Source organism: Acipenser ruthenus, chromosome 6 (genome assembly GCF_902713425.1).
Source record: "Acipenser ruthenus chromosome 6, fAciRut3.2 maternal haplotype, whole genome shotgun sequence".
In the NCBI taxonomy this organism is placed as follows: domain Eukaryota; kingdom Metazoa; phylum Chordata; class Actinopteri; order Acipenseriformes; family Acipenseridae; genus Acipenser; species Acipenser ruthenus.
The window spans coordinates 48846655-49135012 of record NC_081194.1 but is presented as its reverse complement, the minus strand read 5'-3'; the positions used below and the strand labels follow the sequence as shown (position 1 = coordinate 49135012).

The window sequence follows — 288358 nt, the reverse complement described above, 5'->3', positions numbered from 1 at the left end:
ATGCAATCCACCACAGTTCAAGCACAGTTCCACAGATGCACACACAAAAAAGTTCCAGAACCTGCCCTTTGTTGCAGTATTATTAGTAGGCCTTCTGCCATTATGACAAGCTGTGCCACTTGTGTATTATTGGCCAAAACACAACAAGAGACTAGTATTAGTTATTTCTTTGTTGTACTTACTTGTACCAAGATTGATAAAATGGTTGCCCTTTGTTTACCAATGAAACAACTACAGGGTTGCATCATGATGTAGGAGGTCATATATTAAAGGAAAATATTAGCTTGTACTTATGAACAAATAGTTTACAAATATATGGTTCTTTTTTAACAAAATGCTTTATTTCCACAGTAGAAGAGAATATTTTAAAATGGCAATCTTTAATGGCAATTAACTACAGAAGCTGTTAGTAGTTGAAAGGATTTATTAGAGAATAATCAATTTGATGCAAATGCCTTGACAATATAAATATACCTTGTAAAATCCATATGCAGCTACTAATAACAAGCAATTTTAGAAATTGTACTCAGGCTTTTAATGCATTACCTTGTCAGTTTTTTATTTGTTCCTCCGCCATTGGGAGAGGCAGGGAGGAGGCGATTCTTCACCTTTGCCTGTAAGAAAATATAATGACAGTGCGCAATTATATATAATTTACTGAAATTACTAATGTCTGTGATAATATAATATAATAATATAAAATTAAAAAAATAAGCCAGGCTATTCTTTCCATTATGCAAAAGTTATACTTGAATATAATAGCTACTGTAGCATAGCATTTTGCAGTCTTGATTCTTTTATGAGTATGCTTTGAATGAATTAAAAATATTATTGTTTACCACTTGATGTTGAAGCAATTGTATGTAATGCAGAGGGAACAGACATTATAGACCCATTTTGGAACAGTAACAGACCTGAGCCCAGGCCTATTATAGACTGAACCATAATTCAGGTAATATTTCTGTTATTTAATTTTTTTAATTTCAGGTTTGTGATTCCTTTTTTTAATGTGTTCAGGTCAGAATTAAGGTGTGTTCACAAAGTTTTGCTTGGCAAGTCTAAATGTATACATTAAAGAGCCAATATGTAAGTTATAAAAAATACCAGTAAGAAATATTGGACCTTGCTCTGCTGTTTCCTGTCTTCCCAGATCACTTCAAATAGCTTTCAGTACTTTTTTGGCATTGTGAACTGCTTTAGGCAAGATTTATCTCGAAGCTTAGTGGTATGTTACACCTCTTTTGTAAAGCCAATCCCCTCATCTCCTCTTTTTGGAGGCACGATGCTTGCCATGGTGACAGAGGATGGGACAGAGTTTTGAAAGACAGCATAGCATGACATGACCTTTCTGTCTCAGAAAAGCAATATGAAACCAAAGAACAAAAACATATTATGATAAAATGGAACACTGCCTATACACACATGATGAAAAAACAAACAAACACATATATAAAGCTAACAGCAGTGGTGAAAAAAATGACCACAACTGAACAATGCTGGATTACTACTATTTATCATTCTGCAGAGACTGTCATTATTCTGTGAATCTGCTTATGGGACTGTGACAGAGACAGAATGATTCTTGATGATAAATCTCCCTCCCGACCTGTGAGGGCGCTGTGTAAAAGGAACAGAGTGCCCTGGGCTGGATGGCCAAACAATTCATTCCCAGGGTTAGGTGGAATAGCTGCAGAGGTTTTGAAGGCACAGATGAAAAAAATTGTGACAAAGTTATGATATATTTTAGATTTCTATTCAATGAGTCATGTCCGAGCCAAGCCAGCAACCTACAATTTTCAAAGCATAGTAGCACACTCATCCATACTTTTAAAACCCATTTAACAAACCTTGTCCAACACAGTCAGGTCATTTATCCAGTGTCACAGCAGAAGATCGATAATATTCCTTCTGAAAACAAGAGGGATTGCGACTATATGTTATTTCAAGATTGTCTTGTTATCCCGAAGGTATTTTATCCGTAATGATAAAACACCAGTGGTATATGAAGTTTGTATTGGTAGTGTAAGAGAAATATTACCTTCCAACTTCATTGAATTCTACCTTTCCACATATTTCACTACCTGACTTTTCAAAGTCCCGTATTTGACCCATGCACACCTATACAAAGTTAATGGCTAATATGTGCAAAAAAGAAAATACATAAATAAAAAATGGCAGAATACGCTCACAGTATTGCTAACCCCACCGCTGCAGAAATCATGAGACAAACCCTTGTCTGAAATTTGGTGTCCGATTCGTGAGATTTTATTTTTCAAAACATAAACCAATATTTCAATGCTAAGAAACAACCAATATTTTGATTTTTAAACCTCATTAACAAAAGCTTATATTGTGTCTATCACCTCAAATCTCTTACAAACCTCTATTAGTGCTTCTCAAAATGCATAATAAAATCAGACAATCCAGATCAGCATTCAAAATTACACACAACATTATTTATTATCATACCTGTTACTGCTGTGCAGACAGCTGATGCGATGACAGCTACTGGAGTGTTGCATGTTTAGCAATATGAAGGAGCTGGAAAGCAACTGCTCCAGTGAATTTGCATCTACGGTGTTTGCGCTTCGTTGAGTTTTCCGCCATGACTAACGTATACCTTTCAAAAAGTGAAAAATCCAGAGATCCCACAGTACTGTCGCAATATTGTGAGCAGGTCTTAATTTAACTTAGAAATCACGTTTCTCGCGATGAATTTGCGAGAGTTGGCAATACTGCGCTCATTCCTCTTGCCATTAAGAGATTTTCACACTTTATCATTGGAGTGGAGACCACACCAAACCCAAATATATACTGTAAGAATGTGAACCAAAACTCACTGAAGATACTGAAATATTTCTACTGTAATCAAAATGTGTGAATGTTTTCAGTTCCATTTAGTATTACTACTTGAAAACAATATGAACTAGTTCCCTGTTGCGATACTAGCTACAGTAAATTGTAAAACTCATCATAGATCACACCAGGGACCCAGAAAGAGAGCTAAAAAAAAACAACTTCTAAAATAATGTATTTCTCAATTTCATTTTTTTCAGGAACTAACAAAGAAAACAGATGTAAGATTTATGGCTGGTTCTGTGGTGGAAAGGTATTGTATTGATTACATTGATTATATTGATCTGTTTTCTATCAGTGGCTATCTGCTTGAGCCAAGAAAAAAGTCTAATTTAGGGATGTCCTAGGAATCAATGAATGCACTGTGCAAATGTGTCATGTGACAACTTTTGTAAATTTATTGAAAGAAAGACATTTTGTTATGCCTTTTTTTCACAATATGTATTTGGAGTGAGGGTTCATGACCTGGCCATGTAGGATGACCATATGGCTCCATGTTCACTGGGACAGTTTGGGACAGTTCAGGCTTTTCAACTCACACGCAATGCATTCTGGTATGTTTTACCTGTCTCAAGTACCATTCACTTGTCTCTTTCCTTTAAGAGAAGCAGGACTATGCTTACCAGAATGCATTGGAGTTGAAAAGCCTGAACTGTCCCAAACTGCCCCGGTGAACATGCATTGGCTCTGGTGCTCCCAATGAAAAAATCATTAGAGACTCTTTCTCCTCGCCGGTACCTTGACAACATCCTCTAAAAAATAGCTCAAAAAGTATTACAGTATATAACTGATAGAACATGTTTCTTAGGAATTTTTTTCAACAGCCATTAAGAATAAAATGAAAAGTACAAAAAAGCAGGTCTACTCCAGGAAAGAACAGAGTCATATACATACACACAACACACTATGAATGCTGTTTAGAAAGGCAAATAAAAGCTGTGTATAAGTGTGTAAGCATTAAACACCCATCTCTTTTAACTGTTTTTGAAACACAAATGTATGTGTAAAAAGAACTAAGTGATCTTATTCTTAGTACCTGAAACAAAAATGTCACTGACCTTTAGTTGCTCAAACAGGCCTTCTGGTAGATCATTAAGCATTACAAACAACACAGACACTGGATTGTTTGTGAACCCACAGAGGCTATCAGATTTCTTTTGTGAGTCACTTTTATCTGTGACTAAATTGAGTGGGATAGTTGGCTAGTTCCCAGCCCCTCTCAGAGTGGGAGCAGCACTCCAAATGCATTATACTTCACAATGTGGGTTAAATGGAGTAGTAAAGCAAGGCGTACAGCATATAACTAGCTTGGAGCTAAAGTTACTGTTTCCCAATTGCAATACAATATAAGCATAAAGTGACCAGACATCCCATTTTGGATGGGCAGTCCCACTTTTGGAACACTGGTCCCAGTGTCCATGGAACCTTCCTTGGGACACTAGAGCTTCCCCATAGCTTGGAAGTTATTCACAATATTTCCATACTGTCCCAGTTTAAGGACTTAAATAAGTCCTTATATAAGTCCTTATATAAGCCCAATCCAAAAATATTTTTAAGCAGTGTGACAGGGTGCTCATGTCACATGTGTGGGTAACCGCTGCTTAAGCAATACAGAGAGACATTGGAGGTGGAGTTGAAACACCGGCACAGGCGCGCAGGATTTCTTAATACAAAAGAAAGTAAATAAACAAAGGGGTCATGTGACATTACCAGCGACGGTAACGCACAGAGGACACATACAGCAAGCTGTACAAAAATACAAAATGAAACACAGTACAAAAACTACAAATAAAAGGTGCCCCAGAGGGCGAGCGCTAGCCTTATAAACGAGGCGTCCCACTCCAGGAACATGGTTACACTACGTAACCCTCGCTGTACCTTACTTCCTGGGATCACTATCCCCTAAACTAACCTACTTATGAGCCGGTATTCATACGGCCTTGGCTGGGCATTGCCTTCACAAGCACTGCTTGCAGTTTCAGGGGGTTGCGTAGCTGTCCTTCCTGCAGATCGGACTCTCCTCTCGAATATACGCAGCTCCCCTCTGTAGCATGGCGTTGCAGTTACCCCTAGCGATCTCCACCGGATGTTTTTAAATGGACGGACGCTCGGTCGAGACCCTCCCACCTGCTGATTGAGGACCGGCACAGCCAATCATCCATTGCCCCTCCTGTCAACCAAACCCAGCAGGCAGCAAAGTCTTAAACAAGCACCCGTCTGTAAACAATCAATTAATCAAACAAATAAACTCCAAAAAGCACACACAATAAAGCCATTTCCCCATATAAAATTACACCAACACTAATCGCCCTGCTACAAGCAGTATAGTAGTTAATCATAAGATAAAGCTACTTCATTCTAAATGATGTGGCTTAGGCATTGACCACTGTAAACATTTTGATCATTAATGTAATATCTAAAGCTTTCAAGGGGGACCGCAGACTGATGGGATTGAAAACTATATTAGAAAGTGTGCAGTAAAAATCTTTTAATATCACTTATCAGGAGTTCAACAAAAACATGGAAAATAAGCATTCTATTACTTTAATAAAATAAATTGTCTCAGACACAATTGTTGCCCTGTGTTTTTAATAAGATGTAATATTAGAGACTAGTTTGTTTTAACTACACAGACTGTTTATTATTATTTGAACACTCTCATGGTTTGATGTATTTTCATATTTGAATGTTCTTTTTGTCTGTTGTATCATTGAGTTGTGTTGCGTTTCTATATCTAATGATGTGCTTTTGTACAACTGTGCTTTTATCGTTTGTGTTTGACCAGTCTGGGAGTCTGTTTAACTACTATTTTAGACCCTTAATTTAAAACATTGTGATTGAAAACGTGACACAGTCTATCACTTTTCAATCCTCAAGACAACAGTTTTTTACTACAAGCATTAACTCCAGTCATTATTTGTATGTTATTAATTCTGCTGGTGTTTTACCCCAGAGATGCCCATTGTAAAAGTTTGCCATAGGAGTTTACAGTGTTCGTACTATGAATTTACCATACATACCACACTGATTTACGTTTTTTACGTTTGCTTTACCATACTTTCCCAATGCTTTTACTGTGGTTTTCCACTTTTAAAAGGGTGCTCAAAAGCGTGTTTATTTCATTAAAGTATTGATGGTTTTTGTATTGGTTGTTTCTTGTTATTTTGTTTATAGCTCTTTCATAATTATCTTACAACTGACTTAGAATCCTGCTCTATTTCTATACAAGAATGTACAAACCGATCCAATGAGTATAATGACATTAAGCTACTTTAGAATGTTCTGAACAGTTCTTTAATGCACAGGTAGTGCTTTGCAAAAACTACAAAAATATGCTGGTATTCAAGCACAAGATTCCAAAGTATAGATTGAGCTTTCTCTTATTAATGTACTACTAAATTACTGCCCAGTTGCTATGGGCCCCATTTTCAAATATGATGTGATGTTATGCGGGCCTCTTGGCACTTCCCCCGCGGCAGCTGTGTCAGGCATGGTGGTGCAGCCTCCATTGCAGGTGAGTGGTGCTGCATGAGACTAGAGCTGTTTGGGGTTATGTTGCCCTGGTCACCACCTTGCTGGTCATTAAAGCCACAGTGAACAGCCCCATCTTGTAGCACATGATCAGGGTGCCTGGGTCGAATAGTTTGAATGGGTTTTTGTTTCTTTTTTATTCTTTTTGTTTTCTTTTGCACATTTTCAATGAACCCATTTTTTTGGTTGCTTTTGGACCCTTTTAAATATATGGCCATAATTAATTAAAAAAAAAATGTCCATGTTCCCTACATGTTGAAGTTTTATTGTACACTGTCAGATTTGAGTTGGCCATGCTAAAATATTTTTTACAAATAATAAATAATGTTTTTTAATAATTTTACTTTCGAGGTACCCCTGCCCATAATATAGCTTGCTGTTAAGTGGAGAGGCTGACCGTAGGCAAGCCATGGACAGGGGGGCTGGATAGCTGCCCTCCCCCGTTAGACAAAGCCAAAAAGCACGTGGCTGGGAGGAAGAGGCGAATTCTGATGCACAGCGGGGGTCTAATGGATTGAGGTAAGATATAAATCCTTTCCTTGCCAATCATTGGACATATTGTTTATCAAAGGACATATAAGATACTAGTAATTCAACTGATGATTTGATCTGGTATTGGAAGTGACTAAAATATGCTTGATGTTAATGTGATTTCAAATTCAACACTTCTCACAATATATCCGAGCATTTTGTTGGCCTTTTTTATAGCTTCCCCACATTGTCTAGATGAAGACATTTCTGAGTCAACATAAACTCCTAGATCTTTTTCATAGATTCATTCTTCAATTTCAGTATCTCCCATATGCTATTTATAATGCACATTTGTATTGCCTGCGTGCAGTACCTTACACTTTTCTATATTAAATGTATTTTGCCATGTGTCTGCCCAGTTCTGAATGCTGTCTAGATCATTTTTAATGACTGCTGCTGCAATGGTGTTTGCCTCTCCTCCTATTTTTGTGTTGTCTGCAAATTTAACAAGTTTGCTTACTATACCAGAATCTAAGTCATTAATGTAGATTAGGAAGAGCAGAGGGCTTAGCCCTTTGCAGTTAATTTCATTAAGTGCTTGTCAGGCGCGTCAGGTCCAGTTTATTTTCACACACGCTGTTAATTTTAGATGCACTGTTTAAAAGTATTTTTTTTCTACAGTCAAACAGGTTTAAAAGGCCCTGCATGTCAACAAAGCACTCACTAGGCATCTCCAGCCCCGCCCCACCTATCGTTCGCTATAGCTTTCTCATATGCTAAGAAATAAATAATAATAATAATAATAATAATAGTCGTACATACCGATCAATCATCTCCTGATCACTCGTTTTATCACCAAACACCTCAATAATGCGATCCAAGTCATTATTTTATTACTATAACATCTGAAAAAAGCTTTGTAAATATCCGTGATATTCTCTGAGCGCTGATGCAGTCACAGCCAGCTTGTTTCCTTATGGCCGCTGTTATCTGATCCCAGGGGCAAGTATGACTATTCATGAGATACGCCCTTTTTTCTCGGCTCCTGTCGCTCCCACTCGGCCATTGAATGGTTTTCTCGACATTTTCCGGAGAAAAAACGACTAGAAACCCGTTTTTTGCGTCTTTTGATAATGTCGGACAGGGTCTGACATTGGACCGGATAGGACTAATTGCAATGTCGGACCAGGTCCGACATAGGACTGCAAAGGGTTAATACTGATCCCTGTGGTACTCCACTGGTTACCTCACTCCATTTTGAGGTTTCTCCTCTAATCAGTACTTTCTGTTTTCTACATGTTAACCACTACCTAGTCCATGTGCATGCATTTCCTTGAATCCCTACTGCATTCAGTTTGAGAATTAATCTTTTATGCGGGACTTTGTCAAAAACTTTCTGGAAATCTAAATAAACCATATGCTTGGCAATTATCCATTGTCAATGTTGCATCCTCAAAAAAATCAAGCAGGTGGGTTAGACACAATCTCCCTTTCCTAAAACCATGCTGACTGTCTCCCAGGAAAGTTACCATATAGGTAAATTACCATTTTGGATCTTATTGTAGTTTCCATAAGTTTACAAATAATAGAAGTCAGGCTTATTGGGCTGTAGTTACCTAGTTTGGTTTTGTCTTCCTTTTTGTGGATCGGAATTACGTTTGCAATTCTTCAGTCTGTTGGTACAACCCCTGTCTCAAGAGACTGGCAAGCAAGGTGTCTGAGTGAGGTGAAAAAGACAACAAATGTCAATACTAGGTTTCTTTTAAAGTAGTACTGAATGAATCACATAATGTAAATGGGATCAGAGAACACTCACAGTACAGACAGAGGGCAACCATGTCAGAGATTACTTTAATCCACCCTCCATACACACGACTACATCACGTCTCATTTTAAAGCTTGACGTCTCTAGATTAGTTTCAGTGGGGTATGTGGGCCGTTGCCATGGAAACCACAATGGAACAAGGTGTCAATTCAGCCGTTTTCATGAGTAGCACCCAATCACAATGTAAGGAGCTTCCAGGCACACACAACAGGCAAAATCCTTCATGTGCACCCACTATCCATCATATTAGTGCTGAAATGACAAGATCCTGGGGAAAAGCCAAATTAAACCTTTTTTTCTTGTTTTGTATACAGAACTGCATTTACTATAGTTTATAATCCTTTACCATGCTTTCAATATGCTTTTACTAATGGAAAAGTGTAGTTACTATGAAAGTGCTTTTGCTAAACCCTGGTGATTGTAATGTATTATAAAATGGGTCTTTTAAATACTCTATCCTGATTGGTCAAAACAGGTCACATGGTGATATTGATATTACAGCATATCACCATGAGTCAGTACTTCTTTTCAAAAAGGGGCAAATCACTGGTAGATATCCATACGCCACTAGAATAATAATTAAAAAAAACTCCAGCCATTTTATCACAATAAAAATAACTAACCAGATTTATGTAAAATGTTGACCTTTTGGGAAACCGAAGTGTATGTGAGATTTTGAATGAGTCTGAATCGGACACCATTGACTCTAATTCAAGCAGTGAAAAAAAGCAACAGTAAGTATTCAACTCAATTCAAAACTCGCCTTCTGGTCGCTCTGCCCCTTCTCCCCGAACTCTGACAGAACTACAGCGTTTCCCTATCTCATTCTGAAAATGCATAGTTTTCAAAAACATATCTTAAACATTCAGCTTTAAAAAAAAAAAAAGATTTGGGTAGCTCTTAAAAGAGCCTTTTGTGGTTAAATGGATGTTTTGTTGCCGCTACCCCTGGTCCTACTGTATGTCTGTACTCCTCCTTTGGTCGGTTGCATCGCCTGCCCCGCCTGCACAGCTGTGTGATGCACAGTATTTATAAAAGCATCTAGACAACTGCTGCCATATCTTTCTCTCCACTTAAATTCATCCACATACGATGGTATCATCTCTTCTGCTGTGCCCTGTATTTTTTTTTTAATTGTTTAACACAGGCCCAGTAGTTCTGCACGTTCTCCAGCTATAAACCACAAAGTCAGTTTGATAAGTGACCCGGTATTCCATAATATAAACGTCTTTCTTGCCACTGAGTGGTAGTGCTAATCTGGTATGGATACCTCCTGCTACTTCAGCGGAAAACAAAGGACGATTTAAAAAAAACAAAAAACAGCACTGTCACCTGATACTGTCGCAGGTCTTGTGAAGAAGGGTCTGCGTGATTAAAGTCACACTCATTTATGCTATGTCGTGATGAAAATGGGCAGTAAAAGTTTACTTAAAATTTTAATGAACAAACCAAGAATCACAAGAAGTATAACGAATCAAATAAAGAAAAACTGCACTTACCATGGCAATACAGTCTGGATTAGACTGTGCAGCCACATTTTTATTTCAGTCACAAAAACTGAAAGGGAAGAAATAGCCCATGCCCTTATAGGAGCTTTCAAAGAGATGGCAGAAAAAAACATCGAATTGCTCTCTATTAACATGTTCAAACACTCTCCATGGTTGCATTATATAGCTGGATTTTGCTAGGATCAAAGGGAAAAGCTAATTACAAGAACATGTTGTCAGCCTGACCATTGTGGTTGAGAATGTGTTTTCCATGACTGCATCTTGTGCAAACAACACACTTTACAGCAGGAATATAAAGAGATGTTTACACATCGAGGGAAATGAACTGGCTAGCATGTTAAACACTCAAGTAGCATTTTCCTGGTAGCCATCTTGTTTGCACATCAAGTTCTCAATGAACTAGTAATTTTTCACACAAAGAATAGTCAATTGTCAAGACAAACACACACCATCTGCCTACTATTTTCAAAAGGATGTCTTCTCTTTGTGCAGCTTACAGTGCTAATTATATTATTAACTGTTAGCATTACATCACGTATATCAAGTGTAAAATGCATCAGGCGTACAAGGAGACAACAATCGTCCAAGTGGATAAAATCTGAGACAGAATCAAGGTTTTTAAAGTATTAGTAAGGTTGTCTCCAAGTATACTCATTGTGTCCTCTAGTAATTGTTTTTATAATAAAAAATCAGTTAGCTACAGTGTGTGCCCCAATTAGTCTGACTGCAACTGAGGCTCCTGTGCTATGCTGGCAATTGGACTCTGTGATTTTTGTCTATAGAAAATGTAGTGTCCTGTTATTACAGAAATCCCAAATTTGGAATCCCAGTGAAAGTGAATGGCAGAGTGAATCCACTTATATCATCAGTTGTAAAATACTTAAACAAATTAGCAACAAAGTAAAGCGACACATCAGGTGGCATAGTATTCTATGGACTGTGGCATTGAAAGGTGCACAGAGGAGCTATTAAATACGAGGATCCCTTGTTGGTGTCTCTAAAATGGTTAACTAACAACTGCATGCTTTTGATATACAAGTTTTGTGTTGTTATTTTTCAGTAGTTTCTTCCTGGTGTTTTTTCTACATGAAATTGAATGTACATAAAATGAAAGGGAAAAAGAAATCCAAAGTGAGAATATATTCTGCTCTATTTCTATATTTCTGTGTTCGGTTAGGGATTCAGAGAAGTCACTGTTTTCTAAAAAAAATTCTGTCACGATCCGCCTCTGCTTTTCTGTCATACCATATACCATACCATAATTTAAACTAATCACTTTCTGTCAATCAACTGCTGAAACAATCGTGTTTGTATCCATGGAGACCTCTTTAAGGGAACTGCCTTGGGAAACACAAAATTATTTAATAAGTCAAGTCATTAGGCTTATATGTAACCAATTCAATAATGCCCCTGTTATCTTTCACATATCTATTTGTCACTTGTTTTATTTTTATAATTTTACACTTTGATTTGATTAGTGCACATTTTATATATTATTGACTAGCACTTTGTAATTGATTTATCACTTTCTAGTAGCTTCTCCACTCAGTTCACTTGTTGTGCCTTATTGAGTACCGACTAATTGAATTATTGATAGTTTTACGCACCTGAATATAAAAAGCCCACATCTCTTATTAACTGGATGGCCATCCTGGGGGTTTGTGTCTGTCCGTCCTTTGTTGTGGTTTTGTTTGTGCAGGAGTGGGAACACAATTTTAGTGTTTGGAACAGAGAGTAACAGAGGGAAGTGAAATTAGCCTGTATGGACTTTCCTGACGATAAGTATTCAGCTGACGTACAGTATGCCGGTTTGAACAATGAGTGTGAGTGAATTAATAGTTTGTAACCTGTCATTATCTGATTGGAACCTATGTTATGGAATGTAAAGTAAGAGACTGTGCTACAGATTTTTCTTTTGCTCTGATGTTCCCTCCCCTGCACAAATGTGTTATATGTTTTGTTTTTACAATGGTCAGTGTTTGTGTTGTTTATTATTATGCTCTAACGAACCATACCCTTACTATATGCACTAGGCACTTTCGGTCACACTATTTTAAGGGATGTTTTTTTCTGTTTATTAACTGTTAACAAACAGCTAATAAACATGTTAATGTACATTACTTATTTTCTGTTAACTGTTAGTTAACAATATATAATAAGCCAGCTAAAACTGCAAACACCAGTGCCCTATGGATGATCAATACCTAGTCGATTATATGCTTGAAATCGGTTCAAATTGTTACTGTAGTAATGTTTAGTAAATTAAATCAGGTTTTTATTAACCTTAACCCTTACCCTTAGCTAAAAATTAACAATGTTTAACATTTAATAAACTAAAAAAAACAGCCCTTAAAATAAAGCGTGACTAATAATAATAATAATAATAATAATAATAATAATAATAATAATAATAATAATAACAATAATAATGATAATAATATCATCATAGGATATGTCAAATTAAACAGCTGCTCATGAAGCATTTTAAATTGTGTTGCCTATGATCTATACCTTAGTGCTGTGCAATAGCGAGGTACTGTTTATTGATAAAGGGTCAGTATTGGCCATGTAACTGGTCTTGAGGTGGGCATTGGATTTGACATTTCTACACACACTCCATACACACAAAAACCTTTTGGCAGACAGTTTTTTGAGTATGCTGGATGGATGGAGCTCTGACATACACAGAATAATTGGAATAGGGGTTTAACAGAAGTAAGATGGTTTTCAGGACATGTTGTATACATTCAAAAGTTGCCCTTTAAGTTAGTATCAATAGAAAAAAAGAAGACACACATGGGACTTCCCATATGCAAAGTGAGTGAGAGTTAAGGAACGTGATATATTTACAGCTAGATGGGGAAAATATTATTATGCTGGTTTCATATTACTCAGTCTAAAGTGATTTGTGATTGTCAGTGACACCACCGCTTTATACTATCCAAGGAAACATGATCTAGTCAACAACATCTTTTCTGAGATTTCTTTCTGCAGGTATTTAATTATCTCTTAGACACTTTCACCTGGGGTTAACAGATGTGCTTTGGAGCTCATAGGAGTGAATACTAATGCTAGAATGCTGTAAGAATTTGAAATCTTTATACTATATAGCTATGATTGTGTTTAACACGATGAAATGAAATACTTTATTGCTTGTCTATAAACAGTGTAAAAACACACTGCAGATAAATGTGACTTCAAATTAGCATTTTGTATTTTAATAGTTTATACTGTTATTATTAGTTTCTATAACTACCATTGAATACTGTTGCTCTTTAACTCCTGCTAGGTGTTTACACACAAGAGCATAGACCTCCTTCCCGAAATACAAGAAAATATAGTGGAAAGAGGTATAGTGGAGAGCAGGTTTAAGAATTTTAGGGTGACAATATTAAGTGGATGGTTTCACAGACCTCTAGCACTAATGTAAGATCAGTAGTTGGTTATAACTGTTGTTGGTTAAATACTTCCCACTAGTGGGTTTTGTCAGTAATTATTGTTGGGTAGGTCGAAAAAGAAAGGGGAAGAGACGCCATTACGGAAAATGTTAATGTTGTGAGTGTTAACGTGTCCTTTGTTTAGCCTACAGTATTGGCTCTGTTTAAGCTGCAATGTTCTAAAACCAAGGAGAATATAATAAGGAGAACAAACTGCTTCCGAATCTTAAGTACTTTACAAGGGGAGAAATAAAAAGAACAGAAAAACAGAAGAGACGAGACAGTGAGAGGGTAGGACAACCACGTAAGCAGCACGTAAATAAAACATTATACTAATTTTGGGCAACCTAACCATTGGTAACGTAATTCAAGATTAGTTCTAATCTGGGTCTGTCAAAGCAGTCAATACTCTGCAGTTGTTTTGATAGTTATAATAATACACCACTTACAAGTCTTCCCTTGTTTTATCTACTGTACAGTATGTTAATATTGTAACGACCCTGGGTTTGCTGTAACCGTGGTAGGAAAGGTTCTGTGACACAGAGTCAAAGGTTCAACTGCAGCAGGTGCTCCGGGAGAATCGCTGCCAATCAGAAGCTCGGCTTGCCTCGCGAGTAGGACCTGGTTGCAACATTGTTGTCACAAATCAGGGGATAAGATGTTGCAACAATCAAGGGCTCGAGAGTGGGAAGCCGTCTATGCTTGAGTTTGGTGGCTGGAGCACCGGGGGCGTGGCCTGGATGGCGGGATAAGTAGCGGGCTGCTGAGATGAACGGGCGGCAGAGACAAAAGAGAGCGGAAAATCAGAGCGACAATTGGAGAAGAAACAGCAAAAGAGAGCCAGAGAGAAGAGGGACTTAGAGAACCAGGAAAGAAACCAGAGACTGCACTTAGTTGGCGTAGCACACGGCCAAAACAGTGTGATTTGGACTTTCTTTTCTTTAATTATTTGTCACAGTCTGTGTAGCATTACGCTGCTCAGCTGTAGTTGTACCACGGGCTGGTAAAGCAGGACGCTTTACCTGTTAAGTGTAGAGTCCCGGCTTAATAAACCGCTGCATTCAAGATCCTGAAATACCTGAGTGAGTCTGCCTTCATTTCCACGCAACTCTACAATATGTTGTTGGTAAGATGTCTTTTATTTTATACTGTACATGTCAATCAATCAATCTTTATTTAATATAGCTCCCCTTGCAACAAATTGCCACAGAGTGCTTTACATGGGCAAAACAAAAAAATATGCATAGCAGTAAGCATTAGAAGCAGATCAACAAATTATTAAATACAATAAAATACATAAGTACGATAAAATAATAAAAACAATAAAACATGCAGTAAAAAGGAAATAGTAGTAGTCATGTATATAGACTATAAAAATATGTCTTCAACCTAGTTTTAAAAGCCACCATAGTTGGTGCCTTCTACAGAAACTGGCAATTCATTCCACAATTTAGGGGCCCTGTAGCCAAATGCTCTACCACGTGTGTTCTTATTTAAAATTTTGGGAACAGTGGGATACCCAGCATTCTGAGATTGGAGCGAGTGACCTGGAACAGATGGGACCAATAAATCACTCAGGTAGGATGGAACTAACCCATTTAAGGCTTTATAGGTTAAAAGCAGGACTTTAAAATCAATCCTATATCGTACTGGGAGGGATGCCAATACTGGTGTAATATGGTAAAACCTCCTTGTTTTTGTTAGGATCCTGGCAGCAGCGTTTTGCAAGAGCTTAACAGTAAGGTTTACCCTGTGTCTACGGACAACATCACCCAGGGGGAGCATATACTGGGAAAACAAGATTTGTCCAAGAACAGAGCCCTGTGGGATGCCACACGTAACTCTAGATAAGAAGGAGGAGTCCTCCTCAATTTAAACATATTGTAACTTATTTGAAAGATTTAAACCAAGCTAGGGCGCAACCTGACAGTCCAACAAGGTTCTCAAGGCAGTCAATTAAAATGGGATGGTCGATGGTGTCGAATGCTGCGCTTAGATCTAGAAGGATGAGGACAGAGGCAAGGCCCGAGTCAGAAGATTATAGTGCATCGTTTACCACTTTGATAAGGGCTGTTTCAGTACTGTCACCAGGACAGAACCCTGACTGAAATTTCTCATATATATTATGCGCTGCAGTTTGGACAGGAGTACTGCTAATAAGAGGCATGCCAAATAACATATTCAATTGTTATAAATCACAAAAACAAAGACTGTATTCAGGAATTGCTATTAAATATAAAGTTGTTCTTGTTTTAACTTGTAGTTGAGCTGTAGTTTTTCTGCAAAATATCAGCTCACCATGATAATGAATTAAATGCCAGATGTTGGTCGAGGGTTCCCTCTAGTGGTGGATAAATGCAAATTACTTTAAATCAATTTGAGTTATCAATACACAGAACCAAAAAACAGAACCACATGTGCACATTCTGTGACAAATAAGCACCATACAAAGGTATCAAAAACAAAACCTGGAAGCACTACTAAAGAAAGGAAACTTGCTGCACCTTCTAATGGAAGATATGAGCAGGAGCAAGCATGCCTAAACAGGTCTTAATACTGTCAGCATAAAACATGTAATCCTCTATTGCACACTTTCCCCCCCTGTATTTATATTGTATTAACAATGTTATTGAGTTGGTCAATAATTTCTCCATTAGTAGATTAAATATAAGATTAAAGGATGCTGGCATTAAGATCCACCACTGTATATATAATTTAAATAGATCTCTTAAATAGATCTCTGTATCACTCTTCAAAAGAGTGATACATAACAGGGACCCTGAAAGTTCACCAAATAAACACTGCAATGTGTTTCAGTATTTCTGTGTCTTCCTTAGGTAAACAGGATGTCCAAATATGCAGCAGCTCAAGGCTTTTTTTTTATTTTGGTGGCAATGCGCTGAGAATGTTGCATAATCTTGTTAGGTTTCAATGAATACTAAATGAGCAGCATTTCTCTGATAATTCATTACAGAAAGATTGCCAGTGCTCAAGGTTGCTGTGTGAAGAATAGCAATTAGAAACTTCATACAGAGCTTTACTGAAGATTCCACCAGATAGATGGCTTGAGCAGTGATGTGAGCTGTGCGAAGTACGGGTGGTCCACAAAATTGGACAATAATGACAGGAATCCCAAAAGACTAAAAAAAATAAATGTAAGTGGCACTAAAAATAACATGTGCATTTTGTATGTGTGATTATATCAATATAAACCATTTATATTCTGCTGAGTTAGCAATGTACTTTACAAGTAGCACTTGATTTAGATGAAAATCTGAATAAATAGTGAATCTGAATAATAATGCAGTACCAGGTATGCTAAACAGTGCTGGAAAAATCTCTGTGATCCAGCTTAATATACACTACCGGTCAAAAGTTTTAGAACACCTCCATTTTTCCAGTTTTTATTGAAATTTAAGCAGTTCAAGTCCAGTGAATAACCTGAAATGGTACAAAGGTAAGCAGTAAACTGCCAGAGGTTAAAAAAAAAAGTTTAGGTTACCAAAAACTGAAAAATAATGTACATTTCAGAGTTATACAAAAAGGCCTTTTTCAGGGAACAAGTAATGGGTTAACAACTTACAGCTGTTCTGCAGCAATGGAAGTAAATTAAGCCTTGAAAGTTGATGCTAACAATTCCTACAGGTGTCCCAACTTTTGTTGATTACTTACAAACCCTCTGTCTGTATAAAAGCAGTGTTGGAACAGACTGTGTTACTACACCCTCTTAAGCATTATTTGGACAGTATTGTACTGCAGGAAGTAGTATATTGCTCTCATAATGGCGAGAAAAAGGCAATTAACAAAGGAAGACAGACAGACCATTATAAACCTTAAAAGTGTAGGTCTTTCCTTTAGAGAAATTGCAAAGAAAGCCAAGGTGTCAGTGAGTACAGTTTCCTACACCATCAAAAGGCACTTGGAAACTGGAGGAAACTCTGACAGGAAGAGGTCTGGCAGACCCAAAGCCACAACAGAATCAGAAGACAAGTTTCTGAGAAGTCAACAGCTTGCGTGATAGGCGGCTCCACAGGACAACAGCTTCAAGCACAGCTTAACACTGGTCGAAGTAAGCAAGTCTCAGTTTCAACTGTGAAGAGAAGACTTCGAGCTGCAGGTTTGACAGGTCGAGTGGCAGTAAGAAAGCCATTGCTAAGATGGCAAAATAAGAAAAAGAGGCTTGCCTGGGCCATGAAGCACCGCCAGTGGACTACTGAAGACTGGAAGAAGGTCTTATGGACCGATGAATCAAAATTTGAAATCTTCGGTTCATCGCGCAGGGTTTTTGTACACCGTCGAGTAGGCGAAAGGATGGTTCCTCGGTGTGTGACACCAACTGTCAAACATGGAGGAGGAAGCGTGATGGTCTGGGGCTCTTTTGCTGGATCCAGAGTCGGCGACTTGCACAGAGTGAGTGGCACCCTGAACCAAAACTGCTACCACAGCATTTTGCAGCGCCATGCAATACCCTCTGGTATAGGCCTAGTTGGTCAGGGGTTCATCCTACAGCAAGATAATGACCCAAAACATACCTCCTGGCTATGTCAGAACTACCTTAGAAGAAAAGAACAAGACGGTAGGCTTCAAATCATGGAATGGCCAGCACAGTCTCCAGACTTAAACCCCATCGAGCTGGTTTGGGATGAATTGAACAGAAGGGTGAAAGCAAAGCAACCTACAAGTGCAACACATTTGTGGGAACTTCTGCAACAGTGTTGGGAAGAACTTTCTGAACAATATTTGATTTCCATTGTAGAAAGAATGCCACGAGTGGGTCTGGCTGTTATATCTGCAAAAGGTGGCTACTTTGATGAGTCAAAAATTTAGATTAAATTTTGTTAAACAAAACGATTCCATGATTTATTTTTTATCTCCAATTGTTTATTTGTTCTATGCTTTAATTTCAGAGTACATTGAGACATTAAACTGCGTAAATTTCAATAAAAACTGGAAAAATGGAGGTGTTCTAAAACTTTTGACCGGTAGTATATATATATATATATATATATATATATATATATATATATATATATATATATATATATTGTGATAAACCTCAGGGCATGGTCCTGAATGGGAGATATGTGAGGGCAGAGATTTTGTTAGGACTTTGTCCGTTCACAAAATGGAGGTCCCAATAGGACTACAGTTTCCAAAATGGTCGCCCACCACAAACTACACTACCCAGGATCCTTACCAGGTAATTAAGGTATGTCAGCACACCTGCAGGTGATCAAGGGTAATGACCAGCCCTATAAAAGGAGCAAACTGACAGCACCATAGTGAGAGGGGAGTAGAAGGAGTTTGGTGCTGTGTGTTGAGAAGATTTCTGTGTGTTCTATTGATTTCTGGATTGCAATATTGTGTATGACCCTGGACTGTTTGGATAACCCTGTTGGCTTTCTTGACCCTATTTTGGATGACTACCTGATTGTTGGCACACTCTGGATTAACATTACAACTCTGATTATTGGACTTCCCTTGAAAATAAACACGCAGGTAACATCCTGTTTAAAATAAACTTACACTTGTTGTGTCTATTGTGTTGTCCCCGCTCATACTTGTGAACAAAGTACGCAAAGAAGGACTAACTTTGTCACATTTGGTGGAGAATGCGGGCAATTCTACTACATTTGACAACACAAATACAAAATTGAAAAGAGCAACTGAGACTCTGTGAAAGCAAAATGGAGGCAGTTGTACAGGCACTGATGCAAGCTGTTACAGCCCAGCAGGAGGCAACCAGGGTCCAGCAGACGGCGCATCAAGATGCCATGCGGATGCATCAGGAGGCGCTACAGATCCAGCACACCACAAACCAGTTGCTGCGGGAGGAGCAAGAAAAAGTAGCTAAAGAGTTGAAAACAAGCATCCAGGAGCTCGCCTCCAGGATTGGACCAAAACCCCAGCCTGTAGCACAACAGATACGCACAAACCACTATCTGCAAAAGATGACTCCGCAGGATGACGTAGAGGCGTATCTCACCACGTTTGAGAGAACGGCTGAGAGAGAAGGGTGGCCAAAAGAACAATGGGCAGGGTTCATCGCACCTTATCTTGCCGGAGATGCCCAGAAAGCCTACTTCGATCTGGAGGTCGAAGACTCAAAAAATTATGACAAACTGAAAACAGAAATAATGTTGCGGCTTGGAGTGACCAATGCAGTGAGGGCTCACCGGTTCCATAAATGGTCCTATCAACCCGGACAACCCCCCAGAACCCAGATGTTTGACCTCATCCATTTGGCTCGAAAATGGCTACAGCCTGAGGCCCACTCATCAGCTGAGATCGTTGAGGCCGTCGTCCTAGACCACTACCAGCGATGTCTGCCCAGGGATGTTCGTCGCTGGGTCGGGCAGAATGAAGCTCTTTCTGCTGACAACCTGGTCGGTCTGGTTGAGCGATATTACACAGCAGAGTCCGGTGAGCAGTGGCAGGATGACAGACATACGTTCCCCAGGCCCTGGCGAACCAGCGGACAGGGTAAGTCTGTTCCTAGGAACTTGGGGGAAGATGAACAGCGGAGCGCTGTAAAGACAGTACGAGACTTGGGGGTAGAAACAAGGACACTGGCAAAAGTTGACAGTAAAGGGCCGGTGTATAGAGGGTCATGGCCCCGACCTACTATTTGTTATAATTGTAACAAAGTTGGACATATTGCTGCACACTGTCCTCTTAAAGAAGAGCCCATGCAATGCAATATGGGTAATGAGAATGAAGCAGACACTGTCTTGTATTCCTGTCCTGTTGTAACTGCTGTTTCTGAGAGAAAAAATCCCAATCATGAACATATGTGTACTGTGAAGGTTGATGGGAGAGAGGTGACAGCTTTGCTCGATTCCGGAAGCATGATTACACTGGTTGCCGAAAATGTGGTGCAGACCCAAAAATTGGATAAAGATCAGGGTGTCAGTATTACATGTATACATGGTGACACACGCCAATACCCCACCGCATTAGTACATATTCAGACAGATGCAGGGTCTCTTGATTATCAGGTTGGCGTTGTACCCTCCATGCCATATGATGTAATACTGGGGCGATATTTTCCTAATTTCACAAAATTGGGGCCAAACAAGGGCACATTGGAACCGCCCACCACAATTCTAGAGGGAGGTTTTAACCCTCAGAGCCAAAAGCAGGCAGCCTCAATCCCACAACCTAAGGGAAAAAATGGTGTGGACTTTGATGAGCCACGTGTAAAGGTTTTAGTAGGAGACAATAATGATAAGGAGGAGCTTAACGCCCCTGGGCCTAGTACCAGTAGTGACCCAGGTACGGGTGTCAATCAGGAAGAACCCAGTACCAGCACTAGTAGGGAAGGCATTAACCCCTTGTCAGTCCACCCAGTAGTTGAGGACATTGATTTTCCTGACTTGGAAGTATCGTCCATTAACTTTGGGACGGCGCAAGCACAGGATCTTAACCTATATCATGCAAAAGAAAATGTGAAGGTAATTAATGGGACCCCCATACATACAGAAAACATGCCTATCAGTTATCCCTACTTTATGATGAAGAATAATTTGTTGTATAGAGTGGATAAAATAGGATTAGAAATAATTGAACAATTGCTGGTACCTGCTGGTTTCAAAAAGACAGTACTTGATTTGGCCCATGGACATATATTAGGGGGTCACCTGGGGATGGAAAAAACTCGGGAGAGAGTATTAAGAAGGTTTTTTTGGCCAGGTGTTTATGGAGATGTGTCCCAGCATTGTAATTCATGCCCAGAATGCCAACAGACTGCCCCTAAACCGGCATTTCGTAGTCCCCTAGTTCCTCTTCCCATAATAGAAACACCATTTGACCGGATAGCAATGGATTTAGTGGGACCATTACCGAAATCCTCCAGAGGGCACCAGTACATTCTGGTTATTTTGGATTATGCCACTCGATACCCTGAAGCCATCCCGTTGCGTACCATGGCCTCTAAAGGCATAGCAAAGGAGCTTATGCTCATGTTTAGTCGGGTGGGCATCCCAAAAGAAATCCTTACAGACCAGGGCACCCCATTTATGTCACGGGTTATGGCGGACCTTTGTAAGCTCCTTAACATAAAACAGCTACGTACTTCAGTGCATCATCCACAGACAGATGGCCTAGTGGAGAGATTTAACAGAACCTTGAAATCTATGCTACGTAAGGTGATTGATAAGGATGGGAAGAATTGGGACTTCATGTTACCATATTTGATGTTTGCCATACGTGAGGTTCCACAGTCATCACTGGGATTTTCACCCTTTGAGCTAGTGTACGGGAGGCACCCACGGGGGATATTAGACATAGCACGGGAAACCTGGGAACATGAGTCCACACCCTATCATAGTGTGATCGAGCACATCACTAACATGCATGATAGGATAGCAGCCGTCACCCCAATCGTGAGAGAACACTTGAGACAGGCACAGGAGCACCAGCGTTTTACCTATAACCGACAGGCCACACTACGGGTGTTTCAACCCGGGGATCGGGTGTTGGTTTTAGTCCCGACTGTTGAGTGTAAATTGCTAGCCACATGGAAGGGACCATATGAGGTGATAGAAAGGGTAGGGGAAGTGAACTATAAAGTCCGACAGCCAGGCCGAAGGCGGCTTGAACAGATATATCATGTCAACTTATTAAAAGCTTGGAGAGACAGAGATGTTTTGATGGCGATCGAAACGTATCCCATCCCACCGGTAGGAACACCTGAAATCAACATTGCACCTACACTTTCCCCAGAACAGGCACACGAGGTGAAAGGTTTTGTGGGAAAAAATAAGAGGGTGTTTTCAGGGATACCAGGTAGGACACAGGTGGTAGCGCATGACATTATCACGACACCAGGGAAGAAAGTGAATATGAGACCGTATCGGGTCCCCGAAGCTCGTAGGGAAGCCATAAGGGCAGAAGTAAAGAAAATGTTGGAATTAGGGGTTATTGAGGAGTCCACCAGTGAGTGGTCAAGCCCTATAGTTTTGGTTCCCAAACCGGATGGCTCGTGGCGGTTCTGTAACGATTTCAGGAAATTAAATGAGATCTCAAAGTTTGATGCTTACCCTATGCCAAGAGTAGATGAACTATTAGATCAGATAGGGAAAGCCCGTTACATCACCACCCTTGACCTTACAAAAGGATATTGGCAAGTCCCCCTAACTACTAGAGCTAAAGAAAGAACAGCTTTTGCGACCCCTGACGGGCTGTTCCAATATACTGTATTACCATTTGGCCTACATGGCGCCCCGGCCACCTTTCAACGACTTATGGACCGGATATTGCGGTCCCATCGGGCATATGCGGCAGCCTACCTGGACGACGTGGTGATTCACAGTCCGGACTGGGAGTCACACTTGCCTCGAGTCCAGGCCGTACTTGACGCCATTAAAAAGGCCGGGCTGACAGTTAACCCAACCAAAAGCAGTATAGGTCTAGAAGAGGCCAAATACCTGGGGTATAAGGTAGGGAGGGGAATAGTCAGACCCCTGATAACAAAGGTGGAAGCTATAAAGGGTTGGCCCAAACCTGTCAACAAGAAGCAGGTGAGGGCATTCCTGGGTATTACAGGGTATTACCGCAGGTTCATACCAAATTTTGCCACAATAGCAACTCCACTTACTGAAATGACTAGGGCCAAGGGACCCAATATGGTTAAGTGGGATGACAAGGCAGAACAGGCCTTCAGTAGCCTCAAGGAAGCCCTGTGTAGTGATCCAGTCTTGGTTGTCCCTGATTTTGGAAAAGAGTTTATATTACAGACAGACGCCTCTGAGGTGGGGCTAGGGGCCGTACTGTCTCAGGAGATAGAGGGGGTTGAACATCCCGTTCTCTTCTTAAGCCGGAAGCTGGAACCCCGCGAAAAGAACTACGCAATTGTTGAAAAGGAATGCCTAGCGGTCAAATGGGCTTTGGAGAGCTTACGGTATTACTTGCTAGGCCGTCAATTTACCCTAATCAGTGACCATGCCCCCCTTACCTGGATGCACAGGTCCAAGGACAAAAATGCCAGGGTGATGAAGTGGTTTTTGAGTTTGCAGCCTTACACTTTTACACTCAAACATAGGGCAGGGAAAGACATGGGAAATGCAGATGGATTATCCCGTGTCCATTCTTTTTTTGCTGCTATCGCTCGACCCGTGGGGTCGATGCTGGGGGGGAGGATATGTGATAAACCTCAGGGCATGGTCCTGAATGGGAGATATGTGAGGGCAGAGATTTTGTTAGGACTTTGTCCGTTCACAAAATGGAGGTCCCAATAGGACTACAGTTTCCAAAATGGTCGCCCACCACAAACTACACTACCCAGGATCCTTACCAGGTAATTAAGGTATGTCAGCACACCTGCAGGTGATCAAGGGTAATGACCAGCCCTATAAAAGGAGCAAACTGACAGCACCATAGTGAGAGGGGAGTAGAAGGAGTTTGGTGCTGTGTGTTGAGAAGATTTCTGTGTGTTCTATTGATTTCTGGATTGCAATATTGTGTATGACCCTGGACTGTTTGGATAACCCTGTTGGCTTTCTTGACCCTATTTTGGATGACTACCTGATTGTTGGCACACTCTGGATTAACATTACAACTCTGATTATTGGACTTCCCTTGAAAATAAACACGCAGGTAACATCCTGTTTAAAATAAACTTACACTTGTTGTGTCTATTGTGTTGTCCCCGCTCATACTTGTGAACAAAGTACGCAAAGAAGGACTAACTTTGTCACAATATATATATATATATATATATATATATATATATATATATATATATACAGTGCCTTGCATAAATAGTCACCCCCCTTGGACTTTTCCACATTTTGTAGTGTTACAACCTGGAATTAAAATGGATTTAATTGGGATTTTTACCATTTGATTTACACAACATACTTAACACTTTGAAGGTGCAAAATATTTTTTATTGTGACACAAAAGTTAATTAAACAAAAAAAAAGACATTTGTTGGTTGCATAAGTATTCACCCCCCTGAGTCAATACTTGGTAGAAGCACCTTTGGCAGCAATTACAGCTGCCAAAGGTAAGTCTCTACCAGCTTTGCACATCTGGATCCTGCAATTTTTGCCTATTCTTCTTGGCAAAATTGCTCAAGCTCTGTCAAGTTGGATGGGGGCCGTTGGTGAACAGCAATGTTCAAGTCTTGCCACAGATTCTCAATCGGATTGAGGTCTGGGCTTTGACTGGGCCATTCTAAGACATTCAGGTTCTTGTTTTTAAACCACTCCAGTGTAGCTTTGGCTGTGTGTTTAGGGTCATTGTCCTGCTGAAAGGTGAACCTCCGCCCCAGTCCCAGGTCTCTTGCAGACTGAAACAGGTTTTCCTCTAGAATTTCCCTGTATTTGGCTCCATCCATCTTGCCCTCAATCCTGACCAGTTTCCCAGTCCCTGCCGATGAAAAGCATCCCCATAACATGATGCTGCCACCACCATGCTTCACAGTGGGGATGGTGTTCTCAGGGTGATGAGCAGTGTTGGCTTTGCGCCACACATAGCGTTTTGCACCAAGGCCAAAAAGTTCAATTTTGGTCTCATCAGACCAGAGAACCTTTTTCCACGTTTGCTGTGTCTCCCACATGCCTTTTGGCAAAATCCGAACAGGATTTGATGTGGGTTTTTGTCAGCAATGGCTTTCTTCTCACCACTCTTCCATAAAGCCCAGCTTTGTGGAGCGTCCAGGTTATAGTTGTCCCATGGACGGTTTCTCCCATCTCAGCTGTGGATCTCTCCAGCTCCTTCAGAGTTACCATTGGCCTCTTGGTTGCTTCTCTGACTAATGCCCTCCTTACCTGGTCACTGAGTTTTGGTGGACGGCCTTCTCTAGGCAGAGTCGCGGTTGTGCCATATTCTTTCCATTTTTTAATAATGGATTTAATGGTGCTCCGGGGGATGTTCAAAGTTTGGGATATTTTTTTATAACCCAACCCTGATTGGTGCTTCTCCAGAACTTTATCCCGGACTTTTTTGATAGCTCCTTGGTCTTCATGATGCTGTTTGTTTAGATATGCTCTCTAACAAACTCTGGGGCCTTCCAGAAACAGGTGTGTTTAATCTGAGATCATGTGACAATTTAATTGCACACAGGTGGACTCCATACAACTAATTATGTGACTTCTGAAGGCAATTGGTTGCACCAGAGCTTATTTAGGGGTGTCACAGCAAAGAGGGCGAATACTTATGAAATCAAGACTTTTCAGTTTTTTATTTGTAAATAATTTTGAAAAATATGTAGATTTTTTTCCCCACTTCGACATTATGGACTAATTTGTGTAGATCAGTGACAAAAAATCCTAATTAAATCCATTTTAATTCCAGGTTGTAACACTACAAAATGTGGAAAAGTCCAAGGGGGGTGAATACTATGTATATATGTGTGTGTGTGTGTATATATATATATATATATATATATATATATATATATATATATATATATAGTGTAGCACAGCGGGGAGGGGGTTGAAATCCTCCCCGCAGTAAAATGTGTAGTTTTGTTAATTGTTTTATTATTAATTATCCCCTGCACCTGGTAGCCATTGTTAAATTAGAACCAGGTGCAGGGTATTTAAGAGAGGCAGTCAGTTTGCTCAGGGCTGCTGAGGAGAAGGAGGCAGAAAGGAGTGCTCTGCTTCCTGGCAGTCGTGAGGTAAAAGTGTGCTGTATTAAACCTGTGTGGTTTTTGTTTATTGTTTGGTGGGGAAACGGCCTAGCTGTCCCACTTGTAGTCAGGGTGTTCCTGTGTGTTTAGTTAGTACTCCTTTGAGGAGTTAGGCTTTTGTTTGTTTTGTTTGGGGTTTATGAATAAATATACAGGCCCTGTCCTGTTTAAATAACCTCTGTGGTCCAGTAAATGTTTCTTTTACAATCAAGAAGGTCCCGAATTGTAGCAAGGCACCCCTACTTTGTTACAATATATATATATATATATATATATATATATATATATATATATATATATATATATATATATATATATATATATATATATATATTGTAAAAGAACTCACCCACTCGGGTTCGTTGCCCCTTTAAGAATGCGACCCAGACACGAGAAATGGATTTTTTTCAGCGCTCACACGCTAATTTTTAATAAACACAAAATAAAACAAAGTACACAAAATAAACACCTAGCTCTTCTGAGCCTTAACTACACACCCAGGAACCTAACTATCACAGGACGGCTAAGCCGTTTCCCTGTTCCACAAAGTTAACCACACAGGTTTGCACTGTACCTTTCTCTTGGGACTGCCAGGAAGCAGAGCACTCCTTTCTGCCTCCTTCCATTCAGCAGCCTCGAGCAGACTGCTTGCTCTCTTTTTTAAACCCCCGCACCTGGGCTTAATTTCCAATAACGCCCAGGTGCGGATGATAATTAACAATAAAACAATTAAACAATTAAACAATTAAACAAAACAATAAAGCAACACAAATCAAACCAGAGCATTTCTATAGCAGGGAGGTTTTAACCCCCTCCCTGCTGTTTCTCATAACCCGCTATTTTACACATCCCCCCCCTTGTCTTTACAAGACACAGGCCACGAGACGGCCACCTCCTCCCCTAAAACATAACCACCCACCCTCAAGTCCATAAATGTCCTTTCTTGCCCTCTTCCACGGGCAGGCTTGAGGGTGGATCGGTCCACGTCCCGGCTCAGCCAGGTAAGGACCGCGCACCGGCGACAAGGGGACCCAACGGTTCAACAGGGGCGACCGGAGCGTAGGCCGTGGCACTGGAGGATGCAGCAGTGGGCAGAGATCTTCCCCTGGGAACCGGCGCAGTGATGTCCGATCACCCAGGGGAAGCGAAGCAGCGAACAGGGGGAGCGACAGCGACGTCTGGCAGCAGCCCAGCGACGTCTGGGTGCTCGGGAAGAGCGGAGCAGGGAACCAGGGGAAAAGCTGTGGCCAGTGCCGCAAACTCCTGGGCTCTAGGTCCAGCGCAGGAAGGTCCGGGAAGACCGGCCGGGTGTCCTGGAGCAAAGGGTGAGGGACTGGACGCAGCGGTGCCGGACTGGACCGTAGGGGCGGTGGTCGGGGCTGTGGTGGAGGTAAACCTTTCACCTCCCCTCTGGGCTCCGGAAGCGGCGGCTCCTCCCCTCTGGGCTCCGGAAGCGGCGGCTCCTCCCCTCTGGGCTCCGGAAGCGGCGGCTCCTCCCCTCTGGGCTCCGGAAGCGGCGGCTCCTCCCCTCTGGGCTCCGGAAGCGGCGGCTCCTCCCCTCTGGGCTCCGGAAGCGGCGGCTCCTCCCCTCTGGGCTCCGGAAGCGGCGGCTCCTCCCCTCTGGGCTCCGGAAGCGGCGGCTCCTCCCCTCTGGGTTCTGGCAGCGGCGGCTCCTCCCCCTCTGGCTCGGGAGGCTGCGGAGCTCCGCTAGCCTGCTCCCATTCTTGGAGCAGCAGCTCCAATTCGGTTGGCTCCCTTCTCTTCACTGGGGCCAACCCCATCTCTCTCTCCCATCTCTCCAGCTGCTCTATTTGCGCAGCAGTATTGCGGTTGATTCGCTCAATTAACTGTTCAATGCTCTCCATTTCTAGGGTCGTAGGGGCGCCCACACACTCTGCCACCAAATGTAAAAAGAACTCACCCACTCGGGTTCGTTGCCCCTTTAAGAATGCGACCCAGACACGAGAAATGGATTTTTTTCAGCGCTCACGCGCTAATTTTTAATAAACACAAAATAAAACAAAGTACACAAAATAAACACCTAGCTCTTCTGAGCCTTAACTACACACGCAGGAACCTAACTATCACAGGACGGCTAAGCCGTTTCCCTGTTCCACAAAGTTAACCACACAGGTTTGCACTGTACCTTTCTCTCGGGACTGCCAGGAAGCAGAGCACTCCTTTCTGCCTCCTTCCATTCAGCAGCCTCGAGCAGACTGCTTGCTCTCTTTTTTAAACCCCCGCACCTGGGCTTAATTTCCAATAACGCCCAGGTGCAGATGATAATTAACAATAAAACAATTAAACAATTAAACAATTAAACAAAACAATAAAGCAACACAAATCAAACCAGAGCATTTCTATAGCAGGGAGGTTTTAACCCCCTCCCTGCTGTTTCTCATAACCCGCTATTTTACAATATATATATAGTTACGGTTCATGTGTAAAATCAGTAAATCTACAGATTAACCGTTAAATGTGTAGATTTACCAGCTCTGTGGTCCAGCGGTTAAAGAAAAGGTCTTGTAACCAGGAGGTCCCCGGTTCAAATCCCACCTCAGCCACTGACTCATTGTGTGGCCCTGAGCAAGTCACTTAACCTCTTTGTGCTCCGTCTATCGGGTGAGACGTAATTGTAAGTGACTGTGCAGCTGATGCATAGTTCACACACCATCGTCTCTGCAAGTTGCCTTGGATAAAGGCGTCTGCTAAATAAACAAATAATAATTAATAATACTAAATCACACTTAGTAGAGGCTTGAATTTTGCTGAAGAGATGTCATTATTACCATATCTAATGTTTGCCCTATGTTAATAAAATCGGGAATGTGCATTTTTTTTTTTTTTACATAAAGTGAAAGAGCAGGGGGATAAAATCTTATAAAAATCTCTAATCATGTTTGTATATAGGACAAAACATGAATACAGTTTAGAAAGATTAATCAAATAATAAAAAAAAATCCAAAGGCTGGAGTTTAAGAAGAAAAAATAATAAATTAGTTAATTTACCCAGGTACGTAACCGATCTTACAGAAATCTTTTTTTATTTTGTTTTATTTTTTTGCCATTACGCTACCTGACGTTACTTTATTTCCGAATTCCCCTCAAATGCTGTAGCATTAACTGCCATCTCCTTAGTTATTTTATACATTGACCGCTGAGCTGGTAAATCTACACACATACCGGTTAATCTATAGATTTACCGATTTTACACATGAACTGTAACATTATATATATATATATATATATATAACTGGTGAGCAATTTTTGCAATGGGCTCATCCAATTGATATTTTCCATATCACACGACTGTGTGATATGGGAAACATGCGCTCATTAATACCAGCAACAGAGCGCTACCCCAGCGCGAGCTGTCAAACTGTCAAACAGCAACACATCTCCACACTTCTCCAGTGTGTACTTGATAAAGAAAACCTTTATCAAAAGTTAGTACGCGTTTCAAATATTTACTACATGTTCTAATTTGACTTTAGTAAGTGTTGTAATTCTAATTAATTACACATTCTAATTTGGCCAGTCAGATCACCGAAAATGAAATGAGACTTGGCCTTGTATATAAATCCAAGAGAAATGCACATTTGCAGCATCGAAAATACCTGGGCAACAGGCTCTCTGTATTCAATCTTCGGGACGGATTGCATTTTCCATGAGTGAGTCACCGTAAACAGTATAATTGGCCACCGGAAAAATCTCCCATCCACAGATGAAAGTGCTTTGTAATACACTCTGATTCTGACTGAAGGTAAGCCACTTCTGATAAAATGGTACACAGAAATTTTAATAAACACAAACACCCTCGGAACAAACTAGTGAACATAAAAATGGCAAAATAGTTGTATATAAAAATGTTAAAGGATGTAATTTTGTCATTGTATTTATCTTGCTCTTAGTTGTATTATTGCTTGTAATTGTATTGTATTATTACTTGTACTTAATTGTATTATTGCTTGTAATTGTATTGTATTATTACTTGTACTTAATTGTATTATTATTACTTGTACTGTGATTGTACTGTGATTCTTGAAATGTATTTTTGTTTACGACTGTAAGTCGCCCTGGTTAAGGATGTCTGCTAAAAAATAAATAATAATAATAATAATAATTTTAACACACTCCCTAACCTTTTTCCAAGTTGCCATGGAAACCTAACCGCAAAAGAAAAGAAAAAAAAACAGACCTGGCACAAAATTCAGCTAAATGTTCAAGTTATCAAAGTTGTTATTATTTTACATATAATTATTTATGCTGCTCACTCTCTGTCTAATAACTCACTGACATAAACTAAGTATAGTAAGCCCCCCACAACAAGCAACACAGAACTTTAGAACTCTGGAAGGAAAAAAAAAATTGCTCACTAGAGATTATAAAAAATACTGCATGGGGTAGTGTGTGATAAATGAGAATTTAATGCCCACCCTCAGGGTGGGATGCTTGGATAAATCTATGCAACATCCCAGCCCTCGGGTGTGCATTAAATTCTCATATCAGAGCTGTAATGACTCAAAATCAAGTCGCAATTTTTCGTGACTCGACTCGACTCGACTTAAAGTTTTATGTATATGTATATTAAAGTATAAAACGTGACCGGAGAAAAAGTTTAAAAGATTAATTAGTTTTTGTACTTTTTTTTCAGTACAGTATTATGTTTTGTTAGGACTCCAACAGACACCTTTTCTACTATGTTTTGTGCTTTTGTGAAACAGTATCTGTTACTTAAAAATGTCTAGTTGACATTTAATGGAAAAAGACACTCCATAGCTCAGCTTACGAGGAGAGATATATAGTACAGATTCTATGTTACCTGTGAATTATATAAAAATTTGCCTCAGTTTCTTTATTTTTCTACTTGTCTCCTATGTGTTAAAACTTTGAAGTAATATCTTAACATGAAATTATATGCCACCAAATGTCCTTTCATTTGGTTAATGTATCTGAAACAAAACTATAAGGGGGAGTGTGAGTGTTGAGAAGTGAGAAAATATTAGATATGTTCTTTGTTTTGTGGTATCATTCATTACTAAACACCGAACCCAATTGAGCACAGAGAAAGGGGTCTTTATACAGTTGCAAAATGTGCTTATAAATACATCAAGGAATCAAATTCACTAAAATGGAAAGACGAAAACAAAGCAGAAACCGTGGACTTTTAATGGTGAACATAAGTGGGGCAAGTATGACCACATTATTGTGCATCTTAATTTTGTATTTAAAAGATTTTTTTATGTATAGCTTGCTAATCTCCTGTAAAACTAATCTGATTAAATCAAGATATTTTGAACTGTCAGAACCAGTGCTTAATTTGTGCCGGGGCACAGCCCCGGAACCTCTGGGCATGCAGAGTCATATTCTCGGTACCTCTAGTTAAAAACCTCTAAAAAATTCTAAACACAGTTGTATCAAGTCTGCAAGTTCTTGCGTGAGCGCTAAAGAGAGACAGTCCTCTGCCACGTTTGTAGCCTACTTTAAATTACTTCACGATTCCAGCTTGAGTGCCTTTAAGTGAGATGACACTGGCTGCAACTCTATTGTCGTTTTTTATACACAAATAAGCTTACATGATTTCAAAAACGTCATGAACAATACAGGCAACTTCTTACACTACTTGGTTTGATTAAATGAGTAGTACACAACAAAATATGAACATTAATTTCAACAAAGAACGACAACTTTTTAATGAAAAAAAAATTGTGTAGCCTACTTCAAAGGAACATTAGCCTGCTATATTATATTAAACCAAAACAATAAAAAATAATAACGATCTGGTTCTCTCTTGCCTTTTTCAGTGAATATAATTTAATTATTATTATTATTATTATTATTATTATTATTATTATTATTATTTATTTCTTAGCAGACGCCCTTATCCAGGGCGACTTACAGTCGTAAACAAAAATACATTTCAAGAATCACAGTACAAGTATTAATACAATTAAAGAGCAAGATAAAATAATTCATAGAGAATAAAAATAAACTATGATAACAACTACCTAGCCTAAGTTTAATTAATCGTTTCTGTAATCTGCCAGCGGCTTCTGTTGCATACACATCACTGATAATAGTGCAGACCGTGGGTCAAACCAATGTTCGTGTTGGGGTGCGTATTTATTTATTTTTTTAATCAATGTCGTCCTTCTGGAGCCCTCTGAATGCCTTTTAATTTGTTCGTTTTTTAAACCATTTAAATGCAAACCATAACAAAATATGTACACAGCCTTTTTTATGTATTATTTGTCCTGCAGTTGCCTTTGATTATTTTTTCTGCGCGTACTACTACATTGTATATGATGTAGAATACTTGAATGTAAACATCTAACACTAGTACGTACAATACTCTTTCAGGACAGTTCTTAAGGATGGTATTATTGTCATTGCTTGCACCCCGGCACCTCTTTCTTTAAAATTAAGCACTGGTCAAAACTAATGACTCGAAGTGACTCAAGCCAGATTGGTGACTCAACTCGAGTCGACTTGAGCAGTTTAGTGATTCAACTCGACCCGACTCGAGCTTGGTATGTCAAAGACTTGACTCGACTTGAATCTTTACTCCCCAATGACTCGACTCGACTCCCAATTTTGGTGACTCGTTACAACTCTGTCTCATATCACACACTACGCAATGCAGTATTCTCTATAAATCCTGTTATCATGGCAACAGACACATAAACTGGATAAAAGAAATCCTGGTATTAGTTATATTTTTCCTATCCTATGTCATCACCTTCTTCAGTGTGCAGTGCCTGCCTGGGCTGCTTTATGTCAACAGCCGCCTTATTTATCACTAATTAAAACAAGTCATGTAATGCAGACAATAATAGGTTACATTCAAAACAAAGATATGGACAATTATCTTTGTTTTGAATGTATTTTTGTTGCAAAAGTGCAAATACATTTGCAAAATTTAATGAAGTTGCAAAACTTGATTGTCGGTCAACAAAATTACAATTTCAAAGCAAAACAGTTCATGCAAACACAAAAATATTTTAACACATAGAAACAAACTGAGGTGTTATAGTCCTTTCTACAAGTTAAGCACAAATGAAAAGCTTACATTGTCAGTCAGTAAACCAAAGTATATAAAATTCTTAGAACAAAAAACACAATGTACACATTACATAATTTGACAAATCCAGTTGTAATTCTATTCCCCATTGCCTTGTCTTTCATTTCTGTCAGGCCAAAAGTTCTCATCGACATCACATAACACATTGTCTATTGCCATACACCTGGGGGAAAAGAAGCCTTGCATGGCAGATCCTCCCTTGACAGGCCTCAACTGTGATGTCTTCACAGGCAGCCTCCATGGCCTGGATAAGGGTAGTCTGCTCTTGGGGATGGTGGTCATAAACCTTCCATCTCCATGTCGAGAAAAACTCTTCAATGGGATTCAAGAATGGTGAATATGGTGGAAGGAATAGGATTGCATATCTAGCATGTGCTTGAAACCACTCTCAGACAAGTGCACGGGGATGGAATGGAACATTATACCAAATTATGATGAATTCTGTTTGGTGTTGCCCTTCTACTCCAACATCTCCATCTGGAATTAATGCTCAAGCAGTTGATCCAGGAAACTCAGCAGTCGTGCAGCGTTGTATGGGCCTATCATTGCTCTATGGCAAAGTACTCGAGATATGGCTGCACACATTGTGATGTCACCACCTCGTTGACCAGGGACTTGAACGGTGGCACCATGACCAATCACATTTCATCCACGTCTCCTTCTTTTGGACAGATTGAATCCAGCCTCATCCAAAAAGATATATTCCTGGGGTGCAATACTGGCATCAAGCTCCAGAATTCTCTAGGGGGATAGAAATGTATCATACAGTCCAATATCGACAGCATTATAATCATATTGCACAGTTGTACGGATAAGAACACACCACAGAAAATAACTTACTTCTACATACTGATACAACATCTCCTTCACCCTGTCGCTGTTCCACTCGTATGGCACCCTGTACACTTGTTTTGTCCTGATGTAATTTCTTATCAGGACACAATCAATAGCTGCCAAGCTAACACTCTGAATATTGTGAAATACTTCGTTGTCCTGCATCATTCTTGCCTTGAATGTCTTTTAGGCAGATGGCATTGTTTTCAATGACCATGTTGTTCAGTGAAAATACGTCCGCGGCCACCAGAATTAGGTCTTCTATCAACTCTGTACAATAGATACAATGTGTGATTGAATTACGGTATTTACATATTGCATCTTACAGTATAAGTATAATAAAACTATGCATATCCTGAACTACATTACAAATGTGCACACTTTGTAAGTCCTTACCTGTTCTCCCTCCTGAAAATACAGATGATTGATGACACTGTTGATCTACTGAGATTTGGCTGCACCCGCTGCCCAGCTTCTCTCATGTTCAGGCCATGGTTGATGACATGATCAACTATTGTTGCTCTAATCTCATTCGATATATTACTCGCTGTACATCCTGGTCTTTGCTCTCAGTGGTACTCTTGCTCCCACTCTCATTCGGGCATCCCTTCCCCTTCCCCTTCCCCTTCCCCTTCCTCTTCCCCTTCTCCTTCTCCTTCTCCTTCTCCTTCTCCTTCTCCTTCTCCTTCTCCTTCTCCTCAACTGAGAGTCTGCCTCTAGCTCCTTTTATTTGTAACTTACGACTGATGAGTTAATTGCAGTAGCATCTGCACATGTGCAGTGTCAATGGATTCAATTGAAATGAATTACTTTCAATTACAAACAATATGCTGTAATGTGAGAACAAAACATACTCAATTGAATCATGTGTTCATTGTAGACACAAGTGTTAAATGTTTTGCAAAACAAATATTTGGCTTTTCAATTTGTGTGAAATGAACAAGAAAATACTTGTGCAAAAGGAGTGTAAGGTTTTGATGGTGAGGCTACTGTGTTTTAAGACTTTAATCACAGTTTCATTCACAGTGAGTTAGCGATTGGGAAAAACTTTAAACAAACTAAATACAAGAAAAAACACTTGATATAAACATGTTTTAACAAGCATTAACATAAACAAAACAACTTTTACATACATTGTATAGTTTATAATTAGTAAATTTAATGGCAAACATTTAAACTAAAAGTCTTTTTCAGTGTCTTCACTTTTTACATCAGTTTTGAATAAGCTACTTATGTCACTGGGTGATGTGACGTAATTTGATGGGAGGTGGACTCCAAAACTACAATTTTCTCTTCCTCTTTTCAATAAACTATTTTGTATCTTTTATCTTTTTTGTTTTCTTCTACCTTTTATTATGTAAAATGTTTATGTTTTAATTTTTATGTACCTGCTGTAACTAGTGACGTTTACCCCTATGCAATGTTAATGTCTAATTTGTGCAAAACCGGCACAACACATTCCTCTTAGTTTGGGCCATAATTCACCCACTTTTTTTTTGTTTTGTTTTGTTTTTTATTTGGGGTCCAGGGGCCAGGTTCATTATAGCTGAAAGTTTGTTATAATGAAGGGTATTATAGCGAGAGTGTACTGTAGTGTATGCATCTCAGTATAGATTGTATGAGTCTTAGTATACAATGTGTGTGTCTCAGCATAGCGTGTATTCGTCTCAGTATACAGTGCATGCATTTCAGTATATAGTGTATGTGAATATCAGTGGGTGAATTATGTCCCATATGGCACCTCATATTAGTGGGACTCTTCACACTTTATCACTTGTATTTTATTTGCTTGTATTTTATACTTCATTTTGGAATATGCAGATATTTCAATAATAACACTAGCTGAAAATGTGCTACAGCTTCCTGGTATCTAATCATGTCTTGTGTTGTAATTTTAATTCACTCCAATAGTCTATTTGTAATCAGACCATGTGACCAACAGCACAAGTACCAGGATGCAACAGTTGATCTCTAGCGATGCATTTAAAATATGTACACATCCTGAATTAATATTGAAAGTGACATTATTCAGCACAATAAAGGGAGGTAGTTACAATGTGAATCAAAACTCATTCCAACATTGAAGACATTGAAAAGGTCAAAACATTTGTCATTGAATTCACTACATTTCTTTTAGTATTTGAAAATGTAGCACTATTGAGATATGTATGAAACATTTACACCATTGTAAAATTATACAGTTTTCATTTATTGATGGTCACACAATACAAACAGAAATCCAACCAAGAAGAATTTGTCCTTCAGTGTAATGTCTTCCTTCACTCATTGATTATTCTTGTGTACCATCACATTTACCGTACTCAATATAGAGCTACAGTATCACTGAACATCAAGAATCAATCTGCAAGAACTGTAACAGATCAGATGGATGTAATGATAAATGGTGTTTAACAGAGTGCTAACCGAGGTTTTAAAATCCACTTCGTACTGCATATTAGCATTATCCATAACTATTAAACACGCAATACTGCTGAATTTAGAAATACTAAAAGAAATCTAATACATTTATAAAGTTTATTTTAGTGTTTCTAAACACATATTAGCATTATTGATATTACCAATGGACCCTCTCATGTTGAAGATCTTTTGGTTCTTTGCTTGTATTTTATACTTCATTTTGGAATATGCAGATATTTCAATAACAACACTAGCTGAAAATGTGCTACAGCTTCCTGGTATCTAATCTTGTCTTGTGTTGTAATTTTAATTCACTCCAATAGTCTGTTTGTAATCAGACCATGTGACCAACAGCACAAGTACCAGGTTGCAACAGTTGATATCTAGCGATGCATTTAAAATATGTACACATCCTGAATTAATATTGAAAGTGACATTATTCAGCTCAATAAAGGGAGGTAGTTACAATGTGAATAAAGCTAATAAGAGATAAGACCATTGATTTTTGTTTAGCTCTCATCATGTTAAATAGACAGATGTCACAGATGGACATATTATACATAGTTTTCAAAGAAGTAGCAACAACCCTGTCCAATTTGTCAGAAAGGGAAAATTGTACACTGATTATAGTTAACAAAATAATTCCATAACTGTTACCTAGGAGCATTTCCAGTCACATGAGCAGCTATTAAAGAAATGTGACAGCAAACATGTTTTTTTCAGGTATCTGACAATATAGTCTGTTTCTCTGTTTGACTTTGTAGGTCATGTACCCTCACACTGCCCCATGTCACTGGCTGCAAAGCACACCAGTCCTTAGGGGAAGGCTGCTGGCTGGTTAAAGGCAGGAAAAAAGGCATGGAGAGAGTTGGTACCAAGGAAATAAAATCACTTTTTTCATCGTACAATAGTAAAGTACCAGTACCAGTTGAGACATACAGGTATACAAAGAATGGAAGTGCATGACAGGTATGAATTATTATATTAGCTATAAACACTTATATTATTGTTGAATGTCTGGGCTCCAGTCTCTAATTTAAGTTTTAAAAATTTTGGCATGTTTATTTAATTTAACTCAATCTCTTTTAACAATGCCTTCGTGCAATTTGAGCCACACTGATGTAAAAATTCAAGATTCCATTTAATCCTCCAAAAAGTCAGAAATAAGGTTTTACAGAAGATAATGATTTTGAATCAAATCCTGAAGTTAGTGTGAATCAAATGTGAAATGTCATACCGAGCTTTAATCAAAATAATGTATAATGCATGCAAAGACATGTTTTTAAATAAAGATATCTCCTTTTCATGGGGCATGAGTCATATGATGTGCCTTCATCAGATTAGTCTTTGATCAGCTCTGTATGCACCAGCACACTTACTCATGCACTTCAGATAGATTCTAAACATATTATTATTATTGGGCACATGTCCACAGTAAACAGCAGGAATGAAAGGCATTGCAAATCAACTGGAACTAACATGGAACAAATAGTACTTTGGATGCAACTATACTTAAATCAAACAACTGAAGAATTGTATAAAGGGCTGCCTAATAAAGGGGGAGCACAATAGTAATAAATGGATATACAATGATACATGGACCCTGCTAGTATGTGTTACTTGCATTGTCCTGACAGTGAAAATGGTGCAAATTGCAATTTAAAGTAACGTATATGCTCGAAATAGCATCCGATCTCAACTGTCTGCCCTTTTCACATTAGCGGAAAGTTTTACTGGCAAAAGGTTAATAAGCGCTGCGCTCTCTAAAGTATTGTAATGGCAGGGCAGCTGTAACGCAAGAGACCGGCCGAAACATGGACTTAATAATGGACTGTGGACGGTTCTGGGAATTTGCTGTGTTGCTGTGCTGAGAGCCATGCCGGTGGTGAAAGCACTCTGGAGAGCTGATGGAGACAGGCGCCCAGATGGGAGCTCACATCTCCTTGGGACCCCCCTTGCGGCCCACCCCGCAGTCAACTGCTACCAAGACTCCCGAGACTCACCTCCACCGCCCACAAAGGATCCAGTTAGAGTTCACACTTGCTTTGGAGCCAATCGAGAAAGATGACATTGCCTACTGGAGAAAGCACACAGCCCCTGCCTGTTCACCCCAGGAGGGTCCCTGTTGCCGCCGGAGAGGAGCCCACTCACACTGCCTGCCGCTACCCGGCAGCTTGCTTCATCGCAAGATCCTGTGCCCAAGCTGCCACTGGAAGCCTTCCTCCCCCAGTTTCAGCTGTTCATCGCTAACGTCGCTTGGACAGAGCACAAGAAAGTAACCTGCTTGGCCCAATCCTTATAGGGGGCCGCATCTGATGCCTTGCTGGACCTGGACCGAGATGAGAGAGCCGACTAAACAACTCTGGTGTCGGCACTGAAACTGCGCTTTTGAGATATAGAGTCCTACCTAAAGCCCAGGCCAGACAGGAGCGGCGCGGCATGCAAGGCATTTTGCAGCAGTGTGGAGTAGTGGTTAGGGCTCTGGACTCTTGACCTGAGGGTAGTGGGTTCAATCCCAGGTGGGGGACATTGCTGCTGTACCCTTGAGCAAGGTACTTTACCTAGATTGCTCCAGTTAAAAAAAAAAAAAAACTGTATAAATGGGTAATTGAATGTAAAAATAATGTGTAAAAAATAATTTAATTTTATGTAAAAATAATGTGATATCTTGTAACAATTGTAAGTCACCCTGGATAAGGGCGTCTGCTAAGAAATAAATAATAATAATAATAATTTTGCCACCTACATCACTACCATCGTTTTTGACTTGTAAGTAAAATAATAATTAAAGCTATTCATACTGTAGTGGAAAGAAATAAGCAGGACACTGCTGTTTTTTACTGGTTTAGTTCTTTTACAGAATGGATTGCTCACTCAACTCCCTCCTGGCATTCAATAACCAGGTTCACCTTGTTGGTCCCTGCACCTTGGACGAAGCTATCCACCATGCTCTGGTCGTGGAAGCGGTACTCCAAGAAGAGGGTACCCCGCAACGCCAGACCACCTCCCTACCTGTCTGCTCCAACAATGAGAGCAGGAATGACAGGGATGCATCTCCCACTCCAGCTGCACCCCCAGTATCCCCGCCTTGGCCGCGGACCAGAATCTCCCACCCCAGTCGCCCTGACCCTCCACGCTGTGAGATCCAGACTGTGCCACCAGATCCAGCTGCCCCTCTGCTTCTGAGATCAGGTTACTCCTTCCCGGGCCGGGAAATGTTTAAGCAGGGGTCAATGTAACGGTGGGGCAGCCGCAATGCAAGCGACTGGCGGAAACATGGGCTTAATAATGGACTGGGGACGGGGTTGGGAATTTGCTGTGCTGTAGTTGTGTGCCGGCTTGAATGTGGTTCTTCGGCTCTGTCTCTCTCTCTCTCTTTCCCTCTCCCTCTTTTGAGAAGCTTGCTACTGTCAGCTTACAAATAAAGTACATTGTATGCTTTATACTGTATATATTTTTTTCTGGTTCTGGTTCATAAATGTATTATAATTATTTAATATTCATATCAATACTGCATATGCATTATCATAGTCACCATAGCATAATTATTACATATGTACAAAACAGTGCTAATTAGTTTATTCATTATATCACTTACTAGTTTGTTTGTCCCCAAGCCAAACTGAGAGAGACTGGCATCTCAGTGTAATCAAACACGGCCTTGAATTTTGTAGACATTATAGGTTTTTGCTGACAAAGGAGGTTTAACAGTAGAATACAGGAGAAAATGTGTCCTGTGAAATGTATAAACGTATAAATGTCCGGGAGAAAGGTCCAAAATACGGGAAACTCCCGGTGAATACGGGAGAGTTGACACATCTGCATTTCTGACACTGCTGCTGTACCCTTGAGCAAGGTACTTTACCTAAAATTGCTCCAGTAAAAACCCAACTGTATAAATGGGTAATTGTATGTAAAAATAATGTGATATCTTGTAACAATTGTAAGTCGCCCTGGATAAGGGCGTCTGCTAAGAAATAAATAATAATAATAATAATAATAATAATAATAATAATAATAAAGTTATGCAGGAGCTAAACCATATTAAATCACAGGACGGGTCAGGTATAAGCCCAAGAATGGTTAGCTTGAGGCGTTTAAAAGGGGGCAGTGTTGTCACAGAAATATACTGGTCTGTCTACTTATTGTACATGAGGCTGTAATAAACCAGTGACTGATAGGGTAAAACTTCTCAGGACTGTGACAAAATCCAGTAAATGAACCGTCTTGAACTCTTTATTAACTTTGCACAAAAATACACCTTGCACTGGTATTCTCTTGTTGCACTTGGCCTGGTGATTAAAAACTCTTCAGCCCTGAGAAATCTATATTCCAGTTGTTCAAAGCTTAGCCACTAAGTCTAGCTTGCTATTTACTTAGTACATAAGGCTGAATGTTTACCCATACCAATTGCTTTCCCTCAAATGCTGCTGTGTAGTGTAGCTGGATGATTTCCTGTAAGTGAGCTACAAATCTTCCAGCAGGATGTGTACCTATAGTGTTTTTCAAAAACCAAAACCAAACATTACATATAAATAAATAGGTTGTTTTGTATTTTTATAACATTAATAATAAAGATTAAATTACAAACTGGTATAAATCATGCTTTGAAAAACATGCCCCAAATGACATTTTATAAATAAGGGGCTTAGTTTGGATGTCCCACTACCCTGTCATATTTTTCCTTCCTCTTCATACTGTCCTGAAACCAGGTTATTTAACTGCTTTTTTTTGGGAGTCCTAAATATATTTTATTTCCTGCATTAAACCTGACTAAACCAAATGACATTGGCATAGATAGCACTATCTTGATCATTCTCTATTCATTTTTTGATTAGACTAATTCGGTGCCAGATTATCAGTCATTTTGGTTAAAGAGCCTTCATCTACATTTTCTTCAGAAATCTAACAATGATTATTAGCAGTCTAAATTTTTGTTAAAATGGTACAAGTTCGACTCATCTACTTTTACTCAGATTCACATTTAATAGCTTAATACAAAAGAGGATTAAAATGACATGAAACACATTATCCTTAAAAGGCTTTATTTAATGCAGCTATGCATACAAATTAGTAAAAGAAGATTACATTAAAACAATGGTTGAATTCATATTTGAAGAATGAAATGTTTAAGTTATGATATTTCAAGAAACATGCAAGACATTGCATAATTACTGTTTCAACTATTTAAGCCTTAATCTCTCACTTTTTATTTGAAATGTAATTACATTTAAAGTCAGAAGATAGTAAAATAGAAAATGTTAATGTTTTGTAGAGACTTTGTGAAAACAATCTTCAATTTTATTCACAGTGGAAATCCATGTCCTGTGAAATAAACAGAAAATATAGCAACATCTACATAATATACCATTGAGATTTATATTACAAATGTTTTAAAAACAAAAAAGTTATACAATGATATTGTACTGTTACTGTATACCATTAATACAAGATAAGAATTTCACTCAGGATTTTGATATTTTTTACGAAGACATACTACATTTCAACCAAGCTACTACTGAAAAAGATGCAATTAAACTATCCTAGTCTGCGGTTTACAACTACGTTGCTCTGTGTCTTAGTCTCTCCCTGCCATGACAGTTCAGAAAAGTGCTAAATTCTACAAACTAGTGTAACATTGATACGTTTCAAAACATTGACCAGTCAGTCTCTCCTCCTGTTAAATGCAATAATGCCAGATTGCACCAACTAAAATGTAATACTAGACAGCATAGGACATACTATTTGTAGCCATAGTGTTATCTATTAGAATGTCAGATCCTCTCAAAAAAATGCCAGAAGTCCATCACTGGTGCAGTGGTTGCCCACACATTTCTTAAATTACTTCCAACACAGAACTGGTAGGACATTTGTTCTTCATTTTACCCCCCAAAAGTTTTATAGAAAATGGGGAATAGCAGGACTGGTACAACATACAATGTCTTGGCACTGTTCTTGGTTACTTCAGGCTTGCCAGCTAAACTAGAATACCGGTAATTTAAAATGTGTAAGCTAACAGCTTGCAACAATAGCAAGATTCTCCTATACAAAAGAACCAATAATATTATCTATATCTAAAACACTGCTTACCGTTGTCATAATTTCTGTCTTCCCCTTCTTGAAAACATGAGTTTCTTTTACTAAATTGCTGGGGAAATAGCCTAAGACACCCATCTGGTCCACAAAGCGGTCGCTATAAACCTGTCAGAATGAAAGGGAGGCAAACAGATGAGACGAGAACACAGCAAAATGTTTTCTGGAAGTGATCCGACAAAAGTTGTGACAACAAGTCTTTATAATGCAATGAAGATTAAACATTTGTCTGCTTGACATTGTTAAGTACATTTTACCGTAGAAAACAGATTTTACCAGAGTGGTTGTGTTATAAACAAACAGCAGTGTTCTACGAGCACTCCATGTAAGTGACAAATTAAAATACACAGACTCTACATATTGCACAACTACAGTCAGACTGCCCAATACTCGTAAGTTATAGCAGTGGTTCCCAACCTTTTTCAATGTAGGGACCACCTTGGTGTTTGGATTTTTCCCCACGTACCACTTGCCACACATTTTTTTCATAACAACATTTTGAAACTAATTTGTATGTGTATATGTATAAGTACATGTAGAAAGTAAAGTATTTATATAACATACCTAACAATGAGATTTCTGGGTTTGAATCTTCTCTACTAGTTCATCAGGGAATGGTGTCATTTTACACACTGAAAGTTGCTAATGGCAAAGTTGCTGTTTCTTTTGTTTAAGAATTTTTTCCCCCCACTTCCTAAATGCTTTGTAGATAAATAGCATCTCAAGTTTGCAAGATTAAGAGTTCTGTTTGACAAAACCTCCTGACAAATAAAGCACTGGGACTTGGGTCGTCCTCAGACCCAGTAAATGTAAATACCAGTGCTGGTCCCCGCATCTGCATAACCATAAAATGTATACTTAAAGAAATAACAAGACATTGTTTCACCCGAGTGATTGCAATGACATAATACATGTTTATTCTCATGTTCTTTATAAGCAATAATGGACACTACTCTTGATTATTTTCTCAAATTTAGTTCATGAAATAGTATGTGCTTATATACACTAATTTCTTGATATTTATAAATGTTGTAAAAACATATACAAGTGCTCCCCTTTATAACGCTGTAGTTGGGAGCCTAGTTAAGAGAACATGCTGTTTGTGTTCAGCCTTTTAACGAAAGTACTAGTGTTAGTGTACTGGCATTATGGGCGAAATGGGAGCCATGACTGTACTGCCTTATAACCTGTTACGCAGTGTAAAGGGGGAGCACGAAACAGAATAAATGTTTTAATATAATTATAAGTCAAATACGATGGATTTACTGTTTTCTTGTCGTTTTGTTTCTCTGCTGCTGAAAATGTCTCTTCCCTTTAAAAATTAAATGCCCGTCTCAGTGACGTCACATGAAAAAACAAACAAGCAGGCAGTGAAACCCAATTCCTCCCCTATCCATTGATATGCGTTAACAAGCTGTACTGCAAATTATGGTAGCCCAGCAAGTCATAGATCATCGTATTTACCAGATCATGGGCCCAAAATGACACTTCAGTATGATCGTGTTTACACAATCACAAGTTATTTGTTGTGTTGCTTAGAACTGCATTACCAAATTTTGGGAGTTGTTTGCAGGCCACTTGGAGTTTACTCACAGACCACATGTTGGGAACCTCTGAGTTGCAGGATATGTTGGATCTGGGGATGTCATATATTTAGAATTCCTTTGGCAAGGTACCTTTTCTTTAGTATTAGGCAGCAATATAGAGGACTTTGCATGCCAAATGAATACAGTAAACAGCAATTTACATAAAAAGAAAACTAAAATGTTATTTACATACACTTCCGAACCAAAATTCTCCAGCCCCTTCTTCTGGTAGCAGTTTGGAATAAACGTAGATCAATTGACCTCTCCTTATGTTAATAAACCTGCAGTCCACAGCAATATAATCATCCTCTGCCTTGGCAAGGGAAATGGCATCTGAACAGAGAAATATTAAGCAGATCACAGTATTCAGTATCCTACATCCTATGAATTATACAAGCTTATAATGAGAAAGCACTGGAACAGATCTATTGACAGGGTGGAATGTATCATAAATGCAATACATGTGAATTTAAAATCCACCACATTAGATTCAACAAAAACAGAACACACATTAATTATAGTTTCTAAAACTATAGTACTATTATGCATAAAATAAACACTTACATGCACAATCTTCATCTGCACACAGCTTTTTATTTGCAAGTTTTTCCATGACAATTCCATTTACAGTGTGATGCATAGAACCCAGCACTGAGATCAGAAAAACAAAGTGGAGTAGCTGTGCCATCTTGCTAAATTTCTCTTATGCAATATTCCCTGTGAGCCCCTCTCACACTTCCTTATGAACAAGGGCAGGGCATCTGCATAACCAATCCCCAACGATCAACTTAATTCTGCTACTTTTCCCCTTTTTACACATATATATCAAATCAATGTGAACTTGAGGAATGTCTGTACTTTAAACCATTGCCTCAAAAAGGGAACAAACTCCAAGTCATGTCTTATTTCAACTGAACTCAAGGAAGATTTGTGATAAAGCCAATACTGTACAGTAGCCCAAAAGCTATGAAAACTCTTCACAAAGTCTTAACATTGAATAACTTTATTTTAATAATCCCTGGTATACATTGTATATAGATTAGAATTAAATACTGCAGACTGCTTTTTCATGAGAATTTAGGAAGAAAATATATCATGGGATGACTAATTCTTTTTCTGGCGAGAATTTAACATAAGCTAAACCTACTATACTACTGCAAACTAGTAGCAATTTATTTTTTTTTTTTTAAATCCTGCGCTGACTCGGGAGGGGCGAAGATGAACACAGGCTGTCCTCCGAAGCGTGTGCCGTCAGCCGCCCGCTTCTTTACACACTGCGAACTCACCGTGCAGTCGCCTCAGAGCTACAGCGTCGGAGGACAACGCAGCTCTGGGCAACTTACAGGCAAGCCTGCAGGCGCCCGGCAAGAGTACAGGGGTCGCTGATGCGCGGTGAGCCGAGGACACCCTGGCCGACCTAAAACCCTCCCTCCCCCCGGACGACGCTCGGCCAATTGAGCGCCGCCCCCTCGAAGCTCCCGTCCACGGTCGGCTGTGGAATAGCCTGGACTCGAACCGGCGACGTCCAGGCTATAGAGCGCATCCCGCACTCTAGCGAGTGCTTTTACTGGATGCGCCACTCGGGAGCCCAAACTAGTAGCAATTTTAATCGGAATAAAGCTTCCTTAAATCACATTAAATGGAAATCTTGTAAATTTAGCTTAGTTTCCCAAAGTATACTTTATTCATGTGTTACGGTAAAAGTCCAAATATTGGCAAATCTTAAGTTACTGATAAATGTAGAAGCTGTGTGGTCCAGTGGTTAAAGGGCTTGTAAACAGGAGGTCCCCAGTTCAAATTCCAGCTCACTCACCGATTCACTGTGTGACCCTGAGCAAGTCACTTAACCTCCTTGTGCTCTGTCTTGGGTGAGACGTTGTTGTAAGTGACTTTGCAGCTGATGAATAGTTCATACACCCTAGTCTCACCATGGATAAAGGAGTCTGCTAAATAAACATGTCAACATTTACCAAGCAAAGCAGCAGATGCCGAAATAAACAGCGCTTTACCGGTAAATCAAGAATAATCAAGTGCCTTCAACAATAAGCGTCGTTAAATGTCCGAAAATCTTTATTTTCTTCATAATTCCAGACATTTACCAATAAGCTTTGGTGAATCATAAGATTAACCAGTAAATGTCCAGAAAAATATATTTCTTCATAATTCTGGACATTTACCATCTTACTTCGTAAATGTGAAAAGTTACCGATAAAATGTAATATCATCGGTAACGTTAGAGTGAATTCTTCAAAACACACACAATTTCAAAACATAAAATTTATTGTAGAAAACAAAACATTCCACAATTAGAGAGCATCGTGTTACTCCACATTAAGAAATCTTATCAGGGTTTCAGAACAAAAGGGTTGAACAAGTTTTCCTGTCCAACTTCATCTTCAATTAGGTTATATTAAAAAAAAAAAAAAAAAAAAAAAAGTGAGCTCATAAATTAGTCCATGTAAAAATTGACAAGCCGGGCTTATTTTTTGGCATATGTGATCTTCATCGCGTTGGAGGATGTGATCCTGAATCCCTGTAGTGCATCTCTTGCAGTGCCAGCTTGCCCTTCACTTTCAAACTCAACAAAGGCAATGTCATGACGTCCAGGTACCAGTCGTACCTCTTTGAAGCCAGGGAACCTTGTAAAGAGAAGTACAAGAAACATTTGTGTGAAGTATGACTAGTTTTGGTCCAGCGACCAATATTTTGTATGTGAACAGGAAACAGTTATGAATGGAACACTAAATCTATTGGATGAAGGTTACAAAGTTCAGGATCAACTGATCCCAACTTTCATACAGACCTCAGGGCTAAACATAAACCCTACATCAAGTATCGATAATCGCAATGATTGGGATGGGGACAGCAAATTTTAAAACTACAATATTAAAGCTCTATTTTAGGTGTTTTTACATTTTTCTTCATTCTATGTGTATAACAGTGCACTTCATGAGAAAGTTAAATGAGCATATTTTATAGTACGTTTTAAGGTTCAAGTAATTTTGCTTATTAGTTTTTTGATAAATTAAACATGTGGTGGATAAAATTGATAACCCCCAAACATTAGGTTTTCCAAAAAATGTATTTAATTGTTAAAAAAAAAAAAAAATTATAAAAGTGATCTAAATAATTATCAAGTTTCCAGGACACCCCTCCAATCACTGAATTAAGTGTAATCTTTTAATTAGGGATGGCCACCGATAGATATTCCGATATGATAGATAATTACCATATCGCTATATTGTGGGATTAAAAGTAGAATAGAATCCATGTATGCTCTCAGACACACTTTTTATTGCTAATACTGCTAAAAATACAAACTGGCTAAACGCTGGCTTAAATAAAAAGAAGTCTGTAGTTTTGACAAGACTGTGCCATCATAAGTTCTTTAGTTGGGGGGGGGGGGGGGGGGGGCTTGGAAGGCGATGCTTGGTACTACAAAGGAAGCTGTAAAATATATATTAATTTATAAACACACTAATAAAAAAAAAGATAAGGGGGGAAATGCAGACTACACACATATCTTAACTACATATAATGTGGTTAAAGTCATTTGCTGTGTTGCTTAGTAACACATATTGTAGTTGCATAACGTGCAATTATGTAGAAATGGGTAATTGCAATTGCATTTTGTATCTTAGTCTTTAAAATGCCAAAGTGTGGATCTCATTTGGATATAGCATCTGACAAGCTACAATAACTAAATCAAAGCACCACATCACTAGTCCTCCTATTAAACAAAAACACAAATGTATGTATCACTTATATTGCAAGTCCAACTAGAATGGATTTAGCCATTTTATACCAATACAGTTTTAAAAAAGTAACCCGACAAATGCAACTTAATACTTACTGGTTAAAAAGCATGGATAACATCATTTCATTGGTTTCTTCAGGCAGATTATTGAGGAACAGAATACAGTTTGGTGGGTTGTCTGGTGCCTGCAATTAAGACATGGTGAGCAATTGCTTTCAGATTTACAGCTTACTGCACAATAATAATTGCAGCAACCCCCCCCCAAATGTATTTAGACAAATAGAATATATTAATCTTATGTTTATTCACTCAAAAAGTATAACAGAAGTAACATACCTGCTGACTTTGGGATGAATTTGTTTGCACATTTGTGGATCCCTGTGTTGCATTAAAAAAAAAAAAGAAAAAAGTTAACATTGTAAAAGCAATACCAAAAAAATGCTTAAACATTTGCCAGAAAATACTAGGTAATATAGAAGCAACATTACACAGTACTAGCATTCAAACTTCATTTAACACTTTACTCGCTGTATAAACATTCCATTACCTGTGCTGGTTTCTTGGCTGCACTTGCTGCCTGTTCTTGCGCCTTCTTCTTCTTTTCTTTTTTCTTGTCTTTGTCACCGAACGTGCCCCGCATTTTTGAAATAACATCCGAATCTGTTTTTGCATACTGAATGCGCTGGGGAGACAGGTGTTATATATAAAAAATAAAACACTAAAGTTAATGAATTTAAAAGATTTCTTAAAGTATGGTTAAAACTAAAACAAAATCTGTGATCACCAATTGTAAATATACTGCTTTATTGGACTGGCACTTTAACTGTGGTATACTAGTATATTTTGGCAAATTGTTGTACTGTGATTTAATCAGGGGTGGGATAGTAATTATTTTGGTACTATGAATTTTAGCGGTTTTCTTTTCATTGTTATAACTTTGTTCGGAGGGAATAATTACATTATGTTTGAGGCAATAACTTAGTTAAACTGTAAATTGCAAATTGCTCCCTTCTATAAACGTTACTTTATTTGTATTTTCTTTTTCCGTTTGTGTGTGTAATTATATATATACAGTACTATGCAAAAGTTTTAGGCAGGTGTGAAAAAATGCTGTAAAGTAAGAATGCTTTCAAAAATAGACATGTTAATAGTTTATATTTATCAATTAACAAAATGCAAAGTGAGTGAACAGAAGAAAAATCTACATCAAATCAATATTTGGTGTGACCACCCTTTACCTTCAAAACAGCATCAATTCTTCTAGGTACACTTGCACACAGTTTTTGAAGGAACTTGGCAGATAGGTTGGCCCAAACATCTTGGAGAACTAACCACAGTTCTTCTGTGGATTTAGGCAGCCTCAGTTGCTTCTCTCTCTCCATGTAATCCCAGACAGACTCGATGATGTTGAGATCAGGGCTCTGTGGGGGACATACCATCACTTCCAGGACTCCTTGTTCTTCTTTACGCTGAAGGTAGTTCTTAATGATTTTCGCTGTATGTTTGGGGTCGTTGTCATGCTGCAGAATAAATTTGGGGCCAATCAGATGCCTCCCTGATGGTATTGCATGATGGATAAGTATCTGCCTGTACTTCTCAGCATTGAGGAGACCATTAATTCTGACCAAATCCCCAACTCCATTTGCAGAAATGCAGCCCCAAACTTGCAAGGAACCTCCACCATGCTTCACTGTTGCCTGCAGACACTCATTCGTGTACCGCTCTCCAGCCCTTCGGCGAACAAACTGCCTTCTGCTACAGCCAAATATTTCAAATTTTGACTCATCAGTCCAGAGCACCTGCTGCCATTTTTCTGTACCGCAGTTCCTGTATTTTCGTGCATAGTTGAGTCGCTTGGTCTTGTTTCCACGTCGGAGGTATGGCTTTTTGGCCGCAAGTCTTCCATGAAGGCAACTTCTGACCAGACTTCTCCGGACAGTAGATGGGTGTACCAGGGTCCCACTGTTTTCTGCCAATTCTGAGCTGATGGCACTGCTGGACATCTTCCGATTGCGAAGGGAAGTAAGCATGATGTGTCTTTCCTCTGCTGCAGTAAGTTTCCTTGGCCGACCACTGCGTCTACGGTCCTCAACGTTGCCCGTTTCTTTGTGCTTCTTCAAAAGAGCTTGGACAGCACATCTGGAAACCCTTGTCTGCTTTGAAATTTCTGCCTGGGAGAGACCTTGCTGATGCAGTATAACTACCTTGTGTCTTGTTGCTGTGCTCAGTCTTGCCATGGTGTATGACTTTTGACAGTAAACTGTCTTCAGCAACCTCACCTTGTTAGCTGAGTTTGGCTGTTCCTCACCCAGTTTTATTCCTCCTACACAGCTGTTTCTGTTTCAGTTAATGATTGTGTTTCAACCTACATATTGAATTGATGATCATTAGCACCTGTTTGGTATAATTGTTTAATCATACACCTGAATATATGCCTCCAAAATCCCTGACTTTGTGCAAGTATACCTAGAAGAATTGATGCTGTTTTGAAGGCAAAGGGTGGTCACACCAAATATGAATTTGATTTAGATTTTTCTTCTGTTCTCACTTTGCATTTAGTTAATTGATAAATATAACCTATTAACATGTCTATTTTTGAAAGCATTCTTACTTTACAGCATTTTTTCACACCTGCCTAAAACTTTTGCACAGTACTGTATATATGTATGTGTATATATATATGTATGTGTAATATATATATATATATATATATATATATATATATATATATATATATATACACAAAACACTTTCCCGACAGAGGTATGTTAAACACTTAATGTTGTGAAGTTGGCTCTTTTGAGCAAAAAATTCACACAGTACATGCAACTGTATTAGGTTAGAACACACCATTGCTTCTGTTTTGTTGTGCATATGAAATCAAACCACTGTCCATTGGAAAATTGTCAAAATAGGCAAATTAGCGATTGCCTAAATTATGACTTTAATAGGCCACACATGCAGTTCATTTAAAATAGCAAGCCAAAAATAAACACAGAAAATTGTTAATGCATGAGACTTTAGAAGTTGTTTAAGATGATTAATTAAAAAGCACAAAGTGGTCAAACATTTCATATTTTTAAAATACTATTTGCTCACTTTCCTTAAGTACCTGCTTCATTACGTTTATCACCTCTGTACCAGAAATAAAAAATCATTAAATAAAATCATGGAGCATTTAGAAATGTATTTACAGTAGAATTAATCTTGGTTGTCTTATTACTATGTGCTTGTATTAGTTCTGGTATTGAAAATTTAGGTTTTTTTTTTTTTTTTTTTTTTTAAAAGGTGGGGGGTACTAGTAGAATTGAAAACAATTAATTGACACAAGGCATTGACTTATCCAATGTTTCATTATACCAAATGCCAAGCCATTAATGCCAACTCCAATTCATTAAAAACACACACACACACACATTAGGTTGTATTACAGTTCAGCATGAAACTGAGCAATTTAACTTACCATGGCTTTGTTGTAAAAAGGAAATCCTTGCATTTGCCTCAAAGCATTTGTAGCAGAGGCAAGCTCTTTGAAAACAACAAATGCCTGTCCTCTCATCTTCATAGTCTTCAAAGCCACAATCTCAACTATTTGACCAAATTGTGAAAACAGTGCATACAGCGACCTTTTCAGTTCTACAGGAGGAAACAAAAAAAAAAGTTTAGAGTTTATTATGTAAGTAGACGGACAAGGAACAGGTTTTCAGAAGTTCTAACCAACAAGATGAGGCAGAACCAAAAGTATTATTTATTTTTTTTACAGTGAATTTAACACTGTAGTGCAGACTATGCTACTACATAGCACCACAGCTTGTCAGAACGTGATGTTAATCTTGAAGAGTGTTTTAAAATAGTAAATGCATATATTTAAATCAATCGATTTTTATATAGCGCCTTTCATGGCAAGCCATCACAAAGTCCATTACAAAACAATCAAATTAAACTAATATCAGACATTAATTACAACAATGAAATACTAGCAATTAAAATACAAAAAAGTTTTACGTTGCATATGCTTGAAAAAAAAACAAAAAAAAAACACGTAAATTTCTTAGAAACTTAAATTCCTCCAGTGTGTCAGTTTCTGACTACTGAGGCAGGGAATTCCAGAGGGAGGGAGCACAAGTATAAAAACTGCGACCTCCCAGGTGTAACACACCTAAATAAGGTAACGAATAGTCAGCAACTTAAAACTTTGAGATCGTAGTTTATGTCTAGGGACATAGGGATGCAAAAATCAGATCAATAAGAACAACTTTCGGTATTTGGTTCACACTCATCCATGCCTTGAGAAAAAACAACTCATCATTCTACACTAGAACAAGTGAAGGAAGTTAAAATTTAAAAAGAAAAAACACCTACCTTCTTTTTTAATCTTATCATTTACATTGTTGATGTAAATGGTGTGGTTTGGCCTTATATCCATGTTAAGTCGTACGACTAAAGGGATACAAAGAAATAGTATTACATAACACTAGATGCCGATATATCAAATATGCCTCAACTTAATAAATACGTTAGGTTACATTTTTAAATTAAGTACTGTACATCCAACAACTAAATATTAATAACTGAACTTGAAATATAACAGTGAATTGTAATTTAACAGAACAAACCATTTAAAAAACTGCGTGCAACATTTAAAAGGCGTCAGAACTACAAGACGTGGTATTTACGGAAATTTGCATAGCAACTTAACAACTTCATGAAATCGTATATAACATACATATTCACACATTTTCCCTAACCAGTGTTAGTTTAGAAAACCTAAAAAAAGTTCTGTTTTAAGAAATTGTTTCAATGAGGCATACATTTATTTTTGTTATATTAATATTATTAAATCACGGCACAACCGTCTTTTTTTTATTTTTTATCAAAGACAATTCTACACTGTAAATATATTTGTAGAAGATTTTTCCATTGAGACTGAGGCCAAAATAAAAAGCGGTAGCTAATCAACTTTACTTGCTAAAACCAAGAAACAACATTTGAAAAAGTTTTCATACCTTCTTTTAATGTTTGAATTTAGGAGACAAAGTTCCCCAAAGACGAAAGTCACTAAAAACAATTACAATAATCTTACAACCTCAAAACAAACACAAGGCGCTCTTTTTTTTTCTTTTTTTTAAAGACTTACCAGAAACTTCAAGCAACGTGGGTTTCCTGTGCGTAACAAATAAGTTATCCGAGTTACAACACAGCTTGCTCTGATTAGTTCCTACGTTGGGCGAAGTACACTACAGCGCCCTCTATTGTACGTCATTGCTCATTAGTTGTTTTGTTTATTTTGCTTTTTGGTAACCGGATTTATATGTACAATATTTAGTTGTTTCAGTTATAATTTTAACATGGTGAGCAGTTATGGTTTAAAGGCCAGAAATATACTACATGTATCTATTTAGATGTATTTCTGTCTTTCTTAAAATATAAATATTTTTTGGGAGAAAAGGATTATGACTATTTGGATTATGAGCATCGGAGGACAGATTTATATATACTCAAAGAGTATGAATTTATATCTATATTAATGACCATGAGACTCACTGTGGATGAGACATAGACCCCAGTTGGAGGAAGCAGCCTCAACTGGAAAATACAGGTTGAGGAAATGCACTAATGAAGTCAATGAGTTCACTACTACAAAGACTCCTGATAGTACAGATGAGATACTCTATCTAGCAGATGGGAAACCTTGGTTGACTCATTCTGTTAAAGTACATCACAATGCCTAGACATAAAAACGTTTAGCCACAACAGTCTTTATAATGGAATCCTACCTTGTGATTAACGGTGGCCATTTAAGACAGTTAATGAAATAACATAAATATGTACAGCACCATGTGGCTGATTGTGAATTTTTTTATGTGTTTCTCATCATTTGGTGCATCCACCTGTCAAGTTTATTTCTGCATGGTCAATGTTTTTTTGTTTGTTTGTTTGTTTCTTCACAAAAGTAACAGAAAATGAACTTTATAATCACCTTGTAAGAAGCAGAATTGAGTTTGGGTACCGTGGCTCCGCCCCCTTCCTAAATGACCGAATTCCACCTAAAGGAATAAATTGTCATGCCATTTAGTTAAGGGTACTCTGTTCCTTTTACACAGCGCCCTCACAGGTCAGGAGGGAGATCTAACACCAAGAATCATTCAAACTCTGTCACAATTGGCACAATTGCCTCTCCTCAACAAGTGCCAAGTCTCGCCGCATCAGGAAGTGAACTACAGGAGCCACCCTGAAGCCAATGACAGGTCTCTGTAGGTGTGTGCTTTTATACAGCTTTTAGTTACTCGCTTCTACAATGGTTTGCACCTTGTATAAGAGGTGTAAAGTTTTTGGAGGGTCAGCAATTGCCTAAGTGCAAGGCAAAATTCTTACATCACATTATAATGTTTGTGCACGCTTAGTATCCAGATCCCATCCAATTCCATGCTTTTTTCTTCATGTAAATGCATTTCAATGTAATTTGAATGGATTAATGATGGCAAAGTGCAAATTTGATAGCGGGTGCAGAACTCCAGATGAACACCATTCTTTACATACGTTGCATTTTTAGCAGACTTATCAGACTGTACGGTGGCAAAACACGATTTACGGCCGCATTATGGTGGTTTTGCACCCTCAAATCACTTTGCGAGTATCCTTACATCTACCCCTTTAACTCTAGGATTTTTATCACTCAAAAGCCACAGTCCTTTTTGTAATGCCGGGACCAGAGCTAAAACTATCTAAGGTGCTGACTCACCAGTACATCATATAACCATCATAATCCTCCTTGATTTGTACTCTACACTTTTGACTATATATCCAAGCATTCTGACATCGTGCTTGCCTGTGCTTATGCAGCATTGCAGTTAACCTTCAGTCTATTTTTTTCATTATGGGTTTAATGCCAGATGTCTTCTCAGTAAATGAACAGTGATTCATCTGGCACAGTCAGGGAAGGAAAGAGCACAAGGTCTGGTTCATTACCATCTCATCATTAAACTGTGAATTCCGACCATTTGAATCAACAGCTATCCCAAGCCAGCCAAGAGAAGTAATAGCTATTATACAAAGTAAACACCATGGTATAATGAGCTGGCAGGCATTTTGCATTGCAAATTGGAGCATTGCTCTTAGTTAGTTGTGCAAAACATATTGTGTAATCTGGAAGTTATCACAGTCATTGAATTAATGATCCAGTCATGATACCATTTGAGTATCCAAAATTCATATATTCTGTTGATCCTCATCACCTTCAAATTAAAGGCTGAATACAGACAAATAAACCCTTACCAAGCCGTACTACACTGTTGTCAACTATAATCGCTTGGTGATAATTAGCAATGACATAGGTGATTTAGTGTGTTGTATATAACAGTATGCCTGCATTGAATGGAACAATATAATGTTAATGAAGCAAGTTGATAATAAACATTTAACCATGTTGAAATGTGTTTATGGTCACATTTATTTTAATGAGTAGGTTCCAAGAATTATCGAAGTGGAAATGTTTCTGATCCCAGAATTGAACATTTGAAGGGGAACTACATCTAGCAGTGGTATTTCATCATTCAATGTACAATAATAGATATTCAGTATACAGTACTGTTAAAATGTAAAGACAATTTTTGCTTAGTGCACTTGGTCGGATTCTGCCTTCACTACTACTAAAAGTTTGGAATTAAGTTTTTTGTTAATGTTCATTCTATTCCATTGTTTCTAAAGTACACAATAGGTAAGATTTATTTATTTATTTATGTTAGCTACAACTTTAACAACGGTGCTAGACACTGGGTGCGTTAAGTTACTGAGCGGCTTAAAGCAACAATTTTTCTGTTCACTGATGAAATCAGTTCTGTACGGAGCCAGAGAGGGGACATGAGAGAAATATATATATATATATTTCATGTGCACGTGTGACCAGACTGGCTGGTGGTGACATCAGGCCAGGAAGTAGACAGACAGGACTGGTGAATGAGTGCGCTGTTGCGCCGGTTTATTATAAATAAAAGGTTTAAACAAACAAAACACTACAAAACAAAAGGCACGTTGGCCAAAAGAAACAGACAAACAAACAAACAAACACTGACAAACACTATAACAAGTAGTGGGCTGGTGTAGAACCAGCACGCGTAGCAATTGTTCATTTGTTTTTAATTCTCCTCCTCTCTCTGAACACCACAACCCCGAGTGAGTGATTTGTGCATCTATATATACAGCTGTGCCGGGATTCAATTACTTATTAATCATTCACTTGAATCCCAGCACGTGAACTCATTTGTGCAATCCCTGTGCCCACATACAAATACACATTTTATCTGCACATGAAGTGCAATCTCTGTACCTAAATACAACTATACATTTTAAATAACCCGTGCTACATAACCCACACTCTGTGCACCAATACATACACACCACATACAACAGAAAACACAAAAACCACGCACAGGGGCGGGCACCCCGACACAGCACATCTTACTGTCTTGTGCGCATGACTTACTATCCTATCTCGTTTGTACGACTTACTATCCCATTGACATGAGAAACCTATCTCGTGCACACGAGATAAAATAGCTATCTCGTGCGCACGACTTGTACAGTCTAAACATAAAATGTTCTGTTTTTACAAACCAATATCTAATTTGTTAATGTTGCATTACAGTGTATGTGCTAATTGACCATTTCATCAAAAATATATCATTTCAGCCTGTAAATTGTGAGTGTGTTCTAAATTAGATTGTGTTGTCCATGACACTTAGAAGACATGGTTTTAAATTGAAGATTTCAACTCCCAAACTGAGTTTGCAATACTTTTTTTATATTATTGTGACCAGCAAATTTGATCTTTGCTAAAATACTTTTTCATTTTTTTTTGTAAATTCTAATTCACAGCCATAATAAACTATAATTAGAAAACATTACACATTTTTGCAATATTTTTTTTTTAAAACCTTTTAAAAAGATGTACTGCGTTTACTCACTCCAGTCTTAATTAACTTCTTGATATGGGACAATTTTCTGTTCATTTTTCAACACTAGAACCAAACAACATAGGAATAAAATTCTGGGTCTATTCAATTGACTACATCCTCCATTCAAATAAAACAATGTCTCACCAGCACTGTTAAACCTCTTAGCTATTATAAAAGAGTATTTTTTTTTTACTCTTTTATTATTGTTTTATTAGTGTCTGTTTTAAGATCAGACACTGTTGGATCTGCTGAATATACATCAAAGTCTCTTAAGCACTGTAATGTTGTTTGTTTTTCATTGTATAACATTCTCCATTCAAAATATGACTTAATTAAAACTTGGAGTAAGTGCTTTGAAATTCTGTTGGTCACCTTCTTAAGTATTAACTGTTTATAACTGTCTTACTAGCATGTAATATATTTATAAACTTTTAAATGCTTTTAAACATCTGAAAACAATTGCACTGATGTGATGCAGAATTGATCATCATAACCATTACCGAATGGTTAACAAACAATGAAGCACAATTGTTAACATGTTAGTAAGCTAGTTATTTACAGTTAAATAACTAATATAAGTGAAATCTAAAATACTGTGTTTCCACTGTGTGCTGTCATTCTACGGATTAATGGACATTTTGCATTTCAGTAGTGGAAAATTGAAATTGTTATGCTCCTGAAAGAACTCTTCTTTCTGTGATAAAGACACAAAATCCCAATAAGTTTGTCTTTCGGCAGAACCATGTTTGACTTTAGAACAGATTTGATGTGTCTCACTTGTAATTCTTTTGACATAACATGTTTTCATAAAGTAGATGTACACTGTCTGGCCAATTTATTAGGTCTGTCTTGCAGATTGGGTTTGGCATCACCCTGGTGTGGGGCATGATCTCTCTGGAATGTGAATGCAGTAGTTTACTTAAGCATCATTTTGGAACAAGACCACCTGTGACAGGATGGTCAAGTGGTGACGTCAGGCCAGATGCAGGAACAGAAAAAAACAAAGGCAGTAATGCAGGGCAAAAAGACGCTGCAGTGCTGTTTATTTAAGTACACAAAAATACATAAAATAATTGAACAAAAACACTTGCTCACAGACCGAAAATAAAAAATATAAACAAAACAAATCACGAACACAAATATCTGATCAGGCTGGGCAGTAGCCTTCACTGATCCTAGATTACTTTCTTTTATTTTTTCTCTCCTCTCCTCTCCTCTCCTCTCCTCTCCTCTCCCGCTCACTCCTCCAAACACCCACCTTTTTGCAGCCAAAGCAGCAGGTCTTTTATATCATGACCGAGGGGTTAACTGGCTATTAAGTCTGTCATTACCCCTCGGCCATAGTCTGCACAGGTAGAATTATTATGTGTGACTGCCAGCTAATTCAATAATTAATAGCTGACAGTCACGCATTCCCACAAGGTATTTTTAATGTGGATGGGGCTTCCCATACAAAATAATAACACACAGCTCTGCTGTCATATTTATAAATAAATAAACAATAATAATAATAATAATAATAATAATAATAATAATAATAATAATAATAATAATAATAATAACTACAACCAAACAAATACAAAATAATACATTGCACAGGGGCGGAGGGGTACCCCGTTCTAAAAATAAATAAACAATACATTTAAACAGTAGGGCTTTGCCCTGCCCACTTTCCATGTGCAGGGCTTTTTTACCGCCCTGCTACACCACCCAATAATGGCTGCACTTGTACCCTCACGCCATTGGGCTACTATCATTTGAGGAGAATTACAGAGATTAAACGTATTCTATCTCCACAGCAATCCCCGGATCTCAATCTAGCATGCATGGGATGAACTTGAACAACGCATTTGTCATCACAATGTGATTGTCACGAAACTTGGTATTAACATCATTGAATTGATTCTGGAGATGGAGGCTCTGTTTGTCCGTCCATCTGTATGTCACACTTACTGTACATATATTTACTAACAAATTAGGATTAAACATGTAATTGCTAGTTCATATTATAGTGCACTATAATATGCTATAATAGTCTGTACATACTTTGATCATCATTTTTTTGTCATATTGATAGCTCTAATGTGGCATTTACTGCTGTGGTGAGGATGCATGTTACTGCCATACTTGTTTCAGATTTGTCTTTATATTTAGCAACCCTATGGAAATCAGACCATCAATTTGTGTTATAAAACTACTGTACAGTGTAACAGTAATTGAATAGAATTATGTTAAGTTTTAGTACTCTTTATCGCCACCTGAGTGTGTAGGATTTTGTTGGTAGATTAGCAGAGAATGATTTTTTTTTTTTGTTATATATATTATTTAATATTTGTACTTTAAAATAGATATCTATGTAACTGTTTATAGTGAATCAGAAAACCAATAATACAATAATTGGAAATGAATTTAATGTAAAAAAAATGTATATACATGTTATTTATAGTGGGAGGCAAATAAAGAAGCAAAACGTCACTAATCTAATTAAAGTGTGCTACCCAAAGTTTTATTACCACTATCATTATTATCCCTGGTCTCCATTTACTTAAATATGTTTTTAGTTCTTTGCTTGTGTTTTATTCTTCAGTCTGGAATCTGCAGGTATTTCAAAGACAACACTATAAATGAAGAGTTGCTGCTACCGAATCACTTCATGGGGTCTATTCCATTAATTCTATTAATCTGAACAGTGGTGAATCTAAATGCAGCCAAACTTTACAGTATTATAAAAGAAACATACAGCAATTCATCTGAATCCCTTTAGTTTATTTATGGCTTTAAAACATATTAGGAAGGTTAATATTTGAATGATTTAAAGACAGTGGTGTTTAAGTCAGTCACTATTTTAAATCAACTGATAGAGCCCCATGGGTTGTAGTTCCAGTGGTCCAGCTGCATTCAGACAATGTGACCTACAGCAAAGATACCAGGAGCAATTTAACTGTAGTGTGGTAATGGAAATATTAGAATAGCCAGAATTAACGTAAAAACTAGAGAAACCAAAAGATTCTAGGCACAATAAAAGAGGGGGCATTAATATTGTTAATAAATCTAATCAGAGCATAAGTTATCAAGGTCTTTTTCGTTTAAGAAAAGTGGGGTGTCTTTTTTTCAATTGAATCAACTCCATTCATGTTCACTTTATGTGCCCTGACAACGTTTATTATATTTAAATTAATATAATTTATAAATCACATTCTTAAACCTAAAACCTTTACAACAATAGCAATAGAACTGGAAATGTAGGCTTCTCTCTGAAAAGAGCTGTGGCATTGTAAAAGGTAATCCACTCTCAATTGGTTATTCTTTCTGGGTTTATCTAGTTGAAAGAAAATGGGAAATTATTGAACTGAAAAGTGATAGAATGAAAGTGATAGGGTGGAATTCTGCCAGGATTTATTTTAAGGCCAGTACTGGGAACCGGGACTTATTTTATTTGCTTTTCATTCTACATCCACTCTTTGGTTTATTTTATACAGTTCATCTTGTCAAAGAAACTAAACAATCATTAAAATATTCTCAAAATGAACCAATTGCAATTGATCATCTATCTACTTTAGATCTTGGCAACAAGATCGTGAAGATAAATTATTTGGCAGCTTTGGTGTAAATTATTAAACCAATCGGTTTGAACTTTAAAAATGAATATGACGGAATTTGTAAAATGTAGCCGTTTTCTGGGGCATGTGAAATAAAATCAATTTAAAAGTAAAATGTGTATCAATGAATTCTGGCGACCGCTTGTGGAGAGGATGGTCGAGTGGTGATGTCACAGACCAGGAAGCAACCACACACAGCAGGGTACTACGAGGCGAGTCGCAAATGCTCGTTTTTCTTTTATTATAAATAAAATATTTAAACAAAAGCAAAACATTACACAAAACAAAACGGCACAGTGGCCAAAATAAACACTCTTTTTTTTTTTTTTTTTTTAAAGTACCGTGATGATCGAAATCCAGCACGAGTAACAATTGTATTTATATAAATAAGAAATTCAAAATGAAAACAACAAGGTTATGTTCTAATCCAAGGCTATTAATGTAGCATGGCCAAGTCCTGTTGTAGGTGCGTACCCAGGGTCTGGAAAGTATGGGGATGATTTAAGAGAATAATATGGAGATTAAAATGGCCAAGTGAAGTACATCACTTTTTTTAATAGTAGTGCCTGTTACATTAAAAATGTCAGCCTCTATTGTGACCAAAATCTTTTTGGTATCTTTTTTTCTATAGCATATTCTTTTTTTTATAATATCACCTCTTTTTTAAGATACGTAAGCAATAAGACACACCAAAGTGTGTGATATACTGTAATATCGTGGTATATCACACACCTTGAAGTGCCTTATTGTGCTTATAAAATGGGTTAACTAACTAAATTGAAAAATAATATGAAAACATGTTTCAATTAACAAAAAACTGACTTTTATTAAATATCCTTCTGCCTAAAGCTGAGCTAAGACAAAAGAGCTCCATATAAAGTAACTTAAAAAAAAAAATTAAAAAAAAATGCATTAATTAAAAAAAAGTGATTTATAGATGCTGACTTGAACATTGCCATTGAAAGTGCAGTTTTTCTTTATTTGATTCATTATACTTCCTGTAATTCTTGGTTTATTAATTACATTTTAAAGTAAAATATTACTGCCCATTTTCATCATGAAACAGCACAAAACGAGTCTGCCTTTAAATCACACAGAACCTTACTCACAAGACCTGCAACAGTATTAGATGACAGTGCTGTATTTTTTTCTTTTGTTATCCGGGGTAATAACAGGAGGTATCCATACCTGCCCTGCGTTCAAAAAGCAGTTTGGGTTATGTATCAGGGGGGAGTTAATGTATATTGGTACGTGAGCACGGGGATGTGGGTTTGTGTGTGTGTGGAATAGTGGTGATAGGGAGGCAGTTAAAATCCTCCCTGTAAAAACATGTGGGAATATGGAATACACGATTAATTAAGGCTCCAGCCAGGTGTATAAATAGAGTGATCACGGGTGAGAAAGGGGTTAGTGTGTTCAGAGAAAGAATAATCAAAACAATTGCTACTCGTGCTAGAAGGACTAGCACAATACTTGTTCGGGTCAGTGTTTTGTTTTTCTGTTTCTTTTGGCCATCGTGCCATTTATTTTGAGTGTTTTGTTTTGTGTAGACTATTTGTTTTACAATAAATCTGCAGAGCAGCTCCTTTCACTCACCAGTCCTGTCTGTCTACTTCCTGGCCTGATATTTAATGTAATTACTACTACTGTATTTATACTCACAGTTGTTTTGGTTTAACATCTTGAGTCAGATTTGTCAAGTTATAAATAGTAAACATAATTAGTTTTAAAAAGCTAAAATGACAACAGAAATATTACTTATCACACGTGTTGGTCATTGTGGCAAAGTGGCTTGCAGTGTACAGGTGCAGGAGTGATGCGGTGATTAAATGAAAGGCAGACAACAGTAATCCAAGTGCAAGTGGTTTTATTTATAATCCTGGTCTGGTGACCGTAAACAATATTTCCTAGGCAATATCCAGCAATGGGTATTGCACTGTTCTAAATAAAGGAATTGCAGTTCCAAATAATAAACACAGTCAGTTTTCCATAACACAATATACAAACACGGTCACCAGTCCTGGGTGCGTGCTGCAGTGCTCTTTGTACAAATACAATTTATCGTGCCAACAAGTGAAGTGAAGTCTGGGTTTGTGCTGGCCTCTGGCGACAGCTCCAGATGTGTTTAGCTGTCTACTACATAAGAATCAACAGTTAGTGACAAGACAAAACAAGCAAAACACAAGTCCTTTCGGTCATTTCCTTAACCATTAATGAAGGAACAGATTACGTTGCTTCGTCCCCTTCTTGTACCGTCACACATGACCCCTTTGTAAACGATTGCAGCCACATCGTTTCCCATCCAGGCCGATGAGTTAGTGCACCGAAGCTCCGCCCCCTTTCTAGATGACGACTTCCTTTTAACCCTGGGAATGTTTATTTCTATTCTACCTTTAAACTTACCCTACTGGTATGTTGTGGTCTTTATTTGATACTACTATAAAACTTTTAATTATAACTTACATAAGTGTACTTAGCAGATTTTAATGTACTTCGTTTTTTTACAAACTATAACGGTTCTTATGCATCAAGTTAGTTAGTGTTATATAGCTAGTCACTGCAGTACACAGAAATATCATCACCTAAAGAAGACATAACATATTGTCAGCATATGTCATGAGCAGATTTATAATTAAGAACTGTTTTGTTCTTAGGTATTGTGACATGTTCGCTTCAAGTAAACACAAACAAAATAAGGAAAGGTAATGTAATGTGAATCTTGTAACCCTTTAACAACCTGGATTATTCCAGATTTCCTTTGCTGGCAAGTGAGTATGTATTTGCTTATTTGGACTAAACACAGTCTTCGTGTTTGCTGCTGCCAAAAGTAAACAGAGAGATGGACCCCTTAGCAACAGTATTATGGCCCTCAACCCCATCCCCCAGTTTAAGTTTGGATGTGTCCTGTAAAAATGTTGTTTATTTAAGGAATACATGTTGACTTCAGAATATATTGGCAACATAAACCTTCTTCGTATTGTCTTTTTAAAAAATATTAAACTATTAGTGATTTTTATCCGCAGCAATTTGGATAAACAATTACTATGTGTAAACCTTGATTTCTTGACTGTTGAAAGTTTATTACTAGATGTAAACTTAAATATGAACTGCTGCAACTGTAAGTCCTATTATGATAGCATGTAGCTGCAGCAAATAACGGGCCTACTAAATGCCAGGATTCTGACAATTTAGCAAGTCTGGCAGAGTAGGGGGAGGAAAGATGTAGTCTAGAGGTTTGCTGCAGGACTACATCCCCCAGAATGCCATAGGGTTGGCGTTGTGCCAGATGTGGAAACACCTGGCTCAGATTTAATTTATTATTTTATTTATTATTATTATTTATTTCTTAGCAGACGCCCTTATCCAGGGCGACTTACAATTGTTACAAGATATCACATTATACATTATTTCACATTATACAGATATCACATTATTTATTTATTTTTACATACAATTACCCATTTATACAGTTGGGTTTTTACTGGAACAATGTAGGTAAAGTACCTTGCTCAAGGGTACAACAGCAGTGTCCCCCACTGGGGATTGAACCCACAACCCTCTGGTCAAGAGTCCAGAGCCCTAACCACTACTCCACACTGCTCCCTCATTAAAATCCTGTTTAATGAGGGACACCTGCCTGGGATTATCAAAGCAAGTCAGAAGTGTTTGGTCTGGTGTCTGTGTGAAGGACTGTGTGAAGCTAGGTGTGCTATATAAAACCTGTATACTGTGTGTAACAAGTGTGTATTTATTTATTATAATTTTTTTTTTTTTTTTTTTTGGAAGGCTTCTAATATCTCACTGCTGCCACCAGATTGTAGCACTTCTGACCTGCTTTTACACACCTGCCAGGTGTCCCTCATTAAATTAGCCAGGTGCTTCCAGTTCAGGCTCAACTAAGAAGAAATATTGTACTGTTGGGTGCTTCTTGTTTCAGAAATTGAACAGGGTGCTTATTGTGTAATTTAGAAGCGTGGGAGCGGAGTCAAGACGAACTTTTGATGAAATACTAATATAAAGCTTATTCTGAGATTTATTTTTATTTAAATTTTCAGTTTTAAGATATAATAAAAAATGCTTTGTTAAAACCATACGGACGCACTGTACTGTACCCCACGACAAGTGATCAGAACAAAAAGGATATTGCTGCTCTAGAAAGAGTGCAAAGAAGAGCAACCAGAATTATCCCAGGTTTAAAAGGCATGTCATATGCAGACAGGCTAAAGGAATTTAATCTATTCAGTCTTGAACAAAGAAGACTACGCGGCGATCTGATTCAAACATTCAAAATCCTAAAAGGTATAGACAATGTCGACCAAGGGGACTTTTTTGACCTGAAAAAAGAAACAAGGGCCAGGGGTCACAAATGGAGATTAGATAAAGGGGCATTCAGAACAGAAAATAGGAGGCACTTTTTTACACAGAGAATTATGAGGGTCTGGAACCAACTCCCCAGTAATGTTGTTGAAGCTGACACCCTGGGATCCTTCAAGAAGCTGCTTGATGAGATTCTGGGATCAATAAGCTACTAACAACCAAATGAGCATGATGGGCTGAATGGCCTCCTCTTGTTTGTAAACTTTCTTATGTTTCTTATGTAACATGTTGCCACTTGACCCACTCATGTGGGTGTGTTTAATTTTTTTCATTTAATTTTACTGACCAGGTCGGTTCTGAAACTTGTAGTTGTAATAATTTGAATGAATCCCATACCCTGTATGTCTAGTAAGATTTATTAGGACTTGCAATTTGATCTGTGACATACTGTAGAAGCATTAATCTTAACCTGCAGTGCTTACAGTAGTTTGGAGAGAGATTTTGAAAAGACAAGTACAAGTTCTACCATTGACACGTACAAATATAGCATTACAATAGTTCTGTATTTTAATGTAAAAGAATTGGAACAATAACTTCTTCACAATTTCCATATACTTTTCCCAGTGCTACAGATACTGTACAGTAGAAGGTACTAAAAGTGAGAGTGAGGCTTAACTGCTGCACTATAGGATCAGTTCATTACACATCAAGAAGAAGTAAAACTATTCCTGCATATAACTGGTAACAAACAACTTTTATTTTACTTAAAGAAAAATTGAGCAAATTACATTTTGGTACATAGACCTTATAAACCTGGCCCATGGAGGTTGGATACATTGGCTGCACTTAAGTGAAATTAAATGGAAAACATTTAATAGCAAAGTGTTAAGGAAAACATGGGATAACATTTTTAATTCGCCTGTTACTAGAGTGAATTAATGTATTTTATGTTGATTATCATTAAATCCATGAAAGTGGTACTAAAGAAAACATAACATTCTTTGACATTTTGAAAAATTGTAATAGTTATTTTCAATATTACAGTACCGTTATTATTAAAGCATACTTTTTACATTATACAGAGTGTATTACCTTGGTGAAACATCCTTGAAAAAAGCATTGTTTTTTTTTCAACTTTTGCTCATTTCACCTGCACATTTGTTAAAAACTGTCATAACAGGAGCAAATGTAGTATCTAAAGTGTCTTTAGGCCTATTTTTGTCTAAATCTAGTAACAATTAAAGTGTATTGGAGCTTTTACATAAAATGGAACTGTGCAAATAGTGGGCTAAACTTTAAATTTTAGTTCACTAAATATCACTATATTTTGGAGTGTTTGATTTTAGTATACAGTACAACATGCAGTACTGCAAAGACAATGAATCCAATGGCCTACCTGTATTGTTCGATTTTAATCTTTCTTTTTAATATTAATTGGGCATATTAATTGGGCAGTAGTGTGGAGTAGTGGTTAGGGCTCTGGACTCTTGACCGGAGGTTTGTGGGTTCAATCCCAGGTGGGGGATACTGCTGCTGTACCCTTGAGCAAGGTACTTTACCTAGATTGCTTCAGTAAAAACCCAACTGTATAAATGGGTAATTGTATGTAAAAAAAAATGTGTAAAAAAAAAAAAAAAAAATGTAATTGTATGTAAAAATAATGTGATATCTTGTAACAATTGTAAGTCGCCCTGGATAAGGGAGTCTGCTAAGAAATAAATCATAATATGTTGCTATTTTTTAAATTCTCCCAAATAGTTTGAGCTATGTGTGCAGAAACATGAGAATAAAAGTGATATTAAAGCATAGGCCAAAAGTGTGTGATTAAATGTTGTCTTAACCCAATAGCTCTATGTGATGCAAGATTAAAATACTACAATAGCACCACATGGTATGAGCCAACTGTGTTTTGGCTTCACTTCTAAACATCTGCTTAGTGAATCCTGTGTAACAGCAGTTTGAGAGGGATCACAAAATATTCTGTTCAAAGACTACACTGCAAGTTACTTTCCTGTAAATTAATAAATTCCTGTAAACCAGAACACTGTTACATTTTGCACACTGTACTTGGTGCAACACAGGTAAAATATTATAGCTTGGGAAAACCCTGCAGCAGCTGACATTGAAGTAACAGATACTGACACACGGTAGGCTACCAATTACTAGGGATGCTGACACAAAGCTTATGGGCAACTCAATTCAAACTGCTTAAAGGTTTTGCCCCCCAGCAACATTTAGAAAGGCACCGATATTTGTTTTAGTATCATGTTGCTTCAGATCTAAATAAATACTGTGCTGTGAAGGCTGATTAAAGAGGAACCGAACAGTCTATGCTGTTTGTGCAGGTGCAGTCGAATACAGAACATTATAGCGAATTTTAGCACAATACTAATGTGTCCTTCCTTAAAGACTTGACGCTGACTTGGGGAGGATACTTACCAAAAATGTATGTTTTTGTAAATCAGCAAATGAAAATGAAAAGTCGACTTGCTATAAACTTTCCTCTTCATGGTTTATCATGTCTTGGTTATTTTATGTATGTAGCACAATACACTTATCTACAGTAAGTTGAGAACTTTTTTTTGCTGTAGAATTGCAGGTCATTTCCACCCCTTCAAGCTGAAGCAACACCAAACTCTTCATTGACACTCATTTGCATTGTCTAACCTTTCTCACTTTCCATATTCTTCTGTTTAGACTGGAAAATCAATTGCAGGTTAGCAGTCTTTGCAATGAAAGCTGCTTTACGTTCTCACAACCGGCTTTTAACTGATTTTGTTTTTTTTAGGCGTGATGGTAAATAATATCAATGGCTTGTGGTATGATATTTTTAAATTGACAGTATTTAAAAACAGCCTTGAATTACTGTGTCACAATAAAAAATATTTTGCACCTTCAAAGTGTTAAGTATGTTGTGTAAATCAAATGGTAAAAATCCTAATTAAATCCATTTTAATTCCAGGTTGTAACACTACAAAATGTGGAAAAGTCCAAGGGGGGTGAATACTTATGCAAGGCACTGTATATATATATATATATATATATGAGAACGTAATTTAGATATTTTATTTAACATCCTGTAATCAAAAAAAGTACAGTTATACCGGAGGCCATAACAGTAGTACAGTATTTTATGTTAAATTTCAAAATGTCATATTTTTCAATTTGTGTCAGTTTTTCGTTAAGTATATGGAAAACTACAAAGCGGTATGTAATTCAATATGTTAACGTAACATTATTCTGCAGGTTTCGCTCGACTTTATGACGCAAAATTTGTTAATTCTATAGGGTGATACAAAACATTTTGCCATAGCTGTAGCTTGATTTCAATGTTATAGATGTTACGAACTTGCATCTAGCAGAAAGCCCAATACAACAAAGACACATTACTTAACTTAGGTAGCTACAAAGGTCTTGTTAAGGTGGATGTACTGTGTGTCATATGGTATAGGATGGTAATAGGAATTGGAATTTTTAACACTTGACAAAGAATGGCCCTTTTGTAACATTTCACATACTCATACTGTTTAATTCCTGACAATAAAAAGATAATTTAGCCACCATTTCAACAGCATGCTCTTTTGACACTTCAACTACAGCACATTCATTTCAGAGCCTCAATGAGATCTCCTTTTTCTGCCAGAAAGACATAAAGTAGCAGATCAACAGATCTTACCACCCATCCTGAATCCTCAGATGTCCTAATTATTCATGTGATTTGCAGCTTTTTAAATAGATTTCTGTTTGATTGCAACAGATTGGTATGTGGTAGTAAATAGATTGCAATATACCGCAGTAGCTTAACTGAAAGCATTATATGAAGGGATATTGAATAATGAATCTGTATAAGCCCCGACATTGTCAGGCTCTTTTATTATACTGTATATTTTTTCAGAACGCAAGAGAATCTCATTTTAAGGCCTAATGTTTTATGATATGTTGATTATGCTGATTTAAAGTTCATCTAGTCATAACTGTTTAATAACCTTATACTGAGTTGTCTGTCTGATAGAATGCATGTTGGTTAGTTCTTCAGTTTGCAGTTGTATTACTGAATCTGAACAACATTGTTTTTTAAGCATCTAGATAGAATGAACCGCTACATTTATAAATATGTCTTTTTAAATAATGTATTGAAAAGCACAGCATGTGTGAAATATTGTATAACCAAATGACTGCTATATAACTCTGCAGTAGTTGTTCCACATGACAGATTTTTGCATTAAATTCATCTTGTTAAATCCATTTTCTTAAAGCATATTTATTATGTTTTATTTTATTACAGAGAGAAAGATTTGGATGCCAAATGTATTATTCATATGGAAGAGAACAAGACTTCCATAACAAACATAAAGGTAAGTGTGTTACAGTTTGTTTTACAATAAGATGAAAAATCTCCGGCCCACTGACTCATAATCATTTAGGCTGGCAGTGTTGTGTTGGCTACCATTGGTGATATAGAGGCAGTCCAAATATGCGGGAATATGTGCAAAAAAAAACTGCAGAAATTCGATCTTGGCTGGGGCCAACAGGGACAGCAACTGACATTGACCATAAAACTTTCCAGACTGGACCCTTGTTTCCAGGGTTCACTAATTTGTTAACATCCATTGATTAGGTTTGGCAAGAAAAAATGAAAATTGACTTGACAGCCGGAGCTTGAAAAAAAAAAGAATACGTTGTTTACCGTGATGGCTGACGAATCTAATTAAAAAAAGATTTTTGTTTGTTACTGTTTTTAATGTAATGTATTTGTACTATTACTGTATTTTAACTGTTACTCCTAGGCTTTCCTCTGCCCTAACATTCTCCGGCTACAGCCTCTGTGTATTGTCAATACTTCCAGCTTTGTTCTTACATCTTTACTTTAATGCCTGAAAAAGGCCATGGAAGATGTGAAGATGTCTCCTGTAGAATTTTACAATCTATGTTTTTATGACCAAAAATGACTAAAACAGAACAGTTGCATACAACAAATAAGAAACATCCTGATTTGAAAAGTGTTTCAATTTAACAGGTCCTAGAAGGAATCTCGGGAGACCCAGTGAGCGAGCGATTCAAGACCTTCACATACAACTTATCATACTATTCAGCTGATATTAAACACTCACATTTTATTGCTCAGGAAAATGTACGTCCAGCCATAAATTATTGGAAAATGATTTATTACTACTGGCTGAAACTTTTAATGAAAAAATACACCAGAAATGATAACTTAAAGACTTTAAATTGACACAGTTTCAGACATTCAGACATTAGATTGGTTCATAAAATTATTTTTTTTATGGTCATTTGTACTGGTGGGTTGCTTATCAGTTCTTCAGTGACCAATGAATCTTTTGTTTTTATTCATTGTTGCAGACATTATTATAAAGTAAATATAGCCCAAAGCATTTCATTGTTCTGAAATAAAATATATGATTATAAAATTATTTAAAGAACTTAGCCATCCATCCATCCATCCATACTGTACATTTATCATGTACTGGGTAATACCTTTATCTCTAGCGTTAACTTATTTATAGATACCCTCCTTTTCAAGTGATCAACTTAGAGTTAACAGTATTGTAGTAAGTGAGGTCTGAGGGGGGGTAATGTCTATAGTAACTAAGTCTCTATTTTATGAGGACCTCTGAATGTTGGTCTGGGGGTAGCAGCTGCAAAATAAAATCAGGTTGACTCAGAAGAGCACTTCCATAAGTTTAACCTTTAGAGGTGTGCTGTCTGTCTGCTAACATGATCATCTTTTGAAAACTAGACTTTTGATAGTTGCACACTCTTGTGGTCAGATCAAGTTAGTGCAGTTAGGCAAAACTTTCTATATGATGTTAACTTAGTGTTACTCAACAGGGTTTCAAACACGACACATTACTTTGCCAAGCTTTTTGCTTTGTTGTACATATTCCGGCAATATCTTTTTCAACATTATCACAAGTGTGTAGATTGTTTTATTAACATATCCCTGGTTGCTTATGCATCGGGTCTTCCTGTCAAAATGTCTTTTGAATTCACATCGGTGGCTTCAATCCAACCTGTTCATTCAGAAACATTTAACTGGTTCCTGATGCCTCTCCCAAGGTTCAGCATTTTGATTGGTTCATTGGTCCCGCATACACATCTTAGTGAAGCCCAATTTCCACCGGTGGAGGCTTCAATTGCTGCTTGGTACAAGCACCTGATTTAGCGTGCCTGTCAAAGGATGCAATCTGTAGCAACAAGCAGTGCTGGATCTCAGAGGTGATCCTCAAACGTGCCCATTCAGCAAGTCCGTTCGCCACACGGCTCGGCTTAGCCTTGTGGCATTCCGGTCGTTTGGCAATCTTGCCCTTGCGACGGCTTGGGTATACTCACCCATTTGATAATGGACACATTTTGTACTTCTAAGGGAACGTTCGGTTATTATCATAGCATTGGTTCCCTGAAATAGAAATGTAACCATTAACCTTCAAGGTCGCTGAGTCCATGATTGCAGCAGGCTTGAAGGGAAAATGACGACGAGATCTGTGCGCGCAGTCCTTTATACCCTCGGAGGCAGGCGTGACAGTGTCACAGGCTCGGCTGAGCAGCTTTGGAATATACTGTAATATTCAGGTTTCAGGGTCTTTAGGAGGTAAACACCCATTAGGTAATGGTTGCATTTCTATTTCAGGGAGCCAGGGTTATGATAATAATGTTTTCAGGTTTCAAATTTAGAGAGAAATATAATTAAATGTTTTTTTTTTCTCGTCAAAACTTTCTTTTGTTTTTATTATTTAATATGTATTTCATTATCTTTCTTTAGAAATGTATTCAAAACTGTCCATCCTAATTAGTTTTTCAGTAGTCATTATGACAGCTTTATATAATTGGTCATTTTCATGAATCACCATTTGAAATAATATTGTTAATCTTAAGTAGATTTGTTATGGTGTATGTCAATGCCTAAATATAGCTTGGTCTATTGCTTACTGGATTTTAGAAATTCATATTAAATTAATAATACGTTACGGTGATTAGTCCAGAATAATTAAGCGCTTAATAAAAAGCATGTAATTGGCAGAAAATGAATGACTGTTACAGATAATTGAGAATAACCTATTTATTTTTTTTTTGTTTTAGAGTGTTAGTAGCAAGTAATATGACATAGCTGAAAGTGGTTTAAACTGACAAATAATACATTTGTGACCTACTATATACAGCAAATAGAAGTGCATGACAGGTATGATTTATCTTTTTTTTGGTCTTTTCAGCACTGCAGTGCATGTAGTGCCTCCCTAATTAAGTCAGAATTGCTGAAGACAGAATGCAAATAAAATTGGTTTGAACAGACTCTTGGACTGTTACTATAAAAATACCTATTTATTTGCATATCATTGTCAGTTATTGATGTTATTCAATACTTTACAGACATAAAAGGGAACCAATGAGGCAGTTTTAAAAAGGGTCCTTTGAAAGGCAGCAGAAGATACTTTCCCGGTCAAATAATACACCATCTTGTTATCCATAAACAAAACCATGGACATACTATACCAAGACATTAGTAAATGATATTGTTTCAAAGCTACCATATAATCGTCATTATTGAATTAACATCGAGACCATCAAATAATGTGTGACTTGATTACATTGCATTTAAATACCGGCAACATTTAAATTGTAAAAAAGGAGACTTTTAGAAAACCAACATCACTGATAATAAGTGCTAGTTTATAAAACATATTTCTGTCTTCGAGTAAATAAAATAACGGTATGTTGCTAATTGATTATTTATACATTATTTACAATAGATCAGCTACAATAAACACAGCAAGTTATACATGTACTCAAAAATGTATTTGTTGTGTCTATTCCCTGTCTAATTACCACAAGCCTGATAAATGCTCATGAATACAAAGCATAACTGAAGAATCACAAAGACTGAAAATTGAGGGCACAATGTAGAAATAGTTATCTTTGAAAGAGTTGTTTTTGTTAATTATATCTGGTTTCTTTTAGCAGGATCTAGTCGAGTTCATGTTAGAGATAGTCCAATTAATTACAAAGTCTACATCGAACTAAAATGTTTATAGAGTGTACTGTTAACATCTGAAAACTTTTAATTTCAAATGTTGATGACTTGCATTACAGAAAGTTAAATGTATTCTTAACCAAAGCACTTCAGTAATGCAATTTACCATATATCCTGATCTACTAAGCAATGTATACAGTTTAGATGAAAAACTATCATTTAATTAAAATAATTTCACAATAGTTATATACAACAGTATGGCTGTTGTCCAGATATTTGAAGAAAGATCTTTTTATTATTTAAGGTTTTTAAAGATCTTGGCACTGATGTCCTTACAGCTGCTTTTGAAGGTTATAACGCCTGCATCTTCTCATATGGCCAGACTGGATCTGGCAAGTCCTATACAATGATGGGAAACCCGGTAAGCAATTTATTATGTTTTATTATAGCTACTGAAAACATATGTTTCACACTTTAACACTTGGCTGCTTCAATCCCGCATTAATTTCCCCTGGTTTATGATTTTTATTTTATTTTAAGTTGTCAGGAGTCAGTGTTAAAGCTGCTGAGGTTAGATTTATTTAAAAGGGCTATTTGAGATCAGAGCTATAAAAGTGAAATAAGTCAAGGTTCACAGATTATGGTATTTGCATTGCAATATTAATAAATTGATGGATATCATGTAATTATCCAACAGGGAAAATAGGCTTTGAATCATTAGATTCCCTTAAACACCACCTCCTTATCTAAATCTTTGCACCAGCATAAATAAAAACCAGCAAGGCAAACGGAACCAGACCACTTTACAACCCTATTGGAAAAGTTAATAAATTATAAAAGTCTAAGGGAGACTTATGAAAAACCATACAGTTGCCACTCTGGAAAGGTTTATTAAAGGACCTCAGACAGTCATCCATTTGTCCATCCTTCCGTCTATCCTGTCCCCCTCTTCAGCAACACCCTAGGGTCAACTATAACAATTTAGCTGCTTCCATTGAAGCTGAAACAAATTCAAATTAATAAAAACAGTGTAAACACATACAATGTGTGTGCCATATTTAATTAAGTTGTACTCTTTAGTATTCATGAGTGCCTTTACAGAAAATAAATATTCCAAATAATTATCAGATTTTCTCCCCCAAAAAATAGCATGCATATACAGTTCTGTTTGCAGGCACTAGATGTAATAAGCAAAATGTTTATTTACCTTAACATATCTTTAAGTTTAATGTTCTTAGAAATATACAGACAATTATCCATGCTACACACCCTAATGTACCTCAATTAATGGCTATGTTGGAAAAACATAAAACATCACTCAGCTACCCATTTTAATAACAGTATTTTAACTCAACAAAACTGTATTACTCTTTAATACTGTACAATAAAATATGGTTTTCTTTAGCCACTTGACTTCCACTGAATGTTACAGGTACATCCTTGTTTGGATTAACCTGAAATGTTTTAAAGAACTTGGAAAGGGTTGGTAATTGTAGGATTCACCTAACTGCTTCCTTGTTGCTGGATTATTTATTTATTTATTTTTAGTTTAAGGATGGAGTCAATCAGTGTCCCGTCAGGCAGAGTGGGGAACTGAGCTATCCTATTGCACACAAAGTTACAAATCTATAGGTAGCGAAAGAAGTGGGTATGTGGTAGGTTGTATTTAAGCGATAGCTGTTCTAAAGAAGCCAAGCAATTCCCCATGAAGAGGTTGTTTAAAGATTTGATTCCACTTCTATGGGGGGGGGGGGGGGGGATAGCAGATGGTTATCTACCCATATCGGCCAATACCGACAATAATAGATGCTGGTAAGCTATGCAGGTAAGCTATTGTAAACAAACAGAACAAGACATAGGGCCACTATTTAAACTGTTTTATAATTATGAATGTTAAAATTAACAGCTATTGTTTACTTGATGTATTTATGACAAAAATGAACAGGTAGTGTTTACTTCAGAAAATGAATACAAAGAATAACGTAGTATTATATTGCGTGCTTGACAGCAATTTATACATTTGTTTTACAACAGTCACACAAAAACAACATTTTGCATTTGTACTAGTAAAAACACTTCTGTAGAAAAATCTATAATGTGACATTAACTTTTATAGCCACTTGCTGTCAAACATTGCATAACTTCTACCTATACCATACAGTAGAAAAGAAATGTAGCATTCGAATATCGGTGTACGTTATTGGCTAAAATAACACAAACTGCCGATAGCCGATTGTGTTTTTTTTTTCCTTATATTGTTGCCATGCCGATAGACTGACAATTATCGGTGCACCCCTGCTATGAATATTAGCAGACAATTAATAGAACTGAAAATTGGGGAAGGCAAGACACCCTAATGTCTTAGGCCTTTGGAGAAAGACTTTATGGATGTGAGGAGGCTTTTTGTTGTAAATGAAAGAGGATATCATTTGGTGAAGAGAGTTGAAAAAAAGACTTGGAAATAAAAAAACAGGATACTTTGAAAGAGACACAAAAATGTGGGGAGGGTATTCATTTTGACTGAGTTTATACAACCAGCAAGTATGAGAGGCAGAGTGGACCAGCAAGCAAAGTCTTACTTGGTACGCTCCATGGAGCAAAGTTGCATTTGCAAGAGATTGGTAAATGACCTCGCTACTGAGACTGTGAGGTAGGTGAAATTATTAACTATCTTAAATGGTAAGGATGAGGGTAGATGATGTGAAACACACTTATTAATAAGAAACACAGATGAACCTGTTTTATATCACCTCGCTTAATATCATGACCTGTTTATTATCACGACTTTTCAAAAACCACTCGCCATGCACCATAGGTTCTTTGAGAAATTAGCTCTCTTAATATCCTCTCACAAACCCGCTTATTGTCACATTTTGTGCAGCCTGTCAAATGCTGTGTGACTGGTCTTTACAAAGTAACCACATGATAGAATTAATTTCCAACACAACTAACAACCAATAATCATCTTGGCTGATAAACTGACATTTTGTGCAGCCTGTCAAATGCTGTGTGGGTAGGATACCTTTTTTTTAACAGTCTTATTCACAAAAAAACCCCCACCAAGTGCAACGCCTAATTGATAGCTCTCAGCAGTCGACAATTCATGCCTTTTTTAGATAATGACACAAACAGTTTCATTCCAGTTAATGATACAATACGTATTTGTCCTGTAGTAAACTATATGCACAGAACAACTAAATGTACAGCATTTTTTGTAACGAATATTTCATTGATTTTTTTTCTTGTACAATATCATTGTAGAATCAGTTAACACTTGGTTTCAGACATCACTTGTACAATGGCAGACAGAAACAAGTGTACATTGAAATATAATTGTAAGGAAAAATAGATACAATTGAATTAAATTACAAATTTAGAGAGAGAAAAAAAAGAAAAAAGAAAAAAGAGAAGGAAAACAATACATTACTTGTAATTCTCCAGCGGCTCATCCCCCTCCAAATTTTCATTCATTTATTCAAACATCATTTTCTTTTTTTGTTTTCTTTCTCTTTGGTGTGGGGTTGAGCTGAACTCATACAGAACGTGTTGTCAAGACTGACCAATATAACTGAGGTACCTAGCCCATCTCATGTTGTATTTATCAACTTTATCACTTAATCTGTATGAGAGCTTTTCATAGGCAGCAATTTGGCTAAATTGTACACACCACTCATCAGGGGAAGGAAGGATCATGTGTACTTTTAAAGTCCTTCACTATTAATTTTCTACCAAGCATTGCGGCACTCTGGATCCAGTCAGCATCTTGAGCAGGAAGATTTGCAGTTGGTGAGGGATCTCCCAGAATATACAAATGAAGAATAGTAGGGGAAATTAACCTTCATAATGTTCTGAAGAATCCTATGAATTTCTGAACAAAGTGCCTGAATTGTAGGGCAGCTCCACAGAGCATGAACTAGAGTGCCTACTTCTGATTTGCATTTCCAACATTCAGGGGAATCCTTCAAATTAATTCTATGCAAACTGGATGGGGTCCAGTAAAACCTATTTAAAATTAGAAATTGTATAAGCCTAGTATGAACTTCTCTTGACATTGTTTTGGAGTTTCTAAGTAGATTAACCCATTGTTCTTCACTAAGTGACAATTGTAGGTCGGCCTCCCATACAGATTTCTTGGCAGATTGTTGTAGGAGCATAGTGTAGTAGGCCGAAGCCTCGTATCCCTTACCAAATCTACTCGGTATGTCAGTAGGAAAATTTGTATACTGTGGCAGGACACTGGCTGAGCCAAAGGTTTGGACAAGAAGGTGTCGGAGTAAATATCTCCAAAACCAAGATGGGAGTAGGCCAAAATCTTGCTGCAATTTTTCAAATGATTTGATAGCATTGCCTTCATACAGATCTCCCAGCACTACAATACTGCTTTGCAGCCACTCCTTCCAGAGAAAGGGTAATTTAGCAATACATAGTTTAGGATTTAGCCAGAGACCTGAAGAGAGATTAAGGTAGAGATTAAAGATCTGAAAGATGTTTTTCCAGACTGTGGCAAAGTGGCTGAGTGGATACAGGTGCAGGAGTGATGCAGTGTGTTAATGAAGCAGACAGAGATGTTTATAATCCAGTTTGGAAAAGGTTTTATTGTTGTTTTTATATCCAGGTCTGGTTACCAAACAATAATCCTCCGGCACTACACAACAATGTGTGTTGCATGGAGTAAATAACAACAGGGTTGCAGTCCCAAAAAATATATCCGCCCAACAATATACCAACACAGTCAACCAGTCCTGGGTGCATGCAGTAGTGCTCGTGGTGGGCGATACAAGTTTATTAGTGACAGTAGGGCAGTGTTGTTCCGGCTTTTGTGCTGGCCCTTGGCAACAGTTCCAGAACGTGTTAACCGAAAAAAAACTTTCCATGTCCCCCAAACGCATCTCCTGGACCAGGTTACAATAGTCACCTTGCTGAAAATTAAGTTCGTTAATAGGTCTCACCCACCATCTCCTGTTATTTATTCTTCTCAAAAGAAGAAGAATTCGTAACATTTGAATTACAATTAAAACAGAATGAGGCATTTTGGAAGTGTTGTGTTTATTTGTTTGAGGTTAGGGCAGCGGTTATGTCACACTATTGTCTTCAATTGACCAATCAGAATGTACTAATGCAGCAAGCAGATCACTCAATGTGAACTGTCCCTGCATACGTTCATAGCGTTTGTGTTAATCTTTGCCCAGTGTGAACCAGCCTCTAGGGTGAGAGTGGGCATCCCTGTCAAATGTCCCTGCCAAGTTTGAACTGTGGGGATATTAACCTGTTAGTCAGCACTGCTGCATTTGGATGTTTGTATAAGAGCTGAATCCAGTTAATAAAAGTTGGGCCAAAACCGAAGGATTCTAAGGAGAGGAATAAATATTTCCACTCTACCCTATCGAATACCTTTTTGGCGTCTAATGAAACAGCAGCCATCAGGTAGCCCACATATATTAATAAGACGCCTAATGTTGTCAGAATACTGGTTGTGTATAAACCCAAGTTGGTCTGGATGGATCAAACCAGTGATTACTTTATCTAAGCAGTTGGCCAAGATTTTAGTGTTAATTAAAGGGTAGATAAGGACTTTTTTATTTTATTTTGTTGGGTTTGTTTACGTAAGGTGTGTGTATTGTTTAAATTTTTTCTTTTACGTTTTGACCACTTTTTTAAACTTTTAAATTGCATTCCCTGCCTCAAGATGGCTTCCCGTGTACCCGCATGGACCTCAGAATTACATTTCCCATCATCCTCCTGATCACATATGTAACTGAGATGGATTTACTGGTGAGCAGGAGGATGATGGGAAATTGTCACAAAGAAGCATTTAATAATCAGAACAGAAAATAAAAAGGTTGTACAAACAAAACACAAAAACAGGACACGGCACTTGCGCCAAAATAAATAGACAAACAAAACGCACTAACATTTAACAAATGGTGAACGGACAGACAAACAAACACGGTGAGTACAAACACTTATATTTACGCTTTTACTTTGGTTTTTACTCCTCTCTCTCACCCGTTCTCTACCCACGAACACCCAACCCCGAGTGAAAGAAATGTGCATCTATATGTACTGTTGTGCTGGGATTCAATTACTAATTAATTATTCACTTGAATCCCAGCACGTGAATTAATTCTGTGCAACCCCGTGCTCACATACTATACTTTAAATGCAGGTGCAGTGATGTGCAATCACACATGAAACACAGACCCGTTTATATCCCGTGTACCAATCTCTATACCCCAACATTAACACACGCAACATACACCATATAACACACACATGCACACAGGGGTGGGGCACATTGCCACAGAAATGTAGTCCATGAGGGTACATGGGAAGCCACCATGAATGTCAAAATGTAAAAAAAATAAAACAATACACTCACCTTATGTAAACAGTTGTAGCAACGTTAGACACGTTTCCCCCAGTCTTTTATTCACTTCGGTAATAACTGAATGTAGTCCATGGCTTTCTTTGGATCTTTGAACCGCCGTGATCCCTCTGTGGTGTCGATCCTCAGCACAGCAGGGTACATCAAAGCAAACTTCACACAGAGTGTTTGCCTCAGGTCTTCTAGGGCCTTTGAGAGAGTGGGGAAAATCATTATGCGGTGTCCTTCCCAGCGGATTTACCCTTTCCTCCTGGCCACACGAAGAATCAACTCCCTGTCCTGGAATCTCAGAAAGCGTGCAATTATAGGCCTTGGTCACTGGTCAGGAGCTGGACGAGGTCCCAGAGACCTATGGGCCCGGTCAATTTCCAACCCTGCGGTAGCATTTATATTCAGAATTGTAGGGATATTTTTTCTCAGAAATGCGATGGCATAGCCAACTTCGCTCCCTTCCGGAAATCCGATGAAACAGATTATTGCGACGATTTCTGTTTTCTATATCATCAAGTTTGTAATTTCGGCCTGGGATGTGGGGGGGGGGGGGGGGGGGGTTGCTTTTGTTTCTTGATCAGCTTCCTCTAGAAATTAACGTCTGCTTTCCTCATTATACAAGTATATCTGAGATTTTCCCTTCTACAGATGCCAATGATCTTTTAATGTCCTTGAGGTCGCTCAGTTCCTCTGATATGTTTTAAAGTATTTCATACATATTTGAGATATCTTTCGCTACATTGTTCGGGTCCGAGCCTTCCGCAGCTATAGAGGCCAGTAAAGGGGAGCCATCATCGCCATTTTGTTCAGTGTCACACTCGGAGCATTGTGATTTAGTTTTAGTCGTCTTTTTCTTTGAAGCAGGCTGAAATTTCACTTGCAACAGGGAAACAAAATCCTGCAGGCATTATGTTATTAAGGATGCCATAGCGACCTCATTAGTTCTTTGGTACAGAAGTCTCTGACTCATTACAAAGGATAATTTTTTTTAAATTGTTTTATTAAGCTTAGGCGGTACTCTCTCAGTTTAACGGGGGTTTGTAAGCAAATTAGCTATGTTTTATTACTACTATACTGCAGGAATTGCACACTATTAACAATAACTGGTAAAACACTGCATTAACAGGCAAATACATGCAGTATTATCTGTAATCCTTGAACACAATTGAATGCTAGTTTTTATGTACTGTATGATGTTGTAGTCAGATACTATTGAATGTTATAATTATGTACAATAAGATTGAATGTAAGAACGCAAAAGCATTTGTCACACACGCTACGGTACACTTGACAACCATCTAGTTGCAGCATGAGCCCAGACTGAGGGGAGCAAAGCTCTGTAGGATTTTGACCAATCGGAGAGTTTTGATAAGGATGCCTTACTTTCTATAGGTTGCCTGCTACAGGACTAGGGGTGTAACAAGGGCTATTTAACCCCGGGAAATGTGAATGAAAAGTTGTACTGTGCTCGGTGTCTGGAGTCAGACCCAGGGATCCTTTTGATTCCTGTATTGAAGATTGTTATTTTGTGTACCTTTGACTATTTGAATAAAGCATTTTTAAAACCAAACAAGACAAGAGCTTTCCATTAAACGCAAGCTTGGAAAGCGTGCAAATCCAGTGTTTCCCGAGTCAGAGACCGCAGCAGCGGATCCAGCGTGTAAGCAGAGTGAGCAGCCAGCGATTCCTGAGTCAGAGACAGAACAGTCGGAGACGGAACTCATTGGCAGCAGATCCAGTGTGTGAGCAGTGAGGCAGCAATTCCCGAGTCAGAGACGGAACAGCGGCGAGGGTCCCGAGTCAGACACTGAACGGCAGCGATGCAACAACACGCAATAAAATAATATAAGTAAATACACCACATCCAACAAAGACATCCAAGGCACACAAGAGGAACAAAGGGAGCAGTTTGTTATTGAGAAAAATAATCAACACGTAAAAAGGTATGATGAACATGTGAGAAAAAATAACATTGTCTTGCATATGGCTTAAGAAAGCGCCACACGTCTGAGACTGCATAAGGTTTAAGAAAAGAATGGATGGTAAGAGCAGCTTTTGTGGGGGAAATACGGTTGGGGGAAGACCTGTCCAGCGTAGGTTGCTGGAGATTTTGATTGCAAACACACTTCTACAATTTTTGAAAAGAGTGTTTATGTATGTTTATGTGAATTGTTGCTACAGGGCGATGCAGGTTTGATACCTCGAATATGTGAAGGGCTGTTCAGCAGAATAGCTGGGATGACAAGGTAGGATGAGGCTTCCTTTCGTACTGAAGTTAGATAACTAGCCGCTCTTCACCATCTTTATCTTGCACAGTACAGCAGGCAGTGTAACCTTGCTGTCAATTACTTTGATTGCCTAGTTTTTCTGAAAGGGACTGAACCCTCATTATTGTGCTACTCTTGGGAGATGGTTATTTAGCATTTTCTAATGAGGTACAAATTATCATGAAGGTCACTTTTAATGTGGATTGGAGGAAAGGTTCGGTAGATTTACGTCAAACGCGGCCTTATAGCAGAGAGCTTTGGAAGGCAGAGAAGGACTTTAGAAATATATAAGCAAATAGATACATGCATACATAAGTAACTCTCAGCTGTCTTAGATGGTGAAGAAGAACAAGGAGACTATAATAATCAGTTGCTGTATATGCTTATTGTTGGTTATTCTAATAAACAAACAACAATCATGTTGTTTAATCAGGAAAATAAGTCTATTTGAAAAGCCCAGTTCTTGCAGTTCAAACAGAAAAAAAACATAGTTGTAACTCATAGAAAAACGTGCTAGTAAACACATGATGTACAGTATTTAATAAGGACTAACTGAGTAATTGAGTTATTATTTTAAATTGGTTAGTTTGCTTTAACTGTATTCAGCTAGTTGACTGGTGATGGTCCAGTGTACTGGGGCTTTCAAATTTATTGACTGTGTAGATTTGAATTTACAATATTTAGGCCATTCTGTTGTAGTTTGCCAAACCATTTCATCCTGTCATAATGCAACTGAGTTCATGCTAACAGTCAGTTCACTGCCAGTTTCTAGTTGACTATACACAATTTGCATAGTAAAATGTTATTAGGGGGTGGGGGAGGGGTTTGCTTTCTGAATGGTTGGGTTTAATAGTGCTGTTCAGTGTATTACAATTTCAGCCATGTGAAACATCAGTGTGCCGTTTACTTTATTGATACTGCTCATTGGAGCAAGGTTCCTGGGAGATTACATTGACTTATTTGTATCATTTACAGTTAAAGCTCATCTAAAAATATTGCTTTATGAGGACTGGAATTAAAGAGCCAGACATAACAGATGGTTATAAAATATGGATAATACAGCCATGGGACACTGGGCTTTAGCCAGCAGAAGTAAAAGTTAAAACTCTAGTTTTAAAACTGAATTTTATTATTAAAAAAAAAAAAAAAAAAAACAGCTACCTGGAAATCTATAATGAACGAGTAGACATACTCAGGAGAAAATCCACCGAAACATATAACCTCAGAGTCCGTGAGCATCCAAAAGATGGACCTTATGCTGAGGGTAAGAATATATACATTATACAAAAGGTTTCCCCCAAAAAATCTGCACTTCAGAATGAATATAGTGTAAAACTGTATTAAAAGAGAACTCTTTCTGAACTCTTTCAACATCATAAAACATCAAAAAGCATCCAGAGTCAGATTTGCAATGGCGAGCATCTATCATTACAGAGATCTTTCCTAGGAATTATTTTTTACAGGACTGAAAAAAAAGTTCAGCTTGTTGTTCTAGAGTAAAAGACAAGTACAAATTTAAGTAACTGTATCTGTGGTTTACATCCTGTTGTGCACTAAATTACATTTCATTATCTGCCTTGTGAAACTGTATTCAGTGGGAGTTGTTGAGCGCTCTTGTTTTATATTCATCCAGATCTGTCAAAACACCTGGTCCAGAACTATAGCGACGTCAAGGAACTGATGGAAGCTGGAAATATCAATCGAACCACAGCCAGCACAGGGATGAATGATGTTAGCAGCAGGTCCCATGCCATATTTACCATCAACTTCACTCAGGTAAGCGGACTAAAAGGGATGTTAATGTCTTTTCAGTGTAACAAGCGCCTTGTCAACTTGAATGTGTAACTGTCAGAATTTCCCAAATGAATTTCTGTTCTCCCAATTAACTGGACCAAGCTACCACAGCACTGTTTTGTGGTAATTAATATAACACATGGGATGTCTACTGGGTTTACCTCCTGAGGTGACTTGCATTGCAGTTTGCACTCATTTTAGGAAATCACTACATCTTCCTGGAGGGAATACAGACTTAATTAGAACTTTTTCTGTCTAGCTGTTTTTTTTTAAAATTATTTATTTAAGACTAATGTGCCCAGTTATAGCTTCGTCAGTGCTTGTTTCTGGAGTGGAGACTTGGCTGTGATGTTGTGTAAATATTAATTGTATGAATCCAAAGATCTTCAGGGAAGATTTTAATTATTAAAGTGTTTCCATTGTTAAATATTGTATGAAGGTATTTTACTGAGATCAATTTAGTTTGTATTTCTAATCATAGCCCAAATAGTATTGGTCTCTTGATGAATTCTGTTTTTTTTTTCTCATTGTTGTTGACAATTAAAACAATGCTTACATATTTTATATTGTGATAAATAACACAATGATATAAGCTATTGTGTATCAAGGAGAATACTCAAACATTAGCACTCTACAATTTGTGTGGGGGGAAATGAACACCCAGTCTGCACTGTTTTAGAAGTTCTATCTTTAGAAACTTAAATTGATTTGACTGTGTTTGATTTTTACATACAGTATCTTACAATTGGCTGTTTTATAAATAAAGAATTCATATGTTGCAGTGTATTCAGTATATGTTCTTGGATATTACTGCACACAGTGTGCCTACTGTAGGAATGTCTGGATCACATAGTTAAAATAACAAGAGTAACACATTTTCGAGTTTACAGATTATAGTTTAATGTGGAAATTACCATATTCCATCCCTTTATCTTGTCTGATACTAATATATTTTAGAATTTGTGATTATTTACCCATGTTTTTCTCCCCAGGCCAAATTTGATGTGGAAATGCCATGCAAAACGGTCAGTAAAATCCATTTGGTGGATTTTGCAGGAAGTGAGAGAGCAGATGCCTCTGGTGCCACTGGTGTGAGGTTAAAAGAAGGAGGAAACATTAACAAGTCTCTGGTCACTCTGGGAAATGTAATCTCTGCCTTAGGTAGGCCTACCAGATCTGTTTAGCAAAGCTTGTTTTTTTCCCTTGATCATTGATTGCATGGCTAGTTGTCTGATTGCATTTTGCAGATCGATATGTCATGGAATTCCAAACATGAGTTCTCTTTGTGATGGTGCTACAAAAGACTTTTTTTTTTTTTTCTTTTCATCTTCACGGCTGACTTCTCAGGATGCTGCGAGCTCCCATGCAAAGAAGAAGCAGGTTTTTGTGCCTTATAGAGACTCTGTTTTAAGATGGCTTGAAAGACAGCCTTGGTGGAAACTCCAAAACCATTATGATTGCTAGTAAGTTCACTGTAGTGGAATATAAATTGAATGATGATGTTTCTTATCTTGTTTTCAAAACGAATATTAAGTGTCACGTCCCAGATTGCAGGCTTGGGCTGTATTCTATAAATGTTACCGTTAGGGTAAACCTAGATAAATGCATTTTGTCAAAAAAAAAAAAAAAAAACACCTTGCCAGACTATTTTGTAGCACAGAGATATTGCAGTTTTTAAATGAATATAGTAGCTATTAAATAAATAAAACTAATTAATGAAATTTTAAAAAACAAAGATGTATATGATAGCATAATCCTTTTAACAAACATTAATGTGCCTGTCAGGAAAGTTTGTTATCAGCTTTGAAGTATTGTAAAAGTACTACAAACTATGCAGCATGTAATTTGAAAATCTTATGTGCTAGACTGTGTGCGTTTGTATTGTACTTACTGAATGTGGATTTAAAGTCATGGTAATGTTTGTGAAAGAATTATGTTTGCTGCTTTTTCCTACTTTCTCAGCTGGTGTGTTTGTATGCATCTACTTGTTTAGTGATTGATAGACAAGGAGAAGGTGATCCTTACAGTTTCACGGTGTGCTGTAACTGTGTTGGTGATTATAATTGTATTATCTCCTACGATTCCATTTTGAGTAGAAAAAAAAAGATTGTGTCACTGATTCCTTTGTTAATAAATTTCATTTTTAACATTTGATTTGACACACAAAGCACGAGGCTTGGCATGTTTTTCAGTGGTATTTTACTGTTTGAGCCTGGAAAGATGCTTACTTGTCAAATGGTTTGCCAAGCTTGTATGTTTTTATAAAATAAATAAAAAATTAAATGAAAGAGCACATCCCTCCTAATAACTTTTGATCTCTTGTGTTTAATAGCTGTCTCACCTGTTGTCAATTATGGAGAAACGTTAAGTTCACTTCGCTATGCAAATAGAGCCAAAAACATTATCAGCAAGCCTACTATTAATGAAGATTCCAACGTCAAGCTTATCCGCGAGCTGCAAGCTGAAATTGCTCGGCTGAAAGAACTTCTGGTGCAGGGGAATCAGGTTTGTTTTTTAATCAATCAAGTGACTCATTTAATGACATGAATTGCTTTTGACTTTTTAAAAAGCAATGTAGGCATGACTGTCACAGAGATATTTGTTTATCATAGCTTTCTTAGCGCTCCTTGGTTTAAAAATAAAAAAAATAAAAAAACGAAAAAAAAAACCCCACAAAAATCATCATTATGAATATTTCTTGCATGTGATCATGTGATGCGACACATTCCAGGGTTTTGGAATGGTATTTGGAGTGACATGTGGATTGAGACAACGTTCATGCAGGGAAAGGCAACACCCCCTAGTTATTGGTACAGTCTATTATTTAACTCACCTGTGGTTACTTGTGCTGTCGTTATTCCTTGTGTTGCTCCCTCCTACATGCCAACACTCCCTTCTGCTATTCTTTTACTATGAAAACAGCCACCAAGCAATTATATTTACATTTTGTTTGTGGGTCACTGTAGCTTTGTAATCTCAGGACAGATCGTACCAATTTTAATATTATATTATGGTTTATTGAGAAGGCTGGTATTGCTTTGAGGCGAATACCGCGGCAATGGTATATCAATTGTAACATCACACTGACATGGTTGATTTGCACGGGAGTAAAAAGACAGGACACCTGAGTTTAAAATTGCATAGGTCTCGATGTCCTGTAAAATCATCAGAGTATCTCTGAGAATTATCTGGGATAAAATTTCACAGATGTCAGTAAAAATTCCAAAACCACCTGTTTATGTGGTGATTTTCAGTCCAGTGTGAAACAGGCTTTAGATTGCACATAGTTACTGGTAAGAACATAAGAACATAAGAAAGTTTACAAACGAGAGGAGGCCATTCAGCCCATCTTGCTCGTTTGGTTGTTAGTAGCTTATTGATCCCAGAATCTCATCAAGCAGTTTCATGAAGGATCCCAGGGTGTCAGCTTCAATCAACAACATTAGCAAGAGGCTGTGTGGTCCAGTGGTTAAAGAAAAGGGCTTGTAACCAGGAGGTCCCCGGTTCAAATCCTACCTCAGTCACTGACTCCTTGTGTGACCCTGAGCAAGTCACTTAACCTCCTTGTGCTCCGTCTTTCGGGTGAGACGTAATTGTAAGTGACTCTGCAGCTGATGCATAGTTCACGCACTCTAGTCTCTGTAAGTCGCCTTGGATAAAGGCGTCTGCTAAATAAACAAATAAATAAATAAAGTTGGTTCCAGACCCTCACAATTCTCTGTGTGAAAAAGTGCCTCCTATTTTCTGTTCTGAATGCCCCTTTATCTAATCTCCATTTGTGACCCCTAGTCCTTGTTTCTTTTTTCAGGTCAAAGAAGTCCCTTGAGTCGACATTGTCTATACCTTTTAGGATTCTGAATGTTTGAATCAGATCGCCGTGTAGTCTTCTTTGTTCAAGATTCAATTCTTTTAGCCTGTCTGCATACAACATGCCTTTTTATGGTTGCTCTTCTTTGCACTCTTTCTAGAGCAGCAATATCCTTTTTGTAACAAGGTGACCAGAACTGAACACAATATTCTAGGTGAGGTCTTACTAATGCATTGTAAAGTTTTAACATTACTTCCCTTGATTTAAATTCAACACTTCTCACAATATATCCGAGCATCTTGTTGGCCTTTTTTTATAGCTTCCCCACATTGTCTAGATGAAGACATTTCTGAGTCAACATAAACTCCTAGGTCTTTTTCATAGTTCCCTTCTTCAATTTCAGTATCTCCCATATGATATTAATAATGCACATTTTTATTGCCCGCATGCAGTACTTTACACTTTTCTCTATTCAATTTCATTTGCCATGTGTCTGCCCAATTCTGAATGCTGTCTAGATCATTTTGAATGACCTTTGCTGCTGCAACAGTGTTTGCCACTCCTCCTATTTTTGTTTCGTCTGCAAATTTAACAAGTTTGCTTACTATACAAGAATCTAAATCATTAATGTAGATTAGGAATAGCAGAGGACCTAATAATGATCCTTGTGGTACACCACTGGTTACCTCACTCCATTTTGGGGTTTCTCCTCTAATCAGTACTTTCTGTTTTCTACATGTTAACCACTCCCTAATCCATGTGTTAACCACTCCCTACTGCGTTCAGTTTGAGAATTAATCTTTTATGCAGGACTTTGTCAAAAGTTTTCTGGAAATCTAAATAAACCATGTCGTATGCTTTGCAGTTATCCATTTTCAATGTTGCATCCTCAAAAAAGTCAAGTAGGTTAGTTAGACACGATCTCCCTTTCCTAAAACCATGCTGACTGTCTCCCAGGATATTGTTACCATATAGGTAATTTTCCATTTTGGATCTTATTATAGTTTCCATAAGTTTACATATAATAGAAGTCAGGCTTATTGGTCTGTAATTACCTGGTTCGGTTTTGTCTCCCTTTTTGTGGATCGGTATTATGTTTGCTGTTTTCTAGTCTGTCGGTACAACCCCTGTGTCAAGAGACTGTTGCATGATCTTGGTTAGCGGTTTGTAAATAACTTCTTTCATTTCTTTGAGTACTATTGGGAGAATCTCATCTGGCCCAGGAGATTTGTTTGTTTTAAGAGCTCCTAGTCCCTTTAACACTTCTGCCTCTGTTATGCTAAAGTTATTTAAAATTGGATAGGAACAGGTCGACATGTGGGGCATGTTGTCCGTGTCCTCCTTTGTAAAAACCTGTGAAAAGTAATCATTTAATATATTTGCTATTTTTTTTTCTTCATCTATGATTTTGCCAATTGTGTCTCTTAGACATTTAACCTCCTCTTTGAATGTTCTCTTGCTATTATAATATTGGAAAAACATTTTGGAATTGGTTTTAGCCCCCTTAGCAATATTGATTTCTATCTCTCTCTTGGCCTTTCTAACTTCCTTTTTGACTTGTGTTTGCAGTTCTAAGTACTCTTTCTGTGTACTTTGTTTTTGGTCCCTTTTAAACGCTCTGTAAAGTGCCTTTTTTCGCTGAATATTTTTTTAAATTGATCTATTAAACCATTTTGTTTTAGATTTAGATTTGTCTACTTTTGGGATGTAATTGATTTGCGCATCTAGTATTACATTTTTAAAAAAACAGCCACCCTTTTTCTGTGGATGTTCTCTCTATTTTACTCCAATCTACTTCTGTTAGTCTCTGTTTCATACCTTCATAGTTTGCTTTTCTAAAATTGTAAACCTTAGCTTTAGTCATTACTTTTGGGGGTTTAAAAAATACTTCAAATTAGACCATGTTGTGGTCTGAGTTTGCCAATGGCTCTCTGACCTCTGTTTTAGTTATTCTGTCTTCATTATTTGAAAAGACTAAATCAATGCATGCCTCCCCTCTAGTCGGTGCCTTGACAAATTGCGTTAGGAAGCAGTCATTTGTCATTTCCACCATTTCAATTTCGTCCGTCGTTCTCCCCACCGGGTTTTCCCATTTTGTACAGGGGAAGTTGAAATCCCCCATTAGTATGGCTTCTCCTTTTCTACACGCATTTCAAATGTCATTGTATAACAGATTATTTTGCTCAGCGTCTGAATTTGGCGGTCTATAGCATGCGCCTATTATTATGCCCTTTGAATTGTTGTCCATTATTCTGACCTATATTGATTCTGCATTGTTTTCATTGTCCTGATTTAACACCTGGGCTTCAAGACTATTTCTTATGTATAGCGCTACCCCTCCACCTCTTCTGTCCTGCCTGTCTTTCCTATACAGTGTGTACCCACTAATATTATATTTGTCTCCATCACTCTCAGACAACCAAGTTTCTGTAACACCTATCACATCGTAGTTACGTGCAGTAGCTTCAAGTTCTAACATTTTGTTTCTGAGACTTCTAGCATTAAGATAAATAAATTTAATAGTTGTCTTACCTAAAACTAATTATACACTATTAGTTTACTATTTCAATATTAGTTAATGAAATGTAACCTGCAATGTACTGTATTCGCTTGAAATTGCAGTGTATGACCTTACCTCCTTGCTGAGTTATTTTGAATCTTCCTTAAAAAAAAAAGCAGCCTACAATACATTTCAGAACTATTGAAGACCAGACCTAATTCATCAGTTCAAATCATTATAACTTAGCATGCAAAAAGAGTTTGGACTCTGTACACCCAAAGTTGTTTACCCAGTCCTTACAATATTATGGTACATGGCAACAACCTGCTGAACTGGTGAAAGGCAGCAGCATGGATCATTAAGTGCAACACATTCTGGTGGATATGTTTTGCAATTTCCTTTTGCATATTTGGTTGTAATGAAATACAAACAGATTTTGCATAGCATCCATATGTATTAAACACCAGCAGTGCCTGAGGTTTTACTAGTTGAGATCCAGATAACTTGGCAGCTGCATGTTGCAAAAATAAAGAGAAATTAGTCAACCTTGGAGATTAGAATTGCCCAGCAGATGGCAAGACAGCATGAGAAACGACTTTGCATAAGATCTGTCCTGTGACTGATTTGAGGATTAGAGGTAGCAAAATTCATAAAGATTAAATCTCCTGAACTGCACTAGGGTTGTTATCGATGCATTGAATTCTATAGGTTTCCACGCTTGGTATGACTGATAATTCAGAGGGCGACAAGTCAATACCAGTCTGCTTTAATGCACTTATTTATTTGTGTGTAGCCATAGGTACATGTCATATTCTGTAATCTGTATTTTGATACATTGCAATAAACAAGCAGATTTGATGGTTAAAAAGAAATGTCTTTAAACAAATCTAAGTAGTTAAAGTGTTGGAGAAACGCCCTACAGTGCAATATATTTTTCAACACAATCCCAGCTGAAAATAACTACAATGTGTAGTTAATGCTTCCTCCTGCAACAATGCTGGTGCTCTGACTGAAATGAGTACATTGTAGGAACAGAAAATGTCAAGCAGCACTGAAGGACTGAGCATCATCTGCTGATGCAATTATATAATTATCTTTTTTTTTGTGCACCACTTGGGGTCCATTAAAATTAACTTTTCATTCTCAGTGAAAATAGAAAATATTAAATTAACACATCAGCAACAATTTGATTCTTCAGACTAATTAAAAAAAAAGTTGCATTCTTTACAAGAATTTATATTTTCCCTGAACAATTTCTCCGGCTAAAAAGTTAATTAAATTATGCCCTCAGTCTACAATCTGGAAGAAAGGAGAATTAATGGCTTTTTGATTTAGTTATTTCAGCATAGACTTTACAGATTTGGTTTTTAGGACAGTAAGAAGTAGTTATATTATGTGAAGTTTGAATAATATTACAAAATTCAGATGAATATTAAAATATTGTTTTATTTGTAATTGGCTTTAGACTGCTGCCAATATATCATATTTGTGAATATCTTCTTTAAATCCTGTGAAAAAAACATTTAAAAGCATAAGAGGGACAAAATATTCCAGATAAGGATTGTGAAGGTTTTAACAACCAGTCAGTGTGGATGAGAAGTGTACTAAATCTTTTTATAGGTTATGCAAATTGCTAACTAATTTGTTAATTTGTTAAATTGATTCATTTTGATGCCACTTACTGAGTAGATTGGATGCTTTAAACTTAAAGGGGTTAGAGTATCAAATTCATTGACATTCTAGATGTGACAAAGTAGCACTGTAGCAAACGTATCTGAAAGGTGGAGTGTGATTGAAATACAGTACAATTTGCAGTTTTAAGGACACATTTCATTGGGTGGTGTGGGGTGATTACCTGGGTGGATACTGTACATTAAATCCCTTTCAGATTTCTTTTTGCTGCAAGTTTGTGCTGCTGTTTTGCTTGAGGCATAAACAAAGAGGCAAAATCTCAGTGAAAATAGAAAAGATTGAATTAACACATCAGCAACAATTTGTTTCTTCAGACTAATTAAAATAAATAACAAAATAAATAAAGTTGCATTCATTGCAAGAATTTATATTTTCCCCCAAAAAATTATCCAGCTAAAAAGTTAATTAAATTATGCCCTCAGTCTACAATCTGGAAAAAGAGAATTAATAGCTTTTTCATTTAGTTATTTATTTTTTTGTGCAAAAGTATAGTATATAGTACAAACCACACTGTGCACATCAAAACAGTGGGTGAACTCAGCCATTTTCAGCTGTTGGAGCACTGGTTTGAAGGCTAATAGATGGGTTTATTCTAACATTGATGGGAAACAGAGTCTATTGGGAAGGTTAATAAGTACATTCAGGAGGTTATGGGAGGCTTTACTGCCTGGGGAGGAAATGAAGTATATTTGTTATGAAAACAAAGTACACAGAAAGAGTACTTGGAACTGCAATCGCAAGTCAAAAAGAAAGTTAGAAAGGCCAAGAGAGAGATAGAAATGAACATTGCTAAGGGGGCTAAAACAAATTCCAAAATGTTTTTCCAATATTATAACAGCAAGAGAACATACAAAGAGGAGGTTAAATGTCTAAGAGATACAAATGGCAAAATCATAGACGAAGAAAAAAAATAGCAAATATATTAAATGATTACTTTTCACAGGTTTTTACAAAGGAGGACACGGACAACATGCCCCACATCTCGACCTGTTCCTATCCAGTTTTAAATAACTTTTGCAGAACAGAGGCAGAAGTGTTAAAGGGACTAGGAGCTCTTAAAATAAACAAATCCCCTGGGCCGGATGAGATCCTCCCAATAGTACTCAAAGAAATGAAAGAAGTTATTTACAAACCGCTAACCAAGATCATGCAACAGTCTCTTGACACAGGGGTTGTACCGACAGACTAGAAAACAGCAAACATAATACCGATCCACAAAAAGGGAGACAAAACCGAACCAGGTAATTACAGACCAATAAGCCTTCTATTATATGTAAACTTATGGAAACAATAATAAGATAAAAAATGGAAAATTACCTATATGGTAACAGTATCCTGGGAGACAGTCAGCATGGTTTGAGGAAAGGGAGATTGTGTCTAACTAACCTGCTTGATTTTTTTGAGGATGCAACATTGACAATGGATAATTGAAAAGCATATGACATGGTTTATTTAGATTTCCAGAAAGCTTTTGACAAAGTCCTGCATAAAAGATTAATTCTCAAACTGAATGCAGTAGGGATTCAAGGAAATGCATGCACAAGGATTAGGGAGTGGTTAACATGTAGAAAACAGAAAGTACTGATTAGAGGAGAAACCCCAAAATGGAGTGAGGTAACCAGTGGTGTACCACAAGGATCATTATTAGGTCCTCTGCTATTCCTAATCTACATTAATGATTTAGATTCTGGTATAGTAAGTGAACTTGTTAAATTTGCAGACGACACAAAAATAGGAGGAGTGGCAAACACTGTTGCAGCAGCAAAGGTCATTCAAAATGATCTAGACAACATTCAGAACTGGGCAGACATATGGCTAATGACATTTAATAGAGAAAAGTGTAAGGTACTGCACGCAGGCAATAAAAATGTGCATTATAAATATCATATGGGAGATACTGAAATTGAAGAAGGAATCTATGAAAAAGCCCTAGGAGTTTATGTTGACTCAGAAATGTCTTCATCTAGACAATGTGGGAAAGCTATAAAAAAGGCCAACAAGATGCTCGGATATATTGTGAAAAGTGTTGAATTTAAATCAAGGGAAGTAATGTTAAAACTTTATAATGCATTAGTAAGACCTCATCTAGAATATTGTGTTCAGTTCTGGTCACCTCGTTACAGGATATTGCTGCTGTAGAAAGAGTGCAAAGAAGAGCGACCAGAATTAAAAAGGCATGTCGTATGCAGACAGGCTAAAAGAATTGAATCTATTCAGTCTTGAACAAAGAAGACTACGCGGTGATCTGATTCAAGCATTCAAAATTCTAAAAGGTATTGACAATGTCGACTCAAGGGACTTTTTCGACCTGATAAAAGAAGCAAGGACCAGGGGTCACAAATGGAGATTAGATAAAGGGGCATTCAGAACAGATAATAGGAGGCACTTTTTTACACAGAAAATTGTGAGGGTCTGGAACTAACTCCACGGTAATGTTGTTAAAGCTGACACCCTGGGATCCTTCAAGAAGCTGCTTGATGAGATTCTGGGATCAATAAGCTACTAACAACCAAACGAGCAAGATGGGCCGAATGGCCTCCTCTCGTTTGTAAACTTTCTTATGTTCTTAAACCATTTACCAAGAACAGCCCTTTTGACACAACTAGCTGATTTCTAGAATGTGTAATGTACAGTAATCTCATTTTAAATGTGTATTGTAGAACAATAATGCAGAGCAGGGATAACAATTTTAACTGGAATCCAGCAAAGGCAAATAAGCTACATATCTACATATCTGTCAAATGATTTAATAGTCAGGATAGGTGTCTTTGGCAGGTCATTAGCCAGGCTTGTCTAGATTTGAACATCTAATATTAGTGACTGCAACCTGTCTGATGGGTGGTTAAAATCATTTTGTTTCATATCACCCTGGAGATTATTAGAGCTCTGCTTTAAAATAAATGGGTGTAACCCTATTCTGGTATTATTGTTCGGCGCTGGGGAGGGATATTCTTGCAACCGATGCCTGTTTGTACAGCCGTGTATGTAATGTAGGTACATTAATGTATGTTACACTGTAGACTGCTGAATATATCTAGAGAGCTGCTTATCTAATTTTAATGAACCCACGTGATAAAAAGAAGCGCCTTTCAGTCTGAGTTTATGTGCATACTTATGTGGGTCACACTTACATTTTCACTGGAATCTGAAGAACCTCGTATCCAATATTATTACAGTATTATTTACCACAGGTTTATTAATTGTATCCAGTTATTTAGATTAGAATAGCTTTCAATAAGCATTAAATCAGTTAGATGATCCGGAAGTCAACCGCTGATGCGCTGAATATAACTAGGTAATGACTGGATTGGCGAGTTGTGTACTATATACTTAGGGCTTCTGATTTTCAGTTTTAACTGATAAAAAAAACGATAAAACACTCTCATAAAAAAAAAGTTTTTTATCAGTGTATGTCTGGAAATGGTTACTCAATTCACGTTGATTTGACCCCATTCCCCATTGCGCAATGTCCCTCCTTCCTGACAGGTACTCACATTGATTCATTCTGAATCCTCCCAACTACTGAGTGGCAGCAAATTCCTACATTTCTGTTGGAGGATTGTAACACGCTTGCGAGATTTAAAACGAGATTACAAGAAATGGATGATTGTTCTCGCTCGCAAGATTGAAAACTATATTACAGTTTGATAGGGAGTATTTAAACACACTCATGAAATTTAAAACAGAATTGTAAATTGTGACGAAATGTAAAAAAATGCCTAAACACACAAACCCCCCCAGAAGAATATGCCCGTGACCATAAGGACCTCGTTGTGGAAGCAAAGGAAAGAAGGTATAATAATGTAGGTACAAAAAGTGTATATTCAATACATATTGTAACAGAAAAATAAAAACAAAGTAATCGAAAACAATAATTTCATTCAGTATATCAAAAGTGAACCCCTGAAAAAAAAAAAAAAACGATTTACATACAACTCGAAAGTAGCTAAAATTAAAACTGAAAAACATAAACCCTATATATACTGCATTGCTTGTTCGTAATAGCTGGACGCTGTTGCTAAATCATGTCAATAAAGTTGCATTACAATTATATTATGTTTTCTCTCCTGGAATGTGTTGAGAAAACAATAATAAAGGATATGCTTACATTGGAGCAATACATCACTAGTGAGATACAGTTTATCAAACAGTGGTGTGATGTATTATAACTTAACAAAAATGTACGTATGCAGAATTCAAATAGGTTGCATTGATAATTTCCATCTGGGTGCAACAACCGTTCTGTAAAGTTACAAATGGTTATAATAAGTGAATAAATCTAATTCATAAGCACTAGTATAGAAAAGGTTAACATATTTTCATAACTACAGATATTGAATTATCAAGGTAGTCTTACACACGCTCTCTGTATCGTCGGCATCACATCCGCGACCTGTTAAATGTCTGTTTTAAGGTGAGTTATATACTCTTTCGTAAATTAAAACGGTCTTTTTCCAAGCACACCAAGCTACCTGCTCATTAAGATATTAACATTACTTTTTAAATCAACATAATTTCGGAAATCACATTAGGACGATTATTTAGGCATAACGACCTCTTGAAAATACCGAAATCAATGCTACACACCGATTTCTTGATTAACACTGGAGTTATCATTTACAAACTTTTGAAAATCCTGCTCGTCATATCTAAAGTGATACTTTTTATATAATCTACATGTTCGTAATACAGGTATTTCATTTTTTACCTATTGTGTTTTCTGTCATCCCCTGGTGTTGTTTCTGCTTGGATCATTATTTACCTAGCATTCAAATTATTCCAGCAAAAATGACCTTTTTTAACCACTTCTAAAAAAAACTGCTGAGCACTAGTGGTGTCCAGCTGTATTTTTTGTCCCCTCTGAAACTATGATTTACCATTTGGTTAAGTTTCCAAATTGGTCATTTCTGAAACCTTACCTTTAATTAGACTTTTAGAAGTGGGTGAAACTTTTTTGCTGGAATAGTTACAGTACTAGGCTTGGTGATCTTAAGCAGAAACAGCAATAGAGAATGAAAGAGAAAATGCATACTAAGTTGTTAAAAAGATTCCTGAAAATGTACAGTATCTTCATTTGAAACAGCTACCCAGGGTATGTTTGACACATTAATGCAAACAGATAATTAATTATCGGAGTGGATTATCTTTAACAGGCTATACCAAGATGAGACAATCAAACGATATGCATGCATTCTGTATTTACTAATTATATTTAATTGTCCTGGAAATGTTGTACCTTGCCAGATCTCTGTGTGTGTGTTAGGCTTACCTGCTTACTGGAAGAGTCATTTATGTTTCATCTGCCTCCTTAATTGACATGTCAGAGATTTATTAATACCTGTGTGGGCTGCAAATACTGCACCTTTTTTTTTTTTTGGCAATGAGCTATTGGCAGCAAAACTACAATTTTCACATCTGTTTTTGCAAAATCTCTAATGGGTTGGCTTGATTGATGAGGCTTATATATCCTTTAGCAGTGGGAAAGAATAAAACAAAACAAAACAAAAAAAAAACATTTATTGTATCCTGTGCGGTGGACTGATTTAATGCGCTTAGCAGATGAACCTGGCTTCCTTGTGCAGGCTGCAATATGAAGTGTATAACTTGATGAGCCGCTGCAGCAGGCTTACGGTGGCATCATCTACTGGAAGTGTGTCACAGTGTATTGACAGTTTCATACTGTAAGCAGCTTCAGGGCTGTTCAGTGGTGTTGGCCTCATCTTTAAATTGTTGATTTTCTGTACATGAAATTCAGTCATTAATTTAAAGATGCATTTTCAATTTCACCCTGAGAAATGGGTGAATGTTGCTGCAAAAGCACATTTCACTAATGTAACTAGTTTTTGATTAAAATCTATACTTGACCACGGAAAGGAAATATGCCCAAAATTAATAACATAATGTAGGGAAGTATAATCCAAACTGTATGCAGATGTTACAGATGAATTTGCACTGGAAAAAAAAAAAAACGTTTGTTCCAAAATACCTTCGTGAATTGCACTAGATGGAAAGGGTGACACATTATGCATTAAACCCAGACTGGTCCTTGATTGGCAGCCAAGAAGTCTTTACAGGTCTGTGCATAATGATACTGTATGGTATGTGACCCTTTACATATCCTATTGGCTTGATAGTAATCTGAACTCACTACTTTCCCATACAAATGTTACATTTTCAACTTCAAGAAGTTCATCCTGCAGTAAAATAAAGATGCAGTACACTTTTTTTGGCAGATGGTGATGCTATTGTATAGGAATTATTTTTCAACATCATGTTGGAAAGCAGACTTTGCGGTTGCTGCTTGCACAGTATTACAAACCATTATCTCCTAAGTGGAAACAAGAAGTAAAAGCAGGTTATGGAAGTTTGTTTGGATGAATGCTTCTTTTGAGAGTTTATCAGAATGGATAATATATTTGGGACATGTTTTTAAACAGAGGTACTCAGAAGATGGTAACATTGGAGGAAATCTTATTTGAGAAGGGATGGAAATCAGGTATTTTATGTTATCTGTTGCTTACAAGGATGTGTGTATATATAGATACTCTAAAGTTATATTGATCTTTGGTGAAATAAAAAGGTTCATGTGAATTTTATGCTTCCCTGTATCATTTTATAAAAATAATCAAATGTCACCCCCTTTATCTTTATTTTAGAAATAAAAGTCATCTAGACAGATATTTTGGCAAGCGCCTTCATCAAATACATTTTTTGTATAAGTTTTGTATAAGTTTTACTTTATAATCTTGTGTAACTAGATTGAGTATTTTTAGATGACTGATCTCTATTTAAATAACCCCACTATGCAGTAAAACTACTTATCAAGACTGTGCTTCTATCACAATAGCTGGATATGAGTGTTATGCAGTAGCAGATGTTATGTTATGAGGTTATGAGGACATCTTTCATTGATCTTTACAAACTTCAAAGTGCCTGTATCCATATGTCTTGTTGTAATTGTATAACATTTGCTACGATTAAGCCACAAATGTTAACAACTTTTAATTAAGTATTTCCCAAATGACAGCACATGACATTTTGATTAAAAAGAACATAATAGGCTGAGTTGTTACTGGTAAGAATCATTGGTCAAGTTGTCTAACTTCACATATGTTCCTTAATTATGGGGTGAGGTAATTACCTAAGTGCATTTGTTCTTTAATTTTGCAATTAATCTTTCTCAGCAAAATTATTTTTTAAAACTGTTTCACAGACTTTTACATTATACTGAACAATGGCCTTCATTAGCTTAATTGTGAGTTCTTCTTTATCATACATACAGTCTTGCATGATGATATCATCAGCATAATTTATTTCAAATTAAACCTGTACTGATTAGACACAAGCAAGCAAATAATCTATTCCTGGGTGCTATGGTTGACCTAACATATTCCAGACGCCTGCTGATTTACAAAGACAGTAATATCTGAAATGTTTTGCGTTGTACTAAGCAGCTTTTACAAATTGTGACAGAAGTCCTTTGCAGCTTCTTGGTTTATGTTGTTCTGAAATTAAAACCCAGATGAACTGTGAAGAATGGTATGGTGCACCTTACACACTTGACATTTTATTAATAATATTGAGCTTTGCATTGTAAAGTAATAGGCTGCTGGCTCCACAGTGTAACAGTATGCTGTAGGTACACTGCTCCCTTGTTGCTATTTTTGTAAGAATAACCATTTCAGATCAAGAATAACTTGATGTATCATAAACAAGTCTTAAATCATGAGTACTTTGATCTTTTGATCATTGATTTTTTTTTTTTTTTTTCGTGTGATGAATTTAGCATGGTCAAATCAGATCTACGTTTCTATAGGGATTTTAAAAGCAGAGTGAAAACTACCTTGCTGTACCACACCAAGCTACCTTCAATGCTTGAGTCTAACCATAAACTGCTCCAGTCACCTTTGGAGAATGAGGTAGGTTCATCCATAATTTTTTGTGCCATTGACTGTACATATAAAATAGATAATTTTATGTTGAACCACTTAAGTACAATTCAAGAGCCAGTGTTTAAATGGTGTCTGAGAAAATCCTTTTATATTTTCATATATATATTATTATTATTATTATTATTAATTTCTTAGCAGACGCCCTTATCCAGGGCGACTTACAATTGTTACATGATATCACATTATTTTTACATACAATTACATTATTTTTTACACATTATTTTTACATACAATTGCCCATTTATACAGTTGGGTTTTTACTAGAGCAATCTAGGTAAAGTACCTTGCTCAAGGGTACAGCAGCAGTGTCCCCAATCAGGGATTGAACCCACAACCCTACGGTCAAGAGTCCAGAGTCCTAACCACTACTCCACACTGCTATCTATCTATCTATATATATATATATATATATATATATATATATATATATATATATATATATATATATATATATATATATATATATATATATATATATATATATATATATTAAACTCATAAACCCTTTTGTTTGGTATTGTCTGTGTAGGCTACAGGTATAGGCACTTTGAAAGTATGTAATCATCCTCTGTCATAAAAAGGGTAGTGATTCAATAAAAAGGACATTAATTTGATGAAAAGGAATATTCTACATAAACATAGAAGTAACACCATATTCTCAATAAATAAATGTTCAAATAATTGTTGCTTGAGGACAATATGTAAAACAGTACAAGATATAAAGGTGTTCTTGCCGAGGTTTAAAATCCAGTTTCCTACCTCTAATTGTCTTTAGTAACATAGTCCCCGTTCCCTTCATTGCTGTGAAATGTAACTTTTTTTATTTGAAATGCATTTAGTGAACATTACCCACCAATTCATATGACAAAGACCAAAATACACAATTTCTGGTAGTTTCAAAAACAATCTTTATAAAAAATCCAAAGCACTAAAGCAATTTCAAATATTTGCAAAATATTTTGGCACCTTTACATTTTCTTTAAAAAATGAATAGAACTAATATATTTATTGATAAAACACCATTACACAGTAATTAAGCTGCATTATAAACTTAATGGCCAGCATCTGTTGAAGAAGAACGTTTTGTTAACACAGTAAATGATGGTCAAGACAAAGGAGTTGGATTCACGTTTGAGAAAAGCCCTTGAATCAAACTACAGCAAAGGAAATGACTAAAGAGGAGTATCAAAGAAACATGGAATACCAACATCCACAATCAGAGGATTAATCAAGAAGGTTTTGGGAGTAATTTACCCTCTCATTTTAATACTGAGATAGTAAAATGTATTTTCAGGGGGTAAAATGAGTAATCTTGATAAATACTGTACAATCTTTAATGGTAATGGGGTAGTGTGGCAAAGTGGTTAAGTGGATACAGGTGCAGGAGTGATGCAGTGCATGATTAAACAGACAGAGAGTTATAATCCGGTTGGAAAAGGGGTTTTATTATATCCAGGTCTGGTGATAATAGGACCCCGGCAATACACAACAATTTGTATTACACGGAGTAAATAACAACGGGTTGCAGTCCCAAAACAATAAACACAACATATCCTCCCCATAATAATACTAACAAGTGCAGTGCTGTTCCAGCTTTGTGCTGGCCCTTGACGACAGCTCCGGAATCTTGTTAGCCGTCTAGTAATTTACAAACAAGACAAATTACAGACAAACAAAACACGCACGATACTGTTATCTCACTGGGTCTCTCACAGTCCTTCCAAGTTCAAAACACAAACCAAAGTGAAAGAACAGATTGCGTCTCTCCACCCACTTTTATGCCGTCACACATGACCCCTTGATAAACGAGTGCAGACGCCCCTCCAATCCGTGACTGCCACATCGTTTGGAGTGGAGTGCAGGATGCACCCTATAGCCTGGACGTCGCCGGTTTGAGTCCAGGCTATTCCACTGCCGACTGTGGACAGGAGCTCCCAGGGGGCGGTGCACAATTGGCCGTGCACCGCCCAGGGGGGGAAGGCTTAGGTCGGCCGGGGTGTCCTCGACTCACCGCTCACCAGCAACCCCTGTAGTCTGGCTGGGCGCCTGCAGGCTTGCCTGTAAGCTGCGTTGTCCTCCGACGCTGTAGCTCTGAGGTGGCTGCATGGTGGGTCTGCAGTGTGAAAAGAAGCAGTCGGCTGACGGCACACGCTTCGGAGGACAGCGTGTGTTCATCTTCGTCGCTCCCGAGTCAACACGGGAGTGGTAGCGGTGAGCTGAGCTTAAAAATAATTGGCTATTCTAAATTGGGAAAAAATGATAAAAAAAAACAAAAAACAATTGCCGACAACAATTAAAAAAATAATAATAATAATCAAATTATATTATATATATATATATATATATATATATATATATATATATAGTTGGTTGGGGCAGTTTGTTCACAACATTTCATTTTAGGCATGTTACTTTTACCGTTTCGCTGAATGGTAGTTAATAGTAAGTTAGTTTGCAATGTCCTGTTCCTGTAGAAAATAAATTAAGTACAGTACTTTGGATTTCCTGTTGATTTTAGCATTTCTGCAACCTTTTCAAAATGTTATAACATGTTATGTGTTTGCTGGGAAGGTCGTAATATTGCTACTGCATCATAGAGAAAATACTTCTGCATAAGGATTATCTTTCTACCACAGAATATGATCTTAAAAAAACGCGGTTTTAGTTGCTTACCATATGTTTTTGTTTTCTTATAAAAAACAAAAAGAAAACGACAACTTACTATTTCTAATAACTAGGAAAACATAAAACCACCTTCACGTGCATAATGCATGTATCCATTTCTTAAGAAAAAGCATGCTTTAACTTATTGATATATGCTACTGTACAGTTTATTTATTTTGGGCTATTGCCTTACACAAAAGAGTTTACTAGAAGTTAGCTTTGCCTTTTTGTTATTTGTTAGTTTTAGCACGTGACCTCAACCCTGCTATTAATCTATACTCAAAGCAGTTTCTAACTAGGTATTGCCCTCTAGCGGTCAGAAAGACACTTAACAAGCCCCAACGCAGTGACCACGTACCGTAAAACGTACACAATCGCGTTGTCAGGGGAAAGTCAGGGGAAACACTGACTTGATTATAATATACTTATAGGTGCAAATTTGGTGACAATGTGCAATATTTTGACAGGGAGAAGACAGGAAAGGATAAGAGGTGCTTTTTTCACAGGTGACCATCTTGGTTGGGCAGGCTGGCAGCACAGTGTTCAAAAGCAGGAAGGCAGTGAAAGACTTAAAGTCTGTTTCAAAATGGCTGCGCTAGTGCACTGAGGTTTGAGATCTGTCCTCTAAATCACTGCAGGAAGAAATTATATTGCTGTGTTACCTGTTTGACAATGTGGGCAATTATCCTTACATTATCAGTGCGCTACAGCAGCCATTTTGAAAAGAGCTTTGAAACAAACTTTAAAGTTATAAGTGTAAAAATTTGTCAGGATGTTAACAATGAAAATAAAAATGACAGGTGCGTTATTTAAACAGTTGTAGCAACACGTGGGGATGTGTAATGCTATATTTTTCAGAACCCCGCCAACAACCTGTACTGCAAAGTATGGTGACCTAGTAAATCAAAGAAATGAAGTGTGTTATTTATTGTGTTTACACATTCACGGTCCTTTAAAGAGTTAGTTATAAGAGGAAAACATTAACATTTTAAGATTGTTTTTGTTTTATGTAGCTAATTTTATATCAAACAAACCTTAATTGAAAAGCATCATTTCAGCTTATTAAAGTTATCATTTTATTCAAGAACAGATTTTCATTCAAATATCAGAAGAATAGCGAGCTAATCACTCAGGCAATTACTTTTGTATGATGAATTGCAGTCTAATTATTTTTCTGTCTTGATTTCCACCGTTAAGGATTTAAAATCATTGATTCAAAAGAAAAGATAAGAACTGCCTGAAAGTCTTTTCTGTTCTTTTCCCATCATCTGTTACATTATACATAAAAAAAAAAACCTTCAGACATTATTGCGGTATCATTTGTAAATTCTCCACAATCAAATTTCACACTGGGGAACCTTTTTAGGGGCAGGAGAGTTTTGAACAGTGAAAAACACTTCAGTGCATTACTTGATGGTGCTTGTTAGCATTTTGATAACAATTTTTTTTTGTCGGATGAATACACAGAGAAATGATCTGCTACTGTGAAGTTTATTGCTTTGTAACCCTTGGGTTACTGATATTACTCCATATATTTTACAAACTGCTTTACTGCATATAGGTATAATAACCCAGAGGTAAAATCATTTAAGGAACACTTCATGTCATTCTTAGAAAACAATTTCTCAAACAGTGTTTTTTGTTTGTTTTTGTTTTGTTTTATTAGCAGTCTTATCATGGGCACAGCAGGAACAAAGTAAATCTTTTTTTTTTTTCTTCCCCCACATGGAGATGCTTTACAAGATGTTACATAGTTCGTCCAAAATCTTTTGGAAATATCTATTGGCTATCTTTGTGAGGTTAATAATTCAGTATTTCAATCCATTTAAGTTAGGTCTATTCATTTGATGCTAGTTTATTAAAATAGGACACCAGGGCTTCTTTTTGTTGTGATCTATACATGCTATACATGATTACATTTGTCTCTTGAGTATTGAATTATCAACACCCCTTTTGTTAAAATGCACATTGCCATGCTTAGGCATGAACTTGGAGTTAAATCTCTTTGATATTAATTTTAAACTGTAGACGATAGTTTTAATGGGAATATAAAAGTCCTATTTCAAGTTAAGGGCAAACTAATTATTTCTGCCACCTACTTTTTCCAGTGGTTATAACTTATGAAATTTTTTTTTTTTAAATTGACTTCTGAGGAACTGAAGCAGTAGTAGATGTGAAAGAAAGTATGCTATACGCTGGCTGTGTTAAAATCTCATTTATATATGTGATGTTTCATAAAAATGACACATCACATTAATCTGTGAGACAACACGTCACCACTAATGAAGTCTTTGAAGAATTATTTTAATTAAACGTGAGGCTGAAAGGAGATGTCTTTCACTGTTAGTGTTATAACGAAGGAGGTTTTCTACTAACTGTCAATGGGTGAAAATGTAAGCATCTTTCACAGAATTGCAAGGCCGGTAAAAAGATAAAGGGACCGGTCTATTCATGGAGGGATGGGAAATACTGACTTCTTTCAATGATGGATTTCCACTCCACTACATAGTTCTAGCTTCAAAATAAATTAAAAAAAAATAATCTACATGAATGTAATGTGTGGTTTGGTAGCTTGTCATATGGTTACGTCTGAAAGAAAATGTATTTGCTGCCTTGTCTTGTATTCCATAACCCATTGGCTGTGCTTATTTATTTAGGTAATCTTGTCCTTAATGAACAGACCAGGCAATTCTGATTTTAGTTTTATATTAACTCTATTCAGTAGCCCACTAGCTGGCAATATCTCACTATAATAAATAGCAGTACAGTTATTTAACATTTTTATAATTATATATGCTATTTAAATAATAGGACAGTTACAGAACAGCTGAAAGGTTGGCCCATTCAATGAGAACGTAACAGTTGTTACTTTGAATAACTCATCAATATCAAGCTAATAATTTTTGATGATCAAACAACTTATGTGTATTAGGATTGACCCATCATCCCCAAACTTGGACAATACACTGAACCTAATAAATGCAGAACCAGCATTTCTGCATAACCAGTGCTGAACACAAAACGCTGCAGCAAAAAATCTCAAAGTAATTTGTTTTACAAACCCTCCCCTCAAAAATCACATTACCCTTTTATTGGCCTACTTCCATGTGCTATTATTTGACCCCATTGAAGTAATATGTACAGAGGGCATCTCCAGTTTTTCCCAGACACTGGGGTTTTTATCCTGGAGGCCTGGAGAGCCCGGAGGTGTCCTCTATATGTATATGTATGTATGTTATACTTCAGAGTTATACATATGTCTAGAGAATCACTATAAAAATCACTGAGGTTGTATGACTAATACTTTAAGAATATGAACAATTCATTGGTTATTAGTTGGATTATTTTTAATGGGTTCAAAGCCATTAAAAATAAATAAATAAATAAAAACGATGTTGTTTTTATATGAACTGGTTGGAAATTTTATATTTGGGGGGGGGGGGCAGTACTGTATTACTACTGCACAATGTATTGTGGCAACATAAAATTGGGATAGAAACCAAAATCGTTCTATATATATATATATATATATATATATATATATATATATATATATATATATATATATATATAGATAGATAGATAGATAGATAGATATACACTGCTGTGCAAAAGACACATTCAGGAGTTGCAATATATATCAATGTTATGAGCATCAACAATTTACTCAAAGCCTCCACGGGTGTTTTCCACTATTATAACAACTTTGACTGTTATTAATACAGCTTAGTTTGGGTGAGAAGAAACCAAGCTTGTCATTTAGCAATATTTAATTCACATTGATCAGAATCCATCACATTTACCCAGTGGTTCTCAACAGGGGGGTGCGAAGCAATGCAAGGGGGGAGCGAGAAGCGTCCAAAAAAAAAAAGAAAAAGTTTTTTTTTGTTTTGAAATGTATATGTGACATGATGTTCTGTAAATGGCGCGGGTTGATTCTATGGTAGTATAACCCCCACCCCCTCCCCCCCCAATGTGCAAAATGTCTAAGACTTTTGCAAAGCAGTGTATGTATATATATATATATATATATATATATATATATATATATATATATATATATATATATATATATACTACATGGATGAAGGCTATATTTGCAAAAGTGATAATACCACATTAGTGACATCAGAAAGCGATTCCTCGAGAGGAAAATATACTTGAACTTTGACCCACTGGACTCCTCGAGACCATCACTTTCAATTCAAACATAAAATGACTTGTTTTCAATCACTTGACAACACAGTACAGAAATATTCATTAATGATCAACAAAATGATAATACGTTAAAAAAAAAAAAAAAAGATGTAAAGCTGGTATGGTACATTCGTATCTCAGAGAAACTAAACGGATAATGACATAGAATGTCTGCACAGCACTGAAAAACACTATTTAAAAAAAAAAGAAAAATGAAAAACCCGAACTGTACTGCTGAACCTCGTCTTCTTTAATATTAGCATCACAAGGGTATCCATGTATCAGAAAATAATAGATGGGCCTCTTGAGTAAGTTACAGGAAAACAATTCCATCTCGGGTTTCTGTGACAGTTTATAAACGACTCGACCTTCGGTCTAGTAATTTATGACGTCAGAGAAACCCGAGATGAAATTATTTTCCTGTAACTCACTGAAGCCCATCTATTATATATACTGTAACTCACTGAAGCCCATATATACTGAAGCCCATATATAAGAAGAATGGGCCAAAATCACTCCGACACTGTGTGCAAAGCTGGTACATACTTACGCCAAAAGACTTAAAGCTGTTATTGCAGCGAAAGGTGGCTCTACCAAATATTAATGTGTGGGGGTTGAATACTTATGCAAGGAAAATATTTCAGTTTTCTATTTTTCTTAAAAATATTTCCCAACATAAAACCAATGTCACCTTACAATAATTGATTTTGAGTTTCAGTTTTTTAAAATAAAATATCAAACAGAACAAAATTTCAATGTACCATTTGTAATTCAGTAATATGAGAGAATTGGTCAGGGGTCTGAATACTTTTGCAAGGCACTGTATATATATATATATATATATATATATATATATATATATCCACAGTTGTAGTCAAAAGTTTACATACCCCAATGAAAATGTATAATTTCTAGAAATATCTCGAAAACAAATCATTATAGGAAAAATCTTTTGTAGCAAAAGTTTTGCTTTTGTGGATTAAAAAAAAAAAGTTACAAGAAATAGATGTCTTCAATTATTTATTTCAACAATTTGAAATGTAGTCATACCCTGACAAGGAAAATAAAATTAATATCTAGTTGAGGCACCTTTAGCAATAATAACCTCTTTTAAACGATTAGGATATTTGTCAGTGAGCTTTTGGCATAATTGTTTAGTTTTTTTGACCATTCTTCAATGCAAAATTGTTCCAGTTCATTCATTTTCCGAGGACTTCTTTTGTGCACAGCCTTTTTCAACTCATACCAAAGATTCTCAATCGGATTTAGATCGGGACTTTGACAAGGCCATTCCAGAACCTTGATTTTATTCTTCGTTAGCCATTCTGAAGTAGATTTTGATGTGTGCATGTACTTCTTGATAATAGAAACACTAGTTGAAATTGGGATACTCAAATGCTTGGAAATCTTCTCTTATCCTTCTCCAGCTTTATGACAATAAATAATTTTCTGCCTAAGGTCTTCAGATAGCTCTTTACTTTTTCCCATATTGGCTTATTGGTAATGACAGCAATCATCCTATGCCTAACCCTAAGAATGTTCACCTACAATCCAACATTTTCTAGACTTTTCTAGAATTAGGTTCTGCATTATCATATTTAAATGTTTAGCATGTTGTAGATAATACTATCATAGCATCAAAGGGTATGAATACTTTTGAATTAGCATTTTTGGAGTTTTGCAAAAAAAAAAAAAATTGCTGAAATAAATAATTATTTCTTGTACTTTATTTTCCTCATCCACAAAAACAAAACTGCTACAAAGGATTTTTTCCTAAAATTCTTTGTTTTCGAGAAATTCTAAATTTCCATTGGGGTATGTAAACTTGACTACAACTGTATTATATATATATATATATATATATATATATATATATATATATATATATATATATATATATATATATTGTGACAAAGTGGGGGGAAGTTTTGTCACAGACTTCCTGTCGAACCACGGTCTTCTAGTGTAAATAATTGATTCCTTTGACAACGCAAGTTTGGTTGAACTAGACGGCGCTCGTATGTTTATTATTATTATTTCGGGAGGTTGTTCAAACACTGACATACATATGACTTTTCCAAACAAAATAAATTCAAACAAAACAAACGCCTACCTCCTTCATGGAGGTCTACCTAAACTTGTTAGAGACTAAACTGAGTTCTCGGACGGCTAAGCCGTTTACCGAGTCATAAACCTAGTGTAATTGTTTCTACAAGAGAATCACAATCGGAAACAATACTTTCCTCAGCAACACACCAGGTCTGTGTGCTGGACTGAGCCTTGTCAAAAAGCCCCGCCTTGGTGCTTCAGCCCAGTTTAAATACCTGTGCTAATTGCCAACAGGTGCCTAATCAAATCTGGCACTTGTTCAATTAGAACCTGTCTTTCAACCTGGGAAGTGTAGTTCAGTAGGCCACGGACACTGAACTACATTTCTCTTAGAATCCAGGGTTAAATTGTACAAATCGGGGCCGAATGTATATCCCATCCATTACCTTGCCCCGTACTTTGTTACAATATATATATATATATATATATATATATATATATATATATATATATATATATACACACACACAGTGTTCTCTCGCTATAACGTGGGTCTCGGGGGACACACAGTATAAACGTTATAACCGAAGAGCGTTATAAACGGGGGAGGGGGTGGGGGATGTCCCGGGACACATAGCAACACACATCTGACCAAAATACAAAATAAAATAACTCCCTGTCTATAATGCATGTATAGTGAAGCAAAAATGTAACTTTCCATGAATTAACCATGCACAAAGCACCATGTAAAAAAAAAAAAAGGTAACATTCCCACTCATGGATAATTTTAATTAGCATAGTTTTTAAACTTTAAATAGCCTGGCTAAACGGCGCTCTGGAGTTCAGTTCAAAGCCACAGACAAGCAATCCAAGTTCGAGAAGGAGAGCGGGTCGGGCGAGGGAAGAGGGAATGGGCTCGCCCCAGGTTTGGCTGCTGGAGCGGGGCTGAAGCGAAGCTGAAGCGTCTTGTCTCCCAGAGAAAGCTGCAGCTCCTCTTGCAGCAAAAAAGTAAATACATTAGGAAAGATAACCACGTAATAGGCCTAATATTTATTTAGTTATAAAACAAATGTCTGTTATAAAGTGCCAGCGCAGCTTTTCTTCAGTTCAGATACTGTATCAAAAGGGAGAGACAGAAACGGAAGTTAGACTGAGAAGTTGTTTACAGTTTGAACAACACCGGTACTGTATTTACTGTAGAAATATTGCATGAATTATATCCGAGGCGCATTATAACCGAGAGCCTTATAGCGAGGGAGCACTGTGCGTATATATATATATATATATATATATATATATATATATATATATATATATACAGATGGATTAGAGAAGCAGGAGCTAGTTTGCATCTGTCACAGGTTGGATCCAGTTCAGGGTATATTGACAAGTGGAGGCGATGTAAAACTTTAAACTGAATGAGCCCATGTGGAGTGCAAACCAAAGAGGAATGCACATGGGCAAGAATGGATTACCTAATGTCGTCTGTGAGATTGAAACCTAAATCCTGTTCCAACATGGTTTTAAGTGTAGACAGTTAAGGGCAATGCGGAGACAATTAGTGCTGGGACGAACATGGGATTTTCATGTTTGGATATTCGCTCATAATTTAAATATTTGTTCGGCTATTCGTTCCTTTTTCAAAAAGTAATAAAAGCCATTATATTGCTCTGAACGCAGGCAGAGACAGCATAGTAGCAGAGGCAGGGGGTGTGGCCCCTGTGTGTGTGCCTTTATTTTACAGCAAGACCTTACAATATGTAACACGTTAAAATAGAAAAATATCCCAGAAGTAAAGAACAAGTTGTGTAGGCCTCACTTTACCCTATTGAATTAACTACAAAACAAAGGATGCCAAATAGCAATTCAAGTTAAACGTTGTTTTGTTTATTCCCAAAATAAATAGTACATAAAGTTGACAACGCATTTTATCGTTTACTTGTACCTTTTTGTAGCTGAACAAGCAAACTAAAACTGAAATTTAACTTTAAACACCTCAAATAAAACAAACGTGGAAATGGCGTTGTAAAGTGAAAGGGAAAAAACCTCACTGTTCTGATTCTTGTTTATTACATTCCACATAACAGAAAGTCTCAACAATATATATATATATATATATACAGTGTGTATAAAAATCACTACACAACATTTTCAAAAAGCTGGGTACTGTTTAATCAAGGCATTTCAGTCCCATGAGATTCTGGCTCACTCTAAAGCAGCACAATGCAATTTCTGACCCAGATGGCTTTCCATAGAGATCACTAAGGGTGCGTGCACCTAAACTGGTTTGTTTACTTTTTGCTGTCTAAAATTTTTAAGTAGAGGCACAAGAGCTGCTGTGTGGATCCTGTGTTTTATAATAACCTCACATATCCCACAGAGCTATTTTTCATTTGCCATTTTTTTTAAAACTGTTGTGCAAATTCCGGTGAGACGGTAAATAAGTGCAAAGTATTTTTGTCATCTGTAGCGAATACAAACATCTAATTTTTGTATCTGAATACATGTCAAAACATATTCGTTCGAATATTCTGATATTTTTCCCAGCCCTAGGGACCATATATTCTTATACATTTTAGATATAACACCCCTACAATCAGGGTTAAATGCTAGTATAAAATAAATTGTGGATTTGGGAGGCAGTAGAGGAAATTGAGCCACTTTATTTTGCACAAATTTCGAATTTGTAAGTAATGAAAAAGTGTGTTTGTGGTAGGTTACATTTTAGGGAAAGCTGGTGAAATGATGCAAAATTATTATCAATGTATAAATCCTTCACTGACTCAATACCACCTCTGTACCATATACTAAAAGCAGAGTCTATCGGCGAGGGTGGGAACAGATGGTTTACATCGACAGGGGCAGACATGGACATGGAAAACAGACCAAACCACCACCTAAACTGAGCCCAAATCCAGAGGGAGTGACACACCAGTGGGTTAAAAGGGTATACTTTTAGCTGTGTAGCTACTGACCAGCCATACTTCTCTCAACCCTTTTTCATCACACCAAGCACATCCGAAAGACTAGGTTTTAATCCTGTTTTGTTTAGCTATAAGACCTTGTTTATTGCTATAAATGCCACCAAATACATGTTTAGTAGCTGTTATGTTGTTTCATGTGGAATGACTTTTTCACTTGGACAATGATTTAACTGTGACTTTTAGCTTTATGACGTGACAGTTGTAATACCAAGGTGTAATAGACTATAATCTGAATGTCAGAGCTGTAGGGCAACATTAATCATAAATTCATTTGTATGGAATACTCGGGAGGAATATTTAATAATATTCAGAATTTAGCATTATGTTATTTGTGTAATAATAACTTGCGTTTCCCCAATAACACATTTTTTATACATGAATGCTTTTCTGAATTGTTTTATTATTCAAAAGTTACTGTGGTAAAGTGAGACTAAGTTTGTTGTGCGAAATAGCTGTCAAAAATAAGCCTACTTTTATAACGAATGCAATTTGGTTGTGATGTATATAATCAAAATGCTTTGACACACTTTATTTTCGCTTTCTGTGGTTATTCAGTCAAACTTCCAGACATAAGCGCATGGACCCAAACCCATCCATTGCATTAGCAAAATAAATACATACATACAGCATTTAGTGTCATGCAGGGGCTTTTCTTTTTTGATTGAATATACCCCTCCATCGTCTAACTATTTGGTTAACAAATCCCCACACAGCCTCCTACGTTTATTGTTGCTTTTCTCAATGTTCCCTGTTAAAAGCTACAATACTTTCTTTCTCGTCTATAGGGGTGTGACAGAAAGCCGATGTGGTGACGCCAGGCCAGACTGCAGGAAGGAAAACACACAGGCAGGACTGCAGGGCAAAAACACACAGGCAGTACTGCAGGGCAAAAACACACAGCCTGTACTGCAGGGCAAAAACACACAGGCAGGACTGCAGGGCAAAAACACACAGCCTGTACTGCAGGGCAAAAACACACAGGCAGGACTGCGGGGCAAAAACACACAGGCAGTACTGCGGGGCAAAAAAACACAGGCAGTACTGCGGGGCAAAAACACACAGGCAGTACTGCGGGGCAAAAACACACAGGCAGTACTGCGGGGCAAAAAACGCACAGCCTGTACTGCAGGGCAAAAACACACAGGCAGGACTGCAGGGCAAAAACACACAGGCAGTACTGCGGGGCAAAAAAACACAGTCAGTACTGCAGGGCAAAAACACACAGGCAGTACTGCGGGGCAAAAACACACAGGCAGTACTGCGGGGCAAAAACACACAGGCAGTACTGCGGGGCAAAAACACACAGGCAGTACTGCGGGGCAAAAACACACAGGCAGGAGTGCAGGGCAAAAACACACAGGCAGTACTGCGGGGCAAAAAAACACAGGCAGTACTGCGGGGCAAAAAAACACAGGCAGTACTGCAGGGCAAAAACACACAGGCAGTACTGCAGGGCAAAAACACACAGGCAGTACTGCGGGGCAAAAACACACAGGCAGTACTGCGGGGCAAAAACACACAGGCAGTACTGCGGGGCAAAAACACACAGGCAGGAGTGCAGGGCAAAAACACACAGGCAGTACTGCGGGGCAAAAAAACACAGGCAGTACTGCGGGGCAAAAAAACACAGGCAGTACTGCGGGGCAAAAACACACAGGCAGTACTGCGGGGCAAAAACACACAGGCAGTACTGCGGGGCAAAAACACACAGGCAGTACTGCGGGGCAAAAACACACAGGCAGGACTGCGGGGCAAAAAAACACAGGCAGTACTGCAGGGCAAAAACACACAGGCAGTACGCGGGGCAAAAACACACAGGCAGTACTGCGGGGCAAAAACACACAGGCAGGACTGCGGGGCAAAAACACACAGGCAGTACTGCGGGGCAAAAAAACACAGGCAGTACTGCGGGGCAAAAACACACAGGCAGTACTGCGGGGCAAAAACACACAGGCAGTACTGCGGGGCAAAAACACACAGGCAGTACTGCGGGGCAAAAACACACAGGCAGTACTGCGGGGCAAAAACACAGGCAGGAGTGCAGGGCAAAAACACACAGGCAGGACTGCGGGGCAAAAACACACAGGCAGTACTGCAGGGCAAAAACACACAGGCAGTACTGCGGGGCAAAAACACATAGGCAGTACTGCAGGGCAAAAACACACAGGCAGTACTGCAGGGCAAAAACACACAGGCAGGACTGCGGGGCAAAAACACACAGGCAGGACTGCGGGGCAAAAACACACAGGCAGTACTGCGGGGCAAAAACACACAGGCAGTACTGCGGGGCAAAAACACACAGGCAGTACTGCAGGGCAAAAACACACAGGCAGGACTGCAGGGCAAAAACACACAGGCAGGACTGCGGGGCAAAAACACACAGGCAGGACTGCGGGGCAAAAACACACAGGCAGTACTGCAGGGCAAAAGACGCTGCAGCGCCATTTATTTGAATAATAAAATGAAAATAAATATTTAAACAAAAAAACACTGCTCGCAGAGCAAAAATAAAACAGGTACACAAAACAAAATAACAAACACAAAATACTGTGAAGGGGCAGAGGCAGGGGCAGGGGCTCTCGCTTCTCCGAACACCCCACCCCGAACTGAGAGCGCTGCAGGTTTATACACTGTGACCGAGGGGTTTAACTAGCTAGTAATTATTCTATTACCCCTTGGCCACAATCTGCACAAGTTTATGAATTACATGTGACTGCCGGCTAGTTTAACAATGTACTAGCCAACAGCCACACATTACCACAAGGTTTTTAATGTAGATGGGGCTTCCCATCCACGCTGCAAAACAATACAAAATATATGGCTGCGCTGTCACATTTATAAATAAATAACTAAAAAAAAAATAAGAAGAAGAAGAAGAAGAATAAGAATAAGAATAAGAATAAGAATAAGAATAATACAACAAAACAAATACAAAATAATAAATTGCACAGGGGCGGAGGGGTACCACGTTCTAAAATAAACAAATACATGTACAGGGCTCCTCGCCCTGTTACAAGGGGATATCATTTTTTTAAGGTAGAAAGCTGCAGACATCAGTCTCATTCAGAATCACATTTTCTTCACATGGTTGTTATTTTTGAGGATTAAAACTCCATAATTGGTTGGCTGAACTGAAAAATGATTCAGAAAGACAATCTGACATTTTACCAATTCTAATTTGTTCAGTTTTCAGGAAAGCATCAATACAATGATTTCCTTTATTTTGTCAGATTGTAGGTATGAAAGACTAGATTCAACACAACCTGTGCAGTTACAGATTTGAAACCGTCTGCAAACTACTGTGCAATAAAAAAAGCTCTAAAAATAAGAACAGAATGTCACAGTTTCTTGCTGCAGGCTACCTAGTCATCAATAATCCAGTAAAACAGCATTATCTGTAAGGTCTCTAGATAGTGATGGTTATTTCAGATGGATACAAGGGAACTTGCAATATATAAAACCTTTTTTTTTAATCTGACAAGATCTTGGCACAATTAGTTCAAGCCTCAAATAACCCAATGTCTTGTGACACTTCTGTGGCAATTAGATTATAAAGCGTGTCATGTCTCTTGGCTTTTGGATGCATTAGGCATTATTACCTTTGGATACCTGCATTGAAAAAAAAAATCATAATTTGGTTAAAGATTGGTTGTCTGTTTTATGTTTCTTATATCTCAGGGCTGCAACCGTTGTGTCAGCCACCGACACATAGCTTTAGTTAACTCTGCCTCAAAGTCAATATTGCTAGCCTAAACTAACACAATATCAATTGCAAAGCCAGGATTACTAAAAATTGGGTTTGTGGGATTGTCAGGATTGATAATAACATTGTGTTTGTTCTGTTGCTGTCTTTCTGGCATTTTCCAATATACTGTCTGTGTCTAAATAGTATGATTCTGCATTAGTCCTTTCATTTTAGACCAGCCTATAGTACTTAACATATTACAATTCTTTTATTAAAAAAAAAAAAAAATCTGCATATTTACAATTTACTGTATGGGGATTTAATTTGCTGATTTACATAAAGTATAGTCAAGATTGAATTGACAAATTGACCCCATGCACATCTGTTCCTAGATTCTAACACACTGCAGAAAGACCCTCCGGTACAGCAATTAAAGTGGGTCCACACAAATACAAAAGCCCTTTCTCTGTCTTGGAATTCAGAGTAAGGCACTCAAAGGCCAAGTAAAATATAACACCTATACATTGCCAATAGGTCAGTTCGCACGTACCAGTGGTAATCTTATCTGGATAACCTTGCTTGCTCTATACTGGACAGCAGCACTACTGTATCTGAAGTGAGTGTGTTTTGTAGGACTGGATACATATTTGTACATCCAATTGCAATAAATCAATTGAGTAAATATGAACTTGAAATGCAGGGCTATACACTATACTTGAATATGATATTTTAAGGAACTCCACTTCCTCAGAAACCTGATGAAGTGTTTTAAGCTTTGATCTTTAGCTTCTAGCTATGATTCCTAGTTGCTTGGAATCACAGTAAAATAACATTATAGGAGACACAGTCATTGGAAATGATAAGGGCCGCTGAAAGATTGTTCGTGGAAACTGCACAAGTATATTGAAAAACCTTGCATTTCACGGTAATAGTTACGAAATTGATTTCAGTTATAAGTCCTGTAAAGTATTAACGCATTTGTAGCCAGAGGGTGTAAAATAATATACATGAATTTAAATCTGTTTTCAATTATCTTTTTTTCTTTATTCATTAATTTTTTTGTTGCAGGAGGAAACCCTTGCACTCAGAAAAGAAGGGATTGGTGTGGTTTTAGACTCTGAGCTGCCTCACATAATTGGTATTGATGATGATCTGCTTAGTACTGGCATTATCCTATATCATTTAAAAGTAAGTATTTTATGAAACGAAAAAAATTGTATGTTTCAAAATTTTGTTTCAAATAATAAAATCAGTACATTAGTGAAATTAGCCATCCATAACATTTTGTTTTAGGATGGAAATACTGTTGTTGGTCGTGACGATGCTGCAGCTGAGCAGGACGTTGGTGAGTTTGTTTCCTCAAACTTCTGTACTGAAATCTGTTTTTAGAAGGGTATTTGACAAAAATGTTTCTTTACGTCCGCGATTTCAAAATGGATATTGGGATTTGATCACAAGACAATCCATTGCTGTTTTTCATAACATTTTATTATATGTAATTGAAAATATGTCACATATCATATATAAGCTTTTCTAATGAATTCTGACAAGTTCCATACTGTACCTAAATGATTCAAAGCATATTTCACACAGTCAAAAGATCCGTAAATCCAAAGAGCTGACTTCTTTCCCCCTCACGATATAAGTACCTTATTGTACAGGACACTCTTTTGGACATTTCTGGTTCCAATATAATCACAAAACATGTCACAGAAATGCATGAAATACCCACCCATACACATTGTATATGTGGCTGGGCTATTTAAATGCACATAACAGAATCAGTGTTTCATGTGGCTTGAAAAAATTGTAATCTAGACAAAGCCTCTAAAAGATACCTTTTTGATGATGGATGAAAAAAGATAGTTCTAAGCTCAATGTAGTAGAGACTTGAAACGTGTGGCATAATATTTCAAAAATCTCCATGCTAGCAAAAAGCTCAGAAAGAGTTCCTGAATGCAGTACCCCCTAGTTCAAGTTTTTTCAACCATCAAGTTTGGTATTCGTACTGTGTTTGAGTGGTGTTTTAATATGCAAAAAATCCCATGCATATTATTACCTGCAGTTAATAATATGCATATTTTTTATGGGAAGTTTCTAGAATAAAATATACGAACAAATCAAAGATACAGATTAAAAACAAATAAAACACCGCCATACTAAAAAAAAAAAAAAAAAAAAGAAATCAGAGCAAGCAGACTAGCTTAGTCCTTCACAGGACTAACTTAATCCACTTAATGTGGATCTTTTGTGTGACCACAGGGGTTTGGTTTAGTACTAAACTTGATCTAGTTTAACTGATGCTCCCAATGATCTAATCAACCTTTGGTGCACTGCAATGTGATTAGTAATGATACTAAAGTTAATCAAAGCAAGTGGATCAAACTCACTAAATCTACCTGTTGGGCGCATCAAGTAACATTATTTATTTATTCATTATTTTTAAATAGACCTACAAATGTAGTTTTAGCAAACAGTCCCACCCCCTTTGATTCCAATGCAACAGAAGTACCAATGTGTATTATTGTGATAGGAACGATAAAGCATTAAGCTGTGGTATATTGAACATATCCATAGCCATGAACAGTTTGAAATATTAGGTTATTTCTATGTTTTTGATGAAGGATAGGACATTTTTATGTTTAATTTTCTGTGCATTGGTCTACTGTATTGTATGTTGTTGTATTTTGTTTAATTTCCTGTATTATCAAATTATAACATGTAGTGTATTGTTTTAGAAGATGGCCTTCTATAGTGGCTAAAAAAAAAAAATTGCACCATGTTATATCTTGAGATGATCCAATCAGATGCAAGTAAACAAAGCGCGTATCAATGCCCCGGAAGCAGCTTGTTACAGATGCATCCATCCAAGCTTCTCTGGATTGAACCGTCAGCCCAAATGTTGATTAGAGAAAATGTTTCTTCATCCCTGCTGCAATCTGGCTCATGGTGTGTCTCAAGCAACTAAAATGTGGTTAAACACAATAAACAGAAACGTTCCTTGCGGAAGTGAAACTTTCACACAGACGTGGCTGTTTGTTATTGTGTCGGCTCACGAATGGCTGTCAAGCGTTTTGTCTCACTCAACCTGGGTCAAAGCATGTCAACCCACATCCTGAGGTGGGTCACTGGGACCTGGGTTAACCCGGGTCCGACCCAGGTACGTGGTTTCACTCTATGCGGGCCTGTGACCTGGTTAACCAGGAGTGCCAGTGTGAAAGGGGCTTAGGAAATCAGTTACCTCTGGTTCATAAACCAACATATTTCCTTCGACAAGCCAATATTTGGCATTAATTATGTGGCTTGGGTTTTGTTTTGGCTGTTTTAATTGACTGGCTCCCTAGCACATGTATATATCTCAAGGCTGAAGTGCCTGTTTTAAGTATCACACTCAGCAGAACCAACGCAAATTCTGTTACCAAACATTTATACTCGCAGAAGGTACTGACAAAAGCCCCAGGCCCTGTGATTTAATTGGCAGATGGTGTTGATAACACTCTGAGGTTTAAGTGGGAAGATGATTAACCTTTCACAAGCAGAAGTGGCACTGAAACTTTTCAAAAGAGTATTGTGTCTGGTAGCAATGGAATCCATTCTTTCTAGTCCCAACAATATGGAAAAAAGCTACAGATCAAGACAACGCACTTGCTTTCATGAGAAGGTTAACTTTATTTATAAGAATTTCACTTAATCCACTAGAAAGTGCTTCATTTAACAACATTTTCTTTGTACAAATTATAGTGATTTAAAATAATGCTTTAAACGCACTGTCAAGAAGTGTACAATATGTTAATAAAATATTACTTACACTTCTATTTGCACCTTGTTTATAACAATCGTTTGTTGTATAACATACAGCTGTACCTCTAAGATGGTAACTTAATGTGGGCGTTCTTAAGCTTTAATAAAAATACTAAAATTAGTTATCCAATGTGAAAAATTGTGTAGGTGTAGTTTCTTTTCCATTTACATGCTTATAATTAGCTTACGCACACTCACTACCCATGTTCTCATTATTTACTTCAGCTTTTTATTTCTAACTAAAAGGGGGCTCTCAGAAGAGTCCTTGGGAGAATTGTATATGTTAGGGAATAACACAGGGGAGAGGGCTACTCTACAGTCTATACTGAAGAACATGTATTTTATGAAAACAATGTATCCACAAATGGCGCCTGTAATTGAGTACCGAACTGCATCACGGGATTGACTGTCCTATCCTTCTTTATATAGTCGTAGACTGCACTGCACCTGAACACACACCAGCAGCACTGTTTCCAGAGACGTGTCTGTGTCTGTGTTTCGTGTCTGTGTTTGTTATTATTATTTCGGGACTGCAACCCCTTGGTTTTGACACTGGCAATACTCGTAGTTGGGTAGAGCCAGCATTATTATTTAAACGGTCAAGGAGACCCAAAAAGAGAATAAAAGTACTTGAACCGTGAACTTTGTGTTTGTCGTTGTCTGGAGCACCTGCATCACCCTTTAACCTACGCACTGCAACCCACATGTTCACACACCCCAAAGAAGCTGCGAAACAGGGAGAAAAGGAAGGGAATTACTTTTATCTGCTTCTGTCACATGGCATGTGAAAGAAAATCACGAAGGCAAGTTGGGATTTTGAAGTGTATTAAGCTTGGGCTTTACCTTTGTATAGGCATTAAAGTTCAAATACAGCATATAACCCGTAGAGAAGAACTGATTTGAAATATGCACATTGTGAATCAGTCTCACAATTTCAGCCATAGCTTTGGAATATATTTCCTCCTAATTTTAGTCCATATTTTTTCTTCTCATTCAAACATGGACACATAGCTCCAAGATTAATTCTGTGCCTTCTCCTTTTCATATGATCCAGATAATATAATCATGTTTTATTACAGCTGTCATGATGCCAATTAATATTTTTGGAAATTGTTAATGAGACAATTTTGTGACCATCATGTTTCCCTTTTTTAAGGCACCATTTAGTCAAATCTCCAGATATCTCCAGAGCCCGCTCCTTCTCCACCCTTGCTCCGCAGTGGTGGAATGACCTTCCTACAGATGTCAGGACTGCCCAGTCCCTGACCACCTTCCGGCGCCTCCTCAAGACTCACCTCTTCAGACAGCACCTGTAGAACTCCTCTGTTTTTCCCCTGGAACACTATCACCCTTCCTTAAATGTGCTTTACTTGCTCTTATCTGCCCCCTATTTTACTGCATTTAATCCTGTACTTCAGAGTACTGTAATCTGCCAAGTGTTTAATCTGTAGTATTTTGTATTTAATCATATCCTGATGTAACTATCACTGACACTGTTATCTGCTGTATTATTGAATTGTATTTTGTCACACTTGTACTTGCTTGAACCAAAGTCATTGTATTTATCTTGCTCTTAATTGTATTATTACTTGTACTGTGATACTTGAAATGTATTTGCTTACAATTGTAAGTCGCCCTGGATAGCGTCTGCTAAGAAATAAATAATAATAATATAATAGCACACATCACAAAATACCACTGTGTTTGCCAAAATGTATATGATTCTGGAATATGTGATTAAATATTGCCAAATTCTCACATGAATTCCTAATGGAGGAAATCAAAGCGTGGGCAGGCAAGTAGCCACGTTTTTAAATCAGCAATCATAAACAAAGCCAAGCTAACCATTGCCTAGTTTTTAGACATTGCCAAATTCATAAACAGACTTACAACAATCCACATTTAACAAAATAATCTTAATTAGGATTTAGATATACTTAATTTGGGGTATAGCTTGGAAAACACTCCTTAGTGAATATTTAAGAGATTTACCATATTAACTGTTCTTTACTTGGATCAACTACTGTTACATTTACAGTTTCAGAACACTTGCATTATTGAGGGAGTCTACTGAATATGACAAACACTTTTAAATTAATGTAACTTTTGCATTACATAAGGTTAAACATTTGAGAATCCTCATCATATATAAAAGACTGCGCAGCTATAGTGTAAAACTTTGAGGCTTCAACTTATTCATTCAGCATCGTATCATTCTATTACAAATCATTGTTAATTAATTTTTAATTGCACCATTGTTTTGTCCATGTCTTGTTTTGTGTTAGTACCAACATTCATCAATTTGCATTGGTTAGATAAGCCACAGCATGTGTGGATGCCATAAGAAACTTCGTAGCAGCCCTGTACACTAATCTTTAAAAAAATATATAATAATAATTACTGTTTATTGTACTAGTTTTAGGTTGATAATTGTCAATGAACTGTGTGTTTAGTTTATGTTAAGAACAGTGACTTGATAGATATGCCTCATTCTTCCCTAAAGAAATCGATGGTAATTATCATGAAATGTGTAACCCAATACCATTTTTTATGTTATTACTTCTCACCAAGTGTTCTCTGGTTTATTTTTATTCAGAGTGGACTGCTTTCTTCTTTTAGCCTGTCTGTGACAGACCTTTCAAAATCGTGTGAAAATCTCTCGACTGTCATGCTTTACAATCCCAGGTAAGTAAAGTTAATGGAACAGGCCACTTGTGACAGATAACCTGTATGTTCTTTTTTCAGATGTTAGAACTGTTCTTTCTCAATAAGGAATTTAAAGAAATGGTAGACCCATCTGTTTAACTCTTGTATATAAGACACTATCCAATCAGGCTTGTAGGCTCTTGACATTCTTCAAATACTAGAAAGGGTAAACCATTATGATTTTACAGAGCTTATGTAATGATACATTTATAAGACACGCTCAATCTCCAGTAACAGTGAGAGGCGGATGAACTCTGTGTTATCTGGTCTTCCACAGCATTGACTTGCCTTTTGTAAACAAATCGGTGCAAGACAAAACACATTGAGATACATAATTCTAATTTCTGTCTAATTTCTGGTGGACTACCATGTTTTTTTTTTTCCTCTCTACAGGCAACCAAATTAAATGATATCCTGACTAAATCAAATTAAAATTACAAATTTGCAGAGTTTGCAAATTCCGTTTTCGCCTGCTTGGTAAAGAAATTCCACCCAATGCTTTGCTTGGATGCCATTATTATGTATTCACAAGACAGAATTTAGTGATCAGGAACGGCACTTTATTGTTACAACCAAACAGACGCACTTAATGTCCCACTAACTCTTTTGCGACTGCCGTCAAAACCCAGCTGGCTCAATTTACAGTAGCTATTGCAATAGTCCATAACGCAATAGTAGTGTTGTACTACTGCATTCGTTTTAAAATTGAACATAACAGCCATGGTAACAACAACAGCAGCGGAATATGGCCAATATATGTTGCAAAGAATCCTTCAGCATGAAGCGCATTTAACATTAATAACAAAATATTTTATTTAAACAGAGAATTATTATTATTATTATTATTATTATTATTATTATTATTATTATTATTATTGTTATTATTTCGATGTATCCAGTCCTGAAAAAGGTTACACAAGTCTACACATCTGAAGGACTTAATGTGTACTATATAGTATTTAAATATGTATCATGCACTTAAAACATTAATATATGGGGTTTTTTTTTGTTGTTTTTTTTTTTATCATTACCCGAAAAAGATCCAGGTACCCGGGTATTTTTCACGGCAGTTTTTCAAACAAACTTTTTTTATTCAAAGCTGTAGTGGTTAAACTGAACACTATTATATGAGGAGGAGGTTAAATGTCAGCAAAACTTGCAAAGAAAATGTACAAAATGAAATTTACTGGTTGCATAAGTATTCAGCCCCTTAAGTCAGTACTTGGTAGAAGTACCTTTTGCAGCAATTACTGCTATGAGTCTTTTTGGATAGATCTCTACTACCTTTGCACAGTAGGATGGTGAAATTGTTTCTTCACAGGAAAATTGTTCCAGCTCTGATAAGTTTGTTGGGGATCGTCGATGGACTGCAAACTTCAAGTCTCGCCATAAATTTTCGATTGGATTCAAGTCAGGACTTTGACTGGGCCACTCAAGAACATTAATTCTCTTCTTTTTCAACCACTCCAGTGTGGCTTTGGCTTTGTGCTTCAGGTCATTGTCCTGCTGAAATGTGAATTTCCTCCTGTCACAAAGACGGCCGGAGTGGGTGGCGTCAGACCAGAAACAGGAACACAAACGACAGAGAGATGGGGTTTTGGTGAGGCTGAACGCGTGATCGCGTTCAGCATTTAATAAACAGAACAGAAAATAAAAGGTTGGAACAACAAAAACACAGGACACGGCACTACACGCCAAAATAAAACAGACAAACGAAACGAACTAAACAGTGCACAGACAGACGAACAAAACACGGTGAGCAGATACAACTAATTTACGTTCTTACGTTGTTTTATTTTCTCCTTCTCTCTCTCTCTCCCGTTCTCCACTCACCGAACACCAACCCTGAGTGCAAGAAATGTGCGTCTATATATACTATTGTGCTGGGATTCAATTACTAATTAATTATTCACTTGAATCCCAGCACGTGAATTAATTCTGTGCAACCCCGTGCTCACATATTACATTTAACCAGCACGTGAAGTGATTTGTGCTCTCCTCGTGCCTAAATACAAATCTACACTTTTTAAATACACGTGAAACACAGACCCGTTTATATCCCGTGTACCAATCTATACACCAACATTTACATACGCACGCATACATACACAAAACACACAAATGCACACAGGGGCGGGGCACTTTGCCACACCTACCCAGTTTCAGAGTCTTGGCTGACAAACAGGTTTTCCTCAAGGATTCACCTGTACTTTACACCAGCCATTCTCCCCTCTATCCTGACAAGCTTCCCAGTCCCTGCTGAAGAGAAGCATCCCCATAACATGATGCTGCCACCACCATGCTTGACAGATGGAATGGTGTTGACTGGGTGATGTGCAGTGTTGGGCTTGTGCCAGACGTAACGCTTGGAATTTAGACCGAAAAGTTCAATTTTTGTCTCGTCTGACCACAAAACCTTTTTTCCACATGTCTGCAGTACATCTGTTGTGTACATTGCATTGAAAAGATACACCAGGGGGCGGAGTTGAGACGGCACAGATTTCTTATTTTTTTTTCCTGTCACAAACAGTGCAGACACATTGTTTGAGCAGAACAGAGGAATAAAAATACATTCAACGACGTCTCGGATTTCAGTAATTTTTCAAGGTCTGTGTCTGAGGGGGGTGGATAATGTGCAGAAGTGTCTTTTTGTGTTTTTCTGTAGCGTTTACAAACCACTAAAAATACATTATTTGAAGTGACAAAGTCGGGGTGAGTGAATATAAAGACAGCATTTTTTTTTTCTTGGTGTTTTTTTTTCTGCTATCTTCCAGTTCATTTAATTGTTCTTCATCCAAATCGGCATGTTTACTTACTACTTTTGAGTTTTTTTTGTTGGTAATTGGTCACTCAGTTTTATAGTTACAGATGTACATCTGTACCTCTGTAACTGTAAACAAGATGGCTACCATTGCTTTTAATTCTGTGAGACAGCACAGTGATTTAGAATATGTGACAAGGCTCCAACCGTCCGTATCCTTCCAATATATGGACAGCTAGAACCTTGCTCGACCAATCACATTGCCAGCTCTGGATTATAAATATATAAATATGTAGTCCAAGAGGGAGCTGCAGGACTACATATCCCAGAAGGCCACAGGGATACAAGGAGCCAGAGGGGAGTCACCTGGCTCCTTTCTAATTGGAAAGCACTTGAGGCTTTAATCATATTTTTAAAAGTAAAGTGTAGTAGTGTCACAAAAAAAGTGTGATTTCTTCAAAAACTAAACTGGGATGATGCAGCAAATCAAGTTAAACTGAGACAGGCAACGCCAGAATTGAGACTGCAAGTATGTCACTTTAAAATGCATAAAACACAAATTTCTTACAAAATAATGTGGTAGATACAAAGTAATTTTGATAACTGCAAAGCTGTTTTCAAGCATATGCTTGAGTATACGAATAAATGTAGTTTATTGTTGATTATTAGTGCAAGAACGGATTTGCCTCTATTAAGGTTATTGGTAGTATATTAAGTATTTCACCTGGGACATGGAAAGCAAACGGTCCTCTAAATCTCAAAAATGATTTAAATCTTGCCAATGTTTGCTGAATTAATTAAGCAATGTGGGCATATATATTTATGCACTGGGACACTGTCAAGCCCCGGTCACACCTGGAACCATAACGATAACCATAAATTGTTTATGGAGCGGTCACACCAGAACAAAAAAGGGCTCCAATATATTGTACAGCAAATGCCAATCAACTTTTTAGTACACGCCCACTTTTATTTCCAGCAAGATGAGGGACAGTGATGAATGAGGAACATTAAGAAATACTCCTGTTGTATTAGATCAACAGAAGGCATAGGAGACAGAGAGGATGAGTGTGGGTACACAGAATACTACAGAGTAGGGAGGAGTTAGGGGAATTCCACACGCTCGTTGGTATAATCAAGTGCTGAAAATTACACCTCAAGGAAGTATGCATGGTCACGTTTGGTACAACCACTTCCCATTAAAGTAAAACATAAAATAAGAACATGGTATGTATCATTGATTACACCTTACTTAATATGACGATAGACAATACTCCATAAATTATGTATATATAGGGGCTCCCAAGTGGCACATCCACTGTAAATTGTAAAAGCACTCACGTAGAGTGCAGGATGTGCTCTATAGTCTGGATGTCATCGGTTCGAGTCCAGGCTACTCCTTTGCCAACCGAGGACGGGAGCTTCAAGGGGGCAGCGAACAATTGGCCGAGCGCCGCCCGGGGGGAGGGAGGGTTAGGTTGGCCAGGGTGTCCTCGGCTGACCGCGCACCAGCGACCCCTGTGGTCTGGCTGGGCGCCTGCAGGCTTGCCTGTAAGCTTGCCTGCTGCGTTGTCCTCCGACTCTGTAGCTCTGGGTGGCTGCATGGTGAGTCTGCAGTGTGTATAAAAGCGGGCTGCTAACGGCACATGCTTTGGAGGACAGTGTGTGTTCGTTTTCGCCCTTCCCGAGTCAGTACAGGGGTGGTAGCGGTGAGCTGAGCTAAATAAAAAATAATTGGACACTACTAAATTGGGGAGATAATAACAAAAAACTAATTGCCGACTACTAAATTAAAAAAAATGTATATATTTATACTAATTATTATTATTATTATTATTATTATTATTATTATTATTATTATTATTATTATTATTATTATTTAAAGCAAACAAACAAAAAAAAAGCAACTACAATATGCAGACTGACATGTCTTTATGGATCAAATAGGATCCTATATTGTGCTTATGCTATAATTATACATTAATGGCTGTTTATCAAATAATTTATAACACATAAAAAAAAAAAGATTAATTAATGTATACTAGAACCAGTTTTCCTACGTGATGTTCTGCGGTGGAACAGTGGAGGTCAGTCTTCTCTGTAGTAAATCATTGCAATGCCTGTATTTACTGTTTATTGTGTTTAAAATAATATATAAAATAACACCAGGTAGGTGATGATGTCACATTTAATACAGCCCTGATTGGCCAGGAACATTTATCGTTATCATTGTAGCAGGAAAACATCGCTCTGAAAGATAGCTATCTTTATCGTTTACAATGATCGTTATCGTTGTGGTGTGACCACCTCCAACAGGAAGGATTTTTAAAAATCGTTATTGTTATCGTTCCAGGTGTGACCGGGGCTTTACTCCACAATTTGACACATGCTTATTATCTACCTAATTGCTTTTTGTCTCTGCTTTAAAATAGTTATTGCATTGTTGACAGATCACAATCAACTTTTTTTTGTTTTGAAAGTATCTGACAGTCATTCACACAGACTTAATAAACTTCTGTAGACTATGGCAGAGGGCTAATAAGATAATTAATAGCTAGTTAACCCCTCAGCCAGAATATAAAAGATCTGCAGTTTCGCTGAACAGGGGAGTGAGTTCAGAGTGGAGCGTGGAACGTGGAGTGTGGAGAGTGGAGGTAAAAAGATAACATCAAAGAAATAACCATTGCTATGCATGCTGAGTCAAAACCAGCACGATACCTGTTCTGTTTCATTATTGTTTATATGTTTGGCCAATGTGCCTTTTTGTTTGAGTGTTTTGTTATGTTTAAAACCTTTTGATTTATTGTGACAGGATGGCTAAGTGGTGACGTCAGGCCAGATGCAGGAAGAAAACACAGGCAGTACTGCAGGGCAAAAGACGCAGCGTGCGCCATTTATTTAAATAACAAAAATAAAATAAATATTTAAACAAAAACACTGCTCACCGAGCAAAATAAAGGTTTTAACAAAAACAAAAATCATGAACACAAAACACCAAACAAATGATCCAGGTCAGGCTGGGCAAATCGCCTTCACTGTTCCTAGATTATTTTTACTTTACTTTCTGTTTCGTTTTGTTTTGTTTCTTTCTCGTTTCTTTCTCCTCTCAGTCTCTCGCTCCATTCTCTCTTCTGAACAACCCACCCAGAGCAGGCAGAACTGCAGGCTTATATGCAGGTGACCGGGAGATGGGAGATTTGGGAGATGGCCACCTTCTACACAAGTTTTTTAAATTGTGGATGGGGCTTCCCATCCACGCTTCCAAACAAAACCTACAGCTCTTCGCCGTCACATTTAGTACATAAATTAATAATAATAATAATAATAATAATAATAATAATAATAATAATAATAATAATAAAACAAATACAAAATAATATATTGCACAGGACGGAGGGATACCCTGTTCTAAAAATAAACAATACATTTATGACAGGGTTTTGCCCTGCCCCTTTTCATGTGCAGGGCTCCTCTCCCTGCCACATTTATTTATTTAATAAAAGCACTGAGCGCCGTAGTGTCTCAGTTTTGCCCCACCATTCCTTGTTTTGGTTTGTGTTTCTGGTCTGACGTCACCTTACAGCCATCCTATTCACACATAGTTATTTATTATTTTTGCTGGCAGAACTTAAGAATATCTGCTTGAATTGATAACGTTCTATAAAATAATCAGCTTGTAACAGGACTTCATTGCACATTCTAAGGTCATGGTCATGGTCATGGTCATGGTCATGGTCATGTAACCTTACATTTCATGGATTTAATATTCCAACACAATGTATATGTATGTACACTATGACTTTATGGTAATATGTATGAATTGTATAAATAAAGACTTGGTTTTATGGTAAAGCAGTAAGATGTTTCCCATGGGCTGAAAGCAAATTCTAACCTGTGGGTTAGCCTACATATTTCTATGTGAAATAAGTTGAATTATTGACATTTATAAAGTAGAGTTAAGTTTGAACAGTATTGTGGGTTACAGTAAAACCTGTATTAAAGGTGACCCTCTCCTACCGACCGGCAAATCCCAATCATTTTCTGATGATCTGTTATTTCAGGATTTGTAATGTAACGTTCAAGATGAATATGATGTACGTAAATAGATTTTTTTTTAAAAGCAATATGACAAAAAAAGCTACAAAGCAAAGTTTCTAAGAGCAAATATATATCCCGCAAATATTATGCTTTTTTTTGGCTTCTGTACTTTTTCAGTAAAATATTCAATTGTATTTTATTTTGGTTTTAATGCTTCAAACAGTAATAAAGTACATCTTTTCTGTAATTTCTTACTTTCCCTGCCTAAAATGACACTAAATTTATATCTTTCTTAATACTGTTATTAAAGTTAATAAGAGGTTAATAAGAGGTGCTGTGTACAATTATACCTAATTTCTGTTTGCAGATTCCCAATGGGAACTTTACAAATCTGCTTTAGAGACCGATCTTATACTACTGTGACACATCCTTAATTTCCCAATATGGTGAGATATTACTTCAAAAGCTACAGATTTATTCCCCAAAGGTATTCATTTTAACACGCACATGATTTCTGTGAATGTTTTACAGTTCTTGTGTATGTTAAACGTAAGGTGCTAGTTGATTAAAGTTTAATTAAAATATGAGCATATGTTTTTCCTTTACACCTGTCAGGTTATGTTTATTCTTTGAGGGTCATAATGTATTCTGGTCCCAATAGATTCACGCTTCTCCGTGGAAATTCAAATAAAAAAATCATTCTCACATATTTCTGCTAGGATTTTATCAATCCCATAACTCAAGTGTCACTGAAAGTGGAATATACTGTATACAGACAGTATCCTTAAATTGACATTGTAAACCTTCTCTTACAGTTATGGCTAACATGTTTTGTTGTTTTAAGGACAAAAAACATGTAAACAGACTTATTTAATCAAAATAAATGCTGATACATTTTGTTGTATTTCATATTTGGCCTAACACAACAAATCATTTTTTCTTTTTTGTTTAGCCTTTTAAACATGTGTTAGAATTATAAGATAGAACAAAAATATGGTATTTTCAGGCTGTTGTATTTAGAAAGAGTACACTTAGATAATAACATGTCTGACAACTCGGGTTGAAAGAAACTGATGGTATCATAGGGTTTGTTTTCTGTTAGTGTTTGAATTACAAATAACTAAAAAGAGCTGAGGATTTAAATGTATTTAATTCAATGGTACTGCGGTTGACTGGAGAACAGAGTATAGTGATTTACACAGTATAACTTGTCTAATCATGCGTTTACACCATTTTCCAGCATGGTCATGTGATGCAGCTTAACCAGTCTTTGTGATATTTTTTTAAGCCGTCGTATATATTTTTTATGTAACACACATGTACTATTATAAGATTTTTAAAAAAGTACTGTAATTCTAAAATTGGAATACCTGCCTTCAACTATTGATACAATGCATTTATACTTAACCTGTCCAGTTTCTTCAAAACAGGTTTGTGTTTAGCAGTAGGAAAAATGTCAACAGTATAGTTTATTGCCTTCATGTGATGGACATGTCCCAAATCAGATGAAAAACACTTGGTCTCAAAACAGATTTGTATAGAAAGTCAGGGTGACACTTGTATAGGAGAAAACATGAAAGTAGCAAAGCTATAATATCATGAGCCAAATACAAATTATTTTAGGGAATTAAGTAACATATTGTGCTCAACCTCTTACTAAACTGACAAAAGTAATAAAGTGCAGCAGAAATCACACAGGATGTCCCTAAAGATGTTTGTGATATACAGCAAAACCTTAGACCTACCTTTTCTAGCAGTTTAAAAGTGCTTTAAATTTGCCACTGTTGTTTGTCCCTGACTTTTGTTGTGTGACGAGTCAACCGATCTATTACTCCTGGCTTTTTTCCTCCTTGCTTTTTTTTTTTTTTTTTTAATCAGAACTCTATAGATCTTGCTAAGGTTAGATGAGCGTTTGGGGTCTGTGTAATGCAGCTAGATAAAGGGTGACTCAAATCTTGAGTCACCCTTTAGCTTGACTTCAGTCTGACTGGACAGATGTATGAGGTCATCATATGTATTTTATGGAAACAGACGACCATATATACGTTCTGTTTGTGGGGTCCAAAAAAAAGTCAAGTTTTCACTTATCCGAGCCATTGATTAAGAGTCCAGTTTTTATTATTTGCTTTTGTGACGCATGGGCAACGGATATAAATACATCACTGCAAATGCACCATAATACTGCAGTCAGCAAAAAATGTCAACCCTTTGCCTCGCATTTATTTTTCTCAATTCTTAGAGCAGTACTGTAGCGTCACTAGCTCTGTTACTGATCAGGTTGACTTCAGTCTATTAGTAAGCTGGATGGATGATTGTCTTCTTTCATACAGCTATCCCACTTGTGCCCTGTGTAACTAAGGTGGTAGTGATTCATAAATCTAAAATGTTTGGAACATGCTGGATTTTCTTTTGAATCACAAGACCATATGCTGGCAGCCTTGCTTTGAGGAATAATACAAATAAAAAAAAAGCTTTCAATTGTTTTTCTTCCGCACATTGACCCTAGAAATACCCAGTAATGCTCAGGACCAATTAAATTAATGGTCGACTTGTAACGTGCCTGCAGCCAAGTTATTAGGCCAAAGTGTATGTGTGTAGAGACATTCAGATTGAAAACCATTGAGGTAAAACAACAATGACTGACTTCAGTACTGGAGTAACCTTGGAAACCTCAAAATTAAAGTCTCTTATTGGTGGATGGGGGTGGTCTGGCATATTCTTTGAAGCCATATCATTTATACTGTACATATATTTTCAAAACTAGTAGTTGATAATTTGGTAGAAATTTGTCTTTGTCCTTTGAATAATTTTTATTGTATTTTTTAAACTCCTTTAAATGGTGGTGTGAGTATCATTTGTGATATCATGCATGAACTGCAGCTGACAAAACTAATCTAGGTGGTAATGCCTGCAGCTTTGCATATGAAATTAGTTTTTTGTCTTTAATTACATTGTTTATGTATTTTTGTGGTTTTGTTTTGTACTCAATCACATTAGTCTGATGAAACAATTTGGGTTTCGATATTCTAAAGCTTAAAGGGCATGTAGGATAATGGCATGTCTACTTTGAACCTGATTGGTATGGAGATTCATAATTAAGATATTATTTAATTCAAGCAACAACAAGCTGCCTTTTTATAAAAACATTTTTTAAAGTTAGTACCTTTTATTTTTACAAGTTTACATGATAGGTATATGTTTCATATACTGTAAAACATGATTTTTTTGTGGCAACTTAACTTTGTTATTATGGCCCTCAAGGTACATTTGTGCTTTAACAAAAGTTTGCGCGTTTGGCCTGCTAGATTACATGACTCAAAATCACAATCTTGCTGTTTAAAAAAAAAAAACTTTATATATTAGCACATCAAAATCAAGCAAGTGTGTGGGCTCCAAAGTGGCGCATGCAGGATGCGCCCTATAGCCTAGAGGTTGCTGGTTCGAGTCCAGGCTTTTCCACTGCCGACTGTGGATGGGAGTTCCCAGGGGGCAACGCACAATTGACCGAGCGCCGTCCGCAGGGGAGGTCTTAGGTCAGCCAGGGTGTCCTTGGCTCACCATGCACCAACAACCCCTGTAGACTGGCCGAGTGCCTGCTGGCTTTCCTGTAAGCTTGGCTGTAAGCTGCCCAGAGCTGCGTTGTCTGATGCTGTAGCTCTGGGTTGGCTGCATGGCGGGCCTGCAGAGTGGAAAAAAGCGGTCAGCTGACAGCACACACTTCAGAGGACAGCATGTATTCATCTTCGCCGCTCCCTAGTCAGCGCAGGGGTGGTAGCGGTGAGCTGAGCCTAAAAAAATACAACTGGATATATCAAATTGGGAGAAAAACGGGGTAAAATCAATTGGCGACTATTACATTTATAAAAAAATTTAAAAAATCAAGTAAGTGTTTATGTTTTCAAATCTGTCATTAGCTTGCACAATATATTGGTACACAGGAACAATCTTATCCCTAAGGAAAATGGAACATATCTTATCAGCATATAGTACAGTATACAACAATAATATAACAAACATAACTGCACACTGAAATCTTTAAATAGATAGGACCCAGTTAAACTGGAAACTTCAGAACGGCATCTGCATTTCCATAGAGAGTAGCATAACTGGCTATTTTGGCTTGTGTTTAAGGTTCATACACATTATAATGTCCTCTTTTATGTGGTCGCTCTGTGGCCTCAATAACTTCTTCATAGGCAGATGCTGTTGCTTCAAATGCCTTTTCTTCTGCATTTGCACTGGGTTTTTAGACTTTACCCAGTGGAGAAGCATGATTACCAGTAATTTAACACAACCAAGTAGTACAATAATGTATTCAGAAACAATTAATGGTTCTGTTCTACCCAGTAATCTTTGGGACCAGCACCATGGCAACTGAGAGCGTGCATGTGACCAGAAATAATGTACTGTAGAACTGCTGTTGCAATTACCCATTTGTGAAAATTTCTTGCTCTTAAAATGTTCTTGTACAATGTATATCATTGATTTAAATTGCCTACTTATACCTAATGTGTCAGTGTTGCTTGCCTTGACATTAAGACTATGTGGGTATCCAAGTCTTTTCAATAGTGTAGAAACCGAATGCTGAAATCGTCTCCTGCACCAAGGCAGAACAATTGGATGAAACCACAATGTGCTAGAACGTTCTAGAATGAAACAAGAACAATGGGTCAACTGTGCATAAACTCAAATACACAGATAAAGTGTCAGTTGAAGGGCAAGGTTAACAGAATGTTCTTTCTTTTCGATAAGCAATAACAACTTGGGCAATAACAGATGTCTCAGCAGAAGTACGTGCTACCACAAGAACTGTGACATATCAGGGGATGGTTTCATGAATGAATATAAAGTGCGTAGGTGTAGGGATTGGATAAGGGGACGGGTATGACATATAATCATATAATCATAATTGTATATAAAGCATCCCTTAAGGATTCACTGCTACACCTTTGGCTGTGTGCAGTTGATTCTCCAGAGCTCTGTTTTGTGCTTCAATAAACACCTTGACGATCTACTCCAGGGTCTGAAATGTTGAATCCTTTCCTTTACCTCCTATTTCGGGGGTCTCTACAATAGGCATTTGTACATTATGGAACAAGCTGCTATTTACACATCTCACAGCTGCAAGGTCTCAAAATAAACCACCTTATTTTATGTAATCCAACACCACACTTTAAAATGTAGCATGCATGCATCAAGAGGTGAACTTCCGACCACGCTACCAGCGCCATTTGTCTGTAAGATTCTGGGAAGAATCAGGACTCGTAAGATTCTGTACATATGTTTAAACAAAATGAAAAGGCAGGTCACTAATTATGGTAGCAGTTGTTTCTTTTTATAACCCTCATAACTTAAAGCTGTAATAGTTTATAATTATAATTTGCAAAATGATTTGCACACTCACAGCCACAAGGGATCATAGCAAGTGTAAGATTGCAGTCCCAATTCATCGACATGACTGTCAGATATTCCCAGCAGCAGGTGGTGTATGGGCCCCCAGCCTTGACAGACATCATTCCTACAGCCTTGCTGCTGAATCTTGAAAGCCCCCATGTCTCATCACAAGACAGGGAATTCAATCCTCATTGAGCACCATTAGATCCCAACAATGCTAGAGCTGTGGTCAATTTGTGAGATGAATTTGCTTAAGGTAGGGCTAAAGAAAGGGTTTAAAAATAACTAACAGATGGATTTTTTTCTCACTATTTATTATTTAAGATGTGTAAAGTAAATTCCTAACTTTAGATTGGGATCATTTTATATGTATTCCGAGACCAAAAGATCAAAGGTCAAATTTCAGGGTAATGCATTTTAACAAGACCAATATCTATTTACATATTTGTTCTTAACCAATATTTTTTTGTCTGAAAAAGATGACCGTACATTTAATTTTGTTTTGTGAACTTTAGCTGACATACCTCATTTTTTTTTGCATAAAAATCTTAGAAAAAACTTTGACCCCACGACCTGTCCCATGGCATTTATACTGCAATTTCTGCAGAACCTGTTTGACGAGGGGAAATCCCCCTCTACATTAAAGGTCTGTATGGCAGGTATTTCAGCTTTGTCAAAAACTACCTCTACATTTCATGTCAACCAGTCTGGAACTGGAGGCTTTCCATCCACCTCCTTTCCAGTCTGACAGGGAGCGACAGCTCCACACGTTCTGCCCTGTGCGGGGACTGGCGTATTATGTTGACAGGATGAAATGTTGGAAGTAGTGCGAATAGTTTTTTGTCTATTATGGGGTGAAGCCTATGGTCAAGCCCTGTCTGAACAGAGGCTATCTAAATTGATAACAGACACAGTCAGGACTGCCTATGAGTGAGCCAACTTGCCCCCTCCAGAAAAGCTCACTGCCCATTCCACTAGGGGCATGGCTACTTCGTGGGCTTTCTTCAGGGGTGTATCTGTCAAGGACATTTGCAATGCAACGGTGTTAGCTACTCCCCATACCTTTTTACGAGGTTCTTTCTACTGAATGTCGTGGATCCCCAAAACCCTGGCTTTGGAACTTATGTATTAAGGGCGGCTTCAGGGTCGACCCTTACAACATAAACATAGAGGTCAGTTTCTCCCACAATGTTTTAGCCCTAGCTACTGGTTACTGGAGTTCCGTATGGTAACGCACAAGGCAGCCTCTTGGCTTAGACTTCCAGTCGTTCTGCAATATTGCCCGAGCGACGGCTCTGGTACGCTTGCCTATATGGTAATGGTTATGCTTCGTACTTGATAGGGAACATTAGGTTATTATCAGGGTTCCTAGATTTCCGTGATAATTGTCGGTTTGATATTGTCAGTTGATGATGCAAGATGCTCCAGCCATGAAATTAAATCCAGCACAATGTTATACACTTTGTGTATTTGCTGTTTTCGGGACTGTAACAGGTCCAGTACAGTCACCAGACACTTGCAGTTCTCTGCAATGTATTTCAGGTCAGAATGCATGTCTTCTACTGCTAACAGGCTTGCTAGCTCCCGCATAACAGACGTATCTCCGTATTCTGTTCTCTCTTGCTCCACAAACCCAAGGTAGAACTGAGAATACTGTGCATGATACTTTACACTTTTGAACCATGTGTTCCACCTGGTCACAACTGGCTTGGGTGGAAGTGAGGGGAAATCAGCACTCTGTTCACTCAAGTAAGAACCGTGCACAACGAGATGAAGCTTTCACTAAAAGTGACTTCATGAAAGCGACAAAGCGGTCCACTTGCTTGAAGTTATCTTGCCATGTATTTCCCGCCAGAGCAACGCTGTGTGCATAGCAACGAATATGTACACAATTTGACCACAGGTTGCTAAGTACATCTTTCCAAGCTTTTGCCATATAGCTTGCACCAATTAATTTTCCTTCCAGGTCTGTCAGAAGGCACTGTTTTCCTCTTCAAAAAGATGTGCCAAGTAATAGGAATACAGTTGATCTGACTTGGGAATGGCACCACCACCATTAATGTACTTGTTGAAAAAATCTCTAAGTAGAGGCAGATCAACTGTGCAGAGGTATGTCTGCTTGTACACACATTCGAACACAGTCTGAAGTGACAGTCTCACGCTGTTGTTTGTATAATGTTCAAACGACCCAGTCACAGTGCACTGTTTCTTCACAGTTGTCGATGGCCCAGCATTTTCAGTCTGTTTCCGTTTGTTTTCATTCACTTTATGTTTAGCACTCGTGTTCAACAATCGTTTGCCTATGAACATAATCTACTGCCTTGTTGCATACAGTACAGAACAGCACATTACCATCTTCATGAAATTTGTCCTTACCAAACTCTGTGACACGGTCTTTAGGGGTCATTTTTTTTTTAAGTTTTCGGTATTGTTTACCAACTTGCTTTACTCACAATTGAAATTAACGAAAATGTTCCCTGAGACTGATTAACCTCTAAACTGGAAACAGTTCATTAAAGTATATTTAGGCACCGATCACAAGAGGGTGATGTTGCGTACATTGCAGAAATTACACTGGTAAGTTAAACATTCAAAATAAATTTTATCAGCGTAGTTCATAGTTTAAAAAAATAAATACAAAATCCCACAAAATAAAGAAAAACTAAATTCTCTGAAATTCCCAGCCAAACCGAAAATTCAGTGTTTTTCGGTGGCAAACGGATTTCTAGGAACCCTGGTTATTATCATAACCCAGGTTCCCTTTAATAGAATTTTAACCATTAACCTTCAAGGTCACTGCATCCATGATAGCAGCAGGCTTGAAGGAAAAATGATGCTGTGATCTGTGCGGGCAGTCCTTATATGCCCTCAGGGGCGGGCATAACTATGTCATAGGCACTTTAGCAGATAAACACAGTAATGGTTACATTGCTATTTCAGGGACCCAGAGTTATGTTAATAACGTAACTTTTGCAATGCAGCCTATGTCTTTTATTAATAAGCTTGAGATGATCAATCCCAAATGCCTATTGGATGGAAATTACTGTGCAGGGGAAATAAATGTTATTTGAAAAAAAAAAAATTGAAATCAACAACCCCACCAAACTAATCATTGACTGGAACACGTGTGGAAATTGGCCTTTTATAAGGAAAACTTCAAAAGCAAAGAACAAATTGGTTGTTTTGTTATTGCTGCTTCATATAGACTCCTTTCACAATACTTGAAACACAACCTATTTTCTAGATGACTTACAGTACACATGCAGAGTTCAGAAAAGTGAGAGCATCAGCAGGGTCTGATGGAAGTGGTGGTGTAAAGCACGCCGATCAAACTTTATTAAATTTAAAAGAAATGTAATGGGGAGGGGAAGTAAATACTGTCATTTAAGACTGCAAGCCTCCCCTCTCCTCCCACCCCCTTTTGTATAATCTTAAATGATTTCAGCAGGCTCACTCTGCTGCTGAGCACATACTGAAATATGTAATGTTGTGCCTAACAAAATAGGAAAGAAATGTGATTTTTACAGTTGTTTCTGTTCTGTTAACATTGCGTGGTGTTCATCAATCGTGTTACCTAATTGTAATTGTCTATGGCCTTAAAAAAAAAGATTTGCATGCTTTGAGAACAGTTTTTATACTGCTTACTCCTTTTATTCATGTTTAACCTATTAGTTGTCTTAATGGATGTCTTTTCTTTCTTTGAACCACCTCTGTCAGTCTCTTCTCTGTAAAGGGGCCGATCTGTCAAAGGCAGACAAATCTAGTTTATTTATATTGATTGCTTTGACTGCTTGTAGCTACCATTGTTTGATAGATGCATTTGTCTTGTTTGATTACTGTTCAGAACTTTTATATTGCACAGTCTTTGGGTTTATTGACTTTTATGTTTTTGCACAGTTAACTCTCCTTGCCTTGAGGAGACAGCTGTAATTATAATCATAGATTTGGGCTCATAACACCGTAAAAGATACTGCAAAATATACCTTCCCATTTGCTAGCCCTGACAGTTTCTTTCCTTTTATATCACAGACAATGTGTATAGTGTTTGCCGTAATATATGGTTTGTTGTTTTGATTGATTGTTTTTGTATGTGTGTGTCAATAAATTAACAATTACCAACTTGTCTACTGTTACTAGGCTTGAATTTGAAAGACAACAGCAAGAAGAACTGGAAAAGTTCGAGAATAAAAGATTAGACAAAAGTACAGTTTGCAGATTTTTTTTCCACTTATCTACACACCATACTCCAGACTGTTAAGGGGAAAAAAGTTTTTATTGAGAAAAAAATGATATATTAAAAATACAAAACTGAAAGATCATAATTGGATAAGTCTCCACCACCCTGAGTTAATACTTGGTGGAAGCACCTTTGGCAGCAATTACAGCTGTGAGTCTGTTGGGATAGGTTTCTACTAACTTTGCACACCTAGATTTGACAATATTTGACCATTCTTCTTTACAAAACTGTTCAAGCTCTGTCAAGTTCCTTGGGGAGCGTTGATGGACAGCAATCTTCAAGTCATGACACAAATTTTCGATTGGATTTATTTCGGGGTTCTGACTGGGCCACTCAAGGACATTTACCTTTTTGTTCCTTAGCCACTCCAGTGTAGCTTTGGCTGTGTGCTTAGGGTCGTTGTCATGTTGAATGGTGAACTTCCATCCCAGTTTCAGCTTTCTTGCAGAGGGCAGCAGGTTTTCCTCAAGGACTTCTCTGTACTTTGCTCCATTCATTTTCCCTTCTATCCTGACAAGTGCCCAACTCCCTGCCGATGAGAAACATCCCCATAACATGATGCTGCCACCACCATGCTTCACAGTAGGGATGGTGTTCTTTGGGTGATGCGCTGTGTTGGGTTTGCGCCAAACACAATGCTTTGCATTTAGGCCAAAAAGTTCAATTTTAGTTTCGTCAGACCACAAAACTGTTTGCCACATGGCTACAGAATCTCCTGAGTGTTTTTTTGCATACTTCAAACGGGATTCAAGGTGGGCTTTCTTGAGTAATGTCTTCCTTCTTGCCACCCTACCATAAAGGCCAGCTTTGTGGAGTGCTTGGGATATTGTTGTCACATGCACACTTTGACCAGTCTTGGCCATAAAAGCCTGTAGTTCTTGCAAAGTTGCCATTGGCTCTTGGTAGCCTCTCTGATCAGTCTCTTTCTTGCTCGGTCATCCAGTTTGGAGGGATGGCCTGTTCTAGGCAGGGTCTTGGTGGTGCCATACACCTTCCACTTCTTAATAATCCCATGCCCCAAGGGATATTAAAGGCCTTTGATATTTTTTTATACCCATCTCATAATCTGTGCCTTTCAACAACTTTGTCCCGGAGTTCTTTTGAAAGCACCTTGGTGCTCATGGTTGAGTCTTTGCTTTGAAATGCACTACCCAGCAGAGGGAATCTACAGGAACTGCTGAATTTATCCTGAAATCATGTGAATCCTTCAATTTAACACAGGTGGAGGCCACTTAATTTGGTGTGTGATTTTGAAGGTGATTGGTTACACCTGAGCTAATTTAGGATTGCAAGGGGGGCTGACACTTATCCAACCAAGCTATTTCAGTTTTTATTTTTAATTAATTTTCTACAAATTTCTAGAATATTTTTTTCACTTGGAAATTGTGGGGTAGGATGTGTAGATAAATGAAAAAAAAAATCTATTTTAATTCCAGGCTATAAGGCAACAAAAGGTGAACATTTTGAAAGGGGGTGTAGACTTTCTATAGGCACTGTATTTGTAGGCGTCGGTGTTACTGACACAATTTTGTTGAGGGAACTAATATATTACAGGTAATTTATTTGGTGACAGGAAGAAAGTTTGCTTCATGGGAGAGGCTGAGAGATGCTGTAGCAACACAAAGTCTGATGTGTTAAATTTAGTCATTTGAATGCATCTCTAGAGTATAATGGCTACATTACTTTGTATTTAATAGCTGTCAATGTATAAAAGTGAGTGAATTTTAAAGGATAAAAAAGGATATATGATAATCGAGGAAATAAAATAATCTTGTTTATGAATGAGACCAATCTGCGTGCTGCCTGTTATCTGCATGGCCTCGAGACCAAGACCGGGTCACGAGACTCCATCTCTGAGATATATAGATAGATATATACAAAAAAATAGCAGCCCACCCAGCCGGCATACAATATTTGTTAAATGATTCACTTGTATCTTTTACGGTGGTTGAATCCTGATCACCACATTGTATTAATTCCTCAGATGAGCCTCACCTGCAGGTTTCGCATTTGATCTCAATACCATCAAATGCTGTGACTGTTTCATTTTAAACAGGCTACAAATATAGGTTTATAATATGGATTTAAAATATGGTAACTGACTTACCAGAACACAAATATACTGACAGAATGAGCTTAGGGAGTCACCTATCTTCTGTTCAGTCAATTTTTTCCTAAAATAATGCAACTTATCAATGCACACTGGAGCGGGAAAAAAATGTGATTTAAATTAACGCATGCACACTGCAGGCAAAACGAACGGTGAGAAATCTTCATTCTGTATATAGGGTTACATTGTTTTTCGTTTAGTTCACGTCTGGTGTGCATTAGCTCTTAAGTTTTTTTTTACTCACACCATTCTCACGCTTGACCTAATTCCATAGGTATGGTAATTATTGTGCATTTCATATTATGTATCCCAAAAATATCAAAATCAAAATGTATAACTTACCAGCTAAACAAATGCCACGTGTTATATCGTGCATGGTGCTTGTTGTTTCTCCTCTTCTATAATGCTGATAGCTTGGCATTTGGCATTAAACATAGACCAGTTTCCAGGTACTCAAGTATACTCTGTACGACTTAACGTTTTTCTTTATGAAAACATGGGATGGCCATTGAGAAACACAGCATTTTCCCCAGTCTGTGAAGTCAAATGGTTCTAAAAGGTACATTTTTGTCATGCACGTAACTCAAAACCTTCTGTACTATACATAAATGCTATTGTGATTAATTTAGTGGTTTTACTAGTTCAGTCCTTTATATTTTATTTAGGAAATTGCTATGTTGTACATGTTCCTTAAAATATTAGCAAACCACTTCATCATTCAAAGTTTATTACAGATGTCGGTTGGTGACAGTAGTTTATGTTGAAGTAAAGATAGAGCACCGCGGTGCAAAGAAGCATTGGAGTTAAAATGTTTAAAACCCAACAGCCTTTTTAAAGGGTACCACTGCATTAAAATATAGCCATTTCCCAGACAGTGGTGTTGTTTTATTAACAAATGTTTTAGTAACTCTTAACATAAGTTGCAGTAAAATTACCCGACTGAAGACGAGCTGTGACTCGCTTCTTGCACTCATTCAGATAAGTCGATCTAAATATTCCCCCCCATGGCGTGGTTAAAATGAATCTCTGTGGTAATGGTAAAATTAAAGACATCTACAGGAAGCTATCATCACAAAATATATAAAGCAGGGGGTTACTTCATTCCCCAAACACTCTTTCCTCTGAGCCTGTAGCATCTGTTGTTTTCAGCCATGAAACACAAAAGCTGAAACATGGACTTTTTTTTTTTTTAAATACCGTAGAAGACAAGGTTGCTTGCAGGCTTGATTCGCCATGGCAACATACTTTTTAAAATATTATTTCATTACAAATAAACACTAAACAAAACATATGTCAATAATACTTAATAAGGGCCGACAGCTGAGACTGGTTGCTATATCAAGCATTTATGGTATATACTGATTAAGCTCTAGACCTCAATCTAAAACACACATTATAACTCATTTAATCATTTGAATGAGTACGTCTACATAATACATGAGTAAGAAAAATGGATAATGAAAAATTAATAATACATTTATTAACAGAAGAGCTACTTGACATGACCAGATTTAAAGACATTACTATGCATTGTATTAAGCCATTGAAGCAGCTGTAAAAATTATTGAAATGACTGTTGTAAAAATAATTTTTTAGGAAACTTATCAAAGAAATGGAAGAGAAGCAAAAGTGTGAGAAAGCAGAATTGGAGTGGATGCAGCTGGAGGTTGAGTCCCAACACAAAGAGTCGGAGCAGGTGCAGCTCCAAATTAAAAAGCAGGAAGAGACCCGGAAGTGTAGGAGCCAGGACATTGAGTGTAGGATGAAGGACCTGCTGGCTGAGAAGGAGCTGTTCGAGGCGGAGCGTCTAAGAGAATAGCAGGAGATAGAGCAGAAGAAGAAACAGGAAGAGGAAACCCACATCAGGGTGCAGGAGGAGAAGCAGAGACTTCAGGAAATCCATATGAAGGAGAAGATGGAGATATTCTGAGAGCTGGAGAAACTAAAGAAGGAAAAGGATGAGCAGACAATCAAGTTAGAGGTACTGGAGGCTGGAGGAGCAGGAGAAAGCAGTTGACCTTGGTGATCTGTCTGGAAAAACAGATGGGGACGAAGACCATGAGGATGTAAAAAATGGCAAACAGAACTACATGGACTTCAAGATAAAGCAGCTGAGACAGTTGGTGCAGTTGGAAGAAGGGCTAAAGCATTAGAAGAACCACCTTGAAAATGACATCTTGAGAGAGCAGGTGTCTCTGGACGATCTCCGCAGGACACATGAGGAACACCAAAAGCTCCTGAAAGAAAAGAAAGAAAAGGGGGCTTTAGATTCTACAAATGTGGCCCAAGAAAAGGAGAAGATCAAACAAGCTGAAGAGCATTTGCATTACACATCGTGCCCGTGCCATAGCTTCTAAGCGCCCAAACAAAACCCTAACCCTAACATTAACCCTAACCACTAACCCCTAACCTGCAGTGTGGAGTAGTGGTTAGGGCTCTGGACTCTTGACCGGAGGGTTGTGGGTTCAATCCCTGGTAGGGGACACTGCTGCTGTACCCTTGAGCAAGGTACTTTACCTAGATTGCGCCAGTAAAAACCCAACTGTATACATGGGTAATTGTATGTAAAAATAATATGATATCTTGTAACAATTGTAAGTCACCCTGGATAAGGGTGTCTGCTAATAAATAAATAATAATAATAACCCTAACCCTATATGCCCACACGTAACCTCTGCCTAGTACCGTCTGAGTTCTGACGTTCAGTGAAGGTAAAGTGGTAATATTTTATTTCCTATATTTTATAAATATCTGTATAATTTTTATAATCCACTTTTTTTTCTTTAATTAAACCTAATAAGGCTTAAGAATGACAAATCTGGCAGAATTTCGCTTTTTTTAAACAGATGAGTTAAGTGTAACTTAACCCAGTTTTGTCACAAATAATGCAAAACAATCATTAAAAAAATTGCCCCGTATCCAGCCAGCCCCTACTACCTGAGAGCACAGAGAGATGTTATACATTGGCTAAAACAATAATCTAGCGAAGCTATCATAAGAACACCTGATAGAAATAAAAAAATGATTATCCTACAGCACAAGATAGCAGAAAAATGTGTGAAAATACAGTACAACAATTTCAAAGTAATCTCGCTAGTTTAATGAACTGGGGTGCAAAAAATAAGCAGGTGGAACTACCGAAACAAGTATTGCGCATGAGAGACAGAGCTATTGCACATGCTCATATGACCAAGGGATGCATTTTTCAATGGCAGGCATTTTCTGATGTTACACCTGCCCCTGATCTGGGGTTTACGGCCGCCCTGGTAACTTCAATAGAGAAACACTGGTACACACTGGTCTTGTACATTTTTTTTACTTGTGCAACTTTGTCGTGAATTGTTTGTTCTTTTTATAGTTGATTATCTGTTTCCAGTTTGTTTGCATAAAAAATTGTAAAATTAATGGTAAATGTACCACGTTTTGACAACATAGAAACACCCATCAGATCGCAATTGATTGCACCAGTACCAGAATCTGACAGCGTACCACTTGCTGACATTACATGGGTCACGTTTTGGTAAGCATACCACGATGTACCACTTTATAACACTACACTGTACAGATCACGGCTTCTATCAAAGTGAAAAACAACGTCCACAAACTTGAACTTGAAGCTTAACTATAAAATTCAGGTACATTCAAACAGTATTCCTATTCAAATTCCAAAAGAAAAAAATAGTGACAGACAAGTTGAAAAAGGCAAGCAAATAGAATAATCTTGCTAGAAAAAATAAATCGAATTTTTTTTTTTGTATTTTTATTTTTTATTATTTGTGCATTTTTCCTGAGGGATATCAGACAACAGTCCACTACTACCAGTAGTTTAATGAAAATTGATTTGAGTTTGTTTGATGGACTCGAATGATAGTGACTCCGTCTCAGACTCGACACTCGGGACACAGACTTGGACTCGACTACAAGTCTTACTGTGAATATGCATGTCTGCGTCCCTTTCCCATTCTGTGCATCCCGTGAACGCAAGACTGCTTTTTTTGTTGATTTTAAAATGACGGGAGAAAGCCAGGCAAAATGTAATTACTTTACTTAAAGGGATTCTTTACACAGCTCTGCGTGATTAGATTGGAAAAAAACCCTGCTACATTTGACTTTTAACACTTCAAAAATAATTTGTTATCAATAACTCAGTTACAATCATTTTCCATTTGTTAGGCTGTTTTAGAGTGTTAAATCCCCAGAGACTTAAAGAACAGTACAACGTCGCATATCCAACCCTCTGTGGATTGGGGTATAGGCGTATATGTTAAGAAGTCGGATTTGCAAACATCTACAGAAAATGACATTTACACATGTATAAATAGGTTAGTGAACCAAAACAACACAAACTGCTTTAAACCCGGGGAAATTCTTTGCTTTAACAATAAGCAAACGTAAACAAGATTAATTAGGCTACAATATACAGTGTTGCTATGTGGTTTTCTATAAGCCATCTCCACGCAAAGCTTTAAAAACAAAAAACAAAACAAACAGTAAATGTACAGTAACCTGCAACTGATGGCTTCTTTCTTAATTTTAGAAGTCCCTGCCTCCCTGGTTCTGCTTTCTTAATATCTCTGTCATGGTACTTTGCGCTCTTTCTTGATAGTGCCAACAGCTGAAGTAGCTCGGTTTAAATATTGCTTAAGCTATTTTAAACAAACGGCCGGTAAGCATTGCGTTTATGAAGCTTGCTTTGTTTAAAAGCTACAACAACACGCTGACAATATCTGCAACCGTGCGCTCCATCATATAAACACATTGCACAAAAAAAGAGTAAAACACAAAGCTTTCTCAACTGGTGTATTGAAACGTCACTGCTACACACAGCTGACTGACACACGCACACAGCCTGTCTCTCTTAAAGGGGAACGCACCAAACGCTTTCTTTCTGTTTCCATCGCGGAAGCTGCACTTGCTGCCAATACCATTACTCTCGTAGCCTTATTTTAATATTTATTTATTTATTTATTTATTTATTTATTTAGTGAGGCGGTTAATTAATCAGGGTGGTTATGTGACAGTCGGATATGCAACGTTCCACTGTATTACCACTGTTAATGTACAAAAAATATAGGTGAGGTTGACAATCATTAATAAACATAATGAACATGAGAGGACTCCCTGGTGTCAGAATGAATTCAATAGATTTCAATTTAAGGAAAGGTACTCAGAGGTTGATCAACACCTTTCAGAACAATCCACAGCTGGGATTTTTTGGAGAATTTTACAGCACTGTGAAATCAAACTAAATTGCGTCGGCCACCATTCTATTTTTATCCCTCCATATTTGTTTCCTGGGATGACTCCTAAAAATGTGATTAATGCAATCCATTTGGATTCTGTGGTACCGTGAATTCCTCTAAAACGTACAGCTGGGGTTTTTCCCAAAGGATATAGGCTGATCATTTAAATCCCCATGTCCCATCTCCCACTTGTTGTTTTCCAGATTTATTTTATGCTTTAATTTATATTTTTTAATTATAAGCTTATTTGATTTGGTTTCTGACAACATTGATATAGAAATATAATTATATTTAGCATCCTAATATATAAGCATTAGTAGACATACTGTAGGTTAAAAGCCTACTATCGCTTTGTGCAAAATGTTTCCACTCCAAAGGACCCCCACTGAAGTCCCAAACTGTCCATAATGCAGAAAGCAATTAGTTCTCTAAAACAGCACAAAATAAATTAAAGCTAATACATTTTTCAGCAGTTTTATAAGGTAGAATTGCTCTGAGATGATAAATATTCATGTCAGAGGAGTTTCCAATCTTGAAAGAAGGAAAACGTTTTGGCATTAATCCAGAGATCAGAGAAAGTGTTTGTAGTAAGGCATACACTCATATATATACAGCTCTGGAAAAAATTAAGAGACCACTGCAAAATTATCAGTTTCTCTGGTTTTACTATTTATAGGGAGGTGTTTGGTTAAAATGAACATTTTTGTTTTATTCTATAAACTACTGACAACATTTCTCCCAAATTCCAAATAAAAATATTGTCATTTAGAGCATTTATTTGCAGAAAATGACAACTGGTCAAAATAACAAAAAAGATGCAGTGCTGTCAGACCTCGAATAATGCAAAGAAAATAAGTTCATATTCATTTTTAAACAACACAATACTAATGTTTTAACTTAGGAAGAGTTCAGAAATCAATATTTGGTGGAATAACCCTGATTTTCAAGCACAGCTTTCATGCGTCTTGGCATGCTCTCCACCAGTCTTTCACATTGATGTTGGGTGACTTTATGCCACTCCTGGCGCAAAAATTCAAGCAGCTCGGCTTTGTTTGATGGCTTGTGACCATCCATCTTCCTCTTGATCACATTCCAGAGGTTTTCAATGGAGCATTGTCCTGCTGGAAAAAACAATCCTCAGAGTTGGGGAACATTGTCAGAGCAGAAGGAAGCAAGTTTTCTTCCAGGACAACCTTGTACTTGGCTTGATTCATGCCAAAGCTGCCCGATTCCAGCCTTGCTGAAGCACCCCAAAATCATCACCGATCCTCCACCACATTTCACAGTGGGTGCGAGACACTGTGGCTTGTAGGCCTCTCCAGGTCTCCGTCTAACCATTAGACGACCAGGTGTTGGGCAAAGCTGAAAATTGGACTCATCTGGGGGTGCTTCAGCAAGGCTGGAATCGGGCAGGTTTGTCTTTGTGAAGGACGCATGAATCAAGCCAAGTACAAGGTTGTCCTGGAAGAAAACTTGCTTCCTTCTGCTCTGACAATGTTCCCCAACTCTGAGGATTGGTTTTTCCAGCAGGACAATGCTCCATGCCACACAGCCAGGTCAATCAAGGTGTGGATGGAGGACCACCAGATCAAGACCCTGTCATGGCCAGCCCAATCTCCAGACCTGAACCCCATTGAAAACCTCTGGAATGTGATCAAGAGGAAGGTGGATGGTCACAAGCCATCAAACAAAGCCGAGCTGCTTGAATTTTTGCGCCAGGAGTGGCATAAAGTCACCCAACATCAATGTGAAAGACTGGTGGAGAGCATGCCAAGACGCATGAAAGCTGTGCTTGAAAATCAGGGTTATTCCACCAAATTTTGATTTCTGAACTCTTCCTAAGTTAAAACATTAGTATTGTGTTGTTTAAAAATGAATATGAACTGACAACACTGCATCTTTTTTGTTATTTTGACCAGTTGTCATTTTCTGCAAATAAATGCTCTAAATGACAATATTTTTATTTGGAATTTGGGAGAAATGTTGTCAGTAGTTTATAGAATAAAACAAAAATGTTCATTTTACCCAAACACATCCCTATAAATAGTAAAACCAGAGAAACTGATAGTTTTGCAGTGGTCTCTTAATTTTTTCCATAGCTGTATGTATATATATATATATATATATATATATATATATATATATATATATATATATATATATATAATTATTTGTTATTATTTTTTATTTTTTTTGCAGCACCAGACTGGTGCTGATTGCAGGCAGTTTAAGAAGAGCTTAATATCTCTTTTAATTGTTCAAAGATAAATCTAATGACTACAGGAAAAGTGCTTTCCAGTTTTCTCTTATTAGACCAGAATTCTTTAACAGAATACAAATGATAGATTGATATCACTGCTTTGAACCAATTGTTCCTTTTTCCTCAGTTTTGCAAATTCAAAAGAAAAAAGCTTTTGACAGTTGCACAATGTGCAGCAGGGACTTGACAACCACAAATGACGATCAGCTCAAATAACATTGATTCTTCCACTTTAAAAGTCCTCTTTTTGTCAGACACTTGGTCAAAGTGATATTAAGTGACAGTCAGAATATATGCAGCCTTTTGTGAGATGTAGATGAAAATATACTGTACAGGTCCACAGCCAAAGCTTTTAGATACCAGTATGGACCAGAGGTGTCTATACTTTTACTAGGGGCCTGAGAACATTCTGTTATTATTTTTCAACAAACTTTCAGGCAAGGAAATCAATTTATTGTAAATATTTTGTCGTCTAAATATCTAGTTTCTCACTATACAAAGTTATTTCCTTGGTGTCCACTTCATTTGTTTAGCTTTTTTGTCTGCTCTCCTTTATGAAAAAGCTGACTGCTCAACTTGTTTGCATCTTTCCAAGGTAGTAACAAAGCTAACTTGACCATACAACCAGCCACAGAACTGTGTTACTGTGAGCCTTTAAGCAGACATGCTTCTGTACTTACTTTCTACAGTCAGAGGTTAGAAGGTCCTTTACAAGTTCATTGTAACACAGGGAGAACTGAATTTAGAAGATATTTGCACTTTTAAAATCTGTAAACACAGAAAATATTGTTACTTTCACCAATGAACATAAGAACATAAGATAATTTACAAACAGTTCCTAGAAGCTTGTTGATCTCAAAACTTTGTCAAATTGGGTCTTAAAGATCCTAATGATTCAGCATCAACAACATGGCAAGGTAACCAAATTCATGCCCTCACCACTTTCTGTGTAAGGAAGTGTGACAGGATGCGAGTGGTGCGATGCAACAAATACAATGTCCAAACAAGAGTCTCCCAAAAATATCTGTGTTTATTTAAAACAGTCTCAAATAGTAATAAGGATCGTGGTGAGTGCTCGGTGCTGTGCTGTGAGGGATGTGCTTCCAGGGTTTGTGCTGGCCCCGTGGCTGCAGCCCCTCGCTCCTACTCCTCCTCTATGAAAACACAAAACAAACAGCACGTAACACAAAACAAAAACAACAAGAACAGTTTCGGCTGGTCGCTCATTCTCTCAGCGCAAGGGGAGGTGCTTCCCCTTTGTACCCACAAACTCCTCCCTGCAATCAACCCGTCACCATGGTTTCTCCAATAGAGGACCATCCCACAGCTGATTGCAATGGAGTCGTTCCGAGTACTTGCAACTACGTGCTCCCCCTAATATGGTCACCTTCTGGTTTCCACCTACCATCAAGGTGGCCGATCTAGGAGAAAGCATACCACCACTTTTACACAGCACCCTTTCTAATTGGGAGGGAGATTTGCAACATTGATCCTTTCTCTCTCTATCACAGGAAGTCTCTCCTATCCTATGTCCAAAGTCTGTCTCTATTATTTTTCAACTGTGTCCCCTGGTCTTGGTTTCTGTCCTACACTTAAAGTATTGACAACCATTAACTTTGTCAAATCCTTTTTACAATTTTACAGACTTCAATCAAGTCCCTGCCTACCCCGGATTTGTTCAAAGCTCAATAGATTCAGTCCTTCTTTATGAATAATGAATTTCAAGCCCTGAATTAGTCTGGTTGCTGTTCGCTGGACTCCAAGGCCAGTAAGAACTTTCTGAAATGTCCAGCGCTGGACTCCATGACATAATTTTATCATGTCTCAGTCATTTGTTGTCTTTTGTTGTCAATTTTTGTTTCTTCTTTCCCTCATACTAAACTAGAACATGAAATTCAACAACTGAAACAAAAAAATCTGCAAAAGCAATGCTCTGAAGAGCCACCACACAGCAAATGATGAAAAACCAAGTCATACCAACTCACCAGTTATCCCCGAGACATCCCCAGCTAGTCTGTTTCCAGTAATAGATGACAGGTGGATTTGCATGTCTGAATTCAACTTTTATTTCTGTTTCCAATGCCTGATGACTATTATGATATAGATGTAGGGTAATACTCAATGTAATTCAAGGCAGATTTCTAGGGCTGTATTTTTTACAGTAAAAAATTGCCTTTTTTACAGCTATAAATAGGTATTTCAAGCAGGAAAAAATAGTGTTGTAATATTCAAAATTGGTCATTTTCCTAAATATTTAAATGCTAACCTGCAAAACAGTAATGCTAAATTTGTAGAATATCTCTTTTAATGTCCACCTTCTATGTTCACCATCATTGAATAATTATCAAACAAAATAAAAACATAAATAAATGTAAAAACAATAATGTGAACATGTAAAATGTACCCTTTTTGTACTGGACAGAGTGATCTTTAGCAGAAATATTTCGGATCTTTTTTTGCAGCTCTATGCAGGTGTTCGATCATTTACTGGAAGCAAGCTAAACCAGCTGCCAGGTTCCTAACACAATGTTACATTCCTAACACAACGGAATCAACGGAATCTTGAAATCTGTGACAGCTGTGAAAAATGTATAGCCTTACATATTTCCAGCCCTGGCTTAGTTTCAACTGTATTTAATTTGATTTTCTATGTGCATGTTTGTATGTGACTCACTGATATTGTGTAACTATGCTTTCTTTTGTCCATATATATAGTATGGACAAATTAACTGCCGACTTCCAGTTAAAGCATGGCTTGTGCATTCATTTAAGTGACAAGGGGGTCACTTAAATGAAAAGTGTTTTCTTAAGGACCTTGATTTAAAACATTAAAAAAGCAGAAACAGTTATGTGAGTTTATATTTGATGTATATTTACCCTTACCCAATATGAGACATAACACATTTTGAAGACTTTAAATCAGAATATTTCCTAATACATGCTATAATTTCAAAGAATGTTAAGTGTCTTTAATTTCACAGGCAGGTACATGACTTTAATCTTTTCTAACAGTTCACATACTTTGTTAATTAAGTAAAATAATTGATTTAGATTAGCACACATTACCAAGCTGCTATATTTTCACAAAAACAAGCAGTACATGGTACATATATGCTTTTGATGTGCCATGGATCACATTTCCAGTGTAACAACAGTAAGATTAAATGGTCGCAATATGAAAAATGAATTCATATAATTCAGCAATTTTATCAGACTGTGGCAGAGTGACTGAGCGGTGACGTCACGGCAGAAGCAGGAACAAAAACTGACACCAGGGAGTACTGCAGGTAAAGGCGCTCGCGCCGTTTTTATTTACAAAAACAAAAATAAATACAATATTTTAACAAAAAACCACTTGCTCACAGAGCGAAAATAAAACAGTAAACAAAACAAAATCACGAACACAAAAGTAATAAACAAAACCCAGGTCAGGCTGGGCAGTAGCCTTCACTGATCCTGTGGTATTTTTTAAACTCGTTTTTTAATCGCCGTCTCTCTGCTCGCTCTCTCCTCTCTTACAACACCCACCCAGAGCTGGAGAGCTGCAGTCTTTTTATAACAGGTGACCATCTCTCGATTAGCAACAAATTAAATCACCTAATTAATTCGGGAGATGGCCACCTTCTGCACGGGTTTACTAATTACCGTGTGGATGGGGCTTCCCATCCACGCTACTAAATAATAAACAAACGGCTACGTCGACATTTAAAATACAAAACAACCGGCGCTTCGCCATCATAAATATAATACAATAAAAATAAATAAACAATACAAAATAAACACAGGGGCGGAGGGGGACCCCGCTCTAAAATAAAATAAACAAAACATTGTACAGGGCACCTCGCCCTGTTACACAGACTAATTGATTTGTATTGTTTGTAATAAACCCAGAATCACTACTTAAATAGAGGAAGAAGTACAAAGAAGACTACAGAAGCTCAACGTGACAAACGGTGAAAATAGCATTGAACTCTCCCTTTCAACACATTTAATACATTTGTATTAAATGTATTACAAAACATTTTCATTAAGCTGGACCCTTTTCCTAATCCAGTGGAATAATTAAACGGATAATTGGGTCATGATTGCTTAAATTGTATTTCCATGCTTTGGGGTTTGCATATCCATTGATACCTTTAGCATCATTACGAAAGGTTAGAGCTAAGAATTGTTATTGTCTCTTACATGCATTGCAACAATTAATATAAATGTCATTGACAGTCGATTATTTTGCACAAAAAATAAGAGACCATTTTAATTCGTTAACGGAAGCTTTTAAAAGCCAGAAGTCAGGAACTTGGGTGTCATCTTTGATTCTAAATTAACATTTTCCGTCCAATTACTTAAACCATAATCTCACTCTATCGTTTTAGATACAAGGTAATGAGAAGGCCTTTATTTTGTCGTGAAACGATTATTGTAATGCCCTTTTTGCAGGGCTTTCCACGCAGCTTCTTTAAATACTAGTGCAAAATGTGTCTGCTTGATTCAACCAGAACAAGAGTCAACAAATCACTCCAGTTTTGGCTTGCAAATAAAAATGCATTCTAAAGTTGCTATAAGTATAAGATATAAAGCTATAAGACAGAAGGTAACCTGGTATCTTTCAACATTTTAAATACATCTTAGAAATAATAACAAACAGTAAAGCATAAACTTAAAGTTTAATTAAAAATGAAGTCTTTTTTATTCACTCATATACGTGAGGCAGGTACAAAGGAACAAGTTTTAGTACAGACACACCATCTGCAACGTATCTCATAACTTGGAATGCAGGGGGTGGTAAAAGCTTGTATTCTATGGTACTGTGTCTTAAAAAGTACTGTCCTTTTAATTTTTTATTAAATGACAGTACCTGTTATTTACTTTATGCTAATATTGGACTCGGCTTTTGCCAAGATAAAATTGGATAATAGTGGTGGGTAATAACCAAGACGTAGCTTCGCTGTAACACTGTAGCACCACTTCCCTCCATCCCCCACCCAGCCCAGCCTACTTACCTTAGCCATCCATTCCTTTTCATTGATGTTGACTTAATCCACCACTTGCCTTAGCCATCTATTCTTTTTCATTGATGTTAACTTGATCCATCACCTCTCTTTTGAGGTCTCCAATTGTGCTCATTCCTCCTCAACCAGTCAATTGCTACTTCTCTTTGTCTCCTTGGATAGAGCATGCACTGCCTGCTGTCTGACCTCTCCCACTCGGACCATATCCTTTATATCCCTTTCGTATCACCTCCACCGACTTTACTTTTCTGGCACTGTTGAAATGGTCTCTCCATCTATATAGAACACCTTATCCACTACTTTGCCTTTGATGATGGAGATGATTCTTGACTAGGAGGGCTTGAACTGGTAAAGGTCAGTGGTGAAATGGTACAACCTGCCACGATTCTAGCATTGAGACACTGCCAAGTTGTGATACTCTAGTTGAAAAATAGAACTGCAAGTCCCTGAAGTAGGCTTTTACTAACCCTGTTATAGTACTGGGTACGCTGAAGAACTGAAATGTAGCCCAAATGTAGCTGAATTCAGGACAGTTACAGCTCTTTCTTCTTCTTTTTTGCAGACTGAATCTGTTGCAAGATCACACTGACATGCTCCAAGCGTTCCGGAAAGCCTGGCATACCAGCTTTCTGTATGGTGGTGTCGCTCAATAGATAAGTTGACAACCTTTGTGCCATAATACTGAAGAATATCTTATCCTCCACATTTAACAGGGAAATTTGCTTGTAGCTTATTTTTCTTTGGGGATAAAAGCCCTTCCTGCTCTGCGCCATGCCCTTGTGACAAGCTTTTACCCACGCTACCTTCATCAACCTCCACAAGTTCCCTTTCAAGTAGGAAATGTACCGCGTGGGTTTTTACCTTCTAAAGACCCCGAACCTGAATATTATATACCAAAGCTGCTCGTTTGAGCCTGTGACGTGGTAATGCCCACCCCCGAGGGTACAAAAGGACTGCACGCACAGACCTCAACGTACTTATCTGATACACAGGGGAGCCTGGTATCAGATAAGTACTTGTTGCTTATGACTGGATCATAACATTTATGCTGTAATAGCTTAATTGTATTAATTACACGTATATTGTGCACTACAGCCTGTTGTTTGTTACGTCCCGCAGTGGCCTTGTGTCCCGCATGAAGCCAGCAGCTTGAGTTGCTCCGGCTGACTTGTGCTATCCTCACAGGCTGCTCTTTAATTTACTAGACATTTATTTTCTGAACTGTACTTGTGTTATTACTGTTTTCTGTGGAGAAATATTTTTTTTTACAGAAATACGCACACAGCTGCTGGGCTCAGCAGCGCTGTGCTGGACCGAGACACGCATTTTGGTTGAGATTGCTTGCAGTCTCATTCCAAAATATTTCTCTGGCTTTTTGGTGACTGCTTTTGCATCACCATTACATGGGCTGTTAGTACCTCTAACAAGCACGCTTCTCTCAGTCTTGTGGGTACTGACTGTGTGGTTTTGCCAGTAGTTTGTACAGGTGTGCATGCCGGTACAGTGCTAGCTACGGTAACTGCGAACCGGTGGACCCGTACCCTACCAGTACCGAGGTCACCAACCTGCTCCATTCCTGACGTGGTACCGTAATGTACCGAACCAGGACCAAGGTTACCGCACCGGTACCATACTGACTCGGTGCTAAAGTCACCATACCGGTAATGACCTGGTACTGTCCAGGTTCTGACCCGGTACCATCCTGGTTCTGACCCGGTACCTGGTACCATCCTGGTTCTGATCCGGTAACATCATGGTACCATCACGATACCGACCTGGTATCGTACCAACCCAGTACCATCCCGGTTCTGACTAGCTACCGAATGTTGTTTACATCCCCGGTCCGGTACCAAGCCCGTCTTGACCCATCCCATAGCTGTTTATAAGCAGACTGAGGCAGCACCTGTACGGTATTTTCTGTACACTGCAGCGATACTTGCATCATGCCTGGGTTTTATCCCTGCAACACATGCATGTTGAAGACGAGCACAGCAGATGCTCTTCCTACCTGAGACCAGAGCACACCAAGAAGGCACTGACTAACCGCAGTTTCTGTGGGTTTTGTGAATATTTCTCCTAGTGCTTCTGTCCAAGGATCCTACCAGCCCCAACAAGCAGTGCCGGGTCTCAGAGGTGTTCCCCAAACATGCCTATCCAGTGCATTCGCCGCATGGCTAGGCAATTATAATAGTACTCTGGTGGCCTACCAGTCATATTTGCTGAGGATGAGCTGTGCCTGGCTAATAAGAACCTGCTCTGTGTTTCAAAGCTCAAAGGGCAGGCTGTTGGCAGGAACCTGGCTGCACTGATAGTTTCTTCCCAAGCAACCCCCCACAGTGCGCAAACCAATCAAAGACTGGCACAGCCGGCTGCACCTGCTACTCGCCACGGAGGCTCTAAAAGGTTCCGCCAAGGAGTTTGCTGCCACAGGCCCAGGGCCCCTTTTCAGGGAGCCAGCTGGAGTATTGGTGTCAGTGCACCTCGGACCTCTTACTGGGTGCTTACTACCGTTCAGACCGGATACTCACTGCCGTTCAAGCACGGTCCCCCTCCCTTTCGGGCCATGAATGTAACATCAGTCACAGGCCCGCAGGATCCCATGATGGTGTCTAAGGAGCTAGCAGCGCTGCTGCAAAAACTGGCTATTCGCATTATAGACCCCTTGCAGTTGGAGGCAGGGTTCTGCTCCAGGTATGTCCTAGTGCCCAAGCATGACTGATCCTCGACCTCAGACAGATCAACCTGTACCTCAGTTGAAGGACGTTCAAAATGTTGACGATGCAACACCTGTTGGGCTTGATCGCAGCAGCTTCCCAGACCCTTCTGTTGGGTCTCCTGACACATGCGCTCTCTGCAAGCCTGGTTCAACAGCAGGGTTTCTCAGCCCACGTTGAACCATGACTGCCTGTTGACAGTGTCTCATCACTGTCTAAAGGCACTCTCTTGGTGGAAACAGCCGGCCCATCCACGCCTCGACGTAGCGCCGGTCAGTGTCACCAAAAGGGAGGTTGTCACCACAGACGCATACAGCCTGGGCTGGGGTGCTGTGTGGAATGGCAGGGGTGCGCAAGGTGTGTGTAACCACCCTGGCAGGGTTTCCACATAAATGTTTTGGAGCTGCAGGCAGTTTACCTGGCCTTGCAGCATTTTTTGCAGGAGGTTCGAGGGAGACATGTTTGTCCGTACAGACAACACAACAGTGATGGCTTACATCAACCACCAGGGCAGCCGCAGGTCGCCCAGTCTCCATCGCGTGGCTCGCAAACTTTTGCTCTGAGCACATGAGAACCTCCTCTCGCTACGGTGTGATAAACTGGCCTCAGTGTGGAGGCTTCACCCAAAGCCTCATTTGGGAGAGGTTCGGGAGAGCAGAAATAGGTCTTTTTGCCTCCCAGGAATCGACCAACTGTCCCCTCTGGTTCTCCATAATAGGAGCCAGGGACCTGCTGGTGATAGATGCCTTGGCACACCAGTGGATGAGGCAACTGTTGTATGCCTTTCCACCACTTGCCCTGCTTCCGCTGTGCCTGGAGAAAATCAGGCAAGACCGGGCCATGGTGCTCCTAGTAGCCCTTTATTGACCCAGGAGATGCTGGTTTTCAACCTTGGTACCCTGCCTTTTGCCAAAGACGATCTCGGTATTCCATGTCAACCAGTCTGTGGAATTTGAGGCTTTCCATCCACCTCCTCAGATGACCCTTACAACACAGGTATAGAGGTGAGTTTCTCCCTCCATTTTTTTGCCCTAGCTACTTGTTACTGCGGTTCCTAACGCACAAGGCAGTCTCTCAGCTAAGCCTTGTAGCATTCCAGTCATTCTGCAATATTGCCCTTGCGACGACTTTGCTACACTTATGTGGTAATGGTTACATTTCGTGGACCAGAGTGCTAGAAAGAAGACAGTTGGGACAAAACAGACTATTAAAAAAATGGAATCAGTCACCTCATAAATCAATGTGTTTTGAAATTCCAGTGGAATTATGTAAAGAGCTGAAGCAACGTCAGAATGAATATTATTTGAGAGGGAATCAGCGAAAGCCCTCATCAGTCTTAGTAGAAAGGCATGGTAATGAGAGCAAAATGTGTCACAAGAAAAGAAAAATAGACAAATGAGCAACTGCAGAGATCTATTGGTTGATAGGGGCACAGTTGCTCAGAGGATGAACCTGAAGGGACCTTATTACACTTGTGGAGGTCTAAAATCACAGATTCAGCCTGGCCAGTGGAGTGCTGGTTACCTGCAAATTCAAGAAAATCCTTGCAGACCTTGTTTACATGATACATGGAAATATGGAGAAAAACACACCGTCTCTGGAAGATATCACGATCCCGGAGTATGTGCTTCTGCCAACTGTTGCCCTTTGCTGTTGATGTCTTTCCCTTGGAGTTCCATGCCGACATCACCTTAGACACCGTTGCTCGTGAAACATCAGCAAGTTGAGCTGTCTTGGTCACTGAAGCTCCTGCCAAACACGCCCCAACAATCACCCCTCTTTCAAAGTCACTGAGGTCTCCTCTTGCAGCCATGCTAGCCATAATTTTAGGCAACCAGGCCTGTCCAGCATTTTTATACATGACCCTAAGCATGCTGGGATGTTATTTGCTTAATTAATGCATGAGCCACACCTGTGTGGAAGCCCTTGCTTTCAATATACTTGGTGTCCCTCATTTACCCAGGTGTTTCCATTTTTTTGTTCACTACCTGTATGTGTTTGTTGCAGACAAGGATTCAACAAGGCTTGAACTTGTTTTTGCCAAGCGACATTGGAGCTGCTCTGAATCAGAGCAAAATCTCTGTAAACAGCTTCAGGACCAAAATAGAAAATACATGGTAATCTGTGCTCCCAGTGATAATTTAAACCTGCAAACAGGTCTGAAAATGTACTTTTGGCACTACAGAAGAGGCAGCATTTCTGATGATTATTTTGTCAAGTGTATGAATAGGTGTTCAGTGCAATAATACAAAAGACAAAAAAATAAAATGCAGAACTTGCAAAGCAGAAATTTTGTGCCATGAAATATTATTATTCAGGAAGAAGACTTAGTAGTAGAAAATAACAATTTATTGATTGCAAAATATATGCCTGATGCCTGATGGGCACATGAACAATTGGCAAACAGTTATGCCCAACATGAACATGATAGCTGACAGGTACATAATACATTCACATTTATAATTTGGCCCATGGCCTTATCCATTGGAGCTCGATAGCCGCCTGTGGCAAAGTGGTAGGTGAATACAGGTGTGTTCAGTGCAGAGCGGATACAAAACAGACAGACAATGATTTCCAGGTGCAAGGGTGTTTATTGATTTAATCAATAATGTCCAGAGCCTTATGGCAAACACCTGTAAATAATAATGATGGAGTGATACAGCGGCCGTAAGCTGTACAGCACAGTAGCCTAGTAAAATCAAATTAATAACCTAGTGCACTTTCTTTTCATTTTTGGCCTATAGGCTAAAACAAATAATGCTACTGCCTTACACGTACTATACAATGCTAAAAAAAAACAAAACAAAAAAAAACATGATGTTAAACTAAACAATTTTAGCACATTTTCTTTTACCGTAGCCTACTTATTACACAAAACAGATCATGGTGCTGCATTAACATGTTATGATACTATACAGTACCTTATACTGCACACACTTTATAGAAATAAATCATTTTTAAAAATACATGGACAGCTGCAGCTACTTTTGTTTTCTTTTGGCATGTTAAACTTCCTTTTCTTTGCAAGAAGCAATTAAAGACTTCAAATTCTGAATATCGTAGTCCACATCTTGCATTTCCAACCACTGGAGTCCATCATTATTTCTGAAAGCTACTTGCCCTTTTCCAACTGATCGATCAAAGTTGGTTTAAACTAGAGTATGAGTTTATATGCCCTCTTTTATTCATGCTCTTAATTTACACCATTTATTAGGGTCCTTGTAGCTGTTGGATTTATTTTCATCCAGTTAGTATAATGCAGGTGCAAATTTTAATTACAAGCCTATATCTGTGACATACTGTGACAGAAATAGAATGATCTTTGGTGGTAAATCTCCCTCCAGATCTGTGAGAGCGCTAAGTAACGGGAACAGAGTACCCTGGACTGTTTGTCCTGACACTTCATTCCCAGGATTAAAAGAAAGTCGGTCATCTAGAATGGGGGCAGAGCTTCGGTGCACTAACTCATCAACCCGGAAGTGAAATGATGTGGCAGCCGCGGATTGGAGGGGCTGCAATCATTTACCAAGGGGTCATGTTTGACGGTACAAATAGGGGACGAAGCGACATAATCTGTTCCTTCGTTTTGGTTAGAGAACAACCTGGGATTTATTATTTGCAGTCGCCAGACCAGGATTAAAAATAAACCACCATTGCACTTGGATTCTTGTTGTCTGCCTTTTCATTAATCGCCGCATCACTCCTGCCACCTGTACACTGCCAGCCACTTTGCCACACGTGGTGTCAGACAGCCAGATTATGGACAGCAATGCACTGGTGGAGCTGCTGGAGGCACTGGACAGCAGGCGGGAGGCAGAGGAGAGAAGGAGAGAGGAGTGTTACACCGCACTCATTGAGAGGGTAGGGCTGGCAATAATGCAACACTCTAAAACAGCACCTGCAACGACGGCCCCTAAAGCCTGGGCGTTGAAGATGATGGAGGAGGATGACCCGGAGGCGTACCTGGTTGCATTTGAGCGGCTAGCCACCACCACGTCATGGCCGCGGGAGTTCTGGGTGAGCCAGCTGGGACCCAGTCTGATCGAGGAGGCTCAGGCAGCATACCAGGCAATGAGCGATGTGGACACCGCCAGTTACGACCTGGTGAAGCTGGCCATCCTACGTTGCCTTAACATCACCGCAGAGACGCACTGGGTACAGTTCAGGGAGTACCAAAGGTCCCCGGATACATGGCCCAGGGTGGTCGCGCAAAGGTTGTGTGACCACATGGTACACTGGCTAACCCCCCACAAGAAAACCAATCTGCAAATGGGGGAGGCGATTGTAGTGGAGCAGTTTTGCCATGTGGTCGGTGCCGAAACCCAAGCCTTGATACGACACCACAACCCCGACACCCTGGAAGATGCTGTGAAACTGGCCGAGGACTTTGAAGACTCCCTGGTCTCCACCCGGATGAGGATACTCACGACTCATCTCTATCTCCCACCGGGATCCAGACCTCTGAGACCATCGACCCCAATAGGCCACCTTGCCTCCCCTTCATGGAAACCAAGGTTGGCCCCCAGGTGGGGTAGAGGTGCTGCCCCTGCCCCATTGCCCTACCAGTAACGGGACAGATATCTAACCAGTGTGCTCTCTGTCCTCCCAACTTGTTTTAGGTGCAACCAACCGTCATGCCCCGCTGCAATGGAGTGTGACATGACGGTGTGTAATTGGGCACCTGAAATTGGTCAGGAGGGGCCTTGTATTGTTAATGTTGTTTTAGGGACACAGGGTGTCAGCACACCTTAATTAGGACAGCTCTCCTAGGCGGTATGTCATGGAAGCCACAAGGTCAGGTGGCTATCTCCTGTATCCATGGAAACATGATGACATACCCCACCATAAAAGCATATTTATCGGTAGGACCGATAAAACGTCACCTAATAGTGGGGGTGGCGGAAAGGCTACCACACCCAGTTATTCTGGGCCGAGACTGGTCAAACTATACAGAATTGGTGAAATTAATGGCAGTCTCGACCGCACACATAATCGTGGCAGAAAAGAAAGAAAGGGAAATAATTGGTGATGTTTTTCCCTTTCAAACTGAAATGTTTTCCCCCCTTTTTCATCCTAGAAAAACAAATAAAGAGAGACAGATAAGAAAATGAGATGGAGCATTAATGAGACGAGGCTGGGGTTTGGTGAGAGACTGCGACAAGGGCAACAAACGCCAGTCAAAGGGGGTCGAACGCAGTGTGACAGGCGAGGTTACTGGGCCAGTCAGGGCAGATGCTACTCCCGCCCCTCTCAATATACTGGACAAGTGGCACTCAAGCGCGGAAGAGGTATGGGCGATGCTCGAACTTGGGGTGATTGAGCCTTCCAGGAATGAGTGGTGCAGTCCAATTGTGACAACTGTGACATGCCATCTGTTTTCACAAATTATTCCTGGGGTTCACAGGTAAAAGAATGGTTGTGAAATAATTCACAATTAGTCTTCTTTAATGTACTGTTGTTTTGAAAGCTCTATAGCGGCTTTAAATAAGGTAAAAAAAAGCATTTTTCCGCATGCCGGAAGTCTCTCTCTCTTGCGCTCTATCTCTCACTCTCGCTCTCTCGCCGTCCTCCAGTGCGCGCATGACCAGTAAGAGACGCAAGTGTTTAGCTAGCGCGATCACGGTGCAAGTCGTTGGATTTTAAACTGTAAAATAGCGATTTTTATTTACGTATTTATTTCAACCTGGGCCGTGGGCCCCCTCGGCAGCTCAGGGCCCCGGACAAATGTCCCGGTTGCCCCCCCTTAAATCCAGCCCTGCCCAGGACTGGTGACCGTGTTTTGTATTGTGTTTTGTTGCAAATTGACTGTGCTTATTATTTGAGACTGTAAACCCATTTTTGTTAACAGTGCAATACCCATAGCTGGGTATTGCCTGGGATCTATTATTTGTGGTCGCCAGACCGGAATTATAAATAAACCACCATTGCATTCTTGTTGTCGGCCTTTTCATTAATCACCGCATCACTCCTGCACCTGCACACTGCAAGACACTTTGCCACACATACATATTAAATTACTGATATTTACAGTGCAAATGACCAGAGATTGTAGTTTTTCATAAAGATCATATAACTTTGGGGTTCATCAGTGGTCACACTCTATATTTTCATAGAAATATATTTTAAATGTATGGTTCACAAGAAAGCAGGATACATTTCCCTTTTTAATTCTTCTATTTTTTTCTTTTTATTTTTAATGTTTACTTGCAATCCTTTACAGAGAACAATTGTGCATGGCTGCTCATGCAATTCATGTTTCATATGGAAATACTATGAATACTGTCTTTACATGAGAGAGAATTCTAATTACATTCCAGATAGAATGTTATGTATTCCACATAACATGTTATTTTGATAGTGTTAAATGTATTCAGAATTAAGCTTTATATGGCTGAAATACAGCCGGAAATCATATTGGCAAGTAATTCCATTTTTAAATGGGATGATACATTAAACAGCTAGTTAAGTCACAGTCACAAATTGCAAATATTTGTATTTCAGATTTATTTTTATGAATGCAGTGTATAGTAAAAAAGGTCAAACGTTACATGGTTGTTATCCTAGTATTAAACTACACATTTTTTTCTTCTTTTTTGTATATATTGCCATGTGTTGTGAGTAACTTAAGGTTGTCAGTGTATAGTGATTCATTTTCTAATCACTGATCCTATTTGTCCTCTGCCTTTTCTTTTCTGATGTCTGCTTTGGCAGCGGCTGGTTGCACATCCTCTAGGAGTGAATGTAGACAGCCTGAAGGACCCAGTAAAAATTAGTATTCCACGCTATGTCCTGCGTGGACAGGGGAAGAATGAGCACCATGAGTTTGAAGTAAATGTAAGCATTTATCCCTATTGATCTTTATTTTGTGTTCTCATTCTCAAGTGACAGTGGAGGATTGTTCATAGAAACTTTTTGTTTTTTTGTATTATTATATGCAATAAAACAAGTACTAGAAGTGTGAATTATGTTAAGGAAAGTAATTTGCACATCTCAAGGCAATAACTATGGTATTCAGCACTGAACTGCCCAGGCAGGTCTTCAAAGAAATTTCCCATCTTGGATGAGTAGTGCTATTCGGCACAGAAAATTACTGCTTGAATTGTGCAATCAAGTTTTACTTATCAAGATACTGTGGGTTAGAAACACACACATGAATGCAGGCAGGTGTTACACCTCTAAAAAATGATTTTAGCATAGGAAATAGGCTTGTGTGTAAATGGTTTCAATCCTGCAGAAATGCTTATTTAGGTTTAGTGGCTGTTTAATTAGCATTTGTGACATCAACAGGGAAAGCAATCACCAGAACTTTTGAATAAGAAAGGCAATGGAACAAATTCCAAACAATTTGATGTAACAAGAAGATGATACATAACATATTAGATCACTTTCCTAAACTGCAATGGCAGTTCTAATCTTAAAATGTGTGGACTCTGGACCTGGTGCAGGGTAAATATTTCTATAAGCTGACCATTTTTGTGATTCACACATAAGTAAAGGTACAGCTTATAATTCTGGTTTGAGTATGTGGGTTTTGCTGTCAATTAAACATTGAAACATCAATTAACAATGTGCCGCTTTGTAAATAGCATCAGTAAACCTTTAGTATGTTAGGGTAGCTATATATATTATACTATGGTCACTGGCAAAAATCATTGAAAATATATACTGTTTGTTGTTTCCGTGCTTAAAGAAATTCTAAATGTTATGATAAATTAAATAAAGTCAGTGTTTTTCATAATTAAGAAATATCCAAAAATCCAGATTTCTAACCAAACTGTATATAAAGAAATGATGGAACATGCAATCTCTGGTTAACTTTAACCACATACAGTTTAGTCAACTTAGTCATTTTCAGTGTGTAACCTTTTGGCAAATTACAGTGTGTTCACATGTTATGCACTTTATGTTATACTCTTTTCTCCTTTTAAAAAAATAAAAGTAAATTACTAACTGGAGGAAACACCTGGCCCATAATTTCAGTAATATGATTATTTTCAAACACCTTTATTTCTTTTGAATCACCTTTTGACAATACTGAAATATAAATTGAGCAGCAATTATACTCTTAATGGCTAGACCTCACAAACGATGTGTAGATTTAAATGACAGTTATTGTCTTCTTTGTAACTGTCGTTAATCAAGATTGAACTATTAGGGCCGAAATAGCTCCAAAGGCTTATTTATGCCTGTAAGTATGTAATTATGTGCTTATACCAGAATATATGATATTTAAGGGCCCAATAATTATTATATGGAATTTTTGAGCCAATCATACTTTTTCTATATAACAGTAGAGCTCAGAGCGTGATATATATAAAATCCATTTTAGATATGGCAAGATCAAATTGAGTTAAAATTGAGATAATAATAATTTCATCAACATGCTGTCCCACTGTACTTTCATCAATTGTAAGATTGCGCAGGCAGTTTTAATTATACGTAACTTCATTCATTTAAAATGTCTGCTGTTTGATGCAATAAAATGCTATCCCACATAAAGGTGAATGGCCTTTATATTTTAAATGAGCCAAATTAGCATCATGTTTTTTTTAAAAAAAATTAAGCCTTTTTTATTTTTTGTTGCATTTAAAAATGTGGATTCAGGATATACATAAGTAAATTAAAGGGCTGTCAATTGCTCCAACCAAAGATCGGATTTCTCAGGTTTCAAGTTTGATTTTTTTCAAAATGGCATCTATGTGGATTACCATTGTCCCAAGCACTGAAGATCTCAAAATAAACATGTAAGCTGTTCTAAAATAAAGGTTAAAGGTTTGTTTTCAAGGGGAGCTATGTACCATGTCATGTAGAATAGTAACATAATGCATTTGGAACATTTAGAGCATCTAGAAAAATGCTTACACATTTAAGCCATGTTATACAGCTGCACTCCACTTACAACAGATCCTGTTATAACAGAGTTCCGTTTACAATGTATTGAGGAGGCATGTCCCTGCCAAATAACATGGGCTTTAATGGGGAATTACTCTGGTTAAAATTGACTCGTTTATAAGGTATATACAGTTTAATAGGTAGTTTCCCTGTTCCACGGGAAGATGTTTTGCATTTAATACGTACAGTTTAATATATATAGTACCGTTTTATTACGTACAGTTTTCCTGTTCCACAGGTAGATATTTTGCGTAAATAAGGTACATCTGGGACTAAACGACGTCACGGCAGCATTTGACGTCAGACAGAAAAAACAGTTGCTGTTTACTTTTAGTCTTCTATGTTTTTGTTGGCACAGCCGTTACATTTTAAACATATAACGTATACAATTTTTAATATATTTAGCGAAAACATAAATTCGTAAAATGGTAGTACTTATTACAGTGTATGGCTCACAGGGGCATATTTTGTACAAATAATAAACTCCCATTCTTTGGCTGTTAAGCTTTCTTGTATTGTTTGTATTTAAGGTACCTCTGTTCACAGTTACATACAGCATTTGGAATGGTGTTTACTACATACTTTGTTTATAAAGTACTGATTTCCATTGTCCCTTGGATTCAGTTATAAGTGGAGCATGCCTATATTAAGAGTGTACTGTGCACTGTGTGTCTTTTCGGGGGGGGGGGGGGGGGGGGGGGTTCTTTTTTGCTTTAGGGTATATGTGGTCCATATTTATACTTGAAATATGTTTTAATATTTTGATAGATAGCAGTCTTGGACTAGGAAATACAGTCATTTTCGAGAAATGCACAAAACACTCAAATTGAAATACCCAAAGGTAAGAAACTAAGTTAATATGGCGTGCATACTGCTGTGGAGCAGACTTTAACAATCCACTTGTCAAATCCTATTGCTATGAATGCATGCAATTACATATCTGATAGTTGGCAGTAGAGACCAACGTGATCAGGGTTAGTTTAAAGTTTCTTGTGTTATATCCAAACATGCTGTGGCTCTTCTACATGTAGCTGACATCGAGTGCTGAATTTTGGAAGTGTCACAGAACCAGCCATGGGGGACACAATGACCCAATGATTTGTGATAAAGGAAACTTTCGTTGTGCACCCTGCTGGGGTGTTGTCTTTCAGATCATTTGAAGACTGATTCCGCTATTGAGTTCTGTATTAATCACATTAAATAATAATAATAATGATGTGTGATCAATGTAGAATTTTTTTTTTAAATAGTATTTGCTGCCAACCATTATACTACTCAGTAAAAGCAATAACAACACATGCCTCTGCCCTCAAATCTAAGTTTAATTTATATATATATATATATACAAAGTAGGGTTCTCGCCAGGCCTTTTTTTTTTTGTTTGGTTTTTTTATGTGAACTCCCAAAACCCTACGTTATCTTTCCCCAGTCAAATCATAGAGTGCCTAAGTAAGCATGGTAATTTACCATAATAAAAAACAATAATGAAAAAGAAAATGTAGAACATAAAAAAGAGCAACCAGATATAGTCAACGAAAGACAAGACATTATTCATTTTTTTTGTTGTATTATATATTTAAGGTAAGGCAAGTTTATTTTTCTGTTAAAAGTGCTCCTGGCTATAATGTTCTGCCGTCCGGCTGTACGGAATTCCTGGGGAGAACCCAGCAAAGAACACAACCTAGTAATTTGAGTTTGGCTTGCATGATCTTACATGATTTTAGCTCAGGAGATTTAAAATGAATGATCAAACATATAGCTGCTTATTGTTAATTAACTATGTGATATGCATACATGAGCTTCAACAGCGCCCCCATGGGTAATTGCACCGTGTTCCCTGTCTGTTCCAGTAACACAATACTTTATTTCAAAGTCAATCTGTGGATAGCTCTATATATATACAGTATATATATATTTTTTTTTTCAATTAGTATTAACAGATTTTTTTTTTTGACATGTCACACTTTAACAGATTAAATGGAATATACAGGTCCTTGCTCTTGTTGAATATCAACCACAAAAAAATGCTTGTAGAGGGTTTATACTTTAAAAGTACAAAGGTATATTTTCTAAACAAAACAGCTGCAATGGTATAAATCAAGAAAACACTTTATTTACAGGAAGGGGGTACAAAATTCTTGTTCTAAGTAGTTTCTAACTAGTTTTATACCATTATAATTATTTTATTGTTGGGAAAAGTTGCTGTTTTAATTGTTTTTTAAAAAAAAAAAAACATTGTAAACTCGAACTGAGACAAAAGAAAGTTGCAACGGAGAAAAGAAAAAAGAAGCGGACTGCTGTTATTTCCTTTTAAGGCTGCAACATAGGCACTGTTGTTTCAATAGCCAGGAAGTAAGTGCATTTATTGATACAGACGGATAACTTGAGACACCATTTTCCCTTTGAGTGCCGAGTTATCCGGAGTTTACTGTATTTCATGCTTTTTTGTTTTAATTCGAGAAAATGAAGACCTATGAACACAAATACAATTGCCTACTTGGCTAGAAAAAAAATTGAACCGGTATTAACTGGTATTTCATTTCATTTGAACCAAAACGAAACGGAACAAAATCAGCCGTTCTGAACATTCGGAACCAGAGCCGAAAATTCCGATTTGGTTCGGAGCCGCACCAGAACAGAAAAAAATCTACCTCGAATCCCTGAATAGAAATAATTATTATTAATATGGTATTTGAAGCTTTTTTATTAATTTCTCTAAAGCAAATATTCTGTACTTTATACACAGCGTGTATTAAAGATTCTCAATGGCTGACAAGGATGTCTTAAAATAATATGCATAGTTTATTTTTAATAAAAGATACAGAGAGCAGAAAAAAGCATATATATATATAATACATTTTTTAAATTTCAGAAGAAAGGAAATACAACAAAATCAATATCAAATACTAATAACACAACATTATACCGCATATTACATGTATTAAGCAAGATTATTTTAAACAGAACAGGCATGTGTAAGAAAACAAGGCCTACAGTTTCCTTAATATTTCTTGAGACGACACTGAGGGTAAGCACCAAACACGACACACAATTTCAGGTCAGGTTTTATTATAAACATACAAGCAAAATATTATACAGAGAAATTCACTACTATTAGAGTATATGAACTAGCCCTGATACAGAGTAACAGATAACAGGTTAATACTTCGCTGGTGATGTCACCTCTCTTCTCCCTTTTCCAGCTGCACTTAGTGACCAGCATAATACAGTAGATATACCTAAACCCCCACCATCTACTTGCCACATCATCCCATACATTCCCCAGATAAGAAGAGAGAGAGGCCTTCTACTTAGCATCCCCCATAGCAACCATATATTAACCAATTGCCCTTGTATCTGCAAGAGATAATATTTCCTACAGCCTATGAATTTCTTCACTATGCTGTCAAGTTGATCTTATGCTGCCTTGCTTATTAATTTAAAAATGTAAACTGAATTGTAAAGATAATTGTAATTCACCTTTTTTACAGCATCGTGCTAGGATTCTTAAGTGGCATTCCATCAGGAGGTTAAGTCTGCAGCTGTACAGTGCTGAACAGTTTGCCTCTCATTTGCCTGCTCATCTTCCCAGCTGCAGGCCCTAACTGAAATATGTGCTTTAGCTGAATCCTCCAGTTTCCAAGAAGCTGAAAAATACAATACAAAGGGTTCTTATAACCAGTCCTCACGAGGACCTCTTTGACGATACCTGGGGTTCAACAGAGGATCACAATAGACACGAGTCACATTGTTTCACTTTGAGTAGCAATGTTCCATGAAGACAATAATAGGCGATTTAATTTGCATTGCTTTTGTAAATGCAACCCTCTTGGCATTGCAAGGACCACATTAATCTCATAAGTCTTATCCAGGAGAATAATGATTTCAGCACTTGTACATCACCTAAGCCTCTAAAAAATGTTTTTAAAAAGTGCATGTCTTGGGCTCCCGAGTGGCGTATACAGTAAAAGTGCTCCACGTGGAGTGCAGGATGCGCTCTATAGTCTGGACGTTGCGAGTTCGAGTCCAGGCTTTTCTTTTGCCGACCGAGGACGGGAGCTTCCAGGGGGCGGCCAATCACGTTTCTAAGTTTGCATATCCTATGATTTCATTGGCCACACACATACACACACGCTCACATTTTAATACTATATATGACTGTAAAAGTATTCTTGAAATATATTTTTGTTTATGACTGTAAGTCACCCTGGATAAGGGCGTCTGCTAAGAAATAAATAATAATAAAATGTATTGCTGGAATTTAAAACAGTGCTTCACAACTACTGCCTTGACAGTTATTGGATTGAACACTTATCTGAACAATCTCCACTAGTTTAAGAGCTGAAAATATAAAAAAAGATGACAAAGACAATTATTTGTACAATTACCAGTTTTTGTTTTCAGTTGATTGACATTTGCCGTAGCCAATGAAATCATAGGATATGCAAACTTAGAAACGTGATTGGCTGTTACGTTAAGTCCCAGAAAAAATGCTGTCTGATGGTTGACAGAGAATTTCGTTGACAGAGGTTTTCCATGACTCGAAATTCGAGTGACGACGGACACAAAATACAAATGATACCTGATACAAATAATGGCTGACATAAAAAACACGAGGGATGACAGAAAAAATTATTGAGAAATGACAACTGATCTCCAAACTAAATGATCCATGACAAAGAAATTCCTGATAACTGACGCTGAGACGTGAGAAATGACGATGTCCTAATTTGGACACCGTATGTATGGTGGCTGCATTTACAAACAGAAATGTACACATTGGTGAGACTTTTCTCTCTATTGACTGAAGGGTTCTCCCAAAAGTTTACATTGTACACAATATAGATATTGTTGTTCTTCATATTCCTGATTGTTTGTATTTTTTTTATTTATTTTGATGCAGTTTTCTGTCCCTGGCCTACCTTAAAATACATCAATCATATAATCGTAATTGTTACAATAGAGATTGCTTTGTCCTCATTCCCTTTTGGGTTATACAGTATACACCCTGCTGTCTTACACCAGGCATTTTGCTCTGTAACATGATATGCAGATTTGTCTTCTTAAATTGTTAATGTAAGATAGACCTTTTTATTTGAAGTCATTGTAATTGGAATTTACTTTAAAACAGTCCCTACAGGTTGCCTTAAAAGCCATTACTTTCTAATTTTCTATCAGAAATAGTACTATTAACTTCATTATAAAAAGATGGCTCATTAACTGTCCCCAAAAGGGTCTTCATCCTTTTACTGTTCAATCAGCACTTCATTTGAATTGTATGCATGCTACCTTCTTCACAACGTTGGAGACAATGCATGAATGATGCATGATATAAAGGAAATCTGCCATGACAGGCACAAAGGCTCATTGTAATCCAAAATGAATGAGATATGTCAGTCAAAAGTATTAATGGAACACTATCTATTTTTGGCAGCCCTTATGTCATTTTTTTAATTCATTTATTATTTTAGTAAAATGATAAGCTCACAGAAACTTGTGCAGAAAAAAAAAATGCTGTCAGGTTAGACATATACCGTGAGGGTGTATCTTAATTTTCATTGGTTCCATCGAATAATTGGGTTTTCGAATGTATTACAGTTGGACCCTGTTAGAATTGTATCTGTTAAGACATTTCTTTTATATGTCCTGTTTGTTCTTATTCAGATGGTAACTAGTCAGACTGCAGAGAATTATCTCCGTGAAACTTTCTTGTCCTTACTAAAATGTACATTTTTTGATGCTTTCATAGAATCTACTGTACTCTAAAGTGTGGTCGCCATTGTTCTTGGATGATTTGACATGTCAGTGTATTACCAAGGTTATAAAGTTAGGTATTCATATTAAGCTCTGTACTGCTGTAATAAAAACTTGTTATCATGGCCAGTTCAAGCAGGAAGGATTGTAAAGGAGCTTTGGGCTGCCATCAACTTTGGTATCTGCATATTTGGTATGCATAACGTATTGCGGAAAGATATTTGGTTGATAAGAGAATAGTACATTGTTTTTCCAAAACTCTGAAGACAAATTGCTTTTAGTTTGTACTGGTCGCTGCACCCTCTCTTCGCATTATGACTAGTCTAAGTGTCAAGGAAGATGTGCCAATAGTCTGCTCAAGAATGGGTGCTCTTTGCGTGAGACGCTTGCTCTAGTCTGTAGCTTTGGTAAAGCATCGATCCCCGGCTGGTCCATTATAATATTGTAAATGGTTTTGTGCACTGTAATCTTTATCGTCCAATCTGACATATTGTTTGTACCTCATTCACTTCACTCATTCAGATCAAGAATGACACCTCAGTAGAGATAAGACCTATAGTGCTCTCAGACAGTGACTTTCTTGCTTTTCTTCAAGGGCAATTGTAGCACAGAAAAAGGCAATAGAGAACTTCTTCTGTGTCACTGCCTAGCTAAAACATTTTAGTGCCATCCTCTGTAGAGCACCAACTGCTGCATCAGTTAAGCTGTCACCAATTTAGCCTGCATGTTAATGTTGTGTAGATTAGTGTCTGTAGTGATGCTGTTTTTATAACTGTATATAGGATCTTAACAGTTTGGTTCATTTTAAGTTGAGTGCAAATTAACAGAACTGAAACCGGAAGATCTTATCAAATACATAATTTGGTTCACTTGTTAAAATATGCATTAAACTTTTTTTTTCTGAACACAATGATTCTTGACAATAGAAACTTGTGCAGAAAACAATAATATTCTGTTAGGTTTGTAATATTTTTGCTGCCCGTTGTTATTTAGCACCTCCTAAAAGTTTCATTCTAGTGAAGATGATTGTGGTTATATTATCAATTTTCAGTTTATGTTTGAACCAAGATATCAGGAGGGGGAAGGACCAAGTTAAATAAATATTATAACTGCTGAAAAAGCAAATGTGTTCGGTACACACAGCTGATGTACTGGCACTGATTGAATAAACAGTGCAGCCTGTACATAACTGTCTCTTGTTGAACAGCAAAGTGGAAAGGAGAAAATGTAGGACAAAAATTAAATGTGACAGCTAACATATATAGGATAGTCTGCCAATTTAGTTTTGCAAACTTACATGGGAGGGCATTGTTACAGGATACGTTGGGCTGCTCATGACATTTCCCTCTAGACAGTTTAAAAAATGGGGGGGTGGGTGGGGGGGGGTCACAAAGACGGCTGCAGTGGGTGACGTCAGACCAGAAACAGGAAGTAACACACAGAGACTTGGGGTTTTGATGAAGCTGAGCGTGTGATCGCGCTCAGCATTTAATAATAAAACAGAAAATAAAAGGTTTGAACATAAAACACAAAGGACACGGCACTCATTGCCAAAACAAAAAGACAAACAAAACAAACTATACAGACAACACACGGTGAGCAGGTTTAACTACTTATTATTTTACAACTATTACCTCCGTCTCCTATCCCGTTCTCCACTCACCGAACACACAAACCCCGAGTGAGTGAAAACATGCTGCTTTTATGCAGTTGTACCGAGACTCGATTGCTAGTCAATCATTCAATTGGAATCTCGGTACAACTGCACGTGAATTAATTACAGTGCACTTTCCCGTGTTCACATACTAATACTTTAAATGCACGTGATGTGATGTGCCATCCTCGTGCCTAAATACAATTATACAATTTAAATACTCATGCTGCACACACCCATTTATATCCCGTGTACCAGCTACAATACACCAACATTAACACACGCAACATACAACATATAACACACAAATGCACACAGGGGCGAGGCACACTGTCACAGGGGGTATTTTAGAATCTTAGACATTGACACAAATAAAGTTGTGATAGTGCTGGATTCAAAGCTGGTTAACAGTTAACAGTTTAGAAAAAAAGAAAACACAATAATTGTAAAAACAAATTGTGCAAATGAAGTTTTTTTTTTTCAAAAACTAGAAAACAAACACATTTATCTAAATAGCCACCATCTGTTTCTTATTTTTATTATGAAAATTAGCAATAACATTTATCAGTACGGTAAATTACATGTTACTAGTTCAAAACTCCTTGTCATTGAAGTCCTCAGACCAATGACATCCAAATCCAAACACTCGTGGCCAAGATTCAAAACAAGAATAGCCCTGGAACTGGCCTTGAGGCAGAGGACTGGCCTTGAGGGGTCACCAAGGCTGGATTGTGATAGCTAAAAAAAAAAAAAGCACTTGAAAAATTAAAAAGGAGCATGAAATACTGCAGTCACATTAATACAAATATAACTAATTTTCTTACTGAAATTATCAGAACATGTACTTGCTTTGAGAACTTTTTTTTTTTATCAAAGAACCGAGTAGGAGAGAGCAATTAAACTAAAGGAAAATGGTAAGAGTGAAATTAAATGATGTAAACTCATGTGTTAATTGACACTGAACTAAATGTGTGTTGCAGCTAATTTATTGTTTGTTGCTGAGATTCACTGATTAAGTTAACACCATGTTATTCGAGCAGCTGCTGTAGCATTTTAAAGTTTTGGATGATTTAAATATTCTGAAAGTTTTCTAAAGATAGGCTTTTATAATTTAAGAGCTTTTGTACTAAAATTGTGTACACCGATGAAGACACTACAGTAGTTGAAAAGTTTATCTACTTGACTTTGTTTCTTATTAGTTTTACATTTAATTGTTGTGTGCCCCCAGCACTGTGTGAGTACCTTTAGGAAGAAGAACTGTGTAGTTGTCCTAGATTAGGAATTAATTGCATGTATTCCAAGATCAAAAGGCACAGAAAAGTTATTTCTTTTTAAATCACTTCAAGGTCTTGTCACTTCCAATCCATACCATTCAATTCTATGTTATTCTATTTAGTTATCTATCTATCTATCTATCTATCTATCTATCTATCTATCTATATATTGTGTGTGTGTGTGTGTGTGTGTGTGTGTGTGTGTGTATCGCAGCTATCAAAAATTATTTCTATTTGCTATCAGTTTTCCTTTAGCAAGGATGTTTTTGAAGCTGTGTACATACCAACTGCACAGAAACAAATCCGTCAAAGAAGAGCTGATGATAAAATGTTAGAAATTTAGTTCAGTAGAGTTTAAAGTAGAAGAGTGTCCTTTCTTTCTTTTTTTCTTTCTTTCTTTCTTTCTTTTAATCTTTTTTTCTAATAAAACTCATTGTGTAGCAGCACAGGCAGTTTATCAAAGCATTTGATGGATTTTAAAGTTACAGAACCTCAGAAAGGGAATCATAATGAGGTTTTGAAAGCCTCTAATGTCTTTGAGCCAGGTTCATTTGTAAAAGATTTTCCTCAGGCCAAAAAAAATTAGTGCATAATTTAAAAATGATATGCACTTTATAGAAGAGTAACAAGGTTCATATTATATTTTCATTTTCACAGATATTATTAGGTTGGAAATCTGGGGAGATGTGTTGATAGGCTCTATAATGCCACTGTACAGCAGGAGTTGCAGCTCTTGTACACATTTGGTCCCTTGGAGAGGGGAATGCAGCGCAACGGTTGTATAAACGGGTCATGGAGGGGTCAACTTTAGGTTGATGAAGGCATTCATTAAGAAGACCTAACCCATTAAAGCGCGAAGGCTGTTGTTACTGCCAACTGTAGTTGTTCAGGAAGAAACCAAGGCCGGTAAATAAATCAAGACCTATCAGATTGGTCCCATGTTTCGTGACATAGAATGTGAAAGTGGGACTGCAGATGCACATCACATCAATTTTCGAATGTCCATAACCACTGAGAGCAGTCGAGGTGTGTTGCAGGGGTTGGGTGGCGAAGAACTGTTTGCAGTTAGAAGGTGCACTTTGGCCCCAGTATCCAAGAGCAGGGGTATGCGTATGTTATTTAGATGTATTGTGCGAGTCTTAAAACATGAAGGAGTTGAGGTTGAGGATTGTGTGAACTGTGGCTGGTGAGAAGCACTGGGCTTGTGACTGGGCAGGCTTTTGGCCTGGGGTGGAGTGACACCACCTGGTGAAGTGATTCGGTTTGTTGCAATTTCTGCATTGTGGGCCCCGGGCGGGGCAGTCAGAGGCTTTGTATTTGTGCCTGGTGAAACCTACAACGGGGCCTAGGACGCGCAGGAAGCTGCTGATCTTTCTGTACGGCAGGGTCTGAGTCCGTGGCTAATGAGGACTAAAGCTGCTGAACTTTCTGCACTGCAGGGTCTGTGGCTGTAGCTAATGAGGACACTTTTGTGAGCTGCTGCACATCTTTAGGAGCTGCTTCTACTTGGCTGGCTATCTGAAGTGTTTTATTCAATGTTAAATCATCAGGTTCCAGCAGTAATCTTTCTTTCTCACTTGTGCACTAGATGTCTTCTCAATTAGCCGGTCTCTAATAATTTGGTGCTGCAGTGCTTTAAATTTACAGGAAAATGCTAGCTCCCTTGGGGCAGATATATACTGTGACAGACTCACCAGGTTGTTTCGGCCGTTGTCTAAACTGGAACCGTTGGAAGAGGATGCTATGAGTGGCTCTTAAGTGAGAAGCAAGAAAGTGATTGCATCATCATAAGTGGGAGCAGGACCCAGTGTTAAAAAATATACACTTGGCTTTCATGTGTAAACAGTGTGCGTTTGTGTGGATCAGCCACATCTTTCAAACGTATTGCTAACGGGTACGTTTTGAAAGAATCTAACTAGCAGTTCACTAGGGTGCCAAAATCGGTGGTGGTGGCACAAACAAAGACTCCGCCATCCTTGTCGCCAATTGTTATATTTGAATAAGGGTTCAAACAACTGCTTCTAAACTTTAAACGAGTGACCTGCTTATTGCAGCTTTCTTGCTAACATTTCAAAACATGCCGTCTGCCGCAAAACTCTCCAACAATCACACTTGCAGCACTTTGTATCCTAGCAATGGTAGGATCTTGAAGGATCCTGATAAGATCTTGTAAGATTTTGACAAGATCCTGAAGGATCCTCCTAAATCCTATAGGATCCTACAAGATCTTGGAGGATCCTGTCAGCATCCCACAGGATCTTGTAAGATCCTGTATAGAATCGATCATTCTGAATATGGGTCTTCTACAATTAATGATCTTGTGGGATGTACCAATAATCCTAAACTGTATGAGCTGTATGAATGGAAATGTGTGAGCCATGATAAAAGTGTCAGCTAAGTGAAATATATTATTACAACCTTACACAGAATACTGTTCAAGACTGCTCAGGATCCCCTACATTTTACAAGATGCTATTGAACATCCTGCACAATATGTCATGAAACAGTACACAAATATCTGGAGTATGATAAAAACATGTTTAGTTACTACCGCAAAGAAAACAGTTTACAAACAGTTTGACAAATAAGTTTTATTTTCCAGAAAACAATGAAACAACAAATTGAGCATCCACAAGCACTTGCTTCTATCTATTTTAGGTGGGTACAGGATTTTTTTTTTTTAATCTGCTGTATCTTTTTCCATGCTTTCATTTTGTCTAAGCATTTCTGATTAAGACTGACTCTTATTTGCATCCATGACTTTTCCAGAACCTTTTCCCCAAATTTGACCCCAATGCACCCTGAAAGCATAAAAAAGATGTTAATATGTAACAAACAAAATGACAGTAATTAATTCATGCAATTTAACCAATGGCTTCTATTGATATGACATTAATTTTCTCTTGGTCAAGTGGGGTTTTCTTTGTTGGCCCAGTTGGTTCAACGCAACCATTTCTCATGTCTTCATCACTGAAGAGATGTGATAGGAGTGCTGTGGCATAGGAAGACTTCCTGTATTTGATCACAATGTCATTTATTAGGTGGGTGCCATTTACCACCGGTGAGAATGAAAATCATTGTTATGAATTCAGATATAGTAACAGTGGGGTATATTGTTTAGCTGTATACTTAAGTGTAGAATTAGCCCTTTCTGGTAATTTCCACATCAGGTTTTGTTTTACATCTAACATAATCCACTACTATAAGGGGCAATACATTACAAATGTGTTTTTATGCATGCTTCCTTGTTCCCTGTTAAAGTGAATGAAGAGGATATTTCACTTAATATTGATGTCAGATAACTATGCATCTCCAAATTAATTTTACTGTTTTTTCAAAGCTTTATCATTACAATAATAACTGAAATAGTACAAGTCAGTTTCAAAGACGGGTACAGTGAGAATGAAACAACACAATATATACACACTTACCAATAAATACAAGGAGCTCAGTCCAATTTAGTTTTCCTTGACAGTGACTGCCGTCTTCAGGGAAGGATTTTTTTCTACAATAGTTTTTTGATGAACTACTGAATATTTCATTTCAGTAGAAACCCTGAGATGATATTCAGTGTCCTTTGCTCTACAGTCTGTTATTGCAAATTAAAAACATAAATTATAATTACAAAAGTGATGCTGTTAGAAAAGTGATGCTGTTAGAAAAGTTTTGCAGCACAAACAAACAAAAGGCAGGCAGTCTTCCCAGCGACAGCGTGTGGAAGCGACATCGTGGGAGAAGTACAGTCGTGGACAAGTACAACACAGTTAGAAGCAGTTTGAAAGCAGGTTGACAGCTGCAGAAGCTAAACTAAACTTCCAAAAAAAAAATAATAATAATGGTCTTCAAGCCAGTAATCTGTGACAACTGCATGATGTGGGAAATCCGAGAAAACCCAACAGAGCTCAACCAAGTCTGTGTAAAGTGCGGCACGATCCAGGACTTGCTACAGCGATTAAGCCTGCTAGAAAAGGAGCTGGAGGAAATGAGACAGCAACAGAGCTTGAGGAGCTGACACACCCACAATTCATGGAAGTCTGCACCCCTAGCAGACTGAAAGCCACCAGGGAGATGGAAGAGAGTTGAAACAGCTGGGTTCAGATAGGCAGAAGCAGGGAAAAAAAGAAACTTCGTCAAACACAACCACCAGAAATCCAGACATCCAACAAATTTGAGCCACTTCAACATTTAGATGACCAAAACCAACATCAAGAGAATGAAAGAAACAACATCCAGGACCCTATAAACAGTGCTGGCCAGGCAGCAAAAAGAAGGGAGGTCATGATTGTTGGGGACTCCATATTGAGAAACACAGCAAGTTCAGTTCGCAGTTTGGACCCCCCTACTACAACAGTGTGCTGCCTTCCAGGAGCCTCTGTCAAGCACATCACTGAGAATGTGGACAGGCTCCTAGAACGAACAGGAGACGAACCAGTAGTAGTCATCCACATCGGTACAAACAACATTGGAAGAGACAGACCAAGAACCCTGCAAAACAAATTCAGAGAGCTAGGAAGGAAATTAAAAGACAAGACCAAAACTGTGATATTTTCTGGGATACTGCCGGCACCTTGCAAAGGACCATATGGACGGCTGGAAATACAAAATCAAAATGCATGGCTGAAATCGTGGTGCACACAGGAAGGCTTCACCTTTCTTGAACATTGGAGCACATTCTACAACAAGGACTATCTATACAAATGGGACAGACTGCACTTAAACAGAAAGGGAACCAATCTACTCGGAGAAAGGATCCTTCAGGCGGTGCAGAAGCATTTAAACTAGAAAGGAAGGGGGAGAAAACAAAAAAACAGAAGGGAGACCACATCAAAATAAGGGCAACAACTCAGGTAAGACAACTATTAAATGTATTTATCTTCCCGGGTAGGGAGGGCTTAGGTCGGCAGGGGAATCCACGGCTCACCGCGCATCAGCAACCCCTGTGGCCGATAGGGCGCCTGTGGCTCTGCAGCGGAGCCGCCAGATCTGTGTTGTTCTCCGGCACTATAGGTCTGGTAGCATTGCTGTGGATCTGCAGTGCGAAAAATGACGGCTTGGAAGGAGCACGTTTCGGAGGAAGCGTGTTTCAGCCTCCGTTTCCTGAGTCGGCGGGGGGGTTGCGAGCGGTGAGCCGGGGATACAGATAATAATTGGGCATGCTAAATTGGGGTGAAAACCGGGGTGAAAATAATTGGCGACGACTAAATTAAAAAAAAAAAAATAATAATTTATCTTAATGCTAGAAGTCTCAGAAACAAAATGTTAGAACTTGAAGCTACTGCACTAACAAGTAACTACGATGTGATAGGTGTTACAGAAACTTGGTTGTCTGAGAGTGATGGAGACGAATATAATATTAGTGGGTACACACTATATAGGAAAGACAGGCAGGACAAAAGAGGCAGAGGGGTAGCGCTATACATAAGAAATAGTCTTGAAGCCTAAGTGTTAAATCAGGACAATGAAAACAATGCAGAATCAATATGGGTCAGAATAATGGAAAAAAATTCAAAGGGCATAATAATAGGATCATGCTATAGACCGCCAAATTCAGACGCTGAACAAAATAATCTGTTATACAATGACATTTGAAATGCGTGTAGAAAAGGAGAAGCCATACTAATGGGGGATTTCAACTTCCCCCATTTAAATGGGAAAACCCGATGGGGGGCACAACGGACAAAATTGAAATGGTGGAAATAACAAATGACTGCTTCCTAACGCAATTTGTCAAGGCACCGACTAGAGGGGAGGCATGCATTGATTTAGTCTTTTCAAATAACGAAGACAGAATAACTAAAACAGAGGTCAGAGAGCCATTGGCAAACTCAGACCACAACATGGTCTCATTTGAAGTGTTTTTTAAAACCCCAAAAGTAATGACTAGAGCTAAGGTTTACAATTTTAGAAAAGCAAACTATGAAGGTATGAAACAGAGACTAACAGAAGTAGATTGGAGTAAAATAGAGAAAACATCCACAGAAAAAGGATGGCTGTTTTTTTAAAAATGTAGTACTAGAGGTGCAAAACAATTACATTGCAAAAGTAGACAAATCTAAATCTAAAACAAAATGGCCAAAATGGTTTAATAGATCAATTAAAAAAATTATTCAGCGAAAAAAGGCACTTTACAGAGCATTTAAAAGGGACCAAAAACAAAGTACACAGAAAGAGTACTTGGAACTGCAAACACAAGTCAAAAAGGAAGTTAGAAAGGCCAAGAGAGAGATAGAAATCAATATTGCTAAGGGGGCTAAAACCAATTCTAAAATGTTTTTCCAATATTATAACAGCAAGAGAACATTCAAAGAGGAGGTTAAATGTCTAAGAGACACAAATGGCAAAATCATAGATGAAGAAAAAAAAATAGCAAATATATTAAATGATTACTTTTCACAGGTTTTTACAAAGGATTTTACAAAGGACAACATGCACCACATGTCGACCTGTTCCTATCCAGTTTTAAATAACTTTAGCATAACAGAGGCAGAAGTGTTAAAGAGACTAGGAGCTCTTAAAATATCAATTCCCCTGGGCCGGATGAGATCCTCCCAATATTACTCAAAGAAATGAAAGAAGTTATTTACAAACCGCTAACCAAGATCATGCAACAGTCTCTTGACACAGGGGTTGTACCGACAGACTAGAAAATAGCAAACGTAATACCGATCCAAAAAAAGGGAGACAAAACCGAACCAGGTAACTACAGACCAGTAAGCCTGACTTCTATTATATGTAAACTTATGGAAACAATAATAAGATCAAAAATGGAAAATTACCTATATGGTAACAGTATCCTGGGAGACAGTCAGCATGGTTTGAGGAAAGGGAGATTGTGTCTAACTAACCTGCTTGATTTTTTTGAGGATGCAACATTGACAATGGATAATTGCAAAGCATATGACATGGTTTATTTAGATTTCCAGAAAGCTTTTGACAAAGTCCTGCATAAAAAATTAATTCTCAAACTGAATGCAGTAGGGATTCAAGGAAATGCATGCACAAGGATTAGAGAGTGGTTAACATCTAGAAAACAGAAAGTACTAATTAGAGGAGAAACCTCAAAATGGAGCGAGGTAACCGGTGGTGTACCACAGGGATCAGTATTAGGTCCTCTGCTATTCCTAATCTACATTAATGATTTAGATTCTGGTATAGTAAGCAAACTCGTTAAATTTGCAGACGACGCAAAAATAGCAGGAGTGGCAAACACTGTTGCAGCAGCAAAGGTCATTCAAAATGATCTATACAGCATTCAGAACTGGGCAGACACATGGCAAATGAAATTTAATAGAGAAAAGTGTAAAGTATTGCATGCAGGCAATAAAAATGTGCATTATAAATATCATATGGGAGATACTGAAATTGAAGAAGGGAACTATGAAAAAGACCTAAGAGTTTATGTTGACTCAGAAATGTCTTCATCTAGACAATGTGGGGAAGCTATAAAAAAGGCCAACAAGATGCTCGGATATATTGTGAGAAGTGTTGAATTTAAATCAAGGGAAGTAATGTTAAAACTTTACAATGCATTAGTAAGACCTCACCTAGAATATTGTGTTCAGTTCTGGTCACCTCGTTACAAAAAGGATATTGTTGCTCTAGAAAAAGTGCAAAGAAGAGCAACCAGAATTATCCTGGGTTTAAAAGGCATGTCGTATGCAGACAGGCTAAAAGAATTGAATCTGTTCAGTCTTGAACAAAGAAGACTACGTGGCGATCTGATTCAAACATTCAGAATCCTAAAAGGTATAGACAATGTCGACCCAGGGGACTTCTTTGACCTGAAAAAAGAAACAAGGACCAGGGGTCACAAATGGAGATTAGATAAAGGGGCATTCAGAACAGAAAATAGGAGGCACTTTTTTACACAGAGAATTGTGAGGGTCTGGAACCAACTCCCCAGTAACGTTGTTGAAGCTGACACCCTGGGATCCTTCAAGAAGCTGCTTGATGAGATTCTGGGATCAATAAGCTACTAACAACCAAACGAGCAAGATGGGCTGAATGGCCTCCTCTCGTTTGTAAACTTTCTTATGTTCTTATGTATGTTCCATGTTGTGAAAGCAAATAGTGGAATAAAAACAATGAATATACGGTTGAAATTCAAGGAAATACAGTACTGCATAAGACTTTGATTTATAGCAGTTCTAAGGAAATAAAATTAAAAATACATTTAATCACAATATCTATAACTGGTTTCAAGTAATTAACATCTACTAATATCACTTACCACGATATGTATGAGCTATCATTGTTTTTTGAAGCCTCTCACTGCAGGGTATGTTTATTTGCATTGTGAAAAACCTTCTGATTCCAACACCAATTTCACAAAGTCAAAATAATGATATTTGTTTGAACAGGGGTACCTACTCCTCATCTTGATTAGAGCAGGTGTGTCTAATTGAATGATTGACCTGCATGACAATGTGGCTGCACATTCTTCCTTTCAATCATTGGATGGTCAATTAGTCTTTTAACTACCCCAGACCAGCACCACTGCACTAATCAAGGGCCAGATTAAATCAAAACTTTGACCCACCTGCTAAGCACAAACCTGTACTTAATAGTGCTTTGCTTTCTGGCAGTGTTTCCCAAACCTGTCTTGGAGTACCCCCTGCCCTGCAGGTTTTCGTTCCAACCAAGCTCTTCATTGCTTTATTGAATCCTTAATTGACGTAACAATGTAACTGAAGGTTCAATTAAATAATTAAGAGCTAGATGTCATGACAAAGCACAATGGAAATCAAAGACCATCTATGCCCCCCTTAATAAAAAAGAAAATACACAGCAGTCTTTCCATTAATTTATGCAAAACAAATACAGAGTGTACACTTCCATTTATTTTGACAAAAAACATTATAGTCTATGAAGGGTATAATTCCAGAAGGCACTGTATATACTGTTGTGTGTATACAGTATATATGCTTCACTTATTGTATTTCTTATACTGTATGTATTCCCAAGCCAGAGATGATGGTCTCTAGTTTGAAACTTTATGAAGGTCACGTTTTACAATACTATGGGCCAAGCTACAGCTCAAAGAAACCATAACTGTGTGGGAGGGTCTAAATGCTGTTTTACAAACAATACAGTAGTACATTTCTGTTGCTCTGGATAAGGGTTAAGCACATGAATAAAATATGTCTAATGTGACAGAATTTTGGTTATCCAGGCTTTTTGTTTGTAATTCCTTTACCTTGATCCTCAATTTTTTATTTTGTATTGCTTATTTTGTTCACAAACCTGACAAATCTATTTCTAGTTGACTCCTGATATTACCTAACATACTCAAATTCCTGATCAAGGTATTTAGCTTTAATGGCAATGAGATCATATTCCCTACAGAATTTTGGAACAGGATCCCGTTCCTGAATAGGATTTTGAGCAGGATCCTTATTCTGAGTGGTTGCTCCAATATTGAGTTATCGTTTCTCTTAATCTGCCTTTACCAGACTTTGAGCTGAACAGCCTTTTATTCCGTTAAAAAATGCAACAGTGTCCATTCAACTTTTACATCCGCACATACTGTATAAATAGAGAGAGTTTACGGGGCTGACGAGTTGAAAGGTCACATCGAGACATATATATGTATATGTGTGTGTGTGTGTGTATCACAGCTATCAAAAATTATTTCTATTTGCTATCAGTTTTCCTTTGACCAGAATCCCTTAGCAAGGACGTTTTGGAAGCTGTGTACATACCAACTGCACAGAAACAAATCCGTCAAAGAAGAGCCGATGATAAAATGTTATAAATTTAGTTCAATAGAGTTTAAAGTAGAAGAGTGTCTGTCCTTTCTTTCTTTCTTTCTTTCTTTCTTTCTTTCTTTCTTTCTTTCTTTCTTGTAATCTTTATTTCTAATAAAACTCATTCTGTAGCAGCACAGGCAGTTTATCAAAGCATTTGAAGGATTTTAAAGATACAGAACCTCAGAAAGGGAATCATAATGAGGTTTTGAAAGCCTCTAATGTCTTTGAGCCAGGTTCATTTGTAAAAGATTTTCCTGGTTATTTTTATGAGCCAACTCCATCTACACTTGAAATGTATTTGCTTACGATTGTAAGTTGCCCTGGATAAGGGCGTCTGCTAAGAAATAAATAATAATAATAATAATAATAATAATAATAATAATAATAATAATAATAATAGTGAATCAAGTTTACATTTGTATTACTGTGAGTACGAAGTTTCTGTAGACTATACCTGTTAGTATATGGTGCACACAACACAAACATTTGACATAAACATCTATGGTAGCAATTCCTTAAATAAAATACCTGATTATCTTTTACAATCATACTAAAAGTGTACTTTTATAAAAGTAACACAAGTGTTAAACCCATAGCCATACACAAGCTTTATTGTAGCATTAACTGTATACATTTTAACTACAAGCTTGCTATTTCCCATTAAGTACCACCTGTTGATAAAATACAGTAAGTCTTCAGAGCTTTGTTGTCATACTCCTTATCTCTTGTTTTTAACATGGAAATAAGTATATGCATACACTGACCTGACAAATTAGTTTAGGTCCAAGTTACCCAGAAGCAAGGCTAAGATAATGTCAGTGGGGCACAGATGGGCCTCACTGAAGATGTGTTCTGGTAAATATATCCAAGTTCTCTTTGGGATATATATATATATATATATATATATATATATATATATATATATATATATATATATATATATATATATATATATAATATATAAGGTGACTGAACAGGCATGTTCCCTGTCAGAAAAGAAATAATGGATTGAAACTGCAATGGCCATGATACAGCTGCCATGTAACATTAGCCTTCCCAATTGAGTCTCAATCCCATTAAAGCCCTATTTGGTCCATTTAACTGGTGTCCGAAGGCATGATGACCCCAACCAACAACACTGGAAACTTTGCCGGGTTTTGGAAAATGTTACATTATGTGAGCTAGCTGTGACAAAACTAGAGATTGACTATGTCGTATTGCAATAAAAACAGTAGGGCTCATTGTTTTGAGCTCCTGTTTTTATTTATTTAGCAGAAATGGACAAATGTTTTGTCTCACATAAGTCCCTTTCACACTGGCACTCCTACCCGGGTTCAGGCTACCCAGGTCACAATCCGGTGTAGTGTGAAACCACATACCTAGGTCGTACCCGGGTTGAGCAAGACAAAATGCATGATGGCCGTTTGTGAGCCGACGCAATAACTAACAGCCACGCCTGTGTGAAGATTTCACTGCAAGGAACATTTCTGTTTATTTTGTTCAGCCATATTCTTGTTGATTGAGACACACCATAAGCCAGGTTGCAACAGGGATGAAGAAACATTTCCTCTAATCAACATTTGGGCTCACGGTTCAGTCCAGAGAAGCTTGGATGGAAGCCAAATCAACCTCTTCACATTTTACATTTTTTTATATACAGTACTAATGCAAGACTTGTTCTAACCTGAAAAAAAGTATTATAGTGGGACTATTTGAAACATCTTGTGCTAAAGTTTCTTTCTCATTGTGTAGGTGTATCTTTGTAGTATACTATTTTTATAGTTACAGCCTCTTTCCTTGTGCCCTAAATATACTAGACTTGTTTCCTCCTAATATGACTCTGTGGCAAAGTGCCCCCCCTGTGTATGTTATATGTTACGTGTTGTGTGTAAATGTTGGTGTATAGGCATTGGTACACGGGATATAAGCGGTCTGTGTTTCACGTGTGTGTAAATTGTATATTTGTAGTTAGGCACGGGGATGGCACATCACATCACGTGCAAGTAAAAAGTAATATGTGAGCACGGGGAATTGCACTTTAATTAATTCACATGCAGTTGTACCGAGATTCCAATTGAATGATTGACTAGCAATCGAATCTCGGTACAACTGCATAAAAGCTGCATGTTTTCATTCACTGGGGGTTGGTGTTCGGTGAGTGGAGAACGGGTTAGGAGACGGAGGGTATTGTAAAGTAAAATAAGTAGTAAAAGAAGCTCACCGTGTTTGTCTGTGTAGTCCGTTTTGTTTGTCTGTTTATTTTGGCTCAAGTGCCGTGTCCTGTGTTTTGTTGCAAACCTTTTTATTTTCTGTATTAAATGCTGAGCGCAATCACGCGCTCAGCTTAACCAAAACCCAAATCTCTGTCTGTTTGTTACTTCCTGCATCTGGTCTGACGCCACCCACTCTGGCCGTCTTTGTGACAGACTCGTACTGGAGAGTGAGGTGATTAAGCCCAGATACAGTCACTGCCACTTCCTGTATACCTGCATAAAATACATGTATGTAGTGTTTTGTGGTTTTGACATAGGGTTTATTAGATTGGACACATCAGTATGCCAAATACTCCAAAAAACGAATGACAGATTAAAGCAGGACAAATACTGCGATAAGATTAAAGAATCTGGACCAATATTTTTATATTAATAAGGCTTTAAAGGGGTGTTTTGGTTCAGCCAAAAAGTAACATAACTTTTTTTTTTTTTAAACAAATCTTTCATTAGAAAAAAGGTCTACAAGTAATTGTGTCTGTCACTATAACTTCATCAACCATCTGGGTTAATTTGTATAGGACTGCTTACACCACAGGCTCCTAAGTAGCATGGCCTGATATTATTGGAGACAGTACTTGAGAGTTTGTACCCTAACCTTAAACCCCCTAAGAATATATTACGCTAATTTTGTGATGGGGATATTGTATTCTGGCAGCAATCCTGATAGGACTCAGGGATATGTCGTATTTTCAGATTAGTCATAAATGCATCCATCTCGTCTGTGGTGAGAATTACAGCTATATCTGTGAGTTTTCATTACTGGCATTCCCCAGAGCCAGATAAGCTTAAATGTACTGTTCAGCCCTGACAAACAAGACAAGGTTGTTTTAGAGACTTTACCAACTAACCCCTTTTAAGAAAACAAAAACTAAAACTGGGAATAGTTTGACCAGAATGCTAAGGCAGTGAGAGGAGGTTTTTCTTTTTTTTTTTAATGCTTGTAGCTTTAATGTGATAGTATTAATCAAACAGCAGATGGGCCTTATAGCATTATCGAGTAAATTGCATTGCAAAAGATCATAAAATTAGCTCACAACAGGAATTTGTAAGCTATTCTCCAAGGAGTCAAATCTGCTCAGATGGATTTGCTAAGGGGTTATTTTCTTGTGGTTCTACTCTTGAGCCATGTATTATTAAAATACTGTACTTTGCATTTGCATAATTTGTACAGGAACCTTTAATGGGAACGTGTGAATTTATGGAGTTCAATATAATTAAAGCCTGTGTAGGAAATATAATATACAGAGTCCCCTTATTATGGAAATTAGCTCATTCATATTTTATTTTATAGCAATTTTATTTATTTTGTCACTTTGTATTTTTCAAACCTAATATTGTTCCCCAGTTGGGTGTCTCTGCATTTGCAGTAATACACACATTCATTCTGATAAGCCCTTGAACAAATATGGCAGCTTAACCCACTGGCTTCAGAAATTGATAACAGTATTACTAAAAGACGCCATTCCATTTAGTGGTAACAGCTGCTTGTCACAGCCATGCAAGCTTAGACTCCGATCTCATCAAATCTCTTGAGCTAAGTAAGTGAGTTTGCTGCTAGACGTTATGATTTTGATTCAATAGGGGTGCAATCACCCCTCTGGGCCTGAGATAAATCAACGCACCAGCATGGTGTTAGCGGGAACAGTACCCTTTGAGGTGTCATCTTTTTTATACGATGTTAAACCAAAGTGTTTAGTGGAGGTGGTCATACAAAAATAAATAATTACATATGTTGCACGTCACTCATTTTTGCATTTATCAGGAGAACTGCTTATCCAGTTGTCATGAAACTTGGTATTAACATTATAAGGCATAAGTTATTGAGCATGTCAGATTCAGGGGTGTTGGTCTGTCCATTTATATAACCATCTCTATATCACATTTTTGTATATATCTGTAGAACTACTTATTAAATTGTGATCAAACTTTGCATTGCTAATTCTATTCTGTACATACTGTTGATATATGTCATCAACTTTTTTATAATACTAACAGCTCTGCCTTTGAATTTACATCCGTGGCAGGGGATGTCTATTACTGAGATACTTGTTTTTATTTGAGGAAGTGAACCCTGGTATTCTGGCAAAATAGCATCTCTTCGCCAGTCAGTCACAATTGTAAGTTAGACTGAATGCTGTTTGTGCTAGTAACAACTTACTGAAATATACTTTTGAAAACTGTTATAATCATTTTTTTTTCATTTCATGCCTCCTTTTATTGTTTTCATGTATAAACCCTTTTAAAAAATAAAATAAGGCTGCAAACTGAAAGTAACATGCATTTTTTTCACATGTGTATTTCACTTTAGAATTAAAATTCTAATATTTTATACAAACATTCTTAGCATAATTGAAAATGAAAAGTGTTGTGTGTTGTCATATATACAAGTGATATCAATATGAGATTTAGCACTTTGCAATAAAAACAGAAGGATTTGATACTTTTAGGCAAAACTTGTTTTATGCAGTTTTTAAAATGTTCCCTTTTTTGTCTTTTTTTTTTTTTTTGCATAGCTGTTTTAAGAATTTGTTCTCAATGTGTGACTCCTCATAAGTGCTCTGCAGAAGCCAGGGTGTGACTTAGACAGCTCACATATCTCCACATATTGTGTTTTGAGATAGTAGGAGGTGACAGTCATTTCTCACACGGTAGCATGCCATGCTATTTTCACAGCAGGATTACTTTTGTGCCTCATGTGTTTAAACATGCTTTTTTCTTTTTTTTTCTCTTTTACAGTAGAGGAAATAATAGCAGCAAAATGTTATGCACCTCAGATGTGGTATATAATACATTATGGTTTTTAAAATGTGGGTTCAGAACTTTGACCCACAACCTTCCAATGCACTGGGTCAGTTCACTAATGCATTAGCTCACTCGGCTCCTGCATTGGCATTTGAAGGTGTTACTTGGAGAGTGTGTGGTTGTAAGGAACAGTAACCCTTTATCAGTGAGTGATGGTCTCAACAACACTTCTGAAATGTACAAATACATCATCTGCAGATATAATTTCAAGTAACTGTATGAGGCAGCCCACAAAGACAGCATTCAACAATTATGTTACGCATGTGCATTTCTTCAACACAACAGTTGAAGAAATGCACGTATCACCCAATTAAACTGCAGGGAAATTAAATGTACAGGTGAACCTGCTTTATATCATGACTGTAGTGCAGGCATAGTTTGTGACATAAAGCGGGTCATGATATAAACCAGGTTTCACGTTTGCCTATGACAGGGGTTCCCAGGCAAAGCTTCAAGAGGTCCGCAGCAAATATGTAAAATTACTGAACAAAAGAAAATAATGTGTGAAATATTTAAAAGGAAATCTTAAAAGTTAAATAAACAAATCTTAAAACTCTTGCCCTCGCGCCCCCTGCCCTGCATATGTACTTTGAATGTCCCCGGTTGCTTGTTTCATGCTTAGAGTATGTACCATTATCAGAAAAGCGGGGTGAATTGCAAATACAATTTAAATAACAACTATAGCCGTGACCCTCACCAGGAGAAGCAGATGATGGAAGGATGGATGGATAAACAGCTATATTAATGCAATTTACATAATGAGAATACAATTAAATAAGAATTTCTCGCAATACAATTTAAAAAAAAAAATTATATTTTTTCGTTCAACTTATAGATATATTTTCTCCCCCCACTGCTGATAAAATAAAACATTCCACTTCTGCACATGTACAGTGAGAACTCCACAGAGTATAACAGTCAAAATGGAGCGGTTTCTGAAACGCCAACGAAAGGAGCCTGAGGAAGAAAACGAATGCAGTGATGCTTCCACGAGTACCAGTGCTACAAGTACCACCTGTACAAACGAGCAGCCATCCTCAGTGAAGGCATCAAAATCTAAATCTCAAAAATATGATGCTGAGTACATTCAGTTCGGGTTTTCTTGCATCACGATTTTGATTATCCAAAATCAGTTCAATGTTGTCAAGTTTGATAGGAGGATGAGCAGGACAATTATCGACAATGAGCGCAATACAGCGATGCTGTACTTTGAGAGACGTGTCCCACTGTTTTAGCCACTGCTCAAATATTTGATGTCATCCACGCATTAGAGCCATAAGTGTAAGGGATGGGCAAATTACAAACTCCACTGAGATAATCAACAAAAGAGGCATCCTTTCACCAGTCATACTGCAACAAATGTCGACCCAGGGGACTTTTTCGACCTGAAAAAAGAAACAAGGACCAGGGGTCACAAATGGAGATTAGATAAAGGGGCATTCAGAACAGAAAATGGGAGGCACTTTTTTACACAGAGAATTGTGAGGGTCTGGAACCAACTCCCCAGTAATGTTGTTGAAGCTGACACCCTGGGATCCTTCAAGAAGCTGCTTGATGAGATTCTGGGATCCATAAGCTACTAACAACCAAACAAGCAAGATGGGCTGAATGGCCTCCTCTCATTTGTAAACTTTCTTATGTTCAAACCATGAGCATGATCCAGTCTTTTGTCACTTTGCCTCCAAAGTGCACAGTTTTCTTGAAAACATGGAAACCACTAGGCAGAGAACGATAATAAAGTCCCGTCTCATCAGCATTGTACACATCATCTGGCTTGTAGCGCTGAAGAATAGCAGGTAGTTCATTTTCAATCCAGTTGTTTGCAGAAGAAACATCTGCATCTTTCTTCTCTCTGTGAACTCTCTTGAACACAATCTCGTAACATTTCTTCCAAACTTGACAGCTTTGGCTTTTAAGATTGCTCCACTAACAGGCAGGTTTGAGGCTATGGCAGACTGAAACCATCTACATCAACATCAGCTGCATGACTGGTGCGTTGACGTTTGAAGTGAACTGTTGTAAAACAGTGTTTCAATTTCTGTAAATTTTGCTGACAGTAGGTGGAATGATTGAGAACTTTTTTGCAACCTCAGCAAACTTTTTGTTTATTATTTAAATCAGTTTGCTTGCGAGCCGACATTTTCGATGCTTCGCACATAGCACAATGACGTTCGTATTTTGTAACTGAACTGTATCCTGTTAAGACCTCCCATGCAGCATTTGACAGGCTGCACAAAATGTCAGTTTGTCAGCTGAGATGGTATTAGTTGTTAGATGCGTTGCAAATTAATTATATCCTGTGGTTACTTAGTAAAGCCCAGCCACGCAGCATTTGACAGGCTGCACAAAATGTGACAATAAGCGGGTTTGTGAGAGGATATTAAGAGAGGTAATTTCTCAAAGAACCTATGGTGCATGGCGAGTGGTTTTTGAAAAATTGTGATAATAAACAGGATATGATATTAAGCGAGTGATAAAAAACGGGTTTGTCTGTATATTGTAGTTAATTTGAATGCTAAAAATATAATTTTATATTTTGCACATGAAACATTTTTCTGTCAGGAAAATGTATTAGCTAGCTTCTGTCATGACTGCAATGTATAAAATCATTGCACCGTGTCAATATAAACCAATGGAGAAAGTGGAATCTCCCCAACCATGAAAATGAATGGCCTTTTCACGTAGACACAATAATACCATGAAACATTGCTTGCAAATGTCATTGTTTATGTGGTGAGCCTCTAAACAATTGTCTTTTTTTTTTTAAATACACAGAAGTTAGTTATCAAAAATAAAATCGGCATGACTGATATAATGTATTACAAATATGATAGATAACAATTATTTCTGACTTTGTTAATTTAATACATATCAATATCACGCATGATGTTTCAAAAGGGAAACAGTTCTCGGCCTGTATGTCTGGCTTACGGGTTTGTAAGATTCAACTGTTTATGTAACACAGGCATGGATCTATTACAATTTTGTACTTTTCACAAATTACTTTAAATACTGTTAAATGTTTTTTTGGTTTTTTTTAATAAATATATCATTGAGGTTTTATAGGAAACCACTGTGAACACACACACACACACACACACACACACACACACCAGTATATATATATATATATATATATATATATATATATATATATATATATATATATATATATATATATATATATATATATACCCGTATTAGCCCAAATATAAGTCAACGTTTTTTTTTTTTTTTATGAAAATAATATGTGAAAAATACAACTCGCCTTGTCAAGTCAAGTCTGTTGCAAAAGTGTGTATTGATTTACAGTATACAGTCATGAAAATGGATAAAACTAGCTGCAGTGATCATGTGGAAAAGAATGGATTGAAAAGGGGTCAAGTATGAAAGGGATTACAAAGTTATGATGCCATTTTTAAGATCATGGTTATCAGAAAAGCTGATTCATCCAGCAATTATCGGGCTGCTGAAAAATTCATGTCACCTAAAACAACTGCTCTTGAACGCCAACTCAGAGGAAATCGTCTTGTGGAATGTGGGTTGTCTGTGTTTCTTAATTTCCTTGCTTACCTAACGAGTAAGTAAGTTACAGTATTTCAGTTACATTAATATTTTTGACAGAAACTTAAGGTCATAATATTGGCACTCACTTTTAAAATCACATAGAGACTTTAATATTGTGTTTGCATCATCAGGATACAAAACATGTAAATAGTTGTTATGGCATTACCATATTGGAATATAAACCTATATTTCTGGATTACTAACAGCTATCTGAACTTTACCGCATCAGAAAATTTGTACCACTGACGTAATGGTGAGTAAAGAAATGTTTATTTTTCCATATTCATTGATGAAGTTGTGTTATCTGCTTTATATAATGCAATCTTATCAATCCTTATGTCTACTGTACATTAATGTAAAGATTTCACAGTGTCACTGTCAGTGGTCTGCTGTTCTGTGACAGGTTGTGGCCTGTGATCACAGACAAAATATGACAAAAATGGGTATTATTGGCCATAACAGACAATCCTTAAACTAATATAAACTAATTACAGAGTATAGATACTGAAGCGTATATTATTGGTAATCAAACACTTTACAATTTTGGAAATTACACTCAGTGTTGCCAATCCACCACAGGCTTTCTCTATTTCTTGTCGATCCCCATTTAGTCGTTGCCTCTGTTGATCAGTGGGATTCCGCTGCCTCGCCGGCGGTTCACAAATGTAGGGTTGTGGCCCCTGTTCCCTAAAATTAACTGGGTCTTCAACTTCATCTTCGATGTTTTCAGTGGCAGTCGCCATGTGTGTTTACCGTTTTGTACGTAACTTCCGGTTTTAGCGGGTGTTGCCATACACCACACAAAATCTAACATATCTTTGTTGTTTATTAATATATTTTAACCGCATAAAAACAATTTTATTTCTATTGATGCAATCTATACAGAAATGTGTTGGTGTGCTTGACATGCAAGATACACTTTAAACTAGCTTGAAGTGCAGCCTGGTCTGGATTGTACTAGCTTGGGAAATGGGGTTGTTTTCCTTACTGTAACTTCTATTCCAGATATCTTCCAATTATCTTGCCTGCAGTGCTAATGTTTGTATAAATTGACAAACAGACAGGGAACAATTCTGCTTCCAGTAAAAAAGTTGATAAAATACTGTCTTACAGACCCAATTGCACTTGATTTTCTTCCTCTTTTTTTTTCAAAATGATGTCAACATGAGCAGGCAAGCCTGCCACTGCAGGCCCAGTTCATTCCCTGATCACACTTGATCGATAGAGCAATTTGGTCCAAGGAAGTGACACACAGCCTACAGATTTCTTTTACTGTTTCGGTTGTCTTGGAGCAGGTGTTTTGATATAATTTAATTTTTGACAAATAGTGCTGATGTTATCTCTGCTCTCTGTTACAGCTTGCTGCTTTAGAGTTTCCTCCAAAGAACCTCTTCGGAAACAAAGACAAACGAGTAATTGCTGAAAGACGAAGTCACTTGGAGGTACAGTGTACTGAGTTCTTACAGCTGAGTAACTACTGCACAAGAAACCAAATAGTAGTCTTGTGTAAAATGCTATCACTCCACATTTGGTTACAGAGTGTAATTCACTAAGTACAGAAGGGGGCAGCAGAAGGCTATGGACCAAAGGAGCTAATACTTTAGCTCAGACTTCATTAAAAGACAATCTGGTATGCTTGAGGGTTCTAAATAGGTTCAGTAACAGAAATTACATTAACTCTCACTGCTCACATTCACATGCGCACCAGAATCTAATAATCTTTCACTAGCTTTACACACAATAGTGTTGTTTTGCTAGGCCCATAATCTTGTGGTTGATTTTTTTTTTCTTCCAGTTTCATCTCCCTTCACTTAACATCTCACATTTTATATATAAAATGTCATTTGTCTTTACATGTACATTCCATGGATTAAGTCTACTTGTTTCTTGGTTTTGGTCTATTTAATTTATAACACATCTCACAATTTGAATAAATTAGCTGACATACAGAACCACGATCTTGCAGGTCCTAGTTCAGAACTGTCATTCTTGGGCCTAACATTCAGTGTAATGCCTTCATCCTTTTTTTCTACTTTGTCCCACTGATAGCTGTAATATTACTGTTGGAATGTACTGAACCTAACTACAGATTTTTGGACTTCGTTCAATTTAACAGTATCTTATAGCTTAGTTACTTGTAATTTGATTGATTACAATGTAAATGTCCTCCTTTGATATTTGCAATCATCACTCATGTTGTTCTGACAGTCAGTGATCTACACCTTGAATGCTCAATTTTCCATCTCACTTTATGAAGTATAAAGTGACACCTATAATGAGATTTTTTGGTATCATAGTAGAGGAGAACAAATAGTTATTTAGGCTATTAGTTGCTGTATATGTTTTTATTTTTGTAATTTTCCAGTCTTTATTTTCCCCAACCACTTTGGAGTTACAGTTTTCTTTATTAGTGCATTTTTAGAATAGGGATGTCAAGTTATTGTTACTGCAACTAAATGTTTAAAATACATTAATTGGTATGCCGTAATGGTCTCTACAAAATAATATATTTAGTCTCTATAGAGTGCACCTCTTTATTTTGCCTACACATAAAAAAGCTACATGTTGAAAACAGTAAATCTTCATAGTGATTTAATGCTATGTTAGCCTGTTTTAAACACAGCCCTTTAAATACCCAAATGACCTAGCAATGAATTGGTTCTGCACCTTCTGAGCCATTTGTAGTGTTTCAAAGTGTTTATGTGTTGTACAATTGCAAATGGTATCACAATAGTAACAACTATTACAGTAATCCTTCATAGAACCATGATGCTGTGTCATAAACAGTGTGTTACCATATCATAACATATGTAACAAATTTAATTGTCTTGACATTGTAGTTAAAGGGTACATAAGGACCTTTTTATTTTATTGTGTTACATGTTCCCATGTGTTGCTACAACTCTTTTTGTTTTAATTTTTTTTCTTTTTTACATTTTGACCACTTTTTTAACTTTTAAATTGCATTCCCTGCCTCAACATGGCTTCAAATGTACCTGCATGGACCTCTCAGAACTACATTTCCCATCATCCTCCTGCTCACTGGTAAATCCATCTCAGTTACATATGTGAGCAGGAGGAGGACAGGAAATATAGTTCTGAGAGGTCCATGCGGGTACGTGTTAAGCCATCTTGAGGCAGGGAATGCAATTTAAAAGTTTAAAAAAGTAGTCAAAATGTAAAAAAAAAAAAAAAAAAATTAAAACAATACACACACCTTACGTAAACAGTTGTAGTTGTCCTTATGTACCCTTTAAGGATTTGGTCTGCTAATAGTCTGCTTAGATTTCTTCAAGGTAATAAAGTACACTGTTTATTCTAATATCTAATTGGTATTTTTCACTTTATAGTGAAACCTGATCAAAAATATACAAGCCCCTCCATTGATACATATAACAGCTGTTGCTCCATGCCACTGTAGAGCCCATTAATGATCTCCACTGGTGCATGTCTGTTTTCCTTCATAATCCTTTCCAAATCACGTTTACCATAGACCATTACCAACAGCTTTTCCTGAGATATCTTCTTACCAGAATATGTTTTCTGTATAGCCTGGCATTCCCAGTAGACTCGTGACACATATGGGGTTGGTCAGGCATGGCAACTGTCTGGACAATTAAAGCTGCAGCCAGCTGGGCTTCCTCTTTATGTCAGGTTATTTTTTTGTGTTCATACATACTCCTTACATCACCTAGTTTGTCATATAGGGTAATTGTGCAGGCTTTGCATTAATGTGCATAGCATTGGGGATAAAGTAGGCCAGTCAGTACACATGAAATGTCTTGTGTGTGAAAGCTTTCCTGAACATTAAAAATATCAAATTGAGCATAACTGTGTAAAAAGTTATTTGACTTGTGGGTCTCTTTATTCTACAAGACAAATCCTCCATGGAAATACTGGTACTAATATACTTTCAGGTCCATGCATTACCAAGTATACATCAAGTACACCTATCTACAGACAATCATTAGTGTATACTTCACTGTAAACAACACAAGAAGACCACATACAAAGATAGTAGTGGCAATCATTGATATCCCTCTGCTATCAATTTCACCTGCCGTTATGCTATTTTCACCTGAGACTTCAATTCAATAAGCTAGTAGTCTGCATTCTGTAGACTGTACTGTACAGTTATAATGTCTATGTTATTAATTGATGATTTGACATTTATAATGAGACATATTAACATATAATATGTACACATCTACTATAGTTTTACTTTTAATTGTTTAAAAATAGTTTTAAGAAGATAACAATAAAAGAGTAGACCAGCACTGTATCATTATGAAGATTTCAATGTTCAAAAATTCAAATGACTAACCTGATGATATTAATTAAAATGCCAGTCTTCTGTCACTACAGAAAACACTTTTTAAAATGAAGGATCATTCTTTAATTAATTCATACTTGTAATGTTAAATTGAATTACTCCCCTGTAAAATAAAACAGAGAAGCTGCCAGGCAAATGTGTAATGAATAAAAAAATGAACACAGGCTTCAGGCACAAATGCATATGAGCTGAAGAATGGCACAAAGCACAGTAAGAGAAGTATACAATCATAGGCTCTATGTCCATTTGGTCACAATATTACGTTTTTCCTCCTTACCCACATTTGGGGTCCTGCAGCTTTGCACTTGCATGGTCCTGCTTAGTTTTGAGATGAAGGCTGGCTGTACATTAAAGCTGACATACAAACACATGCAGTCAGTTTTTTTGGAGTTCTTTTTAGCCGGTGATCAATCATCTCCTGGCTTTTTGATTTCACCAAAGGAAGCTGTGTCCTATTAAGTGATGACACAGGGGTGACTTGTGTCAAACACTTTGATAGCTGTATGCCAAGTCCACTGCAGCACATGACAAACGGTCACCTCTGGCCCAGGGATAACTGGTAAACTTAATTATTTTGTTGTTGTCTGCAGATAGTTTCTGACTGATCTTGTTGTGGCTTGGGGAGGACATAATTGATTTATTTCAGAGCTGCTGTTTGCTCGGTCTTGCTGAAAAGGCCTATTATGTGGGGGGGGGGGGGGCAGATGAATAAAAAGATGGCACATATAGTTTATAACAGCAAGCTTCTCCCATGACAGTCGGTTAAAATATGTTCACTGAAAGGCATGAAAAAGTTGGCATTAACTAATTAGTTTCATTATTAAGGACTCTAATTATAAAGTTTTGTGTGCTGGCAATTATAAGATTCAGTCTTTACTGTAATATAAGCTGATTTATTTTTATTATTGAAAGTACTTTATGATCGTTTCAGTTCCTTTAAACCTGCTCAGACAGCATTCCGAATAATGTGACATATCCATTTGTATGAAGGGGGTAGTAATGTATGTACCAGGAATTCATTTATTTAAATCTTGAATCAAAGAAGCCTACTAAAGCTGAAGTTTAATTTCAATTGTGCCCTGGGGAAACTTTGTTAGAATAGGTTCCATTAAACATTAAAACAGTGGATGGTTTCCATCATTTTCTGGGGTACCTTGTCACAACTATAATAAAAAATCCCAGTGAAGATTGTTGTCTTGGGCCATAAATGGCAGAGTAAGCATTATTCTCCTTCAAGGTAGTCCTCCTGTTATTAATTTTGAAAACTCCTTTTTTTTACATTTTACATTCATTAATTTGTTTAGATAATCAGATGAGAATTCTTTCTAATTATACATGGCAAACAGATATACAGTACTTGGCTTGTTTTAGTTGCTGAAATGCTAGCGTAAGCCCATTTTATCCCAATTCACATGCACTTGTTACTTAGTTAGTACACTTCCAGGTTTGATAAACAACATGTTATGTTAGCCTTTAGCTAATTTCTCTTAGCCATCCACTCAAGCTTTCCTCAGCCGTGCTCCGCCTAGGGGAAGTGACCAGCCGGCTCAATCACATCCAGGTGGTGTGGGGGGGGGGGGGGGGGGGGGGGCGGCTGGGGGGTGTGAGTCTCCCCCCCAGAGTCATTGCCATCCCCGGTGGTTCCTCGTCTGTCAAAGGGGAACCCCAGCCACATCTATACTTCGAGTCGAGTTGGGCCCCACGTGTGTGTGTGTGTGTGGGGGGGGGGGGGGGTTCTCTTCCTTCATCTCTCCTATACAGACCGACACACTTTTCCCTAACTCTCCATGCCACCCAGCTGCCAGCCGATGCTGCCTGAGTAGTGATTGGATCTGTTCTTTTTGTCCTCTATCTCATTCTCCTTGTCGCCCAGCAGCCAGAGTATGCTGCCTGACCCGACCTGGACTTGAGAGTGTCCTTCATGTTTGTCTTCTCATTCTCCTTGTCGCCCAGCAGCAAGAGGATGCTGCCTGACCTGGCCTGGACTTGAGAGCTTCGTCTTACAAATGTTGTTTCTCATCCTCCACGGTGAGAGTTCAGAGTGTCTTGTTTGTATGTCTTGTCCTGGCCCTTACTCGTGTGAAGCCGCTCAGCAGCCAGAGGGTGCTGCCTGACCCGGTCCTTTGAGTACAGGGATCTGTCCAGCCTATCCTATTTTCTAACACTACTGTCACTCAAGCACTCGCATGCTTCAAGCTCGCTGCCCCTCACGCCTTTCTTTACTCTAAAGCCCTCGTAGGCGCCCAGTGAAATAATGAAAAAAGCATGGATTTATCATTTCCAAAGCACTATACCCAGTCATTTAAACAGTTTAAATTGGCATCTTGTATGAATTTTTTTCTTTCCATTAACCTTTGAACTGATGGTATGTACTGTTCTATGGAAATTTTTAAAGCATTGTATAAATAATTAAAGTACCGTGTCAGTGTTTTCTTTTTTGACTTCAGTCACATTGCATTGTTCAACACAATTTACAATTTTGCAAGGAACATTGAAGTCTGTTCCAATGATCTAATTTGCAGCAGATCTAAATACCACCACTGGTTTCTATCATAAAATATAGCTTTTGGTGTACCAACATTGAGAACACCAAACAGTGAATGTGAGTCTCTTTTCGTATGTTTCTGAATTCTGTCAAATCAAAATATTTTTTTACTGTGATATTAAAGATGCAGTCCCTCATACATTTAAGAGGATGTAGCTTCAGATGTGATGAATTTCATGTTTGTTTGTTTTTTGTTTGACATTTCTCATCATATCTTATGGTGGTTGCAAACATTGAGTGGCTCTGTGTTATGTAGCTCCAATACTGAGATATTATAATGTTTCATTAATCTGTCTGCCAGACATTAAGTTTCTATGAGCTTGTCTTTAGAATCTTGGACAGGAAAGCCCTCCTCATTTTATTAAAATGATGTGGCAATGTGACCTTTCATCTATGTCAGCCTAACCTACTCCTCCCTCTCTCTCTCTAAAAGATACATACTGTTTTTATAGTGCAAGACTGTACATAGCCATGAAGCAAAGAAGCAGTGAATAAGATTTGTTTCCCCTATACAAACTGTATACAAAGTATAGCAATAACATGGGAGCAGTGAAAGCTTAAAAAATAGCAATAGGAATAAAAAGAGGTACATTTTTCAAGCTCATTTATAAGGGAGTTAACTTTAATACTCACTATATTATGTGTCACACAACTTTTATGTTCCCTAGAATTTTAAAGTCATCGGTGTAAGCCTGTGACATTTTGCTAAGGAAGATAGATAAATTTTTGCCTCTTCCTAAATCCTCTATATTGCAATTTCCATATGCTGCCTGGATAGACTGAATTTTAAAAGACAGATATGATTGAAAACATATGTTTACTTGAAACTAGGCAGAGCGGTTTGTGGGAATCACTTTTCAGTGCTGCCTGGTTATTGTCCTTACTGGTGCTTTGAATTTGTCACCAGATTACTTCTATTTTGGCATCTCCTGATTTCTTGTAACCATGTTTTCTTTTTGTTTCATAGAGATACCTCAAGAACGTTTTTAAAGTGATGCTGGCTTCGACCACTTCTCCTTTACATGTAGACAGAAAAGACTTTGACTTGTCAAAGCACACCATTTGTGAGTTTTCTCCGTTCTTCAAGAAAGGGGTGTTTGACTACAGCAGCCATGGGACTGGTTGAGCATCCATCTGGGCATGTGTGCCAATGGACAAGGACCTAAAGCAGAGCCTTTTCTTAGCTGCATTGAAATGTTTATAGTCCATTAATCTGTATTCAGTTTGAATAAATTAGGTGTTGCAGCTATGAATTGATATTTTCTTTATTTTATATCGCACCTTTCATAGTGGATTACCATCACAAAGCGCTTTACAAGATGTAGTAACAACAAGAAAATTCATAATACTTTTAAATACAGAGAAATGCATAATACTTGATATACAGTATAAAAAAATGCATAAAACAATACAGTGAAAAATGCTAAAGTACAGTGGAAATATTATAGAACTCAAAGCTTTGAAATGTTTTTTTTCAATGCACAGGGCACTAATAACTTCCCAGACTGTACGATGTGCAAACACTCCATACTAATTTACTCAAGGAAAGCCCTATCGAAGATGACAGTTGCTGCCCTGTCCAGGATTAGAGGCTGTGCAATTTATGATTTTATTTATTTAGTGCTCTTTGGGGTCTTGAGATGACAGAGACTTCAATATTTACTCTGCTGTTTTATCTCGTATAAGTGTCAAGCACTTCCTTAGTCAAGCGTGGTTCTCTGTAGCCATGATGAGCTGCCTGAACAATTTGTCTGAAATGCATATGAGCGCTGTGATCAAAAAACAGACTACACTTGGTGCTGATGTGCAGTATGACAGTGCCTGGATTATCACTATTATGCCACAAAAGATGTGTGTGTCTTTTAAATAGTTTTTACATATTTCATAAATGTAATACGGATATGGATCCATGATAACAAAAAATACCAGATGTCGTGTAAAATATCAGAATAACAAAATTAGTTTATAATTCTTTCTTGAGTAACAGTAGATCTTGTAAATGGCTTTTATATACCTCAGTAATATTAAAATAAACTTAATATGAAAACAAACATGTCTTCTTAAGTGGAAGAATGCTGTAAACATTCACCAAACCATTTTATTCTGAAATGTAACATGATTATAGGATGCAGAAGCTTTATCACAATGATTAAGTTTTCACAATAGCATCACTTTTGAAAGTTTGACACTTTTATTAAAAGTAAATACTTTTATTTTTTTTAACATCAATCCCAAAACCATCTACTGGTAATTATATTGAGGAGGCCTTAACCACAATGTCATCTTGAGTTGCTTTGTGAAAGTTATTTGTTCAGAAATGGTGCCCAGTGTCATCTTGTTCCCACTGATTATTATTTTTGGTCATGTTAGTATGTCACCTTACCATTGACAAAATGTGATGTATTTTTCAGGCTCAGGATAGAGATATTTCAGACTTCAGTGCATGAGTATAAAAACCTTTTGATAAATGCGCAATTCCTTTAGCATCTTACAATTTATGGAGGTATTTGTCTTAGAAAAGGAAATAATTAACAATTATCCATTGGTTCAAATAAACACATTTGCAATTACTAGATAGCCCTTGAATAACACTTCATTTGAAATAGTCCAGAATGTGTTGAGATTCTCTGCGTAAAATCATAAATGATCACAAGGTACATTGTGTGACAGTCACATAAATTTAGTCAGACAGGGCAGTATGTTAATCCATTTCAGAAAGCATAAACAAAAGTAAATAATTTATTAGAAAAAAAGTTGAGGCATTTATTAATATGTAATTACATTTCCAAACATTATAGAAATTGTTTTCTTTTAATTTGCATTTATTTGGCATTCTGTGCCATAGCCTGTAAGAAACATAGCAATAGGAAATTGTACTACTAGCAGGATACAACCTCTAATAGGGGCAGCGGTGAGGATCAGTTCCTAAGGGTGATCATTAATATGGCCTGAAAACATTGTTTCTATAATGTATTTTCTTCTAAAACAACCTATTTTGAACACAGTAGTTTTCCTTAAAGTCTAAATGCAAATTCTCCATTTTGTCTTGAAATAAACACTCTTCTGCACAGTAGAATGTGGTATTTCATTCAGAGATCAGTTATGCATTGGATTAATTAAAATGATAACTCTGATACAGTCAGGTATAAATTTTATGATATGAATGAATACAAGCATGGCTATTTTTGGCACTCAATACATTTCAAGAAGTGTTTGAATATTCAAATATGTGAGGTGGATTTAGTAGATAAAATAATATAGATCATAAATGTATTTTGTACTGCTTTTAAACAAATAAACCAAAGACCTTTCTATATGACTAAACGTTGCATTTGACTTCAATAAGAGTGTTAACAATTACACAGGTAATATTCATGAGGTCTTCCATGCAAAAAGACTTATTTAACTACTTCAGATTTTTAAATGAGTTCTTAATTGGGAACTCTGATTCTCTGCCTTAATTACCAAGGTTCACAATTACAAGTAAATAAGATTATCTCATTTACAAATGGAAATTAAACAGTTGCTAAATGGCTGACAACATCAAGAAATTAAAAGTGGAATGATGAAAACAATGAATAGATCAGAATGGCACAAAGTCAATCTAATAATACATCTCTGGGCCAGGAGTTCAGCAGAATTCTTTCATAAATTGTTGCTGTCACATTATATATATATATATATATATATATATATATATATATATATATATATTCACAATGATAAACACCATTATTTCCATATTAACATATTATGGCTTTTCCAAAATGACTACATGTGATGACACACAAATGCTTTTTAATTTAATTTAATGGGCTGTTTTCCATCTACAACACAGTGAAGGGAATTTGAATTTAAACCTGTTGCATAAGTGGATCCTTTCACATGGAAACATAACCTTGGCATGAATATAAATTGTTTTCCGTTTTTGTTTCCTTTATGTTTTTCCATTTAAATGCAACAAAAATGCTACAGTAAACTCTGCAGGTGGCACTCTTCCACCTGTATTATCAGAATGTAAATAGCGGGATTTTGACAGTATATACACTTAAATATTGCAAATGGCTTTTGGCAATTAATATTTATAATTATTATTTTTTTTTTTTTAAACAGCATAATTTTTTTTTCTAAAAAGAACACAAACTATTGATGTTTAAAAGCTTCAAATACATTACTCAGGAAGTTAATTTAAGAACGTGTTTTTTGTTTTTTTTTTAACCAGAAATTGGTGCAAACTCAGTATGTTGGTAAATGCTCTGTAAATGTTTCTAGTAGTTGTATTTACAATGCAGATAGCCTAGGAAATGTTATCACGATTGTAGGATCACGTGTATCTTAATGTACATGTATTCTTTATCAATTCAAAACAAAGCACTTTTGCCATTTATTTTCTTTAGTCCCAAACAGTTTGTTGAACAGCTAGCTGATTTGTGTGCTGTAAACCGATTGTATATTTTGAGGTTTATTTAACTGATCAAACTGTGTTGGATATAAATAAGGAATACAAATATCAATAAGTAATGTCTATTTAAATGGGAAACATCCCTTATAAAAAAAAAGGTTACCCACAGTAAAGTGCAATAAAACGTACAGTAGATCATAACAAAATGTAATAAAGCAAGCATTATTTATATATTAAAAAAAAGCAAAACTGGGTAAATATGGTAAATGCATCGGAAAAGTGCAAAAATACTATAATACAGTGTACTGTTACGGTGTGGGTATCTGCTGAGAGATGAGACATATACAGTGCCTTGCGAAAGTATTCGGCCCCCTTGAACTTTGCGACCTTTTGCCACATTTCAGGCTTCAAACATAAAGATATGAAACTGTAATTTTTTGTGAAGAATCAACAACAAGTGGGACACAATCATGAAGTGGAACGAAATTTATTGGATATTTCAAACTTTTTTAACAAATAAAAAACTGAAAAATTGGGCGTGCAAAATTATTCAGCCCCTTTACTTTCAGTGCAGCAAACTCTCTCCAGAAGTTCAGTGAGGATCTCTGAATGAGCCAATGTTGACCTAAATGACTAATGATGATAAATAGAATCCACCTGTGTGTAATCAAGTCTCCGTATAAATGCACCTGCACTGTGATAGTCTCAGAGGTCCGTTTAAAGCGCAGAGAGCATCATGAAGAACAAGGAACACACCAGGCAGGTCCGAGATACTGTTGTGGAGAAGTTTAAAGCCGGATTTGGATACAAAAAGATTTCCCAAGCTTTAAACATCCCAAGGAGCACTGTGCAAGCGATAATATTGAAATGGAAGGAGTATCAGACCACTGCAAATCTACCAAGACCTGGCCGTCCCTCTAAACTTTCAGCTCATACAAGGAGAAGACTTATCAGAGATGCAGCCAAGAGGCCCATGATCACTCTGGATGAACTGCAGAGATCTACAGCTGAGGTGGGAGACAATCAGTCGTATACTGCACAAATCTGGCCTTTATGGAAGAGTGGCAAGAAGAAAGCCATTTCTTAAAGATATCCATAAAAAGTGTCGTTTACAGTTTGCCACAAGCCACCTGGGAGACACACCAAACATGTGGAAGAAGGTGCTCTGGTCAGATGAAACCAAAATCGAACTTTTTGGCAACAATGCAAAACGTTATGTTTGGCGCAAAAGCAACACAGCTCATCACCCTGAACACACCATCCCCACTGTCAAACATGGTGGTGGCAGCATCATGGTTTGGGCCTGCTTTTCTTCAGCAGGGACAGGGAAGATGGTTAAAATTGATGGGAAGATGGATGGAGCCAAATACAGGACCATTCTGGAAGAAAACCTGATGGAGTCTGCAAAAGACCTGAGACTGGGACGGAGATTTGTCTTCCAACAAGACAATGATCCAAAACATAAAGCAAAATCTACAATGGAATGATTCACAAATAAACATATCCAGGTGTTAGAATGGCCAAGTCAAAGTCCAGACCTGAATCCAATCGAGAATCTGTGGAAAGAACTGAAAACTGCTGTTCACAAATGCTCTCCATCCAACCTCACTGAGCTCGAGCTGTTTTGCAAGGAGGAATGGGCAAAAATTTCAGTCTCTCGATGTGCAAAACTGATAGAGACATACCCCAAGCGACTTACAGCTGTAATCGCAGCAAAAGGTGGCGCTACAAAGTATTAACTTAAGGGGGCTGAATAATTTTGCACGCCCAATTTTTCAGTTTTTTATTTGTTAAAAAAGTTTGAAATATCCAATAAATTTCGTTCCACTTCATGATTGTGTCCCACTTGTTGTTGATTCTTCACAAAAAATTACAGTTTCATATCTTTATGTTTGAAGCCTGAAATGTGGCAAAAGGTCGCAAAGTTCAAGGGGGCCGAATACTTTCGCAAGGCACTGTAGGGTTTGTGGTTTTATTACAAATTACAGGCAGTTGCAGTGGTGGCTGCCACTGGGGTACCAGCAATAGTAACCCTAGTGCAGAAGGATATACCTATATGTTACACTCAGAGTTAGGATTTGGTCAATCACCAACAAAAATAACCATTTCGTGATTGAGCATTTACAAATTAAATAACAAAATGAAAGGTTATTTCGGTCTTTGAGCAAAGTATTTTGCTCAAATTGCAAGCAAATAACAAGCAAATAACGCAACAGAAAAGAAAAGGTTATTTCGGTCTTTGAGTAAAGCGATATAATCAAATTGCGAAATGTGCTTTGAGCAAATGCACAGAACAGATTTAGAAGATGCTGCTCAATCTGTGAATAGCAATTAATTGTGGGGTGTTAAATGGGCATCAGGTGAAATACAAACTTTAATAAAATATTTAACATAAAATCAGTACATTATGAAATGCACGTCATTGATTAATTATTTATGTATTTATTAAATATGCAGGAAGTTAACCCATTGAGACCATGGCCTCATTTGCAAGAGGGTCATGGTAAGCAATTTAGGAGGATAGTGACCTCAAACATTAAACTTGAAGCATGTTTGAAATAATGTTCATAATGTTCTCACCTGATTTAGAAAATACAGTTTTAGAGGAACAAATGAGCAATTAAAAATGGATTGTTTTATTCATTATAAGACTACTGTATACACAGTATTTAAACTGCAAAATCAAATGTCAATCCATGTTTATCTAATCACTTTAAGCAACAGAAAGAAAAGTATGCTTAAACATTTAATACTCATAAAATCATATGAAGGGGTGAACTACCACTTTTTAGAAAACAGGTTTTGCAGACCCGATCAGCACCAGACAGTGCTGTGCCTGTGGAATAAAGACAGACTGCTTTTTGACAAACCAGCATTCAAAACAAACCATATTGAGAGCTCCACTGGGCTACCGAGCTTCATTTTAAATATACAAAATCACTATTTATTTGTTTTTGCAAGGCTTGCTGCTGTGGCATTTAGCATTGCACTGAGCGCTGTTACACACACAGAAGCACTTTGAAAAAACTTGTTGCACTTGCAAGAAATGAAGCCTTGCATCTTCAAAATCTGTTCGGGGACTGTACATTTGCACTAAGCACAATTTGCAATATGATTATATCGCTTTACTCAAAGACTGAAATAACCTTTTCTTTTCTGCTTCATACTTTGCTTGTTTGGTATTTTTTATTTTGCAATTTGACCAAAGACCGAAATAAACTTTCATTCCATTCTTCGATAATTTTGTGGTTATTTTTGTCAGTGATTAACCACATCCTGACTGAGTATAACATATACACACATGTACATAATACAAAAAAAAAACACAAAACAAAACACTGTTCAAAGACAACCAAGAAACAAAAGGTGGACAAGCTCGAGCTGTGTGCTACTCCCACTATACAGCGAGGTCCTGCACCAGGAACCTTCTTCCTCGCACAACTAATATATACTTGTGTGTGATTAAAATCCCCTGAATTAATCCCTTTCTAAATTATCTGTAACTCCAGTCTACACACGGTGATAATCTGTAGCTCACCCTGGTTAAACAGACAGCCTTAAGGATTCTTTGCAGAAGATGAAAGCCCAGTACAAACAAAGAACTGGCTTTTCCAGCCCCTTTTTAAAGGCATGTGGTCAGTGTTAATTGATCATCAATTAGTCATTAACAGCTGGCCACCTGCTGCACATTAGGATTCAACAAGGCAGGGAGGGAAGTCTAAACTTCCAGTCCTGCCATATCTAGCACACACTTTGTTTACACAATTATACAAATGTTATTTTTTAAACCAAACAAAACTATATTTTATTTAGAAACCCAACCAAAAGTACACTATTTACAGGGGCAGGCCTGCCACACAGTGGTAAACATTTATAAGGGATTTTACTGTCAATCATGTTTATAACAACTGTTGTAGGGACAAAAGTGCTTTTTGTTGACCAGTGGTCTGTGATACAAGTTTGACTATGTGCCTTTTTGTACATGGATCATTAACTACACACTACTTAACACGAACCAAGCTTGAAAATTGACAAAAAATAGGGATCCCAAGTTTCAGACTAAGACCCTAGGTGTTCCGAGGACATCTACAGTAGAGTAATGAACACTCTGCTCAGATCCCTGAATGGTCGAGATTATCTGTGTGATTTATAATTGACCACGATTCAATTTTAATGGAGATCATAGGCATGGGTTAGAATGGCTAATTATTTAATGCTTCTGTGCTTTATTAATCAGCCACTATTGAGATGGTAACACCAGTACAGGAGCTGACATATCATTTTTTTTTTTACATTAAAAAACATGAAAAGTCTAAGGTACTTGAGGTTGACACTCATACCATTTACTCCTTCTCAATTATCTAGATACACCTGCTGTCAGTTTCTGTAGATACACCTGCTGTTCAGCATCCTGAGTGTACACCACTGACATGGTTTTACCAAAAGAGGTCAGAATACACGTCTCAAACTCCAGGTATAGTGAAAAATTACTGTATGGAGTATGGGTTTAATTATGATCAAGTCCAGCTTTGTCCTCTGATAGCTGAACATTCTGCCATTGATTGTCATCATCTTGTTTGTTTGAAGCCTGGTCAGTGCCAAGTGTTTCCTAGGTGGATCTCGTCACTATGGAGTGCTTTGGTGGTAGTCAGATCTAATGTAATCCACAGTAGGAGTGTGGTTTGAAATCTTTGTGCCAAGCATGTGTGGTTCCATATCGCTCGGCTTTGTTTGATGGCTTGTGACCATCCATCTTCCTCTTGATCACATTCTAGAGGTTTTCAATGGGGTTCAGGTCTGGAGATTGGGCTGGCCATGACAGGGTCTTGATCTGGTGGTCCTCCATCCACACCTTGATTGACCTGGCTGTGTGGCATGTAGTATTGTCATGCTGGAAAACCCAATTCTCAGAGTTGGGGAACATTGTCAGAGCAGAAGGAAGCAAGTTTTCTTCCAGGACAACCTTGAATTTTTGCGCCAGGAGTGGCATAAAGTCACCCAACATCAATGTGAACTGGTGGAGAGCATGCCAAGACGCATGAAAGCTGTGCTTGAAAATCAGGGTTATTAGTATTGTGTTGTTTAAAAATGAATATGAACTTATTTTCTTTGCATTATTCGAGGTCTGACAACACTGCATCTTTTTTGTTATTTTGACCAGTTGTCATTTTCTGCAAATAAATGCTCTAAATGACAATATTTTTATTTGGAATTTGGGAGAAATGTTGTCAGTAGTTTATAGAATAAAACAAAAATGTTCATTTTACCCAAACACATCCCTATAAATAGTAAAACCAGAGAAACTGATAATTTTGCAGTGGTCTCTTAATTTTTTCCAGAGCTGTATATCATGTAGTGCAGCAGTGACCTCTGAGATGCCCAGGATGAAGCTGTCAGGAATGCTGGGGGCTTTCTTCCTAAACCTTACATTGTTCTGGTTGTGTGCCCTATATATTACAGTTTAATTTAGTAGAAAACTGCATACTGTGCCTTGACATCCTTGTCTTCTCTTGAGTGTTCTTAGGTCACTGGGAGGTCTTGTGCTGCAGTATTTTAGAAGCATCAAAGCCTACCTATTGGCAAGTGTGGACGTTTTCTTTCCTGAGCAGCTTGCACACAACTTAGCTGTTTTTTTTCTTTAGATATTGTTTGTCTTTAGGCAATGTTTCAATGAGATTGCAGTAACAGATGGGTGATAGCCACTGCAGATGCCAAGAAGCTCCAATCGGAAATGTCTTCAGGGTTCATATCAACCTGCTCCTGCACCAATAGTTATAAGCAGCCCTTGCAGTCTCCAGATGTGTTGTTAACCTCAGGCTTTCTTCTGAGCAATAGCTCTGCTCATTGGAATGTTTATGGATAGTGCGGCTAACTCTGAACATACTACCTGATGTTAGTGTTCAGGATTTGCTTTTTCGGCTTTGACACAGTTTTGTTATTATTTGTTTATTTAGCAGACGCCTTTATCCAAGGCAACTTACAGAGAGGTGTGTGAACTATGCATCAGCTGCAGAGTCACTTACAATTACGTCTCACCCGAAAGACGGAGCACAAGAAGGTTAAGTGACTTGCTCAGGGTCATACAATGAGTCAGTCGCTGAGGTGGGATTTGAACCGGGGACCTCCTGGTTACAAGCCCTTTTCTTTAACCACTGGGCCACACAGCCTCCTTAGCCAAGGCAAATATTTGCCTTGGCTGTTTGTGACTTCAAATGAGAATGGATATGGTAAAGGCATTAAAAATCCAACTACTTCTAGGCTTCCATATTTATTGTACAACAGGAAACAATAGATGTTTATCTCCCATTTGTTATTTATTTTTTCATGCTTGGCTGGCATTCTTCAGTAGTTCAGACTAGTGTTGCATTATTTTTTATTTAATTTAATTACTTAGCAGATGCTTTTATCAAAAGTGACTTACATAAATTAAACAACATATAAAAATACTATTTTTTTTTTAAATGTTTCTTATAAGAAGGAAAAATAAAATAGAAAAAGAGAAATAAGGATATTGAGAGAAAAAACAATAGAAAAAGACATAGCAGATATATAAAAGCAAATGAAGAATTATAAATATTTAAAATACACAACTAACTACATAATAAAATAACACATAACAATACAGAAACACCCCAGAACAGCCCCAAAACAGCCAGTGTTCTTTCCTGATGTTCTTACATGATTGCCACACACGCTGCACACCGGCACACCCTAGATGAATCAGTAGCAATCCTTAATCGGATACTCTGTGATGCGCAGAGATCACTTGCAATGCTGTTGTTATTGTTTGAATGAGAATTGAAAAGAAACAAAGCTAAACAAAACAATGAACTGGTTAGTATGTCCACGTCATACAGCATTTGCTTAGATCAAATGGCCATTTTATAAAGATAAAAAGATACTGCTGAGAGAGACATTATATCCCCAGAACAATGCCGTCAACCCTTAGTACTAAAGCCTTAGTACTGTATATACAGTAGCCTACAATTGTATCCTTACATAACTTCAATTTACCATTGATTTACTGATTTTCACGTGCCTGTTTGCATTATCAGGAGCAATACCGTGGGTTGCAACTGTGCGGTTGCTAATGATGATGCTAAGCCTATGTGGCAAAGTGGTGAATGGTTATCGATCTCTGTCACAGCCTATCAAAGTCAGAGCACAGATTCATGGGAGATGAAGATGTCTTTTTTTTCTTCCAAATAACTTTATTCACAGCAAAGATCACAAAAGAACATTCAGAAAGTAAGCAGAGGTGATTGTAAAGATATGATTGTATTTTCATTTGAATCTCAACCTTGAGAAGCCGACATTATAGTTTACTTAAAGGGTACCTGTACCCAAAAATAACAAAGCTCTCTTTGTGCTCTGCACATCCAATAAATGCTTCTTGCTGCACCGATTTGGTCAACAAGTTGTGCGTTTAGCGATGTTTTCAATGTCATTGTCCACTTTCTGGGTCAAGTAACACTTGATGGAGTTGACACATTGGAGCCTTTCAGGCGACGTGACGTCAAGTCATTGATTTCCCATAAAGGCCAAAAGTTGCGCGCATGGGTTTATGGGCTACATCAGTGAAAAACCATAGCATGCAACATGGCGGAGTGCAAAGTTTTTGTGTGCTTGAATAATAAGCGTAAAAACAAGACTAAAAAGTTATTTTTGTGTGCCAAAGCCTATTAATTCAGAACGGGTGATCATAGCAAAAATAAATAAATAAATAATGACTTCATAATTTGAGAACGGGGCATACACTGAAAACCTTTCCATTCGTTTGCAATTCTTTCGTGTGTGAGGACCACTTTGACAATGCTATGCAACGAACATGCAGACAGAGCACCTGGGGCATGACTGCAAGATGGGGCTAAAACCCGATGTGATGCCAACAGTATTTGCCCACAACAAGCAGAAATGGCACGCAGCAATGGCCGGCATCAGCGTTTAGCACGACAAAATCATCAAAAGGTCGGTCATTGTATACAACTCAATTATATTTAATAATAATAAGTAATAAACTACATCAAAGCGGGCAAGATAAATGACGAGACCGAAGGTCAATGTCACCAAGAAGCCCGAGATACTAGTATCACAGGATGTACTTTATTATCAGTTGTAGCCGTTTACAAAAGCTTGAAAAAGTGGAACACTTGTATGAATTATAGAAAAAAATTGAACTATTATGCTTTCTCTTTATTATCGTTTTCCAGTTTGGAAATTGTTATGCTTCAGTTTTTCACTGTTTTCTTGGATCTGTGTAGTGCTCCATGCTTTTCTCTCTGTTATCACTCTCCTGTAATTATAATTTTCTCTCTGCTGCAATTTTACTCTGGCTGGAGTGATATTATTGCTCGTTATCTGTTGTACTGAAACGAGTGGTTTTTGTAATTTCTTTACCGTTACAATTACTGAAGTTTTAGGTTGAAACTGCCTTGTCTTACCTCTTCTTTTCTCTTAGTTTAAGGATAATAAACCTTATAATCTTACTAGGTAGCCTAAATAAAGGCTCTAATCTCCAGGAGTTTGTATAGGACGTATAGGGCTGTATAGGGCTGTAAACGGATATTACTACTACTACTACTACTACCCTGTTCATGGCTACACCAGGAAGAGAGACCTCCTGGTGAATCTGCTCCTGGCTCTTGGTAAACTGGCCATTTACAAGACCAGGACGCGTAAGAACACCGGAGAAGGTCTCTTTGACTGTGGGGCCATGTTCAGGGCCCTGGCCCGGTCAAGAGTTAATTTAGAGCACGCCCACGCGGAGTCCGCTGACGACATAACAGCTTTTGTCAACCAGTGGGCTCTAGCGGGCGTGCTCTGTACCACCACCCCTTTTGTTTTGCACATTTAATTTACAGATCTTTTAACCGTTTTTTTATTTAAATTAGTTAATGTCCAGTCCTTGTTAGCACCCCTTTTTGTTTAGGGGTGCTAAAATTATTTCTTTCTCCGGCCGCCACTGGGCAGCTGGTGTAGTCCTCCTATTGGCCATTAAATAGGACTTCTCCTACCCTGTTCATAGCTACACCAGGAAAAGAGACCTCCTGGTGAATCTGCTCCTGACTCTTGGTAAACTGGCTATTTACAAGACCAGGAAGCGTAAGATCACCAGGGAGGGTCTCTTTGACTGTGGAGCCATGTTCAGGGCCCTGGTCCGATCCAGGGTTAATTTAGAGCACGCCCACGCGGAGTCCGCTGGCGACATGGCTACCTTTGTCGACCAGTGGGCTCTAGGGGGCGTGCTCTGTACCACCACCCCTTTTGTACTTAATATTTCATTTACAGTCCGTTTTTACAGTTTTTTTTGTTAAAATTAATTAATGTGCGTCTTTTCTAGCCCCTCAAGGGTGCTAAATGGAATTTTTTTCCAGCTGTCGTTTGACAGCTTGTGCAGTCACATGTTTTTACGTGCCTTAAATAGGACTACTACTACTACTACTACTACTATTACTACTACTAGTAATAATAATAATAATAATAATAATAATAATAATAATAATAATAAGTGTCTCGACAAGTTACAGTACAGAGTGCTTTGTTCTGACAGGCTATGTACCTTGAAGTACACATCTGGAGTGATTTTACTTTAAATGTGCATGGTATGGAAGTCTTGTATAAAAATAATTGATACAGTCAAAAGTTATTACAGCAGTGATTCCATAAAACACATTTACTACAAGTGCACCAAGTATTTGGAGCCTTCTTGGTTCAGTTTAGGCTGGTTGCAGACTCCTCGTTACACTTGTCTGAATATTCACTATCGCTGCCTGGCAAAGCTAAATTGCGGTAGTCCGACCTCAACGGTTCATATAAGTACCCTTCTATTTGACCTTTTTCATCCATAATAATCGGATAAATGCCGTCACAAATAATTTTGTTAGCTGCAGCTATAGACTAGCAGTGTTAGCTGTCTAGTGATACAAGTAACAAATAGACAGACAAAACACTCACGGTTATCTCCACAACAAACACAGGTCCTTCCGGGTCACTTTATAATAACCAAAACGAAGGAACAGATACCATTGCTTCGACCCCTATTTATACTCATGACCCCTTGGTAAACGATTGCAGCTGCTTTTTATGATCTGCAGCTGCCACATCATTTCCCCTCGGGGTCAATGAGTTAGTGCACCGAAGCTCTGTCTCTTTTCTACATGACCGACTTCCTTTTAACCCTCGGAACTAAGTGTCAGGCCACGTAGTCCAGAGTATTCTGTTCCTGTTACTTAGTGCCCTCACCGGTCGAGAGGGAGATTTACCACCAAGAATCATTGTCTTTCTGTCACAATGCACTATCACCACAGGTACCCTTTAATCTTCAAACATTCATCAATTGTTCTGAAGCTTTTTCCAAAACATTAACATGTGTTTTTACATAGCCTGATTATGGACTACTTTGTCAAGACAACATTAGTTGGTCAAAGATTAATAATAATAATCAGGGTCTGTGAAACTAGTTGTCCTTTTTAAAGCAGCTTTCAGAATACTGTCAATAATTATACTACTGTAGTTTTGCTGCATAATAACACCATTGCTAGCCATGCCCAATACGTTATTTTATTTTATTTTTTTTCTCATTGCTTGGATTCATCTCATTTCTTTTTCAGGGGGAGATATATTCTCAATTGGATTCAAACCTGACAGATTTGGTGGTCACACATGATGAAACACACCTTTAAGGTGTTCAATAGGTTATACTGTACACTGTAATTATTATGGTAACACGTTCTCCACCAAAGCATCGAGACCCCTTTATTCCTTCTGTTGTATTTTTTAAAAAAATGCTCAATTACTAACGTTCTCTTTTTTTCTTTTTATTTCTGTTGATTGACAACACATAAAAAACATCTCTATATGTGTAATTGTGATTACACACGAATGACCTTCCCCTGGGGGCCCACAGAAATGATCCAGTGGGTGCTAAGTAAATCTGGAAATACAGACCTGCAAGGAAGAGGTACATTTTCTATTGTAAAAATAGCACAAAAAACACTTGCAAGATACAGCAGTTCAACTACGGTTCCTTTCATAATTTTGACTGGTTTATAACATTTGTTTTATTCCAAATCCAAATATTTGCCTTTGCTTCAAAATAGGCCACAGTTTTGAAAAGGTGACCCCAAACAAAAACATTTAAGCACCCTCTACCTACATTAAATGTGCTTTCCATTCCATTAAGTCATTCGTAAATTATCACATAGCAAAAAAAAAAAAGAACTAGACACAAAAGGCTCATAAAAACACAATGTTTTCCCCTTGACCAGTAGAGATAATAATAAAAAAGAACATTGTGCGGTTCCTCAGTTGTAGACAAATGGTTTAATTTATTCGGCCAATACAGTATTGTAACAATATCCTGTATCTAAGAGCAGGGACCACTCTTAATTGTCTAGATTCATCAAAGGTACTTTGAACTTAAACCAGCTTGTATAAAAAAAAAACAGTACCAGTTTTAAAAAGGCTACAGAAAAAAACATCTGAACCTCTGGCCTCCTGTGAGTTACTGTATCCGTAGTGGAAGACTGCCTTCCTGAAAGACACAACCTTGAAAAGAAATTAATGAGCTGCAGACTGTGGTGCAGTAATATCCTCGCCGTAACTTTAGTTTTATGTATAAGGTTGTTTACCATAACATATGTAGCTGGTCTCGTGTCCCCTTTTATATGAAAATATTACAGTGGTGTAGCTTTATTTTATCCCCTTCGCTGTGAGTCAGCACAAAATTAGCATTCTCATACCTCAGACTATTTTGTTTGTAACATTGGCAAGCTATTGGGGGAAATGTTATCACATCAACATATATGGAGTAGCTGTGCTTTTCAGCAGAAATTAAACACACACCACAGGAATATTTGCACTCAAGATTATGTTTCTGTCACCTTGACCTTCTCAGGAGGACCAAAGACTGCTTTTTTTTTTCTTCTCACTAATGGTTCCTACATTAGCAGAAATCTGAAATTCAGTAATTGGGGACCTGACCCTACATAGAATACAAATCAATTTAAATGTCAATGAATGCCTTCAGCATATACCTTGTCAGAGCAAGGGTAATGGCCTTTAAAGGATTTTAGTGATCATTACAAACTGATATTTCTTTAAAGGGCTTTTATGTTAAAAAGTTGAGCTTCAACTAAACTTAAAAACAAAAAAAAAATTAATTTAAACACAGACATGCAATTGTACTTCCTTATTAATGATGAATGATCCTCATCTACACAAATACAAAGCAGAGGCTGCCACTAGCTACTATATTTTATGAGTAATACTTTGAAAACAACTAAGAAAAAAAAAAACAGTCAGATTCAATCGTTGGTAGTTCAGGGAACAGATATAAGTTACCTATCCATTGGGTTAAAGTTGGTCAGGAATCAAAACATTGTCTTATTGTACAACACGTCAGCACAGAGCACTGAATGAGGCACGTGTGCCTATGGGGTAGTCAACTATGGTTCTGATTCAGTCTGTTCATTTTTTGTTCTGGTATTTTTTTTTTCTTGTTTGTCTTTGGGTGTATAGATAAGTACAAATAAATATGTATTTGCAATAAAGATCAATAGGACATTATTAACATGTGACATTGTTTTAATGATAATTAATAAACTGAATTAAAGAAAGATTAGTGCAGAATGAAACGGGAAACAAAACTATGGCAATGTTAAATTATTATTATTATTTATTTCTTAGCAGACGCCCTTATCCAGGGCGACTTACAATTGTTACAAGGTATCACATTATACATTATTTCACATTATACAGATATCACATTATTTTTACATACAATTACCCATTTATACAGTTGGGTTTTTACTGGAGCAATCTAGGTAAAGTACCTTGCTCAAGGGTACAACAGCAGTGTCCCCCACTGGGGATTGAACCCACGACCCTCCGGTCAAGAGTCCAGAGCCCTAACCACTACTCCACACTGCTAATATAAATACTATATTATAACAGCTGCTTTGCCAGATTAACGCCTTATTTTTACCAATTAACTGGTTTTGAATGGAACTGTACTCTATTTTTACGATTGTAAGTAGAATGCATAGCAATTTCAGTTTATTCTGTGGGGATGGGGAAAGTGGTTTGGAGAAAAATACATGCATGACATCTTCTACATTCCCAAACCACCCGGCTCCAAAATGTGTTCTCCTCTGAACTTACTTGCACTATTTTAAGTTGATAAACTTCAGAGAAGTTAGTACTGGTGAAAGTTTCAGTATTACGCTGCAGGCAAGTTAGTTTGATTGATTTGCCCCCTCAGTGTGACTGAGATTTGAACCAGCAAACTCTCACCTTGCACTTCCCAATCCTAGCATGACTCATCATGCACTTCACGTGGCAGCCACTGGGGATGCCACATACACAACGTCTTAAAGACTAACGGTTGTAACATAAATGCTTTATTTATGGAGTTTGCTGCTCATATTTTAGTAGAGCCACTTTCAAACACCTTTTAAAAAAATCCACTTCAAATCCACAGCCTTCAATTCTTAAATCAAACATTGCAATCGCTCTTAAGGTCATTTTCACTTTCATCTGAGGTCCTTTGGCGAGATAAGAAAACTTCTCTTTAGTTGTATAATACTTTGAAACTGCATACATGTGGATTTTGCTATTCTGAAAGGGGAGCAGGTATAACTAATACTGAATACTATGTAAGGCATCTTTGGCCTGTTGTAGCTGTTCAGGGATTACTACCTAGGCCTATAAACTTGGGTGTGCAAAGGAAGGATGATCCCATATGGCTTTTGCAGCAGGATTCTTGTGCATAGGAAGAGAAAAAAGATCATTCAAAGTGAGTTTTTTTTTTTTTGTTAGATGTTCCTATTTCCTGGCTGAAATTATCCACCAAAACAAACAGGACTGCCTCACCTTGATGAATTAACAATGTGATTTAGGAACTCCCATGTGTTAAAAGCTCATTTATTTAGTGTTACATGTCAATATCAGTTAAAAGTCAAAGGGCTATATTTACAACTTACCACCATGCTATGTCTGTTCCATATAAAAATAGCTAATGTTACAGAACTTACAAGAAACAACAAAGCTTAAAATAATTACGTTATTTATTTAAAGCCTTTTAACATGACTATTTGGATTTCTTTTTAGGAACAAAAAACTGTTAATTTAGCATGGTAGTAAATCATTTGTAAATAGGGACAATATTTTTTGTTTGCATTTCCATCTATAGCCATTGATTTCAATTCAACTTCCCACTGATAAATTAAATTTTTACGTATCAAATTCTAAACCTACTTTTCATACCTTATGTACATTACTGAAAATAACATTATTTTTTTCCCCAAAGAACTATATTTACGGCCAATATCTTAATTGTTATTACTAAAACTTACAATGTTATAGCTATGGATTTGACAAAGCTGCTTGACCTTGCAACCCACAATTTAAAAATAGATGAACTCAGATCTGGGCACAACTTCATAATCATTGTGTTGGTTTATTTAATACACCAAGCACTAGTGCCAGACACTTACTGTATTGTCCTAAAACTCTGACCGACAGTCCTCTCCAGGATTCCCACAGGGACACTTCTGTTTACACAGTTTATACATTATTTGCTAACAGTGTGGAGTGAAAAACCTGTCTCATATTAAGCTGAAAATCCTGTAACATTGCCAGGTCTTCAACTACACCTACAAATAAGCTTGATAAAAACAGGGGAAGGACAGGTCTGTGAATACTTTACACTACAGTACTCTTTTGCCTATGGAGGTCTGGGTTCAAATCCAGCTTAGGTCAAAAGATAAATAGAGAGATCTGGGATTTGATCAGGTCAGCCAAATTGTCTATTCCCTGGTCATGTAGTATTGAAATGGACCTGTAGGTAACCATGAACATCTTAATTAAATCCAGTGAATGTGGGTAATTAACCCTACTGTACTATAACTGATATTTTTTTAATGAAATGTATTTACACCACCTGTGTTGTCAATAAGGCAACCACAACACTGAGGAGTGTCTTGGGATGTAAACACTGAAACTGAGAGGGAAAGACATAGAGCCTCATTCACTAAACAGCAGTAACACGTTTTGCACGCAGTAAGCCCCTTTACTGCGTGCAAAATTAGTGGCAGGCAACTTAGCGCATGGAAAAAAGTGTGTGGAAATAGTACCATGTTTGAGTCATTTAAATATAATGAATAATGTGGGTGGAAATGTATGCAAATTACATCACAAAATACCGTGAGGGAGTTATTTGATATGCAAACCATATTCACTTAAGGGCGCTAACTTTACTAGGTTCCTCAGCGTGTGTTAAAAGTACTGCTTATTGAAACCAGGCGGTGTCACAGAACCAGCAGAAGAGCTGCACAGGAGAGCGAGAAGAAGGGTCAGGGAGAGGCAGACATTACTAGGGCTGTGTGAGGAGGAGGTAATAACTAGATACAGATTGAGCACAGAGATCATACTAGCCTTATATGAGGAGATCATATCTGATCTAGAGCCACTTACAGATAGGAGTCACGCAGTGCCAGGTCTAGTGAAATTGCTGGGCTATCCCAACCCATGTTTTCCCGTTGTTTACAGCAGGTACTGAAGGCCCTGTTGAAACGCATTGGGAATTATATCTATTATCCTAGACAGTTGCTGTCCATGATATAAATGTGGTCTTTAATGAAGTGTCTGGCTTTCCAAATGTATTGGGGGCTACTGATTGCATCCACGTAGCACTGTCACCACCCCAGGAGATAGAACATATATTTTGTAATAGGAAGCATTATCACTCCATTAATGTACAAATAGTGTACATGAGGATTCTTGATGTGGTCGCCAGCTATCCTCAGACAATACATCACGACTCGTACATCCTCAGACAGTCCGGGATATATGAAGATTATGAGATAGGTGTATATGGAGCTGGTTGGCTTCTTGTAATATGCAACAATTTCAGCTGTTAATGTATTTATATAGTCACCATGTATGTGTGATACTTAAGTAGGCTGAGTGTAAAATAGCTTTAAAATATACAAAAGGGAATTATGGGAACTGTAAAAGTCCAATAAATGAATGTACACAGAGGGAGAGTTGAGGGCAGTCATAAATACAAGCAATCAAACGTTAAAGTGAAGTTTTGCCAAACACTTTTTGAAATGTAAATAGTGGATTTTTAATTGACTGAGTGAGTGCTTTGCTAACTTTTGATTAATATTACAAAACAAATCGGGGAGATCAAGTTGAACAAACAAATATTTCTTTGATTTGTAGAGTTAAACATAAATGTTCCATTAACAATTACTTTCTCCGCTTTGAATGCAAGCAAGATACACCCTAAACCTCTCCCCCCGCCTTAAAAACATTAAGAACAATTTTGATGACAGGGCAATTTTCATAACATGCTTTGTCCCATGCTTTACTGTCTCATTCGTGCAGGTGGTCTGCATAACTTTCAGGGTGTGGCCTCATTTGCGTGTTATCTTTAAGCAATTTTGATGCTGGTGCAGACGGGGCCAATGCGTTTCAAACTAACCAGGTAAGGGGAGGTCTATTTTAAATGCTGTCAATCTCATTAAAAATAAGGAACATGTCCCCCGAATGGCTCACCTGGCTGCTGCACGGCATGAAGGGTGAGTCATACAACCAGAGATCGCAAGTTCAAATCCTGGTTGTGCGAGGCAGCTGGTCTTTGCTGGAGACTCCGGGGGGGGAGGGTGCCGCATTGGCATTGGCACTCCCGGGGTAGGGGAGGTGGGATCCGACTTAGACTGTTTCTCCTCACTGCTGTGCGGTGACCCCTACAGGCCAGGCACCGAGTGAGCTTGGGGGCAGAGATTTGCTGGGCTGGTCTTTGTCCTCCAGAGGCCGGTAGCCTGCAGACATCCTTTGTCAAGTTCCTGATTGGCTCATGGGATTGGAGGACGCCCACTGAGCCTCGGGTCCCTGAACTGTGTGGGGAATCACCGCAGTGAAGGAGAACAATAATAATTGGGCATTCCAAATTGGGAGAAAAATCGGGGATAAAAATGATTGGAGATTCATGTGGTGAAGGAGGAGGAACAGAGGTAGTAACTAGGCTGAAGTTGTTTCTTATTCGTTTTCAAAATTCTGATCAAAACCAAATCGTTAGGTTAAGGATGTAACCCCGGTTCCCTGAAAGAGAAGACGACCAACAACCAATACTTTTGGGATATGCCTGCCACAGGTCAGGTATTTACTGAGCATTTTATGTCAGAGCTGCCGAAAGGCCCCTCCAGGGAGTGACATCCTCAGTCCTGTCTACCGAGGGAATAAGTAGTCACTCCGCGGAGATCACGTTCTCTTTTGCATCACACTGATGCGACCTTGCAAGGTTTGTTAGTCGTCTTCTCTTTCAGGGAACCAGGGTTACAGCCATAATCGTTCCCTTTCAATTCAAAGACGACTAACAACAAATACTTTTGGGAAAGTATATCAAAGCTGTCACGAGGGAGTGTGAGCGGACAGCAGATGAAGGACGTCTCGCTACCACCAAACTAATCTTTGTGGTGCGAGCGTGCAACCTCAAGGACCCTTGTGCCTAATGAAGGCATAGAGGGATCTACCATATTGAGTTGGTAGAACCTGGTGAATGTATGTGGAGTAGCCCAGCTAGCCCCAGTACATATATCAGTCAATGAGGCACTTCTAAAGAGGGCCTATGACGTAGTCATTCCTCTGGTAGAGTGCGCGGCCATCCTCCCAGGTGGAGGTAGGTCGGCATTATCCAGTGGGACAGTTGCTGCTTCGAGAGGGCTTGACCCAGGGTCCTTTCACCATGAAAGATGAAGAGCTGGTCAGACTGACACAGTGCTCTCGTCCTATCCACATAATATCTCAATGCCCAAACCGGGCAGAGGGAGTTCAATCTCCGATCTGAAAAAGGAGGGGGATGGAAAGCCTCTAGTTCCACTGATTTGATTCAAGTGGAAAGCTGTAACCACCTTAGGGAGGAAAGCGGGGTTCATGCGTAATGACACCCTATTTCCGTCATCCCAAACACGCATACAGGAGCTGTGCACTGACAGAGCCTGTAGCTTAATAACCCGCTTAGCGGAAGTGATGGCTAACAAAAAGGCTGTCTTCATAGAGAGAGAGTTCAACTCTATGAAATGTATAGACTCAAACAGGGCCTTAGTGAGGGCCTTCAATACCAAGTCTAGACTCCACTCGGGGAGGATGGTCTTTCTAGGAGGAAGTAACCTCTCAGCGCCCTTCAGAAAACGGGTCGCTAGTATATGAGCGCCCAGGGACACTGAGTCAGTGGGGACATGGCATGCAGATATGGCTGCTAGGTACACTTTCAGCATAGAGGGGGATCAAAAAATACTATTTTCTGGTTACGTGCCAATGAGGACTGTGGCAGGGACAGGTGTGGCCACTCTCCAGTTAGTGCAGATTGTTGCTAAGTGGAGAGTGGCTACCTGCATAAAAGCAGGAAGAAATCCTGTGTCTGGGGGAAGAGGAGTTGGTGAGTGTTGAATTTGTGGTGTTAATATTGTATGTCTGTGAGTAGTGAATGCCCAGCCTATGAACTGTGTTTTGTTTAACCATTTTGTTTTGGCCCTTGCGCCCTTTTGTTTGTGTTTTATTTTGTTTATTAAAGTGTGGGTTTGCTCTTTAAACTGCAGCTTCCTTGCCTCCTGAGTCTCTTTCTTGCCATGACCCTGCTACAAGGACATTTGTATTTTATACCGGGAAGACATTTTCAAAAAGAGGCTACCGTTTGCTTTTGGCCAGGTGTTGGATTATAACTTTTGAATTCTTATGAGGAAAAAGTGCAAATCAACAGTAAATGTATTACTATTATACTTCAAGTACCTTAACTCATTTATCTGTACCACCCGAGTTAATGTAAGTTATACTTCAGGTTTAGTAAACATTAGTTAGTATGTGTATTGTTGATTCAGTTGATATTTAATTTCATTAAATGTAAAATGTTGTAAATGTACCATTATTGATTTTTAGGACAGCTTCAGTACTTTGTTTTGTAACATACCTGCTACCAGCTTTATAAACTTTAGTGCTGATCTAAAATATTGATGCTTTTTAAAGAAAAAGAAAAAAAAACTTAATATAAGGTCCATATGTCATACCTATTTAGTAATTCTAAAAAAATGTAATATTTTTAAATGCACATTTTCTTTGCGTGTCAGGTTTGAAACATGCACACAAATATTCAGAAGACCAACGGGGGGGGAGGGGGGGGAACACATTTGAAGTATGAGGTGTAGGCCTTTTTTAGGTTTCATACAAATCTTTATTTTCACAGCAGCATTGAAACAATGAAGCTGCATTCCAAATCAAACATGTTTTTGCCTCTCCTCAGCAAGAGAAGTGTACCACAACATCAGGAAGTGTCGCTGCATCAGGAAGTGTACCACAGCAGCCATCCTGAAGCCAGTGACAGGTCTCTGCAGGTGTGTGCTTTTATACAGCTCTTAATTGCTCGCTTCTACAGTGGTTTGCCCCTTGTAAGAAGAGGTGTACATTTTTTGAGAGTCAGCAGTTGCCTAAGTGCAAGGCAAAATCCTTACATCACATTATAATATTTATGCCTGCTTAGTATCCGGATCCTGACCAATTCCATGCTCTTTTCTTCATTTGAATGCATTTATACTTAATGGATTAATGATGGCAAAGTACAAATTTGATAGCAGGTGCAGAACTCCAGATGAACACTATTCTTTACATACGTCGCATTTTTAGTGGCTGTTAAAATCAGATTTTACGGCTGCTAAACATGATTTACGGCTGCATTATGGGGGTTTTGCACCTGCAAATCACTTGCGCGTATCCTTACATCTACCCTTACATTACAATGCGCTACGTAAGACCTCATCTAGAATTTACAATGCATTAGTAAGACCTAATCTAGAATATTGTGTTCAGTTCTGGTCACCTCGTTACAAAAAGGATATTGCTGCTCTAGAAAGAGTGCAAAGAAGAGTGACCAGAATTATCCCGGGTTTAAAAGGCATGTCGTATGCAGATAGGCTAAAATAATTGAATCTATTCAGTCTTGAACAAAGAAGACTATGCAGTGATCTGATTCAAGCATTCAAAATTCTAAAAGGTATTGACAATGTCGACCCAGGGAACTTTTTTGACCTGAAAAAAGAAACAAGGGCCAGGGGTCACAAATGGAGATTAGATAAAGGGGCATTCAGAACAGAAAATAGGAGGCACTTTTTTACACAGAGAATTGTGAGGGTCTGGAACCAACTCCCCAGTAATGCTGTTGAAGCTGACACCCTTGGATCCTTCAAGAATCTGCTTGATGAGATTCTGGGATCAATAAGCTACTAACAACCAAACGAGCAAGATGGGCCGAATAGCCTCCTCATTTGTAAACTTTCTTATGTTATTATGTACCCCTTTGTGTCAGTGTGCTGCACTGTCTGCATTACAGCAGTACAAATGTCAGCACCCCAGGTGAAAGAAAAATTTGCTTCCAAGTGACTTTTAAATCACTTCTTGTGGAAGTTCATTGCCATTGATTAGTACCCATTTTAAAGATTATTGCAAACAAGGGAAAGACAGCTTCTTGCTGTGAAATTAACACTTTAACATGCTTCATTTAATACCTATCGACAAAAAAATATGTTATTTTCCATGTGCACACCCCAAATATTATGAAAGGCTTAATCTAATGCTCAAATACTATATGCTCCTTAGTTTTAAAAAAAATTGTTATGGACAATGATGTATGTGTATATATCCTGGTGTCCTACAGTATCTACTATATCTTGGAACAGCCTCAATCTCCTGATATTCTTCACAAATAGAATACGCGACGGCTCCCTCTATTTACAATAAGCATATTTTTTTATTCATGCTTGTCTACCAGTCCCCAGCGTCACACATCACTTTTAACCGCAAATGATCTTTGGATCAGTTTCCTCCTTCAGTTTACCTTTCCTAAGTACCTTGACTTGTCCACCTTGGAAACTAAGTCAGGAAACGCAACACCATATATTTTTTCTAGTGCAAGTGCCAGCTTCACTTGGCCCGTGTGACATGGGAGTAGGCTATATGGGGACATGGTGGCTAGAGTTTCAGTATGTTGTTCATTCTGTTTCACATTAGACATCTATATTTAATTGCCTCCTCATTTATAGTTGTCAATCATGCCCCCCCCCCCCGCCCCCTCCACGTAGCAGGGCTGGGGCCCTGCAGATAAGGAGGGGGTTTCTGTAATTGTTTAATGTAAATACAAGTGTTTGTATAAATAAGGAATTCGTTTTAATGGGGAACCTGATGCTGTGTGTAGCAGCCTGTTTGCTGTGTTTAGTTGCGGGAGGGGGCAGCGTGGGTGTGTTTACCAGCTGTGAGCGCCTAATCAGTAGATCCAACCCAGTATAGCAGACAGGTGTGTAAGCGGGACCTCCATTTGTTAGCGGAGTAGCGCAAGCCAACTTCACAGCACCTTTTGTTTGTAGTTTTTGTACAATGTACATTTTGCCTTTTGCATGCTGGGCCGCATGTCCCACGTGAGGTACCATTGCTGGTAGCGTCACGTGGGCTTCCTGTATGTTAGTTTGTACGACTATGTAAATAATCCAATGCGGCTGCGGAGCGTGTCATTCCCAACCTTCCAGTCTCAGTCTTCTGTCAATCATGTAGCGATCCCTCATCCACGTCATTTAGTCCCTTGTAACACCCCCCACACATGGAAAAAACCAACATTAAAAAAACATTTTGGTGATATAAATCTACTCTCCGAGATTCCCTCGTCTCAATCACAGTGTATTTTCTGACACAATGGATTTATTTAGAAAGGAATGTTATCAGACCCATTGTTTTGAGATTCATGTATCACAGAATGTTCTACTGTGTTTTCAGAGCACTGTTGTTTTCAGAGCAATGAAAACAATAAGATTAACAGACCTGTTTTTAGGACTCAAAGTACAGTGCCGTGAAAAAGTATTTGTCCCCTGTCTGATTTTCTGCATTTTTGCATATTTTTGACACTGAATGTTATCAGATCTTCAAACAAAACCTAATATTAGATAAAAAGGGACCGAGTGAACAAAAAACACAAAAATCTTAAAATAAAAAAAAGTATCTTAAAAGTTATGTCAGTATTTTTTGTGAAACACTGCACTACAGTATTTTGGAGTCGCTTGATAAATGCTATCAAAACATAACGTTTAAGCATCTTGTTTTTAAATAAATATATTGTAGAGTTGCGTGTAAAATGAAAGCAGGCTCCACACAGGCAGTAGTTTTGTGCTCGAATTCAGCGGTTTATTAACACAGTACAAATAAATAAAGGATCTCCCTGTGCTAAATTCCAGTCAACCTCTCACTCTCTCTCAGGTAACCTCTGGCTTTGTCACTCACTGCTCCGTTTCGTCTTCTCCACTAACTCGCTCTCCAACTCGGCGCCTGCTGAGGCATGCACTCTTATTTATCTCTTCGCAATAAACCGCCATTCGGGCCCCAATCTCCCGCCAGCATTCTGGGGTTGCAAATGCATGTCCAGGATTGGTGAGCTCGGACAGACTTGGCAGTCAACAATCCCCCCTTCTAGCTAGTGGTGTGGCACAGCAAAACATTATGTCATCTAGTACAGAAACATAAAGGACAAACAAACGGGACAGTCAATAAGTCCTGCGAAGATACAAATGCCCGGGTCGTTACAATATATATTAAATAGAAAAAAAAGATCTATTTTATTTTCTTAATATCTGTAAAAAAAAAAAAAGTTTTTAGACCTTCAAGTACAGGGCAGGTAACCAAGTGGTGTTATAAAGAGGATGGCAGTATAACAAGGGTCAGTGAAAATTAAAAACCTTAATGTCAAAATGTTGTATTTTACAGTACAACTATACCATAAACAACATGGGGATAGCATGTTAAAGATTAAGCAGTTATCTGCATTTTCAGTTATTAAGAGTAGATTATCTTGCTGCAATGTGTTTGAGTACGTTTGCTTGGCTTATTTCATTTGCGGGTGGCGGTATACCAGGGGAAAACAGAACTGGTTTATATTAGTGCTTATTGGTTCAGTGTCAAGGTTATTATGGGGGCGTAATAACGTGGGAGGACTGCAATTCTTCCAAAAACCAAACTAGTTTTAACATAATGTTATTTTAAATTATTATTACTGTTATTGTGTAATTTTAGTGAATGCCCTTCACTGAATGCACTGAACCCTGTGCTGAGAGGCACTTGTGTTCGATCTTAACAATGAGACTGCATATGAAACAGCAAGTGTTTTTAGACGTTCTTTTAGGTTAAAGAGTGCTTACTCTTCAAACTAACCCTCTCTAAAAAGGTGAAAAAAAGGTTTAAATTACTTTTATTTAAAGTAATTGTAGCTAATAAAATAATTCCATGAATCTCAGCCATTTTGCATTCCCATTAGCTACAGGGGTCTCGTGCAGTTTTAAAAGAAACACATACACAAAGTATTTTAATTTGTAAAGATGATATGTGATACTACTTTAGGTTAAAGGAAGCTCTCAGTTTCTATGCCTTATTCTTGAGTTATCTGTTTATTTAAGCCAGCCAAGTTGTAGCACTTCCTAGGTACAGGACGCTACAGTAAACAGCATGGGGCAACGCCAATACCAGTTTTACAGTTATAGTATGTACAGATGAGAAGCCTTCTTCAAGACGAAGATAGGTATGATTCTTGAATGGGTCCCCATTACAAGCGAAAGCTCTGTAGTTACTTCATAATGAGACGATTTGGGATCCATGAGAGTTCGTACTTGTTTCTCTTTAAATATAGCGGCCAAAATGGTGTTTACTTTGGTGATCCCATCACTTCCGGGTCAACACAGGAAGTTTATGCCTGAACTAAATTAGCCCTTTCATTGGCTTCAAGAGTTTGAATGAAACTTCCCTTTGTTAAAACACAATAAACATTTTTTGGGGAAAACATACTTAAACAACTCTTAAACTTGTGTCCGATTAGTTATTAAAATTATTTTAAAACCAATTTAACCAGTAAAATTATTAGTCATTTGTCACACTACATTTGAACATAGTGTTCACATTTCATGGGAGAGTCATAGCACCTCGTATCCACCAGGTGTCACCCTTCTTAACCCTTTATAGGAAGAAAGTATACATAGGGCTTCTGTTTTTCGGGTTTTATTAATTGTATTTTTTGGTGCTTATTTTTAGCTATTTTCGAGTTTTATATAAATTGTTTTTTTTTTCCGGGGCTTTCATTTTTGATATACTGAAATTAATGTTTTCGGTTACTTTCCAAAATGCTTGAGCGTTTTTTTTTTTTTTCTGTCAAAATATGTATAGTAGTAACCGACAGTACTTGTACACTTAAGTTGTACCTTCTTTCCTTTGCTGTCTTCCATAACGAAATCCCTATAGTGATGTGCACATTCTTCTGGGGTTTAGGTATGTAGGCATTTTTGTACATTTTGCCAAAATTCTGTTTTAAAACCTTCATATTTAACTGTAATAAAGCTTTAAATCCCGCTAACAAGCCTCCATCTTGATTGTAATCTCATTTTAAATCTCGCAAGCAGAGTCTCCAATAGAAATGTAGGAATGTGCTGTCATTCAGTAGTTGGGACGGGTTTAAAGTATTCAGAACGAATCAATGATAGATGCAAGTCAGGAAGGTGGGACATTGCTCAACAGCACTGGGAAATGTATTTATTATTATTTTTGTAGTAGGTTTTGTTTTTTAATGGGAACAGGGTAAAGTCAATGTGAATTGATTAACCATTTCCAGTTTTTCCGGTGTTTAATTAAATACAAAAACAAAATAAAAAGTTTAAACACAAAAACACTGCTCACAGAGCAAAATAAATATTTAAACAAAACAAAATCACGAACACAAAAATCGACCAGCCAATACAGGTCAGGCTGGGCAAATACCTTCACTGGTCCTGTACGTTTTGTTTTTTTAATGCTCTTGCTCTCGCTCTCGCTCTCGCTCTTGTTCCACCTCTGAACATCCAACCCCCTCTGAGCCGAGAGTGGGTCTTATATATTCGTGGCTGGAGCCTTAATTACCTATTAATAAATTACCTTATTAAGGCTCCAGCCACATTCCCACGAGAGTTATAGGGAAGGGGTTTTAACCCCATACCCACCTACTACACTTTACAAGACTGGCTCTCTCGTCGGGCTCAAACAGCAAATAATAAAAGACGGACGGTGCTTGACCGCCCGCACATAAACACAATAATGATTAGGACGGAAGGCTTCGTCCGCCCGCCTACAAATACAATAATAATAATAATAATAATAATAATAATAATAATAATAATAATAATAATAATAATACAGGGGTGGGGTGTACTCCGTCACAGCTTTGCAAAGGGATTTGTTTGTTTATTTATGTATTTATTTATTTATTTATTTATTTATTTATTTATTTACATATTGCAAAGAGCTGCATTTTTTTATTTGTAGTAGCTTCAGTATTTTTTATAACATTGCTTATATAAAATAACCAAACTATGAGGCACTAACATTTTATGAGTCAAATGGCAATAATTTGAAACTTGAATAAATGGTGTCACATAAAAAAGAAAAAAAACCTGATTGAAGAGGTGTCTAAACCACTCTACTGTATGCTTATGTTTTCCTACTAGGTCAAAGAACCTCTCAGATAATAAAGGATTGCTTGGAGGTACGGCCTTTACGTATAGTATAAATTTGCGCGAGGTTACATCACAAACAGGATTTTGAGTGCTGAAGTTTCTTAAGCATAATAAAACAACCCTGAACATAACATTCCTTAAAACAGTCCTTAACATGATTTCTGATGCAAATTTATAAATCTTAGTCTGTTTTACACAAATCGTCAGCACGTGGACTAATATATAAAATTGGGAATAACTGCATTTTTTCAAATAAAACAGCAAACACCAAAGTATGCTGTAAGTCATGTGCCTTTTTGTGAAGTTATGGAGTAACACATTGGATGTGTTTACTGGTAGCGATGGATACAGTATCGCTAGCCTACTCACCAGAATAGGGAAGGCACCAACTTTCGCCAACATGGATTCAAAACAGGTAGAAGAACCTTTCTGAGGTTTGCAATAAAGATGAAAAAAATAAAATGTCATTAAAGCTACTGTACTTGATCTTTAAAGTTTTCTAATTATGCCTGTTATTCTATTTAACATATACAGTGTGTGACACAAACAAACACACATTCTGTGTTAATTACTGACAGGTGAATGGTTGTCCATAATACACTGGTGTTAATTGGAGGTTATTTTTTTTTTAAATGCACTGAAACTACAATCGAGTTCACAATTCTTTATTGTCAGAAGAGTCTGCACTGATACTGTTATCAGCAGTGACTCACACATTCGAGCAACAAATAAGATTAAATTATTGATTGAATCTAATACAAAAACCAACCTGAGTAGAACTGAATAACACTCACTACCTATTTCTAGAAAATGGACAATGCCCAAAATATTTGTGCACTCAATGATGCTTACAATCCAACTACCTGCAGACTGTTGATCATTTCCTATACCAGATTCCACATAAAAGCAAAGTATTTCGAATACTATGTATGTGTACTGTGATACTTTGTGTATGTATCCTGTGTATATGTATATGTCCTGTGTATGTGTATATATCCTGTGTCCCAAGAAAGCAATCATTTATCTTATTTGACCCTTATACAATCAAATGCAGTGTTTCTAATCACGACCTGAGGAATTGCCATGTAGGCCAATGCTAACATAGAGTAATGTTTAGCTTCATACAAGTTTAATGACTTGTCTGCTTGGGATGCAACATTTAAATTAGAAAATTAAAAATTTAAACCAAAATGATTTCCACGGGATCAACAAATACCTTGGGCATTTTCTAAAAGTAAACAAAAAACAAAATGCCATTAATGTAGCACCTAATTAATTATATACAGTACATGTAGGATCTAAGAACTGCCTTGTTTAATCATGGAGTCGCTGATAAATGTCAGCAATGTTCAGTGCAACAGTAGGTTGATAAGCCTGAAGGCAACAGAAGGGACAATTTCTATGGACCTTTCAAGTCTATTAGCTCCCAAGCTACCAATGTCACGGTGCCAAGCAACAATTGGAAATAACCATGGGAGATTGCAAATGCCATAAGCCGTCACTGCCAGCGGTTAATTTTTCACTTACCCTGTAAAAGCATTATTAAAACGTATAAGCACAGTAGAAGCTTCTGCATTTAAAATATGTCCTACAGTGAAAATTAAACTTTTAACCATGCAAGATGCTGAAAAACAGCCTATTACCACTATGGACTGCAGGATACAATGACGATTTTTATACCAACAAAACTCAGCTTGACACCACACTGAAGGTGTAATTTATACCAACTAAACTGGAATTAGCTCATAAATATTAATTGGATTCACTGTAATTGAAGCATTCACACACCTAAAGAAAATGCCTTCAACACTGATTTACTTAAGAGTTCAAATAACCTGCAGTTCTGGTATAAGCAGTAACACATTCAAATGTAACAGCATGTGGTTTCAGCATGACTGTGGAAATTGCAGTTTTAAAAGTTTTCTGATATGAGAGAAAGTGCAAAGAGACGGTGAATCTACTGTGCTTTCACAGCCAAAGACTGATTACAGAAGTCACATTCAGTTTCATTATATTTTCTTTGGTCTGGGTGTATTGAAGCTTATTGAATGTCTGGAAAAAGGCTGTTTATCTTTTTTGCACGCTTGTTGATTGCCTGTGTTCCTGGGTTTTTTCCTCTTGGTTGATGCTGCCAGTTTGAAGTATTCAACACTGGTTGATTTTAGAAACAATGCTAAGTATTATTTAAGCTTTTACTCAAGAGCTAAAAAGACATGGGAAAAAGGGTCTCTTAGGCTGTGTACACACACACTGCAGTTGGCTCGACAACCGTATTTACTCGCTGTGGTTGTTTGTTGTACACACACACCTTTCATTACCGAAGTGAGTGACTCCCTGTTTAAACAAACCACTGAACTCGGGCCATCATTACATGCCGATCGTGAGGTTTTGTGTGACAACATGCAAGCTGTGTTTTTATTTATGCTTTTGGAAGAAAGTACTGGACGTAATCGATCGAGAGATCGTCAAGCACAGCAATGCTCTTTTCTGCGAAACCAGCGGAGGCGCCGTTTTGCTTTTTCTGCACTGCTAAATACAGTGGTGATGATCTGCAGTACCAAGACGGTAGATCAAAACATGTGGGCGATCTTCTGACTAGAAGACTGGTGGGAATGACTTGCGTGGTTTCCAGATGACTGGATTAAAAATGTACGCATGTTTTATTTAAGTTGTAAAACCAAAAATACCATTTTTTTTCTTACAACAAAATATTATACAAGTGTACTTTGATTAAATAAAAAAGTGTATTATATGTATGCACTATTTACCGTTGTTATGAATGTACTATTCATCAATATTACAAAATCAACTTGGCTCATCAGGCACCTATATATATATATATATATATATATATATATATATATATATATATATATATATATATATATATATATATATATATATATATATATTAGCCATGTTTATCACACGGAAATGTCTGATAAACAATGACATTAGTTGCGCAGAAATCCACTGAGCACCAACTGCAGTTGTGTTACTGCGGTTGTAATACACACACACAGTTAATGCGCATTAACTAACCAAACTGAATTAATAACCGCACTCAATACTTGTTCCGAACAGGATTAACTAGTGCAGTTGTTGCTGCCCTTTGTAACCGAACTGTGTGTATACAAACCGTATTAAGAGCAAAAGGTGAGCTCACAACTGCATTTATCTTGTTTAACATGTTTTTACATAGCCTTGAATAACATATCTAAGACAGAGATAAACACATTTGTTCGTAACAGATAAGCAATTAAAAAAAACTACTAAAGGCTCAATTTTTATTTATTATCTCATTAACTGAATATTGACATTTTTATCTCTGCAAGTTTTCTAATTAGAAAAGACTGCATCCACTGTTCTGTTAATTAAGTGTTTGTTTGATTGTTTTTTTATTAAAAATGGCAATAATAATATACTGTAGTTATTATTCTTAATATATTTTAATTCATTTCAAGTTTGTAGCCTTTATTTTAAAGTTATTAGTACGGTACTGTATAATTAAAAAATAATTATATTAACTGTAAGCTCTTTAGCTGTTATGCTACTGTATGCCATACTTTATGTACATATGAGGGTTCATTATTTCAAATTGTTTCCACTTTTTAATTTATCATGAGGTTGTATACAGTAGTTTACTCAAAATGTGTTATTTGACCTTCCTGTCCTGTATTCCATCCCAAGGCTCTGCTCAAAGCCAGGCCTGCACGGAATCTCACACTAAGTTCCATCTGTTTATGACTGCCATTCCCCCCTAAGCAGGCCTTATCAACTGTACTTACAGTATAGTCAGGAAAGAATATTATTGACATTTGGCAACACACACAACATACAAGCACTGCAAAACAGTGCAGTTTAGGGGCTGTGTGACATACTACTTTGATGGAATTCCAACTAAATCATAAAATATTGAAAGTATTGATTACCGAACTGCAGTTTATTTGGATAAGATACCAGGAGTTACTGAGAGTTAGAGACCAAATTTTATCATTATTATTATAATTAGTTGTAGTAGTTGTGGACTTTTCCCCAGAAAATGCATTCAATCATTTATAACTAATTACATGTATAACAAATAAAGTACACCCCACTGTACATGTAGGTCTGTGTTTACATCTCAGGTCTTTGGTGATCGTTATAAATTGATTATTTATATTATTATTAGTAGTAGTCCTAGTAGTCATAGTCGTAGTAGTAGCAGCAACAGCAACAGCCATAGTAGTAGCATTAAAAGAGGATACTGAATGATTGTTTGTGGTATACAGTTTTTATTCACCACTGAAAGGCAATACAATGTGTACATTTAAATAACAATAAAATATTTACATTTTTTATATTCAATCAATTAATTCAGGGATTATTTTAACTAGCAGATCTTTACTTTAATTTTCAACAGGCTATACTACGACACAGATTCATTTCAAACCCTGTTTATGACCTTTTCGCAATCATCTTTTTAGATAGAACCATAAGCTCAGTTTCAGCAGTATATCATTGGACTGGAATTTAAGCAAAGACACATTCAAAGCTAGTCTTGCTTACCGGGACTAGTGGAATAACAAAATGTATCCCACGCTAGATATACCACGCTTGTGGTATAAATTAAATGATTACTGTACAGTGATTAATATATGGATTGCAATGTGCAAGATTCCAAATGAATGCCCAGTACCTGTGTACCCTCTCGACCTCCATGTCTTTGCTATGAATGCTTCATTATTATAGTTTTTAGTTGTAGTTAACTGTGGATATCAGTTTACTCAGCTGAGTGTACTTGTGATCAAGGAAAGCAAACACACAGGTAACTAGCAAACGATAGTGAGGTCATTTGCTTTTTGCTGTTGAGCAGCTGGCATGTGTTGCAGCCAGTTACTTCACCTGTCGACTTGTAGACACCTTTCATCTTTGTTTATCTGTTTTGAATGGGAAATTGACACAGCAGTGTGCAATGCAACAGAAAGTCAATAGCTGTTTGGAAAAGGATCAAGCAAAATACTTAATCATGTTCCGTAACCCAATGCCTCAAAATGCATTTTAAAAAACATATGTATTGATTAGCTGATAACGAGAACTGGCCCATCAGTTACTGCTGTACTCAATCTAGAAGGATGGATGGACATTATTGAATCTCTTAAGCATGCTGCTGTGGAGGCAATTATTGACAAATATATCTGAAAGCGTTTGCCTGAATGTTAAGATTGATATTCAGTAACAGTTTTGTATATTACCAGCACTTACAGTGCTCCGTTTCATATATGAAATCTCATTAGACAAAAGAGGGGTGGAATCCATAGCCAGTGGATCAATGGGACAATACAGCATGTGAGGAGGCAACTGTCAGTAAATGGAGGCCTCTTTTAATAACATCATTAAGCAGCCTAAATGCTTAAAGAGAACACTCTTGCTACAGCATAGATTTTCTTAGCCACTAAGCCATGGGTTAATTTGTGCCAGATCACGCCGGATCCAAGATCTGGTACCTTTTTTTTCTGACAGGCAAGAATTATACAGTTTGCAAATGATAAACCGTATGAAGAATGAAATATATATATTTATATATTTATAATTTATAATATATTTTGGTTGCAAAAAAAAAAAAAAAAAGGATTCCTGTTCCGTGAATTGAATGACAAAAATGTCCTGTTACGATATATTTTAGGATACAATAGCAAATTTAGTATTTTTTTTTCGCAACCCAAACAGTGAAACACAAATAAAATTAGCTTTTGTTGCTCCTGTTCATCAGATTAGAAGCAACCAAGAGGCCAATGGTAACTCTGAAGGAGCTGGAGAGATCCACAGCTGAGATGGGAGAAACCGTCCTGGTATTGTTCAAACCAGAATATTATGTTAAAATATGACGAGGCAAAGATTGGCATGCTGCTTCCAACACCAACAATAAGGTATGAAACCACCAAGCAGATGGGAACTTGAAGCATATATGGAAGCTACTGCAAATCAAGCTCAGTACATTAGGTCTAGAAACAAACATGATATCCCTCTTTCTTAAGTATAAGATCTGGCACCTTTTTGTTTACAAATTAATCCCTGACTGTTACCTTTTTATTCATTTTTTTAATTTTAATGACTACATGCTAGGAAAGAGTGAACTGTAAAAAAAAAACCGAAAACTAAAAAACAATGTGGCAGCTGGGAATTTAAACATGGTGTGTTAGCATGGGTCTGTGCAGCTGTTTTTTCGGATGCAGCATAAATTGTTCATAGCGGCTACCACTGGTACCCGCAAACAATGGAACTACCTCCCAACCCCTTTGTCTACTATGATTGTGTGATTAGCTAGAGGGTAGTGAGGAGTTATTTAATTAAATCAGAATCATTAAATCCACAAGAATTGTAGTCGTGGTCATTAGGGAAGATATATGAAGGGTTTGGGGGTTTACTGAGTGCCCAAATCAGTTGGCAGGGGGTAAGCACAAGGCAACTGCGCCAGAGACTTTCTAAAAGTGGGGAGCCAAGGCAGAGTTGTAATGACTAGAGTCAGTGACTCGACTCGAGTCACTGTCATCAAATGACTCGACTCAACTCGAGTCCCTGCAAGAAAAGACTCGACTCAAGTCCTTGCAAGAAAAGACTCGACTTGAGTCCCTGCAAGAAAAGACTCGACTCGACTCGAGTCCTTGCAAGAAAAGACTCGACTCGACTCGAGTCCTTGCAAGAAAAGACTCGACTTGACTCGAGTCCCTGCAAGAAAAGACTAGACTCAACCCTTCTTCTGATGCGTACAAGCCCTGCCTCTTTATGAGTGAGAGGACAGCATGACAACATAGAGATAGAGAGAAGAGCATCAGCAGCATGGAAGGTAAATCAAGAGCACCTGCAGTTGTCGAGTTCGCAAGAACTGTGGAGTAGACAGGGAGAGAAATAAGCAGTCTGCATCCTGCCAGCACTGAGAAATGTGAAACAAAAATAAACTATAAATAAAATAACTCAAATCATTTTTTTTTTATTATTTTTTATCAAGTATCAATAAGAAATTACTTATTTAGTGGGTTAATCGGTGCTGCTTACTAATGTTTTATAAATTTTTTATAAATATATAATATATGCTTAATAACTATGTTATACTGTGTTAATAAAGCATTATATATTGTTTATAACCATAATAGCCATAGCCAGAATTACAGTTTTATAAAGGGACCGTTTTTAGCCACCTATTCTACTTTGGGATGTTTAACCATGCAATAGCCATAGACAGACAGAATCACGTTTTTATAAAGGGGGCAGTTTTTAGCCACCTATTATAGTTTGAGATGTTTAAACATAATTCCATCTACGACTATTACATGGTTATAAACCATATATAATGCTTTATTAACACTCTATAACATAGTTATTAAGCACCTGTTATATATTTATAAAACATTAATATGCAGCACTTTAATATAAAGTGTTACCGGCTCATCAATAGATTAACCGGTAAAAATAGGGGTTTAGTGTTTGTTGTCTGGTTTAATGTATATTGATCTAAAGTTATACTATGTTTAAAAATCATTGTTTTAGAAAACAAAAAAGAACTGACAAAAACTCTATATTTTGCTACAACTGTTAGTTGTTTTTAAATCCAAACTACCACTTGCAAATTCAAACTGATGTACAAGCTTATAAACTTAAAAAAAAAATGTTTTGCACACGAAATATAGTGTAATAATGCACTGTACCAGCAACAAACACACAAACAGTCCTCTGGAGCTTTAATAATTGTATTTATTTTTTTACATTCCCGTAGCTGTCTACATCCACTGGCAGCACGGTACAGATGATCACTGAAGCTGTTGCACGGTCATCTTTGTTTTCCTGAATTCCCAAATTGATTTAATCAGCTCTAGATGTGTTTGATTAATTTAATACATCAGGATTTGGTTAAAAAGGTTTTGCTTTTTTAAAGAATAAATTCATAAAAATGAAAATGGGGCAGACCAGACCACAGCAGCATGATTTTGGGAACAGGCACAATCAACATTGCCAGACGAAAGGAGGCTGAGGACAGAACTGCACTGTTTTCAATGATTTTTTAAGAAGTGGTCTGTGGATTTTGTCGTAGTGGGTAAACAGATCAGTTATTACACCAGTAAAATAAATGTGCTTGGGTATTTTGCTTGTGTTTATGAAACAGCAGCTACGATACCAGTCTTTTACATTAGTATGGGTTATTCAAAATATAATGGACCTCTTAGTATTACTGCATGTTTGTGCATTTTAACTACATTGACGATTTTATTTAGACAAACAACTGGGATTTTATTGTGCTAAGTATACGTTGATAAAGGGTTTATGGCTCGATGTGTTCTGTGTGAAATATTTTCACTATTTTTTTAAATATATTAGTGAACAACCCTTTTTTATCTGAAAATAACTAAAATTACTTATTTTGTAACACACATTATTATGCTAAACTCTCAGCCTTTTAACATACATTTCTTTCTGTAATATTAAGCAAATTAGGTTGAGTTGATTTGATTTTGAACTGGAGCATATATGTGCGAGTATGCAATGGTTTTAAAACTCTGATTTCACCTCAGTTGCATTCTTGGATTGTTTTCCTTTGTAGCTGCTATGTTTTAAGGCCTAGAAGCAAGTTCTCTATATCAAATATCAAATTAAAAAAAAACTATCAGGGTGTATGGTCAATAAAAAAAATCTGCTTCTAAATAGGCCAATGAATCGTGAATTCACTGAAATGGAGAGACAAAACACAAGGCAGAAACCGTGGACCTCTAATGGTGAACATCAGTGGGGCAATTATGACCACATTATTGTACATCTCAATTTTGTATTTTTAATTGAAATGTTTTTTTTTTTTCTTTTTACTTGTAGATTGCTGATCTCCTGTAAATGTGATTAAATCGAACTGTCGGAACTTATGACTAAAATCGACTCAAGCCAGATAGGTGACTCGACTCGAGCAAACTCTGTGACTCGACTCGATTTGAGCTTGGCATGTCAAAGACTCGACTTGAGTCAAGTCTTTACCCCCTGGGACTCAATTACAACACTGGACCAAGGTACTGGCGTGAAGGGGTAGACACGGTTTACAGGAATACATGAAAATATTATTTTGATAATTCACTTTAAAAAAAAAAGACAAAACTGCAGACTTTACCAGAACTTACTCTTATTGACACTGTAGTTCTAAACAACATTGAGAAGGTGAATGTTTTCAACATATAAGAGCCATCAACCAACATTATTCTTTTCCCAATTAAATGTTTTGAGAAAACCGAAAGAGTTCTCCTTGGAGTATTGCTTTGCTCTTACTGTTACTGTTTTCCTTTGGCAAAAAGTAGCGCTTCTTAGTGAAATTCAAACAAATACATAGTTGTCTTCCCGTCCACCTCCTTTGCTTTGTGTATATACACTATTATTCTATGTTTTGTTATGGTTTGACTTTTAAATGTTAGCTTGCGAGGTTCGGGGGGCGTGAAGCTGGGGGGGCTGCTAATCTCTAATCTTTCAATTTTCTAATCTCCAGTTAATTAGTTCTATTTACTATTTAAGACCTGATCACCTGCACCTTTTCTGTCTAGTGTTTCGTTTTTTGCAAACGCTCAGACGCCGTCGTTTCGTGCTTCACCTCTAATATCTAAACTTCGTTGCCTCGCTCACGCAGGTCGTTTCTCTGCACATCGCTGCCAATATATTATCAATCATTTTCTTACCTGCTCAGGTGATCTTTCTTTTCAGTCAGCTTCTCTTTTCGGCTCCAAGAGCTCCAACGTTACTCTTTCCTGTTCCATCCGGTCTCCACCTCGGCTTCATAGCCGTCCAAACCTCAGCTTCAATACTCAACTTGTCGGCAACTTTATCAGAAAGTCTGGTCCTCCGTTAAACTTCCAAGCTCCTTCGACATGACATCGACATTCCCGTTGTCTGCGATTGCCTTACCTTAGCTCTATTTAATTCTACCACAAAGTTTTGTCGGCTTAATCCTTCTTTACTCCTCGCTTGCAATCAGACGCCCCTCCCCCCGCTCCCACTGAGCCAGCACAATTCCCGTTCCATCAGAAGATCTTACCCTGGACCTCCATCAGCTACGTTCAACATTTTAAAGACGTATCCAGCCCATTCTAAACTCAATTTGTAACTAGTGGCGGCTCGTGACTCGACTGGTCACAACATTCTCCAACTCCACTATTGTACTGTAACTTTTCCACCGGCGCCTCACAGACTATGGTTACCACGGCAACGCCCTTATTGAGTGACTGCGGGGAGTGGTAAGTTGTCATGGTGACCAGGCAGCTTCATCAGGCTCTGCGTGCTCTGCGCCTCAGCACTGCAATCTTCCGGCTTCCTGTTGCTGCACTTTCACAACTGGCAGAGACGAATTCAACGCGCCGAACCATAACATCTAAATATTGCGTTAACTTATTTCCAGTCATGACTATCTGTCCTAAACATGTCTAGAATATTTATTATACAAATCTAAAGGAATAAGCAAATGTTGTTCTACATAGACAAGGATTTTAATCGTAATAACTTCTTAGATTATACCCTGATTCACTCGGGTCAATGATGTAATTCCAATCATAACCTCTGGATGGCAGTATAATACCACAAGCTCTCTCTCTATACATTAAACCGGTTTGGTTTCGCTGCAAAGCTCGGACACTACAGCTTTTCTATCTATTCCCGCAGTTCTCACTCGGATGGATTCTCGGGAGTTCCCATCCTGCCTCAACCTCAGTCTATCTATATCAAATGACATTCTTCAATTTCAACTCTTACCCCCCTCCCCCCGCCCCTTTTGAGGCGGACTGCTCCTGACCAAATCTATAGATATTTCAACAGCCTCAGAGCAGTGGATTCTTCATCCTCTTAGGTTCTACAGCAGCCTCAGCTCTATGTATTCTCCATCTCTGGCTTCATCTAAATCAGTTTAACTCACAGTCCAATATCCACCGCATTCAGCGATGTCTGTGCTCTACAGCAGATCATCACACTACCGATGGCAATCCACCATTCACTATTACAGATCCCTGCTTCAGCAGATATCGGCGTTCTGCAGCAGACCACCACGCTCTACCAATGGCAGTCCACCATTCACAATAGCAGACCACCGCTCATTATTGACAGCACTTCTTTGTTTACTTCCTCAGATCTCTGCACCGTCCAGCAGATCCCATCCTCTACTGTTAATTGCTCCTCCCTGCAGCAGATCTCTGCTCCCTCTTCAGATCTACTCACTGTTCTAGCATGCAAGTTGCTTTAGTTCAGTCTAAATCTGGAACATGCACTACTCCAGATCTTCCAACGCTTCCGCTTTCCTCCAATACGCAGATCGTGGAAGCATTCCGCAGTCAAGGCTAATGCTAATCCCCATCTAATCAAAAATACGAGGTGCTTGTCTTTCTCAGCAATCTATTCATATGTCCACACATCCTCTCAAATATTACAGCATTAATACATGGTGAGAGACGCGGTGAGACTGGAAATCTGTCTTGTTTATGAGTTAAGGAGTTCCACTCTAGGAGAATAACTGGAGTTGTGAAACCCAGTCTCTCAATGTGAGTTCACCTTTTCCATTTCAAGCAGACATGATAGTAGCAGACCACAGATCGGTCCCGTATTCACTGACACATAGGATAGTCAACATCTCATCTCTGCCCTCCATTCCAGTAAATGGAGCACAAAGCGTGCTGAGCTTCCCCAGCAGTCGATTTACACACGTTCGTCGGTTCCAGCTGCTACCTCAACTGTCAGTTCCAGCTCCCCTTCGGCCTCCACTTTTAGTGTTCAAGTTCCGTCGACTGGTCCCGTCTGCTGCGTGCCCCCCCCCCCCCCCCCCCGATTCACCAGCTGTCATTTGACTGAATCATCCTCTCAGTAACCTCCTTCAATCTGCTCAGCATTTCGTATCTGCAGCTCTCTCCCTCCTTCGACAGCTTCATATTGTACAGCCTGGTCAGTGTGTTAAACATTCTGTGCCAGAATCTGATTCATCCTATTCCTTCAAATCAAACCAGATCATGGCTTTCATCGTCCAGCTAGGGATTTTTTCTTCCGACCATTCTCTCCATACCAGTAGTTTGTCTGACTTTTTCCGGAATCTTCAAAGTCCCCCCCCCCCCCCCTGCTGCACCTTCCAGCCTGCCTATATCAACAGACATTCTCCATTCACTTATCTCTACTCTTTGGAAAGTTTGCTTGTCCCCTTACGAAGATCTCCTCATGGAGACCATCTGCCTAACAGCTGATTCTTAAGAGCCTTCCCTTCTGCCTCACCTTCCTGCTGTCCGCATCAATGACCATTCTCAGTTTGCTCATTCTACTCTTCTGAAACGCCGCTTCTCCCCATACAAGGATCTACCTATGGAGATCATCTGCATCTGAGCCCTCTTCGGTCTCCTTAGGAGCTCAGAATTCACAGTTCTAATTTACGCCATCATTCAGTTGTGTACCTCCAGACGGATCCATTTCAGCGCCGTCAGTTAATTCAGCTGTCAAGCAGATTCCCCTATCTGCCCCTTATTTTCAACGTCAAGGTATCTCATCTGCTTCTCGGCCGCCTTCGGCTTCCTCAGAAGCTCAGACTTCACAGTTCCCTCAGCTTCAAGCTTCCCTGCAGCGACGAAGATCTCCTAATCAGCCAACCTCTCCACCCTCCTTTCTAGAGCAGGCCTCCTTCCTCAGCTGTATTCTCCCCATTCATTTCGTATAGGTGCAGCTACCTCCGCTGCGAGAGCCAACATCAACCACAGTCTGATCAAGACCATGGGCCGCTGGTCCTCTTCCGCAGTAGATTATTACGTTCAGAACTCGCAGTTTCTTCTGCTTCTGATTTACTTCACCATTCGGTCGTACCCCCAAGAGGGATCAATTTCAACGTGGTTAGTCCATTCAGCTGTCAAGTAGAGTCCCCTATCTGCCCCTTTTCATCATCAAGGTATCTCCCCAGCAAGAACCCCCCCCCCCCCCCCCAGGACCCTCGGTTCATTGATTCCTCTCGCTCCTATCATCACTCATCGCCCCTCCTTCCACCCTCCAGAGCAAGCCTCCCTCCTCTACTTCACCCCCTCATTGATTTCTCTCACTCCTAGGATCACTCGTCACTGGATTCCAACCTACCTTGCCTCCAGAGCGGGCCTCCCCCCCCAATCATTCCGTAGGCACAGCCCCCTCTGCTGCGAGGGCCAACATCACTCACAGCCTTCTTCGGCTTCCTCGGAAGCTCAGAATACACAGTTTCTTCAGCTTCAAGCTTCCCTGAAGCGACGAAAATCTCCTAATCAGCCCAGCTCTCCTCCCTCCTTTCTAGAACAGGCCTCCCTCCTCAGCTGTATTCTCCCCATTCATTTCGTATAGGTGCAGCTACCTCCGCTGCAAGAGCCAGCATCAATCACAGTCTGATCAAGACCATGGGCCGCTGGTCCTCTTCCGCAGTAGACTATTACGTCCATTCATCTCCCTTCGTTATAGCAGCAGCCCATTTTAAAATTGCTAGCATGCCCGGAGTGGGGGCTACCTGTTCGCCGGGGCCACCTGAGGTTTTCCCCTAAATTTGCTTCGAGGGGTTTTTTTCTCTCCACTGAGCGGCAGGTATACACATAGTCAGGTATACACAGTCACATTCCATTAACAAATTTACTAATCCCCCTTTGTTCGTCCTTCTGGTCTTTTGTTTGTTTGTTTATGTTATGCGTTGGCATGTTCTGTCTTGTTTGTCTCACGGTGTGGGAATTTTCGTAGGTGCCGGGGGTCCATCCTTTGGGGGGCAAGTGAGGCTCACTTCCCCGACCTCAGGGCTAGGCAGCCGCCTCCCTTACCTTCAGGGGTTCTCACCGCGTGAGTCAGAGCGGACCCCTGGCCAAACTCTGTCCTGTCGCAGCTCCTGCGCTCATCTCACTCGAGGCTCTCTTCTATTCTGCCTCTCTTCAGGACGTGGTCACTCGTGCCGAGTCCTATACTAACCTCAATGCTCTGTCCTTATTTTCAGGTCCCAGGCAGCGTGATGTCTCGGCCAATCAGGGGTTTTACGAGCGCCCCTTACATAAGCCTCAAATGCTGGGTACCTCTCTCATCTCCTCCCGAGGGGTGGCTTTTCAAGTCTAACCCTCATATGTGTTTTCAGGTTGCCGGGTCCTCCACCCCTGGGATGTCGACAGCGTCGGCCCCAGTCGACGACCTCTTTTCTATCCCGTTTCAGGTTGCCGGGTCCTCCGCCCCTGGGATGTCGACAGCGTCGGCCCCAGTCGACGACCTCTTTTCTATCCCGTTTCCGGTTGCCGGGTCCTCCGCCCCTGGGATGTCGACAGCGTCGGCCCCAGTCGGTGACCACATTCTGTCCTACTAACTGCTCCTTGCTGCTTCTTCTGCCTTATCTTTCCCCCCCAGCTCACGCCCAGTGAAACGGTTTAAAATAAGAAGTGGAAAGGCATTCAGATGACTCCAGAAGGCCGACATTGATTTAAAAAAAAAGAAAAAGAAAAAAAACGATACACGCACCCTACACAAACATTGGTAATACCTAGCTATATCTAACATTATCAGTGCTGTGAATGCAACAGAACCCGCAGTTTGTGGAGATTGCAATGAATGAATAAATAAATAAATAAATAAATAAATAAATAAATACATACATACATTTCTGTTTAGGCTATATAGTTGTTGTTTGGTTTGTTTTAATTCTCTATTCATTAAATTCTATTCATTGAAAAAAGGAAAGAGAGAACCAGACCGTTATTATTATTTTTATATATTTTTTGAATAGGGGAAGTCAGCAGGCAGTGTTCCTATGTGGGGGTAGGGGTACAGGCAGGCATGAATGCGTTTAAGTTCAACACTAACCCTAAATAAAATGTTTTTCCTGTTATTAAGCAGTAGTATAATCAGAAACAGTGGTATTTTAAAAATAACAGAACCAACAAATAACCAGTTTTCACTTTTGTGAAGTAGGCTACAATATTTGTTTTCATTAAAAACTTTAATGTTCAGCTTTCATATTAAAGCTTGTCGAGTACTCAATCAAACCAAATAGTGTAGGAATTTTCTTGTATCGTTCAAGACATTTTTTCAAATCAAGTAAGCTTATTTCAAAAACCGGCCTGTGACAGGGTGCACCGAGCCTGCACCACCTAGGGCTAGGGCTGCCGAGCCTGCAATGCCTAGGTCTGCTGAGCCTGCACCCTCTAGGGCTGCCGAGCCTGCAATGCCTAGGACTGCTGAGCCTGCAACGGCCAGGGAGGCAAAGCCTCCAATGCTCGGGGTGGCCTGTTCAACACCCCCTGGGGTGGCCTGCTTGCCACTGCCTGGGGAGGCCTGCACACCTGCCCGGGGATGCCTGCTTATCACCCGGGGCTTTGTTGTATCTAGCAGCAGCATTTGCGCAGAGAATGGGGTAGAGGTGAGGAGACCACCTCCACCTGCAATAGTTGCACTGCCAGAGTACGCAGCATCGCTGCCACTGCCAGAGTGTCCCGCACTGAGAGCAGCTTTACCGCTGCCAGCATGTGAAAGGACGTAATTGCAAAAATACCAGGCAATTGTGGGGTGAACATGAGATGCAATGGTGAACACCATTTATTGTGCAAAATCATTTTAAACAAATACAGAATAAACGTCACGTTGGCCAAAATAAATAATCACGGAACACAAACCGAAAACAATCAGCTGACAGCATTGCCATTATCCGCTTTGCCCACGTTGCCCATAGCAGCATTTCCACTGCCGGAGTATGCCACCCCATCGTCAGCATGTCCACTGACAGCATTGCCACTGTAGGAGGACCTCGCTCCGCTGTCAGCATTTTCGCTGACAGCATTGCCACCGGCAGCCTTTCCGCTGCCAGTGGTGCCACGGAAAGAGGAACTTGCCCCGCCGTCAGCATTTCCACTGACAGGATTTCCCCGGCTGGAGGAGTCAGCTTTGCCTCTGTCAGCATTAATGCTGTCAGCATTACTACTGGCAACATTGTCGCCCGTGGGCCCATTGATGCCTCCGTTCTTGGCCCAGGAGTACATCCAAGACTTTTCGGATTTTAAAGGGGGAGGTGGCCTTTAAGGCCATGTGTGCAGCGCACAATGGGGGGAGATATATGACTGGGTACACCCTGCCCCTGTGCACATTTGTGTTATTTTGTATTTGTGTTGTATTATTATTTAAAACATATTGTTTAGTTATTATTTATTGATGTTTTGTTTGGAAGGGAAGGAGTTAAAAACCTTCCCTCCTAGAAAATACTTGTGTAGAATGTGTCTGTCTTCTCACTAGCTAATTGATTGCCAGTTTGAGGACTGCTACATCAATATGAAAACTCACAACTTTCATACCCCAGTGCTGACTGTGTGTGTCTATTCTCTTCTGGGTCTGACGTCACCACGAAACCAACCTGTCACACGGCACCTGGAGACAGAAAATGGTACTACAGGCAGGATAGAAAGGATATGATTCCAGTGCCATTACCTGGGTTTATTAATTTTTCTACATTTAACTTTTACTGTTGCTTGTTGTTATCACTTGAATCTAATATAATTGAACAATTTAATGATTATTGTTTACTGAATTAATCAAATATGTGTTGAGCTAATTACCTCAGTGCACCCTCTCATTTTCTGTAACAGAAATATCATTACTGTAACAGGCTATTTTTGTTAAAATAACTGAAAATGTTATAGACTTTATGTGAAATTGCTAAGGAAAATCAATACTGCCAATGATTTCTTCTACATCAATATATACATATATTCCTATGCTTAATTAAACAAGTATATAAAACAAAATATGACATCTGAAAGATCTACTGTGTTACGGCAATGAGATTAAATTGTTTAAAAAATTACAGATTTGTTAAAAAAAAACATACATAATAAATAACTTAACAAATATGATTTCATCATAAAATTGACATCAAAGTACCAGTTTCCATGTTTTCAATGTGAAAATGACTTTGTTACAGTAATGAGATTGTTTTGAGTTGGTCACTGAAAATATTTTTTAAAAAAAGTGGAAAATGTGAGTAAATTTAATTTTAAACGTACTTGTATATTTAACTTTAGATTCTAGCAATGAATATTCATGTTTGTTGGAAAATGTCTTGTTAATTTTTACACACAAATAACCGTAAACAGCCTAATTTTGGTGAAAACCACCCATTTGCTCAATGATGATTTGGGCTTTATAAAGTTCTGGTGCATGACTCATCTATAGAGATGAGCAGTGTGGTAGCTTGTAATTTATTTCCATCAGGCCAAATAAAGACAAAAAGACACATATTGTGTTGCTTCTCACATCAATTACCAATTCACCTCTAGCCACTGCACACTTCCTTTGCAATTTATGGAGTTTGTTTATGGAACACAATAGGCTGCATGTTTCTTTTTCATAGTATTTTGTGGGCATACAAGACATAGATAAGCTTACCCCTCCAAAAGCTGTCAAGTGCTGATTAATGGGACAGCAAAAAATCTTGCTTTTAATGTGCAATTATGCATATATTTCTAGAACTTAAAGTAACAGAATCTTTCAGTAAATTGTTTTATCTGTGTTTGTTGACTGCATCCTAAAGAGCATATTTACATGTTATGCTTTTTTTTACTTTTTAAATATATTGATTATGGAAGAGATGAAAAATTTTAGCATGTAAATGTGTTAAATTGCAGTATGTAATTTCTATGTTTTTTTTAATTTAGTTGTCACCAATGGTTTTTACCCCAATTTGGAATGCCCAATTATTATTTTATTTTTATCGTGGTTCGCCGCTGCAACCCCCCAGCGACTCTGGAAATGGAGGCTGAAACACACATTCTCCGAAACGTGTTCCTGCAAATCCGTCATTTTTCGCACTCTGGATCCGCAGCGAAGCCACCAGACCTATAGTGCCGGAGGACAACACAGATCTGAATGGCTCCACTGCAGACCCACAGGCGCCCTATCAGCCACAGAGGTCGCTGGTGCGCAGTGAACCGTGAATTGCCCTGCCGACCTAAGCCCTCCCTACACAGGCGACGCTGGGCCATTTATGCGCCGCCCCCTAGGAACGCCCGGTCACGGTCGGCAATGACATAGCCTGGATTCGAACTTGCGATCTCCAGGCTATAGGGCACATCTTGCACTGCACGTAGAGCGCCTTTACTGGATGTGCCACTTGGGAGCCTTCTGTAATTTCTATTTTAAACCAGCGTATATTCCATCCTAAATGACAGCTGTAATCACAATAACCATACTAGCAAAATGTACCGTTATTTTTGACACTTATATTGGCCTTTGGGATTTTTCATGGTCTTGTTTGTTCTGTTCAATTCCATTAACCTATCAGGAGGCCACTTGATAAACTGCTACAAGATGTTGCTCTTACATAAAAAGCATTATGCTTACAAGGCTCACGCATTGTAAAGTAGAGGCAATGAATCAGACAAACCATTAAAAAATAAACCAACGTGCTTATGAACAAGCCATAGGCATGTGGAGATTTTGTTGAAGACGGTATCATTTAAGTGTTTTGGTCACATATCATATTACTTTATTTAAGGGATAAGATGTATGCAGGAGCATCAATGATCACAAATCAATCCCCCCAAAAAAGATATGATTTATAGATCTCTTGATTTCTAAACATCATTTGTGTAACATTCTTTATGCTGGAGAGAGTAGACACTGAACTGGACATATCTTCAGGCAATAGAGCATGATTGAACAACAGTGAAGATTTAATAGTAATTGAAAGACATTTTATTGGACAGTTCTAAAAGACACTGAGACAACTTACACACCCCTATTTCTTCTTATATTAAGACAATTGTCTATTTTCTAAGTCTCTGTATATTATTATTATTATTATTATTATTATTATTATTATTATTATTATTATTACTATTATTATTATTATTCGTTTATTTAGCAGACACCTGTATCCACGGTGACTTACAGAGACTAGGTTGTGTGAACTATGCATCAGCTGTAGAATCACTTACAACGTCTCCCCCAAAGATGGAGTAAAAGGAGGTTAAATGACTTGCTCACACAGTGAGTCAGTGAGTGAGCTGGGATTTGAACCGTGGACCTCCTGGTTACAAGCCCTTTTCTTTAACCACCAGACTACACAGCCTCCTATGTTACCTATGTTACCCTAATGCAGTGATATTCTACATGAATGGAGGTGCGTGTTGATCTTCAGTCCTGAACAGCACAGTATTTTGCTTAAAATGTTTGTCTAATAAAATTATTTTACCAAAATATATGTATTCTTTCCAAAGTATTGTGACAGGGAGGATATTGGTGGAGTTTCCATACATGTTTTTTTTAGCTTGAGACATTTGCTCGAGAAAAATGTCTTGTGCAAAATGCTTTTTTGGGTTTCCATTTGTTCCGTTTACTTTACTCGAGAAAACACAACTTTTCACCCAACTTCATACAAACGAAGGGGAAAGGTGGGGTAGATATGTAAATTAGCTGAGCTGTGCATAAAGTTCTCGTGCTATTTTTGTAGTTGGCTCATGAAAATGTTGTTTCCATGTACACACAGAGCATTGGTGCACGAGAGAATCTAAGTTGTGATTTCTAAATATCTAGTGCCTGGTTGTTAATAATATTTTACTGCTCTTGCCCAAATTGTTTTTCAAACATCATTAGTGGGGTGTCATGTCCTTAGTAGTGAATACTGTTTCAACTAATTTATCTTATGACTCATTCATTACAAATGAACTCAGAAGTATAAAATGAAACTGACCAACAGGTATTGCAGATATGACCATGGCTAAAAACCAGCGGAGACATTATATATATATATATATATATATATATATATATATATATATATATATATATATATTTTAGCTCAAAGAGCCAGCTGCCCAACGTTTCGATATGTTGTACATATCTTTCTCAAGGGAGCCTGTGTTTGAATCCAAACATTGGAGGTATTTATAGGTTTTTGACGGCATGACAACTACTTGTTATTGTTTACATTCAAATTCATGATAGCTTGCAAGGTTCAGGGGGCGTGGAGCTGGGGGGCCTCTAATCTTCTAATCTTTCAATTTTCTAATCTCCCGTTAATTAGTATCTATTTACTATTTAAGACCTGATCACCTGCACCTTTTCTGTCTAGTGTTTCGTTTTTGTAGCAAACGCTCAGACGCCGTCGTTCCATGCTCCCCTGCTACATAGCTAAACTTCATTGCCTCGCTTACTACAGGTCATTTCTCTGCACAGCGCTGCCAAGATATTATCAATCATTTTCCTACCTGCTCAGGTGATCCTTCTTTTCAGTCAGCTTCTCTTTTTGGCTTCAAGAGCTCCAACGTTTGTCTTTCCTGTTCCATCCAGTCTCTACCTCAGCAACTGCGCCGTTCAAAGCGCAGCTTCATTACTCAACCTGTCTGCAACTTTATCAGGAGTCTGGTCCTCTGCTAAACTTTCAAGCTCCTTCGACAAGACATCGACATTGCCGTTGTCTGCGATTACCTTACTTTAGCTCTATTTAATTCTACCACAAAGTTTTGTCTGCGGAATCTTTCTTTACTCCTCGCCCGCAATCAGAGTCCCCTCCCCCGCTCCCACTGAGCCAGCACAATTACCGTTCCATCAGAAGATCCTGCCCCGGACCTCCATCAGCTACGTTCAACCTTTTAAAGACGTATCCAGCCCATTCTCCATTTTCAACCAGTGGCGGCTTGTGACTTGACAGGTCACAGCATCCTCCAACGACACTATTGTACTGTAACTTTTCACCGGCGCCTCACAGACCATGGTTACCACGGCAACGCCCTCATCGAGTGACTGCGGGGAGTGGTAAGTTGTCATGGTGACCAGACAGCTTCATCAGGCTCTGCGTGCTCTGCGCCTCAACGTGCCGAACCATGACATGGGCAGCAGTGTGGAGTAGTGGTTAGGGCTCTGGACTCTTGACCAGAGGGTTGTGGGTTCAATCCCCAGTGGGGGACACTGCTGTTGTACCCTTGAGCAAGGTACTTTACCTAGATTGCTCCAGTAAAAACCCAACTGTATAAATGGGTAATTGTATGTAAAAATAATGTGATATCTGTAGAATGTAAAATAATGTATAATGTGATATCTTGTAACAATTGTAAGTCGCCCTGGATAAGGGCGTCTGCTAAGAAATAAATAATAATAATAATAATAATGACATCTACATACTGCGTTAACTTATTTATATTCATGACTATCTGTCCTAAACATGTCTAGAATATTTATTATTCAATTCTAAAGGAATAAGCAAATGTTGTTCTACATAGATAAGGATTTTAATCGTAATAACTTAATAGATTCTACCCTGCTTCACTCAAGTCAATGGTTTAATTCCAATAATAACCTCTGGATGGCAGTATAATACCACAAGTTCTCTCTCTATATATTAAACCAGTTTGGTATCGCTGCGAAGCTCAGACACTACAGCTTTTCTATCTATTCCCGCAGTTCTCCTGCGTTCTCCTGCCTCATCCTTTGTCTATCTATACCAAATGACATTCTTCAATTTCAACTCTTACCCCCCTCCCCCTTGAGGACATGGTCATGAAGCCACGCACTTGTCGGCTTTCTGAGATGCTCCGAATCTACTGTCGCATTAACTTCCAGCTTCCCTGCACCAGGCTTCCATCCCAGCGACCTCTTCCTGTTTGTGCTTTCTCATCTGGCTCCTCTCCTTCAAACCGACAAACTTCACCAAGGCACTTTATTCTACCTTCAAGTTACCGTGAGCTGTCAGTCAGAAACAGAAACCTACAACTATCATCATTTCAGTCAAGTGTCCTATCCTGCGATTAGACAATACACTGACTGCTCCCGACCAAATCAATAGTTTTTCAACAGCCTCAGAGCAACGGATTCTTCATCCTCTTAGGTTCTACAGCGGCCTCAGCTCTATACATTCTTCATCTCTGGTTTCATCTAAATCACTTTAACTCAAAGACCAATATCCTTCGCATTCAGCAGATCTCTGCACTCTACAGCAGATCATCACACTACCACTGGCAATCCACCATTCACTATAACAGATCACTGCTTCAGCAGATCTCTCTCTCTCTCTCTCTCTCTCTCTCTCTCTCTCTCTCTCTCTCTCTACAGCAGACCACCGTTCATTATTGACGGCACTTCTTTATTTACTTCCTTAGGTCTCTGCACCGTTCAGCAGATCCCGTCCCTCTTCAGATCTACTCACTATTATAGCATGCAAGTTGCTTTAGTTTACAGTCTAAATCTGTATCTGCACTACTCCAGATCTTCCAACGCTTTCGCCTTCCTCCAATACGCAGATCGTGGAAGCATTCCGCAGTCAAGGCTAATGCTAATCCCCATCTAATCAAAAATATGAGGTGCTTGACTTTCTCAGCAATCTATTCATATGTTCACACATCCTCTCAAATATTACAGCATTAATACATGGTGAGAGACGCGGTGTAAGACTGGAAATCCATCTTGTTTATGAGTTAAGGAGTTCCACTACTAGGAGAATAACTGGAGTTGTGAAACCCAGTCTCTCAATGTGAGTTCACCTTTTCCATTTCAAGCAGACACGATAGTAGCAGACCGCAGATCGATCCCATATTAACCGACATAGGATAGTCAACATCTCATCTCTGCCCTCCATTCCAGAAAATGGAGCAGAAAGCGTGCTGAGCTTCCCCAGCAGTCGATTTATACACGTTCGTTCAGTTCTAGCTGCTACCTCAACTGTCAGTTCCAGCTCCCCTTCTGCCTCCACTTTTAGTATCCAAGTTCCGTCAGCTGGTCCCGTCATCTGAGCGCTCATCGGTCTTCTCAGGAGCTCAGAATCCACAGTTTCTTCTACTTCTAATTTTACTCCATCATTCAGTTCTGTACCTCCACGATAGATCCACTTCAGCGTGGTCACTTCATTCAGCAGTCAAGCAGAGTCCCCTATCTGCCCATGCTATTCAACGTCAAGGTATCTCATCTGCATCTCAGCCTTCTTCAGTCTCCTCAGAACTCGCAGTTTCTTCTGCTTCTAAGTTACTTCATCATTCGGTCGTACCTCCAAGATGGATCAATTTCAGCATGGTTAGTTCATTCAGCTGTCAAGTAGAGTCCCCTATCTGCCCCTTCTTTCAACATCAAGGTATCTCCCCAGCAAGAAACCTTAACCCCGCCCCTAGACCCTCAGTTCATTGATCCTATCATCACGCATCGCTGGTTCTCAACTCACCTCTCTACCATCCAGAGCACGACTCGCTCCTCTACTCTACCCCCCCCCCAAGGACCCTCAGTTAATTGATTCCTCTCGCTCTTATCATCACTGGGTCTCAACCCACCTCTCCACCCTCCTGAACATGCCTCGTTTCTAGAGCAGGCCTCCCTCCTCAGCTGTATTCTCCCCATTCATTTCGTATAGGTGCAGCTACCTCCGCTGCAAGAGCCAGCATCAACCACAGTCTGATCAAGACCATGGGCCGCTGGTCCTCTTCTGCAGTAGATTATTACATTCATTCATCTCCCTCCGATATAGTTGCAGCTCATTTTAAAATCGCTAGCATTCCCGGAGTGGGGGCTACCTGTTCGCCGGGGCCACCAGAGGTTTTCCCCTAATTCGCCTCAAGGGGTTTTTTCCTCTCCACTGAGCGGCAGGTATACACATAGTCACATCCTACTAACAAATTTACTAATCTCCCTCTGTTCGTCCTGTTCGTCCTTCTGGTCTTTTGTTTATGTTATGCGTTGGCATGTGCTGTCTTTTGTTTGTCTCACGGTGTGGGAGTTTTCGTGAGGTGCCGGGGGTCCATCCTTTGGGGGGCAAGTGAGGCTCACTTCCCCGACCTCAGGGCTAGGCAGCCGCCTCTCTTACCTTCAGGGGTTCTCACCGCGTGAGTCAGAGCGGACCCCCAGCCAAACTCTGTCCTGTCGCAGCTCCTGCGCTCATCTTATCTCACTCGAGGCTCTCTTCTATTCTGCCTCTCTTCAGGACGTGGTCACTCGTGCCGAGTCCTATACTAACCTCAATGCCTTGTCCTTATTTTCAGGTCCCAGGCAGCGTGACGTCTCGGCTAATCGGGGGTTTTACGAGCTCCCCTTCCAGAAGCCTCAGATGCTGGGTACCTCTCTCATCTCCTCTCGAGGGGCGGCTTTCCAAGTCATAACCCTTATATGTGTCTTCGGTTGCTGGGTCCTTCGCCCCTGAGTTGTGTCGGCAGCGCCGTCCTCAGTCAGTGACCATCTTTCTATCCCGTTTCGGTTGCTGGGTCCTCTGCCCCTGGGATGTGTGACAGCGTCGCCCTCAGTCAGTAACCACATTCTGTCCTACTAATTGCTCCTTGCTGCTTTTTCTGCCTTATCCTTCCCCCAGCTCACGCCCAGTGAAATATATATATATATATATATATATATATATATATATATATATATATATATATATATATATATATATATATATTCCCTTTCATTCAAGCAATACAGCATATAGGGGATCAGGTGATGCTGCTTATACTACTTCCCAGGCTTATAAAACCCTACCCATCCAGATGGCTGACAGCTGCTGAGGAAGCATTCAACACCATGCTTGGGCAAATACGGGTAGTGGGCACTTGAAAGGGAGGTGGTGGATACTGATGAAATGGACTGAAGTGCAGCATGAGTTTGTTCCCAAAATTGCCACTGCCTGCACAAACTCTTGTCAACAACAAAATTAGGTGTTTAGGAATCAGTGGCTGCCTGTGAGACAGACAGGGGGAAGGTTACCTCAGCCTCAGGAGGCTCATGCTGTCAGAAATGCTCTCCTTTCTTTTAAGTTGTATTGGATTAAATATTCATGATACAAACAAATAAAACACAAGCAATACGCTTATTTGCTATTTTATTTGGTCAGTTCTGAGAGGGTATCAACAACTTGTTGGTATACATGTTTGTTGCTCTGTTTTGGGCGATCGAGCTGGCTCATGACATCCAGTTCACCAACTATAGTTATTAACGTGGAGGGCGGACACGTGTTGTCTTCGGACATAGCTGGGATCAAAAAAGCACAGAAATTAATTCAGTTACAGACATATAAGCAGCTCACTTGCTCTTTGTGTTTAACTTTAGCATAGTTTTTACAGCAAGGGTATTCTCCAACAGCAGCTAATACTGTAGCATTTCAGGGGAACAGACAAACAGGAGGCAGACAACCGCAGCAAGATCTCAAATCAGGTTTTATTCATCAAGGTCAGCACACCACAACTCAGCCCACAGCAACATGCAAGCTGCCCCTTTATACCCCAAACCCTGCGAAAACAGGTGACAGTTAGACATAACAAGACATACAATGTAGACATAACAAAACATGTTGTTGGACCCTGCAAATCAAACGGGGCAGAAACACAACACGATTGGACAACATTCACAAGCACACTGGTCCCCCCGCCCCACAGGTGCACTCGCTCACATGCACAGGCACAGACACTCAGGACATAGACAAAACACAGAACAGCGACACAAAACAATACAACACATAACACAAATAGTCCAGATCACTACAATACTATAACAAGCCTATAACACCTTAGTTTGTGGTATATTTGTAAGTGGTTTTATACAGAACTGTAAACCCACTTGAGATATACAGCATGACAGGACAGTCACACAGCAAAAAATAACAGTAAAAAAGCTGCTCACATTATCATTAAGGTGAAATACACCACTGCTAACCATAAAACCACCCACTTTCTGCCACCATGGAACCCACAGTAACAGCTGACCTGTTCCCTTGCAATATTTAGAGCTGTGTCACATAAGGACAAACAAGCTCATTTACATTTTTACGTGAAATGCGGGTTTCCATGTGAAAATGGGCGTGGTTTTTCGTCATTTACACGAGTAAATGAGATTTACCCTGTCCCTCTCTTTGGCTGTTTTTTTCAGCCACAAACCTGATTCACATGAGTAATTCTCCCAAACTTGCACACGCATCACAATTTCAAGTGTAAATAGCCCTGCATGGAAACTGACCCATTGTCGCTGGTTCAGCTGAGCTGCTACTTTGGTAAACAGGAAGGCTTGCCCGGAGCTGAGCTGATTGGGAGATCCTGATTGGCTGGGGATGGGGGGCGTTCCCAGGGAGCTTGCCCCTGTTTAACAAAGCAGCAGCCCCAACGTTCGAGGCGTGCACAGCCATAGCCATATAGAGGCGCTGAGCAAATGCTTGCTGTGTTTACATCAAGGAGGAGAGCATCCGCTCCATGTCGGAATTATGTCATCCACATTCTTCGACGTGCATCTTTTTTGGAAACTCTTTTCAGCTTGGTACAGTGTTTTTTCATGCATCTGCGACCTGAAATTGCATAGGGTTGGATAATGTTTAAAAATGTCAATGCAGAGCTTTTATAGCTGTATGCGCCTGACGTATCGGATTCCTCTGCGACAGAAGTATAAACCAACCCTTACACTCCAAGACGGTGCTCATGAAGGCATTGTCCAGCCAAGGCCGTCAGGAAGAGGTCAGAGTCGCCAGGAATGCCGGGACTTCACCAGGTCAGTTTAGGGGATTTGATCCCAAACCGGTATAGAGAGGTTTTGTAGTGTAGTAGCCTGGAGTGGGATGTCTCTTTTAGTGAGGCTACCGTTCGCCTTGTGTGGCAAACTTTATTTTTTTTTTAGCTTTGTTTTGTTTTCTTTTCATTATTAAATCCAGCGCTTGGATTATCATTGTTGGTACCCTAGCGTCAGTCCTGTGTTGGTTATTAAATCTGCGTGCCTGTGTGGCGTTGAATGTGTCTGAAGTTAAATACAAATTAAGACTTAACTTACAAATTACATTTGATATTTATTAAGTTACAAAATTATATATTTTTCTAATACAAACTAATTGTTGATTTTTAGCTATTTTCATGGTTTATTTTTTAGCGCTTTCGCTTTTTTAATACTGTTAAAATATGAAACTTGCATTACTTGTACCTTCTTTCCTTTGCCACAGTTTTTTCTGCTTTAAATCCCACGAGAGTGTGTATAATCCTTCCTATCTAACTGTAATAAATTATAATAAAGCTTTAAATCCTGCGAGAACAATCCTCAGTTTCTAATTGTAATTTCGTTTGTCTGTGGAGTCTCCAATAGAAATGTAGGAATTTGCTGCCACTGGGGTGGGTTTAAAGTATTCAGCATGAATAAGGAGGGACATTTTTTGTAGTTGTAGTAGTATTTTTTATTCTGGGAAAGGGGTGACATCAAGTTTTTCCGGTGTTATACACCAATTTCATTTTCTTTTGTATCGGAGGTATTTTTATCGGTGTTAAAGGTTAAAACTGAAAATCAGAAGCCCTACATATAACATAGCATATCTAACTAAGTATCTCAATTTTAAACATTTCAGAAAGTTATGTTAAGATTTTCTGTTGTACAATTTTAAAGGTTTTACCTGAAGGTGATAGAGAATAAACAACACGTCACACAAAGATGCACATTTAGCTTTTTTATTTACTTATTTATTATATAATAAATATACTTCTAATATAACAAAATATTATATTGGGCCAGAAAATATATTACTCCTTCTTATATGGTACAGTTAGGTGGCCTGGAGGTGATCTGCTGGTCTGTGGTGGAAACTGCCGGAACTGGCATTTGTTATCATACTCAAGAGCCTTATATACTCTGTTCCTTCCCACATAGCGTGGGAAAGGACACCATAAACTATTTATGACTCAGCAATCTCCTGCATATACAGGCTATAACGAGTTGTTGTGAAATAGCAATCCCCCACAGCTACAGGATATGTTAACCCCATAAATGCTTGATGCCTATAAACGGTGATAATATTATTTCAAATACTTAATCATGACTTTAAGGTGAAACACTGATAAAGGCAGTAGGTAAAACATTTGTCAATGTGTGTTTTCTCTTTTTACCAGTTTTATAAAAATTATACAAGATACCGTTTAGCCTTTTAAAAGCTTCAGTAATACAGAATTAGATATTTAAGAATAACTTTTTTCCTAAATAATGTCCATACCAAGAGTAAACATTAATGAATGCATAAAGATGATGCTAAACTTGTAAGTGTGGCATCTATCTGGTTGAACATTCATCTCATTGTTTAAAGGATGTGACATTGTGCTTTTTCTCAAAAATGGATTGTTTTTGCATTACTCACATATATATATATATATATATATATATATATATATATGTATATATATATTCAACAGGTAAGTACTTGCAGTACTTGCTTGTTGAAGATCTTTTTTTCCCCCTCACTTCGCAAAACAATTATAATATTAAACCACTTTTTGAGGTGCTCAGTGCATAAAAAAAAGAAAAGAAGCCTTTTTTTAATATCCTAATGGTGCATTGTAATAATAAGTTCTGATATGTACCGTATAACAGGAAATTTTGTCTGGTATTACATTTGGCGGATTTGCTACCTTGGTAGATTAGACTGTTTTTGAATTGCTGTTTTTCACTCTTGGCACGTTCCCAAAGAAAAATGCTACAGTTTTTTATTTCTACTTTTAAATTCAAAAACATTCAAATACATGTTACTTAATAAAATCTGTCTTCTAAAACAGTATCTAGTTTACAGTAACTAGTTATAGCATCTAAAATGTCGCTGCAGCAACTTGGATAAGAACAAAGGCGGCCTTCTAAAAATGAGTTACAGCATTATCGTTATATAGTCCTTCATTTTAAGATACCAGTAATTGGATTAGTAGCTGCAGTACACTTTAACATTAGGCATTTGCTAACTCTCAGTTTTAAAGTTAGCTATGGTTTGTTAACATGATCACAATATAATTTAGTAATTGTAGGAAAAGTATTGCCACGTGTGAAAACTTTAACAATAAAGCCAAAACAAAAATGCTTTAAATAAAAATGTTTTAAATAAATTTAAAACTAGTTAATAGACTAGCAAGCACTGGCAAAATCAACTCATTTTTATACGGTGCAGAACTCATTTATTTTAACATATTGTTTAGGGACGTTGCGATACCTGCACGGTGGGTGTCTTAATAGTAGTATCTACAACGAATCGACAATAACAATCCAAACCAAATTTGTTTTTGTTACAGACTTTCTAACAAGTCTGGAATAAACTATTTTGGCTGTTACAGTACTTAATTAACCCCTTGTAAAAAAAAAAAAAAAAAAAAGAAGAGAACACAAAACTGCTTAACATAAAGAACAGTCGTACAGGTACCACAGTAGCAGGTGCAGTTTACACTGCCTCGGAGTTCCTGATCACATCATAAATTCCAGATTTTCTAAATCCATTGATGTAAATGTCCGGTCTGCTTTTAATTTTTTCAAGCAAATTGGCTTCATCACACGGCCATTCTCATATTCATTTTGCCATCCGACAGATTCTTTCCCTTGCCCAGCGCTTAACCTGTGCTGCATACCAGTCTGTCAGAGGCCGGGATCACTCACTGTATGCCACACTCTGATTGGTGGAAGAATTATTGGCGATCTAATCAAAACCGCAATAAAGCCAAAATAAATTCTCTGCCAAAATTTCCTGTTATATTGTATTGTTTTTGTAGCTTGCGGGTTATGTATGGCACACTCCAAACAATGGTCAGGCTGATTGACCTGTGGGTATCTTTATTAGCATACAGCTAAAATCATTGACAACACAATGATGTGTTGTCAATGTGTTATGGCTCTTGAAGGAGTGTGCACGATACATTTGAACACAACATTCACACCAAACAGTATAATAACTGTGTCATCCAAAAGCCGTATAGATTTGTATAATATACAATCATGGGTGTAGTGGAGACGCAGCGGACCAGAGCGTCACTTTTTCTTATTACCTAATGTCAAAATTTTATTTTGGCATTTGTATAAATAACACTTTTAATGGATCCTGGCCTCAACTCACATCTGCCAAGAGTGCATAGCTTAATATTAACTACTGTTACTCACTGTCAGACAGCTCACAGTGCATAGGACTACACTTTAGTCACACAGCACAGGCTTGAGGGCAAGGAAAATCAGGCTGTGAAAAACAACTTAATTCATCACACATCCTTGTTTTTGTATCCAATGATAGGATCTGAAGAGTTTTTCAACCTTTCAGTTTTCACAATCTTATTTATACAAGATTGTGAAAGTGTTAACACACTTTCACAAACACAGGTTTACATAAAGCACTTTATTTAATATACAGTGATATATTTTCTGGTTACTCTGTCTGAAAAAATAGTTACCATTTGCTTCTGTACACACATTGGATTATAAATAACTTTTAGATTTCTTATGATGAAAATGTGCAGAACAACAGTAAATGTATTATTGTATTTCAAGTTAACTGCCACATGAGTTAGTATAGTATGTGTTTACTTGAAAATGAAATAGACACCACTACTTGATCAGATTTGAATCGGGAGAGCTGTTCTTTCAGCACCACGTGCAGAGAGAATTTGGGCTGCCTTTCGTCAGTCTTGCAAGTTTACTTTGTTTCTATGTAAGCTGTGGGGCAAGGTGCTGGTGTAGCAAGAGAAACATTAGGTTACTTACCTTAACCCTGGTTCCCTGAAAGAGAAGATGACCACCAATGACAATACGTATGGGATATGCCTGCCCATTGGGTAGGTATCGCTGAGCTCTCTATACCAGAGCTGCCGATAGGCCCCTTCCTTGGATGATGCACTTGGTCCCGTCCACCGAGGAGATAAAACTGTCATCCCAAGGAAGCCATTTCTCTTTTTCCATCTAACCCGTGAGGGCGACCGATGCGACCTTACAATTGGTGGTCATCTTCTCTTACAGGGAACCAGGGTTACGGTAAGTAACCTAACGCTCCATTTCAATTCGACCACCAATGACATTACGTATGGGATAATGTATACCAAAACAGTCGCGAGTGAGAAGGAACGGCAGCATATGAGGGACGCACTAGCACAGTCTAACCCAGGGGTTCGTGGTGGGAACTTACCCTCTCAAGGACCCTCGTGCCTAATGAAGGCAGGGCAGGGTCTACCACATTAAGGCGGTAGAACCTGAAGACAGTATGCGGCGTAGCCCAGCTAGCCGCAGTACAAATATCAGACATTGACGCCCCTCTGAAGAGAGCCCAAGATGTAGCCAACCCTCTAGTGGAGTGTGCGGCTACCCTACCCTGGCAAGCCAGCACCATTATACTGTCCACAATCTAATGTGACAGGCGCTGCTTAGAGAGGGGCTATCCTAGGGTCCGTGTTCCGTGACAGACGAAGAGCTGGTCAGATTGACGCAGAGCTCTTGTCCTATGCACGTAGCATTTTAATGCCCGCACTGGGCAGAGGGTTCAATCTCTCATTCTGGATGGAAGGATTCCAGTTCCACAGACTGATTAATGTGGAAGGCTGTGATCACCTTGGGGAGGAAAGCAGCGTTGGTGCGCAGAGACACCCTGCTGCCATCCTCCCAAATACGCATGCAGGAGCTGTGCACAGACAGTGCCTGCAGCTCACTGACCCGCTTAGCAGAGGTGATAGCCACGAGGAAGGCTGTCTTCATAGACAGGTACTTCAGGCCGAGCGCCTTTAAGAAATCGGGTAGCCAAAAAATGCGCAGCCGGAGACACTGAATCTACGGGGGCATGGCTAGCAGAGATAGCCGCTAAATACACCTTCAAAGTGAAAGGTGACCTACCAGCATCAAGCAGTTCTTGCAGAAACTGTAAGACGACTGGCATAGGGCAAGGTATGGGGTCATGGCTTCTAGCCAGACACAAAGCTTGAAAATACCTCCACTTATAGATGTACAAGGACCTAGTGGAGTCTGCCCTAGCGCTCTGCAGCGTACCCACATCTGCATCTGATAGCCCTAGGGCTAACCCGCGATCCCTTTCAGGGGCCAGACCCATAGCCGGAACCTGCCCAGTTCTGGGTGCCAAAGAGAGCCTTTCGCCTGACTGAGGAGATGCATGCACAGTGAGATCTCAAATTTAATTGCAGGTGGACGTTAACCCTCATTTGGTTGGTGTTTATGGCGAAAAATCACCAGACGATCATGATTTGGCGGCAGCAGCAGAAGGGGTTGCATTGTGCACTGTATGCAAAAAATGTCCTCTGGAGCCCATACATGTGTAGAATGTAATTGTGTAGTGCATGCGATCTGGAAATGCATCTGGCACTGATGAAGGCTATAGTGCTGCTGTACGACAAAGGGCACACGAAGGGCTTCAACACCAGGCACACAAGATGACAAAAAGAAGCACTAAGAAGTTCTCTCCCGTAAATGTTGGCACAACCGTCACCATACATGTGTCTGAGGTGGATCGTGGAAGAGGCAATCCAAGAAATATAATGGCTGTTGTTATGGAAGTTGTAGATAGCGACTTCTATCGTATGGGGACAACACACGGTACCCTAAAGCAGCTGTACACTAGAGCCCAGTTTACACCTTGCACTCAAAAGTTTCTGACTTTAGAAAACGTGTCAAATAGAGTGGTTACGTTGAGGGTCGCAGCGAGGTTACAATCTCTTGGCTTTGGACAAGGGTTTGTAATATGTAATTGTAAAAAAAAATGTATCGACAAGCGTTGCACCATTGTAAGGTTTACAATGTAACTCAAAATGCCATAACAGTGTGCCCTGTTGTAATAAATGAAAGGCTAATGGAAAGTAATACAGCAGTGTTCATCCTCTGGGTATCTACTGCAGTTCTCAATAATAGTTTGTCAGTTGAATAACTTTATTTAATCATTAGGCCGACTGAATCGTTTTTTTATTTTTATTTATTTATTTTAATTAAATGCTGAGGCAAATGTCTAATTGTCTGAGATCTGAAGTCAACTAATGTTAGACATGAAATAATATTGTTTGAATGTGTAAAAAATATTTTCTACAGAACGAAAACTAAACTTTTTCAAATTGTCGTTCATATTTCTAAATAAGAAAAATACAAACTTTATACTGTTGATTAATGATTAATTAATATTGCTAAATTAGTTTTGGCACTGCGTTCTTCCTGAATTTCAGGTAACTATATTTAACTGGGTGGCTTTTACACGTTTAAACTTAACTGTGATTATTAGTCTCTTGCTGATATTGAATGATCTCTCATTCAAACAACGCAGCTCTGCTCAGAAATGTGTATTCTATTACTGCAATAAGAATAAAATAAAACATTGTTGCATTTTATTCTGGACTCGTCCCACCCCCCCACACACGCACACACTTACTCTAACCTCTATATCTAACCCATGATGAAAATAAACTTTCATTTATATGTTGTTTAGTTCCGTTGCTATAGCGTTGTCAGAAAGTATTTCAGTTATTTAAATAAACATTGCAACGGGTGGCTTGGTGGCGGTGTGCTTTTGTACTTAAAGCACAAAAAGCAGCAAATTGGCATCGGTCCATAACATATATATATATATATATATATATATATAGGTTACATACAAATGTAATTCCAGCTGTGTACAGGTTCCATATAGTATATGCTGTGATATGAGCAGTGATAAGTAATTTTATGCAGTGACCTACTTCTATAAGCTTAAAAAAAACAAAAAAAAAAACACTAGAGTTTTCTTGCAGGCTTTATGACCCAGACAAAGCATTGCAGTTGAATACAGTATGCAGTATAACAAGGCTAAGTTGGAAATAATTTTTTTAATTGCAAATTAATGGACCTAATAATTGAAATATGTGCATGTAATCATAGGTGAGCATATTGTGAATCATCTTAATATGCTAAATCTGCTCTAATGATTTAGCTTTTTTTATTATTATTGATCGTACCAGAGCTATATTTCACAATACATTTCTATAAGAAAAGATTGTCATTTTTACCGGACTAACTGGTGTTTCAAATAAAGAAAAAAAATATTGCACCTGAATGTACTAAATAACATGGTTTAGTTCCTTCCACATTCTATGGACTTCTTGTAAAATTAGGTGGATTAATTATTTCTTGTTCTTCTTGTTCTTTGTCTTCTTACAGTTGTACAGTTACAAAATGAATAATTCATATTACAGCCGGATGTGCTGTGATACTGCAGCAAGACCTGGCCCAGAGCTCTACTTAAGGTGGTTTGCTACAGTTTATAATGTCCATGGAAATCTCTTTAAATATTAGTCAGGGATTAAAAGAAATGTGCTAGGAGTTTGAGGGTTGACTGGTTTCCCCAGGATAGTCAGAACTGGACCCCCTTCTGCAGGTCCAGCTGGCTGCCGGCCTGCCAGAGAAAGTCCAAGCCCAAGATGCAGGGGTCCCGGAAAGTTGCAAACCAAACTTCATGGCTCACAATAAGTCCCCCGACTTGGATCTCCATGGCCCACTTCCCCTCAATTAGCGACAGGCCCCCTGTCACAGTGCATAGCTGCACGGTAGTAGGTTCCAGGCTGTGCTGCCGGTGGTTTGCTAGTAGACATCGGACCAGTGTCACGCTAGACCCGGTGTACACCAGTGTGGTGCAGTGGACCCCTTTGATGCGGACGGAGATGTCGACTATGCTGTTGGACCCCTCCTGGGTGTAGGAGCCGGACTTGGGGTGCAGACGTACTTTCAGCTGCTTCTTGGGGGGAGCCAAGCCCTGCTCCCCCAGCTGTGCTGTTGGGTGCTCTTAGTCCCGCAGGGGTTCTGGATCGGTGGGGGAGGATTCTGCGCAGGCTTGGCGGCCTTCTCTCTCCAGCTCTCCATATTAGGCTGGCCAGGCTCTCTCCCGGCTGACGCAGGAAACGGGAGCAACCACAAGCAGGCCACTTTGCACCGCTTCAAATAGAACAAAACCCCGCTTACATGCTATCGCTGTATAGTCTACTAGATCCTACCGTTAAACCCTAATATAAAAACATTCAAAACAATTATGTACAACTGATAAAAGGGAGGACAACATACCTGATAAATAAAAACAGATTTCAGTTTCAGGCAGCAATGTATGTTGCCTTAAATCCCTAAAACAAAATAAAATAGATTCACACGATATGCAATTCAGCTTAGGTCAAATCCCCGGGGGACAGTGTACAGTATACATAGCAACCACGTGTATCTACAGTAATCACAAATGCAACAAAAATATATGTATTTAAAACATATAGCGCACTTATATGGGAATAAAACGTTACAGGTAGAAGTTATTTTCAGTTTATTAAAATCACAAAACTATTGGAGTACTTTTATCTCGATAAAACTAAAGATTATGATTGGAGGAAACGTCATGATGCTTACCCTCTTTCCATTCAAGCAGTGACTGGGAAGAGGTAACCCGAAACCGGAACTATTTAAAAGGGCATTGTCCACTCCCTTTGTCTCACCACAAGGTGTCAGAACAGTTAACCTCATTATCACAATTGACTTTTGGTGAAATTAAACTGGTAGAATTAAACTCTGTATTAAACCTGATACACACAGGAGCTCAGCCCCAGCATTTTGGACTGCACACACCATTACAATATGTTTTGTGACAATTTGCATTTACTACAAACAATCTGCGGCATTGTCCTGCAATATTACACATTTTCTTAACAGTGTACATGATATAATATCATGTTTGTTTGTTTTATGTTGTCCTAAGTTAAACGAGCGGTTCTGATACGACTACAAATGGCACAATCAGCCCAAGCTCCTTAAGCAAGAATTTGCCCTTTTTTGCCTTTACAGCTGGTTTTGTTTGCATTTGCGTTTTGAACCAGAACAATTTTTTTGGCGGATTACACAGCTTAAATGCTCATTTTTTATTCATTTAAAGCTCCTATGAACCGCAGAAAATGTAGCATGAAATGTTTTGAAAATAGTGCCCATTGTCTCTAATTCAGCAAAGAGGTGGTTCAGGCAGGTAGCTCACTTTTAAAATAGATAAAAATCTATCATATTAAAATCTATCATATTAGGTGACTCCAATACCCAGAACATTTGTCAGTCAAATGGTTAGTATCTCATTTGTCATTCGATAAATAACACGTCTAATGATCAGCTAGAAGGAGCTATATATCTTACCTCAAACGATTTCGCCCCTGTGCGTCAGAGTTCGTCTCCTCCTCCCCCATCTCCACCTATTTTTTTGGCTTTATCTAAGGGTGTGGGAAGCTTTCCTGCCCATGGCTTCCCTACAGGCAGCCTCTCCACTTATCAGCAAGCAAAATTATGGGCAGGGGTACCTTGAAGGGTACCAAAGGCAAAATAATGTAATGAAAATATGTATAATGGAATGTTAATAATGCCTGTAATGACGCATGTGCAAATGGAATAGTCACAAAGAACAACAGTCTTGCAGAATTCTACTTTTTAACATATTTTTGGCATCTAGTTGTTTTTTAAAATAGTACCTTAACACTGAACAGTGTGGTTTACCTGTCCTAATATCCTCCTGTGATGTCAAAATCCAAAAGTAAGCGAGCAACAACGGCGATTTGACCTCCTCTGACTCTGAAATGATTCTGCTGGCTGGGGATAACATGGCTGTTTGCCCCCGAGGCATCGAGTCCACTTCCATTCTTGCAGAATTGCAGAACACAATCCGCTCTGAATTTGCACAGCTCAGTTTGGAGCTGTGTGCTGAGCTTAATTCCTCCTTAACTGCAATTCAGAACGAAGTCGCTGCATACAGCCTGAGGCTGTGGGTGTGGAACACTCCCACACCGATGTGGATAGCTGCCTTACTGCAATAGAGGCATGATGCGTGGTGCTGGAGACTGAGAACAAGGCCTTAAAGGGCAAGATGATCTGGAAAGTAGAATCTTAGGATCACTGGTGTTACCGAGGGCCTGGAAGGGACACATCCTACAGAATTCATCACCTCGGCCATCCTTGAAATCTTCATCAGGGAAAGTTTCCCCCGGTCCTGTATCATGCTCGCAGGTCACTAGCTCCATGACCACGACAGGGTAACCCCCCCAAGCCCATCATTGTGAAGCTACACCACTTTAAAACCAAGAAGCTGATTCTACGCCTTTTCCGGGAAAAGGGACAAATATGTCTCCGTGGCAACAACATTTTTATTTACCCTGACCTTAGTGCTGACTTGGCTAAGCACCGGGCAGCCTTCAATAAAGTTAAAGCCCAGTTCAGAGAGTCGGGAATAAAATATAACCTGTTGCATCCTGCCCATCTCCGAATTACCTTCTACTGAGTGCAGCATACCTTTGATTCTCCCCGGGATGCCGCAGCTTTCTATCAGGATCGTTTTTTCAACATTCCAGGTGGAAACAAGAATATTTCTGAGCCGCATCATGACCTAACTAATGAATAACCAACCTAATATACTGCCAGTAAATTAGGTAATACTGCGACACACTTTGACATTTTATTTTAATTTATTTATTATAATTTATTTTTTTTGTCTTAATATACATTATACATATATATATATATATATATATATATATATATATATATATATATATATATATATATATATTCATTTACCTTTTAAACAGGGAATGTCTCCCATTGTTTTTGTCTGTTCTTTATTAAACTGTGGTCTTCAAGGCTAGAATGATTTGAGATTGGGCTTCAGGTGGGAAAACATAGGGCTGTAACAAGAATGCATTTATTTCTGTGCACCCACACTTGAACATATAGAATAATACAAGGCCCCCCTCCTTTTTATTTTTGTATTTATTCTTCTCTGGTAATAGCTTCCCAATAATTGTATCATGGAATATATATGCGAGTGATTATATGTATGTGCATGACTGCGTGTATTTATGTGTATACATTAGTTTTGTTATTGTTTGACTATCTCAATTTTATTGGCTACTGTCACTGAGAACTTTTGGGCCTCTTGTTTGCTGTCTTCATGACATTTTAAGAGTTAATGATCCCCTGGAACTAGATTTCCTTTTCCTACCCTTTTTTATTTTATTTTATTAATTTTTAAAATGTATTTTATTATTATTATTATTATTATTATTATTATTATTATTATTATTATTATTATTATTATTATGATGCCATTGCAGATTTCTTGTTTTTAGTCAACACAGTTGTTTTTGTGAGCCATTTTATTAGATGTGAAAACACTGTAGAACCCCTGAAGTGCCCCCCCCCTTGGTGCCCCTCTGTGTGCTATACTCTAGAATCGCCACTGTCTGAGATGTAGGTCCTATATTTTATTTTACACACATAAATGTTTCCTTAGGCTGAGTGAAAGCAATTCTGTCTCCTAAATTGTGCTTGCCACAAATACATGTTTCTTCTGGCTGATAGGTAGAGCAAAGTATGATGTTGCCCGCGGTGCGTTACTTGTTCAGTGTGGTTGCCCATGGGCCAGCAAAGGTTGGGGACCACTGATGTACAGTAATTTCATATGATATCGCACCGCCGGGTGGGGATGGGGGGTCGTCGCAGCCTGAAACATTTCCAAAGGGGGGCCCAGGGAACCTCTGCTTTACATAATTTGTTTAATCAACTTTTTAGTGACATAATCCCTTTTCACATTCTGACAGCATGGATGATGGTTAATAACTATAATATTTATGAATGTATTTTATTACTCTAATGTGTAAATTGCTGTTGTTGATCAATAATTGCTTGCATTCACTGCTTTGTGTATAATAACCAGACTACAAAACCAATAAACAGAATTACAAACAAAAAAAAGAAAAGATGTATAATGTAGTATTTGTCTTGTCTAAGCTTTAATGGCTATTGTTCTTCTATTGCATTGCGTTTTCTGACTGAAATACAGTTATATAAGCCATTCTTATTGTATAATCCTCGGCAGTGCCAAGCAAATAACCTCTGCAAGCCACTCATTCTTCAAACCAATTAATCTGCTATGCCAGAGGCTACTGTTAGCTCTTGCCTCTCAAGAAACACGGAACAAGTAATTGCTTCTGCAACCTTTAAAAATTGTTTCATTTATTAGCAAACTGGTTTATTGTTCACTGCAAGCATGTAATTGCTACAAGGTATTTCACTGTTATCAGAACAACAGTAATGGAGCCTGTTACATGAACCATATAAATGTTACAGTACAGATTTAAATAAATAACACAGAAGTTGAAACAATAGCAAAAAAAAAAAAAAGGTTCTCTCTGTGGCACTACAACAGCCATCTAAAACAGATGAATAAAGCTCAAGGGAAGAGGGATCAGTTCATCTCTGAATCTAAACACTACTGAAGATAAATAACTGAATACCTGCTAGCGTGGCCTTCTTTTGGGGTTTTAATTCTAATAAGTTTTCTTTACCCTGAAACATTTTGGTATTAGAGTCCCACTGTGTCCTGTGTGCTTTCGTTTCAGTACAGAAGCTAGAGGAGAAGGAATTGAAAAGGGACCCCCTGTCCAGCAATGATAACACAGAATCACCTTAAATTCCACTTTTCCAAGTTAAATGAACTTGGACATTTAAGACTACCTTAAAGTAATGGATAAAAGAAGAGCTTTTAAGGGTCTATGGCATATAGTCCACAGTAGAGTGAGGGAGAACCCTCATGCAGTGTATATGCTGCACGGTTACATTGAGTAACCTCAGCATTTAACACCAGAATTCCAATTAAGGTGTGTGGCTAACTACCCCAAGACTTAAAATGGAACACAATAAAAGTGTGTTAAAAGTGGTTGCCCTTAACACTGATCCCAAAACCAGGGTTCTGATCTATGACATTCAGTTGGTAGAATCTGGTAAATGAATGAGACACTGTGAATAAGCAGTGCCGTTTTAGGCAGGGCGCCGGACCCTGTGGTTGAACCAGGCTTGGAGAGGACGCATGCGCAGTAGCCCTAAGGGGAGGATCTGGAAGGTCAGTACCCTCACCGCTGTGTTGAGCTGTGTAAAGTATTGTGGTCAAGTTGCTATTGCAGGTGGCAAGAAACAGTCAGAAGTTGAGATTAAAATGCCAAAAGTGAGCTTTTATTGAGGTCACAGGTGAAAATTGACAATACAAAACACTATAATTTAACATAAACAAATCCACAAGCCTGTATTTAACACAGATGTTCTACACAGAGTACACAGCTACTCAGTCACGCCAGCCTCACTGGAGTCTCAAATCTAGTGCCCCTAAAATGAGCTCTACACAGGTACTTAAACCCTCCCTTATCACTAGCCCCTCCCCAGGACTAATCCACTACACCTTCATTAAAGTATAATTTTATAAATGTTACAATATCTGTATTTAACTGATTCACACTGATTTTGTTTGTAAAATTGCCATAGAAAATTCCCACTTTAAACATCGTGATAGCAGCATTTGTCAACATATGCTGAGACAAGTGTGCTTTACAAGCAAAGTTTTACTAGCAGCCCTAAATTATAGTTTATGATTTTCCCCGTGGTTACCTACTCGTCTTTTAAAATTACCTGACAGTGTTTTTGTTTCTTGATTAAAACTGAGAAATGTGTGAATTGTGATAGGGGTTAAATTAGGTGCGATCCTTATTTTTTCATTTTAAACGTTTCATTTTAAATGCGTTTGTCTCTAGACTGATGTGAACTGGGGGAACGTTAATCAAGGTTTATCAGAGTTTATATTTATGTAATGTAAACTAGATGACTCCGCTATTCAGAAGAAGCTTCTTTTTTTTTACATGGAATATAAACAGAAAACTGTCATGCAAGATATAGCAAAGTTACATTTTGAAAAACCACGATGTGAAAGAAAACAGAGCACAGAAATTACTTTTATTTTTGCTTTGTCGTTGAGACACTAAGGACTCAATAACTAGCTTTAATCAGAAGTGATACACATTTCCATAGAAAAGCATGCGCGCCGCAAAGCAGTCTGCACATTGGGCGACACTTAACATGTGACAGTGCGCCATGATGATGTCACAAATAGTCATGTGACCCACAGAATGAGCATTTCGTCCCACAGAATGGTATTTTGTGCACATAATTAGCATTTTGTCCCACAGAATGACATTTTGTCCCAAAAAAGCTCTTTCGTGGACAAAATGGTGCATGACACAAATGGCACTCCATACATGTTGATTTGGTAATTTTCTCTTCCGACATTTATTTTCACATGTTGCCATTTCCACTGCTGAAGTAGATGTAAATTAATAATTTGCAGATATCTGTCAGTTGTCTTTTTAAAAAATTAAATAGACTCATTTGTTTTGCCACGTTGACCGCCGCACTACTGCTAATTAGTTTGCAAGTTTGCTTAAAAAAACATTTAAAATAAAGTTGGAATAGGGAAACGCCTGGGACTTTCAAAAGATCTGCGCTAGCTGCCTCACAAGCTGTCAATCAAACGCGGCTTGCACATGATTCGTTGTGTGAGAGGCAGATCCCACACAAACGTAGCATCACAATAACTACTTTGATTTGACTGCCTAAAGCCTGTTGTCTGCAGCATAAGTGCTGCTCGTGTATTTTGAGAAGTGACGGTGTGTTCAGCACGCAGCAGACTAGATGTACTTGTGTGTGATGCTGTGTGTGATACTGGAACTCACTTTGACAGTATACAAGTAAGCGCCTTTCTGTCCAGTGAGCCATCAGAACGTTTTTAAAAAATAAATAAACCTCCTATTCATTTTGCGTGCTTTGCTCCATTACACGGTTCAGTGACTAACTTTCTATTTAAACAATAACTGCACTCAGACACTCAATCCAATGTTGCCGCGGCCGGGATTAAAATACGGTGTGCCGAAAGGCTCAAGACACAGAAGTTAACTGCGATTAATTGACAGCCCTAGTTTTTCCTATTCAATACCCTTGCACAATCACCTGTGCAAGGCAACCGTATATTTCCAATTCCTTTGGTGACTCATAATTCAGACGTCACTGTATGTAAAAAAAATAGATAACATATTACTATGTGTACAGTAATATGCTACTATAGTGTATTAGCATCCATTTAACTTCTCTTGGTCTCCACTTACACTATTTAGTAATGTAATGTTCAAGAGGACGATTGCTGCACAGGCTGTACTTAAAGGTTCCATTAGCTGTACAGTGTACCCAGCAATTGCTTCTCTGACTGCTGCACTCTCTAAAATACCTAGTTGGTGTAAAAACTATGATTTTATTTTAGCTACTTCCCTAAACCATTAACACAGGCTGTTTTTTTTTACCTTTTAAATCTTTTTAAAATTCACATTGCACAGCATATTTTATTACACTTGGTCCTCACAGTTAAGACTCATAGGTGTATATTTCCAAAGTGTTTATTTTGATATTTTAAGTAAAACAAAACAGGTGGTTTTCCCCTTTCAAAAGGTTAGACTAGAGTATACACTCCACAGAGTCTATCATTTCTTTGAGCAATGATTTCCTTCATCAGTCAATTCTAAATCTATGCTGTAGTCATTTGCAGAGCTTGCAATTGAAATTAAACCAGGTAAAAGAGGTCCTGGGACATTTTGTTTCAGAATGGGTGGGTATAGTTTTCTTTGTCATTTGTTTCTAAATACCCTCCTCCGTGTATCTCAATTTTTTTCTGACAATGACAACAGGTTTCTCATTGCAGTGTCTCTATTTCTGTTTGGGGGAAAATATGTAAAAAAACAAAGCTTACAGGCATGTGAGCACTCAAGCATGTATGCAATTTTTAATTATCTGTAGCCAGTAAGCTGGAGAAACAACCTTTCAAAAAATGTTTTCAGTGCTTGATCTGGTGAACTTGTTTGAACCTGTATTGAGAAATGTACCACAGCCTGCAGACAACTGACCTTTAAAAGTCACAGGTACAAGGCCACATTTATTTAACCTTCTCTACCATTGCATTTTCATCCACATGCCAAACAGAAACAAGTTTAAGTGGACATTACCATGTAGCCACATGGCTTGAAACTCTCCATCTTCCCAGCTCTGCTGTATATTTCCTGAGTTTGTGTATTACTGTAAAATATATGAACAGCTATTTGCAATATAGACATTATGTAATATGTAGAAACACTGATATATAATTTAGTTATTTAACTATTTTGTTTTTAAACCAGGCAATAAGATGTAAGTGTCGTCCTAGGTTATGTGAATGTGATTGGTCAGATTTTAGAGTGTGTGTGTGTTTGGGTGGTGTCAATACAGTACTTTACAGCTATGGGCAAAAATTATGCATCACCCTATAGAATGAACTAATTTTGCTTCATAAAGTCGAATGAAACCTGCTGAATAATGTTAACATATTGAATGACATACCGCTTTGTAGTTTTCCATATACTTAACGAAAAACTGACAAATTTAAAAATGTGACGTTTCGAAATCTAACATGACATACTGTACTACTATTAAGGCTTCCAGTAACCTTTTGCAATATCATTCTGTTGTTTCTTTGATTACATGATGTTAAATAAAAGATCTAAATTATTTTCATATAGTTTTTAAAAAAAAAAAATTTTTTATATGATGTCACAATCCTAAATTCAAGGTGATGCAAAACCTTTGGCCATAACTGTACATGTGCAATTGGCAAAGCTGAATTTTATGTTCCCAATTAGTTAAGATGCAAAATGAAAAATGAGAATAAGTGGTGTAGTGTATGTGTGTGTGACAGGGTAGCGTCACTGGCAAGGCTGTTTCTGTCAGGGAGAGAGAGAACTGGGGGGGCGTGAAGCATATACATATACATATCTGCAACATGTCTAAGACTTTTGCACAGCAGTGTGCCTAAAATTACATAAATGCAGTTTTCATTATTGTGCATTTATAATAAATTAACCTTGTTACGATTATTATTATTATTATTATTATTATTATTATTATTATTATTATTATAATAATTATTATTATTATTATTATTATTATTATTATTATTATTATTATTATTATTATTATTAACACTTAAACAGAGACTTAAGCGGGTTGGTGTTTCCCAGTCCTTACATAAAACATGACTTTAGCGTTAACAGAATGCATTATTCTACATTCATTATTTTACTTAACTTCAATATGAAATCACAGAAACATCACTTTATAACGTATTTAAATGCACAATAATGCAAACTGCATTCACCTACATGTAATTCTAGGCTACTTGAAAATTGAACAGAAATCATTATCGACATATCTTACACATTGTTAATGCTGTACTCCTTTTTGCACAGCATAGTCCTTTAACAGTCTCTTAGCTTAACCGTTTCGCTGTCACTCACTGAAGTTGATTTTTACAGGAACAAAAAAAAAAAAATAATCTAGATTCCAGTTATTGACGCTCCTTAGAACAAAAGTCTTTTTTTTATCCTCATACAAAGTTATGATACTCTTCTATACCAAATATGTCATAAACATTTAATTGCGAGTATTTAACAAAATATGTTAAACATGTATATACAAATACAGAAATACTGTATATAATTAATATTAGTACTGTATTTTGAAACAAACTATTGAAAATGTATATTGTCTTAATTGGTAACATGTAAGTAAGGAAAAAATAAATCAGGTCAAAGTGTGCTCGCTCACTGGGGGTGCACAGTAGGGGTCACAAATTCCAAGTATTCCAAGTGCACTTATCATTATATCGTTCACATTTTTTTTTGCTGTGGAAGATACTGTTTTTGCATTAGCTGCCATGGTTGTTTTGACCGGCAGTATGTAGCCTGCTGGGGTCACGTGACTGCAGCCCCTCACTTGGATTGTTTACATCACGTGGATATGTTCGTTGTCCTCTGCATTATTGAAGTGCTGGGGACAAAGTAGAATGTACAGATCAGTACTAAACAGTATATTTCTAATAAGACAGTGGAAATCGTTTAAGCAACTAATGTATGTCAATGGAAATATTATAGGAAGGTTGATGTTTCTTATTCGTTTCACTTAAAACAGGACATTAGGGTGTCTGGGCTTGTTAATTACTGCCACCCAGACACAGATGACAATTCCCAGAATATGTATATAGTGGTAAGTTGGACCTGTTCAGGATTGTGTGACCTGGAACTGAAGAGTCGATGAAGCAGTTGTTCAGCAGTTTCATTTACAAATATTTAAAAAGTATTTACAAACAAATACAAAGAAAAAAATCTCCCCACAGAGAACTAAACTAAACTTTTCTTTCAGTAATTCCCTAACTATAACAGGACAGCTAAGTCGTTTCTCTGTAGAGAGTTTTTATTTCACCAAACAAACACACCGTCTCGTCTTTTCTCCACTACACCACTCTCTTAGTCTCTCCAAAATGGAGTTTTTATACAAACACCTGTTAAGCAATTACCTCTTTAATTGCTTCCATTCGCTAATAATAATTACTCAATTAGTGTGATTGCTGTCATGGTCCTTTCAGAATAAAATTTCCCAAGAGAGAAACAAGCTTTATCTTTACTGCTCGGATTTTCTGCTGTGATAAGCAGTCTTTTATTGCTTGCTGCTAATTATGTATGGTTACATTTTGAATACTTCAGTAAAACTTTAGTTTTATTCCCCTAATATAATATTTGTAACTTTTTGAAGAAAAGGAGGAGTCTGTATGGTCCAGTGGTTAAAGAAAAGGGCTTGTAACCAGGAGGTCCCCGGTTCAAATCCCACCTCAGCCACTGACTCTGTGTGACCCTGAGCAAGTCACTTAACCTCCTTGTGCTCCGTCTTTCGGGTGAGACGTTGTTGTAAGTGACTCTGCAGCTGATGCATAGTTCACACACTCTAGTCTCTGTAAGTCGCCTTGGATAAAGGCGTCTACTAAATAAACAAATAAAAGAAAAAAAAGGCGCTAAGATGTACCCCAGAATTAAAATGATCCTTCCAGATGAAAAACAGCTTAGAGGAGAGCCTTTGAATTTGAAACTAAAAGTAGGAAAGCTTTCAAGAGCAATTGCTTCCCCAAGACATTCAGAGATGGAGGAGTCAAAATTGATTATGATGTCAAAAAAATTCATGAGAGGTGTTTTATTATCTATTGGTAATGAAGAGCAAGTTCATTAGACTGTGGTTTCCCTTTTATTAGTCAGTTTTGTTTAGATCACTATTGCTCAACAGAACAAAATCTAGTTTCTTCAAATGCAGTTTTCCAAGAAAGCTCTTTTAACTACAACAGGGAATCACATACACATAAACTCTTAACCAGGTATAGAATGCAGCGCCTGTTAAGAATTAAAAATGCAAACCTAACAAGGTATGTTTACCATAGTAGTATACAAATACTACTATGGTAAACACATTAGGGGTGTCAGTACCATGAAAAAGCAACATGGTGTATTGACATCGTATTTATACACTAGTTCAATCAGGGGCAGGACGAATCAAGTAGTGAACACAGTTTGTTGCAGAACAGTAATGAGAAAAATCCATAATGCATGCTAAAAGCATAAAGGAGGGCAGATTTGAAGCCCCATCTCTGGTCGCATGCAGTTTTTCAAAAAACTAAATGCTCATATTAATATTTCAAAAACACAACACCCATCATTCTTGAGTGCACAATCTAGTGGTTTGCTAACCATGACTGTGTAGGATGAAAGGATTGGTGTAGTATGCCTGTTGTAAAGCCCAAAGGCTAGATGGGATGGCCTAAGGGGTGGATGTTAATAGATCAAAGCAGTAGGTGGCTCAAGAACCAAGTCCAATAAGCTGCTTAATGTTTTTGGGTTAATGTACTGTATTGCTACAAAAACAGCCCTTTTTTTAAATTACCATAAGGCTTGTTGTTTGGCGCAGTATTTTAAATGTAAACTCAAATGAACTGAAACCACCATTCAACCGGGAACACATATTTCATTGGCAAAAAAAGAAAACCTGCTGGGTAAAATATTGTTTAAGCCATGCATGGGTGTACACTGTTGTCAAATAATATCTTCAGCCACCCAAGAAATGCTTTATTTGATCACAGTGCACATCCTGGAGTGACTTATTATATAATCACTGCTTCTGGATATCATAGTCCTTGTTGTCCCCAAACAATCCATCCCTGTCCCTCAGTGGGTTTGCTCATTTGCCCAAAGAATGACATTGCTGCTCAATTATAAAGCAAAGCATCCTTGGGTTCCATTAAAAAAAAAAAAAATAGCACCATTTATAACCCAATTTATTTCTCTGTCTTTGGTGCAGTTCCAATTTTTAGAAACAGCCATGAAATAGAAAAAAAAGTGCTCGAGTTTATTACACTGACACTGTTTCTTCTACCGCCCTGTTCTCTCTCTACATCCTGTCCCATACCCCGCGTCTCACTGGACGGGGAGGTGGGACTGGTCTTCTCCTCTCTCCCTCCTTACTCTTTTCTGTCTGATGAAATAGATTTCACTTCCCTTTTTAGAGAAACAATGTTAATATTATAAATCATGTGTAAGAAATTATTGAATCCCTGTTACAGATATGTCAGAATTCTAGTACATCTTATTCAGTGTATACTATTTCACAGAGTTTAGACACAAGTATTAACTTACTGATTTAGAACATTGGAATTATATGAAGCCGTTAACACTGACATGGTATAAACTCTAGTTTTAATTTAGCACAGATATATTACATTTAAATTCTTACAGTAGGTCACCTAAACATGAATTGTTATCCCTGTAGATCCTTCTTTTAAGTTTTAATTCTTAAATTGCTATAAAATTGCATTTCTACACAAAGCGGCGCACAGTTGTTGAAAGACTTTCGAGGAATAATCTATTGCTGTGATTTTTTCCTGTTATGAAGGTCATTGATCCGCTTATAAGTGTGCTCTGTAGATATAACTAGGAGTGCCTTGCAGAATGTGAGAAATGTTATCCGTTTCGTCAGATGGTCAGATGAGTAAGTAAATGGTTGTGGCTGTCAATTGGTTTCATACAGATCAGTAAATGTCTTCACCAATGCTGTCCGTGATGTGTCAGTAATGGGATGTTGCTTCTAATGGAATTCATCATAAGGCCAAGTTAAGGCCAGATTCTGTTCTAATAACTTTGATCTTCCGACGGAGTGATCTTGTCTTTCAAATAGCCCTTTTCCATCCATGATGTCCTTTACTACACCTGCCATACAGTAATTGAGTAGCTGGGGTCTGGGGTCAATGTAATGTCGATAGAAACCCCAAGTTTTATTAAGAATGACATATCCGTGTGAATGGCATTGTTCAGCGGAAATCAAGTTTCGCTATGTGATGAAATGATGACCCAAATTAAAGTTATTTATTAAGGGTTACAGTTGCATGCTTAGTCCCATTGGAATCCAGTCTGTTTTTCTATGACTGGAAAGCTACAGTATGGGATCAGGTAGAGATACATACATTTAGCTGTTGGCTTAAAGATAGTTTGACCAGGCTTCTAGAGTGTTCAAACAACCTTCTTGTTGTACTAATCTGGGCATCCCTTATCAGTGAAATATAAATTCAGCTTTGACATTTTGCACTGCTGCTGTGAAATATTAGCTGCACTGATAGACATCATCAGGATCATTTTCTACACAATCAAAATAGGTGTTTTGAACATTCTACTGTCAACTAAACTTATTTTTGAAAATAAGGCCTGTCAGAGGTGTTAAGCCCAGAAACAAGGACGAAAGTTCACCTAGGGCCATATTAAGAAGTTAATGCAACAACCCTTAAAGGGCTTAGAACAATGGTGGAAGTCGTACAATGTTTTCAGATGTCTGGTGCCTGCACAGGTTTCACTCCTCTATGATACCTTTTTTTCTTCCAAAATGTTGGTCTAAAGCAGTTGGATTAGAATGTGAATGTAAACAACAACAAAAAAATAAGTGGCGGTGAACCCTTTTAATTGTAAAACTCACTGCACCCCCAGTCTGACAAATAATGAGACTGCAGTACAAATAATAAGTTCTCATAACATTTAATAATTAACATTATACAGAATAACAGGTATTCAGGCATGAATCAACTTCTTTGACTTTTATTTTGTTCATTTTTAACAAACATCATAGTATGAAGGCATAAATGTTTGATGTATGGCACAGAAAAAAAACCCATTTATTAAGAATTTTTTGTTTGTTTCTTTGTCACAACTTAAACAACATAAAGGCGTTTATCAGCCATCACATTAGTTACTATTAATTATAAGTCATTTGCAAGCAACAGACTACAAGTATTTGACTCTTACATCAAATCATCTTCTCCATGTTTTTTTTTTTTTTTTTTTTTGTGTGTCCCAGTAGTAAATGTCTGATAAGGCAAATCCATGACACATAAGAACAAAATCTATTTCCCTAAGACAATGTATAATCAAACCTATTATGCTAACTGAATATAATCAAAAGCAAAGCAGCCATGCACCGGAAATATTTGTAAAGAATAATTTGGCTTTAACCAAATGTACAAATCAGAACAGCATTAGCTCACAAAATAATTAGCATTTCATGTGTTAAAAGACTTTGCAATTGACAAGTAGTAAACTAATCAATGCACTTAAGCATCTTTTGAAAACATTTTTTTAATGTAATATGTCATGTTGTTTGAGACACTTTCCTTGCCTAAATGTATTCAGGGTACTATCATATCAGTCAGTAAGCAGAAGCAACACTGTGCCACATCTTAAAATGATGGTTGTTCAAAGAAGTGACAACTTCACATAAATTAGTGTATGTGTCCTTATTCTTTTAGAAGCAGGAGGGACCTCAAAGCTCTATATTCAGCACACAGTCATCCCTGAAAAGGTTCACCATTCGCTGAAGTAGTAACTTGTTGGTTTGCATTTGCCAACAGTAAAGTAGATCTGGTTTTCTGTAAGTATTTATGCTCTCATGAGAACACACTTTAAAAGGTTTTCGCTTCTGCTGTAGAGTATTACAATTACAATTCAGGTTCTTACTACAAATCTGACACACCAGTAGAACTACCATACAAAAAGTGTTCAGAATGTGTATAAGTGCTGAGTACCGGCATACACTGCCCCAGAATGAAACAAGCAAAAGTACAAGGCTGAATTCATATTCTCAGATGCACCATTAACACAAGAGTTCATCATCTACCCGAAGGATACTCAATATAGCTCACGGCAACCGCAAACAGTGCAAAGCATATAATGTAATATTGTACACCATTCAACTAAGAAACATTTGATACAGTTTTAAGAAAGAAAGAGATTTAAAAAAAATCAAGTTACGTAAAAATTAATGGATATTCTGATCCCCTAGCCCATGATAACCCCCCCAATGTGTACATATTATTGTTATGTGTGCCTTCACACAATCTGATGTCTCTCAAAATGAAGCTGTTTGTCTCCTTATTTTTTATTTCATGGATCCTTCACATCACCAGCAACATCTGTGGAAAGAGACAAGAGGTTTGATTTAGAAAAGGGTTCAGTTCGTTGCAGATGTGGGAAAACAAGATGCAGCATCAGGCCATATTTTCAAAGCGTTTGCTACAGTTTTTAATTAGCTCCTGTTTTTGAAAGGAGACAATTTGAAGTTAATGAGAAACAAACAAATAAGTGTTTATGTGACCCTAAAATTGATTTCTTAGTTGTTTGATTCTAAAAACACATGTCATAACATACTTAAAATTCTGCTTAATGGTCTAAATGTTACATTTTAAGATTACACACATTTAAAATGTATCATATTTGGAATGTTAATAAACACTGAGATAACAGATAAGAAGCACGCAAATAGAGATTCAAATAAACTACAAAAATATTAATGTGTTAATTGAATAGTCTATGAATAAATACTGAATAGTTAATAAGCACCACAGACAATATCTATATTTCACATTCATCTTTCTAATACCGTTTAAATGTTTAGAAAAAAACGTAAACGTTTAACATTTGTATAACATTGAAACTCTAACCGTTGAAATATCTACAGTAACATTTAATTACCACTGTTTTGTGGATAACTACTGTGTTGATATAGTGTCCTCCAAGGTATATAATACAATCCTGTCAGACACTACTGTATAGCCCCATCAGGGACAACTGCAGCCCATGTTTGTATAATATAATTTATAGTACTAAAATTAATCTAATACAACTTTTTAACCAACATAAAAATATATAATTATTACTGTGTTATAAAACATACACAGTTCATTAACCTATCAGTAGTACCTTTATGACACGGCAATCCGATTAAATGAATGGCATCCATCACAATAAAGGTCAGCTGTGACGTTCTGAATGACAACCAGCTGCATTATGGTTAGCTATGTATTTTTCAGGACCATGCCACATAAAGGTATTTAAATTTAACACAGCAACTCTTTCTATTGCCACATAGTTTGGAAAATGTACAGCGGAGGGACAATGAAAACAAACACATTATATTCATTTATGTACGTGTACGTTTTATTTTTGCGTAAATGCAAAACTGTTACAATAAACGTTAAGCAGTTTCTCTGTGCGGTGTTATGAATTTAAATTAGTGGTGCGTTGAAAACTTTTAAAACTATGTTACTGTATTTTCTAAATATGTTGTGGTGAATACATGTAGACTAGCTTTTCAGTTGGCTGGTATACCGTCACATTTTAATGAGCGATGAGATCCTCAGTAGATATGAGAGCTGCAACTGCTAGAAATAAAACTACCTGACACTGCCACTAATTTAAAAGTAATGTATTGTTTAAAAAAATGATTTTATTTAGGAAGACATTGATTAATACACATCATAATAGCTATAATGATCATGAGACACAACCGTTACCTGAATAAAAGGTCTCCAACCATAGAGACCAGAATGTCCTTATACACACATTTATCAACCTTCACGCAACACCCCGCTGACATGAGAGAAGGTGATTTCATCCTTAAACAGCAAAATTGCTGCTGTCACTAAATCCACAAAAAAATTGAACAAGGTTTCCTTTTTCCCCTTTAAATTGAATTTTAAATGAATGGCTGCATCGACTAATAAGGATCCTGAAGCTGACAAATGAAAGCAGCCCTACAGAGATTCGGTTACCTTTGGACTGATTGTTTTCTGGTTGAGTTGCTTCAGTTTCTAGCGAGTCCTCAACCTGAGTGTTCATTTCCACTAAACCTATAGGAGATGAAGAACAACTGAGAATTACAGCTATAACAACAGTCCTTTTCTGCTGTTCTGCTTGGTGCCACACTTAACTTTTAACACACATTTACCATTTACTGCATGACTGTAGAGAAAACAAATGGTAGCAGTTAGCCACCTACATGATCCCTTCTATGTATTAATGAGTAATTATTATAATTTTTAAAATAATTCAGTGCCTGATATATATTGGGGGTTATAAAATTACACAGCAACAATTTATTAAGGGGAGAATAAAACTGTAGATGGCCTTTTTCTTTATTGATCACAGACACTCTCTTAACCCTGACTCTTGCTAATTATTTTACCCCAGATATTCTCCCTCACAGTAGCAATTCCCAACAACAGCTGAGGAGAAATGAAGATCCTGAGCTTCCGATTCCACCACCAAGCCAATCAATTCTTCACACCCAGGGCTTGAGCTCATTGGGCACCTGTCCTGTAGTGTCCACTAGTGTGAAGGGAGTCCTGACGTTTTTGCCTCCCTAACCCAGAGGCGTGGCAGAGCCAATGCAATGCTCCCTGCAGAATCCCCAGTGAAGACCGGTGACTTCCCTTGACTGTTTGACTCACCCTGCACACTACAGGTGAGTCACTCAAGAACCCGATGAGACATTATGACTGGATATTACTGTATGTGACTCCAATGATGCCTTGCAATTGGAAAAATCATCACGGTGCAAGACGAAAACAGGCCAAATGAGGCTTTTTTTTTAACATGAAATGCTCTAATTAAGCTACATATTGTACCATTTAGTAAAAGGACAGCTACAGTACATAATACATTAGACATACACATCCCCTAGTATCAAGCATATTATATTGAGATCTGACAGAAAAAAGATAATATAGGGGCTTGTTGGAAGGTGTTACCATTACCTAAGACCGTAAACATTATTGATATGATTTAAGTACAAAATCTTTTGTCCAGCCCCCTGTACCGTACAGCATATTGGCTTTAAAGCCTAAATCCTGTAGACTGAGGCAAGTTGGGATGGAAGTCACTGCGTTGTTCCAGCAGGTTACTGATGATAACTGTGTCATGTAAAAGTTTAAGAAGAGTGGGTGCCTTCAGGGAAGGAAAACATAAAATAGTTATAAACCAAATGATTCCTGGCAGGCAGTTCCACTGGAAAGTAGGCCCATCTGGGTTTAGTTATGGGGGAGGCCTTTAATTTTCACATCATTGTTGATGAAATAAAAATCAATGCCCACTGTGCTTCTTGCAAAACTGCTCCAGCAAAGTCAATTCCAGAAATGAAATACATTTAGCACTGTAACAGCTTTTTGTTTATCCCACTGTTTCTCTCTTTAAAGCACTCCCAAAATGGTTTTAAATGGTTGAATTCAGTTATGTCATCACTGCATTCTATGTCTGTCAGCTTTCCTTTCTTTCTTTTTTTTTTAATTGGATTTGATCACTTTCTCCTGAAAACATGTACATTATATAGCACATAGACAAGTTGTCTTCTGACAAACTGGCAGCTATGTGTTTAATTAGAATGTACATATAAAACAAAATGCATTGGGCTTCAAACCAAAAAATAAAACAATGTTTTAAAACTACCATGTTAAAGGGTTTGGTGACCTAGAACTTTTTCTCTTTTGGGATAGCCCAGAGGAAAAGGTTAAGACAGCTGCACAGCTGCTAGATACAGAGCTACAAAAGGGATAGCAACAGTTGACAGAAGGAAAACAGGAAGTTCAATAAAACCGGTTTTACATACTATCTCAGGTTATGAAAAAAAGAACTCACCTTCTTCAGTCTCACTGTTTTCAATCTTCTCTACTGGTGGTTTAGCATCAGCTGAAACAGCTATACCTGGGAAAACATACAAATACCCAATTGAAAAATAAACAAACTTTAAAATACTTTTTTTTTTTTTAATGCAAAAAATCTTGATTTTGTCTGCCCCTACAATTCCTGCATTACATCCCTCCTCTCTCTCTTTTTTTTGCAGTCTGTGAGTTCAGATTAGTTCTAACAGTGCTAATTCAAAGTACTTTTCAATATTTGTTAAGCCAAAAGTTGCAAATTATTTTGGAGTCTGAACATACTGTAGGTAACTGTTGACAACCATAATTGCCAGTGTACAAGGAAGTTGTCAGCAACAGGCAAAAAGTTGCTGAACATTTTAAATTTGCTTTATTTCTGGAAACAGAGCACATTTTGTTATTGAACTTGAAGTGGAGCCGTTCAATCAGGGAGCCTTTTGTGTGTGACATTACCAGTAACTTCAGGGCACTGTATTTAACCCCCTCTCGCCCCCTCTGCTCTTCTGCCACAGGCAGATTAGCTGTACTCCCCTCCCCTCCTCCAATTCCAGTGCCTGCTCCTTCTCCTCCCTTGCCCCTCAGTGGTGTAACAACCTACCCACGGATATCAGGACTGCTCAGACCCTGACCACCTTCAGGCACCTCCTCAAGACACACCTGTTCAGACAGCATCTGTATACCTCACAACCCTCGACTATACTGGACTATATGGCACCCTATTGTACCAGTACTTGCATCAGCTTATACTCGTACTGAACTGCTACATATCTTGCTGTATTCTACTACTGCTCTTAATTATTTATTGTACCTTGTACTTGATTTTACTCTTAGATATCACTCATAAATGCAATTATCTACTGTATTTTTTTACTTTGCTCATTAGAATTTTCTTATTTTCTACTGATTTTATTGTACTTTATAACTGCTCTTAACTGTAATGTGATATTCTGTAATGTGATTTTCTGCACTGTGATATTTTGTAAGTTGATACTTTGTATTGTGATAGTTTGAGTCACCCTGGATAAGTGTCTGCTAATAAATAAATAATAATAATTAATTTAACATTCCTAATTTGCATATTTTTCACCCCCATGTTACATGGTAAATTAATCTTGATATCTAGTTAAAATCCAATGGGATTTTTTTTTTTTTTTTTATATATAAAAATAATATATTCCTTAATTAAAACTATATTTATATAAAGATGTTTAACTTTTAACTTTAAGTGGCTGTCTATCAAATACCTGGAAAATGATATTAATCCATTTTGTATTGGCTTTTAGACATTTAAATTTGAAGCAAACAAAAATTTCCATTTGTAAGCATACAGTGCTAAGGTTGCCCAGGAACCCTCAGGTTTAGTAGTACTGGATGTTGATGGAATATACAGTAGTGGGAAAGTTGAGCAGTGGCAGTGCACCCTGACATAGGGCAACCACCTTTCACCTCTAAATCCCATTTTGAAATCTTCCTTAGGTAAGCCCAACAGAAAGCCTTTTCATCAGTTGATTCTGAGCCTACACCAGGAACGCTCTGACAGCCCCAGTCCAGGTTTCAATTGACAATAGCACTCTCAATATCCGAAAGCCTAACGAGTGACAATGTAACACTAATTTAGCAACTGGGTACATTTGCATAACAGAATAGGGGCATTCCATTCTCTGCTCTTCAGCACTGTTGCCCAGCAACAATAGGAAAAAAACAGTTATACTTCAGCATCAAAAATAATACCTACATCAGGAACAAGGATAGTACTTAACACGTGAAAGTTATTCAAGCCTGGAAATGCAATCCATGCCTGAAGTTTCTACTTCAAAACAAAAAACAAACAAAAAATGCAAATAACAACAACAGCAAACAAAAAAAAATAATAATAACAACAATGACATCCTATCTTCAATGGATGACAGGAACAACTCCAACAGCTGTACAAAACAGTTTACAGGCAGGCAGTTGTGTTCATTTCGCATTGCAGTACGTATATCTGATGTTAACTGTCAGCTGTTCATGCTTCCTATTTTTTGACAACAAACATGGCATCAGTGATAATTTTGCATCTTATACCCAGCTGGTATGAGATTAAATATGTATGGTCATCACTTCCTAGATCTTACATTTTCCATTATAAAAGATGCATCCACTAGGGTAAACGTATCTTTTTTTAAAGCTATTATTTGAACAACATTTACCTATTGCTCCTTGAAGATACCTGACCAGCTGACACATCCCTGCATTCTACTTCAAGAGGTCACTAGAGGATCACATACACTTTGAAAACACACAAGTCATTGGAAAAGCATCAATTGGTTACTGAGGACTTATGAGAATTTTAAAAGAACTCCCAAAGGCTTCACATTTCGGCTCTCCTTCCCATTATCATAACCAATCACTAACACATTACGGTAAATACTGTTAGGTTACTGGAATTATTTTTAGGGGCGGGAGGACAGCGAAAAGATGTATCTTATGATTTCCATTACACGAGAGTAGATGTTAAAACTTCATGCTGATTTGAACTCGGCTCTCGCCAAGATAAGCACCAACTAAGACGTAGCTTTACAGTAAACTAATGTGATCCATATGTGTCTCCATCCATTTACGTTTCCTTCCATATGATGATGTAGATATCCTTCTGTCTGGTGTTAATGGCTGAAGTGTAATGCTGGCTCCAGGGATCAGCTTATTTTGCCTCCCTGGCGCATCAGCACACACAACGGCTGCGATGCTGGCTCCGGGGATCAACCAAAGTGCGGCCTCCCCAGCGCATCAGCATGACAACCGTCTGGATTGAGCTAAGTAGGGTACATCTCTGGGGTTTTCAAGTGGGCACCTTCCATCCTCAGTGTTTCGTCGACTAGCCCACGACACCTCAAGAGGGCTCGACGGTGATTCTGGCGTCCCAGCATCACCCCCCTCCGTCCCCCACTCAACTCAGCCCAGCTTACTTACCTGTCCCCAGCCAGAATCTTTCCGTCTCAACCACAGCCAGTTGCTGCTCCTCTCTGCTGCTTCAGATAAGTTCTTCACTGTGCGACGCAACTCTTGGCCACTGAATCCGACGTCTCTGAGAAACCGGGTTGTAGAGTGTGCCACAAATCCTCGACAACCCACTTCCACTGGGTAAACCCGAACTCTCCATCCTCGCTGTTCCGCTTCAGTGGCTAGTTGAGCATACCGCAGTTTCTTCCTCTCATACGCCTCATCTACAGCATCCTCCCATGGCACTGTTAACTCTACCAGGTGAACAAGGCGTGCTGATCCAGACCACAAGACAATATCTGGTCGAAGGTTAGTGGTGGCAATCTCAGGTGGAAAAATAAGCCGTTGACCAACATCTGCCAGCATTTTCCAGTCTCTAGCAGCTTCCAGTTGTCCTGGGCGAGAATTGGTTTTAACACCTTTTCTTGGTGGTTGCTCTCCTGGGCGGAGGAATGTTGTCTTTTGTGTGTAATGTTTTGATGGAACAGGTGACAACTTATTGGTCATGTTACGCTTGTCTTCCAATGCTAAGGCCAAACATCGCAGCACCTGGTCATGGCGCCAAGTAAACCGTCCTTGGCTAAGAGCCACCTTACATCCTGTCAAAATGTGCCTTAATGTTGCAGGTGATGAACACAAAGGACATGAGGGATCCTCTCCTACCCAGAGGTTTAGGTTCTGTGGTGATGGGAGAACATCATATGTTGACCTGATGAGGAAACTGATCCTGCTCTGTTCCATTGACCATAGGTCTTTCCAGCCAATCTTGCGTTGTTCCACACTCTCCCATCTCATCCATTCTCCCTGCTTGGCCTGGGAAATGGCCTTTATACACCTCATCCTCTCCTCCTGCTTTTGCACCTCGTTGACTACCAGCTTCCTCCTTTGAGCTGGGGCCGCCTTGTGCCATGTAGGAGGAGTTGAACTGAAACCAAGACCCCCTCTTCCATGCTGAACTTGCCCCATGATATCACCAATTCGAAGGGCAGCCTTTGCATCTTCCACAGCTTTCTTTGCCGCCCACTTTCTTCCAGTTTTCAACACAGGTGCTGCCTCCCTTACGCATTTATCGCGTGACTCTACTAAAGTCATTTCCAGTCTGACCTTGGCGCACTTAAACTCCTCGGTTAGAGCAGAGACTGGTAGCTGCAGTATTCCTTTACCATAAAGTCCCACTCTGCTGAGGCAGCGTGGAACTCCCAACCATTTCCTGATGTATGAACTGATTAAAGCTTCCAGCTTCTCGACTGTTGTCAAAGAAACCTCGTACACAGTCAGTGGCCACAGCAACCTCGGCAGTAGACCAAACTGAAAGCACCAGAGTTTTAGTTTACCTGGTAGAGCGCAGCTGTCTATGCTCTTCAACCCTTCCACTGCTTGTTGTCTAACTTCTCCCACACGAACTGTGTCCTTTAGATCCCCGTCGTACCATCTCCCAAGACTCTTCACTGGCTTCTCAGACACTGTTGGTATTGCCTCACCATTAATGAAGAATGTTTTATCTACTACTTTGCCTTTAATTATAGAGATGCTCCTTGATTTAGTGGGCTTGAATTGCATTCGTGCCCATTCAATGTTATTGGTTAATTTGCCCAATAATCGATTAGTGCAGGCTACTGTTGTAGTCATGGTTGTCATGTCATCCATGTATGCTCGAATTGGTGGTAGTCGCATTCCAGAAGCCAAGCGCTCCCCTCCTACTACCCATTTTGATGCCCTAATGATTACTTCCATTGCCATGGTAAAAGCCAGTGGAGAAATGGTGCATCCTGCCATTATTCCAACCTCTAGGCATTGCCATGTAGTGCTGAATTCTGAAGTTGAAAAACTGAATTGCAAATCTCCAAAATAGGCTTTCACTAAATTTGTTATTGTCATCGGTACACTGAAAAAATCAAATGCTGCCCAAAGTAGTTCATGTGGCACTGAACCATATGCATTAGCCAAATCCAGGAATGTCACATGGAGCTCCTTCCTCTCCTTTTTAGCTGATTGAATTTGTTGCCAGATCACATTGATGTGTTCTAAGCAACCTGGGAAACCTGGAATGCCCGCTTTTTGTATTGAAGTGTCAATGAAGCAGTTCTTTAATAGGTAAGCTGACAATCTCTGAGCAATAATGCTGAAGAAAATCTTGCCTTCTACGTTTAATAGGGAAATGGGACGAAACTGACTGATGCTTGTAGAATCTTTTTCTTTAGGTATAAAGACTCCACCTGCTCGGCGCCATGCTTTTGGTACAACCTGTTTTTCCCATGCCACTTTCATCAATTTCCACAGAATTCGTAGAACTCCTGAAGCACTCTTGTACACTCTGTACGGAACTCCATTAGGCCCTGGAGATGATGAAGCCCTTATAATAAAAGATACCCAACACACGACATACAAACTGATAATAAATCACAAACACAAAGATTCTACTCAGAAACTACTTCTAAACATAAAAAGTTATTTTCTGTTCTTTTTACTGCTGTGGATTTGCCAACAAGTTTCTTCCTTTATCTTTTTTGTATTTATTAAGAAGAATTGGTTCTTTATGCAGTAGCTAGAACTACTGTGCAAAAGTAATCTTTCTTCAGACAAGCTATTTACCTCTTTTAAAGACGCAGGCCGCACACATGTATTTGGTGTTTAAGGGTTCAGTTAAGTAGAACCCATCACATTCGTATTGCCTATAAAGACAAAAACCAGAGTGTGATTTATTATAACCCCATGATTTTAAATCCCTTTTTATTCCAAATAGCTTTCTCCTGCTAGGTAATAATGTTGAGAGAAAAAGCACTATTCTGCTCTAATGGCTAACACTGATCAAAACAAAGAAAGCACTAAAGCCAAATTGATTCCACATCTGCTCCCCCCATCCCCTTCCTATATTGGTTTGCCTATATTCTAAAATGCTGCTAAGAAGCTCATATCAGTTGCTCATTTTTGAGATTCTTGGCAGGATATGAATGGAGGGTGGGGGAGGCACACTGGAATAAAGCCCACAAAGTTGCCATGCCCTTGGTGGAATGGGCAGTGAGCTTTTCTAGAGGGGACAAGTTGGATCGCTCATAGGCAGTCTTGACTGTCTGTTATCCATTTGACAGCCTCTTCTTAGACAGGGCTTGACCATGGGACTTCGCTCCATAGCAGACAACATTTGTTTCGGACTGCTACAACTTTTCGTCCCATCAACATAATATGCTAGTGCCCGCACAGGGCAGAGCATATGGAGCTGCCACTCTCTGTCAGACTGGAAAGGAGGTGGATGGTTGACATGAAATGAAGAGGTAGTTTTCATCAAAAAAGCAGGATTGGTACGGAGCGTTACCTTTGTCCTGACTTCTGCAAAAAGTAAGCAGGCTTTCGCAATTGAGAATGCCTGTAACTCATTCACCTGCATTGCGGAAGTGATTGCAAGATGACATAAGGTCCCCTGCGTCTGACTGAGCAGGTCGCAGCGCTTGGGCAGTCTCCTGGGCCAATAAGGGGCTACAAGGCATCTATCGCCAGTGGGTCCCCGCCTCCTGTTATGGAGAACCAAAAGGGACAGTGGGTCGATACCTGGGAGGCAAAGAGATCTATCTCTGCTCTCCCGAATCTCTCCCAAATGAGGTTCACCACCTCGGAGTGAAGCATCTTTGAGGCGCTTGGAACTCCCCTTGAGAGGAGGTCTGCCACCCAGTTTATCACCCCCGGGCAGGTGTACTGCCCCCAGTGAGAGGAGATTCTGGTGCGCCCAGAGCAAAAGCTTGCGGATGGAGACTGGGAGACCTGAGACCGCCCTGATGGTTTATATAGACCACTACTGTTGTGTTGTCCATACGGACAAGCACATGTCACCCTTGAACCTGCAAAAAAATCTGCAAGGTCAGGTAAACTGCCTGCAGTTCCAAAATATTGATGTGTAGACCCTGCCAAGGGGGGTTCCACACCCCCTGTGCACCCCTGCCATTCCACACAACGCCCCAGCCCAGGCTGGACGCATCCGTGGTGACAACCACCCTTCTGGCGACACTGCCCAGCA

The 288358-nt window shown here is 38.1% G+C and overlaps 3 protein-coding genes and 1 pseudogene across 7 annotated transcripts in view; 1 reads left to right on the top strand and 3 right to left on the bottom strand.

Annotated features, from left to right (window-relative positions):
- Positions 1-41629: 41629 nt before the first annotated feature.
- Positions 41630-46419, bottom strand: LOC117410969 (otoraplin-like). Its single transcript, XM_034017946.3, has 4 exons — positions 44845-46419; positions 44474-44613; positions 42692-42802; positions 41630-41926 (listed from the first exon to the last, which is right to left on the bottom strand). Exons 1-4 carry the CDS (start codon positions 44966-44968, stop codon positions 41903-41905), a joined length of 399 nt encoding a protein of 132 aa, XP_033873837.1. The 5' UTR covers positions 44969-46419; the 3' UTR covers positions 41630-41902.
- A 276-nt stretch (positions 46420-46695) lies between these two features.
- Positions 46696-53269, bottom strand: LOC117411465 (U2 small nuclear ribonucleoprotein B''-like). Of its 2 annotated transcripts, none has more exons than XM_034019039.3 (7): positions 53175-53269; positions 52400-52477; positions 51501-51673; positions 48585-48719; positions 48374-48415; positions 48134-48222; positions 46696-46919 (listed from the first exon to the last, which is right to left on the bottom strand). In XM_034019039.3, the coding sequence occupies exons 2-7, from the start codon at positions 52461-52463 to the stop codon at positions 46760-46762; spliced, it is 663 nt and encodes a 220-aa protein (XP_033874930.1). In that variant the 5' UTR covers positions 52464-52477; positions 53175-53269; the 3' UTR covers positions 46696-46759. The 2 variants fall into 2 exon arrangements, with proteins under 2 accessions (XP_033874930.1, XP_033874929.1); XM_034019038.3 differs by having other exon boundaries at positions 53044-53175.
- Positions 53270-68398: 15129 nt separating this feature from the next.
- Positions 68399-199216, top strand: LOC117410424 (kinesin-like protein KIF16B; annotated as a pseudogene).
- Positions 199217-276405: 77189 nt separating this feature from the next.
- Positions 276406-288358, bottom strand: part of LOC117410630 (ADP-ribose glycohydrolase MACROD2-like) — a 759575-nt gene continuing 747622 nt past the window's right edge. For all 4 annotated transcript variants that reach the window (XM_034017313.3, XM_034017312.3, XM_034017315.3 and 1 more), the window contains 3 exons: positions 281351-281416; positions 279490-279567; positions 276406-277851 (listed from right to left, as the gene is read on the bottom strand). In XM_034017313.3, coding sequence (XP_033873204.2) covers positions 277823-277851; positions 279490-279567; positions 281351-281416 — 173 coding nt within the window. In that variant the 3' untranslated portion in view covers positions 276406-277822. The remainder of the gene's footprint in view (positions 277852-279489; positions 279568-281350; positions 281417-288358) is intronic.

What these genes read in the sequence shown, in the direction of transcription:
- LOC117411465 (XM_034019039.3), bottom strand. Translation starts at nt 52,463, where the DNA reads ATGGATATAAGGCCAAACCACACCATTTACATCAACAATGTAAATGAT. An exon ending in TGATAAGATTAAAAAAGAAG is followed by an intron (nt 51,674 to 52,399) that starts GTAGGTGTTTTT and finishes TTCCTCCTGTAG; the next exon opens with AACTGAAAAGGTCGCTGTAT. An exon ending in TTATCCATGCTTTTTAACCA is followed by an intron (nt 46,920 to 48,133) that starts GTAAGTATTAAG and finishes TCTCTTTACAAG; the next exon opens with GTTCCCTGGCTTCAAAGAGG.
- LOC117410969 (XM_034017946.3), bottom strand. Translation starts at nt 44,968, where the DNA reads ATGGCACAGCTACTCCACTTTGTTTTTCTGATCTCAGTGCTGGGTTCT. An exon ending in GAGAATTTTGGTTCGGAAGT is followed by an intron (nt 42,803 to 44,473) that starts GTATGTAAATAA and finishes TCATTCTGACAG; the next exon opens with GTTTATAGCGACCGCTTTGT. An exon ending in AGACAGAAATTATGACAACG is followed by an intron (nt 41,927 to 42,691) that starts GTAAGCAGTGTT and finishes TTTATTTCACAG; the next exon opens with GACATGGATTTCCACTGTGA.